Source organism: Leucopleurus acutus, assembly GCF_964270905.1.
Source record: "Leucopleurus acutus genome assembly, chromosome: 7".
Taxonomy (NCBI): Eukaryota; Metazoa; Chordata; class Mammalia; order Artiodactyla; family Delphinidae; genus Leucopleurus; species Leucopleurus acutus.
In genome coordinates, this window is record NC_139150.1 from 72,096,627 (window position 1) to 72,384,984 (window position 288,358).

At 39.1% G+C, this 288,358-nt stretch overlaps 1 protein-coding gene across 7 annotated transcripts; it reads right to left on the reverse strand.

The window, feature by feature from the left end:
- Positions 1-86,093: 86,093 nt before the first annotated feature.
- Positions 86,094-215,238, reverse strand: ELAVL2 (ELAV like RNA binding protein 2; the record flags this gene model as incomplete). Of its 7 annotated transcripts, XM_082843391.1 has the most annotated exons (8): positions 86,094-86,424; positions 87,023-87,061; positions 94,431-94,656; positions 97,988-98,141; positions 123,562-123,665; positions 154,992-155,235; positions 158,011-158,101; positions 215,156-215,238. In XM_082843391.1, the coding sequence occupies 8 exons, from the start codon at positions 215,236-215,238 to the stop codon at positions 86,094-86,096; spliced, it is 1,272 nt and encodes a 423-aa protein (XP_082699517.1). The 7 variants fall into 7 exon arrangements, with proteins under 7 accessions (XP_082699517.1, XP_082699521.1, XP_082699520.1 ...); XM_082843395.1 differs by lacking the exon at positions 215,156-215,238 and having other exon boundaries at positions 86,094-86,421; positions 154,992-155,232; positions 158,011-158,082; XM_082843394.1 differs by lacking the exon at positions 215,156-215,238 and having other exon boundaries at positions 154,992-155,232; positions 158,011-158,082.
- Between the last annotated feature and the right edge of the window lie 73,120 nt (positions 215,239-288,358).

Genomic DNA, 288,358 nt, shown 5'->3' on the forward strand with positions numbered 1-288,358 from the left:
CTCAGACAAGACGAACATGAGAAGCAAAAGAACTCTTACTAGCTGTGTGACTTCAGCCAAGTTTCTTGACATAAGTCTCAGTTTCCTCATTTTAAAAGGAGGCTAATTAAGACAGTTATGTTAAACTATACACTTTTGTGTGTGGTACGATGCCTGGCACAGAGTAGGCTCTCAAGAAATATTAGCTGTTGTGTTACTAAGATGCTATCCATCTTCGTCTATACTGCAAAGCCATAATGTTTCTCCCTTCTCTTCCTTAATCCAAATCCTGTGTGCTCTTCAAGTCTTACCACCTCCTCCAGGAAAATCTTCCTGATTACTTCAACACAAAATGTAGTGACTATTTTCTTATCTGAATTTCCAAGCCCTTTAGCCTGCACGTTGTGTCTAATGCCCCATCATACTGTGTCATAAATTGAATTTCCAGTAGTGAGTTGGAGTCAGCTCACATCAGCTTGTGAGAGCTAACTGTTAAATTTTCAGGAATTTTGAGAGGTGGTTATTAAACAGCCATTATTAAAATTGACATTACATAAAATTATACTTAAATAAATTATATTAAAAGCAAAGGTAGCAAACACTCAAAATATAACACTTCTTACCTATCTGTCTTATATTTTACTATGACTGATGCCCTTCAGGTTTTTTTTTGTCTGTTATATGTGTATGGAGGAAATAATATAAAATGGAGGGTTACCGTCCTCTCTTTCTGACGTCACATGCGGTGACATCATGTTGGCAACTTGCGATCAGTCATGACAGGAGAGTTTACACCACAAAAATCAGCAAATGCAAATCCAGGCTCTCTCTCCACTCCCAAACCACAGAGCCGTTGTTAAATGTTCACTGGCATACCACTGCTTTTAACTTCTTCACGTTTGTAAACTGCTCTAATGAGTTCATTAGCTCTTTGACAGTAGTGGTGTTTCACATTTCTCTTTGTCCTCTGTGTTGTTCAACGTAGCACTGCATACACAGTAGGTGCTAAACATTTTGCCACGTGCTAGAAGCCTAGAAAGAGGCAATCGTTTCACGAAGAAGAGTTGGCTATGGCTACATCTATGTGACCTGATGCATTTAAAAATACTGCCCACACAAACACCTTGCAGGTCTATCACTGCTTGAGTTGTAAACAATGGAGAAAATGCCAACTGTGAAAGTAGAGTAAAAATATTATAGCCTGACAGTCAGAGTGGATGCATACTGACACCAAGAGTTGAGATCACTCAAATTCATGTCATAGGGAATGGTCAAAAAAAAAAAAAAAAAAAATCAGTATTTTTTTCACTTAGAGAAAGGAAAAATTATAGATGCACAGAGGGCAGTAAAAAATGTCTTCAAATAGTTGAAAGCCTATCACAAAAGGAGAAGATTGGATATGTTCTGTATTACACTACACAGTCATACCAGAATCAACGTTTAGATGCTAGGATATAACTAAGCAGGACCCTGTGGGGCTTCCCGGAACAGACCCCTTCCCCATATCCTCTGCTGTAGCTCCTCTCTGAAGTACCTAGATAACAGTATCTGATGCACATTTCCTGAGTTGTTTCACAGGTGCTAAAATACCACCAAATGAAAGGAATTAACTACTTGATGACCATGAACCCCCCAGACCTACCGGCATCTAACGACTGACAATGTTAACCCCCATGACACCGTCCTGTTACCTCACCATCACCCAATCAGAGAACTGTGCACTAGCAGATCACATACCCTGGAATGCCCCTCTCTTACCTTGCCTTTAAAGATGCTTTGCTGAAACCCATCCGGAAGTTTGGGCTTTTTGAGCACTACCTGTCACGGACTCCTTGTATGGCGCCTTACAATAAACGCTGCACTTTCCTTCACCACAACCCGATGTCAGGAGATTGGCTTGACTGCACGGGCAAGAGGACCCAAGTCTGGTTCTATAATAAGGAGAGGCACATTTTGATATAATGAAGAAGAAGAGTCCTACAGAGATGACTGAAGATGGGCAGAATGAGAAGCAATGAATTCCTGCCTCAGTGTTACTTAGAACACATACACTGGTCACAGAGCTTGGATGAATAAATAAGTTAATGGGCCAGCAATGGTTCTCAACTGGGGCCACGACTGCCCCCTAGGGGTGTTTGGAAATTCACTGAGGCACTTAGTGAAGGGGGTGGGATGCAAGGCAAGGGATGTCTCCATACAACAAATAACTCTACTACCCAACATGCAAATCATGCTCCCACTGAGAAACAGCAGGCTAGACAAATCCTGGAGGGCACGTTTCAGTTAATGTTCAATAACCAATCATTTGGTTGAGCAAGTAAGTTTCAGGCACTCTAGGGTTAACTGCACAAGATGAAGCTTTCTCTTGCAAGAGGCTTGAGACTAGCAGAGGGAGATAAGGAAATAAGTAACCAGTTTCAAGAGAGTCATACATGGCTAATCTAGAAATGTGAACAGGTGCTGAAAGAACAGAGTGCTCCTCTAACAACTGGAGTGTGGCTGGGTTATACAAAGAGGGGGAAAGGCCTCTCAGAGGTGGTAGTGCCTTCTAGTTGGGTTTTATAGAGTATGCACAGGAGTTCACAAGTTGGATGAAAGAGTTTCAGGTGCAGAAAACAGTATGTGTAAAGGAACAGAAGCGTGAGGGAACCTGGCACTAGCATTCTAGGAAGGCAATTCATTAAAAAAATTTTTTGCAATAGTTACATATTGGGCACCTGCGTATTTTTTAAGCACCTCCAGTGTTTATGTTGCCGCTACAGAGGGTGCCGTAAGAACCTAAGTACAGCTTGAGTGAAGGCTGAGTATGAGTACTGTGGAGAAGAGAGACTGGGGCGTTTGGGAAATGTCCCTTCCAACCCTGAGAATCTTTAAACTTTCCGGATGCAAGAGGAGAGCTGTGGCCAGGATCCCACATGATAAGCAGAGACCTAGACCGTCATCTAGTGTATTCTCCTCCTTCTGCCCATCCACTCTGTTCCAGCAACACAGCCTTTCTTTCTGCTGCTTGATCTGATGGCTAAGCTCGTTCCCACCTCAGGGTAACTGCACATGCTCTTCCCTTTGCCTGAAACACTCCTTCCTAGATAGTCACACAGTTGGTTCCTTCTCCACTTGAGATCTCCTCCTCAAAGGGGCCCTCCCTGTCCATCCAATATGAAACAGCATTATCTGTCTCCATCACTAGAATGTAGTTCTATGAGCGCAGGGCCTCTTCCATCTCATTACTTGTACATTGCAGAGCTAGTAGTCAGTAGGCTATTCATACATATCTGGACATCCCATCCTATAACAGATGATAGACAAACAGAAAATAGATCAGAGGAGAGCACCTAGGATAATTAGGACACCCTGAGCCACAGGCTATGAAGGAGGAACCGGTGTGTGTGTGTCCTAGTAGCCTGGGATGAGACTAGAACTAACTCGGAAACCAGGTCTTTTGAGAGAAAATTATAGGACGTGGGATATTTAGCCCAGTGCAAAGTACTCTCAAATGGTGCATACTCTTTTCAAATATCAGGAGGGCATCACATGGAAGAAGAACTGGAATTCCTCTGAACTGATCCCCAAGGGGAAAGACCACGGGGTAGAAGCCACATGAGAGAAAGGGATATGTCAGCTCTACACAAGAAAGGGCACTAACAGGCAAAGTGGCAGGCAAAGTTCAGAAGGTTCCGACTTCCATCAGTGGAGCTGTTTAGCAGAAGCTAGCCAGCCAACCAACCCAACAGAGACAAAAAGCTCAAATCTCAGGCAGGAGAGCAGACCAAAAAGCTAACATGTGTATGTCACTTACTGCATGCCAGCAGCACTACTGGAGGTACACCAAAAATAACTCATTTAACCCTTACAACAATCCGCGGGGACAGGTGCCGTTATCATTTTACAGTAGAACAAACTGAGATGCGGAAGTCTGATAACTTGACCAAGATCACCTTTCTCGTAAGTGGCACTTACAAAACAAACAAACAAACAAAAAAAACAGACCTTTAATGTCTCCAGTAATTCTTTTTATGCCCTCTATTAACTAGAGGTGAGGTGATATCCTATTTTTGTCATCTCCTGGGCAAAACATGACAGAAAGTCTAAGTATGACTGCCAGCCACCACGCGGTAAAGGCTGCAGGTGGTACCTAACACAGCACTTGCCCAGAACACCTGTGCTGCATGAGGGACACGCCCTATGTCATAGCCCATGTGTCTTTATTTTTTATTGTCCATCTCCTCCTATATTCCAGACCCATAAGGGAAGGGATTTCTTTTGTTGACTGCTGGATCCTCAGGTGTTAAATAGATATTTGTGGAAAACAGAAAAGAAAGAAAAGAAGGGAAGGAGGAAGAAAAGTATCTTCATGGGTCCTCTACTTCGGGCTCTGCACATTACGCTCTCTGTGGCCCCGTTCACTTGAACCTACCAAGAGGCAGAAAGCCCTGGGAGCCCAGATCTCAGACAAACTCAACATGGAGCCCTGTGGTTTTGAAAAGAATCTGTCACCAACAGTTTGGTTTCTACATTAAAAGAAAAAACAAACATCTTTCAAGCAAGGTAGCTGAAGCACGGATAAAAGTTGAGAGTACTTCTCTCAGTAACTGTCAAAATCCCACTCTGCTTAAATGTAATAAAACAGAGTCAATACTAAAATGAATAAAATGCTGTTTTTCCCCAGTCACTACCAACTAATAAAGGTGTTTTTATTCTATTTATGATATAAATTATATTACTTAGTACCCAAGGGAGCTATTTTGGCTGTAAGAGGTAATCTTTTTCTTATTTAATGACAGAGGGGGAAAAAATCATGCATGACTAAAATAACTACAACACAGGCTATCCAGAAGACTACATCTTGTGAGGGGCTACAGACGTGCCAGTGCCTGTTCAAGTATTAAAATTAACATGCTTAAATTTTTTCATTTACTGTGTATTCAGTTTGCCTTCTCCCAGACCCCGTAAGCCCGCACCATCTTCCTCATGAATATTTAATGTCTTTTCCTGGGAAGTCAACTCCGCAACCACCCCTCCAGAAAAAGAACTGTAAACAAGGCTGAAGGGAAAAGTGAGACAGGGAGGTGAGGCGAGAGCAAATGCAAAAGGACAGATGGCTAAGAAAAGCAGAGCACACCAGAGTCACCCTCCAAGGAGGAGAGAGAAACAACTGGAACCCAGAAGTGAGCAGATGCATTGTGGAGGCATTTAAAGCTCTCATACCTTATCCAAATGGAGAAATGGGTTCTGTTTTGAGGCAAAGGGGAAGCTTATGAATACTTTACAGTCTGTGCATTAGAGCCTAGTCAGAGTGAATAGACTGCATCCTTTGCGTGAGTAAGCCACTCCCTGGTCAGTGGTTAGAAATTTTAAATGTCTTCCCTGAAGCAAACCTCCCAGGGGCGGTGGAGTCACCAATAAGGTGGTTTAGAGGCAGATCGGAGGAATAATGAACGACTTCGTAAGCATCCATTAGGCTCATGAGTATACTTGGCCCCCAAATAGAGTTGAGCAGAAAACCATTAGTGCAGCCCCATTCTGAAGCTGTGTGAAGACAACTGTGGAAGGGCTTAAAGAGGAAACCCTCTTCTCGCCCAGACCATCATTATTTTCTACCTCAAGTTGGGATGGGATTCCTGGGAATTGATTTTGTCTAGAAAACAGGGGTCCGCACCATTTATTAAAATTCAAATTGTTGAATCAAAATTTCCAGAGAGAAGAACCTTCTTTTCTAATACCCAGGCCCCGTTATTAAGTCCAGGCTACTATCAGAGCACGTTTTTCTTTCTAGTGAGTAAGAGAAGTGCTGGGCCTAAGTGCCAGACTCTGTAGAGTTCTGTAGGAAAGGCATATGCCTTCCCTTGAGATTGCTCAGGGCTAATGAAATTCCATGCCTAACTTATTTCATTAAAGTGGCATTTGGTTTCAGGTTATTTTATAGTTTAGGTTCCCCCAGAAGTAGATCTAGAGGGGGAGATCAGAATGTAACTGGGAAGTGATTCGGGGAAACATCAGTAAAAACATGAGGCAGGGAAAAGGAAGAAAGTTAATCAAGGGGTCATCATCAATTGGTTACCAGCATGGGCAACTGGAGCTCACCCCCACTGAGGAATTCTGAGAAGCAGCCTCATATTTCCCCCACCTGAGGAAGGAGGTGCTGGTGTTTTCAAACACCAACTGCCGTCACACCCGCTGCTGGGGGCGGAGGGAGGGCCTTACTTGCCAGGCACCTCCAGCCTGCACGGCTGCGGTGGGAGGGCAGAGAAAGCTCGGAGAAGAGAAGCCGGCGCTAACACTGAAAGTCAGGTGCAGTGTGCACGGAAATGGCACAGGCCGAGGGGACGTAGGAAGGGCAGCAGTTACAGCTGCTGCTACAAGAACAAGAGTCAGAAAGGAGACAAGTGCCAGCACCTGGAGGTGGACCACAGGGCGAGCTATGAGTGCTCAACATTCAGATACTGATATCTGTTGGTTTCAACCGCAACCAGAATGGTCACAGTACTTCTATCCATTTCAGCAGCAGCAGTAGTACGGCTGAGTGCCCAGGATGCTTAAGTGTGGGACAAAACTGGATTGCTCTGCTTAATAAAAGGAGTGGAATTTGAAGACCCCTAAGAGAATCAGGGAAGGAAACAGAAGCCTAATTTACTGGGTATTGTGTGAAGGTTGAGGAGGAGAAAAAAATCATTCTGCTCCCCACCCCAAGCACAGCAGCTGTGTAGAAAAGACTGGAGGAAAGAAATATGTAATGGGGGATCTGTAATACAGTTTTTCTTGTGTTTTAATGTGACATGAGTGCATGGCCATACATTAAACTCCCTCTCCTCCTATTCTTCAAAATCTTCAGTAGAAACTACATTATTTACCAATGCTTTGGTCTGAGCTGATTCTAGGTACGCTCAGAAAGTCACGGAGTTCTAATCTCCCTGGGGCACAGAATGACAAGGGGACAGCTGACATCAGGTTACATCACTGTTCAGAGCACTTTCTTATATACCAAAGTCCTAAAACAAGTGACCTGCAAGCTAATTTAGTCTCAGATGTAGATTTTTGCTCCCACCCTACCCCCAACTTCCAGCTATTTTTAAAAATTGGTACCAACATTTTTCATATAAGAGATTTGACATTAAATTTCCGACTTCTCATGGAACACAAAACAAAAGATGTTAGCATTCACTGGGATAATCACCAAGCAATAATTAGCCAACTAGTATGCATTATTTAGATTGTAACAATCCCTACCACTCTTGTTCCCCAAACATCACATTTGCACTGATTTTTCCTTTCCCAGCAAAAATGGGACTATCAAAAATGGAAAAAGGAAAACTACTGAAAGTACTTCATAATTCTAGGAAAAAAAGGAATGCGTGCTTCTCCATGGAAGTGAAGAACAATCCTTGTTTAAAACAAAAAGTGTGCATTAAACGTGAGGTTTCTAGAGTCCTTGAGGGTGACCTCTGTGCTCAGAAAAGATTAGTCTGATGGTGCTCTGGTTTTAAATATTAATGTTGGATTTATTCAAGTTACAAATTTAAAAGCCTAGTTTTTCCATAAGCTTCTCATTTCAGCTTACAAATTTAATTCTATTTATAATGTAGTAAATTTTAGCAATTGCTTTTAAGAGGACCTAGAGGAACATTTAGCTTCATTTATAAACAGCTAATTAAAGCTCTTCAAACATTTAAAAATTCATTTATAAATTTAATGTATTTGATTTCCTTTAAGTATTTCAATTGTCTGACTTAAAACTTTCCTGAGTAATTAAATAAACCTCTTAAATCAAATAAACTTATAAACATAGTGAATCAAGTTCTTCTAAATATTCCAACACTGTAGATTAATTTAGTAATATTTCAACCTAAAACCACAAGTCTAAATCAATTACTCAATTATACATTTTAAATTGGAATTATGAAACTGATCTGTTACTCTACCAGATCAAATTCTCTTAAATATTATAAAAACTTTAAATAACAAACACACACAGATTCCTTTTTTAACACAAAAGCTCCTTGTGTTAAGTTTTGATTCTCTTAAATATTTCTAGATTTAATTTAAAAGCTTTCTGGCTAAAAAAAGATTACAACTTTTCCAGCTAATAAACACAACTATTGATTTTGACCAGGACACTCATTGGATTCTTGTTGGTAAAACTCATAGGACATCCTGAGTCCTATTTATACTCTACATGAGGGACTTCAAACTAAAGTTGGTTGTCACATACCTGGTTCCTAAGATTTTAGTCACATCATTTCTAAATTTTAAATCAGATTAGAGTCTATAACTGCCACTCAGATGGTTATACCACTTTGACTGAATTACATGTTTCTTCGGATACTGATATCTCCTCTTTTAAGTCTGAAGACCTATGTCTTAACAGCAGAATTCTTTTCCTGTATTTCCTACCTCTGCCCCAATACTCTTATGGACATTAAAATGATATCCAAATGGATTTTGGACATTCCAGACCCACTTCTGTCTATTTAGTCACGATGTCGAAGACAGTTGTACTGACAGTGCTATGTGGAAAGACGACGCTAGGCCCCCTACTCATCTGTTACTGGTAGGAATTCACTTCGGCCAACTATGAGCTACACCTACAAGACAGGAAATCCAAAGACTGTTAACAATGGACCTCAGGCAAGCCGTAAAACTGCCCAAGTTAAAATGGTGGGTAAAAGAGGGATGTATGATTTAATTATTCTTAATTTTTTTAGGAGTCCCCAACCCTTTAGAGAATCTGATAAAAGTTTTAGACCCTCTGCACAGAAAAACACCCAAGCCCTTTAATTAATAATGTCCAAGACTTCACATTTCCCTTGACATTCATAAATGGACACCAAGTGAAAGAAAAACAAACAAAACAAAAAACCCTTGGACTAGATGGATCTTTAAAGTCCTTTCCCAACATGGTTCTGAAAACATAATTTATCAAAGTGACATATTACAGAGGAGAGGTCAGAAATTTGTTTCAGAGGATTGATTTTCAAAATGACTAATCTAGAGAGCTCACTGAGTCACAACAGAATAGAGTTCAATGGAGACTGGATGGAGTAATTTTCTTATAAAAGTTCATAGTCTGTTCTAATTTTCATTAAACATGTATGTCATAGGTAGGGTGTAGTGAAAAAATTAACCTATAAGGTCAAAAATTTTTTTTATTATACTCAGCATTCAGAAGCAGCAGTGAGGAAAATTTTTATGAGGTGTCTTCCAAGTAGGTGAAGGGCTTTTATGCAATGGAAGATAGTAAGTTTGGCTGCCGTCTTTCCTAAAATTTTAAGATACAGGAAGTTTTTGGTTGGTTGTGTTTTTGGTTGGTTGGTTTTTTTGAATGAGTTACTGAAGACAAAACAGAAACAACTTCTCTGGAAGTCACAACCTCCAATATTCCTCATCTGTCTGGGATAATTAAGGGTTACTGAATAGCATGAGGAAGAACTACATGTTTTGTGAATGAATGAATGAATGAATGAATGACGTCTTAATAGTCCTTTCAAACCCGTAATTTGACATATATCTTGTAGTTTTCCATGAGCTTCAGCAGCTGTTTCATCTATACACACTATACCATAATATTTACCAAATAGAAATAATTCTGCACCACATTATTGTACTTTTAGCATCTACAATTTATCTAATAATGTCAATGCTGTTGAGTTAAAATTCCACATTGATATCACAAGTTTAAAGAAAGATTTACAGCTACCTTAGGCTTTCTGTGTCCCCTTTGTGCTAAAAGCTCAAGGCAAACTTCTAACCTGGTTTTTACCTTCTGCAGTATTTTTAGAGGTGTGGTGTGGTTTTGAAATTATTTAATCTACAGAGCCCCCAGAGCTAGGACTCCTGTGTTGAACACAAAGTCTTAGGTTTAAGCTGCCTGGCTTTTAGAGTAACACAGAAAACAAAGCTCTGATGCATGAGGCCGTCAACAAAAGCAACATGCTTTCTTTAAAGTTTCAGTTCAAGAGAGTTTGCCATACAGAAAGGTCTTTGCTTTCTGAGACTTTTTCACTCAAAAGCTCTCATTTTACATCACGTTTTAAAAAAAATCTTTACTGTCGTTGGTTGAGAGTGGAATCACCAAGGTGCCTACAAAACAATGGGGTTGTAGCGAAATGAAAGGCAGGAGGCTTGAACTCTGCAACCTTGGGCAAGTCCTTAAACCTCTATGGCAGAAATAGTGAGAGTAAAACCTAGGACAGAGAGAGAGCAAGAGGAGATGGAGTAAATGTCTTCACCATTTGGACAGCTACCATAAGACTGGCTCTGGAAGGAGGGTTCATACCTCCTCTAAAAGCATTAGAGTTTGATTTTTCTTTTTGTAATGCAATTGAAGAGATGTCCATGAGATGGGCTAAACCCAAGGATTCAGAGTCTGAGGTGCTCTTGTCCCTTCCTGCAGAGACATTCCTCATCAGGGAAGAAGGTGGCAAATCTTCCATCTTCTCCCTGCAGGAAAAGGGGCCTAGAGGTAAAAACAACTTCTATCCGCCTCCTCTGCACTGTTGAAGCCAAACCTGTCAATATTTCAGTAAACGTTTCCTTTTTACCCTCGCTTCCTCTAGGGCCAAGTCCTTTTTTCAGTGCTGCACATTTTTCATAGAACATTCCGATGAACAATTTGAAAAAACAATGCTTCATGTTTATGTTAAACATGTCGTATGTTAGAACCTAAAATCAGGATATGCAAACCCATAAAATGAAAGCAAAATGACAAGTGAAGATACACTGGAAAATGTATTTTAGTCCAATCATATATAAAATCCAGAAACAATGCTAACTCAGCAAAAAATGCATTTATTCATCTATCCACTCATCCAATTAGTATTCATTCACTCATTCATTTATTCAGTCATCATATACTAAGCTCCTATTATGTGATAGGCACTGAGTGTAAAAAGATGAAAGAAAAAGACTCTTTCAAGGAGACACTGCCTGGAATCCAGCAGAGACAAAACACTGATCATAAGATTGTATGTTAGAAGATTACAGATGATGCTCTGGGAGCAATGGAAAGGCATACCTAGCTCAGACAGGGAGGGGGTGGGAGCTCTAAAGTCTTCTTGGATAGTTTTAAAGGATAAGCAGGAATTACTTGGGTAAAAGGAAAACAGCATTTCAAAGTTAACAGTTTTTTCATAGATAACAACAGAACACATTTCTAGTACACAAAACTTTTCCAAGTCTAATATAACCCTGTGAGATTCAGATCTGATCTGAGCACAGCCAATCAAATTCTCTCTCTGAAGATCACGGGAAGTTGGCATGATTTTTCCTAACACAGGCCCCAGTGATTCCTCTGATGGCCCAGCTGACATACAGGGCAAACTCTATGGCATCTCAAAGAAATTTGGCTAGGAAAAGACAGCAATTAAAATCCCATCTCTCTTGTGCAGCGTGCATGCACACAACCACACAGACACTAATAAGAGTCCCAGAATCCTAAAACCCCATCCTTGCAAAGGAACATTCACATCCCCTTCAACCAGTGAAGTAAATTAAAAAACAAGGGAAACTTTCTTTTAGAAATAATTGAAATACTTAACAAGGAAGATTAATTCTTGAGACTCTTTGCATATTGCAAGTAAGCCAGAGGAGCTGTACTTTGTCTTTCCTACTTGAAGTCACTTTTGTTTTCAGCTCACTGTACTTTTATTAATATTAATTAGAACATACTTCCTGCCAGAGTTTAGCATTTCCAGATTATTTCTGTAGGTACTGATTTAATGGCACTGACATTAAGCTTTCTATCCACTGGGTCACATAAAAGTCAACTAAAATGGGCTGCATTAGGAGAAGAGTGTTGAAAATCAAAAGGAGTGGGAGGGCAGAAGAAAGACTGTCAATGTGCTTAGCCCGCTGCACACACAGGGTAGCAGGTGCTGACTCCAGTTATTAGCACAGCTTGTTCAAGGTCTACTGAGAGTTTCCACTGAGCCTCCTCCTGATGGGAAAAAGCTCAGGAAGGAGGAAACGGCTACAGTCTATCTTCTCTAATCTCACAGGCTTTGAATCGGATATTCCTATCTCAGTGGAAGAGAGAAACAAGCCAGTCTCCAAATCAGTTCTTTGAGACTTTCCCAAGGGCTTTGCCATCCTAGTGAAACTTAGGTATTTCTGCAGGAAGCACAGATTCACAGCTCTTTCAGGAGGAGAGCATAAAGGCATGAAGTGATGACCAAGAGTGTAGCCTTTCTAAGGTCACCTTGAATCAGTTAGTGCTTAAATTCTGCAGGAACCAGACAAGTAATTGAGGGAAGCAAGTATGGATGCTACTGTAAGAGAGTGGAGAGGACTGTGGCAAACTGGAGAGTTCAGGCTCTACTGAAAGGGCAGCCACTGTTCAACCTCAGCCCAACGTTTTGTCATAACAGCATGGAGGTCCAGGATGGACAAATCTTCTGATATTTCAAGAGAAGTAGAAATATAAATTTTAATGTGAACTTCCCCAACTTTGAAATGTTGGCAACAAACGTAAAACACATCCAGGTCAAACAAAATACACCTGGTGCCAGATGCAGCTGAGAGACCAATGGTTCGTACCATGTGATCAAAGTTTTAAGGCAAGGGTTTGGAGATCATCTCAGCAGCAGAAAGTACGATGAAGTAGAGGGCCCGCTAGAACTTAGGCACCTGAAATGCTACTCTAACCCAGAAGGGCCTGCAGACGATTACCAGCTAGCCTTGGATATAAATGCCTTTTATGTTTCCTCTTCTTTTCTCAAAGCAAACTTAATATTGGGTTCAATATTTCCAAGGAAGAGAAATAAAAAGGGGCCTCGTTTTGATATTTTTTAAGGATTTCTGGGGCATGTGGCACTATCAAATCGTTTGCACTGAATATCTACACTCAGTCTTCTTTATTGAAATAAATTTGCTGGTTGAGTTTTCTCTGCTTCTCAAGATGACTTACTCTCAGAGATACTAGGGCTGAAGGATCTGAGTCTCCTGATTAGTTTTATCGACAGAATAAGGGTTTTTTAACCTGGCTTTCTTCAGCGTTTCAGGGACTGTATGTAAGAATAATATCCACACACAAGGATACCACAGCTGAACTGTGTGGGGTCAAAAGTTGTTCAGGGCTAAAAATCACATTTAAGGGCTTCACAGCCACTGGGCCTGGCTCTGCAAAGTGGGCAGTCAATGGGTGAGGGATGGAAAGTGCTTTATTCTGGACAGGCAGGGGTTGAGCCTTTCATTCTGAGAATCTGCAGCAATGCAGGGCACAGGCTTGAGAAGAGTGAAGTACTGTAGTCGAGTGGATTCATGTGTTCGTCCAGTAAAAATTTATTTAACGCCTACTGCAAAGCCAGGAATTGTTCTACGTGCTGGGGAACAGCAGCAAGTTAAACACAGTTTCTGCCACCACTGAAAAAAACATTCTCAACAAATAAATGTATACTGTAACGTCAGACAGTACCAAGTGCCACATGAGAGAAAGGACAGAAGAATAAATGAGTCATGACTGGATAACAGGCTGCTTCAGAAAGTTTTCTCTAAGATCACGGAGAGCATTTCCTGGTTATGGCAAGGAGCAAGAAACGCTGTTGCAACCCAGCCTTCACATCCCCCCTCACCCTGGAGGGACAAAGCACAGTTTGAAACCCAGCTAAACTAGTTGAAACTCATGTTCTTAGGCAGACTTAGACTCCCTGGGCTTCAGTTTCCTCACCTGTACAACGGGGATAATTGTACACCCATTGTACAATAATAATTGAAATAATCACCCGCCACAAAGGTTAAATGTGGTTTACACGTGACAATGACGTGACGTGCTGTAAAGAGAGCTATGGACAGAGTTAGCACCGCATTAACTGAAATCATTTTCATCACTGTCCCCAGCACAGCGTCCGCCTCCTCCAAGCAATCCCTTAATTGAAATCAGCTCCTCTCCCTTTTTCGTCTCCCTCAGATTCATGGCATGGAGTGGCTGGGAACATGCACGTCTGTGTTCCCAGCCGGCTCTTCTGTAGGAGGGTGTTATATTGGAGACATGCTGGAGTTGAGGGAGGCTAAAGAATTCTTTTTGAACCAAAGTAAAGAGCAAAGTTAGCTCTTTTCTCTTCTTTGTTTCCACACATAGAGTTAAAATTTACACACTAATGAAGAAATAGAAAGCAACTTTCACAGGCACTTGTTGGACTGTACTATTTCCTACAGAGGATTTCTTTGTGGTCAAAACAAAAACTTCCTATTCCCGTTAAAGAAAAAACTAAGAAAAAATTAACAGAATAGAATTCTATTAAATAGAATGCTGTTAAACAGAATCCTTTGAAATGGTATTGCTCTAATGGGACTTGACTTTGATTTATATGGGTTGATGACTGCCAAAAAGTTGAATGATAAAATTTTCCAATGCGAAAATAATAACTTCAGTGAAATGGATAAAATGCTCCAAATATATGGGATGAATAAATTCTAACACTAGTTGAATACTGACTGCCAGATTTTTACAAAGGTTGTTGAAAATGGTCCCTTTAGCAATGCAGGTGAGAGAAAAGTAGTGAAACTGATTTCAAATTAAATTTGCAAACTCAATCGAACAGCTGGCTTACTTATATTTGGCCAAATATGAATTTAATAGATTTTTCTCACTTACCATTGAAAAGAATGTGTGTTAGTCTCCTGAAAAACTGCCCCTAGGAAATCTATTTGAGAAATAATAAAAATAAACAACCATTAGTTTATGAAGACCAATTAATTTGTAGATTGCTATACACCATTATATCTAGCATATTTGTAAATTTATTCCAAATCTTTCAAAGTAATTAAATGTATTAAATCAAAAGCTCCATAAAGCACAATATATTATAAGAATTAATGTTTATTTCTATACCTAACATATCTGTGGAGAAACCATGCCAGTTAATTTTCATGGATTGTCACAGACAGAAAGAAACCAAGACTGCTCTATCTTTGACTGGAAACAATGAATCTGCACTGCCATTATCAGCTTGCACTACTCCACACAGAAATGACAGGTCAAATAACTAGGCCTAGCGCTAAATACATTTTTGCAAACCCTTGCGGAGTTCTTTGCAAACTTTTAGCAATAGCCATTATAAGTTCATGTATATCTAATCCTTTTGCCCACTGTATTTAATGATTCAACACTCCTCAGCTTGACTCCTGATACCCCTTACTTTCTTTTTTATCCACAATTGTCTTATTTCTTTTATGTCCATGTAAATATATGTATACATTATGCATAATATTTGTGGCCTATTTCCCCTCAAAAGACTATATGATCCACCACAATCCACAAAATTAAGTAGAAATCTTAATTTTGTTCAGTGACATGACCCAAGCACTTAAAATATATGAAGGTGGAAATTTTTTCTTGATAAGATAAATTCTTCCATTTAAAAAATGTATATTCGTTTCTTAACCATGAGCCCATATTTGTGTTTGCCAGGTGCTCTTAAAACAAGGATTAACTGCAGTTTATCTAACAAGAGGAAAAAAAAAGAAGAGGTCACAAAACCACCTTGTAGGAACAAGAGAATGGAGGCCGTGGCAATGCAGCTCACAGCCTCATAACCAGCGATAGATACTCTTATTTAGCAGCTCCCTAGGCCAACAACATAAAAATGCCAATGTACCAAAATACTTGTCCCCATACAAACATGGCCTAGGGCTCAGAAATCAAAAGCATGCCTTGAGACATTCGTGTAACAAGCAGGCTTCCTGCAGAAGACCACCCTTCATGCCAGAGTAACCACTCAGCCACAATCACAATTTCATCTATATTGATGTTCACCTTGTTTTTCTCTTTCAAGGCAAAATGCGAAACACTTAAGTTGTGAATACTCTAAAGTACAAATGCATTCTAAGGTATAACGTTCTCTTTCAAATGGCTAGCCGAGTGCCTTTTCTCTCTCATTTTGAGCCAATCATCAAATCGTCCATAAAGAAATGTATGAAAGTCTCATATATTAAAAATTCAACCCTCGGGCTTCTCTGGTGGCGCAGTGGTTGAGAGTCCGCCTGCCGATGCAGGGGACACGGGTTCGTGCCCCGGTCCGGGAAGATCCCACGTGCCGCGGAGCGGCTGGGCCCGTGAGCCATGGCCGCTGAGCCTGCGCGTCCGGAGCCTGTGCTCCGCAACGGGAGAGGCCACAACAGTGAGAGGCCCGCGTACCGCAAAAAAACAAAAAACAAACAAAAAAAATATTCAACCCTCTAATCCAAGCTCTATCATTTAACAGCTCTGTGTCCTCGGGCATATCATTTAAACTCTTGGAGCCTCAGCTTCCTCATTTGTTAAACAGGGTCTATACCATGCAGAATTATCAAGGTTTAGGGGTACTGAACGCAAAGTTTTTTTTTTTTTTTTTTTTTTTTTTTTTTTTTTTTTTAATTTTTTTTTTTTTTTTTTTTTTAACATCTTTATTGGAGTATAATTGCTTTACAATGGTATGTTAGTTTCAGCTTCACAACAAAATGAATCAGTTATATATATACATATATTCCCATATCTCTTCCCGCTTGCATCTCCCTCCCTCCCACCCTCCCTATCCCACCCCTCCAGGCGGTCACAAAGCACCGAGCTGATCTCCCTGTGCTATGCGGCTGCTTCCCACTAGCTATCTACCTTACGTTTGGTAGTGTATATATGTCCATGCCTCTTTATCGCTTTGTCACCATTTACCCTTCCCCCTCCCCATAGCCTCAAGTCCATTCTCTAGTAAGTCTGTGTCTTTATTCCTGTTTCACCCCTAGGTTTTTCATGACATTTTTTTTTTTTAAATTCCATATATATGTGTTAGCATACAGTATTTGTCTCTCTCTTTCTGACTTACTTCACTCTGTATGACAGACTCTAGGTCTATCCACCTCATTACAAATAGCTCAATTTCGTCTCTTTTTATGGCTGAGTAATATTCCATTGTATATATGTGCCACATCTTCTTTATCCATTCATCCGATGATGGACACTTAGGTTGTTTCCATCTCTGGGCTATTGTAAATAGAGCTGCAATGAACATTTTGGTACATGACTCTTTTTGAATTATGGTTTTCTCAGGGTATATGCCCAGTAGTGGGATTGCTGGGTCATATGGTAGTTCTATTTGTAGCTTTTTAAGGAACCTCCATACTGTTCTCCACAGTGGCTGTATCAATTTACATTCCCACCAACAGTGTAAGAGGGTTCCCTTTTCTCCACACCCTCTCCAGCATTTATTGTTTCTAGATTTTTTGATGATGGCCATTCTGACTGGTGTGAGATGATATCTCATTGTAGTTTTGATTTGCATTTCTCTCATGATTAGTGATGTTGAGCATTCTTTCATGTGTTTGTTGGCACTCTGTATATCTTCTTTGGAGAAATGTCTATTTAGGTCTTCTGCCCATTTTTGGATTGGGTTGTTTGTTTTTTTGTTATTAAGCTGCATGAGCTGCTTATAAATTTTGGAGATCAATCCTTTGTCAGTTGCTTCATTTGCAAATATTTTCTCCCATTCTGAGGGTTGTCTTTTGGTCTTCTTTATGGTTTCCTTTGCTGCGCAAAAGCTTTTAAGTTTCATTAGGTCCCATTTGTTTACTCTTCTTTTTATTTCCATTTCTCTAGGAGGTGGGTCAAAAAGGACCTTGCTGTGATTTATGTCATAGAGTGTTCTGCCTATGTTTTCCTCTAAGAGTTTGATAGTTTCTGGCCTTACATTTAGGTCTTTAATCCATTTTGAGCTTATTTTTGTGTACGGTGTTAGGGAGTGATCTAATTTCATACTTTTACATGTAGCTGTCCAGTTTTCCCAGCACCACTTATTGAATAGGCTGTCCTTTCTCCACTGTACATTTCTGCCTCCTTTGTCAAAGATAAGGTGACCATATGTGCGTGGGTTTATCTCTGGGCTTTCTATCCTGTTCCATTGATCTATCTTTCTGTTTTTGTGCCAGTACCATACCGTCTTGATTACTGTAGCTTTGTAGTATAGTCTGAAGTCTGGGAGCCTGATTCCTCCAGTTCCTTCTTTCGTTCTCAAGATTGCTTTGGCTATTCGGGGTCTTTTGTGTTTCCATACAAATTGCAAAATTTTTTGTTCTAGTTCTGTGAAAAATGCCAGTGGTAGTTTGATAGGGATTGCATTGAATCTATAGATTGCTTTCGGTAGTAGAGTCATTTTCACAATGTTGATTCTTCCAATCCAAGAACATGGTATATCTCTCCATCTATTTGTATCATCTTTAATTTCTTTCATCAGTGTCTTATAATTTTCTGCATACAGATCTTTTGTCTCCTTAGGTAGGTTTATTCCTAGATATTTTATTCTTTTTGTTGCAATGGTAAATGGGAGTGTTTTCTTGATTTCACTTTCAGATTTTTCATCATTAGTATATAGGAATGCCAGAGATTTCTGTGCATTAATTTTGTATCCTGCCACTTTACCAAATTCATTGATTAGCTCTAGTAGTTTTCTGGTAGCATCTTTAGGGTTCTCTATGTATAGGATCATGTCATCTGCAAACAGTGACAGCTTTACTTCTTCTTTTCCGATTTGGATTCCTTTTATTTCCTTTTCTTCTCTGATTGCTGTGGCTAAAACTTCCAAAACTATGTTGAATAAGAGTGGTGAGAGTGGGCAACCTTGTCTTGTTCCTGATCTTAGTGGAAATGCTTTCAGTTTTTCACCATTGAGGATGATGTTTGCTGTGGGCTTGTCATATATGGCCTTTATTATGTTGAGGAAAGTTCCCTCTATGCCTACTTTCTGCAGGGTTTTTATCATAAATGGGTGTTGAATTTTGTCAAAAGCTTTCTCTGCATCTATTGAGATGATCATATGGTTTTTCTCCTTCAGTTTGTTAATATGGTTTATCACATTGATAGATTTGCGTATATTGAAGAATCCTTGCATTCCTGGAATAAACCCCACTTGATCATGGTGTATGATCCTTTTAATGTGCTGTTGGATTCTGTTTGCTAGTATTTTGTTGAGGATTTTTGCATCTATGTTCATCAGTGATACTGGCCTGTAGTTTTCTTTCTTTGTGACATCCTTGTCTGGTTTTGGTATCAAGGTGATGGTGGCCTCGTAGAAGGAGTTTGGGAGTGTTCCTCCCTCTGCTATATTTTGGAAGAGTTTGAGAAGGATAGGTGTTAGCTCTTCTCTAAATGTTTGATAGAATTCGCCTGTGAAGCCATCTGGTCCTGGGCTTTTCTTTGTTGGAAGATTTTTAATCACAGTTTCAATTTCAGTGCTTGTGATTGGTCTGTTCATATTTTCTATTTCTTCCTGATTCAGTCTTGGCAGGTTGTGCCTCTCTAAGAATTTGTCCATTTCTTCCAGATTGTCCATTTTATTGGCATAGAGTTGCTTGTAGTAATCTCTCATGATCTCTTTTATTTCTGCAGTGTCAGTTGTTACCTCTCCTTTTTCATTTCTAATTCTATTGATTTGGGTCTTCTCCCTTTTTTTCTTGATGAGTCTGGCTAGTGGTTTATCTATTTTGTTTATCTTCTCAAAGAACCAGCTTTTAGTTTTATTGATCTTTGCTATTGTTTCCTTCATTTCTTTTTCATTTATTTCTGATCTGATTTTTATGATTTCTTTCCTTCTGCTAGCTTTGGGGTTTTTTTGTTCTTCTTTCTCTAATTGCTTGAGGTGCAAGGTTAGGTTGTTTATTCGAGATGCTTCCTGCTTCTTAAGGTGGGCTTGTATTGCTATAAACTTCCCCCTTAGAACTGCTTTTGCTGCATCCCACAGGTTTTGGGTCGTTGTGTCTCCATTGTCATTTGTTTCTAGGTATTTTTTGATTTCTTCTTTGATTTCTTCAGTGATATCTTCATTATTAAGTAGTGTATTGTTTAGCCTCCATGTGTTTGTATTTTTTACAGATCTTTTCCTGTAATTGATATCTAGTCTCATGGCGTTGTGGTCAGAAAAGATACTTGATACAATTTCAATTTTCTTAAATTTACCAAGGCTTGATTTGTGACCCAAGATATGATCTATCCTGGAGAATGTTCCATGAGCACTTGAGAAAAATGTGTATTCTGTTGTTTTTGGATGGAATGTCCTATAAATATCAATTAACTCCATCTCGTTTAATGTATCATTTAAAGCTTGTGTTTCCTTATTTATTTTCATTTTGGATGATCTGTCCATTGGTGAAAGTGGGGTGTTAAAGTCCCCTACTATGAATGTGTTACTGTCGATTTCCCCTTTTATGGTTGTCAGTATTTGCCTTATGTATTGAGGTGCACCTATGTTGGGTGCATAAATATTTACAATTGTTATATCTTCCTCTTGGATTGATCCCTTGATCATTATGTAGTGTCCTTCTTTGTCTCTTCTAATAGTCTTTGTTTTAAAGTCTATTTTGTCTGATATGAGAATTGCTACTCCAGCTTTCTTTTGGTTTCCACTTGCATGAAATACCTTTTTCCATCCCCTTACTTTCAGTCTGTATGTGTCTCTAGGTCTGAAGTGGGTCTCTTGTAGACAGCAAATATATGGGTCTTGTTTTTGTATCCATTCAGCCAATCTGTGTCTTTTGGTGGGAGCATTTAGTCCATTTACATTTAAGGTAATTATCGATATGTGTGTTCCTATTCCCATTTTCTTCATTGTTTTGGGTTTGTTATTGTAGGTCCTTTCCTTCTTTTGTGTTTCTTGCCTAGAGAAGTTCCTTTAGCAGTTGTTGTAGAGGTGGTTTGGTGGTGCTGAACTCTCTCAGCTTTTGCTTGTCTGTAAAGGTTTTAATTTCTCCATCAAATCTGAATGAGATCCTTGCTGGGTAGAGTAATCTTGGTTGCAGGTTTTTCTCCTTCAACACTTTCAATATGTCCTGCCACTCCCTTCTGGCTTGCAGAGTTTCTGCTGAAAGATCAGCTGTTAACCTTATGGGGATTCCCTTGTGTGTTATTTGTTGTTTTTCCCTTGCTGCTTTTAATATGTTTTCTTTGTATTTAATTTTTGACAGTTTGATTAATATGTGTCTTGGCGTATTTCTCCTTGGATTTATCCTGTATGGGACTCTCTGTGCTTCCTGGACTTGATTAACTATTTCCTTTCCCATATTAGGGAAGTTTTCAACTATAATCTCTTCAAATATTTTCTCAGTCCCTTTCTTTTTCTCTTCTTCTTCTGGAACCCCTATAATTCGAATGTTGGTGCGTTTAATGTTGTCCCAGAGGTCTCTGAGACTGTCCTCAGTTCTTTTCATTCTTTTTTCTTTATTCTGCTCTGCAGTAGTTATTTCCACTATTTTATCTTCCAGGTCACTTATCCGTTCTTCTGCCTCAGTTATTCTGCTATTGATCCCATCTAGAGTACTTTTAATTTCATTTATTGTGTTGTTCATCGTTGCTTGTTTCATCTTTAGTTCTTCTAGGTCCTTGTTAACTGATTCTTGCAATTTGTCCATTCTATTGTCCATTCTATCTCCAAGATTTTGGATCAACCTTACTATCATTATTCTGAATTCTTTTTCAGGTAGACTGCCTATTTCCTCTTCATTTGTTAGGTCTGGTGGGTTTTTATCTTGCTCCTTCATCTGCTGTGTGTTTTTCTGTCTTCTCATTTTGCTTATCTTACTGTGTTTGGGGTCTCCTTTTTTTTTTTTTTTGCAGGCTGAAGGTTCGTAGTTCCTGTTGTTTTTTGAGTCTGTCCCCAGTGGCTAAGGTTGGTTCAGTGGGTTGTGTAGGCTTCCTGGTGGAGGGTACTAGTGCCTGTGTTCTGGTGTATGAGGCTGGATCTTGTCTTTCTGGTGGGCAGGTCCACGTCTGGTGGTGTGTTTTGGGGTGTCTGTAGACTTATTATGATTTTGGGCAGCCTCTCTGCTAATGGGTGGGGTTGTGTTCCTGTCTTGCTAGTTGTTTGGCATAGGATGTCCAGCACTGTAGCTTGCTGGTCGTTGAGTGAAGCTGGGTGCTGGCGTTGAGATGGAGATCTCTCGGAGATTTTTGCTGTTTGATATTATGTGCAGCTGGGAGGCCTCTTGTGGACCAGTGTCCTGAAGTTGGCTCTCCCACCTCAGAGGCACAGCACTGAGTCCTGGCTGCAGCACCAAGAGCCTTCCATCCACAGGGCTCCTTAATTTGGGATGATTCGTTGTCTATTCAGGTATTCCACAGATGCAGGGTATATCAAGTTGATTGTGGAGCTTTAATCCGCTGCTTCTGAGGCTGCTGGAAGAGATTTCCCTTTCTCTTCTTTGTTCTCACAGCTCCCAGGGGCTCAGCTTTGGATTTGGCCCCGCCTGTGCGTGTAGGTCGCCGGAGGGCGTCTGTTCTTTGCTCAGACAGGACGGGGTTAAAGGAGCCACTGATTCGGAGGCTCTGGCTCACCCAGGCCGGGGGGTAGGGAGGGTCACGGAGTGCAGGGCGGGCCTGCAGCGGCAGAGGCCGGCGTGACGCTGCAGCCTGAGGCGCGCCGTGCGCTCTCCCGGGGGAGCCGTCCCCGGATCCCGGGACCCCGGCAGCGGCGGGCTGCACAGGCTCCCCGGAAGGGCGTGTGGCTAGTGACCTGCGCTCGCACACAGGCCTCCTGGCGGCGGCAGCAGCGGCCTTAGCGTCCCATGTCCGTCTCTGGGCTCCGCACTCTTAGCCGCGGCTCGCGCCCGTCTCCGGAGCTCTCCCAAGCAGCGTTCCCAATCCCCCCTCCTCGTGCACGAGGAAACAAAGAGGGACGTAAAAGTCTCTTGCCTCTTCGGCAGGTCCAGACCCCTCCCCAGACTCTCTCCCGGCCAGCCGCGGCGCACCAACGCCCTGCAGGCTGTGTTCACGCCGCCAACCTCAGTCCTCTCCCGGCGCTCCGACAAAAGCCGGAGCCTCAGCTCCCAGTCCCGCCCGCCCCGGCGGGCGAGCAGACAAGCCTCTCGGCTGGTGAGTGCCGGTCGGCCCGATCCTCTGCGCTGGAATCTCTCCGCTTTGCCCTCCGCACCCCTGTTGCTGTGCTCTCCTCCGCGGCTCCCAAGCTCCCCCACTCCGCCTCCCGAAGTCTCCACCCGCGAAGGGGCTCCTAGTGTGTGGACACTTTTCCTCCTTCACAGCTCTCTCCCGCTGGTGCAGGACCCGTCCCTATTCTTTTGTCTCTGTTTAGTTTTTTCTTTTGCCCTAACCAGGTACGTGGGGGGGTTCCTTGCCTTTTGGGAGGTCTGAGGTCTTCTGCCAGCGTTCAGTAGGTGCTCCGTAGGAGTTGTTCCACGCGTAGATGTATTTCTGGTGTATCTGTGGAGAGGAAGGTGATCTCCGCGTCTTACTCTTCCGCCATCTTCCCGGAACTCCTCCGAACGCAAAGTTTTGAACATGATTTCTGACAAGCAGGACTGTGGCGTAATATCTATTGAGGTGATCGCTTGAATTTTACTCACAACTCTAAGAAGCAAAATCCTAAGTCGTATTTTCCCTGTTATAAAAACATAGCTATATGTCTTTGTGATGTGAGTTCCGGGGCTTTATGTGAGGGCTGAAAGGGGCAGCAGGTGGCAAGGAAAGAGGGACGGGTTAGCTTTCCTTCAAGTGAGACAACAAATAGGGTGCCCAAGTGCATCTTCTAAATAAGACTATGTGGTACCTGGAAAGTGTAAAACAAATCCTGCAGCTTAGTGCCCTGACAAATGATTGCTGTGCCCATCTTGCCTTTAAAATGGATCATGTTGACTTAAAAAATGAGTCAATGTCAACCAATACAGATAAGAACAAGGATACTTTCACAGAACGTCAGAACTGTGTAAGGTCTCAGGAACTCATGGGAAACCTTAGGAAGATTCCCATCCCAATAACTTGTGTTGGGCATCTCTCCACTTTGGCAAGAAAGGGCTTAGTCTCAGATCTAATTTGAATTTTGAGCAAGGAGGAAATGTAACATTCATGCATTCAATTAGAATAGATCAAATTCATATCCAGCACTTAAATGCGGGACCCATACTATACTAACTCTACGCAGGGATTTTCTTTTGAGTGTTAAGACAGTTAAGATCGTTTTATTAGAGTGATATCATGGCATCTGCAGCACTGCTGCATCACGCCTTCAACCCCACAGTACATTCCAACATCCAATCTGCGTGACAAAGCACTGGGACAGGGTCACCAGCTTCCTCAACAGATGAGCGGCAACTCCCCTGCAAAGCAACTAACCATTCTAAATTCAGCTCATCGAACAAAGCTTTCTGCTTAAAATGAGCTTCAAAAGGTGAGTCACTCTTTAGCACAGTTATCAAGTTATCTGTGGGTAAAAAGATAACTTCAATACTGAAAACTTGGGCTATGAAATGCCTCCTTTGATGCCATTCAAAACAAAAGGACACGAGTAACTACAGCCACAGACGTCAAAAGGCATTCCCCAGGGTGACTGCACAAGCAGCAGCAGCATGGAAATGGAAAACCCTTAATTCAGAGCTTATTCATGTGCCAGCCATTGCCCTAAACACGTTGTAAGTATTATCTCATTTAGTCCTGACCATAACTCACTGATATTATTATCCCTATTTTTTCAGGTACAGAAATTCATATTTAAAGGAATCAAATAAACTGTTGAAGAAACAACTAGTTAAAAGGCAGAGCTGAGGCTCCAGGGCCCAAGTTCTTCACCCCAATGGCACTAATCCGGCATCCTAGTCAGAGGATCTCTGAGCTGCTGCTTCTCAGTTGAGCCTCTCAAATCCTGGTTATCAACCAGTCATCCTACCTTCTGCTCTTGTACCACTTCTACTGACACTGTAATTACCGTATCTTCCATCCTGGATCCTGGGAGGAAAACAGAAACCATACCAAGTATCTTACCAGAGAGACTTTGATATAAGGAATTAGTTAAATAGGTATTGTGGAATCGAAAAAGTAAACAGGGAACAGTGAGTTAATGCAGAAATAAAAACCAAGGGAAGCGGTTTCCCTGGTGGCGCAGTGGTTGAGAATCCGCCTGCCAATGCAGGGCACACGGGTTTGAGCCCTGGTCCGGGAAGATCCCACATGCCAAGGAGCAACTAAGCCTGTATGCCACAACTACTGTGCCTGCGCTCTAGAGCTGGCGAGCCACAAGTACTGAGCCTGCGTGCCACAACTACTGAAGCCCACGCACCTAGAGCCCGTGCTCCACAACAAAGAGGCCACCGCAATGAGAAGCCCACGCACCGCAACGAAGAGTAGCCCCCGCTCACCGCAACTAGAGGAAGCCCACGTGCAGCAACGAAGACTCAACACAGCCAAAAATAAATAAAAATTAAAATAATTTAAAAACCAAAGGAAGCAACCACCACCCTTAGGGAAGAAAGGGTAGAGCTCTAGAAGCTTAGAGAAGGGGCTCTGTGAGCTGGGTGTGGACTTCTGAGGAGTCAGGGCTGCCCAGCCAGTGCTGGCTGTGTCAAAACAACAAACAAACTGGAGGCTGAACCAAAGGACCACTGCCAGGATGAAAAGCATAACAACAAACATACAGGAAGGAGCAACCCCTCCTCCCCTTTTCCAGCCTCCCAGTCTCCCTCCCTGTGGGCGGGATCAAAGTGGGAGCTGGCTTCAAGGACTGACTCCCAGTCCAAACCCCAAGTCGAGTATAGAGTGCGAGTTGGGAGTCGGAGACAAAGCTTAGGTACTAACCAGCACACATCCCATCGGCGTGCACTGGTAAATGGAATAGACAGAGCAGCCCCCAGGAGCCCACCACCAACGGTCCCGTCCCCTCACCTGATGATGAAGTGTGACCCATATTAATGCTGACTGAAAAGATACTTCCTATTTGATCGAATGGCTTCCTGAATGGAGGAAAATCAGCCTACGCGGATGCCCACAACGTGTAAATATTGTACCAAGAGTGTTATCATATGCATCCTAACATTTAATCTTTACAAAATAGTCAGTTCTGCTAGAACTCAACACAGGCATTCTTAAAAATCACTATGCTATGCAAAATCGCACAATAAAAACCACAGGGTTCACAGGAAAATTGAGGCTAGGGATACAACACTCACAAAATTTTGTCAGTGACACAGAGAAACCTAATAAAAAGAGTAGCATAGTTTTATACATATTGAATGATTAAGAAATACATAAATAGTACAATAAGTATGTATGGAATTTTATGGAACTTCACCTTGAAAAAGGCCCAGAGTTTGTTTGTGGAAATGGGCAGCTCAGGAGTTACTGTGATGGAGGGAGGGTTATCTGAAACCGGAGGGACAGTTGTAATACCAGATTGGAATGGCTGTGGCTTACAACCCTTGCAGAGAACTGAGGCAGCTGGTAGATTTCTGAGGTGTGGACTTGTGATCTGTGTACTCCTATGTGACCTGGGTCAGCTGTGTTCACCTAATGTTTCTTGCAGACAAAATCTTGAATAAGCAAATATAAAATCCATGTTATGATCAAATTTTCCCCTTATTGAGCATATTAGAACAAACTAGTGGTTTCAAAATAATTATAGCAGAACTGATTATATTCTGCAGGCCAGATAGTAGGAACTCCAATTTTACAGATGAGGAAACTGACTCAGAAAGATTAAACATTTTGCTGAAACTTATCTTAAAAAAAAAAAAAAAAGCCGGTGACCCCTCTTGGGCCAACACTGTATTTTCTCATCTAAGGTTAAGCTACTTGACAGTATGAGGTAAAGCAGTAGAACCTGAGGGCAACGACCCTTTCTAGGTGGTGTAAGTGCCCCAGGATGGAATGAGCTCAATCTTCTTTAGGTCAAAGTTCAAGGCAGAGCTGCTGAGCAACAGAATTCATGTCTCTCCCACACTTTCTCATAAATGGACTTCTAGACCTGTGTCACAGTGATCCTCAAAAGATGTCTGGTAATAGTTAACATCCCAACTTTCAAGGTCCAATTTACTGATGAAATAAAACGTAACATGACTTTCTAAATTTGTTCTTTATAATGTGCCACAGTGATCTTTCTAAAATGCAGAAGTCAATGTCATTCCCAAGCTTGATACCCTTCAATGGTTCCCCAATACCCAAAAGATAAGGTATAAAATCCTTACATGGGGTGGGGTCCTCCTGCATAGGGCACCTGCTTCATCTCTAGCTAAGTCCTCACGTAAAACCCATGCTGAACTGTGTGCTTTTCCACACACACCAGGTCATTTCAGAGCTACATAAATTGGCAACGCTGATCCCTCAGTCGAATGCCCATGTCCTCTATGCCCGACTTCCGAACACCAACCCACCGTTGCTCACAAGCTCCTCTGACAGGATCCCCTCCCCTATATCTTTAGGCAGAAAGAACCACTTCTTTTGTTGGATTCCCATCGTGCCCTACACTAGCTCCTATCACAGTACTTTGCCAGGCATATTTGTGTAAAGGCTGACTTTATTTTTAACTGCAAGCTATCTGAGGGTACTGACCATGTCTGAAAAGTCTCTGCATCCTTAGCACCTCGCTCACTGCCTGGTACATAACTGTGTCATCAATGTTTAAGGACTAAATGAATAAATAAACGGCTATAATGTTATCACGACAAGAAAAAAGTGCCGTCAGGATGATCCATCTGTACCTTTTTCTTTCTTCCATCTGAAATGTTGAAAAGACCCTCAGCTCCACTAAACAAGTTTCTGTGTAGGGTAAAACCTACTGAATTGATAAAGGTAGGTATTGTAGGCTGAATGTCTGCATGTCTCCTAAATTCATTTGTGAAGCCCTAACCCCCAGTGTGATGGTATCTGGAGATGAGGCCTTTGGGAGGTGACTAGGTTTAGATGAGGTCACGAGGGTGGGGCGTCATGATGGGATGCGTGCTCTTACAAGAGGAAGACAGAGAGAGCTCTTTCTCCATGCACATGTACCAAGGAAAGGCCATGTGAGCTGACATTGAGAACGTGGCCATCTACAAGCCAGGGATGGGGTCCTTACTAGGAACCAAATCAGTCAGCACCTCCATCTTGGACTTCTTGCCTCCAGAACTGAGAGGAATTAATTTCTGTTGTTTAAGCCATCCAGTCTGTGCTATTTTGTTACAGCAGTCCAAGCAGACTAAGAGTGATTACTAGATGTATCACATGATTTTGCCATGATGAAGATGGCCTGGGTATACCATCTTACATCAAGGTGTAAGATTCTTGAGGACAGGAAACTCACAGATGCTTAACATGAAAGGCACATTCGATTAAATACGGATAGCACCGAGGAAGGTAAACTTAAACCATAGGAAATGTTCACCCAGGTTGAATTATTAAATGAAGTATCTGCATAAGAAGCTATGGAGGAAGAATCTAATTTTGACTACTGCAGATAATAAACACTTCTTTACAGAATCTGAGGATTGTGAGAAAACTCCTCCCCTGTGGTGTGAGGTTAACAAACTGTTTAAGTGCAAGCAGCCAGTCACCCAGTCCTACACTTAAAGGCACTTTAAGGCCAACTTAAATCAAAATACCATAAAAAGTTTGCAGACACCAGATCGATGATGGTATAATGAACATGGATCACGCAATGGCTTGCCCGGAGTTCTGCTGGATCTGTATTCCTCAAGAGATCTCCTGCACTCAAGGGTGGCTCACTCTCCCTGGGTGGCAGTGGAACAAATATAAATCATGTGATGGTAAATCCACTCCCAAGGTACGCTAGGCACGGTCTTCTTGAAAATGCATATTCTGAAAAAGATATCCAAAAAAAGCCTAGATTTTTCCCTCTGTTTGGGTTGCACATGAAGGAAAGGTAAGTCCTGAGTTTCGTCTTCTGACAGCTCAGTATCTAAGATGGATACAGGCAAATGTGGCCTCATTTAGGAAGGATGGCCAGGCTGAAGCACTGGGCCTGTTTTTCCAAGCGCCTAAGGAAGATTTCCACGGTACAGCTCACAGTTGCCTCAAACACCCTTCCTTGGTCTTTCTCCCACAAAGGTGCTGACCTGCCCCAAACCCTACTTCCTATACTGTCACGATCACCAGCCTAGTTAGATCCACTACTTCAAACTCTCAAATCCTTCTTCCCTTCTCCTTTAATCTCCTCTGTCACCAAAATCTCATCACTTCTTCCTTTAAAATATTAGGGACAGACAAAACATCTAAACCTTCACTTGACCGTGCTTTGGAACCTCAGCACAGATTACAAGTTGGCTAGCTCTTCTCCAGAATTCATGCACCCTCTCTGTGGTGTAGAGCTGGGAAGTGGCTGCCCACCCAGAGGTTCTATTTCTCAGCCCCACTACTTGCAGTACATGTGAAGCCGTGAATTAGTTCTAGAGCATGGAATGTGAGCAGAAGTGATATGCACCACTTCTAGGCCAGAACCATGGAAAACCCTCTCACAACGTCCCTTTATGCTTCTCCCTTCTCTGCTGGCACCAATCAAATTTGAGGTCTTAAGGGCTGGTGGAGCCACAGAATGGAAGAAGCTTGGGATCTCAATCACTACGTGAAGGAAAGTTACCCTCTGCCCAGCAACATCCCATTTAACAGATACATTAAGAAATGAACTTTATTGTACTAAGTCACTGAAATATTGCAGTTTCCTTTATTACAGCACAAAAACCGAGAAGACTAGAACCATGTAAGGTTCTATTTCAAGTCATCTTCCTATGCATGATTATGAGGGCTGTGGTACTGCCCTTGATTAGATGACTCAAACCCATCAAGTATGCTATTGCTTTAAGAAAATAATTGTAATTATACTATATATCATATTGAAAAAGAGCCAGCATTTACTGACCTCTTTCCATGTGCTAGGCAGGGATCCTACTATGTGTTTTATGCCATTGTACTCTTACAAATATCCGATAAGGGAGATATTGCTACTCTGGCTCATTTCATAAATAAGAATGCTTAGGCCCAGGGAAAGGAACAGGGACGAGCCTAGGTCATATAGCTAGAAAGCGGCACAGCCAGAACTCAAGCCCTACGCTGTCTTTCTCCAAAGCAGTCTTAACTGCTACCCGCCTTCTTTAAGAAAAACAACAAACAAGAGAAGAATGCCATATAATGGCTCTCACTCCAGTTACCACATGAGACTCTGCATTTTACAACGTGAATGTAAATTTATTTTCTGCCACACAGAATAAGCAAGCTGGTACTTCAGTTAGCACCACCGCAGAGTTGTTTAAGTCTAGCTTCAGGGTTCCCCAGCCCGATCTCGGCAGCTGTGTAACGAAAGGACGTTTTCCTGCTGCTCATCTCCACTTTCCCAAGAACCATGTTCCGCCCTTCACCCCATGAGCGCTTCACCTGCCTCACATGGATGCTTCTGAAGTTACACTAGGACCATCTCTGACCATCTTTTAATTCAACCGCCAGTTTGAGAATCCAGATTTCAAGCTCTCTTTCCAAAACAGGAGACCCTCCCTAGAAGCTGGTCTAAAGTGAAAGGCACTAAATTCATCGTTTAATCATGCACTAATTTTCTTCCTGTCTTCAAGAAAATCCAGACGACAGGTAGCTGGCACCATGCCTTAAATTGGTTTTGAGAAATGAATCAGATCCCCAAATAAATCTACCATAACGAATTGGTTTTTTTTTAATTAATGATCTTTACATAAACTGCCTTGTTTATGACTGACCGCTTTCCAAATTACAGGCTGATAGGACACTCATCAGTCACCGAGTCTCCCTAGACAGAGCAACTTACGTGACCGACGGTGACTGACAAAGCCTTTCCAGCAGATGACAGGGGAGCCAATTTGTCAAACAGGATAACCAGGGATGCCGAGGTTATCGCCAGAAGCACTGACCCCCTAACCCAGGAGAGATTCCGAACAGGTATTTTATGTGTCTTGGCACAAAATCTAACTTTCTGAGCTAAAATGAAGACAAAGACAAATTAGCCCCTTCCAAGAGTACTGATTATTTTTTTCCTATTGCTATGGTAACACTACTCCATTTTAGGAGAGGGAAAAGAGTGGGCCTTAAAAACTAAGCTATAAAACTTGTCAATGACGTATCAAAAAGAGTTTATCAAGAAATTTCTTTAATTATTTCACTGCTAGGAAATTATCCAAGAGAAATAGTCTGATAAATGTGCAAATATACATATAAGAGACTTATAAATAGTACTTTATTATATAGTGAAATTGGAAAAAGATCTGTGTCCAACAATTAAGTAAATTATGGTATATTTGTACAGAGGAATACCAGAGAGTCATTATGAGTTAGGATACAGATGTGTGTTTACTTGCATGGGTGCATGGCCATTGTGTACCTTGAAGTCAGTACCTACGTGACAGGATAGTATAGACCATTTGACTCCATTATAAAAATTTCCCAGGGAAAAATATCTGAAGATATTTATATCAAGATTCTAACAACAGCAGTTACTTCTAGTGAGAGAAACTTGGGGTGACTGGAAATGTTTGCCATGTGCTTTTCTGTGTTGTCTATGACGATTTTCATTGTTTGTGTAATTCAAAATAGGGATAAATGTAACCATAGCTGACCATTATTTATTCATATATATTTGCTGCCCCAATGCAGCTCTTTCCTGATGACTCTTCTTGTGAGAGGAATAGAATTCTTGTCCCCATAGACATCTGGCTTAACTATGTGATCTGCTTTGGCTAATACAAGAAAGATAAAACATCGAAGGGACATGTGTGACTCCAAGCAGAAACTCTGAGAGTTATCATGTACTTTAATTTAGTTTCCTTCCACCCTGAGACAGGATTGTTCTAGATAGGGCTGCTGCTTCTGCCTGATCACAAAATAGAGAAGATGTGAGGCAGACTCTAGTTGACTTGCAATAGTCATAATAAGAGTGAGAAGAAGTAAGTCTTCAGTTGTCATAAGCCACTGAGATTTCGGAGCTATTTGTTGCCAGAGCATGATAAACTCTAAGCTGACTGATGTATGAATTTTTACTACCACTCAAACAAGACCAAACTGAGATTTAAATATAAGAGCCTCTCAGTTACCTATCTCTGATTAGTTCTAGAGTTTCATGTTTAGTACAAACCTCCCTGTTAACAGTATTTTAAAACTGTTATTTGTGACAGAGTTGACTGCACCCAGCCTTCCATTTTTTCCTTTCTGCCTCCCCACTGCCTCTTGAGTCACGTTGATTATTTCTGTCTTTCATGACCGTTTCTTTTAGTCCCTGCTATTCTGCCTCTGGTCCAAGCCTTGCTCATTTCGTGCCCACATATGGTGGCCAAGGTCAGTGACACTATCCTTCAATCCTCTTTATAATAACACTGTTGTGAGGTTCATCTTCCTTAAACACTGCTTTGTGAGTTACCACCACTAGTTCAAGGCTCCCCGAGCCTTTAGTCTTGAATTCAGGCCACCACTTAATTCTTCAAACTCATTACCCTCCTCACTACAAACCCTCATCACCAATCAAACTAGCTCATTCATTATTTCCCGTGTACGCCTCACGCATTCCCAGAATCAGGGCCTCTCTGCCCAGGGTTACAGTGATGATGTTAGTAGCCTGAACCCTCTGAAGAAAAATTATCCTGGTGGGTGGAATGAAGGAATAATTTCATGGGTGACTCTGATATACCAAAATACAGGTAGCACACCCTTGAGGAAACAGGTAACAAAGTGGACAGGGTGGCAAGGCATGGTGATAACCTCCAAATATGACCACCGACAATTCCTCCCGTCCCCAAACACACGAGACCTATTTCCTTTCTCTTAGAATCTGGGCTGTTTTTGTGACTTGCTTCGACCAATAAAATGCAGCGGAAGTGAAGTTCTGAGACTTCCAAGACCATAAGAGACCTGGCAGATTCCCCCTTCGCTGAGCCTAGCCACTGAGCTGTCAGGAAGTCCAGGAGAAACTCCTGAAGGATGAGAGCCATGTGGACACGGCCCTGGAGGGTGGGTGCCCATCTCGGATTTACCAGCTCCAGCCGAGTTCCCAGCTGAAAGCAACTACCTGAGCAGACCCAGCGGACAGCACATGGAGCAGAATAACTGCCCAGTGGAGCCCAATCAACCCAAAGACTTGTGGAAAAAAATGAATTGGAATTGTTTGTTTCACAGCAATAGATAACTAAGACAACAGGAATTCTCCTTATTTCTGCCCTGAATACAGTACCACTCCAGCCTCTCAGGGGACGAGGATTTATGGAGCCCAAGTCAGTGTTCGTGGCACACTAGCAACACTAGGGTGCCCTCAGGTGACTAACAGGGAGTGAGTTTAAACTATGGATAAGGGCTGGGGGTGCACATGAAATGGGAGACAAAAAAGTATTGCTAACAGACTGACCTATTAGACATAACTAGATGAAAACCTAGAGGTGGTGGAAGATCCCTGCTGAAGCTGTGGGCAAGAGCCAGTACAATTTGAGTTATTTTTTCTGTGGCTCTATCTGGTCCCACAGGCCAGTAGTGACTGAGTCTATTCCTACTCCTCACACCCTCCTTGCTCTGGTTATTAGGAAAGAACATAAATCCAACATGAGCAGAAGCACAAACCTACTAACATCAGAGCAATTAGAGCTCAGGTGGCAGAGACTGACAGCTGATCACCAAACTAATTTCTGCTTGTTCCCGGACACACGGTCAGACCCTATTCCCAGCCTCCCTTGTAGTTAAGCACGGCCACATGACTGAGTTCCAGACAACAGAATGGAGATGGAATTGACGACACCACTTCCCAGCCTGCCCAGTCGAAACCTCCATGTTCTCTCCCTTAACATGGCAACCTTGGAAGTCACATGTTGACAATGGTTGAGCCTCAATCTTTTCTCTTTAGGTCTTCAACTGACTGGATGAGGCCCACCCAGGTTATGGAGGGTAACCTGCTTTACTCAAAGTCTACTGATTTAAATACCTTCACAGCAACATCTAGACTGGTGTTTGGTCAAATGACTGGTACCACAGTCTAGCCAAGTTGACACTAAAATTAACCATTATGCCAGGTGATGCTGAAGTCCTGGGGTCCTCTCAGAGCCACTGCTGTACAGGACTGTGGTGAAGATAAGTGAGAAAACATAACATCATCTGGTGGCAAAGGGTATCCAATTACAATTACCTCTTCTCTTCCTTTACAGGCCTTTTAATTTTGAATTGACCAGGGAAATGAGGATTTCGTTCCCCAAATACTTGAGGAGTGTGTTTGCGTAGAGAGGGTATGCGTAAAAGTATACATCTGTGGTTGCTTCCTAATTCATACACACAGTTTCCAGATTAGCCACTTGCTTACATTACCTGAGCCCCTTCTTGATCCCATAAGTATAAAAATCAGAAGTTTAATTATGGTTCTGAGATCACCATTTTCATTTGACAGACATGGACACTAAAACAAAGTTAGTGTGGTTTTCCATCCACCGCCCTCCCGCAGATTTCTCAAGCCTTCAAAGATCTAAATTTAGTAACCTGAATTTCAAAATTAAAGCTGGTGTTCTGACGGGGCACTTAATAATTACATGTTACATAAACACGAGGAATAATTTTATATGTTGAAAAGTTGTAAAATGATGATATAAATGAAATGCTAATTATTCTCTTTTAAGAGAGTTGTTTCCTACCAGGATTAAATTCTTGCTTTTTTGACACATTTTAAAAATCTGCACTTCACAGCAGTTAGAAAATAGCAGAATTTAGTTCTGATTTAATCAGATGAGAACTAATTCAGCTTCAGGCCAAAATGACACTTGGTGGGAGAGGTTGGGAAGCTCTCACACTATATTTTTTTAAAACATACACATTTCTTTCACTCTTCCCTTGAACTTTCACTTTGCTTGGTACTATTCCTAGATTTTAATTCCTAACTCCCCAAAGGCTAGAGAAAAGCTATCTAATGTATTATAATTTAAGATATCTTTAGTTTAAAAAAAAAGGTTTTATAATACTAGAATCAAATAAGCCACTTTTTAAAAACTCTGATTTTGGCAAGGATGACAGCAACACTACTTACATAGAGATACAGATACACACACACACACACACACACACACACACATTTTTTTGACCAACCAAAATCATATCACACCAAAACATTTGGCTATCCCTTATCTAAATTCATTAACACTGTGTTTCACAAATAATGCTCCACATAGTTCTTTATAACAGGCTGGAGGGAAACTCTAGGTTAAACAGGTTCCTTTATTCTAGAAGGTCTTTGGCTTTTTAAAATGTTAATATGCATCATGACTATTAAAACACACACGTGCATGCACGGTTTCCCAAACTTACTTGTTCCTGAACAACATTTGTTTCCCCCTCAGAGCATCTCTCAGGATTGGGGTTCTACTAAAACATGCTAGAAAAATGGCTTAAAGATGCATTCAGGAAGAACTTACCCTAACAACTGATGGCCTTCCATTTAAGGATATGCTTGCAAAATCCGGATATCTCTGTACCAACTCAAACTCAGGGTCAGTAAGGCCAACTCTTAAAACTGTGGGAAGAAAGCAGAGTCTAAGCTGAACAACAGCACCGTTTCTTCAGTTCTCCAGCATTTCAGAAAACCCTACCAACAATAATCATGGTGTTTCAACCCAGTGTGGACAAATGGTATAACAACTGCTAAACACTCTAGGGAAAGAACCAGTGTAACATGATAAAAGAAGCCGAAATATCAAGAGTCGTCATTTCTAGTTGTTAAATTACAGAGGCTTTTTTTCGTCTTCATGCTGTTCTGGGTTTTATAAATTTCCTAAAATGAGCTATCCTTTTCTAATCGCAAAATAAATGTTAGGTATCATTTTAAAAGGTAGTCTAATGCAGTTGCTTCTCAGGGGAGCTTTTATAACAGAACTATTTACAATGTCATCATTTTCATCTGCACACCCAATAGACTATAGAAAACCTAGATCAGAAATTAAAACTAAAACATGAAAAATGAGCCAAAAGTGCTAAATTTGCCTTTGTTTTCTCTGGCAAGGTATAGGAGCTGCCCTTCATTAGAAAGGAAAACATTCACTTTCGCAAGAGATTCACAGCACACCACCTAAAGATACGCTCTTGCCTACCTAGAATTCAGATTGATTTTTCTAAAAAAAAATTCAGCATTATAGTCGGTAAGTCAATTCCAGAACGGTCACTTCCAGAACAGCTTACATGCCTGTGGTAGGCTGAATAATGTACTTTCTCCCCCAAAAGATATCCACATCCTAATCTCCAGAGCCTGTGAATGTTGCTTATATGGCAAAAAAGGATTTTTCAAATGTGAATAATTTAAGGATCTTGAGATGGAAGATTACCCTGGATTATCTGGGTGGGCCCTAAACGCAGTCTCATGTATCCTCATAAGAGGGAGACAGATATGGCAAACAAAGGTGAGAAGTCCTGTGGCCACAGAGGCAGATGTGAGAGTGATGCAGCCACAAGCCAAGGAATGCCGGGAGCCACCAGAAGCTGGAAGAGGCAAGGAACGCTTCTGCCTTAGAGCTTCCAAGGAGGAGTACAGCTCTGCCAATGCCTTGATTTCAGCCCAATGGATCTGATTTAAGACTTCTGGCCTCCAGAATCGTGAGAACAAATTTCAGCTGCTTTAAGCCACCAAGTTTCTGGTCGTTTGTTACAGCAGCCCTAGGAAACGAATGCAATGCCCCAGTCTAAAGTACACAAGTGGTCTCGATTTATACCAGGACACGAGATTCACTCTCTGGCTGACCAGCTGGTGCCTGAAGGCAATCCCCACCGTGAGTGACTGTCCCTTGGCCTTGGTTCAGGAATGACCAGGACACTGGCTTGCAAGCTCTGGACATAGCACCTTTGAGTGGCATACTGTTAAAGTGAGTTAAACCTAGAAGATAGGAGCCCAGTCATGTGAAAGCTACCTGGGGTAATGTGAGTTTATCATTAAATACATTATCCCCTGACATTTTTAGCATCTGTTTAAAATCATCTCTCTGGCCAGGATATTATTAAAACATGCACCTGGCACAACTATACATATACCTATAATCCCGATGTCAAACAAAAAGCTCCACGAATCTAGAAACCAGAGAATATTTTATACAGGAAACAAATGAGAAAGAGACATTTCACTTACTTTAGTTATTGATTAAATTTTGAAAGAATAAAACATACACTGTGAAAAACATCAGCAACTGAAGAAAGAATTGCTGTTCTTATAAATGAAATTCATTCCACTTAAGAGCTCCATTATCTCCTAGTAGTACCAAAATTGAAAAGAGGTTATTGCTTTTAAGGGTTTAATTTAAATTTAGGCCCTTCAACAGTAAGTTCAATGATTTATCACACTGATTGAATTCTAATTCTCTTACTAGGTTGAATTCCAGAACGCCATTTCCTTCAAACACATACCACACTTACAGGAACTCCTTCATCCTCCAAAAAATAATGTAATTTATATGACACTTAATTGAATGAGACAGAGTTACTGCCACATAGTGATGAAAGTAGTGGTGCTGCATACAAGGAGTATGATGAGGCATGGTATATTTTTTTCACACAGTCTTCTAGAAAATCTGGCTTTGCAAAATAATAAAGTATCGATAGCTCAATGTATCCTAAATAAGGAAAGAATGATATATAACTACCAGAATGCAGGGATAACTATCTACACAACTCACTTTTCTGCAAGAGGGACTTAACTCCCCCTTCCTACTACTCATGCCACACCACACTCTACGTAAAAGTGGCTGAGTATCTCCATGGAAAGTAATGGGAATTCAGATCTGAAGGTAGATCAATTCTAAATAAACATATGGCAAAGACTTGCTAGCTATTCACAAACCATATCCATCTTCCTCATGGAAGTCTAGCTAGATAAGATTTCCCAGCCTCTAGGTAGTTAGGGTTGAGTATAGGATTGAGTTCAGGTACAGTGATGTGCATCGCTTCAAGGCCTGGCCCACAGACCCCCAAGGAGATGACTCTCCACACTCCTTATCCTTCTGCACCAGCCTTTGGAGCCATGTGTTAAAGAAGGCTTGCACAGCCACAAAATCAAATGAACCTGGAGGAATAAACTATTGCCTTTATTTCTTGAAGCAGCTAGCATTAAATACAGTTGCTTTGCTTAATTTGTTAACTTCTATGTTGACTCAGTTAAAAACAATAATACACTGGCTACTCCACACATGCCAGAAAATGAGGAAACACGGGACTTAACCCAGAAAACTTGCCAATCAAGGAAACAACACAAGTAGACAAAGATCCAAGGATGCATGTTCCTAAGTCCTATGAATGAAATACATGCAGAGTTCTGGAAGTTTCTGTGGAAATTGGAGATTGGTGCTAGGGGAATATGGGCCATGATTCCCAAGTTGATTTCTGAAGCACAGGTATGACAGAAGCTTTTCCAATCACAGGAAAAACCATGTGAAAAAGTGGTAAGGGGCCAGATTGTGGGTCCTGTGGAGAATGGAATGGAGGAAAGTACTAAAAGATGAGGCTTCACATACTGGCAGGGGAGTGATAACCACAGGCTTGGCACTCTTTGTGATACCCTCAAACACTAGTCCCACTGACTAAATGATGGTGATATCTTTGCTAAGGAGAGTGAACTCCATCCTCAAAGCAATGCAAAGTCACTGAAGGTTTTTATGGTGGGCACAGAGAGTTAAAACCATGATTTGGGGAAAAAACACCCACATATTAGGACAGGTCTGTTTTTTTTTTTTCCCTTTAGGAGACGGGATAGTTAAGGAAGGAAAAGAACCAACAATAGGGAGATAATGCTTACAAGCTACTGGAATTCTTACATCACAAGTCAAAGGTTCTGCATGTATGACTTTTAATCAACCTTCTAAAACTTACCCAGGATAATATTTCCCAAAATGCATATATTCAGTTGGGTAAATGACTCTTTCCTAAATCTAAAAGTTTTATCACTTTTTACATGCTCCCATTATACACTTATCACAGAGAATTTCCAAGAGAAGAGACAATAAAGTATCAATAACAGCTCATCTATCCAGAGTTCTGGCTGTCAAGCAACTAGGCTCATGAGAACCTTCCAAAAGTGAAAAGATCTCTGACAGGTAAAGAGAGCCATCACACTGGCTAGTGGCTAAAGACATGGCACTATTCCCCACAGGAATGTCTTCTGGAATCTTACTTTGTTAAAACTGTATGGAAATAACTGTGTGGAAAAGGCAAGCATCTAATTTTTTTAAATTAATAGACTTTATTTTTTAAAGCAGTTTTAGGTTTACAGAAAAATTACACAGAAAGTGCAGAGAGTTCCCATATACCTCTTCTCCTACCCCACACATATCAGTTCCCCCATTATTAACACCTTGCATTAATGTGGTACATTTGCTAAAACTGATGAACCACTATGGATACATCATTAACTAAAGGTCCATAGTTTACATTCGGTTTTCTTTTTGTGTTGTACAGTTCTCTGGGTTTGACAAATGCACCATATCAGGTATCGACAAGTAGAGTATTAAACAGAACAGTTTCATTGCCCTAAAAATCTCCCTGTCCCCACTGATTCTTCCCTCCTTTCCTCTCTCTCCCTGAACCTCTGGCAACCACTGATCTTTTTACTCCAAAACTCCATAGTTTTTCCTCTTCCAGAACATCATAGAGTCGAAATCATAATGTAGCCTTTTCAGATTGGCTTCTTTCACTTACTAATATGCATTCAAGGTTCTTCCAAGTCTTTTCGTGGCTTGTTAACTCTTCTGATCACTGAACAAATTTCCACTGTATGGATGTACCAGTTTGCTTACCCATTCACCTGCTAAAGGACATCTTGGTTGCTTCCAAATTTGGGCAATTATGAATCAAGCTGCTATAAACATTCATGTACAGGTTTTTCTGTGGATATAAATTTTCAGCTCACCCGGTTAAATAACTAGGAGTGTGATTGCTGCACTATATGGTACGACTACACTGAGCTTTCTGAGAAGCTGCCGACTGTCTTCCAAAGTGGCTGTACAATTTTGCATTCCCAGTGGCAGCCAATGACAGTTTCTGTGGCTCCACATTCTCACCAGCATTTGCTGTTGTGGGTGTTTAGGATTTTAGCCATTCTAACTGGTATATACCTCATTTTAGTTTGTAATTCCCTAATGACATATGATGTGGAACATCTCTTCCATGCTTATTTTCCTTCTGTATATCTTCTTTGCTGAAGTGTCTGTTCAGATATTTCACCCATTTTTTAATAGGGTTGTTTCCTTATTGTTGAGTTTTGAGAGTTTTTTGGTATCTTTTGGATACACAACCATTGTGATATATGCGATTTTGCAATGATTTTCTGCCCGTCCGTGGCTTGCCTTTTCATTCTCTCAGTGTCTTTTGTAGAGAAAAGTTTTTAATTTTAATGGAGTTCAACTTGTCAATTATTTTCTTTCATGGCTCATGCTTTTGGTGTTGTATCTAAAAACTCATCACTAAGCCCAAGGTCACCTAGATTTTCTACTAGGTTATCTTCTAGGACTTTTACATTTAGGTCTATGATCCATTTTCAGTGAATTTTTGTGAAAGGTGCAAGGTCTGTGTCTAGATTCATTTTTTTACACGTGGATGCCCAGCTGTTTCCATTTGTGGAAAAGACCTCCTTTCTCCATTGTGTGGCCTTTGCTCCTATGGTCAAAGATCAGTTAACTGTATTTGTGTGTGGATCTTCTTCTAGGCTTTCTATTCTGAGCCAATGATCTATTTGTTCTTTTACCAGTACTACACTGTCTTGATTACTGCAGGTTTACAGTAAGTCTTGAAGTCAGGTAATGGTTTTTCAACTGTTAATTAAAAAGGAGAAACAAGACCCACCATCCAAAGGTTCATGGGCAACTCATTACACATATGTAAACTGGAGAGAATAGAGCACCCAGAAGAAGGCCAGAAAGTTCAGTTAGCTTGGACCCCAGGGTGCGGACTATCAGGCAGAGCCCTCAGCTGAGGCACAGAACTCTGAACTGGGAAAACTCTGCACAACTTTAATGAAGGAAATCACCTTTGGGGACTTCCCTGGCTGTCCAGTGGTTAGGACTCTGCACTTCCACCACAGGGGCACAGGTTCAATCCCTGGTCTGGGAACTAAGATCCCGCATGCCTCGAGGCACGGCCGAAGGAAAAAAAAAAAAAGAAGGAAATCACCTTTGATTTCTGAATCCTTCATCAAATGAGCGCCAAAAATGCTCCTGTAGGAGTAGTCACGTAACATTAAACACGGCCCTTTCAAGAAGGAAGAAGTGAGCCCCTCGGCTTTGGCAGATACAGGGCTCTCAATAGTAATAATTTAGAGGTTTCAGGCTATCTGTACCCCGTAAAGAGAATAGTTTCTAGTTGAACCTCAGTTAGGCAGAAATCTTACCACCCGACAGAGCAGCATGCAACTCCTCCCACTACTGCAGGGAGGCTGAAAGCAGGGGCAGGAAATGAGAGGAGAACATAGGCAGAGCCACCACACCACAACACAGAGACAGCAGTGCCTAGACTACCAGAGATTGGTTGCATGTATTTTGTGGACAAAAGTGGACTCAAACCAACTGAAAAGATTTTGTACCTGAAGGAAGTTTTGATTTCATTATGAGATTGAGACACCCCTGCAATGAAAGCAACTGATTCCAAAACAGACTCTTGGGGAGGAACAAGTACAGGGCAGGACAATGAGCAGGGCACAAAAGGGGTAACCAGACTGGCCCAAAGGGAGACTATCCTTAGCCATGGGATATGGGTCCCCGTTACCTACGACACCTTTTAATGTGTGCATTCCACCTTGAGCTATTATTGTAAGTAAAGTTTTATTGTCGTACCTCTTTGCTTATGTATTGCCCATGGCTGTTTTAGCACTGCAACAGCACTACAAAGGGCCGAGGAGCTGCAAGAGAGATCATACGGCTTGTAAAGTCTACAAACTATTTACTATTTGGCCCTTTACAGGGAAAAAGTTTACCGACCCCTGATCTAGCGTATAGATTTAGTCAACCGATAAGTCCATTTGTTGTCTTTGGGAAATCTCAAGTTTTAGAGAACAGTTCCACTAACTTTATTTTAAAAGGCACTATCTGACCACTAATGTCGACATTCCTGTACCCTCAAGAAACTGATAATGGCCCTTGCTTTGAGGAGAAGGACTGGAGGGTTGGGAAAGAAACAGCTACTCTCTACCATATTCTTCCTGTTCGTTATGACTGTTTTAGCAAAAGCATGTGTTAAATTCAATTTCTATGTATATATGTATGCATGCACAGTTTTTAATTAGTTCTTTAAAAAACAGTTCTAACAACCGAATTTATGTGGATTAGAAGTTTAATTAGGGTTCATTTTATTTAACTCTGCAATTGTAATGATAAAGAAGTCATCTTAAATCCACTGGGTGTTGAAAGAGTGTTTATCTGATTCACTTTGCTGTACATATGAAACTAACACAACATTGTAAATCAACTATACTCCAATAAAAATTTTTTAAAACAAGAAGTGCTTATAAGAGTGAAAAGTAGAAGCCTCTTAAATACCCAATTTTCCAAGAAATGAGGGGATGAGTTATATAAATTGTGGTATATCCATTCAGTGGAATTCCACACTGCCATTACAACAGTGATTAGATGTGCATTTCCTCATATGGACACAATGTGGTATTAAGCTAGAAAAGCCAGTCACAGTACAAGATGAATCTCGGGATCCCATTTTAGTTTAAATAATACATCTATGTGCATATGTGGGCATTGAAAAGACTGGAAGGATATACATCAGAAAGTTAAAATTTATGTATAAAAGAGTACAGTGTTTCTCTCCTTTTGCTTCTCTGTACTTTTAAAATTTTCAACAGTGAACATGGATTCCCTCTCATTATTGAAAAGTAAGAAATATTTTAAAGATTATAGAGTGAGTAGAAGGGAGTACAAGATGAAGCTTCTGGGTTACTGGGCACGTTCTGCTCCTGATCTGGGGATCTGTAACACACAAATGTTTGATAGGTAAAAACTTATCAAACTATACACTTATGTGTACTTTTTGAGGTATATATATTATACCTCAATAAGACACTTTTAAAAATATATTATAGAGCCCAAAAGGGAGAAAAAAGGCACGAATATACCATCCCTTATAGAATTTCACTCATTCAGTTGGCATTTATCAACTACCTCTCAAAGACTGGACTCCATGTTAGGTATTAAAATAAAGATACACAGAATGTACATTTACAGAGCTTGGTGGAATACACAGGCACTATAAATAAAATCACACAAATAAGTACATACTTATGTGTATCTAAGTAGTAGGATTCAATTACACGTTCCAAAATAACTAAACTAGCTTAAGCAAAAAGGAACTTCACTGGCTCATCAGAGAATCTAAAGAAGCACTGAAAAGCAAACTAAGAGCAGAGGCGCATCTAGGCCAGTGGTTCTCATGGGAGATGATTCTGTCCCACCCCCAACCCCAGGGCATCTGACAAAGTCTGAAGACTCTTCCAGTTGTCACACTGGGAGAATGCTAATGGCATCTAGTCGGGAGAGGCCAGGGACGGTGCTAGACATTCCACAAGGCACATGACAGGCCCCCACAACAAAGAATAACTTGGTTCAAAATGTCAATACTGCTAAGGTTGAGAAACAGTGACCTTCGTTACTATACATATGGTCTGTTGACCAGTAGCTCTCTCAGTGGCACCTAAAAGCAGGTCAGAAATTCAGAACCGTAATCCCAGCCCAAATTACTTAAATCAGAACCTGCACAAGATCCCAAGTGTCTCTTAAGCACACCAAGACTTGAGAAGCACTACCTACTGCTCTAGTAACAACTGGAGTCAGGCAATGCCTTCACCAGGCAAGTCTTTCCTTACATTATTTCCCTCCTCCCGCTGAGGATGATGTTCTATCTCACGCAGGAATCCTGGCCGCTGTTGGTTCCTGAGGCTCACACCTTCCACAGGAGAGGCAATGGGTCTTTTTCTCAGATGCTGGGCTTACCAAATAATAGGTGGCTCTTGTAGCTACAAAGGAATAAGGACAGCCACCTTTATTTGACAAATAATGGCATTTCTCAAATATCGACTAAGCACCTATTACGTTCGACACTGTTCTGGCCCTGAGAATTTATCAATGAAAAGAACTTTGTCCTGATTTTGCCCTTGAGGAAAGGCTTACGTCCTACTGGGCAGAAGCAGATAAACCTGGAAACAGAGACAACACAATTACAGAATGTGATGAATGCTAAGAAGTAGGGGAAAGGAGGGAAAGAATCTGAAGGTAAAGGATGATGTGACAAAATGCCTGGAGCACCAGGATGAGTATTTGAAGTAGGATTCTCCAAATGAGGTAACATTCGAACTGAAACCTGAGGGATAACGAGCCCGACAAGCACCCAGGGGCAGGACATTCCATAAAGAGAGATCTGTGGTGAAAAGGTCCCAAGGATGCCAAGAGCTTGGCAGGTTTAAGGATGAAGGCAGGGTTGAAGGGGAGGAAGGGGGTGCGGGTGGCAGAGAAAGGGACAGAGCTGAGGGGACAGAATGAGGGAAATGTGGTCCTGGTGGTTACACTGACTGGAAGGACTGACCTCCAGGCAGGAGAGAGGGTGGTGCAGACTGGGGTGGCCCCTGGCTCTGGCTGCCTCGGTGTGCATCGGGCCTCCACCATTGATTAGAAGTGTGACGACCTCACGGGGTCGCAAAGATAACAATATGGGAAGACACCTTCACAGGCCCACTGCCTGTTTTGATAGGACCGTGACATTTTAAACGGTTATGTAAGTACCTGCATTATATCCTTGATTGTGCCCTTAGTCCTCAAAGCCTAAAATATTCCCCATGTGACCCTTTATAATGAAAATTCATTATAAAGACCTGAGCCAGGTCTGCAAGTAGCAGGCACTCAGGAGGTGAGAACCACTGCTGCCCTCTGCCATCACATGGACTAGGTGGACACCCAGCCAGCAGTACCTGAGGCTCTTCATGCAACACCTCCCAAAATAACCATGTGTCTAATTTACAGTTAAAATGCAGACAAGTGACTTCCCAAAAACATACAATTAACTCTAATTCTTGAATTCAAATCCATATTTCTATGTCCCTAAAACCCATGGTCTTTCTATCATGTAAACTCCATAAAATTACTCTGTTCTCCGAGCCAGATATTTTGTTCCCTGCATATCTGACACATACAGACAGTTAAGATGGAACTGAATGAATCTGTATCATGTTGTTCATTGTACGGCCAAAAAAAAAAGGGTGGGGGGATAAGAAAGAGGGGGTGGTTGTTAAACCAATTCATTGTCCCTCTGTTTACTTTTCTCCTTTTCCCAATTTTCTATAATAGATGTTACTTTTATAATAAGGGAAAAATACTTCTTTTTTTATAAAGAAAGCAAGCAGATATAATCAGCCTTACCCAGAGTATCTACATTGCACTTTTTAAAGACAGCACTATTTTGACAGCCAAAAAAGACACTTAGGAATACAGCATTACAAATTCAAGATCATGTCTATGAACTTGGCTTGAAAAAAACTCTCCGCAAAAATACAACCTACCATCTGTACAACGTATTCGAAAATGATTAGCATAGTATGAAAAAATAATGCTGGAACAGCAGAATATTTTTCTACTTTTTTAAAGAATGCTTCCTGTTCAGTATTCGTTTCAGATTTCTCCAGGAGGTATAAGCAAAGGTGAGATGGAACAATAGGTCAAGAAGACAGAGACAGGAAGTAAACAAAGATGAGAAAGGAACACTAAATACTCTTTACTGAAGAGTATTTACATGGCACCGCGCTGTAAATTTCACCAAGCCTGAGCATCTTCGTCTGCACGGACCAGCGTCAAGAGCTGTACGGGGAAGCCCACCTTCTCTGGCTTCAGTGTTAAGCCTGAGTCCTACTTAGACGATCTCAGCCATCGAAAGCTATAGTGCCATTTCTCTGACAGCAGTACTCTCCCTCTCAATGTCACTGAAAGTGAACCAGCAGAGCTTGCAGACATGGAGCCCAGAAAAGTGCCTCTCAGATGACTGTGCAGAGAGCACAAGGGCGGTGTGGATGGAGTCCGCTGATGGCCTCAGGGAGCGGCCTGTGGCCCCGGGCTGGGCTTCCTCACTGACCAGATTGCAGCCTTGCAAACTCCCTCAACCCCCTGGAGCCTTAGTAAAAAGGATTAGGGCAAGACCCCACCTCCAACCAAAGAGCCATTCTATGCTTCTGTGATGGCAAATCATGAGGTCACACTCACATTTATCGAAATACACTCCACTAATGTAAATTCTGAACAACATCAGTTTTAGGAAACTGAATGTTTCCTAAATGTTCTAAATGTTTCCTAAATGTTTCCTAAATGTTCAGATATAAATGTTCAGATATTATCCCCCCAAATTAAGAAAACTTTAAATGTATCAAATTCATACAAATGAAAGGATATTTACCACGCAGGTGCAGTACCTACCCCCAAAGAACTCAGGAATACGGCCTTTGTATCTGAAAAGCAGGCTGGGTGGGTTTTGCTTTTTTCTTGACAGGGGGTACTGGAGGATCCCTGTTGAGAAGCTTCTATTTGTATAAAACTCAGCCCCAGCAAGAGCTGATCAAGAGAACGACCTCTGGCCCTATATGGAGGCGGAAGCTGGACGCCTAACACACAACTTCACATCTCAAGGGGCCAGAACAACTGAATGATGCCAAAAACAATCTCTGCAGAATTTAAATTTAAAAATGAAAAGGGTTAGGTCTGAGCTACTGCCAGGCACCTTTCCTCCTTTACCTCTGGCAGCTGGTCCCTCCATCCTCAAGGCAGCCAATGCCCTTTGGTCTGTTTTCCCTGGGACACTGGCCAGCTGGTCCCTTCCAGGACAGAGGAGGCTGTGTTCCTGATCCTAGATCTTTGTTCACCACCTCTACAATCTCTTCAATTTCAGAAGCTTCCTTAACTGGCTGTTGGAATAGGTCAAGGCATTAAGGCTGGTGAACAAAATGCCTCTTAAATGCTTGCTTTCTTCAGTCCACCGACAGCAAAGACAGAAAAATGCACACTTCTGCCAACGCCCCTGCCAAGACGTATCTCAGGGTTAGATAAGATGGACGAATGAACACCAACATGTTTTTCCAGAGACCGCGAGCACAGGATCAGTAAACTTTCTGTAAGAGGCCAGATAATAAATAGTTTAGGTTTTGCAAGCCATGGTCTCTGTTGTAGCTACTCAACTCTGCCGTTCTAGGGCAAAGGCATCTACAGACACTATGCAAACGATCCCATAAGACCACTTATGGGCACTGAAATTTGAATTTCATGTAATTATTAACAGGTCACAAAATACATAGTTATATGGGGATTTTTGACTGTGTGTAGGGTTAGCGCCCCTCACCTCCGCCTTGCTCAAGGGTCAACTGTATTCTTTGTTTGACCTTTATTTCAACCACATAAAAATGTAAAGAGCACTCTTAACTTGCAGGCCACACAAAAAGAAGTGGGCTGTAGTGTGCTGATACCTGACTGAGAATGAGACAACTGTCATATTCAGCATCCTACCCCAGAGAATGCAAAGCACAGAGCCTTGCTTCAGAGGCTTGGTCACACCCGATTTATCCCTTTCCTTCCCCAAACTCAATCCTTCCAAATATTCCTCCAGTGGATCCACGTGTCTCCCCACCTCCCATCACCCTGCCTCATCTTGCACAACTCATACCGTCAGAGCAGCCTCCACCCAAGCATGAAACGTGAGTGATGGGCTTGGAAAGGAGATGGGGCCAAGTCATTTCCTGTGTAATAAGCACCTTCAATAGCCCCCAAGTACTTTCAGAATAAACTCCAAACTTCTTACCAGGACCTGCATAAGCCCGTGCCATTCTCTCCAACCTCTTTTGTACTCCTCTCCTTGTCTTTTACCCTGTGTGATGTTTAAATTTTATGTGTCAACTTGACTGGGCCACAGGGTACCCAGACAGTTGGCCAAATATTATTCTGGGTATGTCCGTGAGGGTGTTTTTAGATGAGATTAACATTTCAACCAGCAGACTGAGGAAAACAGACTGCCCTCTGTATTAGGCAGGGGTCTCCAAAGAAACAGAACCAATAGGAGATTGGCTAGTGGGATTATGAAGGCTGGGGAATCACAAGATCTAAGTCCAGTCCAAGGGCAGAAGAATGATGCCCCAGCTCGTACCCTTTAATTTTCTCCCCCGTCGATCTGATTCAGCAAAATGCACCAAGTGAATGAGGAAATCAAATAGGTAAGTTGATTCATTCAGCAAACTTTTAAGTACCTGCCATGTGCTGGGAACTGAGGTACCTAGGACCTTCAGCAGTGCATACAGCCCAAGAGTAGGAGAGTCTTTGCCTTGAAAAGTAGAATTTGAGCACCCATTGGCTTAACATCATCTTCTACTAACAAAAATTGTTTTTTCCCTATGACTTACAGCTACCTTTGGCAGGTTCCACCCAGTCAGTGCTTGCTTCCTACTCCCCACACTGGCCTGTGAGGAGATAAACTTCCACAGTGCGCAGAAAGCAAAGTGAAAGTAGGACGGGTATGCACTGATTTGTTTGTAGTTGGTTAGTGATGAAGCTGATGAGCTTCTAACTGCTGTGGTCCAACTCACCCTCTGAGCCCCTCTCCTGCTTCACAAACTACAATACAAAGAACATCTTTAAGTAGAACAATCTGATCTCAGGGCATGCTACAACTTAACTGAAGATAAAATAACCTGTCAACACTAGTTACGTGGGTTTGTCTCCCTACACCCGAGAGTTCCCCAATGAGGCCAGATACAGTTATCTGAAACCTGCCAGCAATTCTGGGAACTGGGCCCTGGGAAATCTTCCTTTGCTAGAACTGCTTCTTATCAGGGAATTCAGACCCTAAAAGATCTTCAGGTCTGTGTGTGCCTGGGATAGCATCCTGCTCACCTAGTTCTTTAATGTAGAACATGGATGGGATTGGACTGTGAAATGTGTTCACTTTCTGTACAATTTTCCTTCCAAGTAAGGAGACCCCTGTACTTGCTCTACTGAAAAAGGCTTAATCCCTTCACTTTTCCAGTGTGAACTTCATGCTGCAAAGGGGCTAAGTTTTGGAAAACGAGGCAGTTATTGTTATACCTGCCCAACTTTCTGTTCATATAGGCAAACAGGAATATCAGTGGCGATGCTTCCCCAAGATCTCTTGAAAAAGATCGTTGATTTAATTGTGACTTACATCTGGCACTTCCCCTTTGAATTAGATTTTCTTCACAAAGCAGTACCTTGAGGTGTAAACTTCAAAACAGCAACCAGAACAAAACTGCAGGCATTATTCTTTCCTAGCTCTAGACATTACTATGCAGGCTGTTTTATTTTTCAGCTCTCTGATATAATGTTGGGGTGCTATGTCTGTCATGTGACAGTAAGAAAACCAATTATGTGGGTCACACTCTAAAGTGATTAAGTGCTGGCCGGTGAAGCCGGAGCTCCTTTTGATTCACTAGAAATACATTTTCCAGCCCTGCATTTTTACAAGGCAATGCAGTTCAGTTTGTACTGCAGTTCCCTTTATACAATACTTCTTTATTTGACTCAGAGTACGTATTTGTGAGCTATTGCTGAAAGGCACAAAGGGAAGGAGGGCATTAATTGATCGTACATCTCCTAAAGCTTTATTTCCACAATCCACGGGTAACTGCTAGAAATGAGGGAATGTCTCAATTTGCCTGAAAACCTCCAACATGGCTTTCTAATAAGTAAGACTACAGGGTAAAAGCATTCCTCAGCATTTGACTCGTGAAGCCTCCCACAGCTGCTAAGATTAGGTTTCTAGGAGGACGTGTCCCTCTCTCCTCAACTGCATGAGTGAGAAATACAATGGTCTCACTCTCACAGCTTGATTCCAACTATACTTTATTCCCTGAACTTACACTTTGGTTTTCTTTAGGATAGAGCTGTTTAAAGTCAATTGCAGTGGTAAAATAAGTAAATAAATAATGGCAATGTCATGAATATTCTTGCTGAAAAATTGCTGTGCTTCGCTTAGATTCCTGAACATACTACTGGTCTACTCAAGAATGCAGGGCCACAAAAGCTGATTCACGTGACAAGAAATGTCTATCTAGCCTGACAATCAGAACAGGTTGGCATTTTCAAAAGTGTAATTTATTAAGTAGGGACTAAGAAGCCTTCTCTGATCAAACAAGTACAGGAATAAGTACAAGAAATTCAGAGTGAGATAAAAGTTAACCTGGATGCTTTTCTGCAGAATTTCTCTGAGCATTTAATATTCAGACATGTATTCTAAATCTTCTTTAACGTTTTACCACTGAATTCCTTTTCATAAAGTGCCACGTTTTGTAGGGCTAGTGTTCCATGGGACAAACTTCTGGAATCTCTGGAACTGGTCACTTAAAAGTGTTAGGGGGCTTCCCTGGTGGTGCAGTGGTTGAGAGTCCGCTTGTCGATGCAGGGGACATGGGTTCGTGCCCCGGTCCGGGAAGATCCCACATGCTACGGAGTGGCTAGGCCCGTGAGCCATGGCTGCTGGGCCTGCGCATCCGGAGCCTGTGCTCCGCAACGGGAGAGGCCACAACAGTGAGAGGCCCGCGTACCGCAAAAAAAAAAAAAAAAAAAGTGTTAGGAATCTTCTACTATCTTTTCTATCACACACACACTCTTCACTATTTCCCACTTTTCTATGATGATATTTTGCATAGTGCAATCTAATATGTAGTATATCACAATATAGAAAAGATAACAGGACGATGAATGTGCTTCAAAATGCTCCCTGGCATTATTACTCATATTTCCTACTTGGCTAAGATTTCGGGCAATTCTGGTATGGGTCTTTTCTCCAAAGCACACGGCGGTTTGAAGAAAGCATGAATGAACAAAATGAGGGGCTGCACAGTGTGACTGCCACATCTGTTAGCAGTGCATTTGGTAAGCTTTCTCCTGTCACTATATATATTCAGAAATAATGACAAAGAAATGTAGTTCCTCCGGGCAAATGAAATGGAGGTGCAAATTAGAATCACACCTCCAGTCTCATTTTGGTATCACTTCTTATCTGGATAAACAACACTTACTCTCACTTTCCTACTCATGGCAAGTAGCCACTGTCAACACTTGCATTAGGGATCAGTCACAACACATTACAGTTAAGTTTCACACTGCACGGCAGGAGGCAGCCCGGGCCCCAGGGGAACACCAAGTTAAGCTAGGCCGTTACCAATTTTGAGGTAACTAGCATTGGTGCTGAAAAGGCCTCTGTTGTCTCAGCCACATGAAGTGGTTAAAATTCTAATACTCTAAGTGGTATCTCAATATTTCTGTGTATGGTAGCTTATTATTCTCTGTGGAGGGCAGCCGTGGGTAGCTGCTTGCAAAAAGGGTGATTTTAATCACCAATCATTTTCAAGAACACAAGAGATCAGCAGTACTCAACTGTGAAAGAAAGCTGTATTATAATGGGAAACTGCCTGTGTGGATTAAAAACAGAAACAGCGTTCACGTCAAGATAACTGTGTTAGGAGCCAAACTTTCAGGATATGGAGAATATCTATAGACCATGAGCCACCCAAAAAAGTCCACGGGGAGGGATGGGGAAGAGACAACGCGTAGACTCACAACACCCAGGAATCTGCCCTGTCTATTGGATGAACTGAGGAAAACAGGGTTTTGTAACCCGAATCCTAAAACAGCCAATTTATTAGTTATTCAAGTACAACAAGATCTACCTGTCCTAACGAAACACAGGTGAGACCTGAAAGGAAGTCTATAGAATTCATACAATCAACTCTTCTAAGAAAACATAAAGAAAAATAAAATCTTAAAAAACCTTTAAGAATCGGCAATGCTGTGTATAAATGTGAGAAATAAGCTGCTAGACGTTCTTCAAATTAAACAAATTAGGATGAGCCCATTGATCATCAGACTTACTACATTTTTAAGCATATTACTTATCTAGGGCACCTCTAAGAAGTTCCCTGAGTGGTCTTGACATTCCAAAATGGGAGGAGGAATCAAGGCCCTTCGTGATACAGAATCAGATTTTTCCAGATCTGGGAACAAGATTCGTTTTATAATTTAGTAGACTAAAAGGTGGTGGTGGGGGGGTTGGGGTTGGGTGGGGATATTTTGGATATGCTTTAATCCCAAGCAAAACACGATGGGTTTATGCTGGTTGCAGATTTCTTTTCCACAAGACTCCTGTTAGTTAAGTTTCAGGTATCTGCTAGTTCTTCGAGAAGTACAGGAAAATGATTAGAATCCATCATTTGGACATAGCCTCATCTTTACACCTTGGGACATCCATTAGTACAGGTGTCCTCTCTTAGTTACAAGAAATCATTATGCGAAGTGCCCCTCATAAACCAACACCCACATAGCTATTAGTAGCAGCACTCAATAATGCCAGCTGTCACGCACCGAACGCCATGCTATGTTACAGAATATGCGTGACCTAACTTACCCTTCACAACAAATCTGTTTTACACTGGAAGAAGTTGAGGCTCAAAGGATGAAATAAACTGCTCCAGGTAACAGAACCAATAAGTGATATGGTACAGATTCAATCCCAGACTGACCCCAGTAAGCATGCACAGACGTTCACTGAGAAACTACTAGGTACATCAGAACGAACACAGGCCTGAGTAAGTCAAGACATATGCTGTCAATGAGGTTAAAGCTTAGTGGAGCCAGATGTGAGAACCAGTCACCATGAAACCCTACAACAGATTTCAGGCCAAGGCAGGAGGATGAGGGAAGGTGGCTTTTGAAGTGAAGCCTGCGAAGAGGAAAAAGTTCCCTTTTCTTACTGAAGTCCTACCCTTTCTTTCAGGCTCATCGGTGTTTGGTAAGTGGGACAAGGGCATTTAAGGTAAAGGAAAAATGTAGGGAGAAAAATACAAAAAACAATGAAGCTCACATGTTCATGAAATTGCAAACTGTCAAGGCTGGCTAAGATGTAAGGGCAGGAAAGGAAGTATAAGGTAAGACTGGGAAGGTAAGACTGGGAAAGTAGGGCTTCCCTGGTGGCGCGGTGGTTGAGAGTCCGCCTGCTGATGCAGGGGACACGGGTTCGTGCCCTGGTCCGGGAAGATCTCACATGCCGCGGAGCGGCTAGGCCCGTGAGCCATGGCCGCTGAGCCTGCGCATCCGGAGCCTGTGCTCCGCAACGGGAGAGGCCACAACAGTGAGAGGCCCGCGTACCGTAAAAAAAAAAAAAGACTGGGAAAGTAAAACTGGGCCAGCTGTGCAAATGAGATATGCTTCCGAATTATGTTGAACTCTTCTGTATCACTGCTACATTCCAACATCTACCCCTGCCTTTTCTTGCAAGCCTCTTTTTCCATTTCCATGGACACTTTCCCTCCCCTCACTTGGCCTAAAGTCCTTTTCCATCTCTCTTGAGTTCTCCTTCAAACAGGGCTCAAATCCTGTCACCTCTCCTCATCTGCAAATCCGGCTTGACGTGGAGCATTCACAGACCACCCCCCCCACCCCCCCAAACCTGGTCCCAAGCCTCATCTTTTGCTCCACCTCTCAACGTTCTTTTACACCTGTTCGGTTTAGGCCTCTTCCCAAGCAGCTGTAATGGCTTTGATAATAAACCATTAACTCATCTCCTCCCTTCCCAACCCTGTTTCTCCCCCATTGCTCCCCATCTCAACAAATGAGCAACTGAATACACGGCAAAATCAAGTTAGATACCTCGCCATCAACCAAAGCTCCTACCTTTCCCTTGCTCTGATTTTGAATATAATTTTTCACAAGATTCTATAGCCACTAATTCCCTGACTAGTCAGATTTTAGAAATGGATACCATCACCTCTCATTTGCTTTACAGCAAATGCTTCCGGTCTTATCTTGCTTATCTTGCTTCCGGTCTTATCTTCCTCCCAACGCTTCATCCATATTTTCCATAGTGATTGAATTTAATCGAATCACTCCTCTGCTTAGAACTCCTCAAGGCATCCCACTGGCCCTGCAGGGGTTAAAAAAAATGTTTTTTAAACTCATCTTTTTGACATGGTGTATAAGATCTATCAAGATTTGACCCCTCTTCATATCTGCAAGCCTTGCCTCTCACCCACTCTTCTCTCCCTTATCCCTATACTCTAGTTAAAATAAACTATTGGAAAGTTCCTGAACTCACATATATTCTTTCTCATCTCTGAGCAGGCCAGGCCCTGCACATGGCATGCATCTCCCTGCTTTCTCCTTGCTCCCTGCTAACTGCCCTCATCTTTCAGTGTCTCAGCTTGCACATTACTTCTACCAGAAAGACAGATCTATCTCTTCAAGTCTCAGTTAGGAGCTATTCTTCTCCTCCACAGCACCCTCACATTCTGCACTGCAATTGCCTTTTTGTCTTTCTCACTCATTATCTTAAGAAGCTGTGGAAGATCTCATCAAATCCCTGCAATCTCACAAATGAAAAAGTGAACTATTTTCCACAGTAAGTCAATACTACTGTATTTACTGATACTTATGTATTATTCACTCATTACTCATCTTTCTCAACTCTCCCTCCAATTCTGAGGAAAACACTATAGGAAAAAAAACTATATGTTCACATGTACCATTTTTCATGACACTACTATATAAATTCCATTAACATCAATTAATGGTTCCTAGAAGCTTATAGTTCACTGGACTAAGATGGGAGAAAATACACCAGTATTCATCCCTCTGTCTCACTACAGTTCCTTACTTTCTTCATTTCTCATTCATTCTTCTCTGTTGTTTGACAGTGAATTTTCCTGGTAAAAATAAGCTCAAGTGCACATAAGGCCTACTACATGCATTTGAGGTTTCCATGTATCTCCAAGAACAAGATATGTAATTTACGTGAGAAACAAGTCATTGCCCAGTTGCTCAACTTATCCAATCAAAGAAAATTAGGTCTTAAAACCAATGCTTAAATATAAATATTGCTTTTCAGTCACCTAGCAAAGAGGTTAGTACCTCTCCCTACTGCATATTCCTGATCACAAATAAAAAAGTAAACATTGCACGTGTCTAACAAGGCATTGTCTCTTTAAATTGGGCAGGAAAAGCAGAATGTTCAGATGGGCGCAATTACCATCCCTCCCCTTGGAGAATGAAGAGAAAGGAAATGATACAAAATAATGTGGGAATATTTGACTGGTATTCACATTCTAGCTTGTAAACAATTTCTAATTCATTTGCCTAGATAGTTAGCTATCAGTCTGGATGTAAAGAATTTAAGCCCAACCAAGAAACAGGAAGCATCAGTTTTGTCACAAGTGCATTTATTTTGGTGGCTCACATCTGCAGCTTTTTCCCTTCAGTGTATCCTTTCAGAGCCAAAACGGGGAAGGGAACATAGTTACTGGGCCTAAATCCATCACTGTAATTGTGATAAGCTGTACCACCCACAGCATCTTTAGAAGGAAGTTATTAGTTTCCTGATGAAGAACTCCAACCCATATGTAGGCAAAATCTAGAAGTAAAGGAACAGTCTATTCGAGATGACTGACTTTATTCAGTATACACAACAACGTCAGGACTGAGCTGGTCACACTCAGTTTAGAAGCAGCATATTTAAGTGGATGTGTTCAGACTGACATTCAAAAAGCATCTGGTGTTCTTCTGGGAGTCCAACATCAGCACAGAATCTTCTTGGTGTCATCTTGTGTTGATGATGAAATTACTTCCAAATAATCAGAACTGTGACTAAACAGTGAACACCGTGGAAGTGGAGGGCAAAACTGCCTTAAGAAAACTGCAAATCCAGAAGCATAGATTTCACAACATCAGCCTGGACAGCTACACTGCATGAATCCAAATCCTTCAATGGTAAAATCCCCCATATATACTGAATTCTTGCAGTCTAGAACAGGGTCATAAACTATGGCCTGCAGGCCAAATCTTGCTGGCCGTTTCTTTTTATAAATAAAGTTTTATTGGGACACGGCCATGATCACCCTTTTACGAATTATCTATGGCTGCTTTTGTGCTACAAAGGAAAGGGTGAATAGCTGTGACAGAGACTGTATGGCCTGCAAAGCCATATTATCTGGCTCTCTGTGGAAAAAGTTTGCTGACCCCTGGTCTAGAGTGATGGGTCATCCACCAATCCTTGCTCTACAAAACTAGGTTCTGGATCAAAATTATTTTGTCTTCATTCTATAATTCCTCACTGAAGAACCACTACTTAAGGCTTTGGGTTGGCCCAAAGACAGCCCAACCCTCCACTTGGAAGCACTATAGGAACAGGTCCAGGTGGCAACCCTGCAGATCTGAACAGATGCCTATTTTTCTTCTGCCCATGAGACAGATGGTCCTTAGAGAGGGAAGAAGAATTAGTCCATGAGAGAGAATTCTCTGTGCAGCACTAATTTTGGAAATGTATCCCTGGTCCATCTGGCCAAAAAGGATTCCTTAGGAGTACCTTTGCTATTTGAATTTGTTCAGCATTCAGGAGGGAAACCCTAGGTACAAGGCTAGAAGCTCAGGTATTTGCTCTCTGACAAAATGTCAGTAATGCATTCCAACTCTGCCCTTGAGACAAGATATCTCAAAAAATTATAAGGTCAGAAGACGACTGTAAGGTTGAAGATAAGAACAGCTAACACTCATTTAGGAGCCCCATTTCAAAGGATCTGTTCACTCCTCTTACAGTAAATAATCCCCCAGAGGAGGAAGATAACACCCAGATATTTGTGCCATGTGCAGAAAGTAGGAGGAGCAGTATTTACCTTCAGACCTGCTACCAGCTGCTCTCCCCTAGACACAGCAATGCTTCTCCTCTCATTAAATGCCCTAACTCGCTTCTGCTACTGACCTTGTTCTAAAGAGTTTTTCTCCCAGGGTAACAAACCATACATTTGCAAAGTTAATTAACCCAGAAAAACTGATGTTTTCCTCCATCTTGCTCCTAATTCTACTCCACAGTGTAGCGTATACGTTTCTGTTTTGTCTTTAAGTGTGGAAGAGACAAAATTAAGAACCGACAAAGAAGAAACAAGAGCATTAAGGACAGTAAGTCCAAACAAATTCTTTCCATTCAGTCTCAGTTGACAGGCTTTTGAAGCCTGATGGACTTGAGTTCAAGTCCCAGTTCTACCATTTACTATTTGGATAATGTCAGGGTCCTCTTCTATAAAACAAAATAATAACCAAGTTACCTGTGGAGTTATCTCTAGAAGAATTAAATGAAAATGCATATAAATCATTAACAGTGTCTGGGTCATAGTAAGTTCCTAATATGTACTTAAGTCCTTAATATATACTTAAGAACCATTACTGAGCAAAGTTCCTGCTAAGAACACAGTGGTTGTTATAAACAGAAACATAGATGGGCTAGGGAAGAAGTCACAAGGGGAAGATATCCTTCTTGACTTTCTTCTAAGCCATTCACTTGGAGACAAAGGCAAATTCTCAGTAGAAAAGATGGTTTTAAATTCTACCTCTGCTATTCTCATCATGAGCAATACTAAAGCAACTCCCACCTTTGAAGTGCTTTGGGGGACTTTCCTGGTGGTCCAGTGGTTAAGAATCCGCCTTCCAATGCAGGGGACGCGGGTTCGATCCCTGGTCAGGGAACTAAGATCCCACATGCCGCCGGGCAACTAAGCCCATGCGCCACAACTACTGAGCCCGCACGCCCTGGAGCGCGTGTGCCGGAACTAGAGAGAAGCCCACTCATCGCAACGAAAGATCCCGAGTGCCGCAATTAAGACCCAACACAGCCATAAATAAATAAATAAATATTTTTAAAAATAAAAAAATAAAGTGTTTCTGATTGCAAAGCCCTCTGTGGGGTTACTGACGCAGCCGTCCGACACTACCTCACCCAGGTGCAACATCAAGGGGAAAGAAGATGTCAACTCAAATAACTGGGGGTCCCTGCAGATGATGCTAGGCCACATAAATTCATCAAGAAATAGTTACCTACCCAGTATGAATTAGGCAGAGGGGGTTGTGAAAGAACGAACTCCTTTGACAAAGAAAGTGTAAGCAGCTGTAACATTAGCAAAATACGATCACTGACCCTGATGCAGTAAATCACTTAGTCTTACAAGATTTTCTTAACAACATACTATTTATTTGTTTACAAAATTAAACTCAGTGTTTTTCTAAAATTATCACCTTCTACATGAGATCCCCAGACATATGTACAAAACGCAGGAACAGAGACAGTGAACAAATAATCAACCCAGGAGCGACGGTCAATTTTTCAAGAAAACCAGGCTGGGGATGAAAATGACAAAGGGCTTTATACATGAAAATCAATACTTGAATTGTATCTGGAAGGAAATGGGTAGCCAGGACAGACTCCAGGACACAGCTGCAATGACTTCTGGCTGCCATTAACCCCTCAGAGCTCATCTCTGAGGGAAACTCCCTGAAAGCAAAGGGAGATGATCCTCCTCCTGTCACCACATGCTTCTCTTTTTCCAAGCTCCCCCGGGGTTTGGGTTACATCTGAGCTCACTTTCACCCATGTTGGAAGCTAATTACAAAGAATCCAGAAATGTGGGAATGAACTGGGAATACTGTAGGCTGCTTTAACAAACCTCATCACCATCTGCTGAAATATTAAGATGCTTGTTTTAAAAGTTGGCTGCCAGGGAAGGAGGTCATGGCACTGACAGTGGGGGAGTTCTCTTTAATAATTACTTTTTACTTCTCTTTCCTCTATACAAGCAGTAGGGCACTGAGCCAAAGGTGAACAGGCCAGAGATGAAAGACTGTCTCTGCTTACCTTCTTCTCCTGCTCCAGGCACCAGCAAGACAGAACCCAGAGAGCCTTGGTCATTGAAGGAGGAGAGATCCAGTCAAAAGACTGCCATGTTTGTATATTTCACTGACCAACAGCTATTTGGGAAAATATATAGGGATGTTATTAAAATCCATTTCTCTTTTACAACTGGTTGACAGAGAGACATTTAAAGTGCACATACACTTAAGAAAGACACCATATGATTTTATCCTGGTATGATAATCCTTCAGTAGTCTGCAACTCATGGGATTTGGGGCCCTCTTTGTATGCTACATGTTTCTTTCTCAAACAGAACAGGAGAAAAAAGCCTCAGGTTTGTCGACAAAGATCAGGCCAACAGAGTTCCAAGGGGCTTAGGGAAAGGAAGGGAAAGCCTTGTACAATTTACTCTCACTGTTATAAGGCCCCAACACAATCAGTCACATCAGTGGTCAAGAACTGGACAATGATAATCTTGGGATTTTGTATACTCTCAGAAAAGGGAAGTATATTCCTATGATCCCCTGCTCTGAGTGATGATAATAACAGTAATAACAAACAACAATAATAGTAACGGAAGAAGCTAACATCTTTTGAGCACATACCATGTACCAGACACTGTGTTAAGGGGGGGCATCTGCTATATATTAATTCTTCCAACATTCTGAGGCAGGTACTGTTATCTCATTGTACCAGGGAAGAAAACTGATGCTTACAGGGGGTAAGCATCCAAGAACTCATCAGCTGGGAATGGGTGGAGCTGGCACTGAAGCCAAGCTGTCTGACTGCACTCATAACTACTGCACTACGGTGCCCGTGGACAGGCCTCACGTAGCCCAGCTTAAATAAGGAAGTGTCATCATAAGGATATACTGGTAATGAGGAAGACAGAAATCTTACAAGAATCCAGTGCCATGCTTTGGGGAGCCTAAGTAACTAGAGGGACTGCAGGCAGCACAAATTCAAGAGTCTTCCCTCTTGAGTGCCATGATTATTGGGATTCAGGTACTCTGCCTGCCTGCTTCTCTGCTTTCAACTAACTTGTTTCCACTCTAACTAACCCAAGTCACTCACTGGCTAGCCTACAACCTGGCTGTCCTTGAGTCAGGTGCCAGAGGTCTGATTACTGGAGGCCAGTTACAGAAGCCTGGGTCGCAGGGGCTGCAGAGGACCATAACTTCAGCACGAGTTACAGGAGAGGGAGACAACCTTGGAAGGGGCCATGAGCACGAGCCCCATGCTGCTTCCATCATATACAGAAAGCAATTCTGCACCCTCATTTGGATCCTGCCTCGTATTTTTGGCATTTACAGAGATTATTTATACCCAAAGGGGCACAAAGGATAAATTCTCAGTCCCAGTAGTCTATGTGTAGTGACTATACAGTTAAAACAGTATGAACATGAAGAGTTTTCTACTAATCAGTGCAAGAAGTACCAACGAAGACAGACTGGTAACTTATGAAAGGTTTTCCTCCCCTTCTTCCCTTTGCGTTTGTTTCAATGTCCTGTTTATCAGAATTAAAAGGTGCATGGGGGGCTTCCCTGGTGGCGCAGTGGTTAAGAAGCTGCCTGCCAATGCAAGGGACACGGGTTCGAGCCCTGGCCCGGGAAGATCCCACATGCCGCGGAGCAACTAAGCCCATGCGCCACGACTACTGAGCCTGTGCTCTAGAGCCCGTGAGCCGCAACTACTGAGCCCACGCACCACAACTACTGAGTCTGTGCTCTAGAGCCCGCAAGCCACAACTACTGAGCTCATGTGCCACAACTACTGAAGCCTGCATGCCTAGAGCCCAGAGAAGACACCGCAGTGAGAAGCCCACGCACCGCAACAAAGAGTAACCCCTGCTCACCACAACTAGAGAAAGCTGGTGCACAGCAACGACGATCCAACACAGCCAAAAATAAAAACAAACAAATAAATTTAAAAAAAAAAAAAAAAGGTGCATGGGTTCTGACTTCCACTTACCAGGAGGCTGGTCATTTTTCATCATTACGTAGAGGGGTGGCTCTGGGTTTAGCTCGACCATCTGTCGTCCCTCACAAGCCTGAGGGATTCACAGCATGACCAAGAGAGTCTGCCAAGCCTCGCAAGCAGGCTCTCGGGGCAGTCACGTTCTAAGCCTGGGCTGACCAGACAGAAAGAACAGACCCCCACGCATGACTAGATAGAGCCAGACATGCGGGCCTGATTGGTCAGAACAAACACAAAGTAACCCTGCAGGAATTAGAAACCCACCCCTGCCACATTCTCGACCAAAGTCCCAAGTGTTCACACTGGACACTACCTTCAAACTCCAAATGTCTCTTGAGAAGCAAAGAGGCTAAAAATGTTCTCATGGTAAGTAAAACCTCCTTTTATGCAAATAACAAGTAATGATGTGAACATTAAGCTGCAACAGAAGCCTAAAGATGAATAAACTTTTATAGCAGTGTGATCAATCCACTGGATAGAATATTTTTAAAGGGCACCAGCATATTTAAAAACTTTTTTCCTAAGAAAATTAAGCTCTGCAGACATGGGTATTAAATATGATTAGATTAGACCCCCAACTATTAACACATTTCATCCAGCTGGCCGTGGGCAGCACACAGCTTCCTGCTAGAATCAATTTATAAAGGATGCTGTGGTAGGGAAGGCATGGATGGAAAGGTGTTTTTTTAAAAGCCTTTTTTAGGAAATGTTACAATCCTGAGATACTCTTGCTTAACAACTCCTCCAGCCTCTTTGAAATACACTTTTAGCAAAGAGGGAGGGCAGGCATGAGAAAGTGCCTGAGGTTTGAAGAGTCAACAGGAGGATCCGATCAGAGCCTCTGCCACTTCCTAGCTTTGTTCAATTCCACAAGTCCTTCAACCTGAGTCTCAGATCCTTACCTACCCCCACTCCCTCCTACCTGTACATGAGCACATTAGCACCTGTCCTGTCTATTTCACAAGGTTTTGAGGATCAAATTAAAATATATATTTAAAACTCTGAAATCCTGAGGTAGGCATTAGATTTTTATTTTCCCCCATGAATGCACAGACTCAAATCTCTCTTACCCAGCTTTCAACAAAGTAAGGCACATGTTGACAACAGGCTCCAGAGTCCATGTGCAAAACTGAATTTAAATCTCAGCTCCGCATATAAATCTTGGGAATTGATTTAAGCCTCTGTTTCCTTAGCTGTAAGAACATACAACTTGCTTTACAGAATTGTGAGGGGCCTCACAGTGCTAGGCTAACAGTGGCCACTCCATGAAACACTGGTTTTCTTCTTCTAATCTCATGAGCTCTTCCAAATAAAATTTCTGGACTTATCAGCTTTGTGATACCATAATATCTCAGGACATATGATATATATCTCATATATATGACATAATATAGTAAGTACATATACATGCCATGCCCAAAAGGAACACTAAACGTTTTTCTAGGACACATTTTCTAGAAAATATGCATCCAACTTTTTCAACTATTACACTGTTTCAAAAGCAAAAAAAAAAAAGCTGAAACAAAAGAAATTTACAGGGTGAGCAGCTTTTAAAATCCCGACATCTGTCATATAGTAATTTCTCCCTCTTAATAGTACTTTATATATGAATAAGTTACTTAGTATAATTAAAGGAGTTAGTTAAAAATTAATGGCAAATGAATAAAACCTCACATACCCAAAGCTTCACCTGCAAACTTAAAAGAAGCAGAGTTTGCTGAATATCCCACCCACCACCAGTAGTAAAGCAACCTTTTTCCTTTAAGACATATCAAATACTTAATGCTAACCACTGAAGATAAACAATGGTTTAAACGTTGCAGAAAAAAAGTCCTCAAGAAAAACGTACTTTTGGGGTGTGTATGAATTTTCCAGTGCCTCTACTGTTTTAAAATTTCATAATACAGGGCTTCCCTGGTGGCGCAGTTGTTGAGAGTCCGCCTGCTGATGCAGGGGACACGGGTTTGTGCCCTGGTCCGGGAAGATCCCACGTGCCACAGAGCAGCTGGGCCCGTGAGCCATGGCCGCTGAGCCTGCGCGTCCGGAGCCTGTGCTCCGCAACAGGAGAGGCCACAACAGCGAGAGGCCCGCGTACTGCAAAAAAAAAAAAAAAAGAATTTCATAATACAAACAAGAGTACACTTGAACACCAAGAGTTTATATTCAATACCTTGTAATAATAATGGAAAAGAAACTGAAAAAGAATATATAAGTATATATGTATAACAATCATTTTGCTGTACACCAGAAACTAACACAACATTGTAAACCAATTATACTTCAATTAAAAAAAAAATCCAATATCTACTTCCCTGCAGACTTAGCAGTCGTACAAGGGTTGGGGAGTTCAGTACTTCCTGACTGCTTGGATCACCAGAATTGCTTGCAATCCTCAAAGGTACCTATGCTCTCAATGGATAAACACATAAAAATATGCCTTAAGTCAAAGTCGTAGGTAGCCTACCCTCACCTGTACAAGAGCTGCCCTATATCAGTACAAAAGGGGAGGCAGGATGGTCATGTCAGCTACTAAGTTCTGATCTGTGTTTGCTATACTTGGCAAGGGAAGCAATCAGAATTCTTAGAAGGAAGTGGAATCTTAGAAAAGCTGAAAAGTGCAATTTTTCCTTTTTGATGGATAAAGACGGCAATGCTTCTGGTCAACCCATTAAATGGTTTACTGGAACTTGTTCAGACATTATTCTCCTGTTCTATTTACCTTTATATATATAGATAGATTTTCCCTTCTCCTAGTGACCACAGAACAGTTTTCCATCGACCTTAGTCCTCTGCAAGGTAACTTCTCAATAAATAAATGTGGAACTCGTGTGGACTCCATCTTCGGCCCTTGGTAAAAAGTTCCCAGAATTGTTTGCACAGGATCTAAAGGTCATTGAGTTCAACTACCCAAATTATACTTGGAACATCCCAGCACCAGGGGCCATCCAACCAATGCTACAACATGTCCAAAGACAGGACAACTCCCAGTGCATAGCCCCCAGACCTACCAAGTTAATCTGTGGGCTCAGGAATCTGTGTTTTAACAAGCTCTCCCAGGTCAATCTTAAGCATGCTCAAATTTGAGAAATCGATTTAGAGTACTTCATGTTAAACTTTAATAGTTTAATATACATATGGATGAACCCAGGAATTCTGCTAAAATGCAGATTATAGTGGAATAAGCTGGGGGTTGCAGATACACTGAGTCTGCATTTCTAACCAGTTCCCAGATGCTGTTAATGTTGCTGACCCATGGACCATACTTAGAAGAGCGAGGTCTTACAGAACAGAATCCAATACTCTTATTCTGTGTACTGTAATAATTTATTAGCCATCAAATCTGGGAACCAGGATTGCTAATAAATTGCATGATGTTGAATGGGGAGAGGTAATAATGGTAGGTAAGAGGACAACTCCCTGAAATGTTGTGCATTTTATTTTAGAAAAGCCCATACCTTCCACTTGTATGCACTTCCGTCTAGACAGTGAGTGCTACTGCCAAATGTGTTTCCAGGTACCATTTCACATGATACTGCTCAGTTTCTAAATCAAAGCCTGGTACCCGAGGGGCTGCAGTTCTAATTACACAGAGACTGTACATTAGTCAAGTCACCTGCTTCTCCTTTATCGGACTTTGTCACCTGTCAAATGAAGGCATTTACAACTAACCCACAGACTTATATACTCCTTACAGGGACAATAACATGCATGACCAACAGGAAACAGTAAAAACAGAAAGAGCCACAACTGCTACTGAGATAAAAAGCAGTAAGATAACTGAGTATCTTACCACCGAAAATAACACATGCTCTCTTGTCTCTGAAGTCAGAAAAATAAAGATTTAATTTGAACTAGGTTCCAATAAAGCTTGCAAGATTTCTGATCTCTCGGAGGTGCATGTACCACAAGACACAAAGGGAGTAATCTGAGTTCCAGTCCCAAAATGTATCCCCCTGACCACACTTTAATTACTAAATACATCATTTATCATTAACTTACCTGGAAATGGAGAACTGCCTTTTCCATTTTACTTAGCAATGATGAAAGAAGCTAAAATGTTTTTATTCCATCAGAGGTCTCTCCAAGCCTCAGGTTTTCCTATCTGTAAAATGGAAATAGCATTACGTACTTGGCAGCATCATCAGGAGAAGTAACAATAGCCCATGTGAAATGAACAGTCTTATGACTGAGTCAACAGAAGAAAGCCATTATAACAAGAACAGTTTTATATGCTGAGAGTCTCACACTGAGTCAGAAACATGTCTGCCCAAATATACCTTAGAACTCCACACTATATGTTATGGACTGAATGTCTGTGTCCCCACCAAAATTCATATACTAAAATCTAATCTCTTGGGATGAACAGATGCAAACCATTATATATTGGATGGATAAACAACAAGATGCTACTGTATAGCACAGGGAACTATAACTATATTCAATATCCTATGACAAACCATAATAGAAAAGAATATGAAAAAGAACATATACATATAAAACTGAGTCACTTTGCTTTTCAGAAGAAATTAACACAACACTGTAAAACAACTATACTTTGGAGGACCTTCAAGATGGCAGAGGAGTAAGACAGGGAGATCACCTTCCTCCCCCAAAATACATCAAAAATACATCTACATGTGGAACAACTCCTACAGAACACCTACTGAACGCTGGCAGAAGACCTCGGACTTCCCAAAAGGCAAGAAACTCCCCACGTACCTGGGCAGGGCAAAAGAAAAAAGAAAAAACAGAGACAAAAGAATAGGAATGGGACCTGCACCTCTGGGAGGGAGCTGTGAAGGAGGACAGGTTTCCACATACTAGGAAGCCCCTTCGCGGGTGGAGATGGGGAGCTTCGGAGCCATGGAGGAGAGTGCAGCAACAGGGGTGCGGAGGGCAAAGTGGAGAGATTCCCGCACAGAGGATCGGTGCCAACCAGCACTCACCAGCCCGAGAGGCTTGTCTGCTCACCCGCCGGGACGAGCGGGGCTGGGAGCTGCAGCTCAGGCTTCGGTCAGAGCACAGGGAGAGGACTGGGGTTGGCTGCGTTAACACAGCCTGAAGGGGGTTAGTGCACCACAGCTAGCTGGGAGGGAGTCCAGGAAAAAGTATGGACCTGCCTAAGAGGCAAGAGACCATTGTTTTGGGGTGTGCGAGGCAAGGGGATTCAGAGCACTGCCTAAACGAGCTCCAGAAATGGGCGCGAGCTGCGGCTATCAGTGCGGACCCCAGAGACAGGCATGAGATGCTAAGGCTGCTGCTGCCGCCACCAAGAAGCCTGTGTGCGAGCACAGGTCACTATCCACACCTCCCCTCCTGGGAGCCTGTGCCGCCCACCACTGCCAGGGTGCCGTGATCCAGGGACAACTTACCTGGGAGAACACATGGCGTGCCTCAGGCTGGTGCAACGTCACGCCAGACTATGCCACCACAGGCTCGCCCCGCATACCGTAACCCTCCCTCCCCCCGCCCTGAGTGAGCCAGAGCCCCGGAATCAGCTGCTCCTTTAACCCCGTCCTGTCTGAGCAGGAACACACACCCTCAGGCGACCTACACATAGAGGCGGGGCCAAATCCAAAGCTGAGCCCCAGGAGCTCTGCGAACAAAGAAGAGCAAGGGAAATCTCTCCCAGCAGCCTCAGGAGCAGCGGATTAAAGCTCCACAATCAACTTGATGTACCCTGCATCTGTGGAATACATGAATAGACAACGAATCATCCCAAATTCAGGAGGTGGACTTTGAGAGCAAGATTTATGATTTTTTCCCCTTTTCCTCTTTTTGTGAGTGTGTATGTGTATGCTTCTGTGTGAGATTTTGTCTGTATAGCTTTGCTTCCACCATTTGTCCTAGGGTTTTGTCTGCCCATTTCTGTTTTCTTTTAATACAGTTTTTAGTGCTTCTTATCATTTGTGGATTTGTTTTTTTGTTTCGTTGCTCTCTTCCTTTCTCTCTCTTTTTTTATTACTTTTTAATTTTTTTATTTTTAATAATATTTTTTATTTTACTAACTTTATTTTATTATTATTTTCTTCCTTCCTTCCTCCCTCTCTCCCTCCCTCCCTCATTACCTTCCTTATTTTTTTCTCTATTCTTTTAAACCGTGTGGCTGACAGGGTCTTGGTGCTCCAGCCAGGTGTCAGGCCTGAGCCTCTGAGGTGGGAGAGCCAAGTTCCGGACACTGGTCCACCAGAGACCTCCCAGCTCCACATAATATCAAACGGCGAAAATCTCCCAGAGATCTCCATCTCAACACCAGTACCCAGCTTCACTCAACGACCAGCAAGCTACAGTGCTGGACATCCTATGCCAAACAACTAGCAAGACAGGAACACAACCCCACCCATTAGCAGACAGGCTGCCCAAAATCACAATAAGGTCACAGACACCCCAAAACACACCACCAAACGTGGACCTGCCCACCAGAAGACAAGACCCAGCCTCATCCACCAGAACACAGGCACTAGTCCCCTCCACCAGGAAGCCTACACAACCCACTGAACCAACTTTAGCCACTGGGGACAGACACCAAAAACAACGGGAACTACGAACCTGCAGCCTGCAAAAAGGAGACCCCAAACACAGTAAGATAAGCAAAATGAGAAGACAGAAAAACACACAGCAGATGAAGGAGCAAGTTAAAAACCCACGAGACCAAACAAATGAAGAGATAATAGGCAGTCTACCTGAAAAAGAATTCAGAAAAATGATAGTAAAGATGATCCGAAATCTTGGAAAGAGAATGGAGAAAATACAAGACACATTTAACAAGGACCTAAAAGAACTAAAGAGCGAACAATGATGAACAACACAATAAATGAAATTAAAAATTCTCTAGAAGGAATCACTAGCAGAATAACTGAGGTAGAAGAACGGATAAGTGACCTGGAAGATAAAATAGTAGAAATAACTACCACAGAGCAGAATAAGGAAAAAAGAATGAAAAGAATTGAGGACAGTCTCAAAGACCTCTGGGACGACATTAAATGCACCAACAGTCAAATTATATGGGTCCCAGAAGAAGAGGAAAAATAAAGAACTGAGAAAATATTTGAAGACATTATAGTTGAAAACTTCCCAAATATGAGAAAGGAAATAGTCAATCAAGTCCAGGAAGCACAGAAAGTCCCATATAGGATAAAAACCAAGAAGAAGCATGCCACGACACGTATTTATTAAACTATCAAAAATTAAACACAAAGAAAAAATATTAAAAGCAGCAAAAGAAAAGCAACAAATAACATACAAGGGAATCCCCATAAGGTTAGCAGCTGATCTTTCAGTAGAAACTATAAAGGCCAGAAGGGAGTGGCACGACATATTTAAAGTGATGAAAGGGAAAAACCTACAACCAAGATTGCTCTACCCAGCAAGGATCTCATTCAGATTTGATGGAGAAATTTAAACCTTTACAGACAAGCAAAAGGTAAGAGAATTCAGCACCACCAAACCAGCTTTACAACAAATGCTAAAGGAACTTCTCTAGGCAGGAAACACAAGAGAAGGAAGGAAAAGACCTACAACAACAAACCTAAAACAATTAAGAAAATGATAACAGGAACATACATATCGGTAACTACCTTAAACGTAAATGAATTAAATGCTCCAACCAAAAGACACAGACTGGCTGAATGGATACAAAAACAAGACCCGCATATATGCTGTCTACAAAAGACCCACTTCAGACCTAGGGACACATACAGACTGAAAGTGAGGGGATGGAAAAAGATATTCCATGCAAATGGAAATCAAAAGAAAGCTGGAGTAGCAATTCTCATATCAGACAAAATAGAATTTAATTTAAAATAAAAGACTATTACAACAGGCAAAGAAGGACACTACATAATGATCAAGGGATCAATCCAAGAGGAAGATATAACAATTGTAACTATTTATGCACCCAACATAGGTGCACCTCAATACATAAGGCAAATGCTAACAGCCATAAAAGGGGAAATTGACAGTAACACATTCATAGTAGGGGACTTTAAACAATGGACAGATCATCCAAAAATGAAAGTAAATAAGGACACACAAGCTTTAAATGATATATTAAACAAGATGGACTTGATTGATATTTATAGGACATTCCATCCAAACACAACAGAATACACTTTCTTCTCAACTGCTCATGGAACATTCTCCAGGATAGATCATATCTTGGGTCACAAATCAAGCCTTGGTAAATATAAGAAAACTGAAATCGTATCAAGTATCTTTTCCAACCACAATGCTATGAGACTAGATATCAATTACAGGAAAGAAAACTGTAAAAAATACAAAAATACAAATACAAATAAAATACATGGAGGCTAAACAATACACTACTAAATAACCAAGAGATCACTGAAGAAATCAAAGAGGAAATCATAAAATACCTAGAAAGAAATGACAATGAAAACACGATGGCCCAAAACATATTGGGTGCAGCAAAAGCAGTTTAAGAGGGAAGTTTAAGGCAATACAATCCTACCTCAAGAAACAAGAAACATCTCAAATAAACAACCTAACCTTACACCTAAAGCAATTTAGAGAGAGAACAAAAACAACCCAAAGTTAGCAGAAGGAAAGAAATCATAAAGATGAGATCAGAAATAAACGAAAAAGAAATGAAGGAAATGATAGCAAAGATCAATAAAACTAAAAGCTGGTTCTCTGAGAAGATAAACAAAATTGATAAACCATTAGGCAGACACATCAAGAAAAAAAGGGAGAAGACTCAAATCAACAGAATTAGAAATGAAAAAGGAGAAGTAACAACTGACACCACAGAAATACAAAGGATCATGAGAGATTACTACAAGCAACGATATGCCAATAAAATGGACAACCTGGAAGAAATGGACAAATTCTTAGAAAAGCACAATCTTCTGAGACTGAACCAGGAAGAAAGAGAAAATATAAACAAACCAATAACAAGCACTGAAATTGAAACCGTGATCAAAAATATTCCAGGGCTTCCCTGGTGGTGCAGTGGTTGAGAGTCCGCCTGCTGATGCAGGGGACACGGGTTCGTGCCCTGGACCGGGAAGATCCCACATGCCGCGGAGCAGCTAGGCCTGTGAGCCATGGCCGCTGAGCCTGCACATCCAGAGCCTGTGTCCCGCAACAGGAGAGGCCACACAGTGAGAGGCCCACGTACCGCAGGAAAAAAAAAAAAAAATATATATATATATATATATATATATATATATATATATATATATATTCCAGCAAACAAAAGCCCAGGACCAGATGGTTTCACAAAATTCTATCATTTAGACAAGAGCTAACACCTATCATTCTCAAACTCTTTCAAAATATAGCAGAGGGAGGAATACTCCCAAACTCATTGTATTAGGCCACCATCAATCACCCAGATACCAAAACCAGACAAAGATGTCACACAAAAAGAAAACTACAAGCCAATAACACCGATGAACATAGATGCAAAAATCCTCAACAAAATACTAGCAAACAGAATCCAACAGCACATTAAAAAGATCATACACCATGAACAAGTGGGGTTTATCCCAGGCATGCAAGGATTCTTCAATAAACGCAAATCAATCAATGTGATAAACCATATTAACAAATTGAAGGAGAAAAACCATATGATCATCTCAAGAGATGCAGAAAAAGCTTTTGATAAAATTCAACACCAATTTATGATTAAAAACTCTCCAGAAAGTAGGCATAAAGGGAACTTACCTTAACAAAATAAAGGCCATATATGACCAACATAGAGCCAACATCGTTATCAATGGTGAAAAACTGAAACCATTTCTACTAAGATCAGGAACAAGACAAGGTTGCCCACTCTCAGCACTACTATTCAACTTAGTTTTGGAAGTTTTAGCCACAGAAATCAGAGATGAAAAAGAAATAAAAGGAATCCAAACTGGAAAAGAAGAAGTAAAACTGTCACTGTTTGCAGATGACATGATACTATACATAGAGAATCCTAAAGACACTACCAGAAAACTACTAGAGCTAATCAATGAATTTGGTAAAGTAGCAGGATACATAATTAATGCACAAAAATCTCTTGCATTCCTATACACTAATGATGAAAAATCTGAAAGAGAAATTAAGGAAACACTCCCATTTACCATTGCAACAAAAAGAATAAAATATCTAGGAATAAACCTACCTAAAGAGACAAAAGATGTGTATGCAGAAAACTGTAAGACAGTGATGAAAGAAATTAAAGATGATAGAAACAGATGGAGAGATATACCATGTTCTTGGACTGGAAGAATCAACATTGTGAAAATGACTCTACTACCCAAAGCAATCTGCAGATTCAATGCAATCCCTATCAAAATACCAATGGCATTTTTTCACAGAAGTAGAACAAAAAATTTCACAATTTGTATGGAAAGACAAAAGACCCCGAATAGCCAAAGCAATCGTGAGAAAGAAAAATGGAGCTGGAGGAATCAGCTGAGCTCCCTGACTTGAGACTGTACTACAAAGCTACAGTAATCAAGACAGTATGGTACTGGCACAAAAACAGAAATATAGATCAATGGAATGGGATAGAAAGCCCAGAGATAAACCCACACACATACGGTCACCTTATCTTTGATAAAGAAGGCAAGAATATACAATGGAGGGCTTCTCCGGTGGCTCAGTGGTTGAGAGTCCACCTGCCGATGCAGGGAACACGGGTCTGTGCCGCGGAGCAGTTGGACCTGTGAGCCATGGCGGCTGAGCCTGCGCGTCCGGAGCCTGTGCTCTGCAACGGGAGAGGCCACAACAGTGAGAGGCCCGCATACCACAAAAAAAAATATATATATATATACAATGGAGAAAAGACAGCCTCTTCAATAGGTGGTGCTGGGAAAACTGGACAGCTACATGTAAAAGAATAAAATTAGAACACTCCATAACACCATACGCAAAAGTAAACTCAAAATGGATTAAAGACCTAAATGTAAGGCCAGACACCATCAAACTCTTAGGGGAAAACATAGGCATAACACCCTATGACATACATCACAGCAAGATCCTTTTTGACCCACCTCCTAGAGAAATGGAAATAAAAACAAAAATAAACAAATGGGACCTAATGAAACTTCAAAGCTTTTGCACAGCAAAGGAAACCATAAACAAGATGAAAAAGACAACCCTCAGAATGGGAGAAAATATTTGCAAATGAAGCAACTGACAAAGGATTAATCTCCAAAATATACAAGCAGCTCATGCAGCTTAATATCCAAAACACAAACAACCCAATCCAAAAATGGGCAGAAGACCTAAACAGACATTTCTCCAAAGAAGATATACAGATTGCCAACAAACACATGAAAGGATGCTCAACATCACTAATCATTAGAGAAATGCAAATCAAAACCACAATGAGGTATTACTTCACACCAGTCAGAATGGCCATCATCAAAAAATCTACAAACAATAAATGTTGGAGAGGGTGTGGAGAAAAGGGAACCCTCTTGCACTGTTGGCAGGAATGTACATTGATACAGCCACTATGGAGAACAGTATGGAGGTTCCTCAAAAAACTAAAAATAGAAGTACCATACGACCCAGCAATCCCACTACTGGGCATATACCCTGAGAAAACCATAATTCAAACAGAGTCAGGTACCACAATGTTCACTGCAGTTCTATTTACAATATCCAGGACATGGAAGCAACCTAAGTGTTCATCGACAGATGAATGGATAAAGAAGATGTGGCACATATATACAATGGAATATCACTCAGTCATAAAAAGAAACAAAATTGAGTTATTTGTAGTGAGATGGATGGACCTAGAGTCTGTCATACAGAGTGAAGTAAGTCAAAATACCAAAATACCATATTCTAACACATATATATGGAATCTAAGGAAAACAAAAAATGTTCTGAAGAACCTAGGGGCAGGACAGGAATAAAGACACAGTTGTAGAGAATGGACTTGAGGACACGGGGAGGGGGATGGGTAAGCTGGGATGAAGTGAGAGAGTGGCATGGACATATATATACTACCAAATGTAAAACAGCTAGTGGGAAGCAGCCGCATAGCACAGGGAGATCAGCTCGGTGCTTTGTGACCACCTAGAGGGGTGGGATAGGGAGGGTGGGAGGGTGGTGCAAGAGGGAAGGGATATGGGGATATATGTATACATATAGCTGATTCACTTTGTTATACAGCAGAAACTAGCACAGCATTGTAAAGCAGTTATACTCCAATAAAGATGTTTTAAAAAAAAGAACTATACTTCATAAAATTAGAAAAAGAAAAAAAAATAAAAAGGCAAACTGCGAAAAAAAAAAATGTAGTCTCCAATGTGATGTTATTTGGATGTGGAGCCTCAGGGAGGTAACTGGGTTGTGAGGGCAGACTCATGAATGGGATGAGGGTCTTATACGAAGAGGTCAGAGAGCTGATGCACTCTCTTTCTACCCTGTGCGGTCACAATGAGAAGTTGGCAGTTTGCAACCTGGAGGAGGATCCTCACCGGAACCCTACCATACTGGCCCCCTGATCTCAGACATACAACTATGGGAAATAAATTTGTTGTTTATAAGCGTCCAGTCTATGGGAATCTGTTACAGCAACCTGAACTAACACACTGTACCTAACATCCTGATATTTTTGTATGACTTTCACTAAGTACTAAACAATTTAGTCAAGAAATGGCATTAGTCAAGCTATAAACTCTAAGCAGAGGATATTCTATCACTCGGAGTAAATCTGAAAAGGATAATTACTTTCTGGCTATTAACATCATAATATCTTCATTAAAAACAATGAAAGAGCTATGAAATCTTTTATTTAAAAATGTACACCAAATACCGGGCTCACCTGAGTCTCCTGAGCAATAGAATCAGACATTTCAGCTTTTCTTTACATTTCTGTCTCATACCCTATTCAGACATAGGACCAGCTTAAACATTGTCCAAGACTAAAGAAATTAACTGTTCATATCCCTAATATTCACACTTAGAAGACTTTTTTACCCGAGGAGAACAGAAACCAGAAGGTATAGCATAAATCCCTGGGTGTATAGACTTGCACTTTCTCCTGGAGCACAGTAATTCCTTTTCTATAGTTTTCCTGGAGTCCTCATTTTACAATTTGGTATACTGTCAACCCTGACTCATCCGCAAAACAAGCAAGCAACCTGAAATGTTCAAGAAACATGGAACAGGATCAGCACTAATTTCCCAATGGAGAAAATAAACGTAAGGATACACGAGGTCTCACACCAGCCCTAATTTTGAGTAGGGAGCAGCTCCTCAAACTTCGTTTTTCCATTTTATGTATTCTACAACCCTCTGAGCACTCACGATGTATGTGCAAGGGACCATGGTGGACATAAGGGGAAAGAAACACCAAGATGAATCACAGAAAGATCCTACCCTAAGGAATCTCCCAGTCTAGAAAGTGAGCTAAAACACAAACAAACCTATCTTTATATTATAAACTACACACACAACAACAACAAACATCTGGAACTCTTTTCCAAGAGTAGATGTATTTGTAGCAGTAAAACCAAACTAGCTCATGTTAGGGTAAAATCAAGTATTTCCACCACAGTCGCCCACTGTTAACCACTAGAGCAGACTGTGTCGTTAAGACCACAGCTCTGAAGTCAGACAGTGAGCTGCAGCTCCAGCTCAACAGCCGATTAGCTAAAGTCCCTGGACAAGTTTCTCAACCTCTTTAAGTCTCATTTTATTCCTCTGTAAAGTAGGGATTATTAGAGTACCTCTCTCGTGATATTAAGATTGAGATACTGCAAATAGAGTGCTTATTAGCATGTTGTCTGACCCAAATTATCACTCAGTTTTCTAGGTGAAAATTGGGGTAGGAATAGACAACCACAGGCTTCCTGGAAACTGAAGAGAATACAACAGAGAAGGAAGAGGAAACAGGCAACAGGCAGAGTAGGAACACTTTGAACTCCTATACTCTTGATAGCTCATTTCAATATACACTAGACCAGTATGTCTTTACCTTGGCTGAAAAGCCCCCTCTATTTTGGAGCCTATCTGGGACTCGCTCTAGAGCCCCTGAATCAGAATCTGAGGTGAGCTTCAAGCACCTATATTAGTAAGCCTCAAAGGTGAGTATCATGGGGCTTCCCTGGTGGCACAGTGGTTGCAAGTCCACCTGTTGATGCAGGGGACACGGGTTTGTGCCCCGGTCCAGGAAGAGCCCACATGCCGCGGTACGGCTGGGCCCGTGAGCCATGGCCGCTAAGCCTGTGCTCCGCAATGGGAGAGGCCACAACAGTGAGAGGCCCGTGTACCGCAAGAAAAAAAAAAAAAAGGTGAGTATCATGCATACCTAAGTCTGAGAATGACTGTGGAAGACAAAATATTTTGTGTTTCAGTATTTGTTTTAGTCATAATTCAGCTAAGATCTGATGCTTTACTTTGAGGCTAACAGAGATTCCAGGCTTCAAAATTTCAGGATCGGGCTTCCCTGGTGGTGCCGTTGTTGAGAGTCCGCCTGTCAATGCAGGGGACGCGGGTTCGTTCCCCGGTCCGGGAGGATCCCATTTGCCACGGAGCACCTGGGCCCGTGAGCCATGGCCGCTGAGCCTGCGCGTCCGGAGCCTGTGCTCCGCAACGGGAGAGGCCACAACAGTGAGAGGCCCACACACCGCAAAAAAAAAAAAAAAAAAAATTTCAGGATCACTGTCCAAAGTTCTATCCAGAAGTCTTCCTAACAGGGTTCTCGCTGATCCATCAGCACCTCACCCCAGGCTTCCATTCACTGTGATGGAAAGGAGAGCATCACACAGAGATGCCCTCACTCCTCCATTCAGATGTTCTGGCCATCCCATCTATCCTTTTGTTTCCACATCCTTCTCATCTCACTTATCTGCATCACCAATGAATCCTTAACTAATTTATCCAAGATGATGTTGCCACATTGCTTTCAAATATATTTACAGTCAACTCTGAGTATTAAAAAACTTTGTCTACATATGTCAATTCTAATGTTTGTGGTATCCTAGTAGATACTGCCTAGGTTTCCAAAAGATTTTAAAACATTAATTATTTTTAAAAGTTTGAGGAAACAAGAAAGCCATCAATAATTCATATTATTACAATTATTTTAATCTTCAAGAAGGGAAGAGAGAAGAAAGTCTTGCATTTTGCTTGAAATTTTTGTGTGTTCAATTCAAATCATGATACTTCAGGAGACTATAGTATCATTTAAAATATGAGAGAGATAAAATATTTACAGAAAAATTTCATTAAAATTACTAAATTAATTTTTAATTTACCAGTGCTCATACCTCTCCAATTATATGAAAATTTTTATTGGAAGGGGGCGTGATTAAAGAAGAACTACCCACCTGACTTAGTAATAGATCCAAGCTGGCTGATCAAGCCAACTGCCATCTGGTCAATCAACTGCCATTTGAAAGGCTGTTCTAAAAATACCTTCATATAAGTACCTAAATCTCATCAAAATGTAATGACTTCTAATTTATGTTAGCTAGCAGGAAACAAACTTTCACTGCACATTTTAGATTCCTACTTGTAATACGATTACCAAACCTCTCCAAGATTCCCAAATAATTTCCCTGAAAGAAAGACGAAGTAACGTATCCTGATTCTATACTACTTTACTGAGTTGTCAATCTAGCCTTGTACATTAGAGCAATCTCTGGCAGCCTTTAAAATAAAGCTAAGTCCATCCACCTGCTTTCGCTCAATATGCTAGCAGTGAAATATACAAAACATGTATTTTTTATTTACACAAAGTAAATGGCCGCAGTACAGAAAACCAAGCAGGTGGTTGGCTATCCACCAACTGTGAGACTATTTACTCTTCCGTAAAATAGGGACAACACAGAATTCCCTGCCTCACAGGTCACTGTGATATTCAAATTAGAAAAGCATACTGTGACCCCTAAAGCAGTATGACTATTAAATATGTACACACATAAATACTTTTCTATCAAAACTATATTCGAAGGCGAAAGTACAGACACTATAAAAATAGTGAAACAATCCTTTCATTTGAGTTGCTGTTTCTGAAGTGTCAGGCATTCAACTGGAGCCAAGATTTTCTAAGAAGCCAGTCTTTCCTAAAGATGTAAGTCACTGGGCACCAGATTGTACCCATGAATCTCCTTCTCACATTTGCACAGGCAGATTATCCCACAAAAGCCTTAGCAAGTTAAGAGCAACAAAACAAGGAGTAAACACCCAAGGACAAATCCCTGAGAAAACGCAGTGTTTGGGGCATAGTGTTTGGGGACAAGCCATACCCAGGTGTGCATGGTAAAGATACAGAGAAAAGGAATGGGACAGGTTCTTTCCACACACAGCAGCCACTGCCACCCCGGCTTCTACAAAGCTAGTGGTTTAGGTGACTCTGATCAACACAGCAGGCTCAGGATCCCATTGTACATGCGACTTGGCTCGGGATCACCCAACTGAATTTGCTAACACAGTGACTCCAGAAGAATCACCCATTAAAAACAATCCAAATACAGACTCTAAATGTGCAGAAAGCCTTTTGTGATCTCCGCTGGAGCTTAGAGTATCTAACAGCTGCAACTATGACTGTTCTAGCTAATTGCTCTCAGCAACAAAAATAAACAATCACTCCAGGAAGAAGACTGTAACCCGCCAAATATTAATGAATTTTTTAACAGTCAGAAATCTCAAATCTTGGTTTAAAGGCCTTGCTACCGGTAAAAATAAAATGTCTCAAAGAACAAACACAGGGTTGAGGAGGCCCAGAAAGAAAAGTCCTTATTTTGTATTTAATCCTCCCCTGTCCCCTTCCTCCCCCACCCCGAAAAAAAGAAAAAAAGGAAAGTGCCTTGTGTCTGGAAGAATTTAAGCAATCTGAGTTAAAATTTATTTTAACTCATAACTTTTTAACATATGGGGGAAAAGAGTCGCACTGATTGGAGCTATTTTTAAAGTGCAGCTCTACTGTAAAAATAGACATTTACTCATAAGGATGCTTGAATAGAGAACAAGCCCAATCTACGTCTCATTGTTAAGAAAGGGGTGAAAAAAGACTGTCGTATTTTCTGGAGAGCCGTTTATGGTCCGCCTGTGATGTCACAGCAGCATCCAGGTGCACTCTAACGAGCGTCTTTCAGTCTCCTCCATCCTTTTACAAGTGCTCTCCTACCATCAGCTTTTTCTCCCAGAACATGCAATAAGGAGCCAGTATTTACGCAGACCCTCGCTGGAAAGAAGATCACGGCAATCAGAGACCCATGGAAAGAGGAAAATTTACTCACCCACACTTGGGTTCATCGTCCTCCTCTCCTCAGAGCCCCTATTCAGGAAGGGAGCATTTTCTTTCTCTAAGGAAAGAAAGGATAGAAGCAGTTGACTTATCAGTATGGTAGGGTATCTGCGTGTCCCCTGTCCAGACAGAGAAGAAGTAGCTTCACACTTCTCCCTTCCCATTCAGGCCCCTGATGCTTAGCTGAAGTCTGCAACCAAACTGCCCACCTTAGACAGTGGCAAGTAGGCATTTAGGCACATCCCCACACTGAGATGTGGAGATATTGCCGCAGTTTCTATACTTCAATTGGTCTTCAGTCTTTATTAAAACCTGGAGGAATGGAGTTGTAACGGGAAACCATGTAGAATTCCTGATTTCTATACCTCCCTGACATGTGAGCAGCAATCAATACAAACAAAACTAGATAACAGCTTTCATGTGCCTTATCTTAAACCAAAATCAAAACGCATTATTTTACGTCTGTTAAAAAATTTCTCCATACACTCATGAACAAAATCAAAAGGAAGGAAAACAGCTTTATCAAGAAAAAAACAAATTTGAATGTTTAAAATCTTTATGAAGAAGGTGAGATATATAATCACAGCTTCAAGCAAAAAAGTGTCAGAGGGGGCTTCTCTGGTGGCGCAGTGGTTGAGAGTCCGCCTGCCGATGCAGGGGACATGGGTTCGTGCCCCAGTCTGGGAAGATCCCACATGCCGCGGAGCGGCTGGGCCCGTGAGCCATGGCCACTGAACCTGCACGTCCAGAGCCTGTGCTCCGCAACGGGAGAGGCCACAGCAGTGAGAGGCCCGCGTACCGGGGTGGGGGGGAAGTGTCAGAGGAAAAAAGATATCTTTTTCAGGAAAGGATTGAGTAATTTTTGACTTGTTACTTTTTGTACTGTATAAATTTCCTACAGTGACCATATTTTTACTGCTTAAACTTATCCACAAGGATGTAAATTATACTGAGTGTACCACAATAAAATACTACATGCACTTACCTATATTCAATTTCTAGATACCCTACATATCCTGCAGGAATCAAGAAATCTCATCCCACAAAAGGACACAGTTTATGAAAGTTAATTCAGTGTGTGTTTTGGTACTTGAATGATAGCAATGGGCAGAGTTCCAAGAGTTAGGAGAACTGGGTTCAAGTGCCAGGTCTCGTGTTAGCGAAAGAACCTTGGAGAACCTTAACTTCTCTGGGCCTGACTCAAATCTGAAGAATTAAGGTGCTAAAAGATGCCTGAGGTGTCTTCCTGCTCAAAGCCAGAGCGAAAATAGACACAAATTAAATCTTCAGCCCTGAAACAGCAAAGCAACTGGTATAGAGTAGATGCTTAATATACATTTAATGAAAGAGTTAACAGAAGGGAAGTTTTTAAAAAATAATATATTTAAAAGAGAGCTTCCCAACCTGTGTGCCATGGCAAGCTGCCTTATCATAGAAGGATTATGGGTGTGTAGAGATATTGATCTCCTCAGGACTGGAGCCAAGAACATGAAGAAGTTTGAGAAGCACAACTTAATACTACCATCACACCAAAATACAAATCATCTGTATTAGGATAAGTTTCAGATAAACTTCTAAGAAGTTCTCACCACCCTTCACTTAGGAAACACAGAATGTCTGCCTTATCATTTGGTACTCAGGCCATTTAATCCTAAGACAGAAAACATGAGGAGCAATTTACTTGAAGAAGCAAAGAGGCTTTCCTTACGTGATGTACGGGTGCAAAGCAGGTACTTCTTAAAGAGTAATTCCTGAAAAGCAGAATCCTCTCAACATATACTTGAGTTCAAATGGAGAACACACAGCAGCAACCATTCTCAAGAGATAAAATTCTGCTAAACATTTAAGTAATACGGTAACAACTGCAATTTCTGCTTCCACATATACAGCAATAGCTACTTATCCTTTTGGGTAATATTCAGGGATTTTTTGGTGTGAGAATCTGCATTATTTCTTGTAATTATTACTACTTGCAACTTCACAAAAGCTACGTTTTGATAAAGGAAAAGACCTAGAACATGCCTGTGAACATATAAGGGTTTACTTTCAACACGGTGCTCAACATGGTACTTCCGGGTCTGAGAACTAAAAGCTGTGCATCTTCTGGATGTCTGACCACCTGCACTTGTGCATTGTAGCCTCCCTCCCCCCATCCTCACTGCAGCTGCCACACCTTTGTCACAATCCAGCCCAATCCAGAGAACAAAGCTACCTCCACAGCTGTGCTTCATTCCACAGGGTGGGTCACCCTGAAGATGGCTGCCAGTTTCTTCACATCTGCAAGGAGGTCCACAGTAGGGTTGGCTGCTCCCGAAACTGGACAAAGAGAATTCTCGGAAGGAGTGCACAATAAAGATCAGAGTTAGAGACAGCACTGGGCTAGAGACAATCTGTAGGTCAAAGGGCCCTTCAGGACAAACAAACGCCTTCCCCTGAAGGGCTATTTAAATGGGCTGCCTTTTCTGTGGCTCTTCACTGAAATGCAAGGTATGGCTATTAACTGAGCTTCCCAAACAACAACAAAAAGGTAAAAAGCTGTCAAACTAAAACCTCATCTTGGAAATATCTGAGAAATATTTCAATTTTATAATTTTCCCCTCACCTTCCATGCAGGTGATACCTGAGCGATAGGTAAGAAAAGTATGAAATGTAAATCCAACATTTAAGAGTGAACCAGGTACCATGGCACTAGAAATAGCATAACCACTAAAGAAGGATCACTTTATCATCTTAAATTATTGAGTTTGAGAAGTATACATTGTGAGAAAGAGATTGATCCACTATTCTCTTACTAGGGAGATCTAGTTTCATTTGGTCTCTTTGCATACACTGAACAACATGCTCCAAATACCAATGACTTCTTTTAAAAGAAGTCAATGTCCTTACCAGCAAGTTCTCTGCAACTCCAAAAATCACATATAATCTATCATAGCAAGTATTTCTAGTGTTACAATAGAAATGGGCAAGGTAACAAGAACAAAATTTCAATGTTTAGATACTTTGTATTTCATTATGGACTCAATTTTCTGACTAATCTGAGATTTAACTAGTCATGAACACAAAAATGTTTAATGAGCTCATAGGTCTGTACTGAATGTGACTTAATAGCCCAGAAACTGTTACAAGTAGACAGAAGCTTACCTACATGTCTTTAATCAGTGTTCTCTTCGTGGATTCCCTCCCCCAATCTCTTTTAAATCCCACCTACCCTTAGTGATGCAGCTCAACTGCTACCACTTTTGTGTGGCTGCCCATTCCCACCCCACTAACTATCCTCACCCAATACACACACACACACACACACACACACACACACACACACACACACACACGCAGACATGTATGAGTCACTCCCATCTTCCTTTTCTTTTTAATGTACTCTGTTCATAGCATTCTTGTCTTTCTTTGTATTGTATAGCTACTTGTGGATGCGGACAAATCTTCTGGAGAATAAGACAGGCTATGTTAAGGACAGAGAGGCATATGACTTCCAAACAGGGGTTCATGCTTGACTGCTCTAAGGTATTCCAAAATGTAACATCCATGAGTATTTCTGGGGGTTAGTATCTATTACATCTTAATCTACATCTTTAGTTTTTTAAGCTAAAAGTAGTATTAATAATGAGTGTGAGACCCTAAGATTTTGACATGTTTTCATTCAAAGAATAAAGCTAGTCAGCATACTTTTAATATTCAGGATATTTTACCATGAGTGCTTTGCAAGTTGTCACTCCATATATTATATGTTTAGAGAGAGCAAGACCATCCAGCCAATTCCTCCATCAACCTAACTATTCACACAGCCAATGTCTTTATTGTGTATAATAACGTTTATTTTGCTTCAGAAAGGATATGGACAACTTAATGAACAGGAGAGCATCTCAAGATTGACTAAACTAAATGATACGGATGCCAGATTGAAAATTACACAAATGAGGGACTTCCCTGGCAGTCCAGAGGTTAAGACTCCACGCTTCCACTGGAGGGGGCGCGGGTTCAATCCCTGGTCAGGGGAACTAAGATCCCACATGCCCGAGGGGCACGGTCAAAAAAAAAAAAAAAAATTAGTAACAAATGAGCTAATAATCAATCCAAGAAAGGAAAAGCAGAATCTGTAAGAAGAACAGAGCAGGTTCACTCTTATGAGTTGTAAAGGGGTTTGTAACAACTACAGCAAGTTAGCTGGACACCTGCTTCCAGGTGGCATGGCAGGGTGGCTTGTCTGTTCTCACTTCTAAGTAACAGTTTCCAAGAAGGTAAGAGCCACATCTTGCTCATTTTTACAGACCCAGGACACAGCATAGATAACCAATAAACCTGTGCTGAATAACCAAAAAATACTTCTGTTTATTTCTATGAACCAGAACACCGGAAAGGTTCATTTCAGTAACCCCATGTCAACAGGCTACCTGTATTAATGTGTAGATGTTTTAGTCCTTCCAACCTGAAGGGAATTGAGCCCACTTTTGAAAATTTTCAGCGAAAGAATACAAACAACAGTAGAGAAAAAAATGAACCACTTGCTGAAATAACTGAGGCTATAAATGCTCTTCAAATAATAATCAATTCTGTTATAATTCTAGCAATACTTTTGTTCTCTTCCACTGTTTGAGGATCCAATATGGTAATACAGGCATAAAGGATCAAAACCACTGCCTCTTTTTTTTTTTTTTGTATTTTCTACCAACAAGGTATACACATACTGTTCTAGAAGTATATTAAAATGTCAACACACTTCTTACTAAAGTATATGCATTTTCTTATTTCTAGGTACCCCTCTGAGTGGGAAATTACAAGTTTCCACTACATTTTTTTGATCATCGCATAAAATAAGGCTAGGACACTTGCAATCTGTTTATTTTAAAAAAAACATTAAGGTTAAATTGCTAACACCTTTCCTCAAATCAGATTATAATAATGTAAAATGATGTTAAGATTCAAAATTTATACTGGCTAATCTAACACTGAATTGTGATAACCTGGATGATTTGCAAGCATAAGGTGAGAAGGAATTCTGAGGAAAAAAACTTATTTCCTCAAGCACACCAACAGTGTCACAAACCTTTACTGAGAATTTTCCCCTTATCTGCTCAAATATAAAAGAACTGCTGACATGCAAACCAGTCAAAATACTGATAAGCATACAAGAGGAGAGAGGTGAGGGGAGGATGTTCCAAAATCACAAAATTAGAGTATTGAATTCCTGTAATAAAAAAGGGAGCATGGAGATTTGAGATTAATTGCATGTTGGAAGAAAAAAAATTGTCTTGTCACTCAGCTGAGCTCTTGACTACTAAACTGTGAATTCAGGACAATTACTTTTAGAATGGCTTTTTACCAAAAAAGCTGACAGACACAATCAAATTAAAAGAAGCCATTTAGTATACTTTGTTTAAAAAAAAAAGAAAAAAAGCACTTCATTATCGTATCAAGTTTTCTTAAGTTCTACAGAAGTAGAACCTTTGTATAAAAGATGAGCAAGAAATATTTTCCTTCCTCCACAGAGCTGCTAAGGATGCTTACCAGGGCTGAATATATATGTGAAACACAGCGTTGGCAGAGTTCATGATTTGTACACGTGTACTACATACATCAACCCTAACCTAATGGAAACTGAGTTTCTGATTTTAGAGGAGTCTCTTGATAATCTGGCATTGGCAACAAAAGTTACACTCAACAACAGTTGATTCTATGGGTGAATTAAATCTTGCCAGTGGCAGCAGAGTAAGTTACCTTCCTTCTATTTGGTTTTTCTTTAGCTCAAGTAAATGTGTGAGGACAATTTCCATTTGTTTAAAGAAAAAAAAGTTAATGGTTATTCAATCAGAGGTATAGAATGATGTCAGCATCCAATTACCCAAACTGTACAACTAGCCAATGAAAGCACGTATCCCTATAAAAATTACCCATCGAGTTAATGTTTGCAAGCTAACTTATCAGAAGGTGTCATTCAAAAAAATTTTTTTGCACATTCTACTTCAATTAACATGCCTTTTGGAATACTTTACATAACACTGCTTTCAACTAAAGCTCTGAGGGAACCTCTTAACTCAAGAGAGCAAGTTTATTAGACTGAGCACAGGAGCCCCAAAAAATGTATAAAGACCTACTCACCACACTGTTCTTTCCCTTCAACTTTGTTTATTGATGTACTGAACATGAAAAAGTACAAAGAATCCAAACACAAAAGAAAACATGTACAGCCTCTTAAATACTCAACAGAATATATTTTCTATTCCAACAGATGTGAATTAAGTCATACTGTACAACTTCAAATAAATACCAGCCTTACATTTTATTAAGTGCTCTGATAAACACTGTAAAGTGAAGCACAATTTGCATGCCCTCTCATCAATGCCTTGGTTTGCTACAGTAGTATAGGAAAGAAGCATGTAGCTGCTGTTTTCCCGTGAGGGAAACCTTATTTTTTTTAAGTATATACATGTACTTTGTTTTTTAGTTTTTTTGTTTTTTTTTAAATGCAGGTTAACTCTGACAATCTAAATGCACCTAAGGATATGAGAAAGTGCTAAGCCAATTGATTTCTGAATAGCATTGAGTGGGTCAGCATGAAAACTCGCTTATTCACTTTAGCACGCGCCTCACAGTATATGTACTGTACTATACTGAAAATTTTTATAACTACAATTTTAAATAATAAAAATAAAACTCAACGCAACTGCAAAGATAATGTACAACTATGTTATGCATAGCACATTGCCTGTTCTAAGGGGAAGCATGTGAGCATCTCAGTTTATACAAAAAGCAGGACGTAACTATATAGTTCTCAGTGCATCCTGATGAAGGCATTTTTGCCTTCAGCTTTTTTGAAAATTTATTATAAGCTAGATGCTAATCAGAAAATATTTTGTATTTTTTAAAATTTCTTTCATACATGGTAAAGACTTATTTTATTATTTCCCCAAATAGTGGTTTAAGCATCATACAAAGTTAAATTTCAATAGCATACAGATATTTATGACTTTTGTATGAAAAATGTAAGGAAATTTGTTCAAAACCTATGGTTATACTCATTTTTTTTTACCACAAACATATTTATAAACGAAAATGTAGCATCACCATAAACAGCTGAAGCTAGACTATCTACAGACAAAATTAGCAACAAATCTGATGCACTGTAAATTCAAGTCCTCAGGACAACAAAAGTGATTAAGCAAGACCTCAAATAACAATGTTAATGCCATTTACAAAGGAAAAAACTGATACAAAAACATTCAAAACCTGAACATCACTTGGCATGTAAGGAAAAAAAAAATCAAATTAGCTGAAAGGTTCATAACACAAGGTCTTATTTACATTACACAAAGCTCAGGTGTTAGCCTTGAACATAACTTTCAAAATACCTTCAAATATATCCAACTCAGATCACTTTTGCCGATCTGCTGCAGTACAAATCATGTGCAACATCTTTTTTCCTTAAGACAAAACAATTCTTCAAACAATACTGCAAGTACATCACTAAACACCATGAGCTCTATCTGAAGGGATTTCTTTAGGAAGAACAGATTTTTTTTCCCCCATCTCGTGGTAATTTAAACTTCTTGCCTGCTCTTATATATTCTTTTGTAAATTTTTTTTGTTTCAAAATCACAAATCAATGTGAGCCACCTATCACATAATAACCAGGATGATCAGACGCTCCACTGGTGATTACAAAAACGAAACCAGCAGTGTTCCCCCATTGATTCTACTCCTTTCATACAAAGATCTCAAAAGTATTTTCTACATCATAAATCTTTCTAAATTTTCCAACCACTGCAAATTTCCTGGTAAATTTTAAAAGCTCACTAGGTGTCATATGAAGAGATTTCTCAAAGTATTCAAGTCAAAATATTTGTTCCAGGACCAGTAAAAAGTTTCTCCAAATTTTCTTTTTTATAAAAATAGATGCTTTTTTTAAACCCACATCAAAGAGGCTCTTATCTCTTTGGCAAGGTACTGCTTTACGAAAAGTTCTCCAGTATTCTTACAATAAGCGTTTATAATGTAGCCCCCCTTCCCCAACCCAAATCATAATTACAAAATAAATACTGTTTTTAACTTCATAAATAAAAATGTAAACTTCAAAATACTTTTCTCAGACATAACAGCAATGCTTTCAATGTAAACCAAACACAAAGCTAATCAGAAAAAGAAAAAAAAGGGGGGGGGAAAGACACAACCAACTAAAGAATTACAACACAAAGCCTCAATATTTACTCACAGGTTCAAGGCAGTTATGTAAAAACAAAAGAAATGTCTTCCCTTAGCTGAAACACTTTAAAAGGTCCACCTTCTTCAAAGAAGGCAATAGAATGCAATGTGACAGGTAAAAACCCTGTACCTCTTGTCCATATTCAAACATAAAAGATATTTAAGAAGTTTTAATTCAAATACTAGCAATAAAAAATCTCACATATTTCTTAGGATGCTAAGTAGTCGTTTTATCCCATCTCAACACTGACTTACAAAGACATTTACTAATGTATAAAGTTTCTCTTAACTTGCCTTTGTTGTATAGTTTTCATATATAAATGGACTGAGGACAAGAGCTCATTAGGCTTTGTGCGTTTTGTTTGTCTTAAAGGAGACCTGCAGTACTCTGTCTCCCAGACGGTATCCATTGAGGCTAGCTATCGCCATGGCAGCCTCATCATAGTTTGTCATAGTCACAAATCCAAAACCTTTGCATTTATTGGTGTTAAAGTCACGGATGACCTTCACGTTGGTGACAGCTCCAAAAGGCCCAAACATTTGCCACAGGATACTCTCATCTGCGTCAGGAGCCAGGTTGTACACAAAAATACACCACCCTGTTCCTGGGTGCCCAGGGATATTAATTCCAGCCAAACTGGTCATTCCATCAATGGTCATTGGAGAAAACCTACTAAACAAAATAGGAGAAACACACACATGCACACACACACACACACACACACACGCACACACACGCACAAATAGAAACAGAGGTTGGTTACAGCAATGGACTTAATTCTTTCCCCTTTCCCATCCCAAGAGTTTCGGTAACTCCCCTCCCCACAACAGATACATACAACTATTTGAGGTTTCAACCAAAGTCGGTGTGTGGCTTGCAGTGGCATGCTATAATATCATGGTACTAATAAGTTATGAAATGGCCACATATGCTGTATTGAAAAATATTACTCACAATAGCAAAGAAATAAATTTGGAACTGGCTTCATGAACTTAAGCAGGACTGGGGGCAAGAAGGACCAACACAGACAGAAACATGCTATAACGTCGCAATGCAAGAGAAAACAAATAATGGGGTTTTTAAAGGCCAGGTGGCATCCAGTGGTATAATAATATTCCTTGAGTCAACCGTGCTTCAAAAACAGCTTTTCATTAGGCTGTACATGCAAAAGAAAACCCAACACAAACTTATGAAGGGTGTCACTCCCCAAATCAAAGAAACTAGTCAATTATGGGAAGGGATTATGGTTATCATGAACCTCTATCATTACCTCTTTACTCCATAAGCCATATTGAGCAGATTGTCCAACCTGCAAAACACACATTTAGCAAACTTCAGTTTTTAATTTTTCCCCTTGATGTCCAAGAAAGCTGGGCCCGTTACTGCCATCTTCCAAGGGGATTTTTATATATTAATTGTATGTGAAGTCTCAGAACAGTGGGTCTTCTTACATTTCTGAGAGGACGGTACCCACTGCCATAATACAGTAGCTCTTCCAATGGATATAGTTTCTCTCTACAAAGGTCAGGGAAATCACTGGTGGTCATCTGAGGAAACCCTTTCAAGAGGAAATGTGGAGGCTCTGGAATACTTAACATTTGGGTTCTCACCTTTTGCAGGCAAGTTCTAAGCACTCCACATGCACCTACATGTCCTTATATTATTTTTAGTTTTCAGAGCTATTAGTTCCTGAGTATCATAAGGCACTCAGATTAAGGGACTTGCTCAAGGCCAAAGAGTTAGGAAATGGTGGCATCGATATTCAAATTCTGCAGTTTACACAGAATTCCATAAATTTCCCTTCAACCCCCCAAATACAAAGGACTTTCATTTCTTAAAATCAAAGTGGTGTTATTATAGGTAAAAAGAACCTTATAGACAACCTCAGCTGAACCTCCCATTGCTCAATGTATTCAGCTGAGGTCCACAGAACCTAAGACGACACTCACTGAGCAACAAAGCAAGGACTTCAGACCCCAGTCTGACGCTTATTTTGATTGTCCTACAAGAAGTATAGTCCCACTACTCAGGGTGTAAGAAGCAGGTAGATAGAAACAAACTTAAGTGAGCTTCTCTTAACAGTTATTTTTTTTACGAAGTAGATGGCGGTGGGTGGGTACTCTTTAAAACTCTCTACCCTTTTCCTGTTTCAAAAATTAAATTGATGTCTTTAAGCACTTGATTCTTCTTGCTTTATCAGTTTCAAAGAGACCATTCCAATGTTCCACATTTGTGCAATGAGTACCAGTCAATGACGTGTGTTTAGAGGAGGTAGGCATAACTGAATACCTCAGCTGCCACAATGTTCAACACTCTCCAAGGAAGACCCTGGGTCAGGAGAACATTTTTTTCTTTAACAGCCATGAACAGTTAAGTTTGAAAAATGTTTCAACCTTATTGTCTAACCTGTGGCCTCAAGTGAGGCTAGAGCACACATGAGAAAGCAACTCCTCCTAGTTTCATAAAAGCCTCAAGACGCCTCCTTCTGGTCTTTCAGAACTGGACAAAGAATCTTCACAGGTTCCTATTCCCAATTACCTCTGCACATTTGTGTGTTTCGTAAAATTAAAAAGAAAGAACCGAGCTGACTGTAATGCAAAGTACTATTAAAAAAAAAAAAAAGGAACAAATCACAGTGACAAAGGAGCCTCATCTGTGTGTGGTGTGTGCCTTGTCCCTCTACCCTCTCAGGAGCAGGGACAAGTTCATTACTCATCGTACCACTAATCATGGAGCACAGACAGATTGGGTCACTACAGGTTTACAGTTAGTATCTGTTGACTGAATCAAAGCATTGAGGTTACTAACATTACCCTTAACTACTTAATCCAGAGTAAGAACTATCAGAAGGGCAGACTGGGGAGCCTGTTTGCACATGCAAGGGAGAGAGCACATGTATGGAAAAAGTACACAGGTGGGAGGGGGATTTTGTTTTGTGCAGAGGTAATGAGTATACTCAAAGATGCCATACCCTTATACTCCAAAGTAGAGGCCACAAATACCAGAAATAAGGATGCAAACAAATTAGTATCATCAACAATAAAGTAATCTGATATAGATAATTTCATAGAATTGCTGAATGATCAATACAGAATGCATTTGGCATATGACACCAGTAGAACAGAATAGCATATTGAGGTCTGCTTCCAAAGTACTCAAAGGCTCAGATGCAGAGACACCAAAACAGAGTCACATCATCTCTGCCCATTAATTGTGCAGACTCTATCACCACCAGCTTAGGACACTAAGCAAAAGTCCAGAGACAGGATCTCCTAAGCAAGTTTTCAGTATTTTCTAAGTAGGGTAGAAACCAAAACTGCCCCAGAAGTGGATTACATGTGTTAAAAGGAGAGATATCTCATTTCTCACTCTCCACCCCAGGATTCTCCAGGCAGGAGGCCTAGGACTTTTATACTAGGATCTCTGAGGACCCTCTCAATGAGCCTCATATTTGCCCTACCTGTGAAATCCTGTGTGATACCACAATCCTGCCCACTGATATCTTCACTCAATATTCACTTTAGAAAAAATTCAATCTTATGCAATTCAAGCCAAGTTATCTGCCTCTCCCTCTCTCTCTTTGCTCTCCCTGCCCCTCCCTCCTCTCCCATCAACAAGGAGGAACATGGCACCTAAGAAACAGGACCTAGGCAACACTGAAAACCCCCGCCTGCCCACCGTTGGACCTAGCAGTTTACCCTGCTCTCAGTGCCACACACCCACAGGAGCTGGGAGAAGGCAGTGTGTGCTCCACTAGGGCACCATGTACCCCAAGCCTTGTAGAAGTTGGAAAACTGTCAATTAGGCAGTTAGCTCAGACACAAGGACCACTATTACTCTCCAGAATTATACATTTTTTCTGGGTCTGTCCAGAGTTCAGGGACAGCCATCTTTTGCATGTGATCATTTAATGACAGAAGCCAATTTTTAGTGGAGACCAAGTTAATAGCCTCCAGAATGACCTAGGAGGGGTGTGTGTGATGATATACAGCTGTATGGCAAATAAATATTAAAGTGTCCAATACAAATTTTTTCTAATTTAAAAATAAAGTATTCTTTACTCATATTGAATAAATGTACTGCATCCAAAGCCCTCACTCAGTCCCCATGCATCACATACTCTCCTGAGGGAAGACTGAGCAGTCCTCAAAGGGAAAGTGACACAGTCACCTGTTCTTCAGCATGGGTATAATCCACTTTACAAATAACACGTTAAGTGGATTTGAAGGATTAGATTTAATTAAAACAACCCTCAAAGAAGAGGTAGTTTTAAAAAGATTCCTGCAAACAACAAATCATCATTACCATCATCACCATCATCAGAGGGAGGATGACACCAGTAAGGAAAGCCCAAGTAAATAAGAAAAGAGAGAGTTGATTCTCTCTCCTACTCCTAGTACAAGCTACACTATGCGGTTAGACAAAATAATCTAACATGTCTCACATGAAGTCAGACAAGAAATTCCAAATTATCAAGATCATAATTTTATGACTCTTGCTTTAAAGGTATACTATTTACTAAGATATTATGTAAGTGAAAAATGAGCCAGTTAGCATGATTAGCAAAACACTGATATATTATTTATTTCATCCTTATTTTTATTTTCTGTTTATGATTAGGGTTTATGAATTAATGAATATAATAGCACAAGCCCCCATGTGCATATAGTTTATGACTACATGCCTAGTTTCTGATTATAAGTGGGCAATATTTTGAATAGAATATTCCCATTTCAAAGCTAGATGTTTATAAGTAGAGAGTGAAAAGAAGTTACCTTCCCAGTTTCCAAGAAATTTAGCTGACAGACTATGGGAGGGCCTACACGCAGGTAGAAGGGGAAATGTCAGTCAAAGTGAGAAATAAAAATATACAGAGAGATTACTAATGGGTAAGAAAAGAAAAGTCTGAACCCTACAAATAATGGTTCTCAAAACCTCACTAAAGATCACTGACCAAGATCTGCTTTGAATTTAACCCACAACAAGATCATCAACTCATCTCCTTATCTAATTCCTGTAAACAGAGGAAAAAAATTATTCGGGACGATTGATACCAGTTTCTTCCCAAAGTAAATTGTGATAGTGCAACCAGCACATGCCTTAAATGAAACTCAAATGCTGATTTAAAAGGCTCCTTTAAAAATGCATAAAGGCTTATTATAGAAGCAGGCACACAAGCCATTAGACTAGACTACATTTAATAAAATTAAGGCTGCTCCACAAGAAGAGAGATGAAAAAAATTTGGCTGAAAGTTTAATTCAGATACCATGTCCCAAAAACATACTTAAGGGGCTTGAATTACACTATCCATCCAAATAAACAAGGCCGGTCTTATTTTGAAAACTGTAGTCAATTAAATAAGCATATTAGATTAGCAGTGCTCATGTTAAAATAATTCTCTTTCTAATTATTCATATGGGTTGACTGAGCCATAAACCTCCCAAGTCCACTTTTAAACTTAACTCTTATTACATGGATTTTAATTTTTTTTAACCTTAAAAGATAAGGTACATTTCATAAATATTAAAAACATCCTTGGCTATTAATATTTATAACTTGTATTCGCTAATGTCTCTCAACTCCCGAGGCACTATGACAACATAAAAACACACAGTGCAAAATTTTCTAAGTGTTCGCAGGAAGGTGACAAACTCAAGGCTGAGAGCATGAGAACACAGATACTAGAGACAAAAGATCTCGGTAATGACCTAGGCCTGAACTACAAAAGAGCAAAATACCAGCAAAGCAAGCCAGTCCTTCAATTCAAGAGTCCTTCTGAGATGAAAGAAGATTCAACCTTAATTCAATAGAATAAGGAAAAAAAAATCAAGGTAATGACAGACCAGGTTCAAAGATATTAAAGAAAAGCAACCAAATACACAACAGGGTAAACTTAAAATCTAGGAATAAAGGCTCTCAATTTCTTGTAACACTGAATCTAAACCAAACACCTTCACTGAGCTCAAAGCCTAGTTCATATTTTATTATCTGAAGATGGATTATGAGAAATGGGGTGACGGAGACAAGAGTTAAGAATCTGAAAGTACAATAAACTTCTTCCCGATTTTCTGAAACCCAGTTTCCCTTAAAACAGACAACTCTTATTCCCTTTTTCCAAAACTTCTCTTTATAGTAGATAAGGAAAGTAAGAATCGCTAAGTTAATTACATACTGAACTAAAAGATAAAAGCACAGAATGGGCAGAAGATAATTTTTAAAATATTAAATCTGACCATCAGAACATCCTGTAAAGCTTTACCGAATTAAAAAAAAAAAAAGCATGCAGGGAGGGGGCTAGATGATGTTGAGAGCAGATGAAATAGCTATCAACAACCTAATATTTGAGTCACCTACATGCCTTGCCATTTCAATAATCAGGCATTCTCTTGGAGATCCTATCATTTCAGTCCTCTTGCTCAATCTTTCTCAGAATTCAATCTTGATTTTAAGAGCACAGTTTTACTCAGTAACTACCATAGAACAAAAACCAGAGGTTAAATTGGGAAACACCAAAAATAACAATTTAAACTAATACAGCTTTCTACTAACATCAAACATCTTGTATTTTCACAGTATTAAAATCAACCAGTAAGTTTCAAACAACTTTCCTCTACCTAATAAGCTCAAAATTCTTTTCTAGGCCCCAAAAAGCTCTGAAGTTAACTGGATAGGCTGCCTAGGAAACACCTCTAAAATTCCTTCATGCATGTCTGTGCTAAATTTGCAAAAAAATATTACTCACTTAAGATGCCACACAGGAAACCTACAGGCAGAGTTAAGAAATGGCTTTGTGAAATTTCTTTCTCCACAAGGGCGAGCAGCAAACAGCCCCATGCATGTCTTCCTCCAGCCCAATCACCAACCACCACAGTCAAAAGTGGCAGTGTTTCCTTTCTACCAATGCTTTTTTTAAACCTTACAAAGTTAAAGCAGAGAGCGAAGTGAACACAAGGCTTAGTCAACTGGGTACCAAGTCATACAGTTCCAAATGGAGCCTCTGACAGTAAACCCTCTTCTCCCAAGGCAAAAGCCACCCTAAGTAGGAAACGAACATGGTGTTTATGGAAAATTTCTTTCTCATACCTCAGGTGACATAATTTTTTTTTAAAGGAGATATTTTACTAATTTTTATCTTTACTCTCTTCAGCACTCTAAAACACCTGAATGAAAAAATGCATGTGATTTAAGCTAGAAAACATGTAACTCTTTATTAAGCTAAATTTGTGATTATATTTTTGGTAATTAACTATTTTGCTCCAGCAAGGAAATAAAATTGATATTCACTGGTGATAAAAAAACAAAACAAAAAAATACTAGCATGGAGGTTACATGGCATTATGGCTGCAGTATACCATATGGCCAAAAAGGATATTAAAAATGTTACGGAAAATAAAAAATGTTTATGTCTCTGTGTTCTGTTTAACATCTAAAAGTCACCATTCTTCTCACATGCAGATTAGGGATTTTTTTAAGTGACTTAATCTGGTTGTTGCCCCAGTATTAGAATAAAATTTGAAAAATCAGAATATTTATACCCGTCTATGAGACAGAATATCCTCTTTGGGCTAAAAATGCATGGTCATTCTATGGACTATAGAGAGGTTAGAAAACTACCACCCACGGGCCAAATCCAGACTGCCATCTGTTTCTCTACAGCCCAGGAGCTAAGAATGGTTTTTACATTTTTAAAGAGTTGTTTAAAAAAAAAAAAAAAAAGACACGCATCAGAGACCATGACCCACAAAGCCTGGAATATTTACTATCTGGGCCTTTACAGGGGTTTGCCAACCTCTAAACTGCAAGGAATAAAAACCTAAAAAGGGAAGAAGGAACTAAATTATAAAAACGTAATGTCATCACATAAGTTAGGTACCCTTAGTGGTGCACATATTATAAAACGAAGTAAATGAAAGAGCTTGACCTAAAAATTAAAACACAAGGGCTTCCCTGGTGGCGCAGTGGTTGAGTCTGCCTGCTGATGCAGGGGACATGGGTTTGTGCCCCGGTCCGGGAGGATCCCACATGCCTCAGAGCGGCAGGGCCCGTGAGCCATGGCCGCTAAGCCTGCGCATCCGGAGCCTGTGCTCTGCAACGGGAGAGGCCACAACAGTGAGAGGCCCACATACCGCTAAAAAAAAAAAAAAAGAAAAAAAAGAAAAAAGAGAAACACAAGAATAAGATCTTATCAAGAAAAAAACTAAAAAGGGGAATTTGAAAGCACTGGAAACAGTTAAGAAGACCCCCAGCATTCTGTAGGTCAGGGTTTCTCAACCTCAGTACTACTGCTGTTTGGGGCCAGATAATCTGTTGCTGTTGGGGGCTATAACTGTACATGCAAGGTGATTAGCAGCATCCCTGGCCTCTCCCACTAGATGCTAGTGGCACCCCCCACTCAAGCTGTGCCCACATAAACGTCTCCAGACACTGCCAATGCCCCCAGAGGGGCAAAACTACTCCTGGTTGAGAACCACTGCTGTAGGTTATTGTCCTTTTGTCCCCACCCTGGATATTTGCAACAGACACTATTCCCCAGGTAGGTTTTCTCTGTGCCCATAAGAAAAAGAAAGAAAACAACAATAATAATAGCAAACCGGAGACCCTGTCCGTAAAAGTACTGGACAATGAACCTGAGAGTTCTGAGTTGAGTAGCTGGGCATAAGAACCAGACCAGACTTACCTAAAACGCTGTGCCTGCTGAGCTAGTGGTCCTGGATACCTTCTGTTTGGAGACTGGTACAGCTGGGAAAGGATGGCCTGATTTGTTTTTTGGCTTGGATTATTAGCAAACTTTACAGTGATTGGCTCTGTGGCACCAGGAGGTTTCTGGCCATTTAGGCCTTTGATAGCTTCTTCTGCCTCAATCCGCTTGTCAAATCGAATAAACCCTACACCCCTTGATATGCCTATGGTAGATGTGGGTAAGGATTTGGGAAAGAGGGAGTGGAAGGAGACAGGAGGGAGAGAAGAAAGGATAAATTAATTTTTCCTTCTCAAGAACATGTTTTCACCCACATATAACATCTGCCACAAAATCACATGAGGAGAAAAGTTTTACCTTGACTTAGTAGCAATTCAGTATAGCGTTACAATTTTGTATTTTTTTAAATACATGAAATGCATTAAATTAAATTAACGCATTTTAAAGTCCATTACCACATGCTACCAATAAGCCAAGAAGAAGAAGAAAGCACACAAGCATATCCACGTTTCCTTTCCCCACCTTCTTCTCTCCCTCTCATGCACTCACACTCTTTAAAAAACTCAACAGTATGCCTGACTTGTACTTTTCAAATTATGCTACTGGACAAACAGTTCAGAAATGATGGGCACAGTAGCTCTTTTTCTTGTTACAAGGAGAACAGAAACAGACATTTGTTAAAAATGCTAAAAAGCTATGCTAAAAATATATGCACAGTGGTAGAAAAATATATTTCAGTTACATTTTTAAACAATATAATTCTACTTAATCATATTATATAGGAAACCGACCCTTTAAGAAAAATGTCTGAAGAGGCTTTTCTGGTTCCCTGAAGTTCCCCCACTGTTTTTAACTGGCTGTTCTTTATTAGAGAAATAATATTATATGGAGAAAAACAGGTGAAAGAGGAGGTAGAGTTTAAAAATAAATAAGATAGAAGTAAAGCCTCAAAGCTCTCTTTCTTTGGCAGCATTTACTTCTGACTACGGAATGTCATTCCCTGGCTCCCGCTCTCCCCACCCTGAGAGACAAGAATGGGGGAAGGCAGAGGGATGGCCAAATACCTGTCCAGCTTTTGAGAAATGGTAGCAGGAAACCCAACTCATTCCATTTAATTAGCTTAACAGGCTATTTGGGGTGGCCATAGCTGGCCATCATGAGATTAGTAGTTGTAGGGAAAGACTTTCTTGGCAAGCAAATTGGCCTTTCTTGTAGGCCAATCCCTAGTAGTTGTAGGGAAAGACTTTCTTGGCAAATTGGTAGTAGCAGTACCAGCTTGGGACTAGCAGTGAGAAAAGCCTAGATGATTCAGAATATGTCACTGAAGAAAAGAGTGAGAGGTTGTTAAGAAAGATAGGCTAAGAAAATGCACTAGACCATTATGATTTATAGGAACTTTAAAAAAGAATAAAGGTCTGCTTGCTTTACAATTAATACTGTGTAAGTTGAATGGCTTAGAATTTTACTCTAAGGTAGATGAGGCATTTTTTCCATATACACGTACCTCAGACAGCCCCTATCACTTCACCCTTCCTATTTAAGCTATACCTGCTGCACATTATTACCACCTGATGGCTGAATAACAAAATTGCAGGATTTTTCATTTTAGGTAAAGTGGATAATTTCACTCTGTAAGTCTTAAGTATAAAGATGAAATGGTGAAATGACAGCAAATCTATCCTTTCAGTTATCTATTAAGAATGAATAACCCCTAGGACTTGACTATTTGATAAGGAAAGCATTAGATAAGCAACGAAATGGCCTCTATATAGGATGAGTCATCTAAACCTATGGTCCTCAAACCTGAGCATGCATCAGTATAACCCAAAGGGCTTGGTAAAATGCCCACTCTGAGAGTTTCATTCATTAGGTTTTGGGTGGAGCCCAAAGGAGGGCTCCATTTCTAAGGAGGTTCCAGGAGGATGCTGATGCTCCAGGTGCAGAATCACACATGAGAACCACTGACTAAACCAGGAGGTGGTGAGATAAATCCACCTGTGAGCCTATATACTCAGGATGGACTTGCAGTTAAGAGATGGGCTTTCTGTATCACAGGTGAAAGAAATCTACTTTTGATTCACAAGTCCTCACTGAGAATGAATGAATGAAAAAGCATGAAAACTATGAACAAAAATCAGGCCATTTTTGTTGCTCTAAACAAATATATCTAGATTGCTAGGCCTGGATTTCTATTTGACCCCATTAGCAGTCTGTGTTGTACAATACACTGTGATAGAATGTATGATAATTACAAAATGCAGCTAAGAAGAAAAGACCACATTTGTATATACCTCACTGGACTAAATTTTCTCCATACAGCAAAACCTACAGGCCATTCTCCCAAGTATGTGAATGATGGCAGATATCACTTTACTCAGAACTCAGAAGTATGGTATTCAGACTCTGTAAGAGGTAAACTAACAGCACAGAGGGGCATAACATAGGCTGCTTCTGATCAAATTCAGATCAACTAAATTGATCGTCACTTGAAGAATTAAAAACTTGGCCTAATTTTACTCTGTGGTCCGTTGTTTCTTTAAAAAGAAAAAAATCACACATTGCAATGTACAACTATCTCCACAGGTACAATAATTATGAGAGAGAGAGAGAGATGGGAAAGGAGACAGAAAGAGAATAGGGAGAGTGAAGGAGGGGAGAAAGAAGAAACGCACAGAAAAAAGAAAAACCTATTTTCTTAAAAAACAAAGAAACCCCACCCCCCAAAAAAAGACTACTCACAAAATCTTAATGTGACTGCTTAAGTATATGGCATTATATGTTATTTTTCCCCCTCCTTACCATGTTTCCCTAATTTCATTATGTTTTAAAAAGAATATTGCTTTTACAATAGAAAAATATGCCGGTGCCTTATTTTCAAGATCCATAATCAAATCTATATTGCTAGTTTTTCTTTAACTCAAAGCTTTAGCAGAAGAGCTAGCTCCCTTACATACAAAATTTTTAATAAACATGTTAGTCTTCTTATTTTGGTTTGGTTAAAAGTAATATAAGGGATAAAATAAATTTTTAACATTCAAAATTTAAAACTCTTACACGTGCCTATACAACACAGCATGGACCTGAAAAATAGCCTTAACAGCAATTACCAGGGTAGATATAGTGTAATCCGCTCCTGGAGAATTAGCTGCACTAAACTATGTTTTTCACAAAAATAAGATTGTTTATTAGTACTTTATAAGGAGGATGGGAGCTTTTTTCACACAGCAGCTTGGAAATGAAGATTAATTTGTAATAATTATTTGTAATAATTATACTTATAAATTTATTACAAGCCACAAAACAGACTCCAAACCTGCACCTTTGCGGAGGAAATGACTCAAGCTTGCTCACTACACTCCACAATCTATTCTTATCCATGCATATCTATGAACAGTCCCAGCAGAAAACTGCATTTTCTGTCCCACATATACCTTTGATGTGTTCCACAGGTAAGACTTCTGTATGGGAAGGCAGAATATTTCACCATCTGCCAGTCGGAAAGCAGAAAAGATTGTCTAGAGCAGCTGCCTACTTACCAGTGACCTGGTCAACCAGAATACGAGAAGTAATAATGCGTCCGTATTGTGAAAAAAGTTGTTCCAACTCCTTCTGTGTCATTGTTTTCGGAAGTCCACTGACGTACAAATTTGCATCTCTGATAGAAGCTGAACTTGGGCGAGCATAGGAAACCTGGAAGAGAGCAATGAAACGTATATGCACACTCAGTGACCTCCCTTCCCAAACGCAAAAACTGCCTCAAGTTAGTTAGCAGCTTCTGCATTAGAAGTACACAACAAACACTGAAGCGCAAGCAAGTCCAGAGTGAACGGTTTCATTTCTGGAGAAATTCTCGACAAATGAGAAACGCCATTCCCTTGCATGGAGAGAAGACAGTATTTACCCCTGGCTTTGTAAGTGTTCAAAACAGACCAATGGTGCACATAGCAGAGTACTACTCATGGTAATAAGTTATCCTTGAGGGGGGAAATCCCCCTAAACTAGGGATTTAGGCTCAATCAGAAGACCAAGCTTAAAGATTCTAAATTCACCTGACACATCTGTGTGAACTGTTTTTGCACTTCTCCCATCTCGGGGGTTGGGGGTGATGGTACAAAGTTTCTGAAGAATTTATTATAAGTACTTCCTTTTGATTTATTCGAAAATAGCTATCGTCCTTAAATTGCAAGAAGTTGAAGCATGAATGAACTGTACCTCCCATTATCCTTTGCCTACTGTCTTCTTGTCCACAAATCTCTTTAATCTTGATTTTCAAAAGGTCTTAAGTCTGTCTATTGGTTTATTGACTTTACCTGCCATTTTAGGTACCCTTTCAAAAAGCTTCCCATCTTTGAGATATAGTGTCCAAATTTCTACCAGGAGGGAAGACACAACAAGTCCATGTGTATTTATCATCAACACTCTTTACATGAACTCCAGGAGGAAAGGAGCTGTATCTGTCTCTCTTATCACTGTATCTTAGCACATCACACGTGCTAGAATATCTGCTGAGTAAAGCCAGGATAGTACCCCATTGATCCTGTAGGTCCACAACAGTTTGCAAGGCACACGGCATTCAAGGAGAGTTCATCACGTCATCTAGATCTTGCCCAAACTGTGACCAATAGCTCTGTGCCTATAACCTATCTCTGCCAATTTTAAGTTAGTGCTGAGTCTCATGTGCTATTTTGACCTCATTTCCTTTAGTTTAACTGTAAGCTCTTCTGAACTGACTACTAGGACAGGACCTTCACAGTATACCCCATCTGCCAGACCATTCATAAAAATGGCCAATGAGTCTACTCCTGGGCTTGATTTGGTGGAGTACCATGACAAGATAACTTCTGCCTGTTCATTGTAGCCATTAGTATCCACCTTTAATCTGGCTCACTGCTTACTGCAAAACAAAATTTAAAAAATACCTTTTCAAGTTAAACAGTTTTTGATATTTGGTATGAAACACCAAATATTTTCTCTGTGATTTCAATTATGTCCACAGTTCTCTGTGTTATCACTATTTTTTTCTTTCCAGAAAAAAAGACAGGTTTTATAAAGGTCTTGCTCTCTTTCACCCCAATCCCCACAGTGTTAACATTTAATACTCTTACCCTTTATTCAACAAGTTTGCTCAATAACAAGTGAAACTATACCTGCTGTTCCAAAAGCTGTATTTGGAAGTCACATTAGCACTGTCTTATACTACAGACACAGGTAATTTGGAATAGTGGTGGAGAAAAGATAGATAACTATTCACATACTACTCCTTTTTTCTTTATGCCTAAATACTTAAGAACAATGAAGATTGGGGAACTTAAATATAAGTGAAAATTAAGAAATGAAAGAAATTTCCCAAGTGCTCAAAATAATTCAAATGGCGTCTAATCTTGGGACTGCTAAAAACTGATAAAAACAAAGCAAATTAACTATATGTGCATTCAGTGATGTGAATACACGAACATCCAATTTCTTTTCTAAAATACAATCCTTCATTACCTGGGTAAGCTAAAAATCCCACCACTCAGACACTCTTAGAATCTAGGACTCTAAGGCTTTATTTCAGTGGCAGGGAGCTCTCACCAAGTCAGCTGTTAGTCTGCTCCAGATTGTGTGACTGAAGTGTTCCCCTTATAAAGAGCCACTTCCCATGGGCAACAGAATAGGCACCTACACATGCTCAGAGTTAGGAGGTTTACTTCCAATGACTGATGAAGCAGGCAGCCTCAACACAAGCTCAAGCAAAGGTGACACCTCTCTAACCAATATGCCTGGGCTCAAAACCAGGTTTAATTCATTAAGGGCTCTTGAATTTGAACAAATTTTACCTTCTTTGTATGGTTAATAGGAATAATGAAATAATCTCTAATCCACCTAAACTGCTATTAGCACAGAGCCTAAAAACCTAGGTGACTATACTATATTTACCTCTACATGCATCTGAGAATGTAGGTAAAGACCTCAACCATTACAGTTGAGAGTAACCTGAGTCCCTTACTGTGTTCCAGAATAATTTACTCACGCAGTGACATTCACTGCTTTGTGCATTTCAGAGGAGTGTGGGTGGAGTGTTTTAAAAGTTATCCTAAAATATATTTAGGAAAACGGGTTTATATTTAGTGCTTATGTAAAAGCTTTGAAAACATACTTGGGTCAGTTATGTTATCTGCATTTTTTTTTTTCTTTCAGTGTCTGGTCTTCAGTTCACATTGCTTCTTTAATTCCCAACCTGTATTGACTATATTTTCTTATTTTCTGTATTCTCGATGCTCTGGCATTTGTGGCCTTGATCCTGGAGAGACTGCCCCTCCCAGGAATAGCTAATTCTAGAGATAGTAAATGACTCCCCCGTGAGGTACCTCTGATACACAAACCAGTCAATCCAGAGACCACACCCCCAACTCCTTTATCAAATCCTCACATCAAGCCAATATTCCTCCTGCTCTAAATCAGCTTAGGGCCAGGTAACTTACAATCAGGGACCACCCCTATAGACCAGAGCCCTCCAAAACTACTCAAACTACCCAACGCCAAACCTACTCAGTGTACCTGTCCTGCCTTGTCCTTAGCTTTCCACTAGGACCCAACAAAAGCTCTGGGCCATGCTCTGCCCTCTCCCCTCTGCCTCCTAGCCATCCCTGGTGCTTGCCCATGTGGCCTTGCATGGAACGTTGTGCCTGCTGTTTCTAGAGATCTGTTAAGTATAAACTTCTTCCTTCATAACAATCATTTATGTGTCTGTATGTAAGGTAAGACACCTGATTAAAACAAATCCCAGGTACATTTTTAGAACACAGCTACATTAAAAGGGCTCCAAGAACCAATAACAAACCTTCTCAAAATATTGTTTTTCAGTAACTTTGTCAAAGAACTGGTTCCTATCACCACAGGCAGGGTGATTGATTGTATAGAAGCTCATGGTGGTAACAATATTTCCATTTAACTTACATTTAGGGGCTTATGGGACTTCATCATTTGCAAAGCATTTTCAGATACAGTATTTTGTTTGTGCCTCACCACAACCCTGTGAAGGCACACATTCGTATTTTATAGCTGAGGAAACAGATATAGACAAGGTAAGTAAAATTCCTAAGGTTATACACAAGTGTTGAACTCTGGCTTAAAATTCTGATCTTCTGAACCCATGTCCTTGTCTCCTTTGTCCGGTTTTCATGCCACAATACCACATTACAGTAACTAGCTCATCAGTGCACTTGTTCTGAGAGTTTGAAAAATTAAATTAATCTTGATTGTTTCTTAAACACACACACACACACACAGTGAAACTGAGGAGGACAGACAGTAGAATAGGATGGCACCAAAAACTACGGTTAAGTCAAGTTATTTTATTTTCCCATTAATATTTTTTAAAGCAACTTTTCCCAAGAAACGATGAGTGGCCACTAATTGCAATTAACTGGAAAAACTACACATCATAATAAGAATTCTGAAATTAGTTTTATTACTTTCTAAGTTTTAGAATTCCATTAAATGAGCATTGTACCACCACTCCCCCTTGCCCACTTCCAGGAAATAAAGATGAAGGAAGGGCAACTTCTCTCCTCCCAGATCAATGTGCTATGTCTCCCCTCTATACATTTATTGTTTCTTGGAATTAAAGCAGCCCCCCCCTCCCTTCTCTATCAAGGATATCACTGTCAGCAACATCCTCCCTTCCAGGAAACGGAAAGTATTTCTTCCTCTTCTTCTACCTCAATGGATTATAAATAGAAAACATACTTAGACCAAAGTAGGCAGAAGACTTGCAATAGGATATGGACTTGTATTTTACTTTGGAGATTCAAATCAGTTTCCAGACCAAATTTTCTATCTGGCAATTATCAGCAATTCTTGACTCTGATTTTTCTGTGGGTCTGGAGCTCAAACTGGTGCCTGGCTTTAATACTTACCTAGAGAACTACTCTTGGGCTACCTGAAACCTCAAAGTGTTAAGTCTACCTTTGTGGTTCTTCAAGACTAAAATAAAACCCTATGGAGAAGACCCAAGACATGGTCTTGTTTTATGGCAACTTCTTTAGTAGAAATACTTCGATAAAATTGAGTTATTTGTAGTGAGGTGGATGGACCTAGAGTCTGTCATACAGAGTGAAGTAAGTCAGAAAGAGAAGAACAAATACTGTATGCTAACACATATATATGGAATCTAAAAAAAAATAAATGGTTCTGATGAACCTAGGGGCTGGACAGGAATAAAGACCCAGACGTAGAGAATGGACTTGAAGACATGGGGAGGGGGAAGGGTAAGCTGTGACAAAGTGAGAGAGTGGCATGGACATATATACACTACCAAATGTAAAATAGATAGCTAGTGGGAAGCAGCCGCATAGCACAGGGAGATCAGCTCAGTGCTTTGTGACCACCTAGAGGGGTGGGATAGGGAGGGTGGGAGGGAGGCACAAGAGGGAGGGGATATGGGGATATGTCTACATATAGCTGATTCACTTTGTTATACAGCAGAGACTAACAGATCATTGTAAAGCAATTATACCCCAATAAAGATGTTTAAAAAAAAAAAAGAAATACTTTGATACAATGAACCTCCAGCATATGTTCCAGTGGGGTCAAAATAGCTTCTACTTTCACCAAGTGAGAGCTGTTCTCCAATCTACATTCACCGGATTAATAGATAGGTTTGGATTTTACATTTTCACTGCCATTTAAACAGGTAAATATTTAATGCCTGAGGAGCAAGGTTATGAAATATCAAAACTACTAAGTGAAGGATCTAATTTAAGAGGCAGCCAGAGAGTCTTCAATTTAAATATTTAAAGATGATACAGAAAGTACAACACTGAATACCAATCTACTCCAAAGATAGCAATTTAAAACTCAGGTTTATTCTGGAATTCCTCACAACCCTACAAGTGATATAATAAACAAAGACAAGCAGTGCTGAGATTACTTGAAGGGAAAAGGATGGGAGACAATCGGAAGTACCAGACAAATAAATGCTCTAGCCAATGGCTTCTCAAACTGTTCTTCACAAATGAGATCAGACTGGACAAAACAGAGATAAAAACAGAGTTATCAAAGTAATTAGTTCTTGAAAATGGAATAGTTTGAGACACAGTATGTTCCTTGCAATTAAAACCTCATTTCTTCATCAGCAACTAAAACTAATTATACATTAAACATTCAAGGACAAGTAACACATATACTAAGAATGGGCTATCAAAACACAAGTTAATCAAAATACACAGAACTAAAAGAAATGAAAATATCTTCTGGAAAGAATTGGTACTTCATGTACATAGTAAAGTTTAAAATCCCTGCACATCACTTTATCAGCAGTCCATCTAAATGCTTTTGTCCAAAAATACAACTGATCTCAATTCTCTCTGCTTCATCAATGATCAGTGACAGTGAACATTAATACCAACAGATTAAAGTGATAAGGACTATAAATGAACAAAGCAATCTCTTCTTTATTAAACTAAGGACATCTGAAAAATCTCCCACTGGCAAGATCACCATTGAACAACTTCTAACACTTGTCAATTACTGACCCAGGACTACAAACATTAAACCTGAAAATTAGATACTTGCCACTTCAGACTTTTTTTTTGAAAAGCTCCATTCAATCTCTTCAGCTGAAAGAAGTGGACAAGGTCATAGTTATGCCTATTTAAACTGAGAGTTAATTGCTGCTCATATCAAAAAACGGAGTCTTGATGGGACTGAGGAAAATGATACTATCGCTAAATAAAAATTAGCTCCAGCTCTGGCAGGCAGTAGCAAAGGTCTTGTGAAAGCATCAAGGCTTTACAGGCAGGGAGCTATATTGGACCCTCCAAGAGAGCTCAGAAACACACAGAAAGATGTGACCTCTAACCACAATTCAGGCCACAGACCTCAAAACCCACCAAAAGGAAGCAATGTCCTTTGATCTACTTCTAAACGCAAAACCCTACCAGGAACAGGTCTCAAACACACACCAAGACATACACATATCCGTCCAAGACTAGGTTTTGCACAGGACAAGCATGTTTCACAGAGGGCTGCAAATGAGTAGACTTGAGAGAACAAAGCATACAGAAGTAAGTCCATAAGAAATTAAAGATTCCCTCTAGCAAAGGTGCTGGAGATAAAAGGAATAATCATACCTAACAGGAAGACTTAGTAAAGGTACTGTAGATCAGAGCAGTTGCCTTTAAGAGGTATTCCAAGAATACAGAATACTGCATCCATGGAAAACACACACAGAACCTCAAATTTTACTGAGACTGGGTTGGTTGAATGCTTTCAGTCTATATAAAGATTGTCTTGATTCAAATGAGAAGTTCACAGATACCACAAAATACATTTGACTGGGTTATTCTGTGCTTAAAATCTCTCAGGGACTCCCTAATGCTTTAAGATTAATTTCAAGTTTCTTAGTCCATTATACTCAGGGTACTGACTAGCTTCTCTATATAAACACATACAACCTTCAGTAGTTTCCCAAAGCTTCCTGCTCTCACTTCCCTGTGTTAGTGTAAGCTGCTCTTTCCAGTCATCTAAATTTTCGTCACTTCAGACTCTGCTTGGGCATCACCTAGTTTCTAAAGTCAACTCTCATCCATCCTCTCCACTCTAGTCTGAGCTGGGTACCCCTTACCTGTGCCCACACTGCATTATGTGCCTTGTTCTCTTAAATACTGAGGAAACGAAGATGTACTCATCTGTTACTGTGTCTTGTGACTGGCTTAACTGCTTGAAATATGAAACCTTGTCTCTATCCTCTTTGTTCACCCTAGTACCTACCAAACATATATTGTAATGAGGATGATTTATCATCACACACTTATTGAGGAGACTTTATTTTTGAAATCTTGTCTAGAAAGTTAGGAGAGGCCACAATCTGCTAATATACCAAAAATCCTATGTGATGGTACTTTCTGAATACACTTGACTGTAGATTCCACTAAACATTAAAAAAAAAAATGAAATCTCATTTTGTAAACTGGGGATTCAAATCTCAAGAGGCAATAAAACCTTAAACACAGTTATATGTTGCAGGGGTGGGGGTGTCGTAATTTTGGAGCAAAAATACAGATATCATTTAGTCCAAACTCTTTGTATTTAGAAAAAAAGGGAAACTTCATACTTGTCCAAAGACACAGAGCAAAAGAGTTGGGTGTAGAATACCAGAGTCTTGACTCTTTGTCAAGGGGTTTTCCATTACACCACTGGCTGCAACACACAGTCTGAAACCATGCAAATTTCTAGAGAAATGATCAGACATTTATAAGGAGATACTAGAAAAGATATGCAAGAAGGAAAGAACCTTAATTTTGCCAAATGTTTTCTTATACATAAGGAAATCTGAAATACATCAAATGAGTCTTTCCCTTAGGACAGTTACTGTATTTCTCCTACTAGTAGTGCCTGAGAATTATTTAGGAGATTTATGAGATATTTGAGAAAAATCTAATAGGGGTGAGGGGAGTTGAAGAGAAAAAAATAAATCAAACTAAGAATCCTGAGACTGGAACTTCCCTGGCAGTCCAGTGGTTAAGTATCCGCACTTCCACAGCAGGGGGCGTGGATTCGATTCCTGGTCACGAACTAAGATCTCATACAGTGCACTTCGTGGCCAAAAAAAGAATCCTGAGGCTAACACGCTTTACCTTCTTCTTTTAAAAGAATCACGTACCATTTAAGATAAAGGGAAAACAGCAACTGGATGTTTTACACCAGAGGGACTTTCCCAGTTTCACATCATTTCCAAGTTTTAGTGCAACATCATTAAATAAAATTCAAGGCAGGTGATTCTTATATCCAACTTAAAAATGAAGCTAAGAATAAGTGATCATATATGACACTGTTAAAAACAATACTAAAACTACTAAAGAGCCATAGGAAAACAAAAGTATGCTGGTTGTGAAATCTGTATGACACAACTAATCATAAACGGAGGACTTGACAGATTAGATTTCCCTTTTCACATCTTAAACACCCTCTGAAAAATTACCTTAAGCAGAGTTTATTAAATGTTACCCAAAACAGTTTCATCCATGTGCATCAATTAAATGAGGGTCCAAATAGGTTGTCATGACAGGCATCTTTATTTTTTATTAAACTATCATAGTTGGCAGGTATCTGTCCTTTTATTGTTGCTTCTGCTTTGGCTGTAGTACACAGTTGGTTCAGCAAGGACTCTCATGCTGGTAAAAGCAAACAGGAAGTCCATGGTAAAGATATTCTTGAAATGCAACTTGGAGAGGCCACAAATACCTTCCAAATTCCTCAAGATCTTTGCACGCAAAGAATTTACCAAAAAATAAAACACAAGTAGAGCGATGGTAGTGGATATGACATCTGAATGCAGTGTGTGGTTAAATCATATCCACTACTGCAGTGGTGGTAGATTAGTCATTCCAAGGTCTAAGCAGGAATCCGTCACTTAAAGGGTTCCGTATTCCATTTCCAATCCCATACCTTCACTTAGCTCATTAAAATTTTAGAAAGTGATTACAGTAAAGTGGCATGGAAAAAAAAAATAGATGGGAGTTTCAGCTGTAACCACCGAAGAATCCATTCCTGCTTTGTCTATATTAAGTTGTTTTCAATAGTGGTTAAGAAAGCAGATTCCCGGGCTTCCCTGGTGGTGCAGTGGTTGAGAGTCTGCCTGCCAATGCAGGGGACACGGGTTCATGCCCCAGTCTGGGAGGATCCCACATGCCGTGGAGCAGCTGGGCCTGTGAGCCATGGCTGCTGAGCCTGCGCGTCCGGAGCCTGTGCTCCGCAACGGGAGAGGCCACAGCAGTGAGAGGCCCGTGTACCGCAAAAAAAAAAAAAGAAAGCAGATTCCCTTACTTTTAATATCGAAAGTGAGAAATGAGCCTCTTTCTTTGGCCACATAATCTTTAGAAACGTCAAGTAACATGAATAATGAATAGGCTGGAATTGAGGCAAACACGAGTTAGTTTAGTACTAGGTCAAAAAACTTACGGCAAAAGAGAATGCACTATTACTGGTGAAATTCGGGCCACAAGAGATCATATTTTGAACTAGTGGCCTGAAACTGGTGCTTGCACTAGAACTCTCCAAAGTTACAAGGGAGTAAGATCATAGGGCATGGAGTCTCACAGAACTAAGTTCAGGTCTTGGCTTTGTCACCAGTTGTATAACTTGGGAATAATTTCCTTAGGTCCTTTGAAGTGTGCATTTCTTTATTTGTAATTTGATGTTAATGATAGTCCTTACCTCACAGTGACTTTACAATGATTAAACAGAATGATAAAACTAAGAGCATAGAGCTGGAGAACAATAATAACGTTTTCATCATAATATAATGATTTCACATATATAAAATTATGTAACAATACAGATGATGATAGCTCCTAGTATTTATTAAGTGCTTACCATGTGCCAGGTACTGTCCTGGGTATGTTACATTTATTAATTCAATTGATCCTCATAACCAGGGTATTAATTGGTTATTATTATCAGAGGCCCCAATTTATGGAAGAAAAAAACTCAAATATTACCAGTATCTCTGAGGTTTGGCACAAGGAAGATGTATGTACTTTAACAGAAAAGCAGTTCAAAGATTAAGTAAAGCTTCTTCCAAATCTATTGCAGTTATTATCAAAACTCTCACTACAATAAAATTTGTAATTACAATATTACAAAACAAATATTTTTTAAGAGAAGAGCAGATGAGTAGGTTGGAAAGCCTGAAGCCTGGCTGAAACAAAGTATGATGGAAAGGCCATCCTAGAAACAAAGCATGATGGAAAGACCATCCTACTGTCGTACACAGGGTCAACATCCAGCATCTTTTTTTTTTGGCTGCACCGTGCCGCTTGTGGGATCTTAGTTCCCCAACCGGAGGGATCGAACCCAGGCCCTCGGCAGTGAAAGTGTGGAGTCCTAACCACTGGACTGCCAGGGAATTCCCATCCAGCATCTTTAAATGGGCTGATAAGAAAAGCCAACAATTTCTCCAAAGAAACTGCCACATATCAAATCCTCCTACTTCTTCACTCCCTCTCAGAGGTCTCTTAGAGCTTAATGTGAAATGCAGAATGAGAAACAGGATACTTTTTTGGTAGACAGTAGTAGACACAATAAATGGACTACATGAAATAGAGCCTAACATCAAGTTAGATTAGGGTTACATGAATGTTTCTGAATATGGGATGGTTACAAGAGTCACCAAGAAACCAGGGTCTAATGACTCAATGTGAATTCACACTATGAAAAAACACTAAGAATCCTACACTAGCAGGGAGAATTGTAAATTTTTCATTTTAGACACTTTCACTAAATATACTCTGAGGACGTTAGAGAGATTTAGAGAAGGGAAATTTCAGTACTTAGGACTCAATACCCAGATGTGCTTGGGCTTCTCCAACACTACCAGAGCAGCAGACTGCCTCAGAGCCTCCCTGCTGCCCCCAAGTAACTGGGAGCACTGCAATTCACTTACAACGCTTTTACAGTATTAGGCTTTAAGCTCCTAAAGGGTTGAAACTTATTCTTATACATACAGTCATCACTCAGTATCCAAAGAGCCCCTGTGGGTACCAAAATCCACAGATGCTCAAGGTCCTCAATAGAACAGTGTAGTACAACAAAGAGAGTCAGCCCTCCATATCTGCAGATGTGAACCCGAGGGCTGCCTATATGTGTGTATGTATGGATAGCCCCATCTACCAAGTAAGCACTCCAATACCTGCTGAGTGAATCTATTCCACGGCCTCCTGCAGGGGCTATTTCTGAAGTACCTCTCAGACAAGATGACTAGAAGGTGTGATGCTTGTCCAAACAATCTGGCTTTTTGTGCTTCACTGGAAACAATACAAGTTAAATTGGCTTATAGAAAAATAGCCGTACTCACCCAATTCTTAGAAAGCTATTCTGCAGTAAAAGCTCTTAAGGGTTCTTTCAAGATTCTGAAACTTCATCAGACACAATCTCCAACAAAAACCATACTATCAGGATATCTGTCACAACTTTATCCCCTAAAATAAACTTAAAATATAATTTATGTAATATTTGAGCATCTAGCGTGTCTAAGGCACTGTCAACAGATCAAATAGCTGAGTTACAAAGTTAAACCTAAAGAAGGGACTACACACTACATGTGATATAAGTAAACTGGAGCTGTTTAGAATAAAAGCTAATTAGTTTTTTTTTTTTTTACTGGTTGGTAACGTGTGGAAAAAGAAAAAGGTTCTCAACAGTCCAATTTTGGTAGGTTACACATTCTAGGACTTTCACATACTCCATCTAAGGTTTGAGAGAGAAAGAATATACGGAAGAGACACAGATGATAGACAACAACACAGGCTCATGTGCATTATGTAGAAAATCTCACGTAAAAAAATAACAGCTAAATCTTCATTTATTGTAGAAAAGAAAAAAAAAGCCAGTAGGTCCCTTATACACCCATCATTTGCCCGTATCTTCACTGAATCCTAACACCTAACAGGAAGCCACAGTTTCACTTTTAATTTCACTTAAATTGTGAATTTTCCCATCTTTGAGTACATAGAGCAGGTCTCCCACTCTTTCTTGTGAACAATAGAAACTTCCTCATTCAGAAATTACAGACAAAAGCATAAGTTTTCTGTGACGTGCTCCGAAGATGAAGATGCCTGCCCTCAGAGAGCAGACCACCGAATAGGAGAGAAAGGTAACGTGCAGCGAAAAATAAGTGCTTTGTTGGCCAAATAAAACTTGGTAAGTAATGATGGTGGTATAAGGCAGTATAGGCAGGGATGACCCAAGCAAGGCAGGAGGTAAGAGTCAGACTTGCATCTTCAAGGGTAAAGAACCCAGATGTGACAGGATAAAAATTTCTATAGGACAGTGACAACACTGGAATAGTAATGGTAGAGCCCTAAACGTCAAGGTGAAGCTTTTATAAGCAGGGGAGTAACAGGTTACAGAAATGTATATGCGTTTGTCATATACATATACAATACTGAGATAGTTTTTCCATCATAAGCTAGGTGAGGAGAATAGTCAAAAATCAGTGTGGCAATTAAAAAAAAGTTAATTTGAATACCATCTACAATAAGTTTCCTTTTGTTCTATAACTAGAAGAAAAAAACTGCTTCACTGCAATGTTACCTCAGATATCTGAGTCTTCTCTGACCTACTTATACATACTGTAATGAAATTATAATGATCCTATCTCTGTGTGTACACTAAATACTCCACAGAGAAATTTCTTCTTGGTACCATCTGTAAATATCTTAAATGAGTCTCAAAGGTCACAGTGGATCTTTTCAAAACAAGGCAGATATGTGTCTATGAACAAATGAATTAATCTGCCCCAAATTCATTCCTATAGTTCCTCTTATAAATTAGGTCTCCACTTAAAAAGGATAAATGTAAAATATGGGGCTAGGATGGATCAAATTTTTCTACCAATCATTTTTGTAGAAGGTTATTACTTGATAGAACAAGCACACTTACAGTTTTTAGATGCAAGTGTCCTCCAAAAAAGTACATGTCACATAAAGGCCTCTGTGTCTTTGGATGAGACATTCCTTCATGTGCAATATCTTTCTTCTTTCTCTCCCTGATAAATCCTATTTTGTAAAACCCTATCATCTCTGAAACCATTACAGAGGCCTCTCAACAGCTGGTGACATATCCTTTTCCATTGCACTCTGCATTCACTTACCATACATCCAAATAATGGTCACATAAAGCAAGTGCTGTCTCCCCTGCTACACAATGACATCAAGGACAAGACTACATCTTGGCACATTTTAGCACTGTTCCAACATTTAGCAAAGCTGGCTGGTACATACTAACCACTCAAAATGCCTCCAGAATTAATTAATTACTCATAGGTGTTCCCTATCCAAGATTGTATAACCATGACTGTACAGTCTTACAGTAATTTGCAATTAATTATTTTTTAATATTATGATTGATATCTTTGCCTTTGGGGTGGGGGAGAAGCGGGGGGAAAAGCACATGTATAATGAACATAATAACTTTTAAAGCACATGACCTTCCCTACAAACTTGGAGACTGACCCACTGGTCTTGTTATAGTTCCATATAATGTAATAAGGCTGTAATAGGATGAGACTCTTTTACTAAACCTTTAATGTATGTTAAAAAAGTATTCCTCAAACTTCTGAAGGAAAATTTCTAACGATCTTCCTCTTTTAAACAAAGGAGAAGATAGTTTATTTCAACAATCCCCCTTCAAACACCTGTTAGAAATATAAACAGTCTGCAATCCATACCTGTATTACAAGGATACTACAATAGCCAAGATTTATTGTTTTAGGGCTTGTTTTGACCCATTCGTCGGGGATCTGGTGTGTGTGTGTATGCACTTATACTCTCAAAAAAAAAAAATTAGGAAACCAAAATCTCTTTCAAGGGTAGACTGTCTTTGGTAAATAAGCCTTGATCATCATAAGCTATACATCGATTAAAAAAAAAAAAGAGGCAGTAACAGAAAACATTTTGGATTAGCTATGGCATTTCTTACCTCTCAAATAGGCCTAGATGGAGATTTGTGCAACAGATACGTGTGTGTGTGTGTGTGTGTGTGTGTATAAAACATACAGTAAAAGGATAATAGAAATGTTATTAAAAGCCTTCCCCAGAGCCAAAGAAAGTTTTACCTACATATATTTTGTAGACCTGACTTAAGTTATACAACTATGAAAAATGTGTTCAATAGATAATTTAAAAGGAATAACCCCTGAAATATTACTGAATGTTTTATAACTTCAAACCTACCAAGATATTTTTCTCTCAACATGATTAGACATTAGAGAATAATCATGGGGAAAGCTTTTTTAAATGAGCTGATTTGCGGGACTAATAGTCTCATTCAAAGACAATCTCTGATTCTCCAAATATCTATTAGACACCTGAGCTATATATTCCCCCAAACAGCTTTAACAGAAAGTAATTACTGTACTCCTAAAGCCTTTTGTATGACAGTTGTGAAGATTTTATGAGAGAGGGTTTTTAAGGAAAACACCAACAACCTTAACTGTACACAAAGAAGAGACTGTATATCATTCATTGCCATTCATAGAACTCCTCCAGAAATGTAAAGAGGGGAAGCAAGGAGGAGATAACCACCTTTACCTTTGTTGCAAGACAAAGTGTTCCCCTGCTTCAGATGACCTCACTTTACCTTGAGAATCCAGTTCTACGGTATTTAATTACACTGTTGGGAGCCAGAATGGTCTGGCACCATGCCCTTTCCCTGGGTCTCACTGATTGATAGCATCAATAACATTCACTGGTTGTAATTAAACCACCAAATAGTATCCCCTTTGCCACTTGGCAGATCAATGTTCTTTAATACTCAAAGAACAAAGTACAAAGGTGAGAGAGGTGTTTTTAGCCCTCACCTTCACAGTTCATTTGACTTTGTGCTTCAGAGTAGTTTGCAGACAATGCATATTTCACAATTCCCCCAAGAACACTGGTTAATGAAGAAGAACACTAAGGAAAACCCTGCAAGTTGGTGACAAGTACTTATTAACCCATTTTTGCAAATCTGAGCAGAACAGAGACATACTAAGCCTTTGGGCAACAGTATGCACACACTACTTTCCCACAGCTTTGGGACAAAATACAGTTTATAGGTCAAAAGGTTTATACATTAAGGTAGCACACAGTAAATTTTTTTTCTTTAAATATTTTCAACATGCTATGTGTAAGAGTCCTTTATGATAAGAGCACATTCCCATTTATTCAGACCCTGACTAGAAAGTTCAAGTATCCAGATACTAGGGAGGGTGGGTCAGGAGTGTTGCTAGAAGTTTATAAAAATGAGACAAACTTTTATTGTATTGTAAAAGCAACCTCCATAATCTAAGGATTCACAACCATCTTGGATCATAAAATTCAAGTCCTAAACTCTATACTATGAAATACCCATTGTAAATGAATGAGCCCCAGAAGAACCATGCGGCAAATTCTCCACTCTCAGAATCAAACATTAAATGATGTTTACGTACTTGTAACGCTAGAAGTATTTAATGACATTCAAATGCTCTGAAAATGAGCACGCGCATCTGTGTATGAGAGACAGAGAGAATGAATGTGTGTGAGAGAAAGGGTAAGTATGACATTATATTCATTAAAATTACACCTGTTAATCACAAGCATTCCAGATAGCTTATGAGAGGACCCACAAATGAAAATCTTACTTACATGTATCAATAGATTTGTTTTGAAGCAAGCACCAGAGACCTAACCAAGTGTAAACTATTAAGGTCCACTAAACAATGGCTCTCAGGTCAGGCCACCACCTGCTAAGAATCACCTGTGGTGCTTGTTAAACTACAATTTCCTTGGCCTCACTCTGTAGATAATCATATTCAGTAAGTCTTGACTAGGGTCCAGAAATCTGCATTTTATCAACCAGACCACTCCAGTGATTTTGATGAACATTAAAGTTTTAGCAGTCTCTTATGTTGAGGGATTTTAAATAGGTAAAAGTCTCAAACTCTGGGGCGTGTTTGGGTTTCCTGGAGAGCTCATAAAAATTACAGATGTCAAGCCCTTCTCTTCACCATCCACCAGTGTTGGTTTCTGAATAACACAAACTCCCAGGTAGCTTGAAAGTATATGTGACTATAAATCACCAACAAATACAAAAATGCAAAAGTAAAGCAAAGCCCATAAAACCCATCCAAAGGTATTTCTAAGAATCGGACCTGCTGCAAGCGGCTCAGCTGGGTTGGGGAGCCCATCAGTATAGCCAGTCTCGAAAAGGCTGCTGTGCTTGATTCTATGAGGTCAGAGCCTCTCTCAATGGCTCTGGAATCTTTCTAGGAAGGTGAACAGGGTCGTTTGGGTGGTCAGAAGTGGTCAAATTTCTAAAGAGTCATTTAACAAAATTTGTGGAAACTAAAGCATTTTCTGAATTATAAGTTTCCAGGGCCAGGCAGGCACTCTGCTTGCCCTTCCTTCGGCTCACCTGTGGGTCATTTCAAGACTCATTAGCAAGCCCAGAACCTATGCAGGAAGGATTAAACTTCTCATTCCCCTGGGAGGAGGTAACCTGGTACTAATGACCCAAAAGAAAGCCTATTAGCATGATTTATTTTTTTCAAAATCTACTTCTCTATAACACAAGGTAACTAGAGCCATTTTAAAAATATCCAACAAAACTGAACCAAAGAATTAAACATTGTGACTACTTTCTTCAGAGTAAAAGTAGCTTTTTAATTCCTCCCCAACTAGACTTCTAAAATACCACTTTAATATAGAAAATGCAGACTGAAAAACAATGGAATATTCTTGATATTCTGTCTCTGAAAACAACAGGTCAACACAAGTATTTTCTACCTCTAGATGTCAAGCCAATCGTTTCACCGGAACTATGTAACCTGGGACCATCTCTACCATTTTATAAATGAGCGAATTAGGCCAACAGAGCAAGAGCAGAACACGAACCCAGGACTTGTGACTCCACGTCCTGATGCAGCATTTCAAGGAGTTCTTCAAAGGTGGGGTGGGGTGGGGTGGGAGGGACAGGGGTAAGTAACCGATTTCCTGTATTGTTTTCAAAATATAGCCGCCTCTCTTGCTTGCTCATAAACAGCATGCCAAGAAACTTCCCGAAGCAAAAGCTCCACCAGGAATTCTGATGTAGTACTTATGGCTGAGAACTGATGCTAAAGGCAATTACAGGAAAACCTGGCAGAGGTGGGAGTGAAAGAAAATCGACTACACATGCTTTTGTAAAGAGCCCACACAAATGTAAAGAGAGACAAATGCACTTTTCTGTGATTTTTAAACTAGCATCTAGGACTCAAAAGGAACCTACCAGAAAAACATTCTTGAAGAATGAGTGGTCTCCTATAAAACAGATTTTCAAAAACTTACTATAATGCTTCTTTTACTGTCCATTACCATTGAAATACTTAAATCGATGTTAACTCACCTATCTGCTAAATAGGACCTCCAGATACCAGTTTTCTTCTCAAACCGGAGGTCTGGCTGTCTCACGTGCACAGCCTGAAAGAGTTTTTCTACCACCAGGCACAGCTCCACTCCCTCGCACCTAACAGAGGCCTGGTTCAGAAAATCTCAGGACGCTAAAAGCCCCAAATCAAGGTCCTCAAGAGAATATTCAGTTTGTTTATAGTGTATGGACGCTTGAACATCAATAATGTGAAACGGAAAGAAAACCATAAAAGGTGCCGGCATCAGCCAATGTGGCCTATTTCTGGTCCTAGTAGTACTATTATTAGCTATATCGTTTTTGAACAAGTCCCTTAACCTGAGCTTCCTTTCACTGGCCAAAGGGAGTATTTGGCTACAAGAGACTATTGTTTTGGCATGAATCCAGACAAGCAAAAGGATAAAAGTCCTATGAAAATACTATACAAAGCAGATAGAGCAAGGAATTAAGAGACTTTTTCAGAAGGTAGCACACCTATCTTAACCTCTCCAGCTAGCTCTGGAAGAACAGACTGAAGCCACCAAACTGACCCAGCACTACTTCTCCTGAGTTATACGTGAACAACAACAAGTCCTACCCTACCCTTAAAGAGCAGTAGAAAAGTTAAGCAGACAAGTGCTAACAGTGCCTTGCAGAAATGCCTTTGCTGATGTACGTTTATGAAACAGGCAGGAAATGTAGGGCCATGCTTGGGTAATAAAGTGATCTATAAAATCTCTCCCAAGGAAAATGGGTTAGTTCAGCTGCTAAGACTCTCCCACCACCACCCTCCATGGCTCACAAGCAGGGATGGACAGGAAGTAAGCTAGGACCCTGCCCCCAGGAACCATCCTCCTCATCCTTTCCTCTGTACAGTCTCAGCCTCTGCTCCAACAACTGTGGAAAAGTATCTACAGAAAAGCTGTTCAGAGAATGCCAAGTTATTGCCCTCTAGGAACTTTCAAATGTCTAATTCCCAATATGGACAAAGCTTGTAAGGAGCAGAAGTAACACAACAGGCCTGAAGTCAGGACAAACAAAGTCTGGACCCTGCTAGGTCCCTGAGATAAGTAAAAATCTCTGGGGCTTTTTATGTTTTAAAAAATCAAAGCTGAAAATAAATCATTCCACAAAACATATGATGTGCATTATACAAATTACACATTACTCAAAAAAAATCTGTTATTCCTCATTTCATATAAGGACTATGTAAACTGGACTCAATATAGATACAAGAATTTTATCTAAATGCACTGAAGAGTTTCTGATAATCAGATATGGCAGTACACTTAAAATTTGGCACATGGCTCTAGAAAGTTCCAGACCACGGGTTAAAAATGAAGTTAGAAAAACATGCACTCAGTCTATATTTTTTAAAAGGCAAAGAAATCATTTACTCAAAGTTTCCATTTTTGCCTCCACATTTTCAACTTTTTTGTCTCTCCTCAGAGATCTGACCAGCTAAATAACAATTTAGGATAACGTCTCAAAAGTTGCCAGTTAATCTGAGGCCTGTCCTTCAGACTATTACTTTCAAAATTTCCAAATCTGGTCAAGGTAAAAGGTAAATGATGATCTGTACTCAAGTGTTGAACTGATGGGTACTTTATAGAAGATGCTTTATAAATTTGTGAAGCCCACACTTCTTCTACAAGCACCTACACTTTGTACCTTCAAGGGAAATATCAACTACATAAGCCACAAGAACACTAGGGTGGCTTGAGATGCTCAGAGAGATGTGGAGTTAAATGCAAAGCAGATCTTCCCCTCCTAATAAACACTCAAGTCCAATTCCGTCACTACTCTGCTCAAAACTCTTTGGTGGTTCTCCCTCACATACACTATAAAACCACACGTACCATACCTTTTCGGATCCCTAACTGCTCTCAGGCTCATTTCTGCATCACCCCCACCCAGCTTTCTCCTCTAGCTAATCTATGTGATTTCCCTAACACCCGCTTTCAAACTTCCGACAAAAGTATGAACTCTCAGCTTTCCTACTATTATAAAACTCACACCCCAGAATGGTGCTGCAGATATTTTAAACAGAGCACCCACCAAGAGGCAAGCCTGTAGCCAAGCTTCACTCTCCCATTCCTGCTTCCATGCTCTTTCCTTCTCTACAGTGGGGAGCAGATTTATGCTGTCTATCTACAAGATATTTCCTCATGTTCAGAACATTTATAAATGAACAACTTAAATGATGAATAAAAACCAACCCCATCCCAGATAATCCTGAACCAAAAAGAAGGTTGAGCCAGAAAAGTGTTTCCAGTATGAATTTTACCGTGGCTGCTACACATTCAACAGTGGCAAAGGGAAACGGTTAAAATTGTTACCTCCTCAGGACAGGGTGCTGCATTTCATTCTAAATGCATTCTCAACTAAACCATTCTATATGATAACCATGAGTTCATTAAAAACAGTTACACCTTTTCTTAATATGCAATTTGGAAGACTACGGAAAGTTAAGAGTCAGGTAATAAACATACTCAGTGATAAGTTAATTCATTAATTTTAAAGATTTTACAGATATAGATAGAAACTTAAATGGTTAAAAGATAAGTCCAAGATTACAGAGCCAGTTAAATCACTTAAGCAATGCCAGGGAGGGTAAGATTTCAGAAATGTAGTTCTATATTCCTCCTAGATTAAGGATATAGTTCATGCTAAACAGCAAAAGAGTCTACAAACATGACATTTACTGAGAAAAGGATAAGCTAGGAAATGGTATAAATTTAACAAAAAATTAAAAGCAATACAGTCGCTTAGAATAAAGGTTTATTAAGCTTTACTTAATTGCTCTCTAATAAACTGAACACTTTAAGGAATAGATATTACTATTTGTAATTAATATTCCAATTTTTATAACAGTTTTTCCATAGAGACTGAAATGGCAATTTAATTAATTTAATATGAGAAATTCCAAATTAATGCATGTCAATTAATTTTTAAGCCAAGGTAAGATTTAATCTGACTTACACCTGAATGATTAAGAAAAATCGATTTAATCAAAACCAAATCTAGGCAGTTTTTCTACGCTGATAGCATTTCTAGACAGGGTTTCTTCTGTTGTGAGACAAAAGACATGGATTTCTAAGGGTAGTACCTATCAATAATGCTGAAAAGTTCTCTATTCCTTGAGATAATAGCTCCTACTACTTTCAGATGAAGCAAGCCCACTTTGTGGAATAAAGCTTCCTAGGCCCGTTGTAGGAGGGGGAGGAGTTGGAAGAGATGCTGGGAGTCAAGATATCCATTTTACTGTGTATGTGATATTCTCTTATTCACAGTACTTGATGTGGGGGGAAAGTCTAAGTATTTTCAGAAATGAATGCTTTTACTCTGCTAATTATGAATTTAAGTCTGATGCCATTAACCTAGGCAAAAAAAAATACATTTTCCTTTAGGATTGGAAAGAATTGTGCATATACTCCCTTTTTACTACCCTCCTTAATATCAAACGTTAAAAACATCTTGTAATATCCACTTTATTTACCAGCTGATTATTAGGGACAACGTGGGTAGGCTTAACCCATCATGACTGTCTCCTGTGCAGTTCAAGGATGGTGTGATGTCACCAGCAATGTAAGCTGCTGGGACATTAACCCAACCAGGAAAAAAAAGTGATCCTGGGCTTCCCTGGTGGCGCAGTGGTTGAGAGTCCGCCTGCCGATGCAGGGGACGTGGGTTCGTGCCCCGGTCCGGGAAGATCCCACATGCTGCGGAACGGCTGGGCCCGTGAGCCATGGCCGCTGAGCCTGAGCGTCCAGAGCCTGTGCTCCGCAACGGGAGAGGCCAAAACAGTGAGAGGCCCGCGTACCACAAAAAAAAAAAAGTGATCCTCATCTTGAACCTTTAACCTATGAATACTGCTATTTATAATAAATAAACCTCTAACATAAGGTGAACATATTAAGTTTTTCTAATTTCTAAGCCACACCTCTTAAAAAGTGAAAACTGCATGAACTGCTTTTTACTCCAAATACTAAACTAGCATTCAGCACGCTCAAAAAAAAAGCATGGTTAATATTCCAGTTAAGTGAATTATCCAGAAGAAGATTATCAAGGTAAAAGATGAAGACAAATGAAACTTTGCATGCAAAAATACCAAGTGTTTAGAGAAACCATCTATTCAAAAAAAACATACATTTTGGTAGTTTCTAAGTGCTAGGTCTTAGACTCACTGTCACAAATTACCTAGAAAGCATATTAAAAACAGATTCCTGCATCTCACCTCTGGACACTGATTGAGTAGGTCTGAAGTAGGTCCCAGAACCTGTACTTCTCACTCACTCTCCTTGTGATTTTGATACAACCAAGTTTGGGAATAACTGCTTTAGGATTTCACAGTGCCTGAGGGACTTTGCTTTACTCATTGCAGAAATACTGAATATTTGTCATTTATTCAACATACCATCCCTCTATTGCACAAAACCTACTGGGCTAATGCTACTAGGAAGCCCCAGGAGAAACTGCTAAATAAACCACCTTTCACAGCACTTGATTCACTGTTTTAATATTCCAATCTATAAAATGCATAAATGCTAGGTGGTCTGGAAGACATATGAGAAACCTGAACCCAAGGGTGCACAAACACTTGTACACTTGTACATAACGTATACATGAATTAATCTACTGCAGCTTTCTAACGGAAAGCATGGTGTCACAGCAAGAGTTTTAGTGTAGATATCAAAAGACAAGGATTTGAGTCACAGCTCTGTCTTCAACTGCCTGGTCTAAGCTAAACTCTATGACCACTACCTAGGTCTCAACTCTTTTACTGGGGGCAGAGGTTAGTGCTTAAGTCTAAATCATATATGGGTCCCTTCGACCCCAAAACTTCTGTGATTCCTCATGGGTAAAGAGAACAAAGAAGGGGGGAACCCAACACGAGTTAGAATCCAGGAAGGCAGCAGCTGAAGAAAGAACTTCACACAGGCTCTAAAAGATGAGATGATTGCTGTTAAACTGAGTGAGAGGGACTTCCCTGGTGGTGCAGTGGTTAAGAATCCGCCTACCAATGCAGGGGACACGGGTTCGAGCCCTGGCCCGGGAAGATTCCACATGCCACGGAGCAACTAAGCCCGTGCGCCACAACTACTGAGCCTGCACTCTAGAGCCTACGAGCCACAACCACTGAGCCCACGCACCACAACTACTGAAGCCTGCATGCCTAGAGCCCGTGCTCCGCAACGAGAAGCCACCGCAATGAGAAGCCCGCCAGCAACAAAGAGTAGCCCCCGCTCACCGCAACTAGCGAAAGCCCGTGCACAGCAACAAAGACCCAACGCAGCCAAAAATAAATAAATAAATTTATTTTTAAAAATAAATAAAAAATAAACTGAGTGAGAAAGAGTATGCCAGGAAGTGGGAGCTGTACGAGCATATATGCAGAGGCTGGGAATAAGATCCACTTGCAAGCAAAAAGCCAGTCTGACTACCACAGAGAACAGTAATAACACTGGGTCACTCCAAAGTTAAGCCAAATGATATGGTAAAGAGTAGGGGAAAATATGAGAGAATTTTGAGTGAGAAGCAATATGAGGAAAGTGGTGTTTTTTGACGGCCACAACCAGGACGGACTGGAGAAAGGAAAAAGAGACTAATTTACAGAATAGGGACCGGAAAGGCTTAAATACAACTTCCAAAGGGTACTTAGAGCAGTGAACACTAGGAAAAACCTGGCTCAGATGTTGTATAAGAACACAAGACACATCTAACTGAAAATAAGGGGGAAAAAAACACACATAGAAAGAACAAATAGACAAAAATGGTGCTAGGTAGTTTTGGAAAATGGTCTGCTTTGCCTCAGAGAAATGTGGGCCAAATTGAGGACACCAGCTGTTATCTGGTATCTTTGCAGGAACTGAATGGGGGTGGGGAAAGAAGTAGCCTGCTGCTTACCCACCACCTCCACCCCCATCTCAGAAAATCCAAAGAAAAGTAGCAGATGCCACATGTGGTATAAAAGCCACAAGGCATTACTGTCCTTTCTTCCACGTATTCTGCCTGAGCAGCTGGGCCCTGAAGAGAAGGCCGGGTGATGGACAGTGAGGAAGCAGCTGTCACCAATGGTCTCTGTGCAGGCCATGGGTATTTCTTCTATGGAGACCTGTTTCCCCTGCATTTCTACCTTCTCGTGGACCTTACTGCAAAAGAACCGATTTAGAGCAAAAGAGCTGACTCAGTAGAATGAAATGAGGGTGATACTTCTGGAATGGAGAAAAGGGTATGTCAATCCAACCATCTATTCCATTTTCTTCTTAACCACAACTCAAGACCTCAAAACTACGATAAATTAGCAGCAATCCTGAAGTTAGTTTAAGTTGGGAGCCTCACAAAAATCTGCTGTAGGATACAGCATTCCCAAAACAATCTGACGGTAACTGGACATTGGATGTCTTCTTTTTAAGGACACTTGATCATTACACTTAACAGTACTATTAAAAGGTTAATCTCTGTGACACAAACAGAGAGCGTGCAAAGAAGTGTGGACAATTAGAAAAAATCATCCAGATTGAAAAAACAAGGTCAAAATAAACAAGTGTTTGCAATCTTAGAATGGATTAGAAATCTAATAATCAGACGTTTTGTACGTAGGACATTTTCTTGACCAAGAAACATGCAGAATCTCGGACATCTTACATCCAAGTATATTTGGGGGCCACTGAATACAGTTTCCTTTAGATGAGACAGTGGTGGGAGGCATTTTCCCTCTGGGCCAAAAAATACAAAGAACAAGATGTCAAAACTACCCAGGGCTAGTGAATTACCTTAACTGACAACTCTGAGAGAAGCAACTTTTTTTTTTTTTTTCTTTTTTTGCGGTACGCGGGCCTCTCACTGTTGTGGCCTCTCCCGTCGCGGAACACAGGCTCTGGACACGCAGGCTCAGCGGCCATGGCTCACGGGCCCAGCCGCTCCACGGCATGTGGGATCTTCCCAGACCGGGGCAGGAACCCATGTCCCCTGCATCGGCAGGCGGACTCCCAACCACTGCGCCACCAGGGAAGCCCTGAGAGAAGCAACTTTTAAGCACAAAGATGACACTGCATTTCCAGATACCTGAGAAAATGAGCAGAAATCTTCTAGACACGTCTCTAAGCAAGATGGATACCACAGTCAGCTGTGACTAACTTCCCCTTACCACTCCAGGCGATGGTCTGAGCTGAGTTCTTAAATCAAGGGTGGAAAATAGGTTCCAACTTGAGTCAATTGACAGAGGTTGTCTGGAACACTATTTTGAAAAAAATACTTGGGAGCCTCATCCAGACTCAGTGAGAAAGACTGATGCACTGGGCAGGAGAGGGAAAACTGATGGCACGTGAACTAAGCTTCTGCCAGAGGCAACGTCCCTTTCATATTCTAAAGGAAAAGAAATCTACACAGCAAACTGGATTAACTTCTTATCCAGAGAGAATTTACATCAGAATTTCAAAAATTAAAAAAAGCAGGAAAAACATCCATAAAATTATTTACCATTTGTCTTGAAAAGAAAACTGTAACAGAAAAAATAACCTGTGTGGCATGTACACTCTTCTAGTCAGTCTCCTTAAAGTAAACTGAATCTGCCAGAACAGAGTCAAGCTACAGCCCAAGGACATGTTTTTCTATGACCCAAGAACTAAGAATGATTTTTACATTTTTTAATGATTGGGACAAAATTAAAAGACTATTTTGTGACACATGAAGATTACATGAAATTCAAGTTTCAGTGCCCATAAATATAGTTTTATAGGATCACAGCCACATCTATTTGTTCATATGGAGGCTATATCTTCTTTCAAGCTATGAGGGCAAAATTGAGAAGTTGTGACACAGACTGCACGGCCGGCAAAGCCTAACATATTTACTACCTGGCCCTTCACAGAACAAGAACGCCAACCCCTGTGCTAGAAGAAATGGTATAAGGTTTCTTCAAGTTATAGGCAAGTAATTCTCTATCAAAGAAGGAAATTTAATTCAGTAAGTTTCATAAAGTACTTATCTGAGAAAGTTGCTGCTCTGTCCCTTTGTTAACACGTAAGTAATTACATGTAGTACTCATGAATAAAGTTTCCCTCATCATGCAACAAACAAAAAAATTCTGCTATGCCTCCCAGAGAAGTGTCCATATGGGCACAAAATGAATAAAGGAAAGAACTGCAAGTGGACCTTAATTCTTTTAACCTCTGTTCTGCAAGCAGATATTAAAAAAAAAAAAAAACCATAAACTTACTTTTATTGTTTTGGTTTGAAGTCTCAATCCATTCAAGGTGTTGATAGCTTTCTCTGCATCCTTAGGGTCAATGTAGTTCACAAAGCCATATCCCAAGCTCTGCCCTAATGAAAGGGAATGGGAAAAAGGCATACGTTAGCTCTACACCACTGATGACAGACATCCACTTTCATTCTGGCATATGGTCTTGTCATTAATGCCAGCACATTCTCTCAATAGAAAAAAAAAGTCTACATTAATTCTTCTAGAAATATACATGTGGCCTTTTTTCATCTCCTGTCTATTACAGTTGCAAGTTTAAACATCAGTTAGAACTCAGCAAGCTGTGCTGTTTAAAAAACACACATACCCAAAGTGTTCCATCATACATGTCCTGCCTGAGCCAGAGCGCCCAGCAGCAAGGCAACATTCAGCTTCGGAAACTGTGGGTGCAAGTCTCCGCTGAGCTGCTGTGTGGGCTTCATGGGCACGACTTTTTCAGCTTCAGTTTCCTTACCCATAAAATTGGAAAGCAAAAAGCATCAACCAAGAATCTGTCAGTGTTCTGTACACATTACCCTGACAAATTTACAGCCTTTACCAAGTACAATTATTTCAGATTCTAAAACGGTGGAGAATCGTGAGTATGTGTGTGTGTACATGTAATATATGTGTGTATATGCATAAGTACATTAATTTTAGAGGAGCTTATTCAAATAAACTGAATCCAATTTTCTAAAAGGGGTCTGAAGACCTAGCTAAGGAATACAGGGAAATATGAACACAAAGATTTACACTTGAGGACATCCAAGCCCATGAGAACATGTGGAAAAGAAAGAAAAGCATAAACAAAGATAAAAAACAGAATAATTCTGGAGTAAGAGTTGCTTCCAAATGAGTCTATTGTTGCTTTTATCCATCATCTGAGCCCTCTCGCCTCTGGCTCACTGATGTGTCCCGACTCTATAGGAAGTAACAAGAGATCGGAATCAATGGAACGCACAGACAAGTAAAGCCAATCCTAAAGGTCTCCATTTTTCAACTAAGGGCAAGTTTCTCAGTTTGAAAAGGCGAGAAACACTATACGGGTGGTGACAAAAATGGACATTAAAAAGATTTAGTCTACTAAAAGTCAAACCAAACCAATTGAGGGTTTCCTGGAAGATTCCCAGTAAAGGTCCAAATACTTCTTATTAATTACCATTTTTGGATCAATTTCATAGCAAAAAAAAAAGGGGATTTTTTTTTTCTTTTAAGCAGCACCTTAGGTCCAAGTGGTTATGAATACAGATATTTGGAATAGGCTAACCAGAGTGGTCAATGTGGTTCTTTATAAGTATACAAAAAGAGAGAGAGAGAGAGAAGGCTAAACACAATGCCTAATAACCATGAAAACTTGGGATTATATTTTGGGGACCACAATAATTTTGAGGGGATAATCATTGCTAGCTTATACCCTTTTATCAAATTATATTTTTTTCTGTTTTTAAAAAAGGGGGTTAGGAGAGAGCTAAAACTAATTCAGTTCTTTTTTTTTTCTCACACTACTCATATAGATTGTGTTTTACTCGAGGCTCTGTTTTTTAAAAGTTGCATGTGAAACCATTGCATTTTTAAGCATTCAGTTTTTTCCTAATTTGACATTTATCATGTGTCTATTGCATGCACAGTGCCCTCTTATGAAATGTGCTGCAGTTCTGTTGTCACTGAACAGGATTCAAATAGGCTGAACATTAAAAAATCTGCTCAAAGAAGCTGTTTATGATGAAAAGAATACAGGCTTTGGAGATAAACACACAAAAGTTCTAATCCTGGCTCTGCTGTTTACCAGCTGTGTGACTTTGAAGAAACTACTTAACCTCTCTGAGTCATTAACTTCCTTATTTCTAGAATGAGGATAATTCCTACCCAGTGAGGTTGCTAAGGCAGTGATGAGAACATTCACTATTGACGGAGGTAGACCACTCCAGTCAAAAAATAAAGTGAGGAAAAATAACATATATCTACTACATGTTAAGGAGTTTACATGTATTCATTTAAAATTAAACCAGAAAGATGCTACCAATATAACAGGGGAAGGAAAGGCAAAGTGAACACTGGGTGGTTTTGTCACACTGCTATTCTATAACAAAATTAATCAAATTATCAATTGTACTAGCATTGAGTCCATTTCTCCTACCTACCCTCTCCACCACACTCACACCTGTATTTTGGCAGCTTCTAATCAAAGTCCTTTCTTAATCTTGGCACACACTGGAATCATCTACAGAGCTTAAAAAACAAGAACAAAAACAAAAACTAATGCCTGAGTCCCTTTCCCCAAGTTTTTCTTTTTTAATTGGTCTATTATGAAGCATTGATACCAGGTTTTTTAAAGCCTGGTGACTCTAACATATGCAGCCAAGACTGAGAATCACAGTTTTAATAGTGAGAGATACTCTGAGGCTGCAAATAAGGCTTCTGGGAGCTCTTAGAGGGGCCAGATGCTGATGGTCTGGGCACGCGAAGTGACGCTGCAAGAAGACTGCCTTTTTTACAGATGCATTTTCAAAAAACCAGTAGATGTCTTTCTTCTAAAATCTTCAAGTTATCCATCACTTCAGAGAAACAGTTTACTGCCTACCGAGGTCACTCTCTAGCAGAGCAGTGCCTGCTGGAGTTGGGTCACTGGGTAAAGTAAAAAATCCTAACCTGCTTAGCTGTCTCTTGCCCTGTCCTCTGAGCTCTTACTCCTAGCACATTGTAGGCACTCAAGAAGTTTGCTAAATGCACGAATGAGAAGCGCAGTGGTGTTATTAATTTAACCAAAGGTATTATCATCAATGTCACCATCAGATGGTCTAGCCATTGAATGAATGGGTCTTTGACCTGACCCCCTCAAGCAGCCATGGCTAGTTTTAATGAGGAGTCAACCAAATTTCAACTGTTGGAAATTGAGTGAAATCAATATTTATGCCCAGATGAGCTCTCTGCCACGAAGTTTCTAATTTGCTTAGTGGTAGTATTAGGAAGAGCAACACCTGCCAATTAGTATTTAAGGTAAGCAAAATGTTATTACTACCCTAAGTAAAATAATATGAAAGGAGATATTTGCTGCTAAACGGCTGCATTCCCAAATCCACTGTAGTAGATGCATTAACATGTTGGCATTGGAACTACAAGGGAGTTAGTAACTTCACAGATTTTCATTTTAAAGTGAGTTAATCAAGTCAGCAAATATGTGTTGGATGCTTAAAATACACAGAGGCATCACAAATGATATAAAGATAGGCAAGACTCTCCCCATTCTCATCTTTAAGCTGTGTGGTGTTCTAGTGTTTAATTTTAGCCTCACACTGATCTTGTGAGATACTCATATTCTTCCCTGTAAGGAAGAAATGGTATCTGAAGCTAGGCAAGGTCAATCAGCTTCCTTAAAGGAAAAAACAGGCAGAAAGTAGTGGTCAGGACTTGAATCCAAGACTCTGAAATGCTATGTTCTTCTCCCCTCAATTCACAACTAGTTTATACCTGAACCTGGGTCACCTTCAGTATGCCTGAAATATAATGTAACCACACATTTTCTAACAGAGCTCTACCACAAAAACTTGTTTTGAGACAGTTGCCTACTGTCTCAAATTCCAGTACTTCTTGTGCAAATATCAATTTCAGTATATATGAATTCCTACACTGTTATTCATTCCTATGACAATGTAAAGGCACCTTATTTATACAGTGCCTGTTTCAGGTTATTATAGAAGCAGTAGCAAGTCAAACATCAAGAAAAAATATTTAGCCTGGACCCACTTTTTCCCATTTTGTATGCATCAGCTAGTAACAGTCATAAACTACCAAGGAAGGCTTGGAAACCAAGCATCATTTAACCATATCCTCCTAATCTATTTTTCACGTCATTCTGAATTTAGAATGTGCATATTGACAATCTCAAAACCAAGAATCACTTCTTTAAAAAACCTATAAAGCTCTACATTTAAATTCCAAGTATAACAATTATGGAAACCAACATGATCAAAAGAAACTTCTGAACAAAATGACAAAGCTAAGGCTCACCCCAAAAAGCCTTCAAGACAAATAAATCCTGTCTTTAGAAGCCAAAAAATTCCTCTGGTAGCTGAACATCAAGAATAAGGTCAATGCCACTCATCCCCAGCTATCCTCACAAGTTACTCGTGGTCCCATGCTCTTAGGGATTTTGGAAGCATTAATCTAAGTCTTGGTCCTAATAGTCACAGCTGGGATTCTAAAACTTCACTATGGAGGAAGGTATCTCTACAGTCATAGGACTAAAACCTTCAAAAGCAGGTACTGAAAGCTCCAGCTCAATACCGCACTTCCACGCATGGTATTCTGTAGACAGTGTCTGTGTGGATGCCTTCTGTTTTGCACCCTTCTTTTTAATCTAAATATATGCCACAGAGAAGGATCACTTCTTCACAAGAGACAGAACAATTACTTATAAACTGTTCCTTGGCATAAGGAGAACAGTTATAAACAGGCTGCTTAGAGCCATGGTCAAGTGATCTAAAGCACAGAGCTGAAACACTCCAAGGCCTCTGAATGGGACTGAGGCACACTGAGAGCTGCGCGGGGGTCAGAGCAGGAATAGAATCTGTTTAGTGACAAAGTGCTAGTGGGAAACACAGTAAACTCCAAATTATCCCAAACGGTGCATAATTCAAAGCAGCAGCCGTTCCCTTGCCACCTACATTGCTTTTAATAGCATACTTTAATTACAAATTTAATTGCATATTTTAATTAAAAATACACAATCTTCTGGACCCATTTAATTCAAAGGTCATTTTATTTAGTCTTTCCTATTTCACATGATTATCAATGTCCTAAGTATCAAATTACCCCCTCAGGTTTAAAGGTAAAAGCAATAGATCACCACAATTCTTGATTACAAACCTGGTACATAAATTTAATTTCATCCAACCAATATTAAGTGAGACCCTTCTCAACATGGAATTGTGAAAAATAAAATTCTGTATTTAAAAGTCATCCTAGGGCTTCCCTGGTGGCGCAGTGGTTTAGAATCGGCCTGCCAATGTAGGGGACACGGGTTCAAGCCCTGGTCCAGGAAGATCCCACATGCCGCAGAACAACTAAGCCCGTGCACCACAACTACTGAGCCTGCGTTCTAGAGCCCGCGAGTCACAACTACTGAAGCCCACATGCCTAGAGCCTGTGCTCTGCAACAAGAGAAGCCACCGCAATGAGAAGCCCACGCACCACAGTGAAGAGTAGCCCCCGCTCGCAGCAACAAAGACCCAACGCAGCCAAAAATAGATAAAATAAATTTTAAAAAAAGTCATCCTACATATTTCTAACCAACATTCAGCATTCATTTGTTCAGTGATTATAGAAAATCTGCTCCTTGCTAATCCCTGAGGATAAGCAAAGAGACAAAAAATTCCTCTTCGTAAAACTTACATTCTGGTAGAAGGAAACAAAAGAACAAGCTCTACAGTATATATTACAAGAGACTAAGGGCTAAGGAGAAAAAAAGCAGAGAGAGGAGAGTTTGGAGTGCAGGGTCAGGGCTGCTGACCTAAATATAGTGGTGAGCGCAGGCCCCACCCTGAAGATAACATTTGATCCAACACTTCAAGGAAGTAGTTCATAGTATACTAGGGAAGCTGTGCAAGCAGATTCATTTCAGTGCAAGTTCTACCATAGGGGTATCACATCCCGTCTGTTCTACCAGCTAAATCTGCCCCCACCCCAAGCCCCAGCCCCGCAGCATTAGCACAGGTCCTCGTGTATTATTCTAATTTGGATTATTGCTACAATATCCTAACCCATCATCCCTTCCCTAGACTCCTGTTAACTCCAAAACCAGTCATTCTCAACTGTAATGTTGTCTGGGTTATCTTTCTAGAAGAAAATCCCAATCACACTCTGGTTTCCAAGGTCACCATCAGCTTCTTGCTTACTTCTACTACTCCTATACATACGTATACCCTGAAACGCATAATCAGTTCCCTGTGCCTGGAATACACATCTCCAACTGGCCAGCCCTGACAAATCCTTTAGGACTTTCTCTGAGACCATTTCCTGCCACAATTTGTCCCACTCCCAATGCTCACTGTTCAGTGCCCCTCCCTAGTCCTTCCACAGCCTTTATATTATATACCTTTATCTTAATACGTATGGGTATTGAGTCAATTTGGATGTCGCCTCCCTTAGACTGTTGAGCAAGGGCAAGCTGAGCATAGTTCCTGATATAAAAGACCTTAGCATAGATTATTAACATGCTCATTGAAACAATGAATGAACGAACAAGCTAATAAAAAAAGAATGAACAAACGAAGAAACAGCCATCTGCCTTCCAGGAACTTACGGTTTAGAAGAGAGATGCCCTTATAAACATGCTCCCCATGTCCCTACATCGTACCAGATGGTTACAGAACAAAAGGAGACAAGATGCTCAAATGTTACAGTATTCTGTCTTTATAAGGGAGTGATGTAAAGATACATTTTTTCAAACAGTTCATGTAAAATTTTTCATATGAAAATTTTCTACGAATACCATTTAAATAAAATCTCAATTTAAAAAAATAACGTCACCTAGAGTAATTTGATAGATTTACATAAATCTGTTTCACAAATCTGTAAGTATAAATTATGGGATGTCAGCATATAATTTTGTTGAAAGTGCTTTTTCACTAATATAATTAAGTCTGCCGAGACTATTCATGTACAAGTCAAATAAAATGCAGAGTGAATTCTGTAAAAACCTAGTAGTTGAATCAACAATAAAAGGTGACTATGCTGATTGATGTGTATCTATTATTTTATTTAAAGCAGTAGTAATGCTTTATGAAATAAAAAGGACAAAAGCAGCATGACTCTTTTCTAAATCCCCCAGTAAGAAGAAACAGGTCACTATGGTCCTCTCTGACAAGCAAGACTATTTGCAATCTGAGGTTTAATAATGTAACACTTAACAACAACAACAAAAAAGCAAATTGGGAAGATACACTGTTTCTAAACACAGTCCCTATATAAAACTGCATCCCTTAACAAAAAAAGCAAATAATTTGATCTAGGAAAACAAGTTTTCACTCCAAGGGGGGGCAATTTTTGTTTTTAAAGACAGACCCACTCCTTTCCCTCATTCTAACACCATTCTTCCCTCCTCCCCCAAACACAAAATGAAGTTGCAAATGTGTTGTGTTTCTTCAGATGGACTTTCTGTTCTTGGGCACTGGTTTTGTGTGTCTGTTCAGACAGGCTGTGCACTGCAGCTCTGGCACCACAACAACATGCACCAGACTTTACAAAGGAGCTTTCTCAACATCTCAGATCTGATGTGTAACAAAACCATGCGGGTACCACACATCAGGGGAAAGCTTTGAGAGAATCTTAGAAGAACAGAGGGATGTAATCTTCTCCAGTCTCTCCAAATTTTAATTCCTGACTTAGCCTGAGTCTCCTCAGATGCCAGATGCAGGAGGTCCTTCCCATTTAAATATTCAACTAACTCAGGTCATATTAAACAGGTCCTCCTCACCGCCCTCTGATGGGAAAGATCAAATTGTGAGGCAGAGAACTGGTGAGATCCTATTACTACAGACCAAGCCAGACTCCCTTGAAAGCTCGGAGCATTTTGACCAGCTTCCCAAAGGATATTACCAGGGATTATCACCAGGATGGAGAATTCAACCTAGACACTCACATAATACAGAAAACAGATGGCTCACCAGAAGACTCATCTTCTACCCAACTGCTAATAAAGCTGGCCTGAGACTAAAGAGCCCAATATTTTAAAATGGTTTTCAGGACTTTACAGATATATTCAGATAACATAGAAGAGTTTAAATCGTAACTTTTCTGCTGAAATCAAAGTTGTAAACAGTCATCACTTGGTAAATATTACCTAAGTAGCCTAATTCGAGAGGGAGCAGTTAATGACCTCAAGCACCAGAGCATTTTCCTACTGAGTTAATTTTAATGGCCATATCTGTCCTCCGATTATACAACTGGTAGAGCTCCATTTTCCTATAGCTCCAGTCCCAGTAATTATGAATCTGCTGGCAATGCAGCATGACCTTGCTTAAGTTGGCAAAACTGTGGGTTCTTAATACATCACCATTTCAGACATTAAGAACTCCCACACAATTCAGTCTTAGGCTTCTGAGAACAGCATATTAAATCCTCTAAATTCTCAAACAGTGCATATGGGTACTAAGATGTCTTGCATCGGAGACCAGGAAGAATAGAAAAAATGATCTTTATTTAAAGTGGGAAAATAAACTATTTCTTCTAGTACACCCATCTTAGGAGAAGACTTTAACTTGGACCAGGTTCTCTAGCTTGAGAAAAAGTATTCAAATATGATATTATAGCATCTCAACACCATTGTTAAAAACAAACAAACAAAAAACAACAAAAAACCAGTTCTCATTACTCTCTGATTTAGGTAGTTGCTCTAAAAGAAAACTCAGCAGGCCTACCTTCAAACACTGGAGCTATCCCCGTGGTGAAAGCAAAAGCCAGAAAACTGTTAGTTGGCCAGAAAGTCAGACCTTACCATTCAAAAAACGTTAGGATATTAACATACCCTGAGCTAGGGCAAAATCAACTCTCAGTTAAAGATCTGAGTCTGCTACAATAGTCTCACTTCTTTGTTTCTTATAATTAACTCTATACAGATTTCCCCTGCCACACACACACAAAATGGGGCTTGTGCGGAATTCCTTGGCAGTCCAGTGGTTAAGACTCTCTGCACTTTCACTGCCGAGAGCGCAGGTTCAATCCCTGGCTGGGGAACTAAGATCCCGCAAGCCGCAGGGCACGGCCAAAAATACCCAAAAAAACAAAAAGGGGCTTGTGTTACCTGCTTTATTTTGTGCTTACTTAAAAAGCAGTAGAGTTGTTCAAATAAATATCATTTGAGATGAGGGCCAGGGAACTATACTCCTCAAAATATTACTGTGGTAAAGAGGGAAACCAGTTAACAACTGCAGTAGTAAAAAGGGCATCTGCTGTTGCTTGCACTACCAGCTGGTGTCAATCTACACACACACGGAAATCCGTAAGCAGTCCATCAAAAAGCAGTACAGCTTCTTAATGTGCTTCTCTCTTTGTAAGAGATTTTTTAAATTTAGATATTGCAAGAAAAAAAATGTAAAGGCCCTAAACACTATAATTAGCCCAGTGCCCTTTCTGAGCTGTATAAGAGAGTTTTGCCAACCACTATGGTGTGGTGTTTTGTCCAGAAGAATGGGAAACATTAGTCAGACCATGCAAATCCCACCAGGTCCACATGATTTAAAAAAATTGTTACAGAGGGTAAGTTTTCTTCTTGAACACACAATGTTTTTTTTAAAAAAAGTCTCTCACTCGCCCCAAAGTTAAAGGTTCACCAGCCAAAACCTTCCAATAGGAAAAGCTCAGTAAGTCTGGGAGAGAAGTCTGTTCCCACTGCCCCATAAATGCTTTTTTCTAGCTTTCTGGAAGCGAACAGTACCACTACCTAATTATTGACTGCTATCAAACATCTTATGAGCCTTGTATTACCTACAGCCAACATATTTAATTCTCACAACAAAGCTCTCTGTAACCCATTTTACAGTAAAAACATGGAGGTCCTGAGATATTAACTAACTTGCTCAAAAGGCACAGAGGTAGCTGGTAAGTGGTAGTGTAGTTTTCGAAACCGTAATTGACTTATCCAAACTCGGTCTTTTCAGCATACATTTCACTGCCTTTGGCCAAGCTTGGGAATTATTTTGAGGCAGAGTCCTGTGCATCCAAAGTACACAACTTTTCAACCAGGATATTCATAATCTCCAAATACACCTGCATTGTTTTTCTTGTTCTTTGTCATGTAACTGATTGACTGGAACCTCACCATTCTTTCTCAATCCATCAAGACAGTATGTATTAAAAGAAAAAAACCACGAAAAGGTTTTTCGCCCCACAGGTACACAAACCACTTCAACCCTCAAAAACAAATCCATCACTACAAAACGCATAGATTAGAGATCTCCGCATTATAAAAATATTCATTTAAAACAGGACTTGCTTTACATACTCCTTTTCCAGAAACTCAGAAAGCAATTCTTATGGCTAAAGCCAAACGTGTTTGCTACTGCCAAAATCGTCTCCCACACAAGACACTTCCCTCATCAGCAGATTGCATTGAAATGCTTTCACACGCATAGCATGGCTTTCTAGCTGTAGAAAAGCAGGTGGGATCAGTACCACATGGTCTCTGCCCTCTAAGATCTTAGCTCAAAAATTTAAAGCAAGACAATAACCAAGAGAGATGCAGGCACTTACTGAAGACAGAACACCTATATTTAATCACTGGCGTTTCAAGCTTAACCAGGATGAACTTGAAGAGAAAGCTTTAGTTGGTTCAAACAGAGGAGGTGAAATTTAAGGAGATTCTTGTCAGAGAAACTGTGGAAACAGGCATATGGAGAAGAGCTAATTGGTGGAGAAGTACAGAGGAGTTTGTTAGACCAAAGGCATACTGAACAACAAGTAGTCTGTGCAGAGGTAAGAAGCAGACCCTCCATCTTGAGAACTCGGTCACCCCATGTAAAGGCTTGTAGTGGTCATACTGTAGGATGAACCAAGCAGGAAGTGACGATGAAACACATGAGAGAAACCTACGGAGGTTAACTTTGGCGGACTGAACAATCACTAAGGAGATACAGATCTAGCATCAAGGAGACTCCTGGGGAAGAAGCCGTGACAACCCAGAACTGGGATCTGACCCCAAATCCCTTTCAATAAAGTCCCCAGAGATCTCTAAAAAGACAAAAATGAGAGGATGAAAACTCATCATATCTTTCACAAGTCCCTACAAATCGCCCCAATCCTAAATCGCAAACTCCTCATCTGGACAAATCCCAGCCCAAACCTTCTATTCCTAATTCTCCTATTCCACAAAAACTTTTGTTCACATTACAGTTCTCTGAGCCCCTGCCAAATACACTCGTATCTGAAAATGAGCCTGATTAACTCAATCCAAGTGGCCTTTTCCCCCAAAACTGAACTTCCGGAACAAGTACTCTTTTCCTTCAGAGGGCCTTCCAGATTAAGGGCCAGGATTGGAATCGAAAGCAACCCCTCAAACCCCAGGAGGGTCTGTATTTCCTTGGCGCGATAATGTCTCACCTTCATAAGAGTAACAAGACACAAGGAACCTTAGGTTAATACCCTGACATGAATACAGAACCACCCACCTAATGACCTCTCAAATATTCATTCACTATGAATCTAACAGGGTGTAGATAACCTCCAGCCAACAAACAGCAGCACTCAAGATGACTGCCCCAGGGAAGGCTTATGATTTCTGAGATCTCTTTTACAAAGCTATAAAAACATATGTACCTGAATGCTCCCCAACTCCCAGTTAAGCTGCTATTATGAGTGAAAGTGTTAATAACCACCCTAAGTGGGCGCAAAGTGTTAACAAACCTCACTTTGACATTTTGTGTAGCAATCACGAAGTTATACACGACTTCCGAATTCACACACATATCTAAGTCCTTTACATATAATATGGTAATACCAAGTCAAAAAATAAAGATGGGGAGGGAGGAAGGCCAGGTCATTTAAGGAGGAGACACTGGAGAGCACTGTATCATCAAGAAAAGAAAGTTTCAAATAAAGTAAAAGCACATATTTCACCTTCTTATCTGCATCACTGATAAAGTATCCTCCATACAAGTGACAAGGCTTCCATCTGGGGACAACTCTCCACTTTAGTTCATTTTATTTTAAAAAGACAGACCAGAATGAAATTACTGATATTTTTAGCAACAACAAAGGAAGTAAAATTCCAGAGGAATCCATTGTCCCCAATCTACACAAAGATTTAGGTATAAATAACATACGATTTTCCTTCTCTCTGTACAGGACATTTTGTTTAGTCTATATTTAATAAAGAAAGGCAGTTACATTTCCAAGACGATGTGAGGAGCAGGGTTTTTTTTCCTCCCCCTCAATTTAAAATAGTCACACAAAAGCACTGATTTTTATACTTAGGAGAAATCCCCAAACAGACCAATTGTGTTTTGGCAGGTTAGGGTATAAATGCTGACTATAAAGGAAACCTATTTAAATACTGCAGATACAGCTTCAAGGACCTCAAAAAAGCCCTCTCTGAAGCAGTAAAGAGGAAAGAATCCCAATGGAACAAAATCTATAGAGGAAGCTGAGCAGGACACAGTAAAAGTGGTAAAGGCTGCAAGTCAGGTGGGAGCCATGGCTACCATTAAGCCAAAGAGGTGCCCTGACAAAAATAAATATCCGCCTTGTTTCTTGCTAAGAGACAGCTATGTTACAGCAAACCACTCTGAGACCCCAGTGCAATTTCTCCCCCAATTAACAGATGGCATCTAAACAGAAATACAAAAGGGGCTAGCTCTTGCGACTGCCACATTCATATCACACAGAAGCATCTCTTCCACAATCACCTAGTTTAAAAGTTGAAAGAATCAGGTCCTGTAATCCTCTAAATTAAAAATTCACAAAAACACAAGGACAAAAAAGCAAATGCTTAAAAGATTTGGCCTAGACAATCATTCAGCACACAAAGGTGATGCAGCACTGTCCACATCAGCATCACAGCAAAAGCACCATCACATGGAACTAGAGAGGTGTGTCTTTTACCACTGACTAAAAGTATATTAAAAATGAAATATTCAAATTATATAGTCCACAACTTAGTATACCTGACCACTGCTGCTAACTCCTGGATACATTAACCCTGTGAGACAGGAAAAACCTAAACACGAAAATAATCTTTTTAACTTATTACCATTTTATTGTCTCATATACCCACAAATCTACAAGCAGGGTGCAGGTAAAAAATTTTATTCAAGAAGAGCATCTCAACTAATTCAACTTAGGAACTTTTAAAATGTTTTCTTTCATCTGCTATTACTAAAGTTACTGGACTACTTGCTTATTCTCATATCTGAGGTTCACTCTTGGGGAAAGTGCTGTGTTTTCATGGCACCAGATTAGTATTAAGGACCCTCTGGATGTGGGAAAGCAACTTCTACAGACAGAGCTTCTAGGTTTTAGGGGCCATATTACGTAATTCTACAAACACATTTCAAGATTAGGGCAAAGACAGGTAACAGAAGAGCTCTCATTCATACTAATTCATCTTTCTGCCACCAAGCGTCCCTTAAAGAAAAGGGGTCAAGGAGTTTATGGCCTCCTGCTAAGTCTAAGACCTAGATCCATTAAATGATACCTCATCAGTGACAAAATCTACCTTGCTCTTGTCAAGTAAGTTTCACAAATAATTTCAGACCTGTGCATTCGAATCAGTCACATTAAAGAGCATCCTATTCAGGAGAATGCTATACAAAACACTAGGTATTTGACTACAAGTACATCACTCAAAGATTTCACTAAACACTAGTCTTTAGTTCATTCTAGTATGCAATAACCTTTAGTGTCGAGGAGTTTTCCTGTTTTGTTGCTGACAATTTCTTACTTGCTATTTTATAAAGCAACAGAACACTAAATAGTTATGTATTACGAACTAATCTCCTTTCTTTGGGGAAAAACTTGAAAACCTCATGTATGCTGCCAGATCACTTACTAGTTAAGTCCTATTCCCAAATATAATATAATGCTTATTCTACTTCTCTTAATAAACACTAACATTATTAAGGTATTCCATATATACCTAAATTACCAATCTTACTTTCCCCAAGGAAGAATATTTCCTAGCAAGAAACCACACATATATATACTCTGAATTGCATTTCGTTAACCCAAAAGCCTTCTATACTTTATTTGGGTTCTTGATGCTCTGCTCTTCCCTAAAAAACATACACCTAAAACTAAAGGAAGTAAAACTTGTATTATGGTTTAAAAAGTTTTATCATCTTACAGTTGTGACTTGTGTATGTGTAAAAACCTCAGACATCTCTGAGATTTAGTTAAGATTCAGATAAAGATTGACTGGTTCTAAACAGCATTCTTTTGAAGCAAGGAAGAGGGGCAAATTATTTTTCATAAGCCTCCAGAATATGAAAGATTACATTAAACATATAATTTAAAAATTCAATTAAGTATTCTATGCTACTTGGCCATCTTAATTATAGTCCTTCCACTCTTAAAACATGGGAATTAACCCATAATTTCTTCTCTTTCCTAGCAATTCAAGACTTCTGGTTGAATATCCAGAAAAAAAAAACCCTAAAGGTTAACCATAGTGATAACTATATTAGTTACCAAATTTCGTCAAATAATTGTCCTTGGTCAAATTTTAAATCTTACCATAAGATATAATTACTTCCCAATCTTGACTGCTGCCTAAGCCTTTGATTCCATCATTCCTTACAAAGCTAAGGTGTTTCTTCATTTTAATTTTCTATCACTTTCATCTAGGATAAAAAAAAAAAGGGAAGCAAAATTTCTATGGAAATTCAAATCAAGTGACCAGGAGCTGAGTGAGATTTTTACAATCTCCACAGGATTTTGTTTTCTGAATGCAGAATCTACAGCCTAATTAAGGTGTTATTCAAAGATTTTCTGTATCATTTCCTAAAACCTGGTAATATGTTGGCCAGGCCATCCTTCTTCCCACCTCCATGCTGTGTTTTTACTTAAAGCTACTTGAACAGAAATCCCATTCTAATCCTCTAAAGCTTACATAAATATCTTAACAGGTTGCATGGTAAGAACATAAAATTGATCGTATTTCAAACAAAGTTAAGATTCTGCATCAATGATTAGAAATAAAAATACTAAAAATAAAGATAAAACTAGAATTTAATCTTTTCGAAGAGAACTGAAGACTGTTCAAAAAAATGGATACTGATGATGTATACCACTGACTCCATGGAGCACAGAAAGTTAATGCCTCTAAGCATACCTATGTCCCCACATGGCTAGAAACCAAGGGGTTTTAATTAAATGATGACTAAGTAAGCAGAGGGAATAAACGAAGGTTAATCACAAGCAAACTTGTTTTTCTACAAGGTATATGCCTCTCATCAGCTGCTATAAACAGCAGGAGCCACCAAACATTACTGACCTCTGAAGATTAACCAGCTGAGTGACCACAGAGAATGCCATTACTACCGGTGATCTCACTCAAGGAGGAAAGCAGTGACCACAAAACATAATGAAATGGGGGAGAAGTCACAAGATGTTATTTAGGACAGAATATCAATTATCTTCATTGCACCTACGACTTTTGCATAATTGTATCAGAACTTCGGTTTCCTCCACCAATGACAATGTGAATCAAATATGAGTCAACTCTTTGAAAGATAGAGCCAAGTGACTTTATAAAATACACATACGTATATACCTCGCAAAACAGAGACAGACGTCTTTACCAATAGCTTTTGATTTCCTCAAAGCTAAAAGTCTCAGGGCAAGTAAGCGATCAGCTTGGGCAGTTCATCTACTATAGCTATGACAAATTTAACAGGTTCAAGGGAGGGAAAACTGTGACCCTACAGACACTGGGAAAATGGTCAGGATGTGAACCCTGGAGGGTTACTGGCAATAAAGAATACCATACAAAAAGGGGTAATTGTTTTGTTAGAAGTGAAAGATAGTCCTTAAACAACAACCCTCAGACTCCATCAGAGGTAAAAGCTGTTCCAAACAAACCAAAATAAAAATAAAAATCACAACACCTTTATCCCTACGAAGCAGTAATATGTCTGAGTATCTGATGACTCTAGACTGCAGCTTAACTTCTTCCACATCATAGGTGCTTTAGAGAATCTAGTTGAACACACATGGTATGTTAAAGAACTAAAAATTCAGGTTAGAATGATACAGGTGTGAAAGGTATCCAACTAACTGGAAATATGACCTGAGCCAAAAAAGGGCTCAATCTCCCATTTCGATTCAAATAACTTCCTAATGGAAAACTTTCTGGTCTAAACAAGATGTTATCTAGAAAGTGAGGCCTGGAACCTGCACCTTCTTTGACAGCCCTGTGTGGAAAGACAGTGAGTTCAAAACAGGGACTTCTAAGCAATTTCAAAAGTTACTTTCTTATGGATCAATGTGATGTCAACCAAAAAAAAAAAAAAAAATCAGTAAGCTTACTTTTGGGTGTGTAGAAAAGTAAACTCTGACACACAGAGACAGAAATGTGAATTAAGCAAGAATTGTTTCACTAGAGTTCTATATTATAAGTAACATAAACTGACTCTAGCTAACTAGCAAAAGGGAATTTATTGGAAGAGGCACAGAAATTTTCAGAATCAATAGGGGTTAGGAACCAGGCTCCAGTGGGCTAAGTAGTGAAAAGAACAGCCATCATCTCAGATCTAAAACACACAGTCTGATGAGATGGGTCACCATCACCATCTCATCCTTCCATCACTTCCTTGAGGTCTTGGGAGAAAATACTTAATTGATTTTGCTTGGGTCCCATACTGGCCCCTTGTCTATACTAAGGCAAGGACAGAGAGAACCTGTCTCTTGGCTTCTGGAACTATACTCCCACCAACTGTACAGCAGGAAAGAGAATACCTCAATATGGAATGGTCTTATGAAATCAGAGAGACAATCTTCTCTTGCATCCATGAAGGGTCTTACAAATTTCTCCATACAAACTGAAAAGAAATACCTCTCTTATTTCTGATCAAATAAAAGACTGCTTCAAAGATTGACCATAAAATGGAATAATCAACAAATCACTAGTGGACCAGACCATCCCCTGCATATAGAAAGCATTGCTTCTAACTCCTAGCTCAAAAACAAAAGAAAGTCACCAGTTTAGAACATTCTGCATCTCCCTCTGCAAACTATGACCAGTTCCCTCCACCTCTACCACACCTTAAAAATACGGTGCAAAAAATGTAAGAAATTACATTATCAGAGTATGTTGTGACTCAGGATCTCTTTAACAGATAGTCACTACCCTGAATCAAGTACCCAACACTGGCTGATATTCTCCAGCATGCCAAGATTCTTAGTTCGACAAAGGCTGCTAACCTGAGTCACTTTCACCACTAATACCGGTCAAGAACTTACAGCTCCAGAGGAACATCTTCCCTATCCCAATAAGAGGTCTTTGGTAGCTCGCCACAAAGAACGCAGCGCGGAGAAGTCTGCATGAAGCCTGAATTAAGACCTTAAACTATAAAAAGTATTAACTTTTTTTTATTATTTTATTAAAGCCTCCACCGGGGGAGCCTTTCTGCTAAGTCTCAACTCATGGAATTGCTCTTTAAGTTGTCAATAGCCAGCACTGAAAATAAATACAGTCACTAAGCGTGGAATGATGTTCCTGTAGCCAGCAGGCATCTGGAGATGCCAACAGAGAAGGCAGGAGGCGAAGATATAAGACCGAAAATTTTAAAGGAAGACTGCTCTACTCAGTAGCATAGAATCTGAAATAATGTAAAGGCAGAAACAGGCCACCACCTGCCTCTAAATTCAACCTACATCAGCATCTGTCTCCCAAAGTTGCTACAGGAAGATGCTTAAGGCTTTCTTTACTACAGTAATTGTTCCTGTGGTCTAAAAAGGAATGTCCCTGGCTGGGTTGTCTTTTTTTTTTTTTGGTTGGTTGGTTAATTGTTTTTTTGGTGGGTTTTTTTTTAGGGGAGGTGGGATTGGGTGGGGTGGGGTGGGTAGAAGGAGTGCTGGGGAAGGAAGAAAAATAGAAGGAAAAGCTAAAACTATAGAAGAGAATTTCTATTTTTCCCTCTTTGGCTCCTTCTACTGAGCAACAGCTTTCTGCCAAGATTTCCTTCAGGTTCTCAGTGGAGGAAAGGATGAAGTGAGATAAAGAGAAAGAAGTCTGGAGCCATCGCCCTGTGTCCCAGGACACCCCACAGGCAGTCATCCCTGGACGCTGTGACTCTCTGGGAGAAGAGGAAGTAGAAAAAAAGTGTGAAGGCAGAGAAAACTGCTGGAGAGCAAAGCTGCTTTAGTTCTTTTCTGAATCTACCGTGTGTGCCACCGCCTCTTCTTCCAGGTGGCCTGCCGTTATGCCATGGAGATTGCAGGCAACTTCCAAAAGAAGAAAACAAGCCTGAACCAGGCTGGACCACTGCAAAGGGGCGAGATGAAATCCCTGCAAGTAGTGAGCAATCTGATTAAATACTGCACAAATTCACTGTTTTACCTGGATATTCCTTTTATGGGAAACTGGCAAGAACTAAGTTTGAAAACAAAGAAATTATTTCAAAGGGAGGGGTTGATTCCTAAAGGCAAGTTGAAATGAAAGGAAATAAAATACACAGAAAAAGCCCATGGTCCAAAGAAAGAAATTTAGTATCTCCTGAAACTATTACTATATATACAATATATATGTTATAAATATTATATATATTATTTTTAAAGTATTTTAGAAGTAAATTATATATATGTGTGTGTGTGTGTGTATATATACATAAAAAAAATTTACTTTTAAAGTACTTTGGTAGGGCTTCCCTGGTGGCACAGTGGTTAAGAATCCGCCTGCCAATGCAGGGGACACGAGTTTGAGTACCGGTCCTGGAAGATCCCACATGCCGCGGAGCAACTGAGCCCATGTGGCACAACTACTGAGCCTGTGCTCTAGAGCCCACAAGCCACAACTACTGAGCTGCAACCACTGAAGCCCATGCACCCTAGAGCCCGTGCTCCGCAACAAGAGAAGCCACCGCAATGAGAAGGCTACGCACTGCAACGAAGAGTAGCTCCTGCTCGCCACAACTGGAGAGAGCCCGCACACAGCAACGAAGACCCAACAGAGCCAAAAATAAGTAAATAAAATAAATAAATTTATAAAAACTAAATAAATAAAGTACTTTGGTATAACAAATACTGTACAATTTCACTTTTTACTTATATGAGGTACCCAAAATAGGCAAATTCACAGAGATAAAAAGTACAATGGTGGTTGCCAATGGCTTGGGGGAAACAGGGTGGGGAGTTACTGTTTAATGGGTACAGAGTTTCTGTTTGGCATGATGAACTGGTTCTACAAATAGTGGTGATAGCTGCACAACACTGTAAATATACTTAATGCCATGGACCTATACACTTAAAATGGTTAAAATGGTAAACTTTATGTTATATATATATTTTACCACAATTAATTTTTTTTTAATTTGTCATGAATCAGTGTGATGTTATTTATGTGCCAGTAGCTTTAATTCTAGGAATGGTCATCTAACACACTATCCTGAATGCACACACAGCCCAGGAATAATTAACTAGCAAAACACAAGTAAGGACCAACCTCCAAAAGTGACTAGTTAACAAGACTATCTACTATCCATATCTAAATCAACAACCATTTCTCTGCTAATTAGTATAATGAATGTCAAAATGGGTTTTTGTTCCTTAAGCTACTTATTGTTAATTAGTGTAATGAGAGTTAGAAATGGGGTCTCATTGGTAAAATCAAAGGTATTCAAGATATGCAGATGTGCTAAAGTAGTTTACAAACACTACCCACCCCTGTATAAACAGGACACAAGAATCCAAGATGGCTTTAACTTGTATCCTTATGGATAGGACCCCTAAATATGAAATGGTCCTGGGTTCAGCCTTTGTTTAGAAGGATTTCCTTTTGCATATGCAAACAGAGGGCACAGATCCCCACCTCTGGAATGCTGTCAGCCTCAAGTGAACATTTCACAGAAGGTGTGTTCGAAGCGCCTATAAAAGAACAGAGAACTGGGACTTCATTAAGCTTGCAAAGTAACTATATCAGTCACTTAGGGCCAGCTTGCTAGATGTCTGTACATGTGGCAGAATTTGGTCTTGAGAAACAGCTAAGCCTCACTCCTCCCTCTTTGATGTTTACTTTCACCTACCCAAAATCACCTAAGAACTGTATACACTAAATTAAGTTCATTTGCAATATCTCACCACCACCACCCTCAAAAAAAGGCGGGAGGGACTCTAAAACTCTGCTGTCCAGCTCTAGAAACCAGAAAAGAATATTAGATGCCCTCCTTACATGATGGCTTTGTCCACATAATGTTGTTTTCCATAAACACTTAGAGAACTAAAATTTCAAAAAAAAATCAAGGAACCTAAGCTCACAAGATTCCACATTCTGATTTTTAATAGCTCATTAGGTCTGTTTTTAATGTTCCCAAATATGGAATTGGGGAATATAATGCAGTGAACAACCTTATCATGCCTTTTTGGAAAGGCTTCCAATTTCCAGCACTTACAAAAGGAAATGTATTGATAAAAAAACAGTAACAAATCAGTATTGACAATTCTGTATTTTAACCTGATTACAACAAGAATGAAGGGAATTTACCCCTGAAATAAAGGCCCAGAAATAACAAGAATATAAGGGTCTAAAAACAACCCTGGTTAAATATCTTGAGGTTAAATGTTAGATCCCAAATCATTCTGCTTGAAAAGGTAATATGCTGTCTGCACCATACATGTCAGAATCCCTAAGCACTATGCTTAAGAAGAACTAACTTTGCAGTTATGTTCACAAGAGAAAAGTCACAGAATTCTAGGGCTAGATACGATTTCAGATCATTTAGGAAAGTGCCTTTATTTTATAGAAATCAATTGATCTGACACACCATAACCAGCCTATTTAGATACATTTTAAAGTGGACTAAAAGCAACTATAATTCATTTTAGTGGTATGAAAAAAGCTCTCTGAGACAAGTATCAGGGTTAGGAAGAAGGATTCAGAACACAGTATCTTGGAGGCCAGTGTTAATGACCCAGTGACTCCTTAAGACTGGATTTAAAGCTCAAAACGTGAAGAAATAAAGTTGCTCCCTCAGGCTCCAGTGACCTTGAATACAATGAAATGATTCTGGCTTACCTGTTTACATGCAGATATGTCTCCTTTAAACCTTACTTTAAAGGGAGAATCTGACTTTCTCAGGATAAATCCCGAAGGTCAAACAGGTTGTGAAGAGTCAAGGGCATCACCACATCTACTCTACAAGGTAACATAACCAGATCTATTGCCTCAAATGAAAAAAATGCAAATTCTAGTTGAGTTGGAGTGGGGATTGGGGATGGATACAAGACTTGTGAGCCATATACACTCCCCCTTCAAAATCAAAGCATTATGTAGAAAACAGAGTTCCAACAAAAAGTACAATGATGAGAAAAGAACTCATTAAGAGCTAAAAATAAACTCTAATTCACAATATGCATAAGGATTTAACAAAAAAAGGAAAACAAGATGTAAAATTGCATCTGCTAAGTTAACCATGCCCTCATGGAAATCGCCACCCCCCCTTACACAAACTAGAATCTGTAAAATCTGTGATGACTGAATAAAGCAATGCTTTAAATGCTTTCAATGAATATTTCAACAGAAAGAAAACAAAGGGACAGCAATTTTTTTTCTAAGTCCTCTGATCTGCTAACACTACAGGAATACTGGGCTTCTTAATATCCACACACACACATCTCTATTTCTCTACTTGAAAACCTTACTTTATGAAATTAGAATATTTAGTACTGGTATTTACAATTTATATTAAAGGGGTATTAATCTTAAGGAAGAAGCTGTCAGTAACAGTGAAAACAAGCCTCAGTTAGTTTTCATCTATCTGATACCTCATGGCTCTATTTAACAACTTGTGGACCTTCCAGATCAATAACACTCCACTGGGGAAGCTTGGCTTAGAGTACGTCCATATTTTAAATCAAGCTAATTCATTCTGAATAACATTCACACAATACCACACAGAGCAATAACTCCATACTCCAGTGCTCTAGTTCAGAGAAGCTGGTGTAATATCATTAATCATCTTTCTGGGCTCACAAGTCCTGCCTTGTATTTCCTAGTCCCACTTTGTCCCACTCCTAGAAAATCAATTTTGTTCGTCAAATCACCTAGAACGCAAAGAACAGGAAATTAGCTTTGCAAACTTCCCACATCATGAGAAAATCTAAGAATTCTAAAACAACAGATTTATTTGGAGATTTTTTTCAAAAATCAGTTTACCCAAAGAAAAAAACATCTACAACTGTCTTCTAACCAAATGAATATTAACTGGTAAGAAGGGACTGGGGACACAGAGAGTACCCCAACATGCTAGGCACTTTATGGAAGAAACTCAAGTTGGGAGTCAAATAGCTCATATAAAGTAAGTGGCTAGGCTGGGATTTAAACTTAAGTGTAATGCGTTCTTTCTAGGCTAAAACCTCTAAAAGTAGTGCTCATGAGCCCACCTCCCTAGCAGGGGAGTTGAAGACAGCAGGCATTTTGTTTCAATGTTAATCCCAAGAACTTGATGCCAAGCTAAGCTAATAACATAATAACAACCCTAGTGTACATAGGGGTTTGGTAAATACTATTACCACCCCTGCATTCAAAGTCCATTTCACATGGAAAGATGGGAAGAAACGCTTATCAACACAGTTTAAACTGAATATTGCTTTCTTCTTCTTCTTCTTCTTCTTCTTCTTCTTCTTAAATGGTCAGACAGTCTCCTGGGCCGCAAGAGGTACAGATGGTTGTCTCCCCTCCTCCCACTCAGCCCCACCCAGAGGCTCTAGGCTTCAGGGAACCCTGTGCAACTTTTGCTCTTTGGATTCCAAAGAAATGAACTTCTTCAGCACAGGCACAGCACGCTAGAAGTGGATGACAGTCTGATCTGAAAGACAGGAAAGCCCTCCTGGTTCTTCTGGTTGAACACACTTACCCTGTACTCTGGCTCAGGGTAGGGCTGGGCCAGCCAAGGAAGGCTATGTCTAAGACCCTCTGGGATGGGCAGGGGTCCTCCAACAGGGAGGACAGCAGGTCTTAGACCGTGGCCTCTGCCATCACCCCTCAATTACCTACGGTGATGTATGATGTAAGAGACTACTGAGTAGTTAGATCACAAGAAATATAGTTTTAAATGAGGCTCCATTTCTTCACAATACTTGGAAGAGCTGCCAATGCTGCTTTACAGCTTGAAGTCTCTCAAAAAATGTATGACAGATACCATAACCAACAAAAGGGATATCCAATGGTGTCAAAAACTGACATTCTGATACTTTAAGAAGCAAAACCAGATACATTAAGAAGTAAAACATGCTAGGGAATTCCCTGGCAGTCCAGTGATTAGGACTTGATGCTTTCTCTGCCACGGCCCGGGTTCAATCACTGAGTCAGGGAACTAAGATCCTGCAAGCTGCGTGGCACGGCCAAAAAATAAGTAATTAATTAAATGTTAAAAAAAGAAGTAAATCATGCTAAATGAGTCACTGCATAGGCCTGACAGATCAAAAGACACTCACAGGTAAAATGACAGAAAATATTTTTTAAAGTTAGTGTTTTTAGCTGGAAAGGACACTCTGATGGTTTCCCCAGCTCTCAAAATTCAGTAGCAGCAGTGGACTTGAAAGTCAAGTAACTTAGAACAAGCTCAAAAGAAGGTGGCAAATTCTGAAGCACAGCTTTAGTTTCAACGATCAACTATTCTGTTCAAGTAATACTTAAAAGGAAATGTTCCAATAGGTGCAAAAGAAAAACACTTTGCTCTACTCATAATTTAGAAAGTTAAGAAAGCAAAGGCTGGTGCTAAGGTAGTGTAACAGATAAGGCAGTAAAATAGAGTAAAATCCACCAAAAGAAAAGCAGATTGATAAATCAATTGCATACCTGAGAAACAGAATTTTAGCATTCTATAGATTTTAAAAAGAAGAAGGATTCCTGGATCAGAATTTGTTCTTTACGTTCTTCCATTTAGTTCATCTTTTTCTCATCTACATTTTTCCATCATTATGATGACAGCCACTAAGTAATAAATTGAAAATGGTTTCTATTCTATACCACCTGATGTATAGATATATGTATGTATGTATACTTTTTCTGATGTAAAAGTAAACAAAAACTAGAAGAAACACTGTGGAAAGGTCTGGAATAGCAAAGAGCACACACGCATTCATATCTTGCTAAATTTCAAGGGGTGAATCCTTACAAAAGAACTTCAACTGTATTCTGTTTTCTATGAATTTGCATACATTAACAAAGTTTATGTTTTGTATCAAACTAATAACGCAGTAAGGCCAAGGGCACTAAAACACTATGTTCCTCATCTATTGGCAAAACGTCCCAGTGACAACAAGGGCCAAGAAAGCACAGAGTCAAAACTCCTAAACTTCATTTAACCAACAGGTTCAACCTCATTTTCACAGTAAATAGTCTTCAAAAGCTGCTGGAGAACTGTGCAACCTGCTCTTGAAAGTTACAATACTTTTCTTCATTTCCTTCTAGTGGAATAAAACAAATTAATACAAAGATCACCATCAAGAAATCAGAGAAACAAAAATCCAGATGATTTACAAATTAATCAGGAACGGTTCTCTTTCAAACTTTTCCATATCCTCACAATAGATGTTTTTCTTCTCAGAAACTAGTCATTTAAGGTTTCATTACCACAGGCTATCAGAAGAAGAAACTCTTCTAAGTCTGCTGAGAGTTAAACTTATTTCATGGTGAAGAGAGTCAGAATATGCCTTGCCACCCCTCAAATATGCCAGTTATAAGCATAAGGAATATTTTGAGTTAAAGGCAATTAAGAATCAACAGATGCAGGAAGAGTACTTTTCTCTGCCCTACTCTTTTCTGCCTAAAAGCAGGTTATAAATTTCCCTTATGAAGGTGTTCCCCTTTCCTATACCAGGAAGAGGAGAGCAACTCTTACCACTGGGGATGGAGAGTCAGCACCAAGATGAATCTGCATAGATAAACCTTGCTAAAATAGCTCTCATCTTCCATTAGCTCCCCCTATATATTTTCTTGGTCACTCCCCTACAATTTACCCACCCTCAGAACCCAAACCCCCTTTGCTTTGTTAAAATGGTATATAAGCCTCAGAGTCTAACAACTTCTTTGCTTCACTTTTTTTCTGTGAACTCCAATGCATGTGAAATATTACTAAAAACTGTGTTGCCTCTTCTCCTGTTAATCCCTTTTTCCCCCAGTTTCACTGAGATACAATGGACATATAACATTGTATAACCTATCTTTTGTTAGGTTCAATAATTGGGGGCTTGCAAATTAAACTAAGAGGTTGGAGGAAAGTTTTTCCTCCCTGACGATGATTTTTTAAAAAAAAAGAAAAAAAAAAAGTACTTGGTTTCTTAAATCTTATAAATTTCTAATTTCATCATCCTGAAATCCTTCATCTACATTAATCAAGACTGACACTTTGAAAATTGTTCTATAAGACACCCAAGTTAGGTCTGAGTGGAGAAAAATAAACCTGAAAGAATAAATTTTAAAGTTTTTCCCTGAAACTTTATAAAAACCAGTAACATCAAGTAGTAACATCAAATTTTTGAAATGACTGATTAGTCATGATGTTTGGAAAAAACAAGAGTACATGGAAAAATAATGTGGTTTAAAGATATATTGATAAATAGACAAATAGTTTCTTCAATACCACAAAAAAGTAAATTTCATCACATATTATATAAATTTCATTTTATACAAATTTAGCCACTAATATCTAAAGACAGCCATATTCAAATGTATATTCCACAGTTAATACACTAGGCATCACGGCATTTACCCTGTGCTGCCAAGTTATCTTGTTTTATGAATACCTGGGCATACACCCAGCCTTTCTGCCAAATTTCTAATTAAATAGCACCCAGAGTCAGCAAAATGAGGTATTTATTAAGCTACCACCACCCACCTACCCACCCACCCAACCGCCCAGATCTTTTCAAGTACCTGTCTGCAAGAATCAGAATTCTTAATCTCTTGATACTATGGATACCTACAACTAACAGCTGACCTTCAGACTGTAACTGATGCACACAACCACATTTTCAAATTAGTGTTCATCACAGCCTTGGGCTCACTGTGATTGACTGACTTCATCACAGTAAATAAATGCTATTAAATTTGAAGGTATGCATTAGACTTATAACCACTTATCTGTTTCAATCCTGAGGAGCTAAGAGTATATTTGTTAAAAAGAGGAGGGGAAAATATCGTGTCATCAAAATGAAGTTTGAAAATCACATTATCCTCATAAAATAAACCAGCATTAAAACTAACTTTGAAGTTCTCAGGAAGCAACAGGGACATAAGTTAAGAACCCTCACATTTTATATGAGATTTTTAGCCCATGGGCCCTCAGGAAGATTTTTACCCCATCCAAGGCACTGCGTGTCCACAGATAATCTACATCTGCAAAGCCCCTCCCCTCCTCTGGGCCCCTGTAATTTGTATTTTTATATGTTTGTTTTGGCCTTTGTTTTTCCATTTTGTCTGAAAGCTTCTAATTGGCAGCTTATGGGGTCAGCATAGGGCGCACCTCAAGCAATTCCTAGGCTAAGAATGAAGCTATCACATCAAAACTAAAAAGAGCAACACTCATTACCTGAGGTCTTCAACTATAATTCTCTTATCTCCTCTTTTTGAAGGAAAACTAACAGCTACAGAACAAGCTATCCTGGAGTCGTGAAAACTAATTACACACTTACAGACACATATGTGCATACGCACATACCTACATACGCACACACTCTTTTAAGGACAGGTCAGGCATTTAGTAAAGACACAGCCCAGTGACTTTTACATTCAACGTTTCTAGTCCTGACCCCCAGGAGATCAAAAGCTGGGGAGGGAACAGCATCTGAAACTTAGTTTGCCATACAATTAGGCACTGCAGTTACACCCACCTGTCCCACCCACCTCCAGCCAGAATTCAGATAAACCTGGAAATCCCTGGTTCTATCTCCCTGCAAAATATTCAGGAAAAGAAGTCAATAACTCCCAGGTAATTGGCACATTCCAGGCCCTACCTACAGAGACTGATTCCATAGGTAGATCTGGGCAGGGCCCAGGAACTTGCATTTCTGACAGTCATCCCAAGCGATTCCAATGCAGGTACTCTACTGACCATAAAGACTATGATTCCCCAAACTGCTCACTTGCCCATCAAATTACCTAGGGAGCTTTCCTGACAACAGATTCCCAGGGCCTCTGAAATCTTTATTATTTTTTTTTTTTAAGAAGATGTTGGGGGTAGGAGTTTATTAATTTATTTATGTTTTTATTTTTGTTGTGTTGGGTCTTCGTTTCTGTGCTAGGGCTTTCTCTAGTTGTGGCAAGTGGGGGCCACTCTTCATTGCGGTGTGTGGGCCTCTCACTATCGTGGCCTCTCTCGTTGCGGAGCACAGGCTCCAGATGCGCAGGCTCAGTAGTTGTGGCTCACGGGCCCAGTTGCTCTGCGGCATGTGGGATCCTCCCAGACCAGGGCTCGAACCCGAGTCCCCTGCATTAGCAGGCAGATTCTCAACCACTGCGCCACCAGGGAAGCCCTGAAATCTTTATTATTTAAAACTCCCTCAGGTAAGGATGTGCAGCCAGACTTGGGAACCACAGGGCTAGACTATCTGAATTGACAACCATAGATTTAAAGTTTCTAGAGAAGCATGGATGCTCTCATTAGTTTTATGTATCCCTCACTCCTTGACCCTCAAAAATCTTCCACTCTCCTCCTGTGGGAGACTCACCACTCACCAGAAGATGCCCCTTCGTGACCCCTGTACAAGTTATACGTCTCACTAGAAATTCATCAGCTGGTCCTGTGCTTAGCTTTTAAAGAGTGAGTTCTGGCCCTCCAACAAAGGCAAGGAGGAAACATGCTAGGGAAGAATGAGAAAACCAGAATTAGGGTCCCCGCTCTGCCATTTAATAGATGTGTAGTCTTGGACTCAACATGTCAACAAAGCTGGGCCTCTCCTCACCTGTCAGCGAGGGAGTTGGCTAAGGTCACCTCAAGGGTTTTTCTGACTCTCAACGCTCTATTATTCATTCCCTGCTTCATAAAATCCATTTCACTCCTGCAGCATCACCAGGTGTCAAGGACTCTGAAGTGCATTTGAGAACTCAAAGGGACAGACCGACATCAGCTAAGCTGTACAAACAGCATTAGCTTCTCATAATTAATGCCTATAGATAGGAAACAGGGTGAAGCATAAAGCTGGCATAAGCCCAAAGCGAGCCTGATGAACAACATAATAAATAGAATTTCGACTAGAGAGAAGATAATTGTATCTGAAACTGAACACATTTCTTAATGTATTTCCCTAATCCTCATTCTACCAAAATAGTGACATTAATTTGCTAACAATGACACAATCTAAAAATGATATACTCTCTTTTAGGACTTAGGAAAGAGGTACATACTTTCCTAACTAGGTATTTTGTGCCTGAAACACAGTTTCTTAGTTTTAGCACTATGTAAGTAAGGAAAGACTTAAGAAAAGTGAAAAGGAGGGATTTAAATTTTCTTCCCACTGAGTGATCCCAGTCTTCTTACAACCCAATCAATTAATGCTCCCGCTCCTACAAAATCAGATACCAGGAACTGCCCTGGTAGCTCCCCAGGAGGTAGAATAAGTTGGATAATTAGAGAGGGACTGAGAAACTGCCCTCACCCTAAAAACATATACTGAAAAACTGCTCAAGATGACTAATGCTAAATGCCACAGGGCAGGGTCCAAATCCCCAGATTCTTTCAAAACCTTTTTAGAGATATGTTAATAGTAGCTTCTTCAGAAGACATGCCCACTTTGCCAGGTGCAACAATTCAAAAGCCAGTTTTAGAAATCTACGTACTAGACTATTTTGTTCAATACAAGTACTTACTAAGAAACTCAGAATAACAACAAAAAAAAATCTAAGGTAATTTTATGTTTGAAGCTAAACAATTCAGACCCGTCTAAATACTGATTTAACACATACCAAGAATAAGACATTAGTGGGCCAAATCAAAACAGGGTTACTAGAAGAGGTCCTTAGTATTCCGATGTGCCTACTCAACTTTTTAATTTATAGTTCATTATCATGGATGTTCATTTTATGAAACATGCTCATATTTTATTGACGTGAACAGGTTTTATGGAAGAATTACAGATTTTCTGATAACCAGTTAACAAATGACTTCCAAAGCAACACGTTCGATGGAAATCTAGTGTCAAGGAGGTATTTCCACACACCCCCCGCCATGAGTTCTGTGATTAAATAAGACTGGAGAACTGTAAATCAAACTGGTTTCTTTACTGCAGGATTTTAATATAGTTTTTATTATGTTAATGATCTGCAATATGGTTCTTAAAAACTACAGAGTACAGATTTTTCTCAAACTTGTCTGCCAGTGCAACAGTTATTTTGAGGAATATTTATGACTAAATCATGGAACTACGCTTAGAAAAAACATCTTTTGACCTTGGTGCTCACTGTTCATTTTCTTGGGTACTCAGCTTATGAGAGATTTTAAACAGAAATTTCACTATGGTGGAAACCTCCATTATCCAGCTCTCCCTGAAAAGGCAATGGGGTGAGGGAGTGAAAGAAATGGACAACAAATGTTAACACACTTTGCCAGTATCTAAGTATCTAACCAGGTACTCTTTCAGATTACCCATGCGCTGTGGTTCTATTACTACCATCCTCCACGTAAAGCCAGAGAAGCAAAGGGTCTGAAGATACAGAAGTCAAATTTATCCAATTTTGCCACAAAATAGTTCTAGTAAAAGGTTTACAGAAGAGTAAGATAATTCAAGACTGACCAGAGGTAAGAGATGAAAATCTGTGCAATGTTTCCTGTGGAAAATGCCTAATACAAAGGATGTATGATTGGTTTACTGTTTTCATCTACCATAACAAAAAATGTGACCTTTACGCCTAGTTCAAGCAACATTTTTTTAAATAATAAGAATAACTACTAAGCAATCAAACCAGAAACCTCATCATTTATGTCAAAACCTTCAAACCATTTATCACATTTATGTCGAAGAGACTGCAAAATTCACATATAAAAGGATGCTGTTTTGCTAAAAACATAAAATAAAATTCAGTACCAGGACAGACACATGTAATAAAAAGCCTTTGTTCTCTACTTTTCCCAACTTTTCAAAAACTGTTTCTTTAACAAATTTCACGTATAAATTTTACATGTGCTGCTCACACTGATTTTGGAAAAAGAAATGGAAAAGTCTCATCCATTCAAATATCAATATTCAAAAACAAAAAAGAAACCTTCCTGATAATCATGGTGAACGTCTAAGTAACATAATTAGTTACAATATAATTATGTATGGATTGATGACAACCAGGTTTTACTTAGTTTTTACTTGGTTTACTTGATTTTAATGAATAAATTCTCTCTGTGAACCTCAATCTGTATCTCAAGTAAATACGACTATGAGGCCAAGCCCAGGTGACAGCTCTAAGTCACCCTGGAGACAATAAGCCCTGCTGTCTTGATAAAAGAACAGCTAAAGGTACCGTCTCAGAAAAAGTCAGAATTCGCCTCAGAAATTAGCTAGGGGCTCCTTCCTCTGCCTTCTACCTCATTTTACCAAGGGAAACCTAAAGTTCAAGCCAAGGGTTGACGTGACCAACATCATACGACCAGTCAAAGTTCAGACTCCTTGTCCAACTCCTCAAACTGCCTTTAAGTATCCTTTCCTCATTTCAAATATTTAGCTTAATATTTTGGTTATAAGCCATTTAATACACACCATCACTCAAATTTAACAGTAACATGAAAAAGCTAGAGTCTGTCTACACTTCATTCGTTTTCAGTGTTTAAAAACAACTCCCGGGCTTCCCTGGTGGCGCGGTGGTTGAGAGTCCACCTGCCGATGCTGGGGACACGGGTTCGTGCCCCGGTCCGGGAAGATCCCACATGCCGTGGAGTGGCTGGGCCCGTGAGCCATGGCCGCTGAGCCTGCGCGTCCGGAGCCTGTGCTCCGCAACGGGAGAGGCCACAACAGTGAGAGGCCCGCGTACCGCAAAAAAAAAAAAAAAAAAAAAAAACAACTCCCGCAGGAAGCATTAACCCTTCTCTGCCAAGAACACTCTCCTTAATTAGGTTTTGCCTTATTCTAAAAATTTAGTCAAATCTTACAAAACACTAAGGAGATTTTCCACTACCCAATATTCAAAATATACCATCATTAAAGGCTAAATACTCATCTTTTCATTCTTATCTTTATAAGAGGAGCACTCATACACCACTTTTTCCAGAAGCTAAGATCTTACCAAACTCAAATTGTATCAGTACAAATATTTACGTACTGACAATGTCAATATTACCATTTACTTGGCCATACAAATGGAGGACTATAGAGACTTAAGAGAAAGGACATTTTAAGAGGTTTTTTTCCTCTCCTAAAACAATTCTCCTTGTATTTCATGGTTGAAATGCTAAATCATGTAAGCTCAAAGCTCTCAAAACTAAAGGTTAACATGATACTTGCTGCTCCAGACACACACACACCTTTAAAGCATTTTTCAAAGATGTTATTGTATAGTTCAGATTATAAAAAAGTCTAGTTATTATATTATTTGATGCTTTAAAAGGAAAACTTAAAACTCTCTAAAACTAAGTTTCATACTGTTGATGTAGCCAGAAACAGAGAGAAAATCTAGATGTGTAAAACTCGAGCACTGAATCATTTACAAGCAGTAAACTTATTTTCCCATACCTTAAAACACAATCCTTTACACGTGAGGAACCTTACATAAAACTGCATACCTGTTATCTTGTCCCTTACAAGCTTACAGGACTCTATCTCACCGATGCTCCCAAAAAGACTCTTTAGTTCCTCCTGTGTCATGTTCTGAGGAAGATAGTTGACTATTAAGTTGGTCTTGCTGTCCTCTGTGTTCCCGGAGTCCACTGGTGACGAGCAGTTGTTGTTTATGGTGGTCGGACCGTTGGCTGTGTTATTGCAAGTTGGCCCATTAGACAGTTGTGTTTCCATGGCAGCAATTACCTGCTAAAAACAGAAGATAAGAAATGTCAGAATTCATATTTCACAAACTATTAGAGATTCCATCGAAGAATTTAAACACTTGTCACTAAACACAAGTCGTTCAGCTGAAATTACAACAAAGCTTCAAAAAGTGCGACACCTATGCAATTCTTACTTCACATTAAGCTATTCGATTTAAGATCACAACTGTACTTTTCACATACATATTCCATACATGCACATAAGCACAATTTAAATCTTTAACATTCTCTAGAACCGCATTCTGGGTCTACTCACATACCCTTACTCACCTGCTATGTGTCCACAGACTTGCGGAAATTTAGTACCAAAGAGCATAGAATTAAACCCTGACTAAAAATACCAGAAAATAAAAGTGCTTAACATGCTGCCAAAAACAAGCCCCCAAAAATGGTCTACCTAACTTTGCAGAGATATTCAGTTAGCCTAAAAGTTCAAATATTCTAAAACTGACACATCCATTAACTTAAAATCAAGAAGCAAGAGTACTTTAAAAAAATATAAATTTGTCAACATGTACTGTTTTGGTTACATATTGAAAATATTTTTAATTGACAATATCTTATACCTCTATCGTTGGTAAGAAATAAGAAAATAGCAAATGTTATATGTTAGGGCGTCAAAAGGGTTTGTAGGATAACTTGGGGAATAATAAACTGAGTACTTAGTGTACCTTGTAGAATCTAACAAGCCATTCTTGTCAACCTTGGCAGCTAAAGATCACCAACAAGATAGCTGACCTACAGCGTCAAAATAAAATCCCCAAACAATTCAAAATGGTATTTTGCCTTGACTCTGACTTTAAAGGAAAAAGTTAAAAATCCCTATCCAGTCCACCAAACAACAATGTAAATATATCAACTTTTGCAAACAGACGAGCCCAAGGAATTTTCATTTGAGCATGTAAGCCTGTTGAAAATGCAAGTGATAAGGTATCTATAAACTCCAGATACAGAATAAATAGCAGAGTTGGGGGAAATGGCCTCAAACTGTTCAGGCTACTCTAAAAATCACTTAGTAAGCAAATTTGGATCTAGTTTCCTAAAAACCAATCCTATGCTCTTTGAGCAACAGAGCTACAAACCACAGCCCCAAATTCTCTAAAACCATCCTCCAATAGCTATCTACTTTGGACAGCCAAGCTTGTAGGGGAATCCAAAAAAAATCAAAGCATCACTGAAAGGATTATCCTTCATACTTCATCCATCTCTCAGCTCCACAAAGAAGTACTTCTCAAAATTGACAATTTTGAATAGATGGGATGCTAGTTTTAGGGAAGTTTTAACATATAAAAGGCAAAGAATATGAGGTAAAATAAAAAAGCAAAGTAGAGGCAAAGACTGTTACAAGAAAAGAGAAAAAAAGTCTTTTAAAAAGCATATTGCCTAAGAAAAATAAAAGGGCACAACCGTGGATAAGCAATAGGAAGAAATCTCTACTGCCAAGAGATATTTATAAAAGAAGCCAGCATAGGACAGATTGAGACTGGTCAGACTGGACAAGAATCAGTGTTATCAGGATAAAAAACAGGAGACAAAAATCCAGGCTATCTATGAAATACCAAACCACCTATAACCCTTCCATAATTTCATCTCCTTTTCAAAGAAATGGGTTGTTTACTCTGCAAACTCAAGCTACCTCTCTTGAGCAAGTATTTTCAGAGAATACTTTGGGGGCGGGGGGGAAAGGAAAATAAAGGAACCTCTGGAAATCTGTATTTTAAAAAAACCCGAAACAATTCAAGATATGCATTTTATTATAATTAACAAATTTATCTGACACTGAGAAAGGAGGTTTCAGATTTCCTAATAAACCATAACTGTTTCACTTTATAGAATATTAGCCATGGGTCACTCTTTCCACAGCAAAATGCTTGTGGGATTAACCTCTGCCCAGCAGTTAGGAAAACAATGAGCTACAAGATGAGTGGCCAAGGCCAATTAAAACAAATCACTATTCAAACCTTAGGGTATATGTGGAGACTATATGAGACCCAAATAAGAGATTCGGACTAAAGCTCACTGGGATGGCATTTGAAATATATAAGCGTTCATTGACAGAAATTAGCAGGATTTAGCAAGGACAACAAACACTCCTCACTTAATTGCACATTTATTTCCATGTTCAGGTGGCAAGAATGAGCTCCTAAGCCAACATTCAAGTGAACAGCTGCAGTAGGCTGTGTGCGCTGAAAATTACAGCATCTCTCAGCTATAGGACCATCTGCTCAGAATAAAATGATACTAATGTGCTATATTTTACAAATAATGCATATTCCATTGATAGGCTCAACACAACTGTTCACAGAATGCAAACTCTTTCAACAGTTACTGGGCAAATAATTTTCAGCCAGATTTACAATTTCGACATTTTTTTTAAGCATCAGGAATTATAAATAACTTCAAAATTTAGTAACCAAAAAAATACATAGTAAACAGAATGTAAAGAATTACGGTAACTTAGTATTCAGACCATACCAAAACTTTTTTTTTTTTAAAAAAAAGCTTGTCACTCTTTTGAGGCTGTACTAAATCCTAAATAAGATAATAAAAAGTTACATACAAAAGCAGGTTCTGATGCTACATGTACCACTAAAATTGCAATGTGCTTTACATCCTAATGATGGCCATACCACAATAGGTTAAATGTAAGAATAATTAGTACGCCAAATGAAAAGTTCAAGTGTTTGGTATGGCCTCAGCACTCCTGCAACATGCTAAAAAAAAGTAGCCTACAGAATTTAAGAAAAATCCCACAGACCCCGGTCCAAGGCTCTGCTGCCCACGAACCACTTCTAAGCAGAGAAGCCACATCACACAGTCTGACTGCCATGTTAGTTTGGAGTTGCCGTCTGCAATATGGACACAAAAAGTACCGTATGTTAGATGAGCAAGATAATGCAACAAATCAGTTTGTACAAAATTTACAGTGATTGTATTGATATTCCCAGCACGTCCATGCAGTGTGGCTTAATTGAATTTGAGGCAATTCCAATCTAATCTTTCCAAATTCATTTTAACATGTAGTTTTCTTGCACAAATTAAGCATTTTTAATTAAGAGCCTGATTTTAAAACAGTATTAACTAGTTACCTTGGCATCTATCCTAAAGAACTACCTTAAACCACATCTTAAAAAAATTTTTTTTAAATAATAAAATGAAGCAAAACGCTGCATGCTGTCCTATCTCTTAAGGATGTGGGAGAAGGGAGGAAATGTGAATGAAATTATATTTAGAGTGAGAAAAGGCAGTCATTAGTGAATGCTTTGCATAAAAGCACTCTTTCCCCAAAATATCAGAAGGGCATTAAGAGAAGCTATATTTGCCCACACTGTCACATTATACTATAAATAAATGATCCTTAATCCTGGGACTTAAAATTAAAAGTGAATCAAAACCCTGTGAGATTTTTCTGCCACTATAGTCAAAGGATCTCTAACAGTTTTGCTGAGAATTGTTCACATATACTAAGAGGCAGTAAACCAGCATCTTTCAATTGAAATAATTGGACCAATAAATAGGATCATTTGAAGCAATGTTTATATAGGATGTCAGCTTTGTCCCTGAACGAAATCAAGTGAACATTTTTTAATATGTAAATTGTAAACCCAGCACAATTTGAAATGAGTGTTGCTATGAGGCCTCCAATATAGTTAATGGGCCATTTACCACTTATTACAACTTGCCCAAATACTAAACAGAGCCACAATACTGGCACAAAAGCCAAGGTTTACATTTTAGCCATATATGCAGATGCTTTAAATGGTCAACATAATATTCAGAAAAACTCGGTCTATGAAAATAAATGAGTAACAAAGGAGGGCTGAAAATGTCTTTTATGTGCATATTTATGATTATAAAAATTTCATCCTTAGAGTTAAACCTGGCTGTACGTTATTTACTCTTGAGGCAAGTGCGATGAAATTTGTAACATGTGACAACAGATTCCATTTTCTGGCATCTATCTAAAGGGTTTAACATACACTTTACGGGATGCCATGAAAATGTTTTACTCTTCTTCCCTTCTCCCACTGTTACCAGGGAATTCAGTCTGATTCTATGTCCTTTATTTAAAAAAAAAAAAAAAAAAAGAACACACAGTTGAACTGAACCTGTGAAAAAATAAAGTGCTTTCATAGCCATCAAGTATTTTGACAAGAACCTAATTGTGGTTAGACTACATGGGTAGAACAGTTAGGAGGACCACACCTAACAGGTTAAACCAAGCTTAAATTTATGTCCTCCATACCCTCAGGAGTTAATACCTAAACATTCTTCACTACATAAAACCATAGATTCGAATTTAATCGCCTCATCCCTTCCATTCCACAGGAAGCGGACGCTAATGAGCTAATCTATTGACACCCCTCTTTCTGAAAGCCCCAGGGATGCGAACAATCACTTTATTGCACCAACTAGCTAGGAAGGGTGTGTATGGAAAATGATTCTACTGCACTTTTACATTTCAAGCACCCCAGACAGTTTCTCTGCTTGAGGCAGACACATACCTTTATGGGAAGTTATAAATAAGTTGCTCACATGGCCCTTACCTTTATGCTGGCCAACAATTCAGTTACTAAAAATGTAAAGCTACTTCCCCTTCGCTTAAGGACAGGCAATTCTGCTCTACTCAATCTACCACAGACAACCAGGCTGTGCACTATTTATAGATTCTACTGGCTCTGAAACTCTTTGGAAGGAAAATAAAAGGCCATATTCCAGCAACAAAGAACCATTAATTTTAAAGCTTAAAAAAAAAAGTCTCAATGTATGTTCGCCTCTTAATTTAGACATCAATTGTGTCAACTGAGACTAACTCTTGTTATTCTCCATGAAATAATTTATGAAAAGACACTTGAGCACGGATCAGTCTAGAATATTCTAAACTTTCCCTGGGTTCCGAGAGATAATGATGAGTTGTTAGTTTGGTGGGAGCATGGATTTTGAAGGGAGTGGAGGACAGGCGAGGAAGTGGCCTTTATGTTTCACTCATAGCTTACTTCCAAATTTCTATAAAGACTTTTTAAATGGAATTTTTTTTCCTTTTTTACTTAAATGGCCCTCTATGTACTTTCATATATTAAGTTTCTTACAATAATGGATTTTAGGAAACCAATGCTACTGCTTGACTGCTTATAGCTGGGACTAACAGTTTCCTGGTCACATGAAGAGAAAAAGAAAAGTCTCTATTTTCCAAACTTCCTAATAAAAAATTCTGAAAACTAAAGTAATCAGCTTCTTTCCTATTTTCAAACCTCCTTCAGACAGCCACCAAACAAGACAGATGGCTAATCAAAAACATACTAAATATAGTCTGAGAATTCTCATTAAGTACACTGTCTGCAAGGGGAAAAAAAGGTTTCCAAGACCTAGAATCCACCTGATTCAGGGATCAGATCTCTGGTTTAAAGTCACAGCAGGACTGCTGAAAGGGTCACTGCACATACCCTGGTGAGGCCTGCCTATCTGCACCAGCCTGTCTGTCCACTGTGACGTATACCATCCTGATCTGGGCCCTCATCTCTTACCTGGACCACCAAATTACAGCCTCCCAAAAGGTCTCTCCATCATCCTAATCCCCACTTTACACTCTTCCCAGGTAGATTTTCCTCAACTCTCAACAGCTCTCTGCTGCCTATCAAATAAAGTACAAACTACTTATATTATTAAGAGTATAAGCATCTGAGGTCCTCTACAACTGCTTTTACCAGCCCACTTATTCAAGCATCTGAAAATCTGAACTGCTCCTTGTCCTTCATGCAATCACAGTGCACTGAAAACCATACATTCTTCTGGCTTTGCTCATGCAGTTCCAGCTGCCTGGAAGGCCCTCAGTCACACCTATCCCACTTCCATTTCAGGGGTTTGTACAGACTAAGCATTCAAAAACAGATGTAAGGACAAGAGTAGTTCCTTTTTTAAAAAACTGGAGCTTGAAAGGGCAATCACCTTTCTAAATAACATGCAAACTTGGTAGCTTGTTCTTCTATCTCACTTCAAGTACTTCAAACCATCGATAATTAGGAAAGCATATTTTCATTTTTTGGCACACTCCATCAGCCACCCTCACCCACTGAAATCCAAATTCTTGTTCAATGGCACGAAAAAGGAAACTATCTTTTGACTGATCAGTTGTGGATTGTTACTTCAAGAGCCCATTATGACCATATGCCCACGACAAAAAAGTCGGAAGCCAAGACAAATCCAAAAACATGGTAACCCTCTGTCCAGCAGGGTTATGGAGCTGTGGCATCTGGAATCTGGGTCTAACTTCAAGAAAACAGCAGAAGTACAGGTAAATGTGAAAAAATTAAATTTTAACTCAAAGGTATTTAAAAACATCGTAATTAAGCTGTGGATCTCAAATGGTTTTAATTTGATAGAAACTAGAAAATGTAATAAGCAAACACAAAAGGTAACATCTCTAAAAAGAATCATAGCTAGGGGAAAGGGCAAGCGTCTCTCACACTCAAAAGGTCTGGCCTGGATAAAGTGACCTTGGTCTGGATACTTATTTACAGCTAGAGGGTTCTCAATGCCTTGAGCAACACAGAACCAGGGCAGAATCAGTATAGTGCAAAGCCTTCCCTCAGATGACATCAAACCTCTCTAAAGGCCAAGTCACAAGATGAAAGGAAGCAATTTGTCTTAAAGTTTAAGAGCAGAACCCACTAAGATAAAGACAGCAGCCTTGGCCAAAAGGCATCTTCCTTTGAGGAACTCAAGGCAAGTAGCTAAAGCTCTCGAAATACTCAGTGAAGTGAGTAATGAGAGCTCACAAATGAGAGCTGGGTAAGCAGCAGGTGGGGTCATCTGTCTAGCAGACACCATTCCTACAGAATGTTTTATCTTTCCCATTCAAATCACTAAAGTGGCATTTTCAGGATACAATTTGGCTTTACTGAATTAAAACAACAGAAGAGTCAACCAAGCACTCATGGGGCAGACATGTCAGCTCTAAGAATAAGCCATTAGTTTGTTTTCTTTAAGCCTCTTCACTTTGCTTTGTCATTCCTAAAGTAATAAACATTTGTGGCTTTAAACTTCAAGAGAGCTCCTCAATCCTGGAATCCCTGTCAACTCCCCATCCTACCCCCCCATACCATTTTAGCTTCCTCACCAGCTCCAAGGATTCCTCAGCCTTGTCAAGCTCAGATTTTTGGCCTTGGGGCTAACAAGGGTCCAAGAGCTGCCAGAGACACTGCACCAAACAGCTGCAGAAGTCACAGGGAGAATGTTCTCTGGCAGTGAATGTTAACATTTCTCTGTCTCTTAGCCCTTTATGGCTCCTACAGGCAAACTGCACAGTCTTTCTGACGCCAGTCTTTCTGAGGTTTTGTAGTTCTAGAGCTGGCAGAATTAAAAGCTTTGCAGTTAGAGAGTAAAGCAAGTGAGTTTAGGGGGTCGGTCCCAAGTCCCTTCCTTCATTCTAGGTCCGTATCTGGCTTCTATGCTGGGCAACAGGAAAACAAAGATCCAGTGAAGAAGACTGGCTTAATCTTCACACTCAGTTCACTCATCCATTCATCCACCAAACATCTGTTCACAACTCCCATGAACTAAGGACTGTCCTAGGTACTTGAGATACAGCAATGAAGAAATACCCTGGAGTGTACATCTGCAATAGGTGTACACATGTATAAAACAGTGCATTAGCTAGAAATAAGTGTGCTTTGGAATAAAAGAAAATGTAGAGCAGAGTAAGAGTGCTGAAAATGTGGAGATGGAGGATGGATACTTTCCAGTATTAAACAGCAGATCTCACTGAGAAGGTGAGCTTTCGGCCAAGATTTAAAGGACAGTTAAGCCAGCCCTTGTGGTAGGCAGAATAACGGCTCACCTTAGATGCCCACATCCTAAACTCTGAAATCTTTGAACATGTTACGTTACATGACAAGGGAATTAAGATACAGATGGAATTAAGCTTGCTCATCAGATGACCTTGAGATGGGAAGATTATCCTGGATTATCCAGGTGGGCTCAGTGTAATCAGAAGAGTCCACATGAATGGAAGAGGGAGGCTGGAGAGTCAGTGTCAGAGTGGTACAACCTGAAAAAGACTCAACCCACAGTCACCAGCTTTGAAGATGGAAGGGAGCCATCAACCAAAGAATGTGGGCAGCCTCCTGAAGCTGAAAAAGGCAAGGAAACAGATTCTCCCCTAGCATCTCCAGATGGAATGCAGCCCTGCCAATACCCTGATGACAGCCCAGGAGACCCACATCAGGGGACTCTGCCCTTCAGAACTGTAAGATAATAAATCTGTGTTTTTTTAAGCACCAAGTGTTCATGGTTATTTGTTACAGATTTAAAAGTAAATAAATACATCCCCATAGGGATATCTAGAAGAGAAGCACTCCAGGCAGAGACCAGCTAGGGTGAAGCTAGGAGGAGGCCAGAGGGAGATGAGTCTAAGAGGTATAAGGCCAGACCACATAGGATCTTGGAGGTGCAGGGGAGGAAAAAGTTTTCTTCAACACCCTTAGGGTTCTGGCTGGGTCTGCAAATTAAACTGACAAAGACAAACTAACAGGAGAAAAGCATACAAATTTTATCGAATTTGTGCATGTATATGGGAATCTTCACAAGAGAATGAAGATCCAAAGAAGCGATCTGAGCAGAAAGTTTATATACCTTTTAGATAAATAAACAATAAAGTTGTGAAGAATTGACAAGACAAAGGGGTTTGGGCTGGGGGTCGTAAGTGATAAGGATTAAACTAAAAAGATATGGGTTAGTTTAATAAGGTTTGCTCATATACAGATTTCCAGGTCCCAAATCCCTGTATGGGTGATAGGAATGTTTTCCTTCCTCCTGGTACAGGGAGGGTACCTTCCACACGGGAATTTTATTACCTGTTTCAGGGAAGAAGAGAGAGAGAGACGGTCAGAATAACCTTTCTGCTTCTGCAGTTTTCTCAAACTTCTTCAGCTTAAGATAGTCAATACGCCAAGGTACCGTACTTTGGGGTAGTGTGTCCTAAACCCCATCAGAGGTCACCATAAAAAGAAAGGAAACCACAGAAAGGTTTTGAGCAAAAACAGTAGCACGTGGCTATTGTGAAAATAAACTGGATATGGATTGTGTGGAAGAACTAAGCAACTGTGGAAACAAGATCAATCAAGAAATAATTGCAGTAACCAAGATGTAGAATGACAGTGACCCCGATCAGGGTGAGAAGTGGACTTAGGCAGGAGGAAACATATTACTTACTATAGTACTTACTATAATTACATCAGTAAACTATTTAAATTCATTATCAAGAAACTGGTTTAGATTCTAACTGTTCACATTCAAACAAACCAATTCATTTATTACTTTCTGGGCACTAGGAATACATGACGATTAAGAAAGGGATTAAACTTCTATAGAAAGTTGTGTCTTATTTTGGGGGTGGGGGGATCTCCTTAAGAAAACCCAACATATGAAAATCTGAGTTTATAATATTAAATCAAGAGTTATCCACTTTATCTATGGATTCTTTAAAGAATTAAGCAAGTGATTCATTTAATAGAAAATGCAAAATTTTTAAAAACTCAGAATAACTTAAAAGATGAAACTACTTACTAAGAGTATAGCATGTCAGAAATTGGCTTTGTAACCTACGACAGCCCCTTAAAGCTGTCAGAATTCAAAATAAAAAGAAATCTCAAAGTTCACCCCAATAGGTGAAAGACAAAGTAGATGAAGATAACGAGAATAAGTTACATTTTTGTGAAATGTAATTAAACTTTAAAATCCATATTCTTCAACAGGGTCATTTATACACCTCCACCATAGTCAAGGTTAAGCCAGGGGTTAACTCAATCTTGGTTATAGGCTAGAATACACTACCATCTAGTGATGAATCATTCCAACCTCAGTGGGCATTATTAATTTCCATGCCATTATTCGGCTGTAGAACCTAAAATAGGTTATGAGCATAATAAGAATAAAATCAACTACTCCCACAGTTTTGTAGCAGAGTTCTTGTTTGGTATAGGCAGATAAATTTGAATTGCTAAATTAAGACAGTTAAAATAGTAATCAACATAGAAATTGGATTAACTTCACATTCTTCTACAAAAGTCACAGCTAACAGGAACCCCCTCAGGGTAGTACAAATTGTGAAAGGCTGATTGGAAATCCTCAAATTAATCCCACTAGTTGAGTGTTTTCATTAGGTAGGTTAAAAACATAGCTCCTCTGTAGGATACAGACAGTAGAATACTGTCATATTTGAGCTCCAAAACAGCAAGTATGCCTAGTCTTAAAGGGAGTATAAAAGACAAGGAAGGTTTATGGTCACGAATATTGTTTTTTTTTTAACTCAGAAGTGTTATAAAGGGCCACAATACTCCATCTGGCCACTAAGGTTATTTTACTCTTAACTGTCATCACACAGAAAACTAAAAACTGTAGTTAGTGTTTAACCCCAAGTAGCTTATACCAAAATAAAGTGAACAAAATAAAATGTCAACAGAAGAAGGCATATTTCCTTAATAATGCTGAGGGGCTGGCTACAAATATTTCTACTGAACTTCAAAGAAACTGAAATTAAGAGACGCTACCCTAGCACATATAAAATCTTGTAGTTCATTAATGCATTGTGGAGCATAGAACAAGGGGCTCTCCCCCATCCACGGTAGGACTGTGAGAGTGTAAACCTTGATCAACACAGAGGGCCAGCTCCTTTCCTCTCTGAAATGTAGAACATTTCACTGGTATTCACCTATGAAATGTATTTTTCTTTTCAGTTGATGTTTAAAGTCCTGAGACTCCCAAGAGATAACTGCGTTTGATTTAGAAACATGACTACGAATTATTTAGTACAGAAAGTTGGAGCATCTTAAAAAACATGATTCACACTAAGAAAGATACTTTATTTCCTTTGGTCCATCTCTTCCCCTCCTCCCCCAAAGATGGCTTTCTTTAAAAGCTACATGGCAGCTAGAAAAAACAAGCTACATACATCTGTGACTTCTTATGGTAATTAAGCTTATGGTTATTAACTACATTTCAAGAGGGGGCAAGGATTGGCAATCAAAGTGTTATTTTAACTTCTAGTGATTCCAATTGGGGGAGGGGGCCTAAAGGAGAGAATCACAAGGAAATTTCTGGTTAATCTGCTGCCTAGAAATGTGTGTAAGAGTTAATGTTTATATATACACTACTAGGTACAAAATAGATAACTAATGAGAACCTACCGCATAGCACAGGGAATTCTACTCAATGATCTAAATGACCTAATGATTTAGTGACCTACGTGGGAAGGAAATCTAAAAAGTGTATATATGTATACCTATAGCTGATTCACTTTACTGTATAGCAGAAACTAACACAACATTGTAAAGCAACTATACTCCAATAAAAATTAATTTAAAAAAAAGAAAGGGCTTCCCTGGTGGCACAGTGGTTGAGAGTCCACCTGCCGATGCAGGGGACGTGGGTTCGTGCCCCGGTCCAGGAAGATCCCACATGCCGTGGAGCGGCTAGGCCCGTGAGCCATGGCCGCTGAGCCTGCGCGTCCGGAGCCTGTGCTCCGCAACGGGAGAGGCCACAACAGTGAGAGGCCCGCGTACCGCAAAAAAAAAAAAGAAAAAAGAAAAAGAAAAAGAGAAAGATTCTCAGCACATGGATTCACCCCTTTCCAGGGATCAGCATTCTAAAGTGTTGGGAAGTGTGCATTTTAAGACACAGAAAACAAGACTCTTTAAGTTCTTTTCACATGGCCATGGTGCATACTTGTGTTAGCTTCACAAAATAAATGAATCTATCTCAAGTGATACTTTTCATTACAAAAAAAAAAAAAAGAAAAACTAAGAAAAAAATAAGAGTTAATGTTAAAAAAAAAGAAAAAATTAATGCGATACACTACAGATGAGGGTAAGGTCTTTCTTAGCCTCAGACCTTGCCTGCTTATATCCATAGTGGGCATACACACCCAATCCCAGACCTTGGATACCTCTCTAACAGGAAAAAAGGAGTTAAGGTGCTTGGGTTCCCTGTCAATGACTGTCACTTCAACTTCTGTCAGACTTCCCACTTTGCAAATTACCTTCTTATCACTAAGGTAAAGCATATTTTAAATAAACAGTTAAGGATCTCTAAAAGTGCATTGAGGCAAGTTCCCCCATTGTATAAATGAACAATGAAGCAAGGGTGTGAGCATATATATGTATACAGAACCTATTTGTGTACGTACATGTATAGTTCCAAAAGCTGAAGAGAAGCAATCTCCATCTCCCATAGGTTGAAGTTGGGAAAGGGGGCACGTGTAACCACAGGCTATATTTTAACAAAGAAAAAACCCCACACATCTAGCCTTTGAATTATTTCCACTCTGGTAAGAGGGAGAGGAGGTAAAGGGGCCTGTTCTCTATAAAAGCTTCAATCATATGCATATAATTTAGACAGATATGTCAAAGCACTTTACAAATTCTGAAGTGCTATTATCATTATTGCTGGGCAAAGGAAGATGCACCTTAAAGTGTTGGCATAGAGAACTTGCTCATCTGTCTTTTAGGTTAAGGCATAGTTGTTTTGTTTTGTTTCCATGTCTCAATGGGCAACAGGGTGCAGAGCTGTGTTGGGAGCTTCTTAACTTGAAAAGGAAACACCGGACAGAAAGTGAAGTATGCAGACTGCCCAATCATGACTGTCAACTCCTGTGTAGGGCCCCTGAAGCACATGCTATGTTAAACTACATTTAGCACATGGTCACAAATGGTGACTAAGGAGGATTAGAATTTTTACTTAAAATGCTGCAATTTTCGACCCCTGACCTCCAAATACTATATTTAAGTACAAAGGATGCCAATAGCCTAAATGTTCCACATCGGAATTACAGCCTCGTCTATTTTAATTTACCTTACTTTAAAGAGTAAAACCCCGCACCCAACGCACAGAAGAGTACACATGCCTTCCATCCTCCCCAATTCAATCTTCTCATCATCAGCTGCTCAGCCTCTTGGAATTTTAGTATTTAAGATTAGAAACTGCTACCTCACTGCTCCTTTTGCTAAGAACTCCAAGGATGACATAAGCATCTTCTATTTAAATTCAGATTTATTATTTACAATACAAGGCAGAAAAAGAACGCAGAAGTCTCATCCATGATTGTACGCTAGATCGATAATCTGCACACTAAGATGTTCTACATAGTGTCACAGTTTCTGCAATTCACAAATCAGGGCAATGATCCATGTACATCCACACACAACTGTATGGCCTCCTACCATCTTTCTCCTATCATGATTTTCAAAATGACCTGAATTTAAACATTTTCTAAGACTGCACTAATATTGGTTTTAAGATCATGTTTAATTAAAATAAAAATAGAAAAGGCATCCTCCTGAACTCTCCGAAGGATCTGGGTATCTTTTGCTACAGGAAAGATGATCTGACTGCCTCTTGTAGTAGAATTTAATGAATCCTATGACTGAAAGAGAGTAGGGAAAAGTGAGGAAGGAAAAGTAGCATTCCTTGATTCCTTATTCTGGGCAAGGCCTGAAGCTTCATATTTTACAGACAAAATCCCATTTAATCACCTTGTGCACTATGAGCTATATACATCAGTTTCCATTTACAAATGAGGATTTCAAAACTATACAGCTATTAAGTAGAGAAACTGGGATTTGTAACCAGCGCTGAGACTCCATCTGAAGCCTCCTACCTGATCTCTGCTTCCAGGTTTGTCCCTTCTCCAATCCATCCTCCATTCCACTGCTACAGTGATCTACCTAAGAACAGTCAGCATCCCAGGACCATTTCTCTTCTTCAGGCCTTCACTGACCCCACATTGCATACAGAGTAACATCTCAGCCTGCAGTGAGGCATCATCAGACTTGACCTGGTTCCCACCTCCCCCTCCACGGGCATGCCCACCGCTCCATGCCCACCCCTCCACGTTGCACACATGAGGCTCGAACAATCTCCCAGCGGTTCCTCCCACACACAGGCTGCTTCCCACTGTTACTCACGGTCTTTTCTCCACCCGCAAGAGCCTCACTACCTTTCTTCTCCTGGTAATGGAAACATCCTCAGCACATGAAAAGGAGGCACAACGCCTCCAGGAAGGCTTCTGTGAACCACTCAGTTGAGCCAGACACTCCTCCTGTGTGCTCCTATTAGCCTACACTCACCTTTGTCTCTTCAGCAATAAATGTGCACAGAGATCCATAAAAGAAAGAGCATCAATGCTGTGAAGTGCAATTCAAGGTGACAAGTAAAAAAAAAAAAAAAAATCCCATTTATTTATGGAATTTTTCACGTGGTTTTATATTCCCTGCCATGCAGGAAACCTTCTATTGCAACTCTACATACCTGGAGGAGCCAAAGTCACCGCAGGTTGATAATGAAGGGGAAGGAAGGCAGACATATAGTATGCTGTCATTCCCCACCACTAACATATGCACACATCCCTTTCCAGACACACCTTTCCAGATACACCTACTAATTCTTATATTTTGAGCTCAAGCGTTAAGCTGAATCAGCTTTAAAAAAAAAAAAAAAATCCTAGCTACAAGCCTTTGTTTAAAACAACACAAGCCTCAGGAAGGAAGAGAGGAGAATATAGGAGTGGTCCATTGTCATCACATCACAGTTTAAAAAAGCAAACTTCACCACCAATGTTAAAACCAAGACCACTTGGGGAGTTAACACCTCTCTTCCAGCACAGCCAAGGTCTCAGGAAGCTGGGAGTACAGAAGAAACCACCCAGGAGAGAGAAGCAATATCTCTGATTCACTGGATATGACAGGCATACTGTGCAAGATGCTAAGAAAACAAGGGTATACAAAACAGACTCATATTCCACCTCTCAGGGAGCTTCTCTGGAACACACCTGCACCCAGAGAAGTCAAAGGCTCCCAAAGAAGTCTTTAAGAACACAAAGCCAGGAATAATAATCCCTCTGGACAACCTATGCTAAATATTGAGCTGTCGAAGAAAAAGATAAAAGGGCAAAGTCACTGCTGCCATGGAAACTACCACTGCTAACTTAAACATCTGAGCCTGAACATATATTTGAGCAGAAATGAAGCATCTTGCTTCCCAATGTTTAAAATGCTAGAGGGTAACAGGAGATTGTACACAGCTTTCCCATTTCAACATTAAACTGGATTTCTGCATTATGAAAATTTGAAATTACAATCACAAGCTGAAAAGTTTTCCTGATTTAGGACTGCTAGGAGTTTCTTGGTACCCACTTCCTGCTATACTTTTATCCCATATAAAGAGCAAGTTTCTTTAAAAGAATTCTCTCAGTACAGTAGATTTAACACATAAATTGCTTAGCAGGAAATGCACTGTATTTTACCACTGACAAGACTTTCAGAAAGTACCTACTATGTTAACAAGTAACATCCTAGTCCAGAGCAGTTATGACTGCAATCTCTTTCAGATCAACCTAAAAGGAAAGAAATTTTTACCATCATCTACTACTTTAATCTCAGATAGATTTAAAAAAAAACAAAAAAAAAGAGAGATCCTCAAGCCATCCTTGAGCCTATGGTCCCAAACCCAAATTTTTCACTCTTTCTGTAAAGAGAGTGGAAATTTACTCGAGTACGCTCTAAGACATATTTTAAAGAGTTTCTTGACTTGATTTTGATGGCCAATCTCTGCTTGAGAATCATCAATATAAGGGAAGTAGAATGGTTTAAAAATGTGATTTTCTATACCCTTAGCCCTGCTCAAGCATGCTTTTTTTTTTTTTTTTTTTGGGGGGTACGCGGGCCCCTCTCACTGTTGTGGCCTCTCCCGTTGCGGAGCACATGCTCCGTTCGCGCAGGCTCAGCGGCCATGGCTCACAGGCCCAGCCGCTCCGCAGCATGTGGGATCCTCCCAGACCGGGGCACGAACCCGTGTCCCCTGCATCGGCATGCAGACTCTCAACTACTGCGCCACCAGGGAAGCCCCCTCAAGCATGCTTTTTACAGCCATCTTGTCTCAGGCTAAAACCCAAGATTCACAACAAAGGTCAGGGGACTGCAGCCCTTGGAAGTAAGTTGAGGAATCAGGATACTATTCTTCGGTCTGTATTTCAAGAAGAGCAAGAACAGAGGAAGGGAATCACTGAGGTAGAAGCAGGAGTAGTAAATTAAGACTGGACAAAACTTTCACTGCATTGGAACAGTCATTAGAGTGAATTTCACTGCCATCAGATCAAGAAAGAACAATCACTATGCATCACTGGCCAAGACAAAGCAGTATTTCACCAAAGTAACTTCTTGTTCTAATTGAAAATGACCCATATCTTGACTTGCTGAGACTAAAAACGATTGGTTTCCTACATTTAAGAACGGACCAAAATGCAAACAAATGAATCCTCTTATTTATCTGTCAAGGTTGGCTACACATTAACTAAGACCTACTCAACATGGCCAACAGAAATGACAACAGCCAGGTGGCCACTTCTGACATTCTTCGTGGTATACAGTTCATTATATACCAATGGCACGGTGAATAATACCCAACAGTGGCTCTGACCAGCAGGAAGAAAATCTGGGGTAGGAAGTCAGAAGTCTTTCTAATTAAGGTATAATGCATTCAAGTACATGGCTAAGTCAGATGATCAGAGTAAATAACAACAAGAATAAAGGCAACAATGGACTTCGCTTAATTCATGCACAAAGTCATTAAGAGGTTACAGGATCACATCTAAAAGAAGAAGTAAGGAAAGGTGCCAAAAATATAGTCATTAGTAACCACATATGATCATGCATATGCCTCTTGGAGGAAAGCCAAGAGATAGATGGAAACAAGCAGTCAGGCAATGAACGCTCAAGATCTTCAGGCCAGAGTCACAACTGGATGCCAGAGGGGGGATTTATTCTGCAAATATGTGTTATTTGGTCTATTCAATGTCCTTTTTTTTTTTAACTAGTAGTGTTCAACATATAAAACTTTACCAATTTAGCGATTTCACATTTATTAAAAAAAATTCCCAGCTTCTCTTTAAAAAAATAAACAAACAGATTGGCAACAGAGGCCATATTCCCACAGAGCTATGAGCCAGCAGGCTGCCCTTCAAATGGAGCATGTTCTCTGCTGTTCTCCCAGTACCAGCTTTTCTCTTCAGCCTGACTGTCCTAGTCCCTGCAAGGGCTGGATCTCAAGTAAAACATCACAGCCTAAAGGTCAAACATGCTGAAGGGTGCACAGCTTTTCTACTATGGTGATGGAAAGTTTCAGAAGACTACAATATTGGCAAGTGGGTGGGGGAATAGAAAAGACAAGAATGCCTAGTGTAAAATGCGTGAAAATGTCACTGTAGGTACAGTACAGAGATACACTAAGGATGGCCTGGAGTGGAATGAATTAATCTTAACTACTTTTGACATATCAAGTTCATCTAAACTCAAGTTCTTTAATTTTAGAGCTAATTATCTATGAAATATTCCAAGGACTAAGCATAATAAAGAAGCAAAAAAAGGCATCGGGACTTCCCTGGCGGTCCAGTGGTTAGGACTCCATACTTCCAATGCAAGGGGTGTGGGTTCGACCCCCGGTCAGACAACTAAGATCCCGCATACCATAGGGCGTGGCCAAAAACAAACAAACAAAAAGTATCAATTCCGTGTTACTATACATCCTAATAAGTCTTCCACATACATTCAAAGCACTCTTAAAAGGAGATCGATTTTGGAATGTTATACTACTCTGGATTAGGACTAACTAAAAGCTATCTTGTCCATACAGAATTAAGTATATCCTGTCCCTTCCAGAGACCGAGGAGAAAGTTAATTCAGACCTAATTAAATATTTTGAGACCATAAAGAAGGGAAGGGACACATTAAGTGCTTTATCCCCAGGATTTGGGGCAGGCGGCAAGTGATCCATATACAAAAAGATAAAAATTACCTTGCATTATACCAGAAGCCCTTGAATTAATATAAACAAATTTCAAGGTCATCATCTCTAAACACTGTCTCATGACATACCACGAATTATATTTGGAGATAGAATAGAGGGTAAGCAGGGACAGAACAGAAGCGTAAAGAGGTCTTACTTTGCACTTTCCCTGCTGCCTTCAGTGTACCCAAATAGATTCCCATGAAAACCTGCTTCAAACCTGCAGAGTGGGCAGGCAGTGGGACAAAGGTGATCCCTGAGCCTGCGAAAGCCCTGCCTAAAGACTGGCTGCTTTCCCAGTGGGGTGAATGCCCCCGCTGGGAGGAGGTTAAAGGAATGAACCACTAGAGGGTAGGCTGAATGTATTCTTCCATGGCCCCAAAGCTGCTATTTTGTTTCCACTGTAAGTCTTTAAAGAACTGCAAAACTGTCCCTAGGTCCATTTGGCAACATCACAGAAATTACAATTTGGTTAAAGTCCTAAGATAATTAACTCACCATTCTTTCCTATTCTCCAGAAATAAAGAATTCTCTAGAAATAGAGGTCTGAACAAAGCAGAAGATACCACCACCCAATGCCAAATAATGGTCTCCCCCGAGGATCTCCTGAACTGTCTCAGCATTGAAAGTTTCAGTAATTGCAGAGACTAAGAGAAAACTACAGTTTTCACCTCTTCTCGTTAACTAAAAGCCACAGCTAAAAAATAAAAAGCCAGGGGAACTAAAAGATTAAGGGTTTTATAGGGCACATTAAATTATGCTTTATCAACTGCCAATCTTTAGGCTGCAGAGTATTACTTTAATGCTATTGATTCCACCACCCCCCCCAAAATCCATGGTAACTTTCCTTAAAAACAAAACTCCTCATGAACTTCGAGTCCAATCTTTATAATAAGGTCAAGGGGCATGAGTTCCTAAATGTGCAGGGTATACTGCCCACTGTGCTAAACCTCGGATGTAACCTAGGTCGATTCTCTCTTCTTCCAGGGCTGTATTATAAAACATGAACTGGGAACAGACCAACACTTGGCATTAAATTTTTTTTGTTTACTAATCCAGTATGAGATTCCAAAACAAGAAAGTAGTCAAACAATAGAGAACTTACCGAACAGAATCTGAAATTCTCAGGTTTAAACACTGTCAATTATTCATGTTCTCCCCTTGATGCTTGGTTGTTATAAACTCTTAAGGTATGCTTTCAGCCTAATAAACCTGGGGAAATGGTTTTCCACATACTAAATACCTCCAACTTAATGGAAGTTTTTAAGCACTGACTCCTTATGGGTCTTTGCATAATCACTTTCTCATATTTTTGGTCAGTTTACTATAACCTTATAAAAGCTAAACTCTAGAATATGTGAATTTCAGATAAGAGGTACACCTCTTAGTTCCCATTAATTATGTTGGCCCATGTCAAGATTCTTATTATATTCTTCATTAAGGGCCAAGGTTACAGAAATGAGTGCACTGGATCAGTCTGTACTCAAATCAAAATTATCATTATAACACACATCAATTCCCAAGTATGGCTACTATTTCCCATACCTAAAATATCAGAATATCCTAAAATGGATACAAACTGCATCCACCTGTATTAAAATGAAGGCTTCAGTTTAGTTCTTCAGAAGAGTTAAGAGATGGCCAGGTAAACCAAGGTCAAGAAAAGACAAGTCTCAATTCTATGGAGCATTTGAGGGAAATCTGGAGTTTAAGCTTTCGCCATCGAACAAAGTTAGGGCTAGGAACTGATTGGGGGCAGGGGGCAAATATTGTAGTTTGTGATCTTTGACAAATTTTTAACCTTAGTAACTCTCCTCATCTATAAAGTATAGATTTTTCCCACTTCGCCTAGCAAACAGGGCTTTTATAAGAAATAAGTTAATGGATAAAACAACAGCTTACACATTCAAATTTAAATCTCCCTCCCAAATCTTCCTCTAAAAACCACCCCTCCTGCCCCACCTGACATAGAGATAACAGCCTGATACATATTATTCCACTGTTTTCATCATACTTTTAATATATACTTATATACAGGTTGTTTTTTAAATAAATTCTTTGATTAAAACAAAAAAATAGCTTATAAAAATTGTAAAATACTATGTACAGTATTGCTCTTAAGACACTAACCTTCTATAGAACTGTTTTCTGCCCTCCTCTTCTCTCTAACAGCACATTTCTAATTTGTGCTAAGGTCAAGCTGTCACAATCACTGTAACTCGGGAAATTCAAATAAACAAAAGTCCTGCATATGGGCCAGGCTGTGCTTTCTTTACTTGGTCCAAAGAATAATAATAATAATAAGGCCAGTATCTGCCTTAAACTGACCTGCAAGCAGACCAAAAACTCTCGTATACTAAGTTCCAAGTTCCAAATATTTAAACCACCAACAGCAGACGTAATAGACTGAGTAAAGTTTAACATAAAAATGTTTAAACACATACCAAGTCAAAACACTTTCTTGCTAAACAGTTGACAGTGATGTTCAGATGCCGACTTAAGAACCATGCACTACAGATATCCTGCCATAATTAGTAATTAAAGTACATGGTAGGCATCTGCTCGGAGCCTAGCATATAACATAGGGTCTTATTAGCATGGTCAACATACTGACAGTTACCTGTAATTAATGTTAAATGTTTAGCATTCTTTAAAACATATAAGAGATTAGGCCATTTTAGAGAGCTACAACTATGAACTACAATTCAGCCTAAGGATGATTAGTACGTACCGTACCACACCAAGAAAACCACTTTACAAAGCCAAATACTTTCTGGTATCATCTGCTGATAAGGCAATCCTACCTGAACATACTGATAAAGTATCATACTGATACTGATAAAGAAACTACTTACAAGCCTACCAAATAGACTTGAGCACAAGGGTAAAGCATAACTGAAGATGGAAATCCCAGAGCACTGAAAAATGGGGGTGAGGTGGGGGGAATCGGAAGAAAAGCAGGGAGGCCAAACTTCTTTGACAGTCTTGTACTTATCTTACCAACCCTTTTTTCCCTCCTAGCTTCTCATCTCTGCTGCTCAATGAACCCTCATCCCCTCTCCCATGTGAGAGTTCAGCTGGGTCCCCAAATAATACCCCAAGACACTAACTGGTAAATACCTGGCTTGAAAGAAGAAGCCCATCTCATTTTCTATGCATCCAACAAACTCATGCCTCAAAAGGCAAGAAATACCTCTAAATGTATTCCAATACTTATGAAAGGTAGCCAAACATCTACTCTCTGGAGGATGCAGTCATCCCATTCCCAGAGGAACCACTGGGCAAAACAATCCTTACCTCATCTGTTAACCTTTACTGTTCAAAAGAAAATAGCTAAAGTGAACATGAAAGGAAATGCTCAAAGGGCTAAGGATGGAAAACGGCAAGATCTCAGCTTACAATCCAGAAGCCACTTAAATGGAGTGACTGCAAGCAAAACCAAAGTTCAGCTGAAGAAACACACACCACTGCGGACAGCATGACAAACCCGTGTGATTTGGACAACTACAAAGTGGCCATCTACGAGCCTGCAAACAAGGAGGGTCATTACATAAGAAAAGGCATCAGGAATCCTTTGAGATGGAGCTTTCGAATGAGGCTTGAGTCACAACTAAAAGGACACAGAAAAAAATAGATGCGCCTCAAATAAACATGTGTTAAGGACAAAGACATTCACATTCATTCTAATATGCAAATCCTGTAACATGCAGGGCTCTGTGCTGGATACTCAAGATGGCTCAGATGGCTCAGATAAGGAGTTCCCACTTAGTGTCTAGCAAAGAAGGGAACACATGCAGAACCACAACACAGGACACAACCTGTGGGGAGGAGGGATTATTTCTCGATGACAGAGGAAAAAAAATCAGAAAGGTTCAGAAAACAGAGAAAGGACATATGCACTAAGCTATCTGTTTTCATATGTTCACATAGGGGATGAGACACGCATGGATTCAGACATTTAATAAATGCCTACTATGAGAGTCCACAAAACAGGCACTTGGGGAACCTAGTGGTAGAGAGATTAAACAAACAGAAGGATAAAACTACTGTTTAAAACTGTAACCCATGCCATGGGGAAAAGAAAAAAAGCATCCATGTGAATAAAATGGGGAAGGTGATCAGGAAAGGCATCTCTAGAGAAGTGCCATTTAAACTGAGACCTCAAGATAAGGAACATGTTTAGCTGTATTAATACTTGTCTCTTTGGAGGGAGGGGATGGTGCCATGCCACATGGTAGGTGCTGTGGGTATGGAGGACCAGGAGGTAACGGTGAATAAGATACAACCTACGCCCGGAGGAATCTCATCTTAGGGAAGCAGGCACATGCAGAATGTGGAAACCCAGTAAGCAGAGTTCTACCGGTATGGAACCTTAAGGACCCAAGGAGATCTTGAAACCCATCTAGCTTAACCATTCCTTTTTTTTAAAATGAAGGAAATGAAGCCCAGAGATTGGCTCAGGGGTCCCTGAACTAGGTAGAGGCAGAGGTGGGGCACTAGCCTATTATTAACTCTCATTACTTGGCACTGCCCATTAGTTTTTTGATCAGAAAACTCATTTGGACAATCAGAGCTCAGTAAATTAGTAATGTACAAGGAATGCTTAATATCTGCAGGGAAAATAAGCAGACTCTGATCTAAGCTCCAAGCACTTCACTAGACATTGTGGAATAATTTTCCCTGATCAGAACACAATGAGAAATGTAGCCAGTTTTTGGTGGAGTGAAATGTATTCATTTTCTCTTCTGAAGTTATGTGCATCCTACTTTGGGGTATCTAAGCATCCAGGAAATGATGATAATAGCAATTCTGTCAGATTATTTTCAATGCCTTTCCTTGGCAAAAAGAGTTGGCAAATCTATCAGTCCCCTCCCCTCCATATACTTATTTTTTATTGTACTTGCCTGAGAAATACAAACACTGAGTTACAGAGAGTAGGGAGAATGTGAGGAGCCACTAAGAGGAAAGGTCATAGCAGCACTGTTCATTAAAGCAAAAAAAGAAAACAACTCCAGTGCTTATCAAAGGAAGATAAACAGCAAGGAAGATGTGAAGATAAATAAATGGTCATACATTCACCAACTGAATATTATTCAGGAGTGAAATAAGAGGGCCCACGCACAGACAAAAGTATAGTACAAACAGAATTTTGATCAATTTAATTCTGTGTCCTTCAGGACAAAAAGGGATTTATAATCTTTTAAGTTATTACAGCTGCCCTTATAAACCAAATATAGTCAAAAAGAAACATTAGGGGCTTCCCTGGTGGCGCAGTGGTTGAGAATCTGCCTGCCAATGCAGGGGACACGGGTTCGAGCCCTGGTCTGGGAAGATCCCACATGCTGCGGAACAACTGGGCCCGTGAGCCACAACTACTGAGCCTGCGTGTCTGGAGCCTGTGCTCCCCAAGAGAGGCCGTGACAGTGAGAGGCCCGCGCACCGTGAGGAAAGTGGCCCCCGCTCGCCGCAACTAGAGAAAGCCCTCGCACAGAAACGAAGACCCAACACAGCTATAAATAAAAAAATTTTTTTAAAAAAAGAATCATTAAATTTTAATCACGTATTTTTCAATTCTTACATTATACTTTAAGGATCATGTGGAAACAAAAATAACAATGGGGGGGATGCCTTTCAAATTGGAGCCATTACAACTCAGCCCTCCCTGCCTTATGTCTGGTTAACCCAAAACTCCCACCACAAACACAATAAGCCCTAAAACAGAAACCTGGACCTATTTTGCCCATTAACTGCTGCTCAAGGTCCAGGTCAACCTGCAAACAGGCATTTCTAAAGCGTATGACCAGGTTCAGCCTGAGCAGAATAACAGGTTAAAAGTGGAGAGAGAAGAAATGGGAAAAACAGTTAATCCATTTAACAGAATTCTGCATAGAGCTGACAAGACACTGGCTCCCACGTGAAGAAGGCTTCTCTCAACATTTTCACTTTAATTTACAGTCCCAATGGAAAAAACAGTGACCTAAGTAAGAATTCTAGACCTTTGTGCCCTGAAGATCACCAGATAAGGTCACCCTGAAGAGGAATTCTCCCAGAATGTGGGTTGATCTAGTGGAAGAACAGCCTGGCTGGTCTTCACTGATGCCACACTCTATTTTGGACACTGTCTCAAGCTACCTGAACTTGAGAGATTTCTAAATCTTTCAAGGACATCCAAAACATTTTTGTACCAGAGCATTTATCTCTGTTATTGAAGGAAAGTCACCTTCCAGAGAATTGCCATGAAAGCCCACATCATGTGCACTAATAAAAAAGTAACAGAACAGAAGTAGTTTAAAACGCTCTTCCATTATATATAAGGAAAGTCAAGGTGAACTTTAAGAAAATTAAAACCTTGATATCTAATTTTATCAAAATAATGTAAGCAATAAAGATATAATTTATATCACGACAAACTAATACATATTCTAAGCAAGGAAATTGGATGGATGCTTATTTCATACTGAGATTTATAAGACATGAACGATTTAGAAATGTACATGGACCCTGAGCTACTAAAATGGTGACAACCCAAAGGTGATTACTGACATATCAGAAAATCAATGAGAGTTCTGAAGAAGAATGTTTTACTCTCAAAAAAAAAAAAAAAAAAGGCAGTTCAACAAAAACCCACCCACCTTTAAAAAATAGCAAGAGTTATCCCTTTCAACTGGTGCTGATCTGCCCTTTATCACTGGAAATAGAATATGTCACTCAGAAAGTCACCCTGAAGCTATAAAGAAGCTTGGGGGGGGGGGGCGGATATTAAACTTCTTGTAAGGATAGGACTAGAAGCCTATTAAGACAAAAAACTAAGACCTAAGTGTTCAAAAGCATATTAGCAGGAAACTTGCAGTGGATTCAGTAACAGTCTTTAGTGGCAAGAGAAAAAAAGAAAAGAAAAGAAAGCCTTTAAAAACCTAAGCCACTGAAATTTTAAAATGACACTTACATGACCCAGTACTTTTCTATTCAAAGAATTCTGATGCTATATATCTATTTTTCTTTGGAAGCTTTTCATGTCTAATATATTTTAAGAGGTAAAAGGTATGGCTTTACTTAAGCACACAATGGAATAAAATATCACTGAGGACAACCTTGGACTTGTAAACAAATTTTAATAGGAAAGAAAAATACAAACATGGGGGAAAAGGCAATATATAAATGGCAAATGTGACAAAAAATCTGGGCATTTTGAAAAGAACGACAGCATTGTTAGATGGGGTGAGAAAGACACTAGGTAGTATTGGTTTAATTTAGGGTGTGTCAGGCAGTGTGCTAAACCCTTTTCAGGGGCACCATCTCCATGCAATCCTAACAACCTAAGGAAATGGGTCATTTTATCCCGATTTTTCAGATGAGGATATGGGCTTAGAAAAGATTAACTTGCCCTGAACTACAAAACTTGCAAATCCAGGTCTATCGGACTGTAAAGCACATGCTCTTTGCACCACTTCAGTAAAGCAGTTGAAACAACCAATGCCTGGCTTCACTCCAGACCAATTAAATAAGAATCTCTCCCGAAAGGGCCCATGGCACTGGGATTTTTAAAAGCACCTCATTTGATTCTAATGTGCAGCCAAGGTTGAGAGCCACTGCAAAGACCTTCATAAAACAAGTGGAGTATCAGCTGGGATGTGCAGAACAGACAAGATCCAAATAATCAGAGAAAGGAAAGGCATCCAACTTTTAGGAGGAAACAGGACTGAGCATCAGTGAAGCTGTGGAGGCAGAGCCAGGCCAGAGGTCATTCAGGGAGTCTCACCAGAGCAGTGACTAAAAGGCAGAGAAAGTCAACTGGAATCTTTTTTGCTGACAACGCAAGCAAGGTACAGGCTGGGAAATTTGTATTTAGAAGACTATAGTAAGAAAGGGGCACAAAATGATTTTTATAGCTAATGTGACAAAAGAGCTTTGAATGTTAGCAAGATAAGAAATAATAATTGACTAATCTAAAGCAAATGGGCAGAGATACAAAATATAGGAAGGGACAGATAATGAGCAGGGCTTGCTGAGCAATCAGATGTAGCTCAGTAGTTATAATGACAAGCTCTGCAGTGATCCTTTCTAACATTCACCATTCTAAGCCTCGATTTCCTCATTTAGAACATGGAGAAAATAATCACGCCATCTTGCTCACTTACTGGAAGGAATAAATGAGAAGATAATCCAAATAAAAGAAAATAGACTTGGAGCGTCTGTATTCCAGAAGTATAAGAAAATAGTACCCCAATTTTTTTTCCTTCTTAGCAGTACATCTTTAGATGGCCTTGATAGCTTTAAAGACTTAGTAATGTAGAATAGAAGCGTGACCTGTCTATTTAGTTTCTATTTTCAATTACTCTCTACATCAGTCCAGGCCAGTACCCAAGGGGCTAAGATGCAGCCATTTAAAAATGGTAATGTTTTATAAAGCAGAAACTAACACACCATTGTAAAGCAATTATACTCCAATAAGGATGTAAAAATAAATAAATAAATTTTAAAAAATGGTAATTTTTCCTAAATGGTAAGGTGGAATGTACCCTACCGCCCACAAGTGACTGTCATTTTACAGATGGTTAGTGAATTTATATATTAAGCAATATACTAACTTTATATAATTTATATACAAAAGTATATATTAAGATATACTCTGTATGTCCTCAACTGAATTCTTGGAGACAAATATTATTTAGGAAACAAATCTAGTAATAGGATTGGTTAAACTGTCAATTATTCATCAAAATAACCTACACAAAATAAAGCTTGTAGTCTGCAAGATTTCCCATTTAACTTTCACTTTCATATACCTTATTTTGTCTTCAGATGATTTCCCACACAGTTAGTGGATAATCCTTTAGCTAAGTGACCTTTAAACCCACATTCTGAATGGCAAAAAATTGCTTCCTTAATAATTTGTTATATTACAATATATTGATATAAGCTACCATGTCTGGTCATTATGATGGAAACCTGATTTGGTAACTAGAAAAGAACTTGGGTTCCTTCTCTAAGAAAATAAATATTCTTTAAAAAGGGGGAGGGGAGCCAACATGGGGAAAAAATAAGAGTATAGATACAAAAAGAGTTAATTTCTTCTACTGTCCAAGTCTTTAAGTATAGCTTACAAATTAGAAAAAAGATATTTGAAGGTGTTTTTAAAAGAGCTGTGTTCTTTTAACCCTCTCTTGACTGTAGAAAGGTAGGGCAACTCAGAAGAACTCATGTTCCTACAGTGAAGTAATTACATTAATTTCCAATCCCTGAAACCAGTTCTCACAGGGAAACACTATAATGCTTTGGGTAACTCTTTAAGACACAAATGAAATGGTAGTTGCCGGAAGAAGGGAAAAAAAGGCTTTCAGCAAGTGAGAAGTTTTCTCCTAAATCATCCTTTTGCTAGAGAACCAAGTGAAGTGTCCTACCGCTGTTCTCCTGTTTTGTACAGGAAACAGTATATCTAACAGGAAGAGATCAGAGAGGGAATCCTGATGTTGACAACATTTTTTTTGGTGAAAGGGTAGAAGAGGACACAAAAATATACTGAAATGCCTGCTTGGATGAAAGGGCAGTGGATATTTTCACCAAACCATTTGAATTCACATTCTCAGAGACCCACACATGTCCTTTCCCATTCTGTGCCTGCACAGGTAAAGCAAAAATATAGTTTTGGCTTTGGAATGGATTTTCTACTTAAGATTAATTACAGGCATATCGGCTGCCCTGGGAGTTTACTTTCAAATAAAATGAGGCCATGTAAAAACCTGACTGAAGGAAATGGGATAATATCCATCTCAGGCTCCATTCTGTTCTCACAACTCAATCTCACTAACACCTATAAACCTCACCCCAAAGAAAGCTAGAAATTCTGCTACATTCCCACAAGAGAAGAAACTTAAAGGTTTGGATCTCTCATAGTTACCCTGAGGAGATAGATAGGAAAGCAATAGTTAAGCAAGGTCGGGGCCAATAACCACAAACTGACTAGCTAATAACTTAACTAGGTGTTGGTCATTTATCCCAGAGCTTTGATTTTAGTTTCTGTATTAGAGTTCCACTGCTCATTTTCTCTTTAAGTTTGAAAACCAGGGCCTCACTAAGAACTTGTGACTTGCAGATGTGCACTCTGCATAAGTACACAAAGCAAAAGAAACAGAAGGCACCCCAAACCTCACATCTTTTCACATTTCCAACACAAATATCACCAGTTCCATGAACACTTGACCTCTTAATGTTCTCCAAGTAAAGGGGGCCCAGAGGATCTCGGAGCTGCACGGACACTTCAGCAGACATTCAGGGAAATCATTGCCAAGACTGTCTTGACACCTGTAGCAAAAGCATCATGTCTTTTAAATACATGTTCTGTTTAAGTGGCTTTTAAAGCTTAAGCACCGTGCCTTTAAAAGCAGTTTATAAGAGGTCAGACTATAAAATTGAAGAGACAAATCAATTGTGTATCAATTGTCAAAAAGCAACTTTAAAAGGTAGAGTTGGTCCGAAACTGTTGTACAGGGTGAAAGCGGGGAGAAACTCTCCACATTGGAAATGCCCAATCCCTAGGGTAGGAGCAAGAAAAGAAGTTTTTGACAGGTTGTAAGGATCAGAAAGCAGTTCTCCTCTGCACTGAAAATAGGAAAAGTATAGATCAGAGATGCAGGAAAAAGAGATTAATTTCTCTTCGTCCTTGGAGGAATTAAATACCTTTACCCCTGTCATGGACTGAATGTCTCTCCTAAAATTCAAATGTCTAAGTCCTAACCCCCAATGTGACTGACTGTATATGGAGAGACAGAGCCTTTAAATAGGTAATTAAGGTTAATGTAGTCATAAGGGTGGGTTGTAAACCAACAGGACTAGTGCCCACATAAGAAGAGGAAGATTCACCAGGAGTGTGCACAAGTTAACACCATGTGAGGGTACATTCAGAAGGTGGCCCTCTACAAGCTAAGCAGCAAGGCCTTATCAGAAACCAACCCTGCCATCACCTTCATCTTTGACTTCCTGCCTCCAGAACTATAAGAAAATACATTTCTTTAGTTTTAGCAACCAGTCTGCAGTATTGTTATGGCAGCCCAAGTAGACTGATATAACCCCCAAACTAATTCTTCCTCTCGATTATCTTTTTCTTCCTAATGCTGCCACCCAACCTTCACAGGCTCCTGGCATCTGAACCTTGGCATCAAAACAATACCTCCTTACTTTTGAATTCACAACCATTAATTTTCCTCTCACTACTGACATCCACACTTCCATCTTACAATTTCCAAAACACAAGGGCAAACCTTTATCACCATATACATTGCTTCCTGTTTGTCTCCCCCCATCACCTACATTTCATCCCCATCTGGCTAGCTTCAACTTCCCAAAAACATCTCACTCTATCACCTGCTCAAATACCATCAATTACATCCATACAGGCCTGCATTCAAGGGCATTTTCAACTTTATAGCAACTTACCTGCCCTAATGTTTTCTTCCAACTTCTCATGCAAAAACCCTGCACAAGGTCAAAATGACCGATAGCCATCCTTTGAATACCTCTCAAATTTTCCTATTTCTTTGCTTTTTTTTTTTTCTCATTGTTACAACTTAGAATGTCCTCTCTGATCTACTTCCTCTTTCTAAATGGTGGCTGGAAGAGAAGTTACTGAAGAACATTATACAAGAGGCTGTGGCAAAATCTTCTACTCCAAAATGCTGCCTGCCGATTTATTTTTATTCAAATAGGCTTTTAGCCTCACCAAGGCATCATGCCAAGGTCTTACACAAGATCTGAAGATGGTACCATCCAGTAAAAGAGAAGTAGGCAACATGACACCACAAATTCCACATCATGTCCATGCATTTCATAATACATCCCCATCCCAACTATTTTTGGTTTGGGAGTAGAGAGGAGAAAATCCATGAGTTTTCAACTGGCCCTTGAAAACAGTCATTTGAAAACAGACTACATGCTCTACTTAGTCAATGATGTTTAACTTTCACAACACATAAAAATTTCAGCTCCATATAAATAGGAAATGGGGAGATCACACATAGTTAAATTCAGAAAGTTTCCGAAGACTCTTATCTCCCCCTAAATCTTACATCCTAGTAAGCATCACAGAAGGTCTAGAGACACCATGAGGCACCCAAGAACTTGATCTCCAAGTTCAACCAGTTCCCCTCTCAAACACACTACTTTATTTCCAAAGCCAGCACCTAAATCCCAGCAATGAAAGTTCTAAACAGAGTCTCTCTTGGATTCTCCCGATTTTCAATGATCCCTTCCCCTATCAATTCTCCAAAGAACTTCCCAAGCCTCATCAACCCTCTTTTCCTGAGGACATAACTGAGCTTCATAACCTACATTATATCCTTATTGATTTTTATCATGTGAGTGACAAAAAAAACAGTAACATGCCAAGATCTCCACAAAGTGAATGCCTGGCTCTTAATTCTGCATGCACTAAAATAGCCTCTGTCCCACTCACTGGGCCTTCTCTTCCATACTTTCATAACTGTTATTTTCTCCACTTGGCATCTTCCCTCCCCTAGTTCCAATTCACACACATACAAGCTCATCACTATAAAAACTTCACGTACCTTCAAATCCCTCGTTCCTTTAAAAGTTATCCTCCAAGAGATTTTTCCTGTTAACTTAGCATGTACTGTATCATACAGACACTTTTAATACCCCACCAATAACTTCACTTCTAAGTAGTAGTTTTTATGTATTGAATAGAAACCTAACCAGAGTAGAAACTTATATCAGAAGAGGCTTAGCTCTATTGCTCCAACCCAAATCAAAGTACCCTATAGTCAGCAGCACCCAGAGATACTCCAATGTCATTGATTAGCACCCTAAGAGCACTCAAACTGCTTGATGAGCTTATCTTTCCCATTCTAACTCAGGAGTGAAAGAACAGAGAAATGATACCAAGCAGATCTACAATCTAGGTCCAGAATCAGAAGCAAATTGACAGTATAACATTCAGGGACTTCAGTGACTATTTCACATTTTCTCATTTCTTGGGACACCAAGTGCCCAAGAGGGCTGGGCCATCAGCTTCCTATCAAAAGGGGGAAAGAACCACCCACTTTCTAAGACAGATTGACTGTTAAACACATGTACAGCAGGCCTCAAAGGGGAAAAGGCAAGCTGTCCTGCCAGAGTTCTCAAAAGCTTCTGAGAACAGCAATTTTTAAGAGGTGCAAAGATATATATTAACCCATATTTGACAGACAGCACCCTTTCTCAAATTCAGGACTTAATAAACTACCTTTCTGTTTTAAAAATTCCTACAATTTGAGAATTTCAAAATACCAACCCTTTTCAGATCAAGTAACTACATTTGTCAAACCAGACTAATTATTAAAATTCCACAAAGCTTGTACAATCAATCCCTAGTGTTTAGGGAAATCATTTTAAAATTCATGTGGTTAAAGGCTACCTAATCTTTTCAGTGCCAGTACACCAACCACTTGGCACTGCTTTCTAAAATCTGGGGAGATTTCCTGACCAATGAAATACAGATAAAATATGGCAAAGTAAGTATTAATATTTCTACCCTCTATTGTTTCAGTGATAAACAGAGTGCCAGGAGCATATTGGTTGGTATATATAGCTCCTAGAAAAATAATATTTAATGAAAGCTAAAACGATTAATATTCCTCCTTAATCAAATTTTCCCTCTTATTTTGTTCTACACACACAGAAAACACATGTACGTGCACACACACATACATAAAACACACACACACTCTACATATCAACAGCTATCAAAATAAACTGCAGGAGTAAAATAACATTATTGCTCTTTAGACATTTAAAAACACATTTTTAAACAATATTTTCAAAGCCAACAACCTTGAAAATTAAATTAAGCCCCTACCTTCATAGACCATAAGAGTAATAGCTCATGATTAAGTGGGTAATTTATTTGTTCACATTTTATATAAAGATTCCCAAAGAGTCCAAGATCCTACCAGTGACTATTTAAGACACTGAGAAGACAGAATTTTAAGTATGGAACAATAATAAGTTCATAACAATTAACAGCATATAAAATTACCCCAAAGGAATGGGACTCTTATAAAATGTAGAACATCTTACACAGAGGAGAAATTTTCAATTGCCAGTATTAGGAAGGAATTTAAAATACCAGGATTCCATGCATTTAAGAAAGAACATTCCTTTGTTTCTTACAAAGCTGACACAAAAAAAGGGCATTTAATGGCAACGTGTCTCCTCCCTGAAAGCGGATTTATTGCTATTTAGCGTATCCAAGGAAGTAGTTCCAAGAGCTAAGCAATAGTTTTTAATGCTGACTCCTCTTCACAACCTGCTCTGTGGTACCCCACCCCCATACGGATCAGGGGAAATGCTTCAATGACTTACTTGATCTCAATATTTTTTCCCACCAGGTTGTGGAATATCATACATAGGAAGTATACTCATTTTGGTCCCTGGATTTTTCTGAGTCTTAATTTTACAAGAAACAAAACTACAAAGAGTAAAATACCTCAGCAATCCAAGGAAGAATGATGAACTTTTCAGGTCCTACTACAGGAGTGCCTAATACAAAACTCAAGTGTTCAAAGGGTGATGAATGGGAAAGCATAACTGTGGTTCAAACCTTGGTCTCCCGGCTTTTACTGGGTTATTAAAGTTCCGGTTATTTACAAATGTGGAAGCTTATTACATATAAAAGCTCTTAGTTCCAATAAGCTGTGGATAACTTGCTATCTCCACTTTAAAAGCCTCTTCTTCACAATTACCATCCATTTGAAGAGTGATTTGACCCCCCACTCTGTCCTCTGAGACATTACATAAAAGGACTCTCACCTACTCAAAAATCAATCTTTTCAATTAGATGAAAACTTAATGAAAGCTGAGATCATCTTGATGAAAGCAAATACTGCCAAACGGCAAAAACAGCTTCACACTCTTAATGGTAAAGCCAAAGTTGCCAGATTATAATTCTGCTACATAGTCATTACAGTCCAAAGATCTGTGATTTACCTCACTGGGGCAATGATTTTCTGTAAGTAAGGTATTCAGGGTTTACTATCCTTACAGGGAGCCTTGACACTACCACTGTCAATTCTACATACAGATTTGATTCCCTGAACAAAAAGGCATTTAGTCATAGTTCTATAATTAAGAATCTTCAAAACGAAGAGTAATATCCCCAATATGCAAAAGGTATTCTGAGAACAACTGCACTTGCTTGTGTCCTTTGTATAGATTTCCCTACTGATTCAATTTCATGATCATGAAATACAACAGAGGGACTAAATTTAAGTTTGCTTATCCTGTCACTTTAACCACATTCTCCCTATGGCCAATAATAAGGATGCATTTGATAGACAGGAACCCATAAAGGATGAGGAAGAGGATAATGGAAAGCAAAGCTGGATGATGTAGAGTCCAACCCACAAGCATGACACAGTAGCCAATTTTGCTAAGTGGATACAAGTTGAATTAACCTGACCTTTATGCTACAATGTCCTGATTTATACAATGGATACTATCTGCCCAGCTGAGTCCTGAGCTGCTAACAATAAGATTTAAATGGCCTAAGATCTGAGACAAAAATGAACCAAAATCTAGAATGAATCCAACTTTTTGTTTAAACCCAAAAATGAACCGTCATCCTATTACTAAAAAAAAAGAAAAAAGCAGTTTTCCCACAATGCAAACCAACAAAAGCACTTTGAAAAGAGAAGTATTTTTTGAAAATCATTAATTGAATCTTAAAATATAAGCTGCCCAAAGTAAATGTGTGATCCCTGAGGAAGTTCCTCATACTGAGTAGGAGCAGTGTAAACACAAACCAGGTGAAGGAATCTGTAATTCATCTTCCTGTTATTAGGTAAATTTCATGTAATACACATTTAAATGAGACCTGAATGCCAGGCAATGGGAATTCAAAACAGAGTTAAAGTGCTGGGGGGGATGGAGCAGTGGGGGAGGTGATGACAGAACTAGTAAAAGATGGGCTGAGAGGAGATGAAAAAAGGCAACATGTGTAGGATTTAGGGTTGCAGGAATAAGATATATGAGTGAATAAAAAGTATGGGCTAAGAATTCATTGACCATGTTCAAGGGAAAAAAGTATTTGGCTAGTTCACAAAGTGAACATTGCATTTGAGAAAGAATGGAGAATGTGAATGTTCAAAAGTGCTTGAAATCTGTTCTGAAGGCCACAAGGAGCCAAGGAAGGTTTCAGGCAGGAGTGACAGCCAGAGCTGCCCTTTACCTGTCTTCTACAAAGTTCTGACTCAAATGTGTCTAAATTCTACGGGGCTACTTTTATCCCAGGAGATGGTTCATAAAAATCAATGCTAAAAAGGTTACAAAAGCAGAATAGTACTCCAGCTGATCCACAATTTACGTCTAATACCTGGGCCCAGAGAACTCTAGCATGGTTAAAATCATGCACTTGGGAGCCAGACTGCCCAGGTTCTAATTCTAGCTCTGCCAATTACTTTGTGTCTTTGGGCCAGTAACTTAAACCTCTCTGTGCTGCCACTTCTCTCTGTGCTGCCAAACTGGTGAATTTTTACTACGTACACCTTAGAGTTCTGATAGCTTGAGTGAAAGAATGCAGACTGCTTACAACAGGGCCTGGCACAGAGAAATAGCTTCCAAGTGACGCTGATACAACCACTTCTACTATGCCACATCCTTCTGACATCTGATCAAAGTTACATAACATTTCCTATAAAATGAAGGAATGTTGATCCAGGAGCCTTTGCAGAGGAGTCTGTGTGTGGGGATGGAGTGAGGAGTCATGTTTTTCTGTTCCTATCCTTCCAAAACCACAAGCCAAAAGCTATGTACCTAGGTGAACACTTTCCTTTTTCAATATGTCTTGCCCATTTTTCCCTTCTCAATGGCTTAAAATGGTTCCCAGGCACACATATGTAATTAAAATTCATTATCTTAAAAGACTGCTTTAGGAAGCCCAGCAATCAAATCTGCTATCATCTTTTTTTATGGGTGGATATAATTACAACCTAATAGGCATCATTTAATCAAGACTTAACAATTAGGTTCTTAAATCCAGAACTTGATCATTTTCTTCCTTGATAGGTGCACAAAATTTTCTCCCAGGTGGTGGTCATGTAAAGTGAAGGGCATAAGAACTATTAAAAACCCTTATCATAATGGCCTAAAGTGCTAATTATTACCCAATTATGACAGACATAATCTGAGAGGCGAAAGCCTAACACAACCTAATGCAATCTCATAGCAGCATTTTTCTTTAATTATTTCACCTCCATCTCGGTGAAAAACAACGGCGCACAAAAAGCCCAGTATAGAAGGTAGTATTTAACTCTCACCTACTACCTTCTAAACAAGAAAACAAAGTCATTGGTAACAGCATCCAACCCTTCCCCTGGTTCTGACATCTGCAAATCAGACCTTGAAAGGAGAAAAGCAACCCTTTGCTTGTTTCCCATCCCACATTTTAGACATAAGAAACAGAGACCCTGAGAAGTGGTGCCCTCCTAAGACATTCAGGGTCAAACCAGGCTAGAACCTAGGTCTCCTCCAGTAAAAAAAAAAAAAAAACAGTATTTTGTACTCTACACCTCTGTTCCACCATGGGAGTACAGAAAATTGAAATAATTCTGAGAGCCTACATTTTCAAGCCTGATAGTTGTGTCTCTCACATCTAATTATACTATATCTATCCCCATTTCCAGCCAAATAAGATTAATTCTTAGTCACTGATGCTTAATAGTAACTCCTGCTACTCTCAGCAGCCAACACCCTAGTTTGAAAGGGATGCAGATCACTAATTAGTGCATCATCTATTGAGAGCCTGTAATTGCCTTACCACACCCAAGTCCCTTCTGGCTAGACTAAGCTTCTTTACAGCCCTAATACACCAAACAAGAGACACACAGTTGGGCAAGAAATCTATTAAGAATTAGAAAACACTAAGAGGGTGCTATTTATCACTGAAAAGAGAAATCTCATCTCTTTAGTTTTCCTTTCTTTTTCTTTTCTCAAAAGCTATGAGAGGTCTCCCAGCAAATCTAAACCAAGGCTGTGCCTTTAAACTTAGCTGTCCAAGAACTCTAGTGCAGAGGACAGATCTGATCTTTATGCAGGATTCGAAGGATTCTACTGTAGAAACAGAGCCTTAAATTTCTCCTAAGACAATCTCATTATCTTCAGTTTTCCAAAGAATTCCAATTCAGGAATGAAAAAAGAAAACAGCTACTGTTTGGGGGAGCTTTACTATAGCATCGCACTTAACCTTTCGTCATAGGTATCATCACCATTCCCATTTTGTAGGTCAGAAACTGGAAGGCTGGGAGAGGCTGGGTGACTTAAATAAGGTCCCTGAATTCTTAACCTCAGGTGTAACCATCAAGCTATAAGATGAGAGCATTCCTATTTCTTACTCTTAGCTTTTCTAACACTGGCAGAAGTAACCAGGTTGTCAGGTCCTACATGGGTGGGTCACCTCACACCCCAAATGGTGCAGCCAAAGAGCAACTGTGCCAAGCTGGTAGGAGCATGCCTCAATGCCAAAAGTGACTCTGAAACCTGCAGTGCAACTCTTCCCCCAACTTCGTTTCCTCTCATTTAAGGGTAACTTGAAATGGACTGCAGCCCCATTCACTTTCTTAAAAAACTAAAAATGAAATTTTAAAACACTTTTCAAAGGACTGAGGTCCTCATCTTTACTAAGAGTAACTCCTTGGGATCTAAGTAGTGTGAGAAAGAAAAGCTACTTCAGATGACTTGGTGTCTGTGAGCGCAGAATCAGTCTAGAATCCTTCTTAGCAAATGAATCTGCAAAATTAGAAAAAATCAACTTATTTAAAATAAAGTTACAGTAAAAGTTTAAAACCAATTTTTAAATTTAGTTTGCAGAAGCACACCATGTTTGAAATTCTTACCCAAATACTAACTTAGATCTATCTTCCTTCGATATGGGTGCCTTCAAGGGCAATGAATATGCTTCTTAAATCTCCTCAGAGGATCTCATTCTCATTTATTAAGCAGAAACCACAGGAAAACTGGCATTAACATCCTCTTCCTGCTCTTCTGAAGCAAAAGCACCTCATTTGGGCTTTTCAGATTAAGAACACATTATGTACCAGTAAACCTTACAGTTGGACCCAGTTTCAAGCCGAAATATCATGAATTGTATAGCACCCCTTTATTCCTTCTAATTTCACTTTTCATTTCCATTTGGAGCTGTATAACACAGACACAGTTGCCCTCCAGGCTTTTTTCTCCAAACAGCTCTTGACCTTTAGAGACACCCTTACCCTGAGACACCTGCAAGTATGAAATATAAAAGCCCCAAAGACATACAAAAGCAGCACTACTGGAAATAGTCTCAAATTTAATATGTGTGTGTGTGTGTGTGTAATTCTTTTTTTTTTTAACTGTGGCCTTATTTCTTTAAACTAGGCAGAAATTTTCTCAGGTTGAAGATTTCATTTTTACAGCTACAGGGATTTCCAAAATAAAAAGTGATTAATGTTTCTTGTCCTGAATTTTGTGTTTGAAAGAAAATAAAAATTTCACTGTCATTCATTCAATAAATATTAAGCTCTATGTACACGGAACTATCAGAATATAAAAGTGTCTCTTTGCTCTCAAGGACTTCAAAGTTTTCAGCGAACTAAGTTTCTTGCAACCTGAAATTCCAAAACATCAATAATCTTCACCACCACCCACCAGAGGTATCCTGGAAGAGGGACTTTGGTATTAAATAGAAATCAACATCATTAAGAATGCTACAATGAACATCCGGGTGCATGCATCCTTTTGAATTATGGTTTTCTCTGGATACATGCCTAGGAGTAGGATTGCTGGGTCATATGGTAGCTCAATATTTAGTTTTTTAGGGAACCTCCATACTGTTCTCCATAGTGGCTGTACCAATTTACATTCCCACCAACAGTGTAGGAGGGTTCTCTTTTCTCCACACCCTCTCCAGCATTTATTGTTTGTAGAATTTTTGATGATAGCCATTCTGACCCGTCTGAGGTGATACCTCATTATAGTTTTGATTTGCACTTCTCTAATAATTAGTGACGTTGAGCATCTTATGTGTTTGTTGGCTATCTGTAAGTCTTTGGAGAAATGTCTATTTAGGTCTTCTGCCCATTTTTGGATTGGGTTTTTCTGATATTGAGCTGCATGAGCTGTTTGTATATTTTGGAGATTAATTCCTTGTCAGTTGCTTCGTTTGCAAATATTTTCTCCCATTCTGAGGGTTGTCTTTTCATTTTGTTTATGGTTTCCTTTACTGTGCAAAAGCTGTTAAGTTTAATTAGGTCCCATTTGTTTATTTTGGTTTTTATTTTCATTACTCTAGGCAGTGGACTGAAAAAGATCTTGCTGTGATTTATGTCAGAGAGTGTTCTGCCTATATTTTCCTCTAAGAGTTTTACAGTGTCTATATCTATAAATACATAGTATTTATAGTAACCATAATTCAAAAGGATACACGCACCTCGATGTTCACTGCAGCACTATTTACAACAGCCAGGACATAGAAGCAACCTAAATGTCCACTGACAGAGGAACAGACCAAGAAGATGTGGTACATATATGCAATGGAATATTACTCAGCCATAAAAAGGAACGAAATGGTGCCATTTGCAGAGATGTGGATGGACCTAGAGACTGTCATGCAGAGTGAAGTCAGAAAAACAAGTATCATATAATATCACTGATATGTGGAATCTAGAAAAACAGTACACATGGACCTTTATGCAAAGTAGAAACAAGAGTCACATATGTAGAGAACAAACTTACGGTTACCAAGGAGGGAGGGGGGGAGATGGGATGAACTGGGAGATTGGGATTGACATATACACACTACTATGTGTAAAATAGATAACTAATGAGAACCTAGTGTATAGCACAGGGAAGTCTACTCAATGCTCTGTGGTGACCTAAATGGGAAGGAAATCTAAAAATGAGTGGATATATGTATACGTATGACTGTTTCACTTTGCTGTACAGCAAGAAACTGACAACATTGTAAAGCAACTATCCTCCAATAAAAATTAATTAAAAAAAGAATGTTAGACAATGCTAGTATGTATATTTCTTTTTTTTAACTAAACTTTTTTAAAATTGAAGTATAGTTGATACACAATGTAAGTTACAGGTGTTAAATAAAGTGATTCACTTTAAAGGTTTTTAAAGGTTATACTCCATTTACAGTTATTATAAAATATTGGCTATACAATTTATATTGGTTATACAATTTTTAAAGGTTATATTCCATTTATAGTTATTATAAAATATTGGCTATAATCCCTGTGCTGTACAACATAGCCTTATAGCTTATTTTATACATAATAGTTTGTACCTCTTAATTCCCTACCCGTATTATTGCTCCTCCCCCCTTCCCTCTCCCCACTGGTAACCACTAATTAGTTCTCTCTTTCAGTAGGTTTCTTTTTTGTTATATTCACTAGTTTGTTGTAATTTTTAGATTCCACATGTAAGTGGATATTTCTTGATCCCGTCTGGACATATGAAGGCCTTAATATATAACAACATAATGTTCAGGAATTTGTTATCCAAATTAAAATCCAGGAAATGTTTCAAATTTGCTCATTTAGACTTGAAAGTAATTAATTCTATCAGAATATTAAACAAATGTGGTATCACAAAAAATTAAATGGGCACCACCTCACCACCACCAATCCCATTTTGCATTTCAAAGGAAGGGACTACTGTGCCATTTTCTTCTCTCAAGGACCTCAGCAACCTGGAATGTACAAGCGGAGCCCTGCCTGACAACAGTGGTTTGGATGATATCTCACCTGCCTCCTTCTTACCCACCTAGTCTTCACTAAATTTGGGGGGGGGGGGGGTGTGAATAAATGCAGTGGAAGGTTAAAAAAAAAAAGTGCAGATGTGTTCAACAGCTGACAAAAGAGGTTAAGATTCTATATACACCCACAATACAATTTAGTCAATTTCTATTTAAAAACAAACTAGGACAATGAAGCCAATGTAGGAAAAAGAAAATGCTTAGGTGAAGTACTCCAAAGTGCATTTTTAGCTCATGTGACCTTCTACAGTGCTCCAAATGTGTGTACGTAGATGTGTGGGCATGTGTGTATTTATAGAAAGAAAGTGTTGAGAGCACTATAAAAAAAAAAATACATGAATAAATCATAGAATGTTTGTGCTACATGGAACTTCTGAAAGCTAGTCACAGCTTTGATTTTAAGGTAAGGAAGATAAGTACCAAGATTTGGACCAAGGTAAAACCTGCTAGTGACAGAACCTGGTCACACTATTCGAGGCTTCAACTCCCAGCACAATCTCACCTTCAGTTATTCTAATTCCATGCCTTTATTCTTAAATTTGCACTTCCACTGGAAACATGACTGTCCATTAATACCTGTAATACAGATTTCTAAATTTTAAGGCTCAAGTGAGCTTTGCCCTGTTTATCCCAGGAAGACATGAGTCCAACCCAGCAGTTCTCAAAGTGTGGTCCAGGAACCACTGAAGGTCCCTGAGACCTTTTCACAGATCCAGAAGGTCAAAACAACACCTTTTCCTCTCATTCTCTCATAAATGTACAGTAGAGGGCTTCCCTGGTGGCGCAGTGGTTGAGAGTCCACCTTCCAATGCAGGGGACACAGGTTCGTGCCCCACTCCGGGAAGATCCCACATCCCGCGGAGCAGCTGGGCCATGGCCGCTGAGCCTGCTCATCCGGAGGCCTGTGCTCCGCAACAGGAGAGGCCACAACAGTGAGAGGCCCGCATACAGAAAAAGAAAAAAAAAAAAAGTACACTAGAGCTTTCCAAAGGTTATATGATGTGTGACAGCTGCTTCTGCATTCAGCCGGGTGCAATATATAAGAATACAGCTGACTCCTATTAAGCTAGACATTAAAGAGATGAAAAACTGTAAAATCATGGCACTTACCATTATTTTTGTTTTAGCAAAATATACATATCCATCATTTTTAAAATGTTACTTTTGTTAATGCTATTGGAGTTTTTTGAGCTAAATATCTGTTTTTAACTTTCTCATCTTAATTTCTAATGCAAAAAATATTGATAAACATAACTTACATAAACATAAGGTCTTTCAAGTCCTCGATAATTTAAGTGTAAAAAGGGGTCCTAAGAACAAAAAGTTTGAGAATCGCTAGTCTCACCAGTGCTAAATAAGTTCTCTTCCGTGGTGATTTTCTGTTGTTGTCGTTGTTGGCTGCGATGGGTCTTGATTGTGGCACTCGGGGTATTCGTCAAAGCGCGCAGTCTTCTCTCTAGTTGTAGCATGCGGGTTTTCTCTCTCTAGCTGTGGCGAGTGGGGTCCAGAGCACGTGGGCTCTGTAGTTTGCGGCATGCAGCCTCTCTAGTTGAGGCTCACGAGCTCAGTAGTTGTGGCGCGTGAGCTTAGTTGTCCCTTAGAGGCATGTGGGATTTTAGTTCCCAGACCAGGGATCGACCCCGAGTCCTCTGCATTGGAAGGTGGATTCTTTACCACTGGACCACCAGGGAAATCCCATGGTGAATCTTTTAAGCACATATAGGTAAACCTTAGAATGGTGTCCTATTCCTCTCCTTACCTTCAAAGACATGTTTCTCCAGCCCTGGGACTGTGTGAAGTACTTCTTATGCCCAGTACTCACTTTAATCAGTTCAACTTTCTTTGATATAGAATTTCTATAAAACCATGATAGGGGAACCATGAATAAACTCTATATTCTGGTTCTCAGAAAAGACACTTTATAAAGCATAATAAGTTATGTTTCATGTTGCATACTTACTTTGGTTTAGAGAATACTAACAGTATACAATATGCCAAGTAGTAGTTTTCCATTTGCTAGATTCCACCATAGTCAGGCACCAAATCACATTTCATTTCACTCTTGAAGTCCTGCTCCTTCTTTTCTAGGGCTGCTTTTGCCATACCAACCCACATCCTTTATTTCCGTTTTCCTTGCACCAGGTCATCCTACAAAATTGTCCCCAATCTGGTTTCTCTCAAGTTTTCTTCCTACTATGCTCATATTCCAAAGGCTTTACAACACCCTACACCATACAGAAAGGGAAACGTTCCTTCCTGAGTTTCAAGGCCCTCTAGAAACCTAACCACCCTCTAATAGTCAAAGCTGTTTCCTCAATATGCTGGGAGTACATCATGTTTAATCCCCCTCTTTTTCTCCAAGGAAAAAAGTCTCCCTCTACCTCTATAAAACCTCCCCAAAGTGCTACTCACATCTACCTAGTTTCTCAAAACTTTCCCAACTATGCAGCAGCCCTCACCAAACCCCCTCTCCCACAATCAACTCATCACATTTCCTGACTACAGGCTGTCAACTAGACTTAACCTAAGGATAGCGTCCATATCCTACTGCTCCTGAACTCCCAAAGACCTGGCACAGTGCTAGGCTCTATTGAGGCACCAAACATTAATAAACGGTTGAGATGCAGAGAATACTGAAAATCTGCTAAAATGCTTTGAAAAATACAAGGGGGATTATCTTTTGAAGTAATTAGTAACTGCATGTTAATATTTTTGCAAATTAAAATGTATACATGACGCAAAAAGATAACTGTTGAACACTATAAAATGAAAGAAATCTAATTCTTCCAACGCACACGCCAGAAGTTAACAGTTTCATTAACAATTCGAACATTTTCAAAGCCAATACAAACATGTACAAGCACAGGTGAGGAAAGCAAATACTTTAGTAGATACACAGAGGTAGATCTTTCTGTAATGATCTTTGCAACTTGCTTTTTACAGTTAAATATCAGCACGTAAGAGAATTCTTTCTTTATAGATGGCTATACAGTGGTCCCTTGGTATCCTCAGGGTAATGATTCTAGGATCCCCACAGATACCAAAATCCCGAGGATTCCCAAGTCCCAAAGTCAGCCCTCCGTATCCGGTTCTGGTTCTGTATCTGCCGACTGTAAACATAGTATACAGTCCACAATTGTTTGAGTCTGTGGACGTGGAAACCCACTCCCTGCAGATACAGAGGAGCTGACTATAACTGAGATGGCCCAAATTAATATAAATGATTCCCTACTGATAAATATCCAAGGTTTTACTATTTCAAACAATGCTTGCAAAAAATACCTTATACAAGAGAGCAAAAATATACATTTAAAGATAGAAACTGTTGGTTCATAGTCAATTTATATTTTTAATTATGCTAAGTTGCTGCCAAAAAGCCCTCTAAAAAATCCTATCAACTTACAATCCCACCAAGACTTCGCCTGCATTTTTAAAAATGAAATGGAAATAATGCAGCAGTGCCGAGAGGGAACTGGGAGAAGGAAAGGCATGTCAGGAACCAGCAATGGGTTTAGAGTCACCAACCGCTATCGCTTTTTATAAGACATTAAGCAACACCTTTACCACAAATTCCATGTTTATAAAATGAGGGTTTTGGTCAACATTGTGGATAAGGGCCCCTCCAGCTCTGACATTCTCTGATGTCCTTGAATCTGCTATATATAAGAAATGCACATTAAATTTGAAGACAAAACACTTATTCTCTTGGGCTGCCCAGAAATAAACAAACAAGTGCTGGGAAAGTCAAACTGCTGCACTGGGAAAGTAAATGCTCTGATAAAACCCCGGCTAGGAATTTAAAAATGGAAGTGAAATTGAGACTGGAGGAAATGGCCACCTTAGAGGGAAGATAAAAAACCATTTCAAAAATAACAAACAAACAAAAAAAGGATCATTTTAATCATCTGGTGGTTTTCCTAGTTAAGACAAGCCGCATCTCAGTAGAAGAAATGCAGCTAAATGGCTATCACAAGGGAGGACCAAAGCACCCTGATGGCTACTAATTAATAAAAAGTCACAAACATCCCTTTCAAGCTTACCATTTGAAAGAGTGGATGTTAACAGGAGATATGATTTGCTAAGCTAAATAAAAGCCTGTATTAACAAGAAGTGACAAGATCACAACCCTGCTGCTGATAAACTGCCAACATACCCCGGGCCTTCAAATGAAGGGCTGCCCATTTAACATATTGCAGCTTTAAAATGAGTTGCTTTAGAACAAACAGTTCTATGTCACGGCAGGCCTGCAACATACCAGATGGAGCTGCTGCTGTACCCTGGATTGTGCGCGCGCGTGTGTGTGTGTGTGTGTGTGTGCCCAGCCCAATAACCCTTCTTACGATTAGCCATCCTTGATCAGAGCATCCACCTTGGACCTCAACTTCTCTATCTGCTTCCAAAAAGACTCAGTGTTGAGCAGAAAGCAGCCATTCTCCCAACATTCAAAGGAGGTTTCACACTGCTGTTAGACCAGCCTGGCAGTCATCCCTGGAGCCTGCCTCCTTAATCCTGGCAAACACGGCCACTTCAATCCAGTCTTAGAGCAGGGATTTTTTTTTTTAATATAGCATGCTTTGAAGCTGTATAAAACAGGCCATAAATACATGTAAAAGGCATAATCTCAGTCTTGTCAAAGTGGTTACAGAAGCATCACCCCAGATCTTTTCCTGTGTGGTCCACTGTTAAATTCACCAACTAGGAGACTGCAAATAGATATGGTAAAGTCTTAATTATTCACAGGGATGGATGAAGACAAACAGCACTGTTAACTTAATATTCTAAGATGACTTTTTGTATTATCTACTATCCAGCACTTAAATAGTATTGTATAGTAATAATTAATGTCCATAAAAAACCTCAAAGTGCTCAGTTTAAATGTTAAGAATTCTGATTAACTACAATTGGTCAAATATGTATGTTACACATGGCAACTTCTCAGTAACCTGAGTAGGAAGGCTGAGTATGCCTTAAAGAAAAAAAAAAAAAAAACTTACATGCAGTATTTACTTTTGGCATGTGTAATTTTATAATTTTAAACTTTATTTTAAAAATATAGGGATCTACTATATTCGAGGAACAAAGCTGTAAACAGGATCACTGACATCAAGGAGCTTCCAATGCAGTTGAAAACAACGTTTAATAAGTGTCCAAAAAATGCAAACAGAGTCTACCTCTCTGAGGAAAACAATGAGTTAAGAATATACTCCAGTAAATGTAATGATCTAATAAGTAGGTGGGATATCATTTTAAAATACCATGTCATAAATTCACAGTACTGTTTATAGTTCTGATGATGTTTGTGGGTTGAGGAAACAAGCCACATGGAGAATTCGCTTCCTCATTTTCTCTAACCTCTTTTTCTTCTTGCCTTTTCCTGATTACTTAGAGCAATTTCCCAGACTCTGCTACCAATCTCTTACAAACACACATAGCCCTTTAGAATTAAGGGACTGCCCAAAAGCCATTCAGGTCATTTTAAGAAAGAAGTATTTTTCAATAAATGTCTTCCAAGGTTTCTACAAAGAAAACTGCCTAAGCCTCTCCCATCCCAACGAATGTTTCAAAGACAATTCCAAAATAATATGGTATTTGATTTTAGCTCAAATTTAAATGAATACTGGGAGGAACACAGTATTGTGAAGAAATGGGGTGGGTTGCCTCGATCTGGCAGAGGGATTCTATAAAAGGTTATTCATAAATTAACCAAACAATTCAATCAATGACAAACTATAATTTGGGGCGAGTAGGTAAAGTCCTTTAGACCAAATCAAAAAGCCTAACAGACATTTCTCTTTATAGTTTTTACAACCGCAATTTATACACTAGAAAAGTACTATCAAAAAAATGTTGATAAATTATACTTCAAAATTGAGTAGAGCAGCGCATTTTCAAAGCCACAAGTGAAGGATGTAGACTATGCAGATAACACTGCTGGACTTGGCAGTGGTTGTATAGTTTTTAGTGTGAAAGCTGCTAAATTACTGGTATACTTGAGAACATTACAGTTTGTTTCTTGGCTGTTTAAAAAAAAAAAAAAAAAAGCCAGACCTTTGGTGGGATATAAACTAGATGGCAGGGATCAGATCCAGGATTCAAAGTTCACCATGAATTTATCAGGGAAAAAGAGAGTTCAACTTCAGGACCCCTTTCTATTCTAATATTCTATTGCCTATAAAATTAAAAAACAAAACGTCTGCCTTTGATGGAGTAAGGCAGGGAGAGGGTAGATGGAAGGGAAGATGAAGTTAACAAATGAACTTCTCTGACCACCCCACACTAAGTTAGGAGCCCCAAAGACTCTTGCCCTTCGTAACACAAATCACCATTATAAATAATAACTTCTAGAGCTTTAACATGTGTCTCCCCCAATACTCTGAGTTTCATGTCCGCAAAGACTGGATCACACTCACCACTATGTCTCAGTATCTAAGACAGTGTGTGGTACCCAGTATGAACAAAATGTTTACTAAGTAAATGAAACTAAGGAAACTGAGATGTTTTCATGTATAAGCTGGAAAAATAATTGTTTTTAAACTACTGCAGAGTAAAAGAGGTTCATAAACAATCCAAAAAAAGTGAATGGATAAGAAATCAAGAAGACAACAAAATATCATTAAGGTCAGGAGGCCAGGCACAACACAAGCATAAAAATTTAAATCCTATAAAGCTGTAGGTCTAGAGGAAAGTTTAAAGTTTTAAGAAGCCACTTTCTAGCAAAAAGGAATAGTGAACATTTTCAAACAGTCATTTAATAAACTGTCAGCAAATTTGCTTCATTTCTTTAGACAATAACAAACAGGAAATAATCATAGGGAATGGGGAAGAGAAAGAGGTTCCAGCCACAATGAAAAATTCCTTACAGGTAAAGTTCCATAAAACTCCTTAGGGAAGCTCAATATAAAATACCCAAGACCTGACAACAAGTCCTCTGTTCTCTTTATGTTTCTGAATTTCTTAGAGAACTGGGGAACTACAGAAACCTTTCACTCAAAATCTTTTGATAGTGGAGGCCAACTTTAAAAAAAAAAGAAACTTACAGAAATTAAAAGGAAGTGCAGGCTATTTATTAAAGTCAAAGGTTAGGATTGCAGTGTCCTATACGATGAAATGATATAAAAAGCTATTCAGCTTTGAATTCTCAATACCTATCTTAACTTCTGCTTCATCTTGTGATGTCCTAAATCTGGCTAAACAGCATGGAGCACCCTTGGCAGGATTCCACCTGACTGCTATGCTATACTCCTTCGCTATGTGCATAGCCTGTTGGGCCAATTTTACACCAGAGACACTTGCTTGAAATATGTAGAGATGATTTTCTTTTTATTTTTTTTTTTTAGGTTTACAACAGCTTCACAGAGCACAAGGATAATATTTATAGGCTTGAAAGAGTAAAATATACACAAAGATAAGAAACCAAGAGACACGTTAACAAGAAGCATCTCTATTCTACAATATCATGGATTGAAAGATGCACCACTAGCTTCCCAGCTGTAAGAAAAATAAACATCACTACATTAAGTGGACATATTTATGAGATTCAAAAACTATGTAAAAATTGCACATCTAAGACTTGAGGAAATATGGCATTAGTTAAACCAACATTTTTTGCTAAAATTTCCTTGTAGTGATTAAAATTTTAATAAGATCACCTATCATTCATGGTTTACCTACAGAAGCAAATAAAACTTTCTCAATTGACAGTAAGTTTCAAGTACTGTATTATCTCAATTCCAGACTCTGAATTCAATTGAATTAAAAAAATAACTTCCTGTATTTCTACTACAAACAAGTAACACACTAGGTGCAAGAGATAAAATAATAAACAAGACAGATGTCCCCTTTCTAGGGAAGAACAGAAAGATTATCTTGAATCTGTATTCTTCACCATCCACCCTCCCTCCAACAGATTTTTCTGACAGTTAAGTTGGAGAAACAAGATAAATCAATAACCATCTTTACTGGGTAGATATTTTGTTGATTCAAGTTTGGACATCATACATCCTATGGAGCACCTGACCTGCAACTTTTTCTCAGAACAAAGATAGGTGCATTTCTAAAAGCCCATCAGATTTGGAACATATTAGTCCCAGAAACGTAACAACTTTAAGGAATAGCCCTTACAGATTCTCTACTACAACGAGCTAGGGTTATCAGAATGTCACCTTCGCCAGGAATAGAGCTCACAGTATCACAATCTTTTTTTCTTGATTTTAACAGAATCCTAAAATAAGTCTGAAGACAGTGCCTTCATTTCCTCACTTATAGATCTATACTTTATATAGTTCCAAAAAGTAATCCTGCAAGTGGAGACTGCCAGCTGGCAACAAGACACCAGCCTGTGATGGAATTCTTCCAGAAGTCATCTGGTCATAGACCTTAAAAAATGCAAGGTCAGGGGCTTCCCTGGTGGCGCAGTGGTAGAGAGTCCGCCTGCCGATGCAGGGGACACGGGTTCGTGCCCCGGTCCGGGAAGATCCCACATGCCGCGGAGCGGCTAGGTCCGTGAGCCATGGCCGCTGAGCCTGCACGTCCAGAGCCTGTGCGCCGCAACGGGAGAGGCCACAGCAGTGAGAGGCCCGCGTACCGCAAAAAAAAAAAAAAAAAAAAAAAAATGCAAGGTCAGAATCCTGGCCCTGGGGAAATAGGTATGGGCATTCTGCTGGGAGTGCTACAGGTTACAACAGCCCCACCACTGAGGGGCCAAACAATAAGGCCTGGAGATGACACAGTTGTCGAGCTGCCTCTCGGATCTATCTCTGTGTCCTCAGCCACCTGAAACTACAACCAACAGAACTACCAGAGGTAGAAAGAACATCATTCTGGAGACCAGGGTAACAGGGAGTGAACTAGGAGTCACAGACCTAAGTCCTTCACACCCACCCAGCAGGATGATTTTAACAAACCACCTGACCTCTGAGCCTCATTTCCCTCATCTGTAAACTCATTATCCCAGGGAACTGTGGTGAAGTCCTGGAAGAACAGAAAACACAATGCTCGTGTCTCCTGGTTCCATCATTGTGGGCAGTACACCACCTTCAATTACTGATTCCACCTGTTCCTCTGTCCTAACAGCCAGGGCTTTCAGCAACTAAAAACAGGCAGCTCCTTACTGTCCCATCAAATACAAAATTTCTTACTCTAATTGCATTCTCACGAGGCAATAATTTAGAAGTTACTTTTAGAAGTTGTACAAAAGGGGAAAAACCAACCCCTTCACTTTTCTTCTCTGGATCACAAACTATGTTGTTCACCAAGAAATCAAACTTTGCCCCCTACTGTCCACAAACAATACAGGTAGATTAGCCAAATCCTTTTTAAAAAGTCCAAGAATCAAGAGCCAGTTCTACCTGAGGGAATGAGCCTCTCCAGCAAAACAAGGAGATGAAGCAGCATACAGGCTGTCCAATCACCTTTCCGAAGTAAGAAATGTAAATGCCATTAATGGAGAAAAGCAACAGGCAGACCTAAGAACATCAAGAACTGGCATGAGAAAGCTACAATCAGCAGCCTTAAGAACCCTTGTTCCTGGCAGACGTGGTCTTAGGCATGAGCAAGAATCAAGGAGAAGGTATAGATCAGTGTTTTTAAAAGCATCCCAGATTCTAACCTGTCACTGGCTTACTACTACTGGAACTATACTAACAGGGAAGGAGTCCAAGAAACTTTATCATCCTTATGACTTTTTCCTAAATGTTTTGAAAAATAAATGTTATACACAGAAGAAGCTCCTGGCACATCATGCTATCAAGAGAGTAAAACCATGGGGGAAACACTGGAGGCTTCAAGTGGTTACACACACATGCCTGGGATCCAATCTTCTTTGGACAAGAGCAGAATTAAGACAGTCGCAGTGGTGTCTCTCTCCAGCCACAACTTAAACTTGGCAGGTTCTGCATTGCATAAACATTCTTTACCTGTGACTGGACTCCTGGCAAACTAGGAAGTAATTATTCATACAACAAAAGAGAGACCCAAAAGGAATGACAATGACATGGGAGGGAGGGAGGAGGGAAGACACAAAAACTAAGCAAATATACACACAAAACAACTGAGACCAAGAAAACCACACTCCTGTCCCCAAAACAATATGCAGAATCCTGGCCATATCCTTAATGCCCAGACTATAGAGATATGTCCCTTTTCTCAAGTCCTCAAACTACTATTAAAGTTAGAGGGGGAGGCTTGTGATATCGTTTTCTGCCGCATCTCCTTAAGCAGGCAGACCAAGGAATACCAGTACAAGGATGCTTTATAAATTTCTCTAAAGCTCTCTCAGTACCTAGCACTCAGTAATAATGTGTGATGAAACCATAAGTACTACACAAACTCCCTGGCTTCTGAACATGGTCCCCATACAAAAAAACGTGAAGACATTTCTTAAGATCCTTTAAAAAAAAACCAGAAGAAAAAACTTTAGATGAATTTGGAAAAGGTCTAGTCTCCAAGGTAACTACCAGCCCACCAAAACCAAAGCCTTTCTAATAGCACAGTAGAAGCTCCATGACAATAATTCTCAACCTTTAGGAAGATAAAACACGATTCTTTTTTTAAAAAACAAATTCTCAATGCCCCACCCCACCCAACAATGAAGACACCCTGGAAGCCCCTCAACAAGACACTCCAGGGCATGTCAAAATAAGCAATATATTCATCTAAAAGAATCATATAATCATGGAAGATGCTTGGTACCAAGAGTTTTTTTAAAGTGCCTCTTAAAAATTAGTTCAGAATAGACCTACAGTATTTTTTAAACTATACACACAGTTAATTCAAAATTAGTTTTTTTCAAATTAAGCACACACTTTCACTCACTCCCAAATATTAAAAAAATGTGGCTGGGCTAGAAACCGCACCAATTTTTAAAACTGCCAGCATTAAGCTCCTATTATTCTGAAAGGTTTTGCTAAGATGTTCAATACAGGGACACATTCTAATTCCTTGTTATGACTGGCCCAGCTCAAGTGGCTGCCAGGAGAGCAGGGCTTTATAGGCATTGTTCCATCCTCAGAAGCTACATTAATGCTGGGTTGATAAAACAGGTCTTCATATCTGTGTGCTGGGCTGAACAAAAAGTTAACTGGAAATGTAAGTGCTTAAAGTCACCAAAAGGAAAGCTCTACACTGACATTTTCTACCTACTTACCATTCATCTGTATTCATCTCACTAGACATTAACACACACCAAAGTTGCTCTCTGCTATTCAAATTGTGCTATTCTGCTCAGGAGTAGATTAATAATATCCACCTTCCTTATTGTAAAATAAAATTACAACACTGGTCCAAACACGACATGTGGGGCTTCTTTCTACTTCTGCTGGTGTATCAGCTTGCTCTACTGCACACGTGGGAGAAAGCTTTGCTGGGTTGCCCTGTTGTTTCTGGAGAGGGGGTTTAGAAAAGGCTGAAAACTGAAAAAAAAAAAATAAGGGGGAAAAGGAGAGAAGAACAACACACACATAAACCTCACACCTGGTAACCTCTCATATCAGCTCTTTTTTACAGCATTCTGAGGGGAGAATGTCTTTTCTAAGCTGACACCATCAGCAATGAGGTTAGCAGGTGGGCCATGGGGCTCTTTGAAACAGCTCATAACATCCTATTAGTTTTCACAGCACCAAGCAACTTCTGCTGACCTCAAAGCATCTGAACAAATATAAGCAGGCAACAGGCAGGAAGAAATCTCTGCTCCCAATGAGGGCAAGTTTAAAATCCCAGGGAGAGGGGAAAAAAGGTAAGATACCCTGATGCAAGCACATCTTGTAAAGGAACGAGAAGCTGTCTTGCAGCCAGGCATTAAAGAAGAGGAGGTCTAAGACGAGACTTCTCTATGTAAAATAAAGAAGACTTCAAGATGTAAATTTATAAGGAACAATCTAACATAATTCAAACGTTATTTGCAAACACAAAGAAAATCAAAAGAACTGAAGTCTTCAGAACTACTGCCTTTGTCTAGATATTTTAATAAACTTTTTAATTCCCATGGCTTTAGGAACTGAAGCATTAGAATCACAAACTCAAATACCCACAAAGGCCAAGCAACAATGTATTCTGAAGTGAAATAAACCATGCTCCATGTAAACAGTGCAGTGAATATGGGCTCAGCGTTGCTCCACCTTCACACGTTTTCCAGAGACACAAAATATGGCTCTAGATCCTTACATGATATTGGCCAATGCCTAAATCAACAATTCACTACTTTTTTTAAAACACAGTTTAGGCCAAATGAAACAGCCCCAGAATATGCAGCCCATGGGCCACCATCTGGGACCCGTGGCAGAATCCACTTGTCAGTTGATAACCCATTTCTCCCTTTCGTCCTCTAATAGCGGCAACTGTCTTGATGACAGAAAATAACCTTCAGTGAATAAAATGTAACAAAATGCTTAAGAGCCAATGCAAAAGTGGAAGCTGAATAAGAAAAGAAAGGGAAAAGTGCGTAGGTTATGCCTGACCCAGAACTGCCAGGCTAGCAGCAGAACTGGCACAGGGCTCCGAAGCATAGACAGGTGACTAAGGGACAGAGGGCTAGCAAGAGGCGTCACAGAGAGGAGTGGAAGGCTGTGGGTGGTTCAAGTTCTTTGCAGGGACAACGGCAAGGAAGGGATGAAAACCTAAAGCACTGATGACCTGGTATTTGGGAAAAGTCCATGAGTCATTCACAGCCATAGGCCAAAAAGGACCCCAAGGGTTTAAACAAAATAAGCCAGCAACCAGTTAAGTAGCACCTAGGGGAGAGAAAGTTGTGTTGAGCAAACTCATACAGAAATAGGCCTTACCGGGGAAGAGGTCATAAAAACTTGCTCACTCTATAATAAACTTTGTATATTTAAAATGTTCTAGATAGTCCTGCAATAAAGATGGATGATCCTCGTGTTACCAAAGGTACCCCCAGTAGAGCAGCAGCAACAGTGAAATAGAAAAAGCTCACTTTTGAAAAGCAGCTCAGAGGAAATTCAAGATCAAGTACAAACAGTTCCAAGAGTATTTTCCCTACCTTACCCAATTCGGTGAATTTATTTTCAAACACACTGTGACTTATTTGCTTTGAGACATACCTCTTATACTTCTGATATGCACAAATGATGCCTAAAGAATAAAAAAGTGTTAAACATCCTTTAAAAACTGAACAAGTGAGCCATTTCCAATAACTTACTTGATAGGGCATCCATCAATGACTTTTCACTTGGGGTGGTAAAAAGATATTGAAACCAACAGGGGAAAAATGTTATTTCAGTGTAAATTTCATTTTTTTCATGTATAGGAATAGATCCTTGATAAGAGATCAAACAAAATTCAAATCAAGAAGATATGGGCTGATTATTTTAATGTAAATGCTTCAATTTTAAAATTTGACTTCTCATTGAAAAAAGATGGAAAATTTAAATTAAGATATTTATATTCCTGGAATGTTAGCTGGCTAACTTCTCATAATTTCACATGTAATCTCTTAGATTTATATTTTCAAGAAAAAAAATGCATTTTAAACTTCCCTTCCAAATTCCATTGATATATTTATATCTATTTCCATATTGAAATGTTCAAAGTCACAATTCTCCCAAAACCTCCCTACAGTCTGGGAATTTTCTTTCTCTGTGGCAGAAATACACATTGTATGATGGTATGTTATAAAGATGGTATGTTATAAAAACAATGGTTCATAATAACACATTGAAGGCCAAATATATAAAACTCATCTATGGGGACCACCTATTACCACCTTTCCAATTCAGGAAACATTGTCATTCCACTGCCAGAAATCTCATACTTCAATATGCTCATCTTCACCCCGTCAATGAGGTGTGAGGTTTCACACTCAAAGAAAGGTTAAAAAACCAAGGACATAGGTAATTGAGCCAAAACCAGATGACGGAAACTTCAGAATACCAGCCTAGTATTTTCCACCTGGATCTGCTAAATTAAGAATTTCAACCAAAGTGACAAAATCTATTCAGGCAAGACAACTCAGTAGTTCAACTGGCAGCACTGTGTTCACAAGAAGACCTTACATGTATAATATTTGTTTACAAAATCAGAATGGATTTTAAAACAACCTATGAGGAGACAAGGAAGCTTAGAGACTGCCTTGGATGAAAGCTAAAGGCCTACACCACTAACACGACGGCACACAAGAACCAATCTGAATTTCTCCCTGCTCTCACCAATGTAAGACAACTCCAATTTTCAAAGTCCTGTTTCCTAAATAGAACCTTATTTTAATAGTCTTTACTCCAGAGGGCAAGATGGTAGAAACTGTATGGAAATTTCTGGATATGTGACTTTCTCCTGGGAAAGAGGGCCCGCAGCTTTCTTCAGATGCTCAAAGAGACTCAAAACTCCTCAATCTTAACAAGAAATTTCAATTTTACAGTGGCTCCATAATAAGAAAATACAGGAAAGCTGAGAACTCTGAAATAACTATTGCCCATATTCTCATAAGGAGATAAAATTAGTGAAAATACTGAGCTTGAAGTGAGTCTGACCACTGCTAACTAAATGCAAAACAAAATAAAATGAAAATCCATCCTGAAAGAACAGTTAATGGGTCTGATATTTGTGAAAATAGGGATTTTTGTGATATTCCATTAATATAGTCTTTAAAGCTGCTGAAATAATCTCCAGTAATGAATAGCCCACAACAACAAAAATTCTGGAGGAAAAGAAAAGCTAATCATATAGAATATAAATTTCCTTTTTATGAGACAGACTCCTTTTTTAACTCAAGGAAAAAGGCCGGTATAAATCTATCACTATTAGATTAGACAAGGGAAAAATATACAGAAAACTCAACCTAGTAGTTCAAAACTTATCTGATGCTAAAACAAAACCTTCATGTTTTAAAAAAAAATCTAACATTTTACTATAACTGTCTCATGATAAATAAGTCTATTGAGAAAAATCATCCAGTTTTTTCAAATAAACAATTTCTAAAAGTGGGAAAGAGGGTCTTGCCTGTCAAACCTTCTTTGCTATTCATTTTAAGTCAGAAACTGACATAATAGAAATCAGTAATATAGACAAGTACTAGGAAAGTGCAAGTTTTTAAAAAAAAAACATAAAACACAATTACTTGCAATTAATAAGGCAACCTCCAAATTGGTTTGGCTTTAACCCCACGCCACCTATTCCTATGTCCTTCTCAGTTATTTTACTCCTTATTCCACTCCTTGCCAAAGCACCTATCCTCCTCCTCATAAACCCTGCTTACAAGGAAAACCCTTATCTGTCATCACACAAAACTACCAAGCAACATTCGAAAGGGAAACATACGGCTAAGAATATTAATGAAATTGATGCATTCAACACCAAACCCATAGCTCTGAGAAAATAACACCTTTACCAAAAACAGGTATTTTTATGTAGACTAATCTTGGGAAACATAGCATTGGTAATAGCGGGGATGATGGCTATGAAAATGCACCTAACCCACTGTTACAGAGGAGTAGCCTTTTGTTTTGTTTTATACGATGGACTACAAGGCTATTGATATAGAAAGTCGTCTCCCCGTTAAAAAAAAAAGTTCTCCTTTGACCTTACTAAAATTAAAGTCATGATATACATCATGAATGCTAAAAGCCAAATCAGTTCATTTCCTGTTAGTTAAAATTTTCCTAAATACACCATAAAACCTCTGTAGACTTTTACTAGACATTAATTCCCAGTTTTAATTCAGATTTCAAGTTACCAAATCTACTTAAACCGTAAAAAAAAAAGTGTATATTTTAACACACAAAAGGCTTAAAACAAATTATTGCCTTTCAAGCTTAAGCACCTTCTGTTTCCACTTAGCACTTGAAATCGACAAGGGCTGCAAACCAACCAGTGTCTAGAATCAAATAAATAGAGGATAAATGTTCTTCCCAAATTAGAAACAAAACAATGGATTTGGCATTAGAGTACACAACACTTGGGTTCTGTGAGTAACAAGAACCAGTGAAGACTGCCACATCAGTAAAATGAAATTGGCCAAAGCAAGTAAACATTCTATGCATCTAATGTCCTCCAGAGTTAATTCAAGAGTTGGGTGTGGCATCACTAGAGCACAGAGCCTTGGATTTCCAACAGTTCTATAATATAGTATTAGCATAAAGCAGCAATGCTGCCAGCTAAATATTAACAATCAAGAAAGCCTCTAACCAGGCAGGATAAGCTACATAATCTGTAGGTCACGGTACAAAATCAAAGTACTGGCTCCCTTGTTCAAAAATCAAGAATTTCAATGGGGAGGCATTATGGTCATGTGCCCATTCAGTGGCCCTGCCTCCAACCAAATACCCATGCTTTAAAAAAAGAAAGAAAAAACACATCATCAACACTTTAATGTGGTAGCTTACTATGATTATTGGCCCATTCAGCTGATTTTCCAAAGAATCAGAAACAGCTGGGGAGGACTGCTATGGGCAGGTTTTCCACAGGGTGGCACACCATCCAGGCCCCATACCATCTCACCTATAGAGCCCCTCCCAAGGCCATCAAAAAAATTAACCTGACCAGGCTAAATACCGTGGATCTCCAACCTCCCTTACTTCCAAATAAACATTATCTGTGACAAAGGTGGCAACAAGAATGTAATAATGTGGTAGATTTTTAAAGATTTCAAACGAGAAGCTAAAGAACTGACCCTACCATGCAGACCAAGCCATCAAAAAGGTGAAGGTAAAGTCAGTCCTGATAAGATGCTATTTAGGAGTACCCAGCTCTTTGGGGAGAAAGAACGCGAAGAGTAATTTGCCACTGTGGTGCTCTTGTGCCATGCTGATGCCTGAAAAGCATCATAAATTAAAAAATATATTTTTTCTTCCAATCAAATTAAGAGGAAAAGTTTGATCCCAGCCTAGAAGCTGGGGTATTCTGGATGGCTCTGTTGTGTCCTTAAAGAGAACTTGGGACTTCCTTCTAGAAGAGAAGAAGAGAAAGAGACGTTTGAGAGGGCAAAGCAGTATTTTTTTTTAATTAAAATAACATCAACAGGAAAAGCACAGAAGGCTAGAATGGCTGAAAGTGGCAACAAGGATTCAGCCAGGAACACCTGTCCGTATACAAAGAACCAAAAGCTGGATTAAGAAATGAGGAAGTAGAAATGCCACTTAGAGCATTGTTCTTCAGTAACCAGCTGGGAGCTGAGTCTTAACTAAAAGCGCTGAACCAGACAGAGAAGGACCTCGCTTCTCTGGTGAAGAAGCATTAACCAGAACCAACCAACCAAAAAACCAAAACCAAAAAAGGAACTCTAACAACCAATACATTCTGAGCCTAGAAAAGGAAAATAAGGTTCAGTAGGAAAAAACAGACAGGCCTGGCGGACACTGACCAGTTTTGGGTACCTGTTCTATTCTAGTAGCATATCCTAAAACTGAAATTCTCTTGAACCACGGGGAAAGAGTGCGTGGCAGCTTAAACAGCTGACCTGACAAGATTTCTAACAGCAAACAAGACACAGTGAAGGAAACACCTAAAGACAGGGAGAAAGGGTGTGGGGGGGGCCTTAAAGGCCTAAGGCTGGGTCTTTGAAGAGAAAACAAAAAACCTTACTCCCCCGAAAGGTGGCAGCACAAAGTTACCCGAAAGGGCATTAAGGGGACAGTTTTGAGCACACAAACACAAGAACATTCTCTCAAGAAGGAAAAGAAAGTAGAGGAAGCATAGAAAATTGGATGGAACGTGTTTCTTCAAAATCTAATTTTCCCCACCGCACCCCAGCCATGATCTTTCAGAACTGTTTTCCTCTTCCCCCCTCTATTCTCTCCCCCATTTCCAAGAGAACTTTAAGTATGTACCCCACACACACCTGAACAGTGTTAAACCAACATTCCTACAAACGTATTATGAAGAACAGCTCAAAACCAAAGGCAGTAACTTTGCAGTTCCTCCATCAAGAGTCACCCATTTCTAGAACCAAAGGTCCAGATGAGAAAGTAGATCCAGGAAAGCTTTTCCACCCGCTCACCAAAATGGAGACTCCACGTCAGCTTCCGCAAGAAAAAGCGGCCTTAGCATAAATGAAAAATTCAGACGACTCTGGGGAAAAGGATTCTTGACAATGTTGTCTTCAAGGGCAACTGAACAGTATTTCAAACAAACCGATTTTACTTAAAAGGATGGGAAAATTACATCCCAACTGCTATTAGAGTTTTTAAATGGACTTAATTGCCATAAGTTTGGGGCTGAGCTATATTTTTATGAAGACAATTATTATGGGTAGGTCCACAAAAATATTAAGTTTTAAAAAGCTCTTTGTCCTTGCCGGACATATTTCGTGTGGCATTAAGCACCATCCTTTGGGGAAGGAATAAAGGAGACAGGATAGCCGGTAACAAACCCTCCTTTCCTCACATTTTCAGAAAACATAGACGATAGGAGATGAACATTTTATCGTAAAGATGATCTTTGAAAATGCACACTATTTTAAATGACCATCTGGACAGCTACGGCTCCGTGCCTGTGGCTCACATCTAGAGGCAATGTCCTGCGCTCCAGCCCTCTAGGATAACAAGTCAGCTTTTAAGGAAACGCCGTGGGAAGACTGTGTGCTGGTCACTGTCACGACCACTGGAGGAGCACCTGCTGGTTAACAGAGGCTGGTCCACCCGAGACTCCACGAGTCTCACCAGGGCGCGCACACACGTCCGTGCACCGGGGCGCCGCTGGCCAGCCCTCCTGGCCGAGCTGGAGGCAGCCGCCGCAACCGCCGCGAGCAAGCGAAAGCCCAGAGCCTGCCTCGCCCGGCGGCCCGACCCGCCCCGTGGTTCCCGCCCAGCGCACGGCTCGCGCGCAAACCCGGGATGCGACCTCGAGCTGCGACCTCGCGCGGCTGCGCCCGATCTCACCTAACACGGCGCAAGGGGAAGAGCGGCCCGAGGATCCTCCCTGCTCTGTCCTGGGCGCCCACGGTCCCAACCCACCTCCGCACACTGCGTGGCCGCAGCAAGTCTCGAGACGCCCCGGGAGCGCAAAGGACCACGCGCGAGGAGGCGCCGTACCAAGTGGGCACGCCACCAGACACCACCCGGCTGGAGAACCCAGTGCACGCAGCCTCCCACAAGGCGGAGGTGCCAGTCCACCACAGGAATCCTGCCCTTTTTCTAGAAAAGCCCCCTCCCCCACTTTCCCTCCAATACACTCACCTGCGTCTCGGCGCAGTTCTTCTCGCGCCACCCGCGGCCGTAACCCGACACGTCCACGCCTGTGCACGCTGCCTGGCGCAACTGGCCCCGCTCGGCTCCCGCCGCCCCCAACCAGCTTGTGCCCACAAGAGGGGCGGTGCCACCTCCCGAGGCGACCAATTCCCTCGACTCCCGCCGCCAGGGGTCGAGCTCTAGGAACTTCCCGTGCACAACCTCCGCCGCCTCCACCAACGTTCCCGCCCTGAGCCCGGACCAGGGCTCCCGCCGAGCCGAGGCCGGACTCCGCAACACAGCGCCGCGGCGGCGCGCACCGCCCTCAGCCTCGGCGTCCGAAACAGACTCGCGGCCCGGCGAGGCGTGCCCGCCCCCGCCCCACCCCACCCCACCCCCGCACTTGCCTGCTGTGACTCAGAGCTGCAGCTACTACGGCTCGCGCTGCCGACCGTCACACAGCCGCGGAGGATTCGCTCCGGGCGGGCTCCGCGGAGAGGCGGTAGTGGCGGCGGCAGCGGCGTCCCCAGGTCTGACGGTGGCGGGAAGGCGGCCTGGAACCCAGCGGAACCCCCGCCCCACCCGCGCCGCGCCAGCAACCGGCCTCCTCACACGGCCCGCAGCTGCCTCAGTGACGCCCGGGCGCAGCGATCCCGCCGTTTGTAGCGGGGCGGGGAGGAGGGGCTTGCTTGGAAGAGCGCCAGGAGGCGGGGCCGGCGGCGAGTTCGCGGCGCCGCGGCTACTGCTGCCGGCGCGTGCCCTGCCCGGCAGCCCCGAGGGTCGGTGCCTGGGAGCACACGCCCGACTGCGGACTCTTTGGCTCCTTCCCTCCCAGCTTCCGATTCCAGGCAGGCTCCTGGACCAGGTTCCCCTGGCAGCGCGGAGAGCGTCGCGCGCCCAGAGGCGTCAGATACCAGGTGCAAGTTTGCAAACCCCGAGGCTCCGGACTCTAACGGGCAGCCAGAGCGATTCGCGCGGGGGTACTTTGATATATGTGTATCAAATATATATACATACATATATTAACATATTGCAAGCAAAGCTCAAGGGCTTTTTCCCTACTTCACAGCTGAAGGGTCCGGTCCCTCCGCGAAAAACTAAAGGTTTGCCCCCGCTGCCCTTCTCTGCCTGTCTAGATGGAATCTGATGTTCAAATAAGCCCCGAGTACCTGTGTGGGGTGCTATACTCTGCTTCAAACACAAAGTAGGAAATCCTGCACTCGACTATATTAGCGCCTGTCGCTCGCCGCATCCTTCCAACGCCCCCACCGAAGCCCTGAAACGGCCAACTCTTCACCGAGGGGGCGTCCCATCGCTGCCTTTCCTTGGCCCGCCCCCACGCCCAGTTCAATCGCTTTCCCCAGGAAAAACCTGTGCCAGTCCTCAGACCCAGACCCAAGACTGGGAGTCAAAACCGACCCCAAACCACGCGGCGGAAGCACGTTTTTACACCTGCTCATCCGCTTAATTACGAGAGCACCTGTCATATTGGGGCTTTTTTGTGTATTTGTTTTCTTTCAATGCAAAGGCTTCCGTTTTAACCCTTCCCCCTAAAAAACTACATTTAAAAATATCACCTGTCAAACCTACCTGTAATCGCACGAGGTAAGAGAAAGAACTGAGCAGTGGGCGGCTGAGTCGCCGCAAGAACGTGACCGAGGTTACAGCTTCAAGGGCATGATGCGGGTTTGATGCAGCAAGGTCCGCTAAGGGCGGCCAGCGCTCCCCGCCCCCCACGCGACGGGCGGGGCTGGGGGAGAAGCGGGGAAGGACTCCTCTAACCCAGGGCGGGAGGTAGAGGAGACAAAATTGCCCTCCTGGGCGAAGTCAAATCAGACAGTAAAGTAGGGGGCTCAGCCATGATCGAAATGGAGACAGTCCATCCCTCAATTTGGGGGACCCAGACTGGGGACACCAGAAATAGCTAATTGATTCTATATCAGCATTTCTATTGTCACCCCAATTACGATTTGCAATTAAATGACCTTAATTGACTTTGTACGGGTTCCTGGGGAAACGGCTCAAAGCGCCTGCGCCTCTTTGACCTCCCTCTAAACAGTTAATTATAATATTCCCATCCCAGGCAGGGGGGATTGCTAAGAATGCCTGTTTCCAAACGTTAGGCAAAAATGGGCCTACCAAATTTGCCAATCCAAGCCTAAAACTCTTAGAATGCCTTATGATGCCCTACTTCCCGAAACTGACTTCTTGAAGTCATGGGAGACCTCTCTCTCAATAGAGTTCCCCAAGTCTTCCAAACCACTTCTAGTTGGCAAACACTGCGTTTTCGTGGAGAACTCCAGAACAGGTTAAGCTTTATAAAGTGGGGCTGCCAAGCACTTGGATAAAAGAGGTAAGGGGAACCCAGGAGTACCTGGTGTAAGACAGACTCAGCAAAAACTAAGAGAAATAGTTATTCTCTTAATCCCCCAAAAGGTGATTTTTAAACCCTCAACATTTTCTCTCCGTCTTTTTTTTTTTTTTGACTTGTTTTAGATTCTAACAAATCTTTCAGATGTCCCATTTAAGAAGCCATTTTACCAAGGAAATCTTATGGGCCCTAAACAGATTTCATACCCTTCCATCCCCCAAACACTCACACCTTTCCCCCTGACTTTTAGGAACTGATTTCCAGTTAGGAAAATAATTTCTTAGGTTACTATTGTCTGCTCTGTACCCCGCCCCCCCCCCATGTTAAGCCTACATTTTATAGGTTGCACTGTAGGCCTAAGAAATAAACCACCTCCATTTCCCGTCCACTCTCAACATCCAGAGGATGGGTATAATAAATAGGGTGTAGGGAAGGGCTGAAGGTTTAGAATCTTAACCAACAGGAATGTTTGTACATGAGCGGGGGAGGGGAAAGAACCTGTTCATTTCGGGGAGAAAGTACAGAGACATCCATCCTGGCCCAGCGGTGTTAAGAGTAAATTCTAAATGGTTGACAATTTCTCTCACTCTGGCCACAGTAAAGCCAGATCTGCAGCTGGTAATTACGAGAGAAAATACCCAGTCTCGACATCAGTTTCGCTAACCCGTACTTGCAAATGGAAAACAGAGAATGTATCCAACCTCCAATTTCCCACAGTTATACAGCTCTCATATTAATTCTTTACAGACGTGAAATAGGTGGGTACGTGGCAACGTGCTGGGCATAAATTAAGCAACAATGGCCACGCGAAGTCCTGTTCGCCGCTGAGATCCCGGGGTGGGCACTGCCACCTTGCTATCCCCAGCCCCCAGGACCCCGGAGATGGCAAAGTCGAGTCCGGAGAAGACCGGCCGCGCGTTGGCTTTTCGAACTGGGAGGGTGGGTGGGATGGAGAGCAGAGAGAAATTAAGCCAGCCGGCTTTGTACCTTTTCCCAATCCTCTCCTTCTCAAGCACCACACGGGCGCTCTCATGCACACACTCGCCCACACCCCCTCGTGCCAATAATTTAAACTTCTCTTAGGCAAGGGCACTGCCACCACCATTCCCTCCACCCTCCCCGCCCCGCGAACATCCTCCCCCTTTCCCACCTCTACCCTGTGTTCTCTTTTTCGCAGTAGAAAGCCAGCTGGTTTCTCCTAAACCCTGAGAAATCACAAAAGTTAAAATGAAGCAAGTGTCTGCCCAGCGTCTCATCCCCAACCATCTTTCTCCAGGCATCAGTTTAACAATAGCTATTCGAGAAAAGGGGTGGGTGGGGGGCCGCAAGGAAGGGGTTGAGGGATGTGTAGCCGAGTTGGCTACTGAGTGGCTGCGAAGCCTTGTCGGCTGCGAAGGGGGTTCCCCCCTCACCCAGAAGGCGAAGTCAGCCGCGTAGGACCAAGGACAGGGCTTGGAATCCACTTCCCAGCGCGCAGCACAGCGAGGCTCCTAGGCAGCCGCCCCTCCAACAGACACAGCTCCAAGGATCTTATTTACGCTTTTCTGAACAAAGGGAATCTCATATCCGGTACAGGCTTAAGAATTCGGCCCTAAATTGGCTATCTTCTTTTTAAACACAACCATGATCATTGGCGGCCGTGAATTAGAGCCCGCACACCTCGCAACGATGAGTTTTGACAGCTTCTACCCACCCCAGCCCCAGCCCAGCCCCAGCCCTCAGGCGGCATGTACTTTTTTCAGTCAACTACAACTAGCTGCCTAGTGCAGCATCTAAATTCCATCTGGCAATCCCATCTCCCCAGCACATGTTATCTGGTTAATGCAATTAAGTCGGGGGTTTTCGCTGGTCTAATCTCCAAGTCCAGGCTTCTGATTCCCCTTAATGGTCCTAAAGCTTCTCCGGTCCTTCGGTTGCTTCGCGAAAGTAGAGGCATGCATCCCCCCGCCCCCCCCCCAAACCAAGTTATCCCTCTCTTCCCACGAAATGAACTTCCAACCTCAATCCCGAAGCTCACTCAATATCTAGACTCCCATTGTACCCCTGTTCTTCCCTGGCCACATTTACCACTTAAGTTTCTGCCATTGACATTTGTGAATATTCAGTACGTCAAGCATGCGTCCACGGTCTTTTAGTCTAGGTCTCTAGAATTAAAAAGCAGAGCAGTATCTTTGAAATAATACAAACATGTGCAATTAACTTCGTATTCTGTATTCTGCTCACTTACAGGTTTTCTGGGTTTGCCAGCGCATCGCTGCAACTAATGATTAAAGAAACCAAACCGAAACTTACCTTTCTCCCTTAAGGTTTTTGTGTATATGTGTTTTTAAAGTAACGGTGCAGTTCTCCCAATAAGGATGAGCAAGAGGCTGCTGGATAGTTCTCTTAAGACAGCACGAAACCTAAAACTGTGCTCGGCTTAAAAGAAGCAAATAAAAAGAAATGCTTTCGACCCCAAAGTCCAACGCTAAGAGAAATGGCGAAAAAAAAATATATGAAAGGGGAGGGGAAACTTTAAAAAGAGAGTTTAAAAAGACGGAGACTACCCTCCTATTGCCGTTCAACTAAACAAAAAGGGGCAAGAAAAACAAACGAAGGAACAAAGAAAGAGACGAAAGAACGTTTTTTCAAAAAGACGATGTCTTTCTCCTTGTTGCTTTTTAGTAGGTCGCTACAGGAGTAAGCTGCTGCATCTCTAACTGAGAACAGAAATAAGGGGGGAGGACGTCTTAAAAGGGAGGTGGACTGGACCACAGATTTATAGCACCGTATCACCAACCCCTTCTCTGCCTCCGCACTGCCGTGTGTGCAGCTGCTCTGCCAGGCTCCTATCCCGGGCAGCACGCGCGGAAGTATACGCTGAGTCGTGCCACAACGCAACTTGCTCATCTACCCAGGATCCTGATTGGTCCAGACGCTTCTATTGAGGCCGCCCAGGAGAGGCCGCGCGACATGATTGGTTAGGTCCTTGTGTCACTCTCGAGAGCTCAATGGAGTCCCGTTTCAAGGTAAGTTGTGCGGGGAGGTACACGCTTAACACTGGTGGCGAAGGGAAATGCAAGAAGCAAAAAGAGATGGGGAGAGAGCAACGTGGGAGGGTTGGAACAGTACTATCAGAGTTTTTGCGATATGGCACGATCTCCTTTGCTCTTAAATCTTTCTGCTTTGGAAGGACTCATTTCCTTTGCCATCACTGCCTCATCTATGGCACTTTTCTTTATAACATTAAACTCTGTCCCCTATGTATGAGTCACTGAGAGCTCCCTCTCTTTGAACTGAGTGAAAGGGATGAATGTACATCCATTACTTGCACGCATGCCTTTTTCGATTTGTGTTCCAGTATTCTATATTAGATACTAGGTAATTTAATGTCTTTCTCTATTTTAATATATGCATATTGCTGCTCTCTTGTTTGGGTTTTTTTAAGCGTCTTTTAGGATAAGAATGAAGTCAGAAATGCTTTCAAATAAAGCTGCATGGTTTGAATTACCTTTCACTTCATGTCAGAGTAGAAAAGTGCAGGATAAACATCCTGTCCAGGGAAAGAGGTGCTGAGTTGAGCTAAGGTCCTTCACTTTGGGGTGTATGATGACACTCAAAAAGAGCAGCTGTATATAAAATTAGAATAAGCCACTCCTCTGCATTTGGTGGCAGTACAGTTCTTGGGCCACACATGTATTGCTGACAGTAAAGATAGTCAAGCCTTTATCTGGACTCTTACTCTGAGGATTTAGAAAGTTTAACCAGAAGACCAAGTGCTGTCAACCCTTCTGTTTTATAGATGAAGGCTACTTTATTAAACCCCATATTTTAATAACATTCAGGAGGATGAAATATAGCTTTATTCATGGTATTTATTTCTTCCTCCAAGTGAAACTGTAGTCCTCAGGATCGACTTGATGTATAAGTAGAGACAATATTCACTTGACCTAGGTTCTTTTCCAGCTTGGATTTCTTCTTTTAATCTTGAAAGGTAACACCAGCTTCCTACACAGTACTTACAATTCTTGCACAGTGTAACATCTTTCTGGAAGCTCATTCCTTTCCAAAAGAAATTCCTTTACTTGTTTATTTATTACTAGCCTCTATCTTTGAAAATGCCGGAAAGAGGAGGCACAGGTAAGAGTTAGAGATTGCAGGGGGGTGGAATGGGAATGCAGGGAAAATGGACAGATAGTCACAAAGCAAAATGACTAGAAAGTCAGGGTTGAAGTAAATCATAGTTCCTTGAAAGTGTCTTTGAGTGTTGATAGATGCTTAATGGCAAAGAACAGAAGACCTGTTTATCTCCCATATAGCCCGTACAATATGTCCGAGTTCTATACTTTGGATAACAATAACTGGGACTTGGGAAAGGAGGCCTGAATCTATATAACTGACATTTATAATTATCATGCCTTAATCCCCACCCCTACTTTTTATATAACAACAGGCCTGGAGTCCTAATTTCAACATAAAACTGTTCTCTAGACCTGGGTGGAACTCAGGGGCAGAAGAAAGAAAAGCTGTTTGAAGAAAGGGAGTCAAGGGGCTGAGGGAACAACAAATAAAGGGAACAAACAGAAAACCTCCACCTCATCTACAATAAAGTAATCACTGTATGAATAAACAGTTGGAACATTGGGTTTGCTGTCATTCTCCTTCAACCCCTCCCTTCACCCCTAGATCAGTACAAAGAGTAAGGTAATAAATACAATTTGGGTAAAAGTGTAATACTGTTTAGTCAGAATTACCAATGAAGTGAATTGTCTTTTATCCTTGTTAATATGCTCTTAATATTGAATTAGTTGCATTTGTTCACGTAATATTCTCAACAATTTGAAGAAAATCTTTACCATTAACTTACAATTACATAAGTTCCATCTAATTATGTGGAAACTAATACTTTGTTTTATTTTTTGATGTTTGTATCCACAAGAAAGATTTTGTGGATTACAGTAGTATATTTTTGCAAGGATTGGGGGAGGGTGGGTATGGAAAGCTGGGTGTGGTGTGGAGTGATGAAAATCCAGCCTGTGTGTTATGTAGTTAAAGAAATTACCTGAAAAATGGCAAACTTGTCCATTCAAATGCAAAATGCTAAATTTTATGGCTTCAGTATGTACGCTTTTTTCAGTTTTTTCAGAGGAGCAAATATTTTTCAGAATGTTTTCATTTTCAACAAGTTGTTTTTTCTATGTAGATAAAGTGGAGTTAAATTATTTAAGAAATTGAAAACGTCTTAAAATACTAGTTTACTTCCTCAAACAGATGTTTTTACATTTAAAAACTTTTAAATGGATAAATATAGTATAAGTAACACGTACTTTTCCAACTTCTAAAAATAAAAACTGAATACAATCACTTTAACACAAATGATACCTGGATATATATTTCACTTTGAAATTCATGCTGTTACAGCCTGAAATATTAACATACTCTATCTTGCAATTAATAAAGACTATGTGTAAACATCACACTCCACATTAAGCAATTGTAATCAATCCCTCTTCATTCATAGCTAGGTAAAGAATTATCCACAGCATCTGATCTTGTATTAGAAAAGCATTTGAATTATGATTGTCTTGTTAGCTCTGATATATCTTCAAAGTACTTGATATTAAACCACAACAGAGAAGGGAGAGATATAGGGAGTCGCTGAGAGCTTGGGGAAAAAGTTTGACGTGGAGAAAGCTGCAAAAAGAATAGTTCTCAAAGCAGAAAAAGTAATGAATTCAATTGATTATTTTACTAAAATATCTTTATAAAGGAACAGTCATTCATAGGAATACTCGTAAGCTATTGCGGGCAATGTCTTTTATGATAAATAACCCCCCTACACTAGTTCTGGGGAGGAAGAGAGGATACTTTTAGGGTTTTATGATAAAGGTGGCTGTAAAGTACAATTGTAACTTTTTTAAAGTAAAGAAAGCAGTTAAGCTATTTAAATGAGTTTACAATGTTTGGCTTAGGGTGATAGTTCCAAACATTATACCCTCTCAGATGTATAAAAATATTATTCTGTGTTAATTTGTTGGGCTGTTTGGGATGATGGAGGGGGGTGTCTGCTGTTCATAATGTTAGAAGTGTGACAGTTTACTGCCTGAGTGAGAAATAGAGCTATTATATAGCTTGATGATTACTATTTTATTTATTCTTCTTAAAGAAGTACGTCAACTTTACTTCCACAGTTTAGAAAACAGAAAAAAAAAATGTCGAGAAAATTGATACCAATGTGAGTTTAGAACATGAAACCGGGCTAAAGAAAGAGGCATGAGTTAGCACCATGGACAGAGACAAGCCGAGCCTGAATAAAGGTTTGCAAAGCTTGTTGGAGTTTTCTGTCCCTCCCAGTGAGACACAGAAACTACAGTTCTTGGGAACATTTCATTTCTACAGACTATAGGGCTGTCCTACTCCATAGAAACACGTTTATTTTGAATTAGGCTGGCTTTTGCTAGGACTCGGCCATAGTGACAAACCGCCAGGAAGGTTAGCGCCCCGAACTCGCTGCGCACCCTCCTCTGTCCTCTTTCCAGACACTTCTTCCCCTAGTGAGCCTGTCAGTCATCAAAGAGGTCATACAAAATAAATGCAAATCCAGGTAGTCATCGAAAAGTCAGCTAAACCTACTCCAGATTTGTTAATCCTCGAAATTCCCAGAGGGAATCGCAACAAAAACGCCTACACGCTCGACCCTCTCTCCCCTCCCCCCGTTCTTCCCCCGGCTCCCTCCATCTCCTGGCAAAGGGGCAAAGCCTTTTATCCGAAGGTGAGTGACCTCCGAGACTATTTCGCAAAGAACCCTTTATATTGCAAACACTTTCCATTAGGAACAGTGCCAGAGACGGCAGTGAGCAGGACCACAAACATCCTTTACTTTCTCTTTACATCATGCCTTTAAACTCCTGTTCAAGGGAAAAGGCTGTAAAAGGAGCAGACTCAGCAAGAATTTACCCTAAATTCCGAGGTTACTGTTTACACTTAAAGACACGTGAATTGTACAGGTTTTTTAAAAAATTAAACGTAATGTGTCGCGGTAAATTAAGACCAGCCTATATTGTTCTTCCCCCCCGCCCCCTACCACGACCGCCTTTCCCCCTCCTCTCAGCAAAATGTGTATGAGGTGCATTCTCCTTTAGATGATTTGCCTGCGGATATTCAGGCTGAAATCTGTTGCACGTGCCCCGGAGTGTCTCGGAAAATTTATTTGCAGCTTCGGATCAACGATCATTTATGTTAAACGCTCCTGCAAATGCCCTCAGCTTTCTTCCCCTCCTCTCTTTTACTCAGGACCAACTTTTAGCAAGGTAAACTCACGTCTTTCCTGCGCATGCAAAGGGTGATCTAGGCGACGAGGGAGGGTGAGGTAAGAAAAAACTTGGAGGTGAGAAAGGGCAAGTCGGAGCTTTGTGTCCGTTTCTTCCAGGGATGATAACAGCCTTCTCTAAGCTTCCTCCTGGAGCCGATACATCTCATGCAAAATTAATACAAGTAATTAAAAATAGCAGATTCCAAAGTTAAAGGAAACCATCTGTCTCAGCTGGTGGCAATCAGTCTTTTCGCCGGCCCCTTTACCGGGACCTGGGAAGAAACGGTTTTTCTGCTTCCGATGCTCGGAGGCTCTTTCTTATACTGAAGATTTATGTTTCCACTTGTGTGCGATACACGTCTAATTTGAAATAATAAAGCCGGGCTGAGCAACCAGTCAATCAGAGCTATCAACTGCGCTCGGCACGCAGCCCTGCCCCCAGCTTCCTCGGATCTCTAACCCTCTTTCCCTCCTCCCCTCTATCTCGCTCTCCTTGCTCTCCCCCTCCTATTTCCTCTCTCCTCTGCCCTCTCACACACTCACACTTTTCCCCCACGTGTGTTCAGATCAAACCCTTGCCCCATAGAGCAAGTGACCGTACCAGGGCCCGGGGACAAAGGCAGAGTTTGTAGCAGAAGACTGAGGCCCGGGGAGACAGCGGCTAGAGAAACAGCTGTCTTATCAGCCCGCTGCAGAGATGGAGATGGCTCGAGAGGTCCTCAACAGATAATCACTTGAATACGTTTGCAATGCGCCAAACTTCACGCTTGATAAGGCCAACCCAATGTAGAGAGCAGCCCAGATCCTGCTCCATTCTGTTTTATCTGGGCTGTAAATTAAGAAATTGAAATTCAGGTGGCAGAGGCAGCAGTCGGCTGACAGACCGCTAAAGTAAACTGTCATTAAAATGCTTTCGGCAGGCAGAGAGGGGGCGCCTGGAATGGGATATATTTTTTAATGGGGGGAGGGGAGCGGTGAGAGAAAAAGTCCACCGGTTTTAAAAATTATTTGGGGAGAGGAAGCTGTGAGGAAAAGTTGCAAAGGGACACATCATCTTGGTCATGATTCCTAGTCATAACTACGATGTAGAAACAATTTGAAAAGAATAAAGTTGTGTGAAGTTTGGTGTAATAGAGATTAAGGGACAATTTAAACCAATCTGATGAAAAACTGAATTGTGTCTTTATCAGAGCATAGGGCAGAGGAAGTTCTCTGACTACAGTATTAGAAACAGATTCCAAATGGGCTCTAAAGTTTTCCTTTTGTTGTAAGAAAAGTAGATCAATCAGATGCAGAGGAGTTACCATAAACTGAGGTAAACCTGACCTTTTTGTTGAAGTGATGGGGCCACAGGAGAGATTCCAGGATGGTTTTTAGAATAGCCGAAGAAGTTGTCAACCACAGAAACGAATCTGCTTTAGCTACTTACAAGAATAAGAGTTATATTTCATCCCCTCTGCCTTTACCTAGATAATTACTATGGGGTATTTCAGGAAACTCAAGAAATTCCACATGTGTATTTTGACATCACTTGATTCTTTCAGCACACTTTATATCTACACTCTTCTGTCTGCTTTTATGGATGTGGAGCATGAAGTTCTATGCATTATTTGAATAAATGTTTCACAAAAAGTTTAAGATGTAAAATGACCAGAATATAGCCAGTGACCTTGTTGTCTTGATTCACTGATGACTCTGCGCTGTATCTGGTTCTCCATGTGGTTGAATAGATTGTAAATTCACTGGTGTGCATTTATGAGAGTGTGTAAGTATGAGAGGATGCAGTGCATTTTCCAGGCAGCATTTATATTTTAAGTTTTAGCAACGTTTCTAAAAGCGTACCTTCAGCTGATAACACATGGTTAACACAGTTTTAGAAAATCGATCAGTTTTTACTTTGTTTAACCCCAAAATTTTGATCAATGTCAGAGTGCACTTAACTGGCAATATAAAGGTTGCTTAAATCACAGTGGGGTGAGGAAGAATTAAAAATAAATCTGTTGGGAAAAAATGATGAGAAAAAATGTAAGATGCTAGTACACGTTTCAATAGTTATTAAACTATTTAGATACATTAAAAAACAATTCTTTTAATCTTTGAAATTGTCATTTGATTACTCATAGGGAAGTAATCAAATAAATATGTCATGGAATCTCAAACATGTTTCTGTTGAACATTTTTTGCAAAAATCCTTCATGCCTTGTAACACTGAGAGGTATTAAAAAATATTCAAGCACACGAATGAATGAGTGCTGTATGGGTTCTTCAATGAGAGAGAAATCTAAGTTTATGTTAGGTAGCTTTTCCCCTCCATAACATCATTTTCCATAATGTTATCATGTTGGTTTAAATAATGGCTGCTATATAGGCATTTTAAGAAATATTCTTTTAATGAATCCCAAACTTTTAGGCAATGTTATATTATTTTCTTATAATAAGACATTTTTCTGCTTGTTACAAAGCACAGTATTGTTGAGTATTTACTCAAACAAATTTGAATTGCCAACTTAAATGTCTCAAGCTATGGTTTTTATTTTTATTTTTCTAAATAAGTTGAAAATATGCATACAAGGGACTGCTTAACCTATTCTTTGTCATTACAAGTAGGACTTTTTAAAGATGAGAATTTGCATAAGGCTTAAAAGATATATTCTAAGTTTGAAATATGAGAAAAAGATACTTTACAAATATAAATCATTATAACACTTCAAAATTAAAAGATAATTTTAAAAAGAAAAAATTCATTACTGAACAGAAAAATGTTTTAGCATGAAATTATTACAAAAACCACTCCTGTCTAATTTTTGTCACAAATAAATGATACAATTTCTAAAGGCATAACAACTCATTATGAAAGATGAAAAATAATTTTAAAATTTTAAATGCAAAATTTATTTTTCAGGTGATTCCCCATTATTAATTCTTCTCTGTGGGAAATGGGATCATAGATTTTTAAGGTAAACAGTCTCTCTATGATGTATAAAGGCAAAATACTGGATGCTTTGGAAATACCTAAAAGTTATAAATGTTTTTATTTAAAACTGATTATGGTTTTATTACCAAAAAAAAAAAAAAAACCAATCAGACAACTAATTGTGTCTTTCCAGATATAACATTTATCTTCAGGTGAGGGTCAAATGAGTAATACATAATCATTTCCTATTTCTAACTATTTATTCCTGATCTTTGACAAAAGACCCATTTCAGTTTGATTCAATCATCTTTTGAGTGCCTATATTTATACAATATCTCTTTATAAGTTTTTTAATAGTATGGTTTATCCAAAAATTAATCCTTTTAATGGAAATTGATATGTTGTTTTGTTAGGAGCTACAGTTTTGAAAATTTTAAGAGCTTGGGTTTTCACTTCAGACACATCTGGATTTGAACCTGACTCCACTTACTGAGGGGTCCTGGACAAGTTATTTTATCTTCTAAGCCTTGATTTCCTGATCTACAAAATGGTGATAATAATGCTTAATTTAGGATCCCTGTGAGGTTCAACGAAGTCATGAGTGTAAAATACTCAAACTTCCTGGCATAGAGGAAGTAGTCAATACACGGTATCTACGATTATGGAACAAAATGGTGACTTAGCACATTTATTTGATGAAGCCAGAATTAGAATTCCTGTGTTTATATAAAATGTCTCTTAAACATTTTCATTTGCTCTCATTAATTTCCTAACTGATATATCTTATGATAAATATCTTCTCACATTTCTAATTGTAACCAAGTTTAAAAGGCCCCAAAAGGCATAAAATCTGTCTGCCCTGTTATGTAGCTTCAATATATTTCCCAATACAATTTCATGATTCACCCATAAAAAGTTGTGGGTCTTCAAAAAGGAACTTAGTCTGAGAACCTATTTGATTGATATAATAATAAAAACACCTTAGATTTTTATAGTACTTTTTATCACAAAAAGCTCAATGCACTTTTCCATATTTATCATTGTAACTCAGGAGGTAAGGAAGGACATAAATTATTTCTCATTTTCAGGAGCATAGCAGAGGCACTGGGAATTTAGGTAACAGTTCTAAGATTAATAGGAATACAGAATAGCTTTCCTGAATGTCAGTCTTTCTGCAATGTTACTCTCTTTGGCATTAATTACAACCATTGTTCCTTTATTTAGGCTCACAATGTTAGTGTCTGCCATTAAGTATAGGTTATAATTCAGTTAATTACTCACTGAAATCAAGTTGAGTCAAATATATACTATCACAGTCTAATCAAATTAAAATATTTTGATTTTATGCCGAGAAACTTTTATTATTCAAATATATATGTGTCATATATATGCATACATTATCCATTCTTATTTACCATTCTATGTTAACTCTATGGCAAGATTTTCAAAGTTACTAGTCATTTATGGCCTTGAAAGAAATCAGTTTCAATCTCCTCATCACTCGCCTCTCCCCAGGCTCATTTCCTCTCTCCACATATATTTTTATAGGCTATTATATTTATTCCATTTACATAGGCTAACAGTAATTTCTGCTCTAGTTTTCTATTTCTTAGGTTTCTGTGATTGAAAAATCTAACAAAATAAATATCCAAAGGAACATAGAGGTAGACTGTGTAAAGGGCACAAGAGACTACGCTTTTTATAATAGTTTGTTTTGAATGAAACAAAATGGAGACAATGTCCGCTTGACATTGTAAAACAAAGAATGTCAAAAGAATAGTAAAACTTGTGTATGGTTTATAGTTTTTCAGTTCCTTCCTGGGCTTACTTTGCCATGGATTGGTATAGATTCAGCTACAGGTGTGGACTTCCAGTGAAGAACTAGAACAGAAGGAAACAAAACTTGATAAAAACCTGATAAAAAAATAAACTTTAAATATTTGGATGTCTAAGTTCATAGGTTACAATGGAAAAACAAACTTACTGTTCTTTAAACTTCAATAGGTATCTATCTATAGCCTAAATGTATCCTATAATTTGATAGGACTGACCCACTCAAAAGTCAAGCCCAATCATGTGAATGCCAGACTTTTATGAGGAAGTGTAATTAGCACCAAGAAGAAACAGAAGCATACACACAGAAGAGCCAGAGCTACTCTTTATTACCATTTCACACCAACCCCTTTTAACCCTTCATGTTGATGTGACTAAATGGAAAATCTATTTCTCTGATTGAGCATATGTATATGCATTTTTAAGGCTGAGAATACTGTTGTAATAGAAATATGTCTGGTCACTGTCATTTCACTGTCTTTGGTCACTGTCATTTCAGTATAAGAAATTAGAGAATACGTTGTTTGAAATGTCAGTTTTTGTAAACATGAGTTGGAAGATGTAACATAAATGAATGGTGTTACAGACTGCTTAAGCTGAGTAACAAATAAACATTTCCTTGAATTATTTTGACACAATTTACTGTGAAATTTCTTTTTTTCTCTTGCTGATATTTCTAGATTTCTTGTGCAGACAATAAAGAGAAAAGCCTTTCTTTTATGTCAGGGCTCATTTTTTAACTCATAGAGCACTGTTTTGTAGAATACTAACATTTCCTAGATGTAAAATGAATACTAAAATAGAGGTGTGTCTCCATATTAGTCATATCAAAAGGATACATGAAAATTTGAGCCTCTTTACAAGGTTTTTTACACTGATAATAATGAAAATGTTTTGATGGCTCAAATATTTACAGCAGGTATTAGGACAGTGATAGGGTTCTGAACAAATAATACTTTTGAGCCAAAATGCCCAAGAAAGCTATGAGGGAAAGAAACCAGGAACCAGAGCCTCTCATGCTGCACCCTGCTTAGCTATGGATGCCCCTAAAACACCTTTGTGCCTAAGAGGGAGCTGTATAAACAATGCTAGGAGAGGATGCATCATGCTAAGATTCCTAGGCTTGAAGAAAGGAGACTTGAGTCCTAGTATTCTTTCTCCCACTAACTAGCTGATTCCCTTCAGCAAGTCCCTCTGACTAAACCTCATGATTCCCAGGAGAAGACTGGATTAATAATAATAATGGGTAACAAGAAATGAGTATATAATATGTGCTGGGCAGCATTCTAATGCTTTACGTGCATTAAATCATTTAATCCTCACAATAATCCTATCATTTTAAAGATGAGGAAACTGAGCAAATTAAGTAATTTGCCCAAGATCACACAACCAGAATTTGACAGAGCTGGGATTTGACCTTAAGTATCCATTCTTATGGCCCAAGTCCTAAACCACTATTTATTAGATGACCTGTAAGGTACTTTCCAGATGTAAAATTCAGTAATTCCAAAAAAATATAGCAGAAATTAATACTTGCAAGAGAAAAAAGTGTCAGGAAAATAGATATTACAGATAACATAAACAAACAAAACTCTACGTTTTATAATGAAAATAATTATACTGTCTTGCCATACTACCTATTGCTGACAAATGAAAAAGAGATAAAAGTGATAATTGGATGATTAGCTTCTTTTAAATGATTCAGGTCAAATACAATAAAATTTTGAGAAATATTACATAAGATGTCCTAACCACCAGCAATTTCGGGGGGTTTGAAGAAATTTTAATTATTTAGCTTTTTTAGGGAATTGTCAAAAGTATTAAACATCATATAAAGGATGGTCACTAGAACTTTAAACAGTGCCTATTTTGAGGTAATAGGAGTTGGACTTTCAGTTTTTTCTTAACATTTTCTTCATTATTGAATTTATAAAAATTCTGAGCATGCATTCTTTTATACAAATCAGAAAAACAGGTAGTTTAGTGTTTTGAGGAGGAAAAAAACTTTACAGCTCCAGAGCTCAAGCTTCAGCCTTGTACCCACCAGGTGGGAGCAGGACGTAGATACTGAGTCGTGAGGACCAGTGACCTCTTAAAAGACAATTTAGATTTAGAGAAGCACAGATTAACAGCCCTGGAGCTGTATAGTTTAAACAAAATAATATTCATTCATAAAGACAAATCTTGAGATTTAATACATATGAAAAATAAATTAATAGAGGAAAATGAAAAAAATCTCAGAAATTGCTCTATCAGTTTCTTAGAATAATACAGTATCAGATGTAACTATCTTGTCCCATTAGAATTGCCTAATGTATACATTAAAAAAATTTTTTTATTTATTTTATTTATTTATTTTTGGCTGTGTTGGGTCTTCGTTGCTGCGCATGGCATTTCTCTAGTTGTGGCGAGCCGGGGCTACTCTTTGTTGCGGTGCACAGGCTCCTCATTGCGGTGGCTTCTCTGTTGTGGAGCACGGGCTGTAGGCACGCGGGCTCAGTAGTTGTGACTCACAGGCTCAGTAGTTGTGGAGCAAGGGCCCAGTTGCTCCGCAGCATGTGGGATCTTCCTGGACCAGGGCTCGAACCCGTGTCCCCTGCATTGGCAGGTGGATTCTTAACCACTGCGCCACCAGGGAAGTCCCAAATTGCCTAATATTAATTACACACAGGAACAACAATTATTTCCTTCACTCACTGCCTATCTATATTATGATCAAGGAATGTTCTTCTTTTCATTTAATTAATCATTTCTTTTTCCCTGCTCTATCCTTTCTTGCAATTGCTGGAGATTCTCATAAAATGAACTTTAATTCCCAACTAGCAAAGTCCTTATATTTCTATGGCAAATAAATAAATGAAAACCATAATACAGTAAAGAATTATGATGAGATTGAGCAAAAACTGGCTTCCTGACAGGTACCATTTAGTGAATTGCTATTTCAATGCCCTAAACAGTCACCTGAGTTAATTCAATTTTCATACTGTTTAATTTTTGTCTTTAAAATCACTCTTCACTGTCTCAAGTCTATAGGATGGTACAGTCCAAACATCCTCATTTATTTAATTTTGCCATTTAAAAATATTCTAATATTATGACCAAGAATCTAACAAGAGCTAAATGCAGGTATTATTTATTTTTAAAGGAATGCTATGAATACATTTGTATTGACAGAAGTGAAAAAGAAGGTACTAAGAAACAATATCAAAATAAGAGAATTTTATATTTTAACATGATGTGTTTTAATGTGACCCTGGTACTATCTTTTAAGCTTTATAAAATGTAAATGTATATTAACTTTTATATATGAATTGTGGCCATTTTGGAAAAAAAGTTATTCGTCATAAACAGAGGACACAAAATGCTGCTGCTCTCACTCATGGACTCATTTGACTCATGGTGCAGTCTTGAATAATTTTAAACCAAACATGACTGCGGCGATCAATTTTTGTCCAATTTATTGGGCATGAGTTAAAGCCAATTAAAAAACCATTTTTGGTGCAATTCAAGGGGAAAAATGTATAAACCCATGAAAAACAGATTTCAGTCCTAGACATGAGTCATCACTATTCTAAATAATGGCGTTAAGCCCCAAATCAGAAGGAACATGTCCTAAAATTGCATATTCCACACTGGAAACTGCATTTCTCAGCAATGATTTTATACAATTTAAAGTTTTTTAGTAAGAAACTGACCTGGAAGGAAAATCATGCTCTTCTAACATTGTCTCATTTCTGAATATTTTTTAGCCACAAAATTAAAAGGTAGTTTACAGCAGCTCCTGAGTTTATGAATTAAGAACTAAGGTAGAAAGCCATCTGTGACCTTTATACAAAAGAAAGCAAAACATTTTACCCATAATTTTAAAGTATCTTTTACCTATTAGACCACGTCTCCTTTCACATGAATATAGTGGCTCTCTTTTAAGGCCGTAAAATGAAACAATCCCTGTGCGCTCCGGATAATCTTAGGGTAATCAAAGCAGCAAAATGGAAGCTTCTAGGTTGGAAATTACAGCTATAAAATGCAGCCATACATTTTCAATCTGTATATTAAAAAGGCCTTTTCAGGGTTATAGCTGTTCAAAGTATTCAAGCAGACCTGGATTCTGGTTCTGCCTCTCCCCTGTCCTTGGTATATGACTCTAGGCATGTTGCCTGATCTCTCCAAGCCTCAGCTTTCTCATTGGTAAAACGAGTATAAAAATAATAGCTACCTTTTAGGGATGTTGTGAGCATTAAGTGAAAAAACATTTGTCAAGTGTTTAGGAGAGTGCTTGGCACAGAGTGGATCTTCCATGAATGACAGAACTGGTGAGATGAGGTGAAAGCCCAGTGGTTCTCACACATAGCTGTGCATCTATACCTCAACCCACCTGTGGAGGCTTTCTTTGAAAGTACAGATACCTGGGCTTGACCCCAGGAGTAATTCTACTCAGTGACTCCGAGGTAAGGTCTAAGCATACGTGTTTATAAAAACTTCTATGGATGATTCTGATGAGCCACTGATTTAAAGCAAAAACTGATACAGATTTTTCAGTTGCTCAGTTAACATGGAGTTAAAGTAAACTCTGGCTTGAACTATTTTGGTTTGGCTTTCTCCACTGAGCAGATGAACTGGAGTTATTGCCAAATATGTATTCTGGATAATGCTGAAAGAGATTTACCTGGGAGACTCTTTAAATATATTATTTACATTCATATGTCTGTAAGGTCACAGAGTAAGCATGATTTTCCAAAAGTTCCTGTTATTATAGGAATAGACACGTGAGATAACCCTGGGAGATTACAGTCATTCCACTGGCATGGATATATTTCAGTGTTTACTACATCTCGTAGCTTTTGCTTCTGTTTAATAACATAGGCAGACAAGCCAATACTACCAAATCAATTTTTTTCAGCGTTATATTTTCCTGTTGAGTTCATTTCTAACTGTCCTATTTCGAGATAAGTAAGCAGTCTCCTCTCCTCGGTGATAGAGATCAGGAGTGCCACACAGTTAAGAAAAGCAGCTACTAGAAAAAGATGTATTTTGGCCTGACATGACCACCCCACGAGTTACTCATCATGATCGTTTAACAAAAATGAGGGCATTTTATCTGGGAGCAACCTTTAAATATTAACTGAAACCTGGACTCTCCTTAATATCTTCCCATTAGTGGAGATTAGTTTATTAGATTAACAACCTGTCTGACACCTTGGAAGGGAAAGAGAGACTGTCCTAGTAGACCTTGGGTTTTACCAATGTCTGTAAAGGGGGCAGCACGAGCCTAGGGGCATATGGGATAGCAGGTCCTAGAGGTATCAAGAGAAGTGATGGGGAGGTGAGATAACAAATCATTCACCATTTTGTCACCATTTTTGCCTAGGGTAGCTCTAGGTGCAGCTGGTATGGTCTCAGACTTAAGGCCTTCCTTGCTGGTAGGCAACCAGAGTTATTTAAACCCCGGCACAGCTCTGTGCAGGAATCCAAGAATATTCCGATACTGCCATACCACCAAACAGAATTTTGAATTTAGAGAGTTTTTAGAGAGCGGGCCATTGATATACTCTCACCTTGGATCTACACATGCAAATTCACATAAGATCTAGTTGGGAAAATATTATCTGGGAACATTCTACCTCCCACCCCACCTCAGGGTTCAGAAATGACTCAGAATAGTCTAGATACAATTCAACATCATGTATTGCCAAGCTCTTGGTAGATCAAATCTTAATGTTGATTAAGATGTTGATCAAGAAGTTGGTTTACCCAAATTCTAGTTTTAAAACTATTTGTAAATCTCTACGTTTCTATACGTAAAATGAAATTATAGTATTTGATTTTCTTACTTTATGAGGTTATTGTGAAGCCAAAATAAGATGACATATATGAAAACTGGAGAAAACGTTTATTGTTGTCGCATAAGAATGGAGAGGAAAAGAATTATTTTTTTGTTTTTGTTTTTTTTTTTTTGCGGTACGCGGGCCTCTCACTGTTGTGGCCTCTCCCGTTGCAGAGCACAGGCTCCGGACGCGCAGGCTCAGCGGCCATGGCTCACGGGCCCAGCCGCTCCGCGGCACGGGGATCTTCCCGGACCGGGGCACGAACCTGTGTCCCCTGCATCGGCAGGCGGACTCTCAACCACCGCGCCACCAGGGAAGCCCAAGAATTATTTTTTAATGTACACAACTTACTAGCAAATTATCCAAAGCCTTTCAGGAACATATTTCCTTTTTCTTAAGTAAATTTTCTTTTTTCTTTCCTTTTTCAATACGATTCCCCCAAAGTTTCAAAATCAAGTTGTAAGATAATAAACCTATGTTAAAACTTCAAAAATTGAAACTGCCTCAAACTTGCTGAACTATCTTGGAACGTGAAAATCTGTAGAAGTGAAACTTTCCCTTTTTTTTTTTTTTTGGTTTATGAATGTAATGTTTTATCTAAGTCTAGCCTTAGACAATTGGTGTCTAAAACGTGGCTCTCTGAAATTTTAGAGGAGAGAGCCCTTTCAGAATTTTTCATTTAACCGGCAGAGAATTGCTTTCTCACAGCTGGAAGCTTGAACAGCTGTTGACTCTGGCACTTTTCTATTCCTCTGGGTGAGAGTTCATGGACCCTCACTGTGCCATTAGGAGGACAGCCAGCGATGTATGTGGTCAGAAATATTTTCCAATGCAACCTATTTCCAAGGCTACCCCTCCACCCTCTCACTAGGACTGGGGCACAGATAACTCAGAGCCCTTGTGTCACCTGTGGGAAATATTCTCTCAGTTGAGGAAAACCAACCTCCATAAAAGTCTTCTTTCCCACCCATGGTTAGATCACAAGGCTCATGTGACCATAAAGATTCCATGAAGGACTTTTGATGTCGGTCAGTCTCAGGATTTAGCATCCTTTTAGACTTTATAAATATCCACTCCCCCCCTTTTTTTTTTACATTTTATAGGAAATTTCCCTTTCATTTAGCGTGCATTTCTGAGTGTTTCTTAATGGATACTAAATAACTAACTCCGTTTTGAACTTACAGAAAGAAGAACAAGCCAAAAGACTATTTCAGAATAGCTGCCACTGCAGTACTATTTACTGTATCCACTAGAGGACACCTCTCAGAATGGCTTAAAATATCTCCCCTCTCATTCCCTGTGGCCTCTGGCATTTGATGCTCAACTAACTCTTGAGCTGGGCCACTGGCTACATATCAGTGTTAGAACGAAAACATTCCCTCTGCTTTAACACCTCCTGCTAGTTCAATAAAGCGATGTTTAAATAACTGAACTGGCTTCAATGAACTGTACTTGCCATTTTTTCCTGCTTCTTAGCTAGATAAAATGGAGATAATTATGAAGTGTTTGAGCAGGTTTAATGAAAGCCAGTTTCTTTTGGTATACTCCTGAAGCAGCAATCATCATCTGTTTGGCTTTTGAAGAGCAACAATTATAATCACTTAAACCCCCAAGGGGAACAAAAATAGAATTTACATTAGCATATAAAATATACAGCTGGATTGGGCAAGCCTATAAAATTCTGGGAAAATCATTCTAATCTGAATGCTATTCAAACTCACAAGTAAAATGAGTTCAAGAGTATTTTACATGCTTCCTTCCTATAAAATAATACATATAACAATGTTGAGAGGATTTTCCTAAAAATGAACACAAGGAAATAAAAAATTGTTGCCAGCAGAGAATCCCAGCAGGAATGGGCTAAACTGTATTGTCAAGATATCAGAGAGCAAAATGCAAAACGATATTCACAGGAAGGACTAATCACTCTCAAGAGAAGATTTTTCATGCACTTGGGAGTTTAAAAAAGGAAATAGGGTGGCTTTAGTCTGATTAATGATGAAGCTTAATCATAAATAAGGAAAATTAGAGATTAATAGTACTTTCCTCCTCCACTGTAAATGTGAAAGCAATACAAAGGAAAGTGAAATCGCTTAAGTTGATGCCCTATTGTTATGAAGCAGAACTCTTTTTCCTATTTTAAAACATTTTCATATCATTTCCTCTCAAATAACCTCTTTCTTACACCTCTCTTTCTAATTCTAGCCCAGATCACAGGCAATCTCCCTCACCATTTATGTTATTTAATTACTTTTGCTTTTGTGTGCCTTTCACGGTTTACAAGATACTTTTTTTTTTTTGGTAGAGCACAGAAGAATAAAAATGGAGCCTTTGCTTTCTCCATTATGCTACTAGCAACAAAACACTAACATAATCAATATATTAAAGGCTTTCCTGGCTATGCACATTTGTCAAAGGCAGTGTGTCTAAGAAATTACACTAATGAATGTTGAAAAATTCAGCATCCTACACAGACAACTTGTTCTCCCTCATAATAAGTACATATCAAAATGTAAAGACTAGGAAAATGAATACTTTCATTTTTCTTTATATTATTTGCAGTTCCATTATTACACTTTTCTTTTTAATGGAAAAACAAGTCGGGATGCAAAACTTCACCTCTACTGGGAAGCGTTTCCTGAATACCCACACAAAAGCCAACTGCAGGCATACTGGTGATGGCTTCTTCTATCTTTCTAAAAGCACTTTGTACACACCTCTGATAGCAATTATGTCACTGCAGTATAACCATTTGTTGACATGCCCGTCTCCTATACAGACTGCATTGCTTGACAGCAAAGCCATCTTTTTCAGCAGGGTATTCCTGGGCTCTAGCACTGTACCTTAAACCTAATAAGCATGCAATAATGTTTGTTGAGTGAAGTTTATCATTTTTGTATTCCAAGACACATCAAAATGTTATGGTGACTTAAGGCTCAACCATATATTAAATACCATCTCTGCCATAACATCAAATTTAATGGTGATATATTAAGCAATGAGAAATTAGAAATTCCAAAGTCTAGATTTCCGTAGCAATCTTTATTCCCCTTATCTTTAGCAAAGGATAAGGGTAATGTTTTAGATTTTATTAAATATTTATAATGTGTCCAACGGTTATTTTTACTGGAAACACTAAAAAAACGGAATTCTCATTTCTGAATGGTAATGACGTCTTCAGGTTTTACTAGCTTTACATATCTTTCTTTCTTTTTTAAATTTAGAACCATTAACACTGCTTTCTCAGCCTTTGTCAATGTCTGTCAGGTTTGGTGGTACCTAGCTAGTAGTATTCTGCCCTTTCCTATAAACTTTTCATGCTCTGAGAGGCTTTGAAAGTCCATAACATGTAACTTTACATTGAACACAAATGTAAAGATTTCATGTTTGAAAGAATTTAAAGGGATAATTGAAATGCATAACATGAAGGATTCCAGGACCTATGCAGGAACTATCTTAAGGTCCTTTCATTCTTTTCCTAATTTAAACATACTCCACATTTTCCTCCTAATTTTTCAAGTGAAATTATTATTTTGTATGAGGTTATGGGACAGCGATGGGTGGTGAAGTACAAGAAGAGACTCCACAGACCTATCCTAAAATACTCTTATATTTTTAGTTAATAATGAATGTTAATATTATCATTAGGTAAAATTCAGTTTTGTGGCATTATCCCACAAACTGAAACTGAAAAACTGCTTTAATAACTTTTTTTGCTTCATACTAATATAACTATAACTTTTTGTACATTTATTATTCATATATACAGACTTGTGTACTTTGATGAATTTGAAGGGAAAGAAAATTGTACATACAACTCTATGATTTTAGTACATAATAATGTAATGTAAATTTCCAAATCAAGGATAAAATAGATTATACAAATATTTTATTAACTATGATGAAAACCCAGCCTGAATTTTAATTAAAATGAGACAATAACTAGAATTAGGTTGGAGAGGTAAAAGTTCAAGTTATGGTCTCCAAGGTCAAAGTGAAGTAGAATTGAGTTATATGTGACTGACTGCTAGACTATTTGGGAGTTTGAAATGTTTAAGCCTCACAATTCAGCCCTTTATAACATGGTTCTTAAAAGTCCAAAATTATCAGACTCTTAAAAAAGCTATTGGAATTCTCATAGTAATAGGGTTTAAACATGATAGAGCTGGACAATTTCACTTTTTAAAAATCAAACTTACAAAATAGATAAATCAGTTTTTAAAAAGTCCTTCACTTATCAGGAGCATTAATTCAAAATTTTTAATTACGTATGCCTTTTTAAATATGTGTGCCTTTTAAAATATGTATGTATGCCTTTTTAAATATGTGTGTTCTCTGCATTTTAAAAAAGTAACTCAATTTTTTTTAAAAAAAGGTCCCCACAAAACAACTCAGGAGCCCACCTACTGCAAAAATTGCAGATAGAGTGCTTTCATTTCCTCTCAGGTGAAAGTGAAAAATTGAACAGTTTTCTGTTGAATGTACATGATGGCCTTAAATATTTTTAAATTTAATCTCTATGTCCCAATCTCTTAGGTTCAAAGATTTTATAAATAAAAAAGAGCAAAATTAGAGCTTTTTAAAAGGAAAGGTTTTTTCCCCAGTATTTCAGAGTCTATCATCTTTCATATTTAAAAAGGAATCATAAAATGAGACCCCATATTTTCTATATCACTTTCTATCTTTAAGTCTCTTTAGTTCACTAAATGAAGGTAGTTTTTAAAATGGAGGCCCCTATTCACTGAATAATTAGTGTAAAACTTAACTGATTAAACTCTAACTTAGAAAATAAATATATGGCAAAAAAAATCATGAAATGATTTACTACCTATAAAAGCATACAATATTTCATTGCTCTATCAAATGTTATTGTAACTGAATTTTTAAAGTCTTTAAAATGGAAAATTAAATCTGAATTTAAGTTGGTAAAATGAAATAAAATCACTCTGCTTATTTTATTTATGTCCCTTATATTTAAGGAAAACTGGGTTTTCAGTTAGGCTTTCCTTTTATTAAGTTGTTGGTACATATCTGTGTATGTTGTGTATGTTTCAAATATATTGGTACATATTTGAAAATACTTCTGTCATTAAATTGATTTAATCTTCCTCTCCTTTTGTTTATTTTTGGGGTGGGACAGGGGAGGCAATAAATCCTCCATTAGTGCCCCCAAAAAGAAACAACCAGCCAAACCAGCATAAAGTATCCAATCCCAATCTGGGGATATAATTAGGAATGTTTCAGTAGGATTTTTTTTTCTTCAAAATGTTTTATTGAGGAAAGTGTCCAGATTAACAGGTAATCTTTCCTATGTTTGCAATTTGGGGAAATTATATGGCTTTTATGTGGAAGGTCTCTTTAAATTGAGTAAATCAGCTCATATTTTCTATTATTTGATTCTCATTTTGCTTGATTTTAGACCCAAGTTTAGAGTCAGATAGATTCAAATCCTCACTTTATGGTTTATGAGCTGTCTGATTTTAACTACTCAGTTTCTAGGCATGCTAAAACCTACCACCTAGAGAGTTCTAAAGATTAACTGAGATAATATATGTAAAGCACTTACATATGTGATTGGATCATGGTAGAGAAACAACAAATGTTAATTATTAAAGTTAGCTTCTTAGCTGTTTTACATTGTATATTTGATATAAGATACACATTAAAGTTTAATACTAATTAGACATAATAAATGAAAGTTATTTTGAATTTTTAAAATCATAGTATCACTTCAGCCATTTCTTTTTTACTTTTTTTGCTTGCAAGCACGTTTTATGTCCAAGAATGGTATAAGAGGCAAAACCTACAATGTAACATTAGATGACCCTGGCTACCCTCCCCCTGCCCCCATATCTCACCCATTTTTTTCTCCTTTATGGGAAACAATGAATATTTCTATGAGAGTATAGAAATACTGCTTAGTTGAAAACACTTAGAATTTTGTTCTTATGAACATTATAAGCTTTCTGTTATTTGTAAAATTTATTCTAATGGACAGAGGTTTAGGGAAAATATCAAAACATGGCCACTGTATTTCCAATGTGCCAATTATATATAATTAGAACACTGAAGAAAGAAATGATTATAGTATCATATTCTGATATAAAGAAATTTGCATATTGAGAATATTTAGCAAATCTACAATTGCCACAGAATTAGGGTATTAGTAAGTGAAAGTGCCAGGAAAATACAGCTCTAGTCTAAGTACTTATATAGGAAACTAAACATATGAACTAATATTAATTATCATTTAGAAGACAACTCTCAATTATCCAACTTATTTTAAATAATGATTGTTATGATTATCTTCAACTGAAATAGTATTTTTAATGTGCAAATGAAAAACTACAGTAAAGTTGAGGGTTTGTTTGAGATTATGAGTATGATAAAAATAAATCTGATTAAAGATGTTTTTCTCAATTCAAGTATCAAAGCAATCTAATTTTATGTATGTACAGGCCATACATTTAAATTAAATAGGTATGAGAGTTGAGTAGTATGGTCCAAAATAAATTATACAGTTAAAAACATTGTTAGTTGACTATCTGTACTCTAAGAATATCAGTACATAAGAAAAACAAACTTCCTAATTTCAATGGGATTTAAATATATATCCTAAAAATATATAAAATACTATATTCTAATCTAAACTCTTTTGAGAGCCAAAACTTTACTGAATTGATTCTTCCTGTACCAACAGATCAGTAGTTTAGTTAGTCATTTTGTGTTTAAGCTCTCAAGCTGAAAACTGTTTTAAGGATGGTGATTGAAATAGTGATGATTTTGAAAGCTAGCTATAAGGTAACACTTTCTTGTGATAGTTACTGGTAAATTACAGTAGCTTCATGTAGAATAGACAAAAAATAAGTCAGTTGTTAAAATAAGTTATTAAAGTATATGCCCAATAAAATACATTAATCATTATTGCAATATAATCAGTTTAAAAGTTATCTGTGTTTCTTATGATCAGAAGATATTTATAACTTAAAAAATCTTTATTTCAGAATAGATCTTGAGAAATGTAAGCACATACAATTATACATCTACACACATATAAAGTTAAGTATGGTTTCAACAAAACATGAGAACAATTCCTCTCAAGGGGGCATTTTTGCCTCCATTTCATCCTTCAAATGAGAAAACTTGGATGGCCTTGCCTCATCAGAGAATGTGCAGGTCCATTGCAATATAGGGCATCCCAGTCATCTCCATGGCAACAGCCCTTGACAAGTCAAAAGGCAACTACATTCACAAACAGAAAAAGTTAAGACTACTGAGAGCTGGCCAAACAATTTAGAATTTTCCAGAGGAAAGGTTGAGCCTTTTACCAAACTTGAAATTATTAAATTTTACCACAAATATTAAGTTGGATAGTTATTCTCAGAAAGTGAATGAGATAAAGGGGCAAGACTCAGAAATCTTTCCCTGGAATACACCTCCCATTTAAAACAAATAAAAGGGATTAGGAGAGGAGATTGAGGAAGGACCCGTATATGAGCCTGTTCATTTTAGTTTAAAAAGAGGATGGGGTGGGGAGGAGAGCAGGGAGAAGTGGGAAGGAGGGTAGCAAGCAATCCCTTTCTCCAGCCTCATACCTTTTAAGATCACAACTTTCCAAATGCATTATGTGATCATCATTTAGCGTTTAAAATTTGTCTAAGAATGATGGCTTCTAAGGTTGCTACCTGAGGAAGTGCAAGGAAGAAAGGGGGAGGTCTAACGGTGCAGGTGAGGACACAGAGATAGTTGTAGTAAGTTAGCGTGACCCCATTGTTCCTTTTCTCCTTAGGATTTTGGTCAGGAGTGACCCGGCTACTGTGCTGAGTTCAGGAAGTGAGAACGGCACGGCTCTTTTGAAACCAGACAATAACCTAGTTCCCTTCTCCTCCATCCTCTGCACCTCGACCCTGCTGACTGCCAACTCTCACCCACTTGAAATACATCAAGCCCATTGCCTTCCCAAGAGCATCAAACAGATAAACACGGAACACCTCTACTGCCCATAGTAAAGAGAAAAAATTAAAACTACTATTTTCTGTTTCACCACCCCCTGCTCACAGCTCCCAGTCGCCAGCCCTTTGTGTGTGATGAGTCCCCTTCAAACCACCCACAGACCGAGCACCCAAGAAGAAATGGTAATTTTTTGTTTAAAAGTTCACTTACCACGGCAACCTCATATTGCTTTGTCATGCTTTTTGCACTTAATTTTTCAAAACTGCTTGTGCAGGGCGCAGAACTGGGAAGGCAGGACTAAAGTATCTCTAGTAATCACAACAAAAAGGAGAGAACATTCACCAATCAGAATTACATTAAAATGCACAACCCCCAGAGCTAGACGCACGGTTCAGACTACACCGGGGAGGGGAGGGGATGGGGGCGGAAAAAGCCAAGCTAACGAGACAAAAGGTAAAGGGGAGAGTTGAATGGTTGGAAGGGAAATCGATCCAAGCCGCCCTTAGACTGAGGAAGGGCTTAAAACCAGCACGACTATCACCCCTCCCCCGCCCCCAGCACCCCCGCGATCACCCGAGCGACTGCACTTGCCTCCAGCCAGCTCAACCTTAGGAGAGGAATGCCCCATCTAAGTTCGCTAGCCCTGCCACAGTCTTCCACTGCCTGCTGGGTTCGTTCAGGAAAACACTTCCAGAGGCATCCATCCACTTGAGGTCTGGGCTTGGCTGCTGCTGCGGGGCGGCTGCGATCAGCTGCTAGGATCGTTGCCGTCTCGTTCTTGCCTCATTCGCGCTGCACAATAGCCCCGGCTGGGTGCACCTCATTAAGCCAGCCCGAGAGCCCCAGAGCAGGGCAGGCAGTGTGACAGCGCTGCCCCTTTGTAATGACTGTGTGATGGATGCAACCGAAGGGTGGGGTCTGGGTGGGTCAAAACTGTTAATGACAGTATGTATCATTCTGTCTGTCCTCCAGGAGAGGGAAGCCCCCTGCCACCCCTAGGTCGGACGGTCTCTCTCTCTCTCTCTCTCTCTCTGTCTCTCTCTCTATCTCTCTCTCTCTCTCTCTCACACACACACACACACACACACACACACACACACACTTCCCTCTTTCCCCACCTCCCTATGGGATTTTCTGCTGTCAGCGTTCAAAAAAGTATGAAAACCATCGTGTCATTTTCATCTGAACAGATAGCGAATTTATCCTTAAGGAAAGAGAAGATCCTAAAATCGAAAAATACAGGCGGAAGGGGGAGTGGGGATAAGAGTGGGGTGGGGCGGGGTCCGGGGCAGGCGTCCGGGACCTTCACTGGCCGATAGTTTACAGCTGTCAGCCAACTCGCGCCAGCACCTCCGCGCGGCTCCGAGAGGCACGGGACGGGCTTCTCCGCGCACCGCGTTCTCCCCAGAACCAACCTGGGGGCCGGGCTCAGGGGAGGAGAGGGGATAAAACCCACCCGAGAGGACCCCGACCGGGAGGAGATTGCAGGAGGGGTCCCGGCACCCGGACCGCGTGCAGCCGGTGGGAGAGGAAGCCTGCACCCCGACGCAAAGCCGGACCGGCCGGGCAGGGGCTGCCGGGGTGCTGGAGTGAGTGCCGGGTCCCAGACGGGAGGGGCGGGCCAGGGGTTCTGTCCCCGGCCGTTGGGTACCGCTCGACCCGACGCCCCGTCCCGTTCGCTAGTTCTGCGCGGCTCCCGGGTCCGGCAGCGCCGGCGCCGCAGATGCGCCACTAAGTCTCAGCTTGCGGGACGCGACCCCGCCTCTTCCTCTCCCGTCCTGACAGCCTTGCCATCCCTCCCAGTCTCACTCCTTCCTCAGTCTCGCCCCTGCAGCGCCCAGAAGGCAGAAAGCACGTGAAAACGCCTCTCCTTTCGCCCCCTTTGCGGAGAGTCTTGAATCGTTGCTTCGCTGCCGTCCTATTGCCCCGTTGAAAACATCCGCGGATACTTTTTTTCCCAGTCACAGGCACTGATTTTTCAAGTATAGGAAAGCCTTACAGTCTGTTTCTCTACGTGGACAAATAGACTTATTTTACACTCAGCTTACCATTTCCAACTTACTGTGATGCTATCCACTCGATGTGTCTACAAAGCACCTGTTCCGAACATCCTGAGCGATTTCTCCAGAACCGCGTGGATGATATTTATTTATTTTTATTAGAGTTTATGGCTCCACTTCTCTGACACTGTAATCGACTTACGTATTTTCTTCGCTGATGCCTTATAGCAGTTAAGAGAAAGCAAGAAGCAGAGAGAAAACAGGACCTTTATGTCTAATGAAGCATCTCTCCCTTTTTATGTCTGCTATTTATCACTTAAAATTTGTGTATATAGGTTGTGCAGGCTGTTCTAGGCCGTGGGAGAGCACTGAAGACGATTTTTATGCCACTCTTCAAAGAGCTTCTGATCCATAGGGAAAACAAAAGAACAGGCAGCTTTTAATTGCTTCTGATAAGAAACCACTTTTAGTGACAGGAAGGAGAGATCTTGTCAGAGACTTTCAACATAGGAGAAAAAAGGGTGTGGTGTTGACTTTACGTGGTTCCTTCAGTTCTTATAAACCTTCAAGGGCACAAAAACCTTCCCCCTTTATAACCAATTACTTTTTACAACTCTTTACAATTCTATGATTTGAAGGTAGTACCGGACTTATGTTCACTTACTTCTTATAATTAAATAAAGGGGGGAGGTTGGGGAGAAGACCAGTTGGAATTAGTGAGAATCTAAGTTAATTGACTAATTATTGACTAACAGTAACACCGACTTAAAACATGCTTAGAACTCCTTAAAGATAGACTTCAATGAGTAAGAATAAGAATTATATATACTTAACAAAATAATTGTTTCCATATAAACAGCTCTTTTAAGAACATAGAAAACTTTTTTAAAAGACATTTCCTCTTACATTGTTTTATTAATCATTTGCATAATGTACAAGTGTTAGTTCATAAAGAGTTTTGAGTGGAAACAGAGCTTGAATGGCTTTTGTAGTATATTATTAATTATAAGTGTAATAATAAAGAATAAAAGTTTATGTTGTTCTTAAAACTAGCCATTTCTTCAAGACCTGGAAGGGCAAGACACTAAGGACTTTTAGCATATTCCCCTGGTTGAAAGCAACCAGGACATTTTTAAAAGAATAGCTCATTAAAAAAAAAAAAGAAAAAAAGAATAGCTCATTAGGTGGCTGGGTAAATTCCCCCCACACTCCCATGAGCTTTTCAACAGTTCTGAAGACATTCTGGAAAATATGTACTTTACTAAGTTCACTTTTCTCTGATCTCCCTGTCTGCTCCTCCAAACTAGAACAACTTTTAGGAGAGGAAAAATGGAAGGAATGAGAATGCTAACTAATGGAATAAAGTTGTTTTCCTTGACACTCTAAACAGACTAAAGAAATGAACAATAAATTTGGAAATTGGGTCTTTTAACAAATGAAAATTTTAAGATGTGATAAAAATATCTCCAGTAAAATGTATGCATTAAATGTATTAACCTTGCAAAACATAAGACTGCACCTGGGAGAAGTTAACACAGTTGGAGATTATTAAGATGTATCAACTCACTCAGCATTAATGAGAACTTGAGCCTAGTGTGGAAAACAGTTGTACTAAACTGGCAAGAACCGTATACCTAAATGTAAATTGAAATTTTTCTAGGAGAGAAGGTTATATCAAGCCCAAAGAAAAACTGTAGATATGTTAAAACAAAACAAACAAAAAAACTACCCTTCTGCAAAAGTGTTTGTCCTACCAAAATTTTCTAGTCCGTTCCATAATGACCTATATGATAGCATTAGTATACTCTGAAAAGAGGATGTTTAATACCCGAAGAAGATAATATTTTCTATTTTTATTAAATCTATTTTATTATGATTAGGGGCCTGATTTATTTTCCCTGTTGTACGTGGCAGGGAAAAATAGAGGACAAAATAGTTTCTTTGGCATACATCAAGAACTAGATTATAATCAATAAAAGCAAAACAAATCTAGAAAATATATAGGCTAGGTATTATATAAGTAATTTACCATCTGTAAATCTCCCACCAGTGGGTAAATATTGAGAGTCATGCTAAGGCTTCAGTGACTGATGGAATACAGGGGTTAATCCCAAGGGACCTTGACTCTCCCCTTTTTGGGAACTCCTCCATGAGTTTTGTTACAAGTAAGAACAAGGTGATTGTGTAAGACTCCAATAAGGAATGTAAAGATTCTCCTGCATGCTGCCTTTTTAAGAGCAAGTTCAATACTCAGTCTGTGGGAAAGCATTATTTTCGTGCTGTTATGATTTCTTGACCCATGTTGGGTAGCAGCGTTTCTGGAGTCATATAGAAATTGGTTCCAATTCTTATAAACTGGATGACTTGGACAATTCTCTTAACCACTCTAGACTACACTTCTCTTTTTAGTAAAATTAAAAGAACAAGGATAAACTACTGTTGTGATGATTTAACGATACGAAGAGTGAAAAAACACTGCCTGGTAAAGTGTAAGCACTATTGAGACAAACATTGTAATTGGGCGCACTCAACACAAATTCTCAACCTCCTTTCTCCTTGTCTTAAACTAATTTAGAGACTAGAAAGTTGAATATTTGATTTTCCAATTTTCCTTGCAGCTAGTCATGGCTGTTTGACACATTTCTGGAAAAGTAAATGTTAATACATAATTGCTGAGGGGTCTTCTGGGAAAACTTGCTTTTTTGATGAAAGAGGAATAGACACAGCTACCACCACTTTTTCCCCCCTTTCTACCCCCTTCTTCCTACTTGGATATTGTGTGATGGGGAGGTGGTGCAGCCATCTGCATTTATGAAGCAATAAATCAAAGGGCAATCCTTGAAAGATGGTGGAGAAGAAAGATGGGAAGAACCTAGATTCCTGATGGCATATTTGAGCTGCTCAATTAGTCGTGGACTGCCTAACTTTGGACTTTTTGTTTTATATGAAAAAACATACTGTTCTTTATTTAATCTGTATTTAGCTGAATACTCTGTAACTTGAAGCTTTCCTAACTGACATATCTGCTACTGTTGTTGTGGTTTCCTGCCTGTAAATAAAATCTGCTTAATTATTCAAATGACTCTGGATATCAACCATTTTGAAGAATTCCAGGTAAAGTCTTCTCTGAGACTTCACACATAACCAGGTCACTAGTACTGGTGGGATAATCTGCTTGCTCAAATTATAGAGCCAGGAGTAGGTTTTTAAGGACCATTTATTTGAGGAAATCCTGCAATTGACAATTCTTTTTGAGGAAATCCCATAATTGTCCTATAATAGATTGAACTTAAAGTTTATTTAATCCAAATATCTTTCCCCCTTCCTTTCATAATAAAATATCTCTTTGCTTTTGTTTCCAAACAAACATATAGGTATAGTCACCTTGGAAGGTATTCATATTGCAATATTCAGAATACTCATGTTGGAAGACTATAAACACCTACTTAATTGATGACTCCAGTTTACTGTCATAGCCAAAACAATTTTAAATGCCCCTTTTTAGGAATTATGTTCAGAATCTGAATCACAATTTTGGGGAATGCTGGCAATATCAACGAATATGTACTCTGAAGTTTGAATTCGATTTTGGAGAATATCCAAAAAGTTGTTCAGAGTCAACTCTAGTAAATTAAGTAAGCAATCACAAACTGGATAATACACATTTTTTGTTATTGTTAAAAACAATTAGGTATGTACACAAAATAATCAAATTTAAAATGTGTTGCAGCAATGATGGCATGATTTAAATAAACATACGTCTTCCCAAGGTGGCGGCTTTGGAGGTCCACACACTTGGTCACACGTGTTAGCTAAACTCATCAGTTTCATAGCTATGCTCAGTTGCAATTTCTTTGAATAAACCAGATGTTTCCTTTTCATCTTTCCCCTTCCATTCTGTCATAAATTTCTTATTCTGAAACAGGTTCAGTGTTCATTTGATTCAAAGTTCATATAGTTCATTTTTGTACTATAATTTTACTATAGTTCTTTAAAAAAAAAAAGTACAAATAGCAAGACAAAATAATATCACCAGTAAGATTTTGAATAAAACAGAATTTCATTTGAGCTCCAACCTTACTACTCACTAGCTGTGTAATTTGAGTGATTATTCAATCATTTAAGCCTATTTTTTATCTATAAAATGAAGATAAAAGTAGTATCTATCTTAGAGAGTTGTTGTGAATATTAAATAATATATATGGGCTTTGTGTGTAATGATTGGGATGTAGTGGGTGATCAACAAGCATCATTTAGGATAATACCATGTTAGGCAAATAGTGAAGTCTTTGGAATACTTAAAAGGTAAATAATATTAGGCCATTTATAGGAGTTGCTACCAAGAACTGCATAAAATTCTACAATTCTAACTTTCAACAGTTTTGAAGGCATTCTGAAAAACATATTTTACTGAGTTCATTTTTCCCTGATCTCCCTCTCAGGTCCTCCAACCTAGAACCACATCTATTAGGAAAGAAAAAATGGATTCCCTGGTGGCGCAGTGGTTGAGAGTCCGCCTGCCGATGCAGGGGACACGGATTCATGCCCCGGTCCGGGAAGATCCTGCAATGCCGCGGGCCCGTGAGCGATGGCCGCTGAGCCTGCGCGTCTGGAGCCTGTGCTCCGCAACGGGAGAGGCCGCAACGGGAGAGGCCGCAACAGTGAGAGGCCCGCAAGGAAGGAATGGGGTATGCTAACTAATGGAATAAAGCTGTTTTCTTTGGCACTTTGAAAAAAAGACTAAAGAAATGCACAATATGTTTATTATGAGTTAATCATGGATAGTTAACATGGACTAATCTGGATATTTTATTATTTTGTTTGATGCAGTCCTGGTTTCAGTGTATGAATCTAGATAAAACACTTAACCTACCTAAATCTCATTTCTTCAGTGTAGTGTAACTAATGTCTGTCTTCCCAGGGAAGTGTTCTCAAAAAATATGTGAGAATCCAGTAATTACTTCTTTACCCCTTGTAAGTAAAGAATAGAAAACTGGATGCATTTGCTAAGAACCAGGAAGTCACAATTAACTTGGAGTTTACAAAAGATCTCCAGAAGCATTTCATTACTTGGAGACCTAAGATAAAAAGACCTATTAGATAAGAAAGTGAAATATGAATATGCTTTTAAGTTATTCAATTGTTTGCTTCTAGTTAATTTTAACAAAATATAAAATAAAATTTTCTCATTTGACTCAACAAGACCTTCCCCCCACTGACCTAATTATAGTTGTATGGAGGAGGATAGAATGTAGAAAGGTAGAGAGAGACAAGGGGAGAGATGAAAGAAAATCTTTCAATAGTTTTTGATTGACTAGAGTTTATTATGTTTTTAGGTACCATCTCCAAAAGGAAATTAAATTTTTCAGAAAAAAGGGAAAAGCAAAATCCTCTAAAAATTACTTAGATTTTAGATTTTTCTTATTTTACTAGAAGAGAAATATAGCATGAATAATATATGCTATGCTATGCAGTAAATAGTTTATTCAGAAATAAAATTACATGTATGTTAAATTAAAATTTTTTTGATAGAAAGGACTCAACTGCAGACCAATGGTTCTCAAAGTATCTGCAGACATCATCATCATCATCTGAAAAACTATTAGAAATGCAAAATTATTGGGCCTCATCCCAGACTTACTGAATCAGAAACCGAAGTAGACCTAGTAATCTAAGTTTTAAGAAGCCTTCCAGGAGATCCTGATGCATATGAAAATTTGAGAACGACTGCTGCAGGCTTGAGCAAAGGAATATATTCTTTATAATGTGACTTTGCAGTTTCTCCCATCAAGAGAAGTCATCTCTATCAACACCCTTGGAATCTGGGCTAGTTTTGTGAAGTGCTTTGACCAACAGAATGTGGCAGTACTGACAGTGTACCAGTTGTGTACCCTGGCCTCAAGAATTCTTTCATTTTTCCTCTCCTTTGGTACCCTGGCACTGCCATGTATACAATCCCAGAATAGCCTATTCAAATATGAGAGCACATGGTGGAGAGCCCAGGTATCCCAGCTGAGGGCATCAGGACCAGGCTATAGCAAGTCAACTCCCAGACACATGTGAGAACCCAGCCAAAATCAGGAGAGCTGCCTATAGGACCCACAGCCAATGCATGAGTAAGGCCAGCCAAGAGTAAAACTGCCCAGCTGACCCAGAGACCCATGAACAATAATAAGTGCTTACTGCTTTAAGACACTGAGTTTTGGGGTGGTTCATTATGCAGCAGTATGTTGATTGATACACCCTACCCAAAGCGTAGAATACATTCTATTCCAGTCCCTCGTTAAGAAGCTTTCCGTTGATAACACTTTAATGAGGTTAAGATATCACATTATTTGTGAGGTGTTAACACTTGCTTTATAAAGATCATTTTAAGAATAATCAAGCAAGTTATACACACCATTGCTAATTCTTACAGCAACCCTGCAGAGAAGTGGATATTACTATTAATAATATTCCATTTTACAGATGAGAGTAATATAGGTTGAATAATTTACTCAGTGTCACACAGTAAGTGGTGGAGTTGATATTGGAACCCATGTCTTTTAATCACCTGTATTTCCCACTCTGCTACAGTGTAGGAACTGGAAGGACTATAAATACCTCCCAGCCCAAGCCTCTTATTTTTCAGATAAAGAAACCAATGAAGTGCAATAACTTGGCTAAAGTGATTCACAACATAAAGTTTTCAATCTTTAGAGTGCCAAATACTCACCTGTGATTGCAAAATTGGACACTGAGCAATGAGTCATTTCAACATGGGCCTCTAGAGAAAGCTTCATTTTTTTTTTTTTTTGAGAAAGCTTCATTTTTTTTTTTTTTTTTTTTTTTTTTTTTAAGAAGTAGCAAGAAAGCTTCATTTTTAAGTGAGCATAATAGGTGACTCTGCTGCAGGTGGGCTAGGAATTATCCGAGAAAGCCTGGGTCAAATTAATCCTGGAGCCAGGACTCAAGTGAGGTCAACTTTAAACTATACCAGTGATTTTCAAAAGATAGGGAGGATTCCCTCTGGTGGTGTAGTGTGGGCAGAAGGCAGTTTGTGATAGAATCACCCTAAGGGGACTTTTCAGATCACTTGACAAACCCTCTCCCCACTCTCCCCAAATGAGAACCTTTGCTACAGTACACTACTGTCATTGATAGATTTATGTTATCATCTCCAGCCCCCAGGTGTGTAGGGGTTAACAACGACAAAGGTTGAGAAGTACTACTGCACTGCGTTGTGTTGCCTCAATTATTTTATCTGGCTAAATGTACTCACACAGTAAAATCTAATGAATAAAAGCTTCAGTGAGAATAGGACTCAGAACTATTATGATTTGAACATGGTAAGTATAAAATGACGAGCTTGGGTCCTGCTTATACAGCTTTAAACCGTTACCTGATGGTAGCATGTAACTCCAACTCCACATTTAGATAACACCTGTCTCAGGGTAGGGTAATAGAAGGATCCCTATGTTTGAAGTTTTTAGCTTAGCATTGATTCAGTCTATAGGTTTTTCTACTTTGACCATAATTTTCTCCTGATTTTTTCTCTGTTTTCTTTGCTAATGGTTATTATTAAATCCTTATGTGCAATTAACTGACTGGTATGCCCGTGCACAGATCTTATCACCTGTCATAGTGCTCAATACCTGCCTTTCGACTTCCCCAATATTAAACAAACACCTACCTGCCTAGGTATCTGATCATTTTTTGCTACAGGATTTACTTGCCAGCTGTCCTTGTGTCCTGTCTGCTCTGCTTCCTTATCCCTCTTACATTTTCCCCAAGAAGACAAAAGATGGAAATCTTTCATTGGAATGCCTATCTTTTGAATAATGAATCTCTTGCCTTGTTTCTATGTTCAGACACCCATTCTTTTTGTGCACTGCAGTCTCTCTCATTGCAGCTGTTTCACCCACCACCCAGGTCTTAGAAATGAATGGTAGGGGGAGGAAAGTGAAACATGAGTTACTTGCCTGGTCCTGGAAAGGCAGTGTAGTATAGGTATAGAGCAGACAGTGCCCTTTTCGTTTTTTAAATTCTGTGGTTTTATGAGGCAAAGTTACCCAAAAGGAGCAGTAAGGTGCTGACAGGGAGCAAGTTGCCCTAGACAGCCACTTTATGTTTTGCCTAAGGATCCATGGAAATTCTGCCCTGTATCCATGGAAATTCAGAAGCATGGTCCAGGGAGAAAGTTTGTGCTATGTCTTCACCTTTTATTTACTGAATTCGTTGTCTATTGTTGCTACAACAAATTACCACAAGCACTGGCTTAAAACAACACAATAGAACAACACAAAACTTTGTAGGTCAAAAGCCCAGGTCTTACCGGGCTAAGATCAAGTTGTTAGGAGGGCTGCATTCCTTCTGGAGGCTCTGGGGAAGAATCTGTTTCATTGTACTTGTCTAGCTTCTTCAGGCTGCCTACATTCCTTGGCTGCTGGCCCCTTGCCGTCTTCAAAGCCAGTGATGGTGGTGGAGTCTTTCTCCCGTTGTACCCCTCTGGTACTGACTCTCCTGTTTCCCTCTTCCACTTATAAGGACTGTTATGATTACATTGGGTCCACCTGGATAATCCGGATACTCTCCTCATCTCAGAGTCATCTGATTAGCAAACTTAATTCCATTTGCAACCTTAATTCCCCTTTGCCATACATTTACAAATTTTGGGGGTTACGACATAGACATCTTAGGGAGGGCCATTATTCTGCCTATCACATCTGTGTAGTGAAGAAACAAATTTCTCATGGTAAACAAGTATCTGTAACGATATCTATTCACCAGGATTTACAAAGACAATATACAAGTAAAACTATCACAGGCTCTTTGACTTTAGGGAATTCATGTAGTGCACTGAAAATTCTAAGGAGATTGAGAAGGAAATTGTTATGCAGTTAGTAGCTTGTAGGAATGTATGTTTTTAAAAGCCTGTGTTGTTCTAGAGTTCATGTTCTGTGAGTATTGTTTTTAACCTGAAAGCATCACACCTATGTATATGAGGAGAGCATCTGTAAAAACGAGCTTCCCCCAAAGAAATGGGGACCAATTCAAATGGGTGCAGGAATAAGGAGAAGGAACAGAAGATAGCTTTGTAAAAGTAGAAGCAGTTTTTGTGAATTCTTATTATAATGTAATAATTCCACTCTCAAACTTCATCATTTTCTCTGGCTCCAGCCCTGGATCCCATCTATGCTGTTGATTTAGAAGCCAAGTCAGTAATTTAAGTGTTAGGACTTATGCTGCATGCGAAAGTCTGTTTACAGAATCAAAGGATTTTCAAATGGAAGCGCTTATCTGGAATTTGGAGATGAGATCTATCCAAGTGCACAGAAAATCTTAAGTCTGAGAAATAATTAAATTACAACATTGTTTCTATTGAGCTCAACATCAGTTTATTAAAAAAAATTAAATGTCTCCCCGTTCTTATCTTTCCTGTTCATTTTTAAAAGAAGAATTACTTTATTGATTTTGTAAATGTAACACTTGCTTATTTTAATGAGTTCAAGTCATGCAGAAAAGTAAAAAGAGCTTTTTAAAAAAATCACCCTAAATCCCTTTTTACCATTATTAGCACACAATGCTTGCTATTTTTATAAATAAGTAATGAATTAGAAAGAAGCCAAGTGAAGCTGAAATGAATTGGAATGGATTGCTAAACTTCAAATAAATGTTGTATCCGGTACAGAGTACATTATCTCTTGAGAGATCCCTCTAAAGTTAAGAAGAGATAACTGAAAACATTAAAATGTTGAAATCATAGCTTTAAAACCTACACATTTCAGTTGTAGATGGCATCCACTGTTTCCCTGCTCTGAAAGATGAAGACATTAGCTTCTCTCTTTGCCCCTCTTCCCATCTCTCAGTCTTTGTATTTATATTATTATTTATATATTGACAAGGTTTTTACATTTACATTCTGTTCTATAATTAGATATATTTTAAATTGATTCAATGTTCACCCAAGACTTTTCATGTGTTTCCTCTTTATTTTTCCATCATCTCTTAAGTAGTTGGATTTCATTAGCAAGTAGTGTGTGTTCCTGTTTTTTGGTTTATGTTTTGTGTTGGTTTTGGTGAAGAAGTGTGCATGGGTGTTGTATTCTGCAGACTTCTTTCATGTTTGAAAACATCTACCTGTTCTACATATTGCTGTTGTATACTTTGTATACATGTATACTTTGTGTATTTTGGATGTTTATATTACTGTTATATTTCTTTACTCTAAAATTTCTTTTTTTAAAAAAAATAATAAATTTATTTATTTATTTCTGGCTGCATTGGGTCCTCGCTCGTTGCGGTGCGTGGGCCTCTTGTTGCAGTGGTCTCCCTTGTTGCGGAGCATGGGCTGTAGGCACGTGGGCTTCAGCAGTTGTGGCACGCGGGACTCAGCAGCCACAGCTCATGGGCTCTACAGCACGGGCTCAGTAGTTGTGGTGCATAGGCGGCATGTGGGATCTTCCCTGACCAGGGCTCAAACCCATGTCTCCTGCATTGGCAGGCGGATTCTTAACCACTGTGCCACCAGGGAAGTCCCCAAAATTTCTTAGATATTTTCCAATGGCTTCTGTTACTGAATGTTACTGTGGAATAACATGAGACTAGCATAGATATTTCCCTTTGATGGAGATTTGCTCTGCTTTTTTGGGTGCCTGAAGAATTCTTTATCCTTGAGGACTGGTAATTTAACTATGGATTTATCTTAGAGATGAGTTTTCTAATCAAAACATATGCTTCTTTTCAATCTACAGATTAAACTTTTGCTTCAATTCAAAGAAAGTTTCTTCTTAATTTAAAAAAAAAAATTACATCTTTGTGCATACATTGCTGTGTTCCTCTGAGTTTTCTACCTAAGAGACACTGCTCTGTTGCATGGAATTTTTCAGTCCTCCATGTCTATTACCTTCTTTCCAATTTCTTAATTTCTTTATTTTTCATTTGCATTTCTATGATTATCTCAGGTCTTTCTTGCTTTTAATATTTATTATTAGTTCTTTAATAATATTGTTTCAGTTCTCTACTTCCTTAGGTTTGCAATCCCTCTTTTCTTCATTCTGCTATTTTAAAATTCATTTTTGAATTTGTGTTTTTGTTTTTCTTAAGTTATTCTAAATGGCAAAGCCGTTGCAGAGAACGTAATTCATTTTCTTGTATTATGTTTTTTCTAGGCTTGGTTCAATGTCAGTCTTTAATATATTTTTCCTCCCTTCCTAATGTGTTTGTATTATTGCCTGCTATTTATTTTCATTGTGCATGTGCATTGGGATCTGTCCAGACCTGCCTTTGTTTTCCTGTAATTAAAGGAATGTTTTGACAACTTGCTGCCTTAACTAAGACCAGCTTGCTTTCTCCTCTTATAAATAGTTGATGGCTAGGGATTTAGTGTTCTAGATTTTTTTTTTTCCTAGACCAAGAAGGCAAAGTGAGGAAGAAGGAGAACTCAAGATTATGTGAACATCTGGGTTCTGCTATCACTTCGCACATTTTATTAAAGGTCTTCTACCAGGGTTCATCGCTCCTGCTTGGGCAGGGGTGGTGTATTTCACTCTTACTGGGGAATTTACTTGCAATTAGGGTGGTCTCTTAATTCTGAGTGTAGACCTCACCTCTTTCAAAGAGAGAGCCCACATCATTCACTTTGTTTGTATTATCTCCTTTTCCTTAGCAATCATTTCCACTACTCTCCAGTCAGGATAAGGAAAAGAGAAAGTTGCTCACTTCTGATGGTACTTTTCCTATTGAATGAGACCCGTTAACCTATATTCTGGCCTTTCTTAACTCTCTTTGTGCCAAAGGTGATAGAGTTACTTCTCTGATGGGTAATGATGCTTCTGACTTGGTAGATAAATATGATTATTTCTGGGTTTTAGTTGGTAGCTCATTTTGCTCCTACTCTAAGCTATGTCATCAACTTAAATTCTTTCAGCTATAAATGTAATATTTATGTTTCTTGTCTGCCTACACCTTGTGTTATTTTTCATTTTTCCCCTTCAGAAAACAGGTAGGCCAGAAAGACCCCCTCAGAGACCTCAACAGTATAGTTCAGGTGGGGATAGGGCAGATTGGAGGTTGATGTTGGGAGATACATCATGCTGTCTTCCAAAATCATCTACTTATTTTGTTGGCTATCTTTTTTTTTTAATGCCCTTAGGCTATGCCCCTTTTCTTGTATATATGACATTTTTGGTCTGGCTTTTACTATTTTTGTAGTCAATTCTGTAATTTAATTTCATTTGACTATCCTTACATGTGAGTCTGAAATCATTTTTTTTCTTTTTAATTAACATTAATTTTTTAAATAGGCAATACACAATACAAAATGCAAAATATATAAGTGTGTGTATAGTGAGAAGTAAGTATTCTACCTACTGTTGTCTTCCATCTATATGGATACTTTCCCTAGAGGCAATTACAGTTACCAATTCTAGTGTAAATCTCCAGAAATGAATGGTTTCTGTGTATACAGAATACATATATATCTGTGTATATATATATATATGTATACATGTATGCATAAATATTATTTTTAGTATTTTAAATAAAAATAATAGCATACAGCATATACAGTTTTATACTTTTTAAAAACTTATTTTATCTTGAAGGTAGTTCCATATACAAACATATACAACTGCTGCATTCTTTTTTTTTTTGGTGAATGATTTATTCAAAATACAAAAGAATTTATGGCATGTACAGCTTGGTTTTATTTATTTAACATCTTTATTGGAGTATAATTGCTTTACAATGGTGTGTTAGTTTCTGCTTTATAACAAAGTGAATCAGCTATACGTATATCCCCATATCTCCTCCCTTTTGATGTATTGTTTTTAACTGTGCACAATATTTTATTTTATATCCATGCATAATTGTGTCACTGAGACTCACAAGATATAATTAATGGGCATAATCTTCCCCTGCTCCTAAGGTGGAAGCTTGGGCAGATCCCCAAGACTTTTTTGCTCCCTTTTAGGAAATTATATAGTTCTATACTCACTTTGTCACAGAGACTGAATTCAGAAATCAGAATGCACTGTCTTAGAGGTTATTCAAAATTCAGAGGTAATCAATTTGAAATTGATTTAACACACCAAGCTTAAGGGAAACAGGGTTGTTTTGATGTGAAACTCTTCTTCCTTATGGAGCCCCTTCAACCCCCTTCCCCTAACCACTTGAAATTTGCTAGTTTCTGAGCCCTCCAGGGTCAGAGCTGGGAGGATGGGAAAGGCAAAACATATGGACTGATCCCTTTCAAGCTGCATTTCCTCATGCCCTCTAGGCCAGACATATTTTTAAAGTGGACTTTCTAGTGGGTTTTTCAGAGGTTCCCTGCGGGGTCCCACCAAACATGACCCTCTTGACATGGGCCATGTACCTTTTCTTTCATCAGGCCCCTTCCTATCCTGTCTCAACTTACATTTCCCTGGCAGTCAGTTCACGCTACATAATTATTCAATGATGGGTCCCCTCACCCTCTGCCAGTTTCTAGATGCCCTCTTAGGCCAAACTAAAAATGGCCCCAGTGTGGTTCTTTATTTAATGTCCATAGCTGGTCCATAGAGAATCATATCTTTTCCCCTGACAATTTTGGGACTGTGGTCTACCCTAAACACAACAGAACTCTCTTGGCTTTATCATCAAGTGGTTAGTTAGCCCCCTTTATTTACCCTCTGAACTTCTCAGCTCCCATGGGGTTCTCTACAGGGAACACATCTCAAGCTCTCCCACCAGCCTCAATGAAAGCTCCTTTCTAGTACTTTGCTGAACTACAATGGTGTCTGAGGCAAAAAGATGTGCACCCCTATATATAGTTAACTAAATATCCTCTATGTTTTGAACCAAGTGAAAGAAAGTTAAAAGCTTCCCCTTATGACTATATGTAAAGCCTCACTTTTGTCCATTGTGGTTGCACACTTTTGCCAACCCACATAAACATGCCCAGAGGGAAGAACACAATGACTGTGCTGGCCTGGAATGAGGGCTGTTTAGAAATGACTCTTCCCTTGCACAATAATGCAAGGTCCTAAAACAAACAAACAACTTATCTTTATTTAAAAATTTGATTTTTTTGTTTGTTTTTTTAGATGCCACCAGAATATGTAGTTTTCACTCTGTTTTTTTATTTTATTTTATTTTATTTTTTGACTGTGCCGCACAGCTTGCAGGATCTTAGTTTCCTGACCAACCAGGGATCGAAACTGTGCCCTCGTCAGAGAAAGCACGGAGTCTTAAACACTGGACTGCCAGGGAATTCCCAGAAATTTTGTTCAATGTGGATTGGTTTTGCATTAATTTTGATTTTTAAAAAATCTTGCATTAACTATTATTTATCTTGATTACTGTGTTTTTGGCATCCTCTTAAATTTTTAAAATAATAGCTTTATTGAGATATAATTCACATCATAGAATTTATGTATTTAAAGTGTACAACTGAATGGATTTTAGTATATTCTCAGAGTTTTTAACCATCACAATTTTAGAACACTTTAATCACCTCCCAAAAAACACATTAGTAGTTACCCCCACTTTCTCCACAGCCCTAGGCAACCACTAGTGTACTTACTGTCTCTATTGATATATCCAAGAGAAATGAAAACATATGTCCACACAAAAATATTCATTGCAGCATTATTTATAATAGCCAAAAGATAGCTCCCTTAAGTTTTGCATTTGGCCCTGCTCCTTCCTTGAGCTGAAAGAGGGAAAATCCCTCATTCTTTCCCCTTCACATCAGTGCGAAACTTCTCTCCAAAAAATTCTCTTCACAAAATCCTCTCTGTTTCCATACTCTGAGTTTTTTTCTTTTTGAAGTACAGTTGATTTACAATATTGTGTTAGTTTCAGGTGTACAGGACAGTGATTCATTTTTTGGCAGATTATATTCCATTATAGGTTATTACAAGATAATGGGTATAATTCCTTGTGCTATGCAGTAAATCCTTGTGCTTATCTATTTTATGTACAGTAATTTTTATCTGTTAATCCCATACTCCTAACTTGTTCCTCCCCAATTCCTCTCCCCTTTGGTAACCATAAGTTTGTTTTCTAGATCTGTAAGTCTGTTTCTATTTTGTATATAGATTCATTTATATTATTTTTTGGTTCCACATATAAGTGATATCATATATCACTTATAGATTCATTTATATTATTTTTTGGTTCCACATATAAGTGATATCATATTTTTTGGTTTCTATTTTGTATATAGATTCATTTATATTATTTTTTGGTTCCACATATAAGTGATATCATATATCACTTATAGATTCATTTATATTATTTTTTGGTTCCACATATAAGTGATATCATATTTTTTGGTTCCACATATAAGTGATTCATTTATATTATTTTTTGGTTCCACATATAAGTGATATCACTCTGATTTATTTCACTAAGCAATTATTCTCTAGTTTCATCCACATGGCTGCAAAAAATATTTCATTATTTTTTATGGCTGAGTAATAGTCCATTATATATATATACATATATGTTATATATATATATATATATATATATACACACACACACATATGTATATATCACATCTTCTTAAGCCAGTCATCTTTTTTTTTTTTAATTTTATTTATTTATTTATTTTTGGCTGTGTTGGGTCTTCGTTTCTGTGCGTGGGCTTTCTCTACTTGTGGCAAGTGGGGGCCACTCTTCATTGCGGTGCGCAGGCCTCTCGCTGTCGCGGCCTCTCTTGTTGTGGAGGAACAACTCCAGACGTGCAGGCTCAGTAGTTGTGGCTCATGGGCCCAGTTGTTCCGCGACATGTGGGATCCTCCCAGACCAGGGCTCGAACCCGTGTCCCCTGCACTGGCAGGCAGATTCTCAACCACTGCGCCACCAGGGAAGTCCCGCCAGTCATCTTTTGATGGGCCCTTTGGTTGCTTCCACATCTTGGCTATTGTAAATAGTGCTGCTATGAACATTGGGGTGCATTATCTTTTGAAATAAGGGTTTTCATTTTTTCTAGACATATACCCAAGAGTGGAATTGCTGGGTCATATGGTAGTCCTATTTTTAGTTTTCTAAGGAATCTCTGTACTGTTTTCCATAGTGGCTGCACCAATTTATATTCCCACCAACAGTGTAGGAGTGTTCCCTTTTCTCCACATCCTCTGCAGCATTCATTATTGGTAGACTTTTTTTTCATATTGGCATTTTTTTTCTCATTTATTCCATTAATTTTTTAAAAATAATGTCTGTTATTATTGAGTAAATCAAGTGGCTAATCTTGAGAAATGCTTGATAAATTTTTTTAAATGGGTCAAAAATCCCTTTTGGTAGACGTTTTGATGATAGCCATTCTGACAGGTATAAGGTGATACCTCATCATGGTTTTGATTTGCATTCCACTAATAATTAGTGCTGTTGGACATCTTTTCATGTACCAGTTAGCCATCTGTATTTCTTTGGAAAAATGTCTATTCAGGTCTTCTGCCCAGTTTTTTATTGCGTTGTTTGTTTTTTTGATATTGAGTTGTACGAGCTGTTTGTATATCTTGGATATAAACCTCTTATAAGTTGCATCATTTGCAAATATTTTCTTCCATTCTGTAAGTCATCTTTTTGTTTTATTGATGGTTTCCTTTCCTGTGCAAAAGCTTATAAGTTTGATTAGGCTGCATTTGCTTATTTTTGCTTTTATTTCTTTTGCCTTGGGAGACTGGTCTAAGAAAGCATTGCTACAATTTATGTCAAAGAGTGTTCTGCCTATGTTCTCTTCTAGGAGTTTTATGGTGTCATGTCTTATATTTAGGTCTTTAAACCATTTTTGAGTTTATTTTTGTATATGGTGTCAGGGAATATTCTAATTTTATTGTTTTACGTGTAACTGTCCAGCTTTCCCAGCACCACTTGTTAAAGAGGCTATCTTTCCTCCATTGTATATTTTTGCCTCATTTGTTGTAGATTAATTGATCATAGTGTGGGTTTAATTCTGGGCTCTCTAAGTTATTTTTATACCTTGATCTGGCTGAGGCATCCACCAGTCTTGAAATTGGCTCTGAGCAGGTAGTGAAGAAGTAGTATGGTTAGGTCTTTGAGAAATATACTCTAGAAATCAACTGGCTTGATGCGCATCTTGGTCTTGCCAGTTACAAGTGAAATTACTTAAATTCTCTGAACTTCAATTTCCTCATCTGTACAATTGAGATAATAGCATTATGTTCCTCACGAAGTTCCTGTAAGGTTTAAAAGAATTAACTCATATAAAGTGCTTGTTAGTAATGCCAGTTTAAATATTAGTGGTTATTTTTAATTTTTTTATTGTGGTAAAAAACACATAAAATTTAGCATCTCAACCATCTTCAAGTGTACAGTTCAGTGGTGTTTATTTACATTGTTATGAAACAGATCTCCAGAACTTGTTCATCTGTAGGACTGAAACTCTATACCTACTAAACAACAACTCCCCTTTGCTTCCTGTCTGTATTCCCTGGTAACTACCGTTCTACTTTCTATATATATCAATTTGACTACTTTAGATACCTCGTATAAGTGAAATCATACAGAATTCGTCATTTTTGGACTTATTTCATAATATAATATATTATTGCATAATATCCTCAGGGTTCATATCTGTGGTAGTATGTGAAAGAAATTCCTTCTTTTTTAAGGATGCATAGTATTCCATTGTATAGAATGGAATGGGTTCCATTTGGGTTGCTTCTATTACTTGGCTGTTGTGAATAGTGCTGCTGTGAACACAGGTGTGCAAATATCTCTTCAATACCCTGCTTTCAATTCTTTTGACTATGTACCCGGAAGTGGGATTGCTGAGTCATATAGTAGTTCTATTTTTACTTTTTGAGGAACTCCCATGTTGTTTTCCATAGTGGTTGCAATCATTTTACAATCCTACCAACAGGGTACAAGGGTTCCAACTTCTCCAAATACCCCTCAGTATTTGTTATTTTCTGTTTTTCCTAATGGGGGTGAGGTGATATCTCATTGTGGTTTTGATTTGCATTTCTCTGATGTTTATTACGCTGAGCATCTTTTCATACAGTTGTTGGCAATCTATATATCATCTTTGGAGAAATGTCCATTCAAGTCCTTTGCCCATAAAAAAAATTATTTATTTATTTATTTATTTGGCTGCGCCGGCTTTTAGTTGTGGCATGCGGGATCTAGTTTTCCCACCAGGGATCAAACCTGGGCCCCCTGCATTGGGAGCGTACAGTCTTACCCACTGGACCAAGAGGGAAGTCCCCTTTGCCCATTTTTTAATTGTGGTATTTGATTTTTTGTTGTTGAGTTTTAGGGGTTCTTCATATATTCTGAATATTAACACTTTTTCCAATATATAGTTTGCAGATATTTTCTACCATTTCTGTAAGGTGCCTTTTCACCATGTTGACTGTGTTCTCTGATGAACAAAAATTTTTAGGTTTGATGAAGTAATTGTTTTTTAATGTGCTTTGTAAATTCAACATGTAACAACTTTTTTTCTTTTTGGTTTTTTTAAAAAATATAAATTTATTTATTTTTGGCTGCGTTGGGTCTTTATTGTGGTGTGCAGGCTTCTCATTGCCATGGCTTCTCTTGCTGCAGAGCACGGGCTCTAGGCACGCGGGCTTAGCTGCTCCGCGGCATGCGGGTTCTTCCCGGACCAGGGCTCGAACCCGTGTCCCCTGCATTGGCAGGCGGATTCTTAACCACTGTGCCACCAGGGAAGCCCTAACAACTTTTTTTTTGAACTTCATATATACCTTGGTGGAAACTTCAGTTTTAAAATCCTGTAATATTTATCTGTCTGGTTCCTTATTGATGGACATTTAAGTTTTTTCCAATATTTTGCTATTACCAACATTTTTGTACTTCTTTTTACATGTATCATTTTTCATCTGTGCAAGCACATCTGTAGAAAAAATGCCTAGAAGTGGAATTGCTAAGTAAAATGATTTATACTTTAAAAATTTTGATAACGTATATCAATTTACACCCCAACCAGCATTTTATGAAAGTACCTATTTTCTGATACACAGGAGAATACAATACAATGTGTACTCAGCTTTCCTGATTTGTCATTCTGATAAATTTTTAAAATTATATCTTATTATTTTAATTTGCATTTCTTTTACTATAAGGGAAAGTAAAATCATTTCATAAGGACTATTCATTTTTCTATTCTGTGAAGTTATCCATGGGCAAATCTTTATTTATTTGTTTGCTTATTTATTGATTTTCCCCTAATACTGTAAGCTTTATGAAGGCAAGATATTTAGCTGCTCTGGACAAAGATTTGTCCCAGTTGCCTAGAATAGTGCCTAGCACCAATTGACTCTGAATAAATATTTGTTGAATGAATGAATTAGTGTTCAACAATAATGATGGTAAAGAATGTATTTTACTTGTCCCTGATTTAATGAGAATGCTTTTATTGTTTCCCCATTAAGACCAATGCTGTGTAGTTGGCATTTAAAATTTACTTAAAACCTATTTTGTTTAATTCAATGAAAGGATTTAAAAAAATTGACATTTAAAAACTATTTTAGCTTACTGGTTTAATTATTTTTTAATTAAAAAATTTGTTTTCTTGGCAGTTATGCCCATGCAGATGAAATAGTATTAGTATTTGAGCCTTAATAATTGTATAACTGAAGTTGAGCGGTTAGCTTTGCATCCTGTCATCATCTCATTGCTTTTTTTCCCCTCAATACTTCTTTGTATAGCTCTACTTTGAATTTAACACCTACACAGAGAAGTGCACAAAATGCAAATGTATAGCTCAGTGACTTAACACAAAGTGAAACCCATAAAAGCACTTTCCAGGTCAAAATATAGAACAGCACCAAAGCATCAGAAATGTCGATTGTGCCCTTTCCCAGTCACTATTGCCTCTGCCTACTAACCTGACTTCTAACATTATCATTTAGTTGTATTTGCTTTATATTTTATACAAATGAAATCATACAATATGTATTCTTTTGTTCAATATTATAAAATCCATCCATGTTGTTACTTATAGATGTAGTTTGTCCATTTTTATTGTCGTATTATGGTATTTCACTCTGGGATTATACTACTTCCAGAGTTCCCAATCCCCTCTCCCTGCCCCCAAAACAGGGATAATTGTAATGTTCCATTTGCTCCTTTTTCCCTTCCCTATGGAGAGTTTTCTGGCTCCTTTTCTATTGCTAAACATGATAATTGCCTCCTACTTTACTTTTATTCTTGACTTTTCAAGGCCTCTATTTTTCCTTAGCCTTTCTGTTCTTAATCACCCTGTCCTTGTTCCATTCTTTTTTTCTTTTCTTCATGAACCTGCTTTCTCCTCCACCATCTAGTGCAAAATATTATGACGGAAAACAAAACACAGCATTCATGAGTTAAAGAACTATACAAATGAACTGTGAATTTTTATTTTTTAATTTGTTGAAAATACATTGATTACAGAAATATAAATTTGGAATGATGTTTCTCTTTCTATGACTTTATATTTAAGAAACATGGGTTAGCTATTTTTAGTTTAATTCTTTCAAGTTTGAAGTGTGTCCATCAAAATATTTAATAAAAATTATTTTTGACAATGTAGGAGAATTGAAGCAATATAGAAAACAAATGTATCTTGTTTATATAAATATAATTAGATGCTTAAAGATATGGTTCACAAAAAGTGAATTATTCCTTTAGGGGGATGTCTTACATTATCTTTTTGCTGAAACTTAAACTGAAAATAAATAATTCAAAATACTTGTTTTACCATTTGGCAGTAGTCTAACTTACACACTGACGGACTGACTGACTGGAATTTAAAGGGAGAAAATAATTCCTTTTGATAAATCATTAGTAATGGAATTGTTTACGTTAGGTATCATAAAGTAATAATTCACCTCATAAATAAAATGGACGGTGGAGAGTACTTTAATGAATATTGACTTACACGACTTTTTTTTAAAGCTATCTTTATTTATTTATTTTTGGCTGCACTGGGTCTTCATTGTGGCACACGGGCTTCTCTACTTGCAGTGCACAGGCTTCTCTAGTTGCGGCACGCAGGCTGTAGAGCTGGCGGGCTCAGTAGTTGCAGTATGTTGGCTTAGTTGCAGTATGTGGGATCTTAGTTCCCCAACCAGGGATAGAACCTGGGCTGCCTGCATTGGGAGCGTGGAGTCTTAACCACTGCACCACCAGGGAAGTCCAAAAGACTTTTTCTAAGTGTAGTGAATGTTATATCAATATGATTCCCAACAAATGTTTAGAATAATTGATGAGTAACAAATATAATTATCTATATTAAAATTATATAAAATATATAAATATTTATGATATTGTATAATCACACAAATACATTTATATATTATAAAAACATAATTATTATACAGTAACATTAATTAAAATTAATTCTATTAATATATTAATAAATTAATATATAATTATTATAGTTAAAATAGTTAATACTTAATAATGAAAACATTCACGGGGATATCTTAACAAACAGATCCTTCATTTGATTTCATTACCTTATGAACATAATGTCAATTGAAAGAGGTAATCTTTTTTATTTGAGATATATGATAATGGACAGTGATTCAAAATGCCTTTGCTTATATACCTTTGGTTCATGTTCTCAGATTGGACCCTTCCTGTTTTATAGAAAATAGATTTCTTTTTTAACTCTGATTTTCCTTATTTTATCACTGTAAAGACTGAACCTTATTTCAGAAGACCTTGCCCCAAGTTCTGATTTTTCAATGCACTACCTGTGTGATCCTGATCAAGCAGTGACTTCTCCAAGGACCAGTCATATAGTGATAATTCCCACCTCTTTTAATATTTATTTAAAAATAATTATAATATTTATCATGAAAGGTTTTCCTAGAAACTCACTAAATATAAGAATTTTTATTATCAATAATGATATTTCAATAGTTACAAGTTCTAAAATCAAATGATTGGCATAAACACATTAAAAACTAATGTTTCGGGCTTCCCTGGTGGCTCAGTGGTTGAGAGTCCGCCTGCCGATGCAGGGGACACGGGTTCGTGCCCCGGTCCGGGAAGATCCCACATGCTGCGGAGTGGCTGGGCCCGTGAGCCATGGCCGCTGAGCCTGCATATCCGGAGCCTGTGCTCCGCTACGGGAGAGGCCACAACAGTGAGAGGCCCGCGTACCGCAAAAACAAAAACAAAAACAAAAACAAAAAACAAAAAACTAATGTTTCTGCTTTTGTTTTGAATCTTTTTTTCTTTGACTTTTGGTCACTCAAAACAACAAAAAGAACAATGATGACAGCTAGGCCTCTGGGCCCAGTCACCCAAGTTGTGAATATAAAGGAAAATTTCTTGAAGGAAATTAAATGTGCTACTCCAGTGAACATATGAATAAGAAAGCAAAACAGTCTTGTTATTGATATAGAAAAAGGTCTGGATGGAAGATCAAACCAGCCACAACATTCTGGTTAGAAGATCAAACCAACCACAACATTCCCTTATGCCAAAGCCTAATCCAGAGCAAGGCCCTAACTCTTTTCAGTTCTCTGAAGGCTGAGAGAGGTGGGGAAGCTGCAGAGCAAAAGTTTGAAATGAGCAGAGGATGATTGATGAGGTTTAAGGAAAGAAGCCATCTCCAGAACATAAAAGTTCAAGGTGAAGCAGGAAGTGCTGATGTAGAAGCTACAGTACATTATCCAGATGATCTGGCTAAGATAATTAACAATGGAGGCTACACTATACAATAGATTTTCAATGTAGGCAAAACAGCCTTCTATTGGAAGAAGATGCCATCTAGTACTTACATAGCTAGAGAGGAAAAGTCAATGCCTAGGTTCAAAGCTTCAAAGGACAAGCTGACTCTCTTGTTAGGGGCTAATGCAGCTGGTGACTTTAAACTGAAGCCAGTGCACATTTACCATTCTGAAAATCCTAGGGCCTTTAAAAGAATTATGTTAAATCTACTCTGCCTGTGCTCTACAAATGGAAAAACAAAGCCTGGTTGACAGCACATCTTGTTACAACATGGTTTACTTAATATTTTCAGACCACTGTTGAGATCTGATGCTAGGGAAAAAAGACTCCTTTCAAAATATTGCTGCTCATTGACAGTGTACCTGGTCACCCAAGAGCTCTGATAGAGGTGTACAAAAAGATTAATGCTGTTTTTATGCCTGCTAACAACATATCCATTCTGTAGCCCATGAAATAAGAAGTAATTCAGACTTCCAAGTCATTATTTCAGAAATACATTTCATAAGGCTATAGCTGCCATAGATAGTGATTCCTCTGATGGATCTGGGCAAAGTCAACTGAAAACCTTCTGCAAAGGATTCACCATTCCAGATACCATTAAGAACATTTGTGATTCATGAGAAGATGTCAAAATAACAACATTAACAGGAGTTTGGAAGAAGTTGATTCTCAACTTCATAGATAACTTTGAAGGGTTTGAGACTTCAGTGGAGGAAATAACTGCAGACGTGAAAATAGCAAGATAACTTGAATTAGAAGTGAAGTCTGAAGATGTAACTGATTTGCTGCAATCTCCTGATAAAAATTTGAACCTATGAGGAGTTGCTTCTTACGGATGAGCAAAGAAAGTGGTTTCTTGAGATGGAATCTACCCCTGGTGAAGACACTGTGGAGACTGTTGAAATGACAATAAAGGATATAGAATATTACATAAAATTAGTTGATAAAGCAACAGCAGGATTTGAGAGAATTGACTCCAATTTTAAGAGAAATTCTATTGTGGGTAAAATGCTATCAAATTGCATTGCAAGCTATAGAGAAATTGTTTGTGAAAGGAAAAGTCAATTGGTGTAGCAAATTTCACTGTTGTCTTATGTCAAGAAATGGCCACGGCCACCCAGCCTTCAGCTACCACCACCTGATCAGTCAGCAGCTGTCAACATCGAGGCAAGATCCTCCACCAGCAAAAAGATTGGGGCTTGCTGAAATGCTCCGATGATGGTTAGTATTTTTCCAGCAATAAAGTATTTTTTAATTAAGGTATGCACATTATCTCTTTAGACGTACTGCTATAGCACACATAATAGATTACAGTATAGTGCAAACATAACTTTTGTGCACTGGGATACCAAAAAAATCATGTGACTTGCTTTATTTCGATATTTGCTTTGTTGTAGTGGTCTGGGACCAAACCTGCAATATATACAAGATATGCCTGTATCAAGCCAACTTACAAATTAAAAGTTCTAGAAATCCATGATTCTAAAAGATAGGAAACTGGTTAGAGGTCCGTGGATGGCAATTATGAATTAGATCGAGTTCAAAGGGGGAGAAGTTTTTATTTTTCTACTTGCATGGCTACAACAATGGTTTCAAACACGTGATAATAATAATGCTTTGCCATAAGATGAAAGTTTGATTCTACTTTCCATTCTCTATTACCAACGGTAATTCAGTTACAATTTTATTTCAAGCTCATCTTCTATTAGAAGCTTTGTCTTTGGTATGCTTGCAGTCTAATATACCCTATGTAAGTCATTCAAACTGGTGAGTATCTCATTTGGCAAGAAGAATGAAGTTTTTTTTTCATAAACAGCAGTTTTGAAAACTGGGTACAGAGAACAAACTGTTCAGTTAGCATTGCAGTTACTTTGTTCTATTTCTCTGTGTTATGCTCTAATTTTATTACCACAAACAAATGAAAGGCGTAGGGATAGGAAGTAGGGTACAGGCCATATCCTTAATTGGCTTTCAATTGTGACTTGTTCTGATTCCATTTGTACATTCAAAAATGGCTCTTCTGAAATTAAATTCATTTGGCATATCTAGGCCATCGCTTCCTTTTGTTTTATAGAGCTTATCTTCCTTCAGTGGGCTGATAAGATTCGGGTCTAGCTGGTCATTCTATCATTTTGGTGGGTGAAGCTTGTCCTCGCTGAGACTGTATTATGTTTACGAATTCACTTTCTCTTTTAGTCATGGGATGAATGTCATTATTAACTTCAGCTGTTCTTCAAGTGTCATTTTTTTGTGTGAACTGCATCAGCATCACCTGAGATGATTGTTAAAATACAGATTCCAGCACACATTCACAGAATAAAAACGCAGGGATTAACAAATTTCCCGGGTGATTCCCATTTAACCTAACATTTAGAACCATGATCCTCTAAGTTATTCTGTACTGCCTCCCATTTCACTAGCTTCTCAGAGAAAGGTCCAGCTCAAAGAACCAGCACCAGTCTGGTTCCCTCCTCTCAGTCCTCAGTCTTTCTTGACTGAGGCAAATCGCCTGTGTTGCTCCACATTTTTTTCCCCTAGTAGCTAGATGTAAAATCTAACGTCTCCGAAGAATACTGAGACGGTTAATTTTATATCTACTTGGCTAAGATACAGGGCCCAGTTTTTGGTTAAACAACAGCCTAGCTGTTGCTCTGAAGATATTCTGTAGCTGTAATTAACATCTACAGTCAGCTGACTTTAACTTAAGGAGATTGCCCTAGATAACATGAATCAGTTGCTTTAAGAGCATAAAACTAATGTTTCCCTGGACGAAGGTATTCGGTTTGAAGACTGTGATGTAGAAATTCTGCCTGAGTTTCCAGCCTGCTGATCTGCCCTACAGATTTCAAAATCCAGACTTGCCAGCTCCCCCAATTGCATAAGGCAATTCCATATATATATACACATGTATATGTGTCTATCTATCTCTCTATATAATATCCCTACCTATCTATATAAGAATAATATAAGATCTATAAATAACATCTCTATCTATCAATGTCAACTATCTATCTATCTATCTATATCTATCTAATCTCCTATTAGTTCTGATTCTTTGAAGAACCCTGACAGGTACAAAAACCTCCAGATGCCCACATAACTCTCATGTTCAGGGGCTAATGTTCTTAGGAACTCCTTTGTAGCTTCCCCTACTCTGTGTTTGTCCAGTCAATAAAGCTAACTTCTGCCTTAGATCTTATATTACCAGTTTCCTCCCCTCAGCTGAACTTATACTGAACAATGAATTCCTGCATTTCTACCATATAGCTCATTAATACCTAATTATTGTTTGATTCCTATATTTCCTGACTCTGATCTCCAATTAATGGACTGAGAATACTAAAGCTATATATGTAGGATACAACATTGTTTACATGGCTTTACTTTTGCAACCAGGACAGTTTCCCTAGGACCTAACTCAGTTTAGGATACAAGTTCCATTTCAAATCCTCTCTGCTCCCAGTCCTTTCCCCATTCTTCCCTCTTGTCTTCTATTCCCCAAGGAGATCATCATGCTTTGAGTCTAAGTATTGCTCTGTCAATATAAATATCCTTAGTGTGATCAAATAATAATTTTTGTTGTTTGTTTCATGCCAGATTTTCATCTCAAGCTTTAAAAATATAAGTTTAATGAGATGAGAAAATATTTTATCATCCTAGCAATTGGCCTCAGAATTCCTCTCTTGGTGAGAAGGGTTTTGGGTAAAAAGCTCATGTGGAATAAATTGTATTTTGTTGCAAGTTGTGGCAGTTGCCAAGTTCACATACTATAGTTAGAGGCAGCATAGTCTAGTGGTTCAAAGGATAGGCTCTAGAATCAGACTGCATTTGTTCAAATTCCATCTCTACTACTAGCTGTGTAAACTTGGAAAAACTATTAGGCCTTCTGGTTTCCTCATCTGTAAAAAGGATAACAATATTAATAGTTACTTCCTAGGATTGTTGTGAAGAATAAGTGTGGTAATACGTATAAAACACTTAGCACTGTGTTTGAAATATATGAAATATTCAATAGATGTTAACTAGTATTTTCATCATCAGAAGAGGGAAAGTTCCTCTGCATGAAGAATGGAGAAAGAGAGAAGAGGGCAGGAGTAGCAGGAAGCTGGGGGAAAACCTGGGACTATATTGCAATAGTAGGATGGCAAAAAGGGTATTTAAAGGTAGTTCAGACTTAATATTCCATGGGAAATTGTTTGAATTGCTGAGATATAAGCCTGTTTCTCATCCTCCCCTCCCAAGTCAGTAATTAACCATTAAACTCATGAATACTTCATGCCATTAGTGTGTGTGTGTACAGTGGAGTGAGGGTTAAGTTTCATTCCAGGTTCAGGCTCTGCAACATGGCAGCAAGAACCAAGGTGGCTAAAGAAGCTTTGAGAACATAAGCCCCTCAGTAATTTGTTGTAATTTTGTATTTTGTAAATCAGATCAGCCAAGTTTGCTCAGGTCACAAACATGGGGATCCCCAGCTGATATCTGGTTAATTTTTTCTTTTAATATTGTGAAAAATGGAACATGCTCACTGTAGTGCTCCACATTGCTTATTCTTTGAAGTGTGTCATAAATAAACAAAGACTAATACTGTAACAATACTTACTACTACAATGGTCACTAAGAAGTAATTTCAATCTTTACCTGCATCTATAGAAGAAAAAAGGGGATCAAATTTATATTACCAAACTATACTCTCTAAAATACACCTTACTCATCTTGTAAAGATTTCTCTGAAGGATCATACTTAGGAACCTCCCAGAACTCTCCCAGATACCCAGGTCTTCTAATCTCCCTGTCCCCTCTCTCCTAGTTCTTTGTTATGTAAATAGATGTGAACTTTGTGGCTAAGGATTCCCTCCTTCTTCCCTCTCTCACTCTCTCATTCTTATATTTTGCATCACAAAAGAACAGGTCCAGCAAAGAAGGAGTTCTAAGCAGGAAGGGAAAGAATCTAAATGGGCAATGACAAAATTATCTTCAGCAGCTATAGGGAGAAAGAGAAGAAAACAGAATACACATTAAAAACCTTTTTTCCTTTCCTCGTTACAATTGTCCCTTGGTATCTATGGGGATTGGTTCCAGGACCAGCCCTTCCACCCTAGGATAACAAAATCTGAGGATGCTCAAGTCCCTTATATAAAGTGAAGTATTTGCATGTAACTTATGCACATCCTCCCGTATACTTTAAACCATCTCTAGATTACTTATAATACCTAATATAATGTAAATGCTATGTAAATAGCTGTAAATACAATGTAAATTCTATGTAAATAGTTGATGGCATGCAGCAAATTTCAAGTTTTGCTCTTTGGAACTTTCTGAAATATTTTTCCCGAATATTTTCCACTTGCGTTTGGCTGAACCTGAGTTTGTGGAACCTGAAGATGTGGAAGGCTGACTGTATATCCAGCAAATCTAAAGGAAAAAGACTGCCTATAATCCAATCATCTATGTCCCTTAATTTTACTGAGAGGAACTGATCATCATACATTAACACATGTTAATGTTTAATTAGTTTTTAATGTAAGTAATGTATTTTTTCTTCCAGTTTCAATGAAATATAATTGACATACAGCACTGTATAAGTTTAATGTGTACAGCATAATGATTTGACTCACATACATCATGAAGTGATTATCACAGTAAGTTTAATGAACATTCATTATCTCATGTAGATACAAAATTAAAGAAATAGAAAAAAATTAACATAGAGCAGTGTTAATTATATTTATTATGTTGTATATCCTTATATATCCTTAGAATTATCTTATAACTGGAAGTTTGTACATTTTGGCTGCTTTCCTCCAATTCTCTCTTCCCCTACCACCTCCCCTGCCTCTGGTAACCACAAATCTGATCTTTTTCTATGAGTTTGTTTTTGAATTATAATTGACCTACAACACTATGTTAGTTCCTGTTACATGACATAGTAATCTGATATTTCTATACATTTCCAAATGATCACCACAATGAGTCTAGTTACAATCTGTCTCCTACTAAGATATTACATAGTTATTGACTATACTCCCCACACTATACATTTCATACTTGTGACTCATTTATTTATTTATTTATTTATTTTTTGCGGTATGCGGGCCTCTCACTGTTGTGGCCTCTTCCGTTGTGGAGCACAGGCTCCGGACGCGCAGGCTCAGCAGCCACGGCTCACGGGCGCAGCCGCTCCACTGCGGCATGTGGGATCTTCCCGGACCGGGGCATGAACCCGTGTCCCCTGCATCGGCAGGCGGACTCTCAACCACTGTGCCACCAGGGAAGCCCGACTCATTTATTTTGTAACTGAAGTTTGTACCTCTTAATCTACCTCAGAAATGTGAGTTAATATTGAATGTATATGCTATATTTTACATGTTTACATAATGAAAAACTGGAATCATTGACATGCTGAGAAGGACAGCACAGGAGAAGGCAATTACAGGCTGAGCTCTCTAATAAATATATCATACATGAGCTTATGATAGCTTCATAAAATGATTTAGGGATTATAAACTCTATTCCTAATCTTTGGAAGACTTGAATATGACTGGAATAGTTTATTCCTTGAATGTTTGGAAATCTTCCTTAGTGATATCATTTGGGCCTGGAGTGTTCCATATGGCAAGATTTTTGATTTGGATTCAATTTCTTCAATAGAATAGGACTACTCAGATAATTTTATTTCTGCATGAATTAGTTTTATAAGTTATACTTTCTAGGAAGTCTTCATTTTCATCTAAATTTTCAAATGTTTTAGCATGAAGTTGTTCACTGTTTTAGGCACTAAGTTTTGGGGTACTTTGTTTCATACTACTGGATAACAAAACAACAAAAGACATTTTGCCTTATGTGTTGTAATTCTGCTTTCACTTTTATTCTGCATGCTCTCTAATATGTGCTACACCTATGGGAGAAATATTATGAACTGTCTTAGATCTTTAGTGGGATTCTGGTTTTAAGGGAAAAAGTGAAATGTATGCACTTTCATGGTAAAATAATTGGGAAGTATAAATTAATCAGTTAAGGAGAAACTATATTGATAAATATAATTGTCCTAAATAAAATCATAGAGGTAGAAAACAAATATGATGTGTTTATGTGGTAATACACCAGTTTTCTGTAACAGCAAAGTTTTAAAATTAAATTCTAGGAGATAAAATTAAAAATCTAGGTAAGGGCCATACTTTTAATGCAATATTTTAAAAGTGTGTTACAAAGAACACTAGGTTATGGAATATGAAAGTGTTAAAAGAAAATAAAAGAGAGTTCCAAATGAGATATGCCTGGAAAAAAACACTAAAATGTGAGTTAATAAATATTTATTAAATCAATGAAACACTGAATATTAAAGTTTAATAGTTTTATTTACTTAACGTCTTAGAATATCCTTTAATATACTTATGCAATTGTAAATATCTGACAGGCATAGTGGATGAAAGACCAGACAGGGTTGTTTGACCACATAACAACCTCCTCTTGATTGTTTTAAGGAACTACTTGAGTTCTAGAGAACATACTTTGTGAAATGCTGCTGTAAATCTGTTAGATTATCATGTAGACTAAAAAACCATTAAATTCTGGTTCCAGTAGTAGCCATGGATCTTGTATTGGAATAACCACAATATATGTAACAATTGTAAACCGAGGATTAAGTTTAAAAAAAAAGAAAAAAAAAAAAAAGGAATGCATGGAGTTTAACCAAAAGCAGGAAAAGATACTAAAAGTGGCTTGATCCTTGAAAGAAGACTGCACTAATACCCACATTTATTATAGACTTTTCCCTGAGGACCTTTCCTAGTCCTAGCAATGCAGGACAGCTTAAGTAAAGAAACACAGAATTATTGGCTTGTGGTATAAAGTATGGCATTTAGGGCCCTCAGAGTAGCTTAAAATTGAAGGGGTAAATGACATAAAAGAGGGCTCCACAGTGTGGGGAGCCCCTAAATCTGTAAAATCTTTGGCTAACCCCTGAACTGGGCATGCGTGAGGAAGACTCTGAGGAGTCTAGGAGATATCACGTTGGAAAGCTAGGGGGAGACAGTTTAGAGTTTGAGTACTACCAAGTCAACTTTTATGCTAGAACAAAATCTCAAAACTCTTCAAAGGAAGATAACAAGATCCAGTCTCTACAGTGTGTCAGCCGCAATGTCCAATACATAAAGTAATTTTTTTCTAGTCATGCAAAAAAACAGGAAAATGTGACCTATAGTTCAGAAAAAAAAAAGCTGAAAATAGAAACCAATCCTGAGATAGCACAAATACTTTAAAGTCTAATCTGTTGATTAGATATTATTGTGTCAATGTTAATTTACTGATATTGATAATTGTACTGTACTCATGTAAAATAAGTATTTAGAGGTAAAGGAGTGTCATTTATGCAACTTACTGTTATACATTTCAGAAAAGAATTATATCTATATTTACAGAGAGAGAGAAGGAGAAAAAAAAAGATAAAGCAAATGTAATAAGATGCTAATATTTAGGGAATCTGATAAAGGATATTGGAGAATTCTTTGTATTACTTTTCTGTCTTTTCTGGTACTCTTAAATTATGTCAATAAGTTCACTCTTCAAAATAAAAAAGTTGATATGGTATTAGAGACGGATATAGCTAAGAACATGATTGAAGTAGATGAATGTACACCAAGGAAAAAAAATAGAGATTATTAAATATTAGTGAGGGTGCCATGAAAGGGCCAATCTTATACACTGCTTGTGGGAGTAGAAGTTGAATAACCCTCTGCAAAATATTTGGTGATGTATATTAAAAGCCTTTGACAATGAACATCCATTTTATTCAGTAATTCTGTTCTGGAATTTTCCTCTAAGGAAATAAGAAAAAATATGGAAACAGCTTTATGTACAAAATATGCCAAATACAGCATTATCTTTAAAGCTAAAAATAATGTAAGGAAACTAAGTATCTTTTTTTTTTTTTTTTTTTGCGGTACGCGGGCCTCTCACTGTTGTGGCCTCTCCCGCCGCGGAGCACAGGCTCCAGATGCGCAGACCCAGCGGCCATGGCTCCCGGGCCCAGCCGCTCCACGGCATGTGGGGTCCTCCCGGACCGGGGCACGAACCCGTGTCCCCTGCATCAGCAGGCGGACTCTCAACCACTGCGCCACCAGGGAAGCCCGAAACTAAGTATCTTTTAATAATTAGATGGTTATGTATATTATGGTAGAGCCTTATGGTTGCGTATTATATAATAATAAATATAATGTGAAGATGGTAGCTGACATGTGCTGACATGCAGTTACTGTGTATCATGAGCTATACTAAGTCCTTTCCATGCCTTACTTCATGTAATTCTCATAACATCCTTTAAATTGACATTCATGCATAGTTTATATTAATATAAGAAACATTTTATGATGTGAAATGTTAAATTCAGGATTCACAGTTTTACACATTGTAATTGGAACCAATTTTAAAAGAATCTATGGAATAATGACCAGAAGGAAGATTACCAAAAGGGTAATAAGGACTGTCGCTAGATGTTGGGATACTGGATGTACGTTTTTCCTTTTATTTTTCTCTACTTTACAAAATTTAGGTAATAGTTATATGTTAATTTTATAATAAAATATGGTAAAATTTAAAACAAAAAGTTATAGTAAAAATTATTTTACAAAAAAAATTATTTTACTGGAACTCCATATATAGCTATCATTTAAAAACCATAAAGTTGAAAATATTATTGAAAGTATCAGCAGGTTAATTAAGAAATGTGTACATGGTGTTTTTTTGTTTCTTTTTTTTAAAAAGATCTTTACTGGAGAACAATTGCTTCACAATATTGTGTTAGTTTCTGTTGTACATATATCCCCATATCCCCTCCCTCTTGAGCCTCCCTCCCACCTTCCCTATCCCACCCCTCTATGTCATCCCAAAGCACCGAGCTGATCTCCCTGTGCTATGTGGCTGCTTCCCACTATCTATTTTACATTTGGTAATATATATATGTTGATGCTACTCTCACTTCGCCCCAGCTTCATGCTCCCACTCCTGCATCCTCAAGTCCATTCTCTATGTCTTTATTCCTGCCCTGCCACTAGGTTCATCTATTTTACATTTGGTAGTGTATATATGTCAATGTTACTCTCTTACTTCGTCCCAGCTTACCTGTACCCCTCCCCGTGTCCTCAAGTCCATTCTCTACGTCTGTGTTTTTATTCCTGTCCTGCCCTTAGGTTCATCAGAACCATTTTTTTTAGATTCCATATGTATGTGTTACCATACGGTATTTACTTTTCTCTTTCTGACTTACTTCACTCTGTATGACGGACTCTAGGTCCATCCACCTCACTACAAATAACTCAATTTTGTTTCTTTTTATGGCTGAGTAATATTCCATTGTATATATGTGCCACATCTTCTTTATCCATTCATCTGCTGATGGACACTTAGGTTGCTTCCATGTCCTGGCTATTGTAAATAGGGCTATAATGAACATTGTGGTACATGTCTTTTTTTGAATTATGGTTTTCTCAGGGTATATGCCCAGCAGTGGGATTGCTAGGTCATATGGTAGTTCTATTTGTAGCTTTTTAAGGAACCTCCATACTGTTCTCCATAGTGGTTGTAACAATTTACATTCCCACCAGCAGTGCAGGAGGGTTCCCTTTTCACCACACCCTTTCCAGCACTTATTGTTTCTAGATTATTTGATAATGGCCATTCTGACCAGTGTGAGCTGATACCTCATTGTAGATCTGATTTGCACTTCTCTAATAATTAGTGATGTTGAGCAACTTTTCATGTGTCTCATGGCCATCTGTATGTCTTCTTTGCTGAAATGTCTACTTCGGTCTTCTGCCCATTTTCCAATTGGATTTTTTTTTTTTTTTTGGTATTGAGCTCCATGAGCTGTTTGTATATTTTGCAGATTAACCCTTTGTCTGATGTTTCATTTGCAAACATTTTCTCCCATTCCGAGAGTTGTCTTTTCATCTTGTTTATGGTTTCCTATGCTGTGCAAAAGCTTTTAAGTTTCATTAGGTCCCATTTATTTTTATTTTAATTTCTCTAGGAGGTGGGTCAAAAAAGATCTTGCTGTGGTTTATGTCATAGAGTGTTTTTCCTATGTTTTCCTCTAAGAGTTTTATGGTGTCTGGTCTTACATTTAGATCTTTAATCTATTTGAAGTTTATTTTTGTGTATGGTGTTAGGTATTGTTCTAATTTCATTCTTTTACACGTAGCTGTCCAGTTTTCCCAGCACCACTTATTAAAGAAGCTATCTTTTCTCCATTGGATGTTCTTGCTTCTTTTGCTGTAAATTAGGTGACCATATGTGCGTAGTTCTACCTCCGGGCTTTCTATCCTGTACCATTGATCTGTATTTCTGTTTTTGTGCCAGTACCATACTGTCTTGATTACTGTAGCTTTGTAGTATAGCTTGAAGTCAGGGAGCCTGATTCCTCCAGCTCCATTATTCTTTCTTAACATTGCTTTGGCTATTAGGGGTCTTTTGTGTTTCCATACGAATTGTAAAATTTTTTGTTCTAATTCTGTGAAGAATGCCATTGGTAGTTTGATAAGGACTACATTGAATCTGTAGATTGCTTTGGGTAGTAGAGTCATTTTCACAATGTTGATTCTTCCAATCCAAGAACGTGGTATATTTCTCCATCTGTCTATGTCATCTTTGATTTCTTTCAGCAATGTTTTATAGTTTTCTGAGTAAAAGTCTTTCACCTCATTAGGTAGGTTTATTCCTAGGTATTTTGTTCTTTTTGTTGGAATAGTAAATGGGATTGTTTCCTTAATTTCTCTTTCTGATTTTTTGTTGTTAGTGTATAGGAATGCAAGAGATTTCTGTGCATTAATTTTGTATCCTGCAACCTTACCAAATTCATTGATTAGCTCTAGTAGTTTTCTGGTGGCATCTTTAGGATTTTCTATGTATAGTATCATGTCATCTGCAAACAGTGACAGTTTTACTTCTTCTTTTCCAATTTGTATTCCTTTTATTTCTTTTTCTTCTCTGATTGCTGTGGCTAGGATTTCCAAACTACGTTGAGTAAGAGTGGTGAGAGTAGACATCCTTGTCTTCTTCCTGAAGACATCCTTCCTTCTTCCTGCTTTCAGTTTTTAACCATTGAGTATGATGTTTGCTGTGGGTTTGTCATATATGGCCTTTATTATGTTGAGGTAGGTTCCCTCTCTGCCCATTTTCTGGAGAGTTTTTATCAAAAATGGGTGTTGAGGGCTTCCCTGGTGGCACAGTGGTTGAGAGTCCACCTGCTGATGCAGGGGACACGGGTTCGTGCCCCGGTCCGGGAAGATCCCACATGCCATGGAGTGGCTGGGCCCGTGAGCCATGGCCACTGAGCCTGTGCGTCCGGAGCCTGTGCTCCGTGACGGGAGAGGCCACAACAGTGAAAGGCCCACGTACCGCAAAAAATATATAAATAAATAAAAGTTGGACAAAATACATAATCAACTGCTGCCAATAAATGGAAAACTTACCATGAATATTCATGAGATTGTACTGGATGCATTTTAATGATTTAATTTTTAAATCATCCATATCTGCTTCAAGTAATTGTCTTCAAATAAAGCTTTAATATAACTGATCTTGCTTGTAAGGAACCTATGAGACTTAAGAAAAATTCCTGTCTTGTGTGAAACAAATGAGTATTCAATATTTCAAAGATTAAGTAATTTGTTTCAGAAATGGGAGAGAGAAAATCTCTACTGAAGGTGTAGAAGTCTATATACAAGGATATAAACTCAGAAGAGGATGGATGTTGGCATAATTTGAAGAGATTTATTTATCAGTATTTGTCTTATAAAATAGTTAAAACGTTATAAATTTATGACAATATTTGCATCACCTTCAATTTATTATTTTTGATTTTGCTCTATACTTAGATTTTAGTAAAAAAAATGTTTTTTCCCTTGAAGATGTTAGAACGCAAGCTTATGTATCATCTCTAAAAACAGGCCGTCAAGGATTTCATATTTAAGAGAAAAAAAAGTGATATTTTCCTATGTTTAGTGTATGACTAACATTTTTTAAAACAAGGAGCAAAACATTCACTGTGTTTTCCTCTTCCTAACAACACAGAACTTCAAGTTCATGTGGGAAATCCAAGCATATTATAACAGAAAAGAGATCTTAAAACTATCCATTCCAATATCTTCATTTTACGGAAGAAAAATTGAGATACTAAAAGATTAAAACTTTTCAGTTTATACCCCTTTGACTACAGAAGGATGTCTCCAGGAGCAGTTAAGCCTTCATCATCTGAGATACGTTAACAGCATCATATATATTCCCCACTACCTCTGTTCTAAGAGAAAAGAGTGAGTGTATCCCGCCCTGGAAAAGGGGAGATTAGGCTGATGGATATAGTACACGTACTTTCTAGTATTCACAAGACACTTCTGTTTATGCTTGTTGTCTTGGTACAATTATTAATAGCTCCCTCTTTTACATCAGAATTGTCCATCTAAGTTTGGGTACCCGAGGATATTGAGTGTTTAATTTGGTTAAACCATGCTGATGGGATAAGGTGAAGTGGATATTCCTTTTTGCTTACATTTTTCCAGCTAATCCAAGAGATTTTTGGAGAGAAAATGAATGAATGGCTTTGCCAGAATTGCATAAAGTTAGAGCCCCTAAATTTTATCACATTAATTTTGCTTCAATTGGACAATTGTGTACTATGTGCTTGACAGACTTGGGTTAATCTTACTATAAGACAGCATTTACCTCATTCTTGCTCAAGGACACTAACAGTTAGACATTCACTTGTGAGACTATTAATATATTATAGTCATCTTCTTCTGTCTTCCAATTTCCCATCTAGTGAGGATTTGAGGAATAAGGAAGTGAAAAAAATGAAGTGATGGCCTTCTATTAGGAAGCAATAATTATGTTTAAATTGTTACTATGTAAAATGAAGGCACAGATATATTGGCACATGCAAATTATGTGCAAATATATTTGGTCTTATTTCATATAACTATAATATGAATACAAATGTTCTTTTAAGGACAGTTATATAGTCCTAACTTCCATAACAGCTAACCAAAATCTGAATTTGTAAGGAGAAACTTCTTATTATAAACAAGCTTCCATTGTTGGAATTTTGTTAATACTTTAACTGAATAAATACCATTTTATGTAGTTGGTATGTCAAATTTTTATGTTTTGAACATGAGCTCATATGTAATTTTCAGTGTTAAGTTGATGTTTCCAGGTGATCATCATGATGAGTCATAGTTTGAGTAGACTTAACTTTATACTTTCATTTCAGCAAACAAGCAGTTATAAATTCACAATTATGCGACTAGATTGCCCCCATGCTATTGAAGTGCAAAGGGAACACTGAAGAAAAACTTTTTCTAATTTATACATCATGGTTTTATACATATCTAATATATACCAAAACCCACCAAGGCTGGATGCATAACAAATAATTCTTCTGACTTACACAGTGCTAAAATACACATGAATCCTCACCGGCTTTCCTACTTCAATCCACTCATATTGAAGGGGTTGTGTTAAATGCCTACTGTTTCCTAAATGAGATAGCTGTATTATAGAAAATTGAAATGGTTTGTTGTTCATTTCTCAATTACAAATAAAGACTTGAGGCCACAACTGAAGTGAATTAATGCTATTATTTCTGTGGAGAATGTATTATGTCTTATTATACCTGAGTGAATGGAGTGAGGGGAGTGGGAAGCAATGCCTTTCATAGTATAATAAAAGTAAAACATTACAATATATAAAAAAGGAATAGACTGAAGGGCAAAAAAAAAAAGTAGAAGAAGAAGTTTCATTCACTTACACTATTTACTAAAGCTGACAATTTGTAATGGGCATTGGCATCAGTATGTGCAATTACTTCTTTACTTCCACTGAACAGTGAAACTGTTCTCCCCCGAGGAAGGCTTAGAGCAAGGTGTTTCGGGGTAGAGGGTAGGGAAAAAGACAAAAGACCTTATCCTCAATCTATTAGCTATAATGAACAGGTATGAAGAATCAGACACTGCTACATAACATAAATTACAATCTAAATGAGATACTCGTATTTACATAAGCAGTTCCTCAGGCGCTCTAAGCTAAGTTCATGGGAAGAAAGTCTTCCAAATGCCATTCATACCACCAGGGATAATTGCAGGACTAGAAGCATCCATGCCATTCTTGGGGAACCATGGAATGGGGTTTTAATTTTCAGTTTGACTTACAGGCTGTTGCCATATCATAGAGACTATAGTTGCAGTTTTACAGCATGGTTTTTCTTAGCTTATTTTAGAATCACAGAAAGAGTAAGCTTGCAAATCTTTTAATAAGGCAATTACATTCAGACAAAGATTAGATCTCAGTAGCACAATAGATTTTTGCTATATTATTCAGTATCTTTTTGATATTCCACTGTCACTAGACAAAGCTGTGAATAGTAATGTGACAAGTCTATTCAGAAGACAACAATGAGGGTTTCCTTAATTGTGTTCACTTGTATGCCACACAAACCCTCACTTAATTTCTTTTCCTGTTTTGAAAAAGCAGAAAGAAAATATCATTTAGAGTCACAAAAAACACTGTTGAATCTATCTTTGAAATCGACATTTTGTGTTTGTAAAATGAAAATGTTGAGATAGTCAATCATTTAATTTTTTATTTGATAAAAATATCTTCTGATTCAAAATGTCAGTCTTAATATAGGAATGAATTACTTGGTGTGAAAAAGAACAAAAATCCATAAGAATCTAAAGAATTGCTTAAAATATGCGCTTTTGGTGATGGGATATGGATTTGGAATATCCACATGTGGGTTCCTAGTGGTTGCTAATGGAAAGAAACTTAAGGGAAATATTTGTTTTATGTATTTTCTTCAAGGCTTAACCTTCTCCCCACAACTTATAATCCTTTGAAAAAATTACAATGGAAACATAAGATATATGGTCATTTTTGGAAAATCCAACTTTACATTAATAGTTCATTTAGGAGAAGAAAATCTTGTTCATATGATCTATGATTTTGTTAATTTTATAAATTAATATTCATAAGTTAATTTTTAAAAGTTGAGCATAATGGCACATCTTCATTGTCCTAGATTGAGATTGTGTACCCAAAACTTCATTGAATTTATGTAACATTGTTTGGAACTAATGAGTGTATAGGAGGAATTATCCTCAAAGTTTAACTCAAGCAGGACAAATGGAGACCGCGATCTAGTGGAGAAAATGACGGGTTATAATTTGAATTCTACAAGTAATGTTTTTACATCTTGGTTTCACTTAATCTTTTTGTATCTGTTTCCTCAGGAGTAAAACAGAGGAAATGCCTGATGTGGGGATAGAATGGAAAATGGATGAGAAAAATTCTGTAATTGTAAAAGCACTATAGAAACACTACATAATATTAAGAAAGATATAGAAGATCCAAGAAGTTTCCATAATCATAAATTTAACAGTTTTACATACTGAATCATGGAAAAAAGTAAGAATGTGGTTAAGACTGTATACCACTTGTTACCTTCAAAGAGGTTTCCAGGTAGAAATCAACAAATAACTCTTACACATTTTTAAAAACAATTGATAAATGATATGATGAAATAGAACCTTATTAATTTACCAAAATATTCTGAGCAACATTTACCATCTTTATATACGTAAAAAAACCAATTGAAAAAAACCCCAATATTATTATTGGAAGTGATTGATAGAGCTATAGCTTTCTGCTTACTGAAAAGCACTGTGAGGCATTCTGGTGTTTTTGCATAAAAATTAAAGAGAATACTTAGAGCAAATGTAATAAATAAGAAATGAATAAACTTTTCCTAGTTAATCAAGATGGTTTCATGAGCACTAGTTGTAACCATTAGACAAAGTGGGAGCTATTATACTTTGATATTCCTACAGAAATCTTTACTTCTATGCCCTTACCAACAGCTTATCATTGAAATGGACTTGGCCAATAGAAGTCAGACCATAATACTCTATTTGTATCTGATGCCTTCAAGAATTATAAAGAATATAATGACAATACTTCATGATTGTTAATATATGAGCAAATTAATATTCATAATCCTGCTACAAAGTCCAAAAAGTTATTGTTGGACTATTTCTAAGTCACTTTTCTCGGGCAGTAATGCAATTCAATTAATCAAAGCCAGTCCCTCACAAGACATAAGTTTATCTTGTTGGTGTCTGTAACCCAGATTTGTCATGAACATTAAAATCCCACACAAGATGATTGATATTTACTGTAGAAAATCTTAAATGTAATTTTTCAGCATTGCATTCTACCTCTACAGATTCTAATGAATGAATAAATTATTTATTGACTTTAGCTCAAATGGCAAGGCTATGTGACCCAGGGAATAACCAAATGTTGGCAGAACAAAAGTGAAAAATCAATAGTAATTGATTATTTAAACTCAGAATTTCAGGGTACTCAGGCAGGATTTATTCTAAGCCAAGCCCCAGTAGGAGCACTCTTTGAATCTATCTGATTTGTAAACTGTCTCCAATACTTCATCCCCCCCAGTTAATCTGCAATCAGAATTGCTATTTTATATGAAGGCATCTGATTTGCTGATGAATCTTACATAGTTCTTCTGATTTGTTTATTTTTGTTCATGTGTAGATTAGTGTCCAGCTATATCACACTATTTTTGTCATTTTGAATTCTGAACCACCTGTTCAGATATTTCTCCTTTATGTTATTTTATTTCAGGAACTGCTAGAAAGCCTTCAGGACTCCAGTACTCCTGTGGTGTTGTCAAATTGAATGGTAGGGGAGAGGAGTTACCTGTCTGATCTCAGCCAAACCAGGCTGGGACATCATTCAATTGAAAGCCAAGAGGGACTCAATTGGAAAGTACCACACCATGCTTTTTATATATTGCACCTGCCTCTTGGGGGTCATGCTAAAGTGGCAGCACTTTCAGAAAGAGAAAAACTGGCAGATGTTGGAGGTGATTAAAGGGATGATTAAAAACGGGCACACTCTCTCCATGAAAGTGTGCCTGTTTATTCTACTACATTTAGAACTTGGCAGGTCTTGGAGATCTGGCTAGATTGTGAAAACTCTGGCAGGACCACTGTTACTTAGAGAGTTTCTTTTCCCAAGATATTGGGATCAAATGCTAGGCTATTCAATTTGCCAATGAAATACATAATATTATAAATTTAATTTTGTATGAACTGAGCAGAATACACTGAAATTATTTTCACAGAATGGTTGGTGACTATCACAAACACTAATTCTTAAAAATAGAGATGTTGAGTTCTGTGATACAATTAAGCAATGTGTTTATCAATATTTGGGTTTCTCAGGGACATTTAATTTTGTGAATAAAACAATTTGAAATTGAAAATGTCCAAATAAAATATCTGGGATTCTTGTAATCATGATCACACCATTTTTCTAGAGAAATCTGCCATTAATATTATATTGAGTCACTTTTTTTTACTATAACAACAAAAGCCATCATTTTTATCTCTTTATTTAATATAGCCATTATAGAACTTTTCAACCCATTTCTCCATAAGACATTCTGTTAAGGCAAGTGATAACCAAGCTGTATGTTCCTTCCAAGAATATCTTAAAGGAAATAGCTTTCAACAGTTTACAAGACTGATTCATCAATAATAGTAGCAGGTTTTCAATTATTGTGAGTATAGGGATACTTAAAGTGTTATCAAACTCTTTATGTGAACTTGTTAACTGCTAATAAGTAAATTAGAAGCTGATTATTCACTTTACAAATACTCACTGAGGCAAGAACAATATATATTTCTGCCATATGGGTAATATTATTATATTATAATAAAGGTGATATTATTATAGAGTGGGAAGGGATCTTAGAATTCAAACTTCCTCCTGAATTTTGAGGCCCTTATGGAACATCCTTGATGAATGGTCAGTTAATCTCTTTGCAGTCACATTTTCTGTCATCTCCAACTATGAAACCCATTGAATTCTCTTTGTTGCCTATACATTTCTATGCCTCTGACCATGCTGTTTCTCCTGTCTGGACTTCTTTCCTCCCCTACGACTTCCAAAATATTATTTGCCTTGCAATTTGAAATGTTACCTTCTTTGTGAAGGACCTTCCCAATTCTGCCAAGGCAAGTAAAAACATCTTTTGCTCTCTACTGTTACTATGGTTGGCATTTATCACATGGTATTGTATTGATATTATCACACACACACACAAACACACACACAATTTGTTACTCTCACTGTACAATTCTTGTGGCCAGAAGCGGTAAAATTCATCTCTATATGTTTAGAACCTAGCATATAGTACCCTCCCAATAAACGTTTTCTGAATGAATATATGGACAAATGGATTTAATTGGATCAGAAAAAGCAGCTGTAAAGTTACACAAGAGTTGAAAATTAAAAATCTGAGCTCATAAGACAAAATATAAGTACTGACACAGTTGAGCTATTGCTGAAACAACTAGAATTCTCTAATTTTTGTTAATTTTTTAAAGAGTGATATTGATCAGTGGTAGCCCCAATTCACTGAATGAGGTCAACCTAGAGACAAATATAATGAAGGTAGTTTTCACTTTGCCTAGGAAGGAAGCATCAAAAAGGACAGGAAACAAATGTTTAACTGCCCGTGTCCTGCAGCATGCTGTTGAAATTCATGTCTTTTTTCATGTTTCAGCCTATCAGCAAATGATAAAATGTTTAAAATAACAAAACTTAAATTTGGTCAAGCATCCATTGTTTGCCATTATTGTCCCATCTTGATAATAGGCACGAGACTTTGATAAAGTTAATAAATTATTATTCTCCTCAGTATAACTGTCAGTGGGACTAGGATGAATATATCTGCTAAATTTCTTTCATTGTGAAGCTACTGGGATCTGTTTATTTTGTAGCTGTCATTTTAAAACAAACCTAAGTATTACTTGGGATGATGTACATATTCAGGGAGTGAATATTAGAAAATAAAAATTATTAATCTGAGCTATATTTACACCTCTGTTGCTCTTTATACCCACAATTGGAGGGGTTTTCCTTAGAGTTATTACAGCCATTATAGCTTTGCATGCATTTTTAACTTGGAGCATTAGGTTTTTAAGTAATGTTCTAACGTGGTTAATACTTTCACAGGATGCAGCTTCTCAATGTTTCAAAATATGGCATTACCCATTCAAAAATTTCAAACAGGATAGTGATAAATCTGCTGCTATTTATTTTCTCTTTTAGACAACATCAGTTTACACATCAAGTTCCGTTCTGAGATATCTAAGTATACTTAGATAATAATAAATAAATTCTTCCAGGTATATTAGAAAGAAATGATTTTGTAGTGAATCTCTGGGTTATGACTGAAAGGGAAAAGTATCAATAACTAAGAGAAAGCATCTTTAGGATTTTTAAAGAAATCTTTATCTTAAAAGATGTGAATGAGACTGTCTTCATCATTAAAATGTAAATTTTCAAAAATATTTATGGATATAATAATTCAATGTTGCAATTTTGAATTCCAAGAAATGAAAGAGTAACTAACAAAATAATGAAAGCAAATTTCAATAAAATGTAAATCAACAAATAGGAAGTCATAGGAGATAGGTGAAAAGAGTTTCAGGGAACATCTAGAAAATTACACACATATACAAATATATGAAGTTGAGTAGGAGACATTGGAGGCGTAGTGCTAATTGAATAAAAATTTAAAAACCCTGAAAAACTGGACATGTCTGAGAATTATACCAAAGTAGCATGACTTAATGGGTTTAGGACCAGAAAGTTAAAACAAGAATGTAGCTGCAACTAGTAACAGACAAGATGTCAAGGTATGAGGTAATTAACCTCCAGAGATATCTTCCAACCCAACCAATAGTTTTCATTTAATACTACAAAATTTCTTGTTTATTTACTGAATGTCTATGTAACAGTAGTCCCCCATTATCATCGGGGGTTACATTCCAAGACCCCCAGTGGATGTCTAAAGCTGTGGACAGTACCAAACCCTGTATATACTTTGTTTTGTCCTATATGTACATACCTATGATAAAGTTTAATGTATAAACTAAGCACAGTAAGAGATTAATAACAATAAGTAATAAAGAAATAGAACAATTATAACGATATACTGTAATAAAAGTTATGTGAATGTGGCCTCTCTCTCTCTCAAAATATCTTATGGTACAAATTTAATGCCTTTTCCATTTATTATGCATTGTGGCACCTTTTGCAGTTTGAGGTGTGACAGCAAAACTATCATGAATTTCTTTTTCCTCCTTCACAATTCATGGATAGATGATCTGTTCTTACCATAGATGTTAGCAACCTCGGCATACAATTTTTTTCTTTCCTTATTAAGTGGAGAACTTTTACCTTTTCACTTAAAGGAAGTACTTTAAGGCTTCTCTTTGGCATATCTGAATTGTCAGCAACACTACTCTTGCACTTTGGGACAATTGTTAAGTAAAATAAGGGTTACCTGAATACAAACACTGATACCACAACAGTTGATCTGATAATGAGGAGAGCTACTAAGTGATTTGCTGGACAAAGGGATGAT